This window comes from Bombina bombina, chromosome 1 (assembly GCF_027579735.1).
Source record: "Bombina bombina isolate aBomBom1 chromosome 1, aBomBom1.pri, whole genome shotgun sequence".
NCBI classification, from domain to species: domain Eukaryota; kingdom Metazoa; phylum Chordata; class Amphibia; order Anura; family Bombinatoridae; genus Bombina; species Bombina bombina.
Genome location: NC_069499.1, coordinates 891,421,730 through 891,710,087, shown reverse-complemented (window position 1 = coordinate 891,710,087; position 288,358 = coordinate 891,421,730). Strand labels below are relative to the sequence as shown.

At 39.8% G+C, this 288,358-nt stretch overlaps 2 protein-coding genes across 4 annotated transcripts in view; one reads left to right on the top strand and one right to left on the bottom strand.

Annotated features, from left to right (window-relative positions):
* LOC128646112 (solute carrier family 12 member 4) overlaps positions 1-43,929 on the top strand; it is a 270,698-nt gene extending 226,769 nt beyond the window's left edge. For both annotated transcript variants that reach the window (XM_053699564.1, XM_053699565.1), the window contains exons 19-24: positions 1,211-1,380; positions 1,738-1,869; positions 2,007-2,114; positions 16,235-16,419; positions 36,355-36,488; positions 41,959-43,929. In XM_053699564.1, coding sequence (XP_053555539.1) covers positions 1,211-1,380; positions 1,738-1,869; positions 2,007-2,114; positions 16,235-16,419; positions 36,355-36,488; positions 41,959-42,050 — 821 coding nt within the window. In that variant the 3' untranslated portion in view covers positions 42,051-43,929. The remainder of the gene's footprint in view (positions 1-1,210; positions 1,381-1,737; positions 1,870-2,006; positions 2,115-16,234; positions 16,420-36,354; positions 36,489-41,958) is intronic.
* Positions 43,930-90,813: 46,884 nt separating this feature from the next.
* Positions 90,814-282,712, bottom strand: LOC128646111 (dipeptidase 2). 2 transcript variants are annotated; one of them, XM_053699563.1, is made up of 12 exons: positions 282,638-282,712; positions 205,690-205,891; positions 196,872-196,998; positions 195,170-195,299; positions 183,666-183,807; positions 177,583-177,652; positions 146,236-146,412; positions 127,144-127,228; positions 105,390-105,465; positions 103,347-103,482; positions 93,444-93,593; positions 90,814-92,563 (listed from the first exon to the last, which is right to left on the bottom strand). In XM_053699563.1, the coding sequence occupies exons 2-12, from the start codon at positions 205,845-205,847 to the stop codon at positions 92,549-92,551; spliced, it is 1,266 nt and encodes a 421-aa protein (XP_053555538.1). In that variant the 5' UTR covers positions 205,848-205,891; positions 282,638-282,712; the 3' UTR covers positions 90,814-92,548. The 2 variants fall into 2 exon arrangements, with proteins under 2 accessions (XP_053555538.1, XP_053555537.1); XM_053699562.1 differs by having other exon boundaries at positions 90,814-93,593.
* Positions 282,713-288,358: the final 5,646 nt, after the last annotated feature.

Here is a 288,358-nt window from a genome sequence, read left to right as displayed (position 1 = left end):
GAATTACAAAACATTTCTGTTGCCTTGCTTTTTTCAAATAAATGAGCCTCTTCTTTACTGCAATTTTTAGCCTAACTTCACTTACCATTTGTTTTATTGGAGAAGCCAATCTGGGCTTTAGTCTGCTGACAACAAGGATAATAATGTTTGTATGAAGGTACATTGGTTTGCAGTTGTTATCAGTTAAAGGCAATTAGAAAAAATATATAGCAGAGCTAGCCTTGAGATGTCTGCAGAGTGCGTTTCCAGCACTGAGAGTTAGAAAATCCACAATTTTCAGGGCTAAATTACATGAAATCGGGGCTAAATAAATTATGATAATATATTGCAAAGTTGTTTTTATCATGTATAACTAATCATTTTAAAGTTTCAAGGTGTTTACTGTCCCTTTTAAATGTTTTGTGTGTTCCTTGTAAAAAAAGAGGATTTTTCAAAATAAGGGGTATGTTTTTTGTGTGTTTTTTTTGCCTTACATTTTTGTGAAAGAGAAAAAAAACAAAAACCTTAATGATTCAGAATAGAGCATGACACTTTAAAAACATTCCCAGTTTATTTTACATTATCAAATTGAGCACAGTCTTTTTATATGCACACTTTCTGGGCATCAACTCCTACTGAGCATGTGCAGTAGTTCACAGTATATACCTATATGTGTCTGTGATTGGCTGATGGCTGTCACATGATACAGGGCACAAGGAAAGGATAAGAAACATTTGACTGTATATAACCTGTATGTAAAGACTGTGCACAATTTGATAACAGGAGTGAACTGGAGTCTCCTAAAACTGCACGCTCTATCTGAATCATGAAAGTTTCATTTTGACTTTAGTGACCCTTTAATTGCAATCGTAAACGAGCTGTCTTGTGATCATAGTGGAATCATTTCTGTAATACACTTTAGATTCAGGAAGCTTTCCTGCATATGTTAGCGGAACTGTGTGCAGGTTTGTAATATATATTTCTAGTCAAATGTGAAGTGTACTATTGTGTGGCCTTTGTGTTATTTTAATGCAAGTCAAATCTAATACTTATGTTACTATGAATCTCAACTGATTTTCCAAGGAGAGACTGACTTTGATAGATATACCTTTGCCATGAAGGCATCATGCTTACCATACCAGGAATATACTGTCATGTATGTGGAAAATATCAAACCTTGCTGTTGGATCATTCAGGTCTGATTACTTTATAAAGTGACTTCCTCTTTTAGAAACTGTTCGATGCACCACTGCAGCGCACCTGGCACTGATGGTACCCAAAAACGTGTCCTTCTATCCCAGCAACCATGAGCGCTACTTAGAGGGCAACATTGACGTGTGGTGGATTGTACATGATGGCGGGATGCTAATGCTTTTGCCGTTCTTACTGAAGCAACACAAGGTATAGTGGGATAGACTGAACCTGGGAGTGGTTTACAGCTATGCCCCAGTTACAATACTGTGTGTGGATTAATTTAAATTCCTGTAAGAAAAGTAATAGCAGCTGTATATATGGTACAGGAGGGAGGAGTCAAATTGTTGCTTTCACAGGGCTTCACCAAATCAGAGGAAGCATTTAAAAGAAGCCATTTTAATGAAAAATATCTTAAAGGACTAATGTATAGAACGGTTGTTACTTAGTCATGAAGCAACTGAGTTATAGAATAAGAATTAGAAACTGTAATACAAAGCATCAGGTAGCTGAAAGTCATGTTCCTCTTACTGAGTAAGCGGACTGATCGTTTATGCTTCTTGTCAGGTCTGGAGAAAGTGCAAAATGAGGATTTTCACAGTGGCCCAAATGGATGACAACAGTATACAGATGAAGAAGGATCTAGCAACATTTCTTTACCATCTTCGAATAGAAGCAGAGGTTGAAGTGGTTGAGATGGTAAGGGATTTAATGGCTTTCATTGTATTCCTTATATGTGGAAAAAAACATGTATGTTATATTATAAAGATTAGAGATATTGTAATTAATCTGTATGAATATATATTTTACATACATCTTTTTTTTCCCCACCATAGCACAATAGTGACATCTCTGCATACACTTATGAACGTACCTTGATGATGGAGCAACGTTCACAAATGCTCAGGCAGATGCGACTTACGCAAACTGAAAGAGACCGTGAGGTATGTACTAGGCATCTTCCATAATATGTCTGACATTTATAGAAGCTTTTCACAGACCTTTCAATAATAACTTCTTTCTAGTAATGATGCCTCCATGTATTTGGACAGCTTTCTGGTGATAGGCCTGTACTTTTAAGAAGTTTTTACCGAATGCTTGGCATGTGCACACGTCTCAATAGCTACTTCCTGTCCCCGGTTCTATAGTAATTTGTTTTTTTCCATAGTTGTTTGAATGATACTACTTTATTCAGTCATTTAACACAAAAATGACCAACGTCCTAGCACACGGGGGCTGCAGACCAATATTTTAGAAACTTTAAAGGTACACTAAAATCAAAGTTAAGCTTTCATGATTAAGATAGAGCATGCAATTGTAATCAACTTTCAAATCCACTTCCATTATGAAAATGTGCACAATCTTTTTATATGCACACTTTCTGAGTTACCAGCTTCTACTGGGCATCTGCAAGATTCATATTATATATGTTTATGCATTTTGTTGTTGGCTGTCACATGATGCAAAGGGAAGGAAATTTAAACTTTAAAGCAAAACAAACCTGATGACATTCCCACGTCACCACTCAAGGGGGTGCAAAACAGAACAATATGACAATATGACACTATATAATAACAAAAAAAATATAAATGGTGACTATTATTATTGCATATTTAATGCTATGACTTATCAGTCCAAGGTTTGATCAGTCTCTAAAGATGAAACTTCCACTTGGTTTAGCACTCCTTGGTGTCTTTGTCCTCAGATAACGGCCGCTCCTTCCCAGAAGTAGATCAGAAAAAAGGAATCTGTGATGGTGAAAACAAAACACAGAAGGGCGCCCCCTAGTGTGATATCGTACAAGCAGTGTATGTATATATATATATATATATATATATATATATATATATATATATATATATATATATATACACACACACAATGGTAATAGACTGGTATTCACAAGTGTGGCAGCACTCATTCGTGTTTAGTGGCACCTACTGGGATCTCTGTGTCCCAGCTCACTGTTCTTGGGCTCTCACACACCTCCGTCAGGGGTGTAGTCTCCAACAGCAAAAGAACAGGCTCTCAGTCAAGTGATAAGTATATCACTTTTACACAGATAAGTTTAAACTTTAAATGTAACTTTCAAATTTGCCAGAAAAAAATATCTACTACCTTTTTTTTAAATTCAGATCAAGTGCTTTTGCATGGTCTTTTTATTATGTATGTGTTGTGCAGTTCTGCTGTGTTTAGTATTTATTTAAAGGGACAGTCAACACCAGAATTGTTGTTGTTTAAAAAGAAAGATAATCCCTTTATTACCCGTTCCCCAGTTTTGCACAACCAACACAGTTATAATAATACACGTTTTACCTCTGTGATTATCTTGTATCTAAGCTTCTGCTGACTGCCCCCTTATTTCAGTTCTTTTGACAGAGATGCAGTTTAGCCAATCAGTGCTCAGTCCTAGGTCCCTTTACGTGCATGAGCTCAATGTTATCTATATGAAACATGTGAACTAATGCCCTCTAGTGGTCAAAATGCATTCAGATTAGAGGCAGTCTTCAAGGTCTAAGAAATTAGCATATGAACCTCCTAGTTTTAGCTTTCAACTAAGAATACCAAGAGAACAAAGCAAAATTGGTGATAAAAGTAAATTGGGAAGTTGTTTAAAATTGCATGCCCTATTTAAATCATGAAAGTTTTTTTTCGACTTGACTGTCCCTTTAAGGGCCACACATAAATGTATGACTATTAAACAAATCATATACAAATTATATAAAAGATTTAGGTTTCAGGGTATTTTCTGACCTCTGTTTTTCCCGCTAGGCTAGAGGGCTCTTCTGAGTTGTGACCACCCTAAAGCACACATTTCTCTTGCAAGGTGTATCCAGTCCACGGATTCATCCTTACTTGTGGGATATTCTCATTCCCTACAGGAAGTGGCAAAGAGAGCACACAGCAGAGCTGTCCATATAGCTCCCCCTCTAGCTCCGCCCCCCAGTCATTCTCTTTGCCGCTCTAACAGATAGGGCCTCTCCACGGGAGGGTAAAGTGAATGTGGTGTTAGATTTGTAGTTTTATATCTTCAATCAAAAGTTTGTTATTTTTAAATGGTACCGGTTTGTACTATTTACTCTCTGGCAGAAATGTGATGAAGAATTCTGCTGAGAGGAAAACGATTTTAGCATGTTGTAACTAAAATCCATTGCTGTTCCCACACAGGACTGAGGAGTACCAGAAAACTTCAGTTGGGGGGAACAGTTGGCAGGCTTAACTGCATTGAGGTATGTTTCAGTCATCTTTTTTCTAGTCAAGACAAGATTATGCTAGAAGACTGACAGAATCCCCATGTGGGAAGGGTAAGCCATGTTCTGAGACTCGGTATAGAACTAGAGGCTTATTTAAGAGGGCTTAATAGACTGGTTAACACTGTTGCAGGGCAATCGATTATTTTAATTAGCAAAATTCTCATTATTGACACTTTTAAAACACTTTTGGTGTGTTTATTCAGGGTTTTATTCCACATGGCGTTATTTTAGTCACCTAAATTGGGTTTCTGAAGGCCTCCACAAGTGGGAGGGGCCTAATTTCACGCCTCAGTTGCGCAGTTTATTCTGACAGATTTTCATGCTGCTTCACATGGGTCCAGAGACTGTTTGAGGACTTCAAGAGGCTTGCTGTTCACAAAACTAATCCCTAAGGGCAGGTAGGGCAACAGCAGGCTGCTGTGGCAAGGTGCTGTAGTTTATTAACCGGTTCTATGCTTTAGACTGCTGCGGTTTGGGCATTAAAGGGTTAAACAGGCTGAAACTTGCTGTGCAATCATATCAAAGCATTTGGCACATACTGTGAAAATTGCAAGAGATTTGGTTAATTTTTCACCGTTTTGTAAAATTGTGTGCGCTTTTTAGTTCTTAAAGGCACAGTACCGTTTATTGCAAATTGTGTTTTTTACTTGATAAAGTGTTTTCCAAGCCTGCTTGTGTATAATACTAATCTGTTATACATGTCTGACACTAAGGAAAAGCCTTGCTCTATGTGTTCAGAAGCCATGGTGGTACCCCCAGTAAAAATGTGTCCCAAGTGCACTAATGTGTCTATACACTTTAAAGATCATATTGTTTCACTTAAAAATATAGCCCTAGATGATTTTTTAACTGAAGGTAATGAGGATAGTCCGCCTTCCTCTCCCCATGTGTCATCACCAGTTACGCCCGCTCAAGCAATACCTAGTACCTCTAGTGCATTGGCACCTATTACATTACAACAACTAGCGACAGTCATGGATAATTCCCTTGCGGCCTTTCTATCCAAACTGCCAGTATTCCCTAAAAAGCGCGATAGCTCTGTATTAAGAACAGATGAGGAGCAGTCGGAAGCTTTGGGAGGTTTATCTGATGTACCCTCACAACACTCTGAAGTAGGGGCGAGGGATGTGATGTCTGAGGGAGAAATTTCTGACTCAGGAAAGGTTTCTCAGTGGGCAGAATCAGATTCACTAGCGTTTAAATTTAAATTGGAACACCTCCGCGTATTGCTTAGGGAGGTTTTATCAACTCTGGATGATTGTGACCCTATGGTGGTCCCAGAGAAATTGTGTAAAATGGACAAATATCTAGAAGTCCCTGTATACACTGATGCGTTTCCGATCCCTAAGAGGGTGGCGGATATTGTTGCTAGGGATTGGGAGAGACCAGGTGTACCTTTTGTTCCCCCACCTATCTTTAAGAAAATGTTCCCCATAACTGATCCCAGGCGGGACGCGTGGCAGACGGTCCCTAAGGTAGAGGGGGCAGTTTCGACACTAGCCAAGCGCACAACCATCCCGATTGAAAACAGTTGTGCTTTTAAAGATCCTATGGATAAAAAGTTAGAAGGTTTACTAAAGAAAATATTTGTTCAACAAGGTTTCCTTCTCCAACCTATTGCCTGCATTATTCCTGTAACTACTGCAGCGGCTTTTTGGTTTGAGGCGCTGGGGGAATCTCTCCAGAGGGAGACTTCATATGACGAAGTCATGGATAGAATTAATGCTCTAAAACTGGCTAATTCTTTTATCAAAGATGCCGCTTTGCAATTAGCTAAGTTAGCGGCGAAAAATTCTGGTTTTGCCATTATGGCGCGCAGAGCGCTTTGGCTCAAGTCATGGTCGGCCGACGTGTCTTCCAAAACAAAATGACTAAATATCCCTTTCAAGGGAAAGACCCTTTTCGGGCCCGAGTTGAAAGAGATTATTTCGGATATCACCGGGGGAAAGGGCCATGCCCTCCCGCAAGATGGTCCTTTTAAGGCTAAAAACAAGGCTAATTTTCGTTCCTTTCGCAACTTCAGGAGCGGTCCTGCTTCAACCTCTGCAACCGCAAAGCAAGAGGGTAACACTTCACAGCCCAAGGCAACCTGGAAGCCTTTGCAGGGCTGGAACAAGGGTAAATAGGCCAAGAAGCCTGCAGCTGCTACTAAGACAGCATGAAGAGTTAGCCCCCGATCCAGGACCGGATCTGGTTGGGGGCAGACTCTCTCTCTTCGCTCAGGCTTGGGCAAGAGAGGTTCCCGATCCCTGGGCATTAGAGATCGTTACTCAGGGATATCTTCTAGAATTCAAGGAATCCCCTCAAAGGGGAAGGTTCCACATTTCTCGTCTGTCTACAGACCAGACAAAGAAAGAGGCGTTTTTACGCTGTGTAGAAGATCTACTCAAGATGGGAGTGATATATCCAGTTCCAATTACAGAACAAGGACTGGGTTTTTATTCAAACCTGTTTGTGGTTCCCAAAAAGGAAGTAACTTTCAGGCCAATCCTGGATCTAAAAATTCTAAACAAGTTCCTCAGAGTTCCATCATTCAAGATGGAGACCATTCGGACAATCTTACCTATGATCCAGGAAGGTCAATATATGACTACCGTGGATCTAAAGGATGCGTACCTACATATTCTTATCCACAAAGATCATCATCAGTTCCTAAGGTTCGCCTTTCTGGACAAGCATTACCAGTTCGTGGCCCTTCCCTTTGGGTTGGCCACCGCTCCCAGAATTTTCACAAAAGTGCTAGGGTCCCTTCTGGCGGTACTAAGACCGCGGGGCATTGCAGTAGCACCTTATTTGGATGACATCTTAATACAGGCGTCGTCTTTTCCCAGAACCAAGGTTCATACAGAGATTGTTCTGGCCTTTCTAAGGTCTCACGGGTGGAAGGTGAACATCGAAAAATGTTCTCTGTCCCCGCTCACAAGGGTTCCCTGGGAACATTAATAGACTCGGTAGAAATGAAGATATTTCTGACGGAGGTCAGAAAATTAAAGCTTTTAACTACTTGCCAAGTTCTTCATTCCATTCCTCGGCCATCTGTAGCTCAGTGCATGGAGGTAATCGAATTAATGGTAGCAGCAATGGATGTAGTCTCTTTTGCTCGAATACATCTCAGACCACTTCAACTGTGCATGCTCAAACAGTGGAATGGGGATTATGCAGATTTGTCTCCTCAAATACAACTGGACCAGAAAACCAGAGATTCTCTTCTCTGGTGGTTGTCTCAGGATCACCTGTCTCAGGGAATGAGCTTCCGCAGACCGGAGTGGATCATTGTAACGACCGACGCCAGTCTGTTAGGCTGCGGCGCGGTCTGGGACTCCCTGAAAGCTCAGGGCCTATGGTCTCGGAAAGAGTCTCTTCTCCCGATAAAAATTTTGGAACTGAGAGCGATAATCAACACGCTCCAGGCATGGCCTCAACTAGCGGCGGCCAAATTTATCAGATTTCAGTCGGACAACATCACAACTGCAGCGTACATCAATCATCAGGGAGGAACAAAGAGTTCCCTAGCGATGAAGGAAGTAACCAAAATAATCAGGTGGGCGGAGGATCACTCCTGCCATCTATCTGCAATTCACATCCCAGGAGTAGACAACTGGGAGGCGGATTTTCTAAGTCGTCAGACTTTTCACCCGGGGGAGTGGGAACTCCACCCGGAGGTTTTTGCTTAGCTCACCCAGCTATGGGGCATTCCAGAATTGGATCTGATGGCGTCCCGTCAGAACACCAAACTTCCTCTTTACGGATCCAGGTCCAGGGACCCCAAGGCGGCATTGATAGATGCTCTAGTAGCGCCTTGGTCCTTCAGTCTGGCTTATGTCTTTCCACCGTTTCCCCTTCTCCCTCGGCTGGTAGCCAGAATCAAACAGGAGAAGGCTTCCGTAATTCTGATAGCGCCTGCGTGGCCACGCAGAACTTGGTATGCAGACCTAGTGGACATGTCATCTGTCCCATCATGGACACTGCCAACGAGGCAGGATCTTCTAATACAGGGTCCATTCAAGCATCCAAATCTAGTTTCACTGCAACTGACTGCTTGGAGATTGAACGCTTAATTCTATCTAAGCGTGGGTTCTCTGAATCAGTTATAGATACTCTGATCCAGGCTAGAAAGTCTGTCACCAGGAAAATTTACCATAAGATATGGCGGAAATATCTTTGTTGGTGTGAATCCAAGGGTTACTCGTGGAGTAAGATTAGGATTCCAAGGATATTGTCTTTTCTCCAAGAAGGATTGGAGAAAATTTGTCAGCTAGTTCCTTAAAGGGACAGATATCTGCTCTGTCTATCCTGTTACACAAGCGTCTGGCAGAAGTACCAGACGTTCAAGCGTTTGCACAAGCTTTAGTCAGAATCAAGCCTGTCTATAAACCTGTGGCTCCTCCATGGAGTCTAAATTTAGTTCTTTCAGTTCTTCAAGGGGTTCCGTTTGAACCTTTACATTCCATAGATATTAAGTTATTATCTTGGAAGGTTTTGTTTTTGGTAGCTATATCTTCTGCTCGAAGAGTTTCAGAATTGTCTGCTTTGCAGTGTAATTCACCCTATCTGGTGTTCCATGCAGATAAGGTAGTTTTGCGTACCAAACCTGGTTTTCTTCCTAAAGTTGTTTCTAATAAGAATATTAACCAGGAAATCATTGTTCCTTCCCTGTGTCCTAATCCAGCTTCAAAGAAGGAACGGCTTTTACATAATCTTGATGTGGTTCGTGCTTTGAAATTCTATTTACAAGCAACCAAGGATTTCAGACAAACATCATCCTTGTTTGTTGTTTATTCTGGTAAGATGAGAGGTCAGAAAGCGACTGCTACCTCTCTTTCTTTCTGGCTGAAAAGCATCATCCGATTGGCTTATGAGACTGCTGGGCAGCAGCCTCTTGAACGAATTACAGCTCATTCCACCAGAGCTGTGGCTTCCACATGGGCTTTCAAGAATGAGGCTTCTGTTGAACAGATTTGTAGGGCAGCGACTTGGTCTTCACTGCATACTTTTGCCAAATTTTACAAATTCGATACTTTTGCTTCTTCTGAGGCTATTTTTGGGAGAGAGGTTTTGCAAGCAGTGGTGCCTTCCGTTTAGGTTACCTGACTTGTTCCCTCCCTTCATCCGTGTCCTAAAGCTTTGGTATTGGTATCCCACAAGGGAAAGACCCTTTTCGGTCCAGAGTTGAAAGAAATTATCGCGGATATCACTGGGGGAAAGTGCCATGCCCTTCCGCAGGATAGACCGCTTAAGGCCAAAAACAAGACTAATTTTCGCTCCTTTCGCAACTTCAGGAGCGGACCTGCTTCAACCTCTGCTGCCGCAAAGCAAGAGGGTAACGCTTCACAGCCCAAAGCAACCTGGAAACCATTGCAGGGCTGGAACAAGGGTAAACAGGCCAAGAAGCCTGCGGCTGCTACAAAGACAGCATGAAGGGGTCTAGTAGGGGGCACACTTTCTCTCTTTGCTCAGGCTTGGGCAAGAGATGTTCCAGATCCTTGGGCATTAAAAATTGTTGCTCTGGGGTATCTTCTAGAATTCAAGGACTCTCCCCCAAGGGGAAGGTTCCACATTTCTCGTTTGTCTTCAGACCAGACTAAGAAACAGGCGTTCTTATGCTGTGTAGAAGATCTACTAAAGATGGGAGTGATACACCCAGTTCCAATTACAGAACAAGGACTGGGTTTTTACTCAAACCTGTTTATAGTTCCCAAAAAAGAAGGAACTTTCAGGCCAATCCTGGATCTAAAAATTCTAAACAAATTCCTCAGAGTTCCATCATTCAAAATGGAAACCATTCGGACAATTTTGCCGATGATCCAGGAAGGTCAATATATGACTACCGTGGATCTAAAGGATGCGTACCTACATATTCCCATCCACAAAGATCACCATCAATTCCTAAGGTTCGCTTTTCTGGACAAGCATTACCAGTTTGTGGCCCTTCCTTTCGGGTTGGCCACCTCTCCCAGAATCTTTACAAAGGTGCTAGGGTCCCTCCTAGCGGTACTAAGACCGCGGGGCATTGCAGTAGCACCTTACCTAGACGACATCTTAATACAGGCGTCGTCTTTTCACAGAGCCAAGGCTCATACGGACATTGTGCTGGCCTTTCTAAGGTCTCACGGGTGGAAGGTGAACGTCGAAAAAAGTTCTCTGTCCCCGCTCACAAGGGTTCCCTTCCTGGGAACACTAATAGACTCGGTAGAAATGAAGATATTTCTGACGGAGGTCAGGAAGTTGAAGCTTTTAACTACTTGCCGAGTTCTTCATTCCATTCCTCGGCCTTCTGTAGCTGATTAATGGTCGCGGCAATGGACGTGGTCCCTTTTGCCCGAATTCATCTCAGACCACTGCAACTGTGCATGCTCAAACAGTGGAATGGGGATTATGCAGATTTGTCTCCTCAAATACAACTGGACCAGAAAACCAGGGATTCTCTTCTCTGGTGGTTGTCTCAGGATCACCTGTCTCAGGGAATGTGCTTCCGCAGACCGGAGTGGATCATTGTCACGACCGATGCCAGTCTGTTAGGCTGGGGTGCGGTCTGGGACTCCCTGAAAGCTCAGGGCCTATAGTCTCGGGAAGAATCTCTTCTCCCGATAAACATTTTGGAACTGAGAGCGATATTCAACATGCTCCAGGCATGGCCTCAATTAGCGGAGGCCAAATTCATCAGATTTCAGTCGGACAACATCACGACTGTAGCGTACATCAATCATCAGGGAGGAACAAAGAGTTCCCTAGCGATGAAGAAAGTAACCAAGATCATCAAATGAGCGGAGGATCACTCCTGCCATCTCTCAGCAATTCACATCCTAGGAGTAGACAACTGGGAGGCGGATTTTCTAAGTCGTCAGACTTTTCACCCGGGGGAGTGGGAACTCCACCCGGAGTTTTTTTCTCAGTTGACCCAATTATGGGGCATTCCGGAATTGGATCTGATAGCGTCCCGTCAGAACACCAAAATTCCTCTTTACGGATCGAGGTCCAGGGACCCCAAGGCGACATTGATAGGTACTCTAGTAGCGCCTTGGTCCTTCAGTCTAGCTTATGTCTTTCCACCGTTTCCTCTTCTCCCTCGGCTGGTAGCCAGAATCAAACAGGAGAAGGCTTCGGTAATTTTGATAGCTCCTGCGTGGCCACGCAGGACTTGGTATGCAGACCTAGTGGACATGTCATCTGTTCCACCATGGAAGCTGCCATTGAGGCAGGATCTTCTAATACAGGGTCCATTCAAGCATCCAAATCTAGTTTCTCTGCAACTGACTGCTTGGAGATTGAACGCTTAATTCTAGCTAAGCGTGGGTTCTCTGAATCAGTTATTGATACTCTGATCCAGGCCAGAAAGCCTGTCACCAGGAAAATTTACCATAAGATATGGCGGAAATATCTTTGTTGGTGTGAATCCAAGGGTTACTCGTGGAGTAAAGTTAGGATTCCCAGGATTTTGTCTTTTCTCCAAGAAGGATTGGAGAAAGGATTGTCAGCTAGTTCCTTAAAGGGACAGATATCTGCTCTGTCTATCCTGTTACACAAGTGGCTGGCAGCAGTACCAGACGTGCAGGCGTTTGCACAGGCTTTAGTTAGAATCAAGCCTGTCTATAAACCTGTGGCTCCTCCATGGAGTCTTAATTTAGTTCTTTCAGTTCTTCAAGGGGTTCCGTTTGAACCTTTACATTCCATAGATATTAAGTTATTATCTTGGAAGGTTTTGTTTTTGGTAGCTATCTCTTCTGCTCGGAGAGTTTCAGAATTGTCTGCTTTGCAGTGTAATTCACCCTATCTGGTGTTTCATGCAGATAAGGTTGTTTTGCGTACTAAACCTGGTTTTCTTCCGATAGTTGTTTCTAATAAGAATATTAACCAGGAAATCATTGTTCCTTCTCTGTGTCCTAATCCAGTTTCTAAGAAGGAACGACTTTTGCATAATCTTGATGTGGTTCGGGCTTTAAAAATTCTATTTAAAAGCAACTAAAGATTTCAGACAAATATCATCCTTGTTTGTTGTCTATTCTGGTAAGAGGAGAGGTCAGAAAGCGACTGCTACCTCTCTTTCCTTTTGGCTGAAAAGCATCATCAGATTGGCGTATGAGACTGCTGGACAGCAGCCTCCTGAACGAGTTACAGCTCATTCCACCAGAGCTGTGGCTTCCACATGGGCCTTCAAGAATAATGAGGCTTCTGTTGAACAGATTTGTAAGGCAGCGACTTGGTCTTCACTGCATACTTTTGCCAAATTTTACAAATTTGATACTTTTGCTTCTTCTGAGGCTATTTTTGGGAGAAAGGTTTTGCAAGCAGTGGTGCCTTCCGTTTAGGTTACCTGACTTGTTCCCTCCCTTCATCCGTGTCCTAAAGCTTTGGTATTGGTATCCCACAAGTAAGTATGAATCCATGGACTGGATACACCAAGTAAGAGAAAACAGAATTTATGCTTACCTGATAAATTACTTTCTCTTACGGTGTATCCAGTCCACGGCCCGCCCTGGCAATTAAGTCAGGTTCAAATTTATCTTTGTAAAACTACAGTCACCACTGCACCCTATGGTTTCTCCTTTTTCTCCTAAACGTCGGTCAAATGACTGGGGGGGGGGGGGCAGAGCCTGAGGGGGAGCTATATGGACAGCTCTGCTGTGTGCTCTCTTTGCCACTTCCTGTAGGGAATGAGAATATCCCACAAGTAAGGATGAATCCGTGGACTGGATACACCGTAAGAGAAAGTAAGTTATCAGGTAAGCATAAATTCTGTTTTTGAGAATATTCACAGAAACTGGAATACAAATAAGAGGGTTTTATATTTTATATGCATATATCATGCTTGTGAAATGTTGATTAACCCCTTAGTGACCAGACTATTTTTCAGTTTTTTTACCGTTAAGGACCAAGGCTATTTTTACATTTCTGCGGTGTTTGTTTTTGGCTGTAATTTTCCTCTTACTCATTTACTGTACCCACACATATTATATATTGTTTTTCTCGCCATTAAATGGACTTTCTAAAGATATCATTATTTTCATCATATCATATAATTTACTATAAAGTTTTTTAAAAATATGATTGAAAAAAATGGAAAAAAACACACTTTTTCTAACTTTGACCCCCCAAATCAATGTTAGAAAAAGTGTGCGCGCCACACTTGTTTTATGCCCAGCAGTGAAGGGGTTAATTAGGTAGCTTGTAGGGAGCTTGTAGCATTTTTTTTAGCTTTAGTGTAGAGATCAGCCTCTCACCTGACACATCACACCCCCTGATTTTTTAGTTTTTTTCTGAAGTGTAGGATCACCCATTATCCCTAACCTCCCTGACCCCCCCCCCCCCAGCTATTGGCCGCCATCTTAGTTACTGGCATATAAATGGGTATATGCCCTTTTTTTATAAAAAAAAGAATAAAACCCCCATTTTCTGTAGTGTAGCTGGCCGATGCAAAGAGGGCCACAGACGTCCTTGGTCGTTAATTGGTTAATATGCGGCTTGGTTCTTTATAGTTCTTTAAATTATTCAACCTGTCCTTCCTAATTTGTTTCCCACATTTGTTAGTACAGTTTGTAGATCAGCTAAATATGTGAGAAGGAAAAATAGGTTTAACAAACTGACGGTTGCATAAGAGGCAATAACTTCAAATGACATGAAAAGAGAGATTGTAATATAATTTTGTGCAGTAAAAAAACAAACTGTACCACACACATTCTTTAAGTATTTTGCTTGCTTTTGTGTTAAAAAAAAATATGCTTGTCTTAAACTTCTAAAAGGGACATTAAACCTCAAAAAATTATTTCATGATTCAGATAGAGAATACAATTTTTAAAAAGTTTCCAATTTACTTCTATTATCAAATTTATTTCATTCTCATGTTATTCTTTGTTGAAGAGATACCTAGGTAGGTAGCATGCACATGCCTGAAGCCCTACATAACAGGAAATAGTGCTGCTGCTAATGTATAACATTGTTGCAAAACTGCTGCTATATCGTGCTGCAGACACGTGCACACTCTTGAGCTTACATTTCTGCTTTTCAAATAAGGATAACAAGAAAACAAATAAAATATAATAGAAGTGAATTAGAAAGTTATTTAAAATGTGATGTTCTATCTAAATCATGAAAGAAAAAAATTGAGTTTTATGTCCCTTTTTAAAGGGACATAAAACCCCAAATTTTTCTTTCATAATTCACACAGAGCATACAATTTTAAACAACTTTTAAACAATAGTTTACTTCTATTAACACATGTGTTTCATTTTTCTTGGTATACTTTGTTGAAGGAGCAACAATGCACTACTGGGAGCTAGCTGAACACACCAGATGAGCCAATGTCATAACTGTGCAGTTACCAATCAGCAGCTAGCTCACAGCAGTGTATTGCTGCTCTTGAGCCTAGGTATGCTTTTTAACAAAAGATACCATGGAAATAAAGAAATTAGATCATAGAAATACATTGGAAAGTTGTTTAAAATTGCATGTTGTATCTGAATTAATGGAAGTTTAATTTTGACTTGACTATCCAAAAAGCAAGTTCCTTTAATAAGCTGTTAATTGTTTAAACTTACTGCATACTACACAGTGATCACTTAGATCAGTGACACACATTTACTACTAACGCTATCTGACTACAGTTATAGACTGTAATATAAAATGCTTAATTACAGTATGTGTAGTGAAAAAAAGCATGTGCATTATTTTGTCCCATTTTCCTGTAATTTAGCTTTAAATATTGTGTTATTTCCTATTCCCATAAATTCTAAGATGTAAAGGATTCTCTTATCTAATCTGTTGAGGATAATCAGGTACAGATTGAGTGTGCAAACAATGGCGGTGTGGAATATAACAATGTTAAATAAACTTTTAAACTCTACTCTAACATAGCTGTATCCCATACAGCCATTGCTTACACACTCTGTGTCATTAAAGGGACATTATACACTAGATTTTTCTTTGCATAAATGTTTTGTAGATGATCCATTTATATAGCCCATACAGTTTTTTTGTTTTTTTTAAATGGATAGTTTTGCTTATTTTTAAATAACATTGCTCTGATTTTCAGACTCCTAACCAAGCCCCAAAGTTTTAGGAGAATACCGACGTATACCTACTCCAGCTTGCTCCTGTTTGTGTAAAGGGTCTTTTCATATGCAAAAGAAGGGGGAGGGAGGAGTGTCTGATATTTCCCACTTGCAGTGGGTGTTCCAGTAACCTTTTAAACAGAGCTAAACTGGAAGCTTCTAAGTAAGTTTTAAACCGTTTTATACTGGATTTTTATATCAGTATCTGTGCATATTATTCTTTATAGTAGTGTCTATTACATGCAATTATATGAAAATTGGTGTATACTGTCCCTTTAATGGTCCTCAGCAGAAGAAATTAAGTGCAGTGAAACCTTGGTTTCAATATTTTGGCACCCATTTCTGTATAGCAATTAAAGTACTTTAAACCACACTTTTTATTTATATTTAGACATCATCATATGTATTATTCTCACACAAAGTGTGCGTATAAAAAGACCATTTGCTAATGGAAAGAAATTGGGAAGTCTCTCAAAACTTCATGCTCTATCTGAATCATGAAATTTAAATTTTGACTTTAGCGTCCCTTTTAATAAAGTAACAATTCTAAACACTTTTGAAACATTATTATCTTTTAAGCATTTATTTTGTTTGTAGGCATTTTGCAATTCGGTTCTTAATTACTGATATAACCTATGAAAATATTTAAAACAAAAATGATTTTAATGTCCATTCAACCAACACCATCTACTGCTGTTGTGAGAATGGGAGATTTTTAAAGTGTCAAAATAAACTGGACACTTGATTTGTTTCGGTAACTTCTAGGCTCAGCTTGTAAAGGACAGACACTCAATCATCCGTCTAGACAGTCTGTATTCTGATGAAGAGGAGGAGACCGAACTGGAACCAGAACCAATTCACATGACTTGGACTAAGGATAAATGCAATGCTGAGAGGCGCGGCAAAAACAACGCAGTGGAGCACTTCAGGGAACTTGTCCACATCAAACCGTAAGTGTACTCTATCTATTGACCTCTGTTTGTCCTCGAGAAGGCGTAGAAGTGGAGCAGTTTGTGGAATATAATGTGACATAGCCTCTTAAATGGACAGTAAAGTCGAAATTAAACTTAAAGGGACACTAAATATACATTTCATGCACCTTCCTCTATATACAGGTACTACAATTATGGAACCTAGGTTTCACTTCCGTTATCTGAAGGGAGTTGCTGTACATGTGCAAATATGTCAGCACTGGAATGCAGTGAAAGATACATTTCAACATGGCGCGCCCATGACTGGAAATTAGCTCAATATTGTGCTTATAAAATGTATTTAGTTTAATGTCCCTTATAAACGGGCATAGGGAATGACAATTTAAACAACTTTTCAATTTACTTCTATTATCAATTTTGCGTAGTTCTCTTGGCATCCTTTGTTGAAGAGTAATTTTAGGTGAGCTCAGGAGCGTGCACGTGTCTAGGCATCTGGCAGCTGTGCTTGCAACAATGTTTATATCAATATTATGCATTGTTGCAAACACAGCTGCCATAGACTGCTAAAGATAAGTGCACACTGCTAAGCACCTATCAGCTTACCTAGGATAGAGAGAAAAGAAAGCATTTGATAATAATGTAAACTGGAAAGTTGTTTAAAATTGCACATGCTATCTCAATTATGAACAGTTAATTTTGACAATACTGTCCCTTTAATTCAGTAAAGTATAATGCATTGCATGATGTAGGTGTTTCTGGTCAGTGGCAGAAAATCTCATATTAATCCGTGTCCGCAAAAGGATGAGATTAAAGAGACATGAAACCCAAATTATTTCTTTCATGATTTAGATAGAGAATGTAATTTTAAACAAATTTCTAATTTCCTTCTATTATCTAATTTGCTTTATTCTCTTGGTATCATTTGTTAAAGGAGCAGCAATGCACCAATGGTTTCTAACTGAACACATGGGTGAGCCAATGACAATTGAGATATATATGCAGCCACCAATCAGCTGCTAGAACGTATGCTGCTTCTGAGTTTGCCTAGATAAACATTTCAGCAAAGGATAACAAGAGAAGGAAGCAAATTAAATAATAGAAGTAAATTGGAAAGTAGTTTAAAATTGTATTCTCTGTCTGAATCATGAAATAAAAAAAATTGGGTTTCATGTTCCTTTAAGCTTAAAGGGACACTGAACCCAAATTTTTTCTTTTGTGATTGATAGAGCATGCCATTTTAAGAAACTTTATAATTTACTCCTATTATCAAATTTTCTTCATTCTCTTGGTATCTTTATTTGAAATGCAAGAATGTAAGTTTAGATGCTGGCCCATTTTTGATGAACAAACTGTGTTGTTCTTGCTGATTGGTGGATAAATTCACCCACCAATAAACAAGTGCTTTCCATGGTCCTGAACCAAAAAAATAGCTTAGATGCCTTCTTCTTCAAATAAAGAAAGCAAGAGAAAAAATTGATAATAGGAGTAAATTAGAAGGTTGCTTAAATTTGCATGCCCTATCTGAATCATGAAAGAAAAAAAAAATTGGGTTCAGTGTCCCTTTAAAGCAAGAAGCAAGAATTGCTTATAGTGCAGAGTCTGTCAGGAAATTTAGTCTGATACAGATGAGAGAATTTAGGGAGCTGGAGGTTGGTTTCTATGAAAATATATTATTTTAAGAGGAATTTTAAAGTGTTATAAGATTGGTGAAGCATCAAACAAAGCAAGCGAGGGAACGAGGGAATGAGGTAGGCTCATTTTGTAATTTCGAAACCCTCAAAGGCGCCACCTCTTATCACATGCTTTTTTATTTGCTTTTCACAACAGGGGAGTGCTAGTTCATGTGCACCATATAGATAACATTGTGACCACGCCTGTGGCTTGTGGCAGACAATACACTAATTGCACTAAAATGCAAGTCAATAGATAATAAATACAATGTCGTGATCAGGGGGCTGTCAGAAGATGCTTAGATACAAGGTAATCAGAGGTAAAACGTATATTAATATAACCATGTTGGTTGTGCAAAACTGGGGAATGGGTAATAAAGGGATTCTCTATCTTACAATAAAAGTTCTGGTGTAGACTGTCCCTTTAAAGTCATTAACTATCTTCTAAGCATACTTTTTATTATAACAGCATTTCCTCAATGTGGTCTCGACAAATAATGTTGGTTCCCCCCCCCCCCCCCTGGAAGCCATCTTCATATTTGTTCACTTAAAGTGAATGTCTTTTTTTAAAGGAAACTAGTGCTACAAATTTTAATGCATGATTTTAAGACAAACGTGTTTGTGTTAAAGAATGAATGCTTTATCACTTGTGCCTGCCAAGAAATGTTCAAAGTATTCTAGGAACAAGTACAGTTTACATAGCTTCCCTCAACTAGAAAATGTTTGCTTTAAAAAAAAAAAAAGGTAATTTATCAAATTCATGTTGTTGGGGTTTTGTATGGGGGGCGCATTCATGGAATCTTAAACTTGGGGCCCTCAGGTTTCTAGTTATGCCTTTATTTCTCTTGTTAAGTGTATCCAGTCCACGGATCATCCATTACTTGTGGGGTATTCTCCTTCCCAACAGGAAGTTGCTAGAGGATCACCCACAGCAGAGCTGCTATATAGCTCCTCCCCTCACTGCCATATCCAGTCATTCTCTTGCAACTCTCAACTAAGATGGAGGTCGTAAGAGGACTGTGGTGTTTTATACTTAGTTTATTTCTTCAATCAAAAGTTTGTTATTTTTAAATGGTACCGGAGTGTACTGTTTATCTCAGGCAGTATTTAGAAGAAGAATCTGCCTGCGTTTTCTATGATCTTAGCAGAAGTAACTAAGATCCTTTGCTGTTCTCACATATTCTGAGGAGTGAGGTAACTTCAGAGGGGGAATAGCGTGCAGGTTTTCCTGTAATAAGGTATGTGCAGTTAAAATATTTTTCTAGGGATGGAATTTGCTAGAAAATGCTGCTGATACCGAAGTAATGTAAGTAAAGCCTTAAATGCAGTGATAGCGACTGGTATCAGGCTTATTAATAGAGATACATACTCTTATAAAAGTGTATTTTAAAACGTTTGCTGGCATGTTTAATCGTTTTTTACATATGTTTGGTGATAAAACTTATTGGGGCCTAGTTTTTTCCACATGGCTGGCTTGAATTTTGCCTAGAAACAGTTCCCTGAGGCTTCCCACTGTTGTAATATGAGTGGGAGGGGCCTATTTTAGCGTTTTTTTGCACAGCAAAAATTGCAGACACAGACATCCAGCTTCTTCCTGCATGATCCAGGACTTCTCTGAAGGGCTCAAAAGGCTTCAAAAGTGGTATTGAGGGAGGTAAAAAGCCACAGTAGAGCTGTGGCAGTTGTTGTGACTGTTTAAAAAACGTTTTTGTCATTTGTTATTCTGTTTTTGGTATTAAGGGGTTAATCATCCATTTGCAAGTGGGTGCAATGCTCTGCTAACTTATTACATACACTGTAAAAATTTCGTTAGTGTAACTGCATTTTTTCACTGTTATTTCAAAATTTGGGAAAATTTGTGTTTCTTAAAGGCGCAGTAACGTTTTTTATATTGCTTGTAAACTTGTTTTAAAGTGTTTTCCAAGCTTGCTAGTCTCATTGCTAGTCTGTTTAAACATGTCTGACACAGAGGAACCTACTTGTTCATTATGTTTGAAAGCCATGGTGGAGCCCCATAGGAGAATGTGTACTAAATGTATTGATTTCACCTTAAACAGTAAAGATCAGTCTTTATCTATAAAAGAATTATCACCAGAGGGTTCTGTCGAGGGGGAAGTTATGCCGACTAACTCTCCCCATGTGTCAGACCCTTCGCCTCCCGCTCAGGGGACGCACGCTAATATGGCGCCAATTACATCAGGGACGCCCATAGCGATTACCTTGCAGGACATGGCTACAATCATGAATAATACCCTGTGAGAGGTATTATCTAGATTGCCTGATTAAGAGGCAAGCGCGATAGCTCTGGGGTTAGGAGAGATACAGAGCGCGCAAATGCTGTTAGAGCCATGTCTGATACTGCGTCACAGTTTGCAGAACATGAGGACGGAGAGCTTCAGTCTGTGGGTGACATCTCTGACTCGGGGAAACCTGATTCAGAGATTTCTAATTTTAAATTTAAGCTTGAGAACCTCCGTGTATTGCTTGGGGAGGTATTAGCTGCTCTGAATGACTGTAACACAGTTGCAATTCCAGAGAAATTGTGTAGGCTGGATAGATACTATGCGGTGCCGGTGTGTACTGACGTTTTTCCTATACCTAAAAGGCTTACAGAAATTATTAGCAAGGAGTGGGATAGACCCCACCTCCTATATTTAGAAAAATGTTTCCAATAGACGCCACTACACGGGACTTATGGCAGACGGTCCCTAAGGTGGAGGGAGCAGTTTCTACTTTAGCAAAACGTACCACTATCCCGGTTGAGGACAGTTGTGCTTTTTCAGATCCAATGGATAAAAAATTAGAGGGTTACCTTAAGAAAATGTTTATTCAACAAGGTTTTATTTTACAGCCCCTTGCATGCATTGCGCCTGTCACTGCTGCGGCAGCATTCTGGTTTGAGGCCCTGGAAGAGGCCATCCAGACAGCTCCATTGAATGAAATTATTGACAAGCTTAGAACGCTTAAGCTAGCTAACTCATTTGTTTCTGATGCCATTGTTCATTTGACTAAACTAACGGCTAAGAATTCTGGATTCGCCATCCAGGCGCGTAGGGCGCTATGGCTTAAATCCTGATCAGCTGACGTGACTTCAAAGTCTAAATTACTCAACATTCCTTTCAAGGGCAGACCTTATTCGGGCCTGGCTTGAAGGAAATTATTGCGGACATTACTGGAGGCAAGGGTCATACCCTTACTCAGGACAGGGCCAAATCAAAGGCCAAACAGTCTAATTTTCGTGCCTTTCGAAATTTCAAGGCAGGAGCAGCATCAACTTCCTCCGCTTCAAAACAAGAGGGAACTGTTGCTCATTCCAGACAGGCCTGGAAACCTAACCAGTCCTGGAACAAGGGCAAGCAGGTCAGAAAGCCTGCTGCTGCCCCCAAGACAGCATGAAGGAACAGTCCCCTATCCGGAAACGGATCTAGTGGGGGGCAGACTCTCTCTTCGCCCAGGCATGGGCAAGAGATGTTCAGGATCCCTGGGCGTTGGAGATCATATCTCAGGGATATCTTCTGGACTTCAAAGCTTCTCCTCCACAAGGGAGATTTCATCTTTCAAGGTTATCAGCAAACCAGATAAAGAAAGAGGCATTCCTAAGCTGTGTGCAAGACCTCCTAGTAATGGGAGTGATCCATCCAGTTCCGCGGACGGGACAGGGATTTTATTCAAATCTGTTTGTGGTTCCCAAGAAGGAGGGAACCTTCAGACCAATCTTGGGTCTAAAGATCTTAAACAAATTCCTCAGAGTTCCATCATTCAAAATGGAAACTTTTCGGACCATCCTACCCATGATCCAAGAGGGTCAGTACATGACCACAGTGGACTTAATGGATGCCTACCTTCACATACCGATTCACAAAGATCATCATCGGTTCCTAAGGTTTGCCTTTCTAGACAGGCATTACCAATTTGTAGCTCTTCCCTTCGGGTTGGCCACTGCCCCGAGAATTTTTACAAAGGTTCTGGGCTCACTTCTGGCGGTTCTAAGACAGCGAGGCATAGCGGTGGCTCAGTATCTAGACGACATCCTGATACAGGCGTCAAGCTTTCAAATTGCCAAGTCTCATACAGAGATAGTTCTGGCATTTCTGAGGTCGCATGGGTGGAAAGTGAACGTGGAAATGAGTTCTCTATCACCACTCACAAGAGTCTCCTTCCTAGGGACTCTTATAGATTCTGTAGAGATGAAAATTTACCTGACGGAGTCCAGGTTATCAAAACTTCTAAATGCTTTCCTTGTCCTTCATTCCATTCCACGCCCGTCAGTGGCTCAGTGCATGGAAGTAATCGGCTTAATGGTAGCGGCAATGGACATAGTGCCATTTGCGCGCCTGCATCTCAGGCCGCTGCAATTATGCATGCTAAGTCAGTGGAATGGGGATTACTCAGATTTGTCCCCTCTACTAAATCTGGATCAAGAGACCAGAGATTCTCTTCTCTGGTGGCTTTCTCGGGTCCACCTGTCCAAGGGTATGACCTTTCGCAGGCCAGATTGGACGATTGTAACAACAGATGCCAGCCTTCTAGGTTGGGGCGCAGTCTGGAACTCCCTGAAGGCTCAGGGATCGTGGACTCAGGAGGAGAAACTCCTCCCAATGAATATTCTGGAGTTAAGAGCAATATTCAATGCTCTTCTAGCTTGGCCTCAGTTAGCAACACTGAGGTTCATCAGATTTCAGTCGGACAACATCACGACTGTGGCTTACATCAACCATCAAGGGGGAACCAGGAGTTCCCTAGCGATGTTAGAAGTCTCAAAGATAATTCGCTGGGCAGAGTCTCACTCTTGCCACCTGTCAGCGATCCACATCCCAGGCTTAGAGAACTGGGAGGTGGATTTTCTAAGTCGTCAGACTTTTCATCCGGGGGAGTGGGAACCCCATCCGGAGGTGTTTGCTCAACTGGTCCATCGTTGGGGAAAACCAGAACTGGATCTCATGGCGTCTCGCCAGAACGCCAAGCTTCCTTGTTACGGATCCAGGTCCAGGGACCCGGGAGCAACGCTGATAGATGCTCTAGCAGCTCCTTGGTTCTTCAACCTGGCCTATGTGTTTCCACCGTTTCCTCTGCTCCCTCGACTGATTGCCAAAATCAAACAGGAGAGAGCATCAGTTATTCTGATAGCGCCTGCGTGGCCACGCAGGACCTGGTATGCAGACCTAGTGGACATGTAATCTCTACCACCATGGACTCTGCCTCTGAGGCAGGACCTTCTAATACAAGGTCCTTTCAATCGTCCAAATCTAATTTCTCTGAGACTGACTGCATGGAGATTGAACGCTTGATTCTATCAAGGCATGGCTTCTCTGAGTCAGTCATTGATACCTTAATACAGGCTCGGAAGCCTGTCACCAGGAAAATGTACCATAAGATATGGCGTAAATATCTTTATTGGTGTGAATCCAAGAGTTACTCATGGAGTAAGGTTAGGATTCCTAGGATATTGTCCTTTCTCCAAGAGGGTTTGGACAAAGGCTTATCAGCTAGTTCTTTAAAAGGACAGATCTCTGCTCTGTCTATTTTTTGCACAAGCGTCTGGCAGAAGTTCCAGACGTCCAGGCATTTTGTCAGGCTTTGGTTAGGATTAAGCCTGTGTTTAAAACTGTTGCTCCCCCGTGGAGCTTAAACGTGGTTCTTAAAGTTCTTCAGGGAGTTCCGTTTGAACCCCTTCATTCCACTGATATTAAACTTTTATCTTGGAAAGTTCTGTTTTTGATGTTCATTTTCTCGGCTCGAAGAGTCTCTGAGTTATCTGCCTTACATTGTGATTCTCCTTATCTGATTTTTCATTCAGACAAGGTAGTTCTGCGTACCAAACCTGGGTTTTTACCTAAGGTGGTTTTTAACAGGAATATCAATCAAAAGATTGTTGTTCCATCATTGTGTCCTAATCCTTCTTCAAAGAAGGAACGTCTTTTGCATAATCTGGACGTAGTCCGTGCCTTGAAGTTTTACTTACAGGCTACTAAAGATTTTCGTCAAACATCTGCCCTGTTTGTCGTTTACTCTGGACAGAGGAGAGGTCAAAAAGCTTTGACAACCTCTCTCTCTTTTTGGCTTCAGAGCATAATACGCTTAGCCTATGAGACTGATGGACAGCAGCCCCCTGAAAGGATTACAGCTCATTCTACTAGAGCTGTGGCTTCCACCTGGGCCTTTAAAAATGAGGCCTCTGTTGAACAGATTTGCAAGGCTGCGACTTGGTCTTCGCTTCACACCTTTTCAAAATTTTACAAATTTTGACACTTTTGCTTCTTCGGAGGCTGTTTTTGGGAGAAAGGTTCTACAGGCAGTGGTTCCTTCCGTTTAAGTTCCTGCCTTGTCCCTCCCATCATCCGTGTACTTTAGCTTTGGTATTGGTATCCCACAAGTAATGGATGATCTGTGGACTGGATACACTTAACAAGAGAAAACATAATTTATTCTTACCTGATAAATTTATTTCTCTTGTAGTGTATCCAGTCCACGGCCCGCCCTGTCCTTTTAAGGCAGGTCTAAATTTTAATTAAACTACAGTCACCACTGCACCCTATGGTTTCTCCTTTCTCGTCTTGTTTCGGTCGAATGACTGGAAATGGCAGTGAGGGGAGGAGCTATATAGCAGCTCTGCTGTGGGTGATCCTCTTGCAAATTCCTGTTGGGATGGAAAATATCCCACAAGTAATGGATGATCCGTGGACTGGATACACTACAAGAGAAATAAATTTATCAGGTAAGCATAAATTATGTTTTCTGGTGACTCTCTATATTATGCAAGTGGCCAACAAACAATAGTAATTATCAAAAAATAGCATCTGGACCTAATTATGAATTGTGGTTGGAGTAGAGAAGAAACATTTTTTTTTTTTTTTAAAAGCCATACAGCTGGATATGAGAGAAGGTTATCTGGCATATTATGGATTTTGTGTTTCATGCCTTTGTTAAAGGGACATTCAAGTCAAAATACTTTTCAGTGTACTTCTGCAATGAAATATTCCTCTTTATCTTGGCATCTTTGTTAAAGGGACATATTACTCAACATTATTCTATTATGTATCTGAAAGCATAATCAGTTATGACAGGACAGGAAGTGCATAGATGCAGAATGAAGTCCCTGGACTCTACTGCTCACAGAAAAAAAAAAGTTATTATTCATGACTGGAGAATCTGCATTTCATCTCCATATTTTGAAACATTCTCTCTTAGATGGAACAGAAAAAAAAACATTTGACTAGCATGTCCCTTTAAGACTCATTTCCTTTAATAGCTCTTACTGAATAATGAAAGCGTAATACTTCCACATTCCTTACAGTGATGGTAAATTATATGTATTAGAAATGTACTAACTAAAGGTACATACCACACACATGACATCCGCTAAACTGTAATAATTATTGTAATCATCTTTTGCCTTAAAACTAAATTTTTTGTTATGATCAAGTGTCCGGTTATACGCCGCTCATTTCAGTTCTTTATATAAAGACTTGGAGAGTGGTCCCACTTGCTCTTTTTGCTGACAGTAAAGCACGCTCCTTATAGGATACACATGGGTATGTATAGCACTATGTGTCTCTGTGTATCCTACATAAATATTATACATGTACACACGTTCTGTGAAAAAGAAATGGGCACCCAATCACATGCGTAGCTTTGCTACGTCATGCGGCCCATTGAAGTATGTGTCAAATGTAGTGGGGGAAAACTACACTTCTTGAAAAAAAAAAAGAGTATAGAAATGGGCCGACGGGTGATTGACATTAAAGGGATATGAAATGTTTGATTCAGATAGAGCATGCAATTTTAAGCAACTTTCTAATTTACTACTATTATCAATTTGTCTTTGTTCTCTTTATTTGAAAATGCAGCAATGTAAGCTTAGGAGCAGACAATTTCTGGGTAGCACTTGCTGATTGGTTGCTACATTTAGCCACCAATCAGCAAGCACTACCCGGTTACTGAACCAAAAATGGTCCAACTGCTAAGCTTACATTCCTGGTTTTCAATAAAGATACCAAGAGAACGATTTTTTTTTTATCTGAATCATGAAAGAAAAACACTGGTTTTCATATCCCTGTTAAAGAAGATATGTTACCGATTTTAAAGTAAAAAGAACAAAGGATTTAATAACAAAACTTATATTCACATATGTTTTATAAGAACAAACTGTTCAGATTTCATGTGCACCAGTGTTAATTTTGACGACAAATTTCAATTTAGTCTTAGTTTTAGTCTTTTGACTAAAATGCCATTTTAGTTTTAGTCGTATTTTAGTCATCTGAATTGTTTTAGTTTTAGTCTAGTTTTAGTCGACTGAATCTCCAGTAGATTTTAGTCGACTAAATCTCTAGTATCTACTGGAGATTTAGTCGACTAAAATCTACTGGAGATACAGAAGTGCAACTTTAAAATATAAAAAAAACAAAACTGTAAACTGTATTGGCTGTATTGCACATATTACCCAATATAAAAACTTTAACAGTTCTCTGTTAATAATTAAAACAAGTATCAAGTAACTCAACATAACAAAAAGTTTCTGCAGCTAGCACAGGCACAGCATAACTTAAATCCATACTCATGGGTTATGCTTATTTCTATAGGAAGAATCAATTGATTGTTCACAGATTCGAAACATTTTCGGCAACGAAATTATCACTGCTCTAGAACTTTGAAACAAATTATATAGTCCTGGAGTAAAGGTTTATTAACCTGATTTGATTTATGGTATTAAGGTTTGAACATGCAATACAGATTTAACAGATTTAACTGTTGTGGTATATAACATGTCTTTATTTATCTTAAAATTTAATAAAATTAAGTTTAGTAAATTTTACAAAAGAGCAGTAATTGGATAGGGATTGATTAACACCTTGCATAAAATGTTTTTGTCAGCAAATTTTGATTTAGTTTTAGTCATAGTCTTTTGACTAAAATGTCATTTTGATTTAGTTTTAGTCATAGTCTTTTGACTAAAATGTCATTTTGATTTAGTTTTAGTCATAGTCTTTTGACTAAAATGTCATTTTAGTTTTAGTCGTATTTTAGTCATCAGAATTTCTTTAGTTTTATAGTCATTTTAGTCTAGTTTTAGTCGACGAAATTAACACTGATGTGCACAGTTTACGATCACTTTAAGTAAAATACAGCAGACTTAGAACATTTTCTTGCCTTTTCTTGTGCATGTTAGGCCCCACTTTATGAATTGGATAATACAATAATTCAAATAGTTCAAAAGTTACAGTGTGTGCATTACGAAAAATAAGAGCAACAAAAATTAACAAAATATTTAGAAATGTGGTCACTTTGTTTTATTATGCAAATGTCTACACAACTATATTCTGCCATAATTTTTTTCCTTTTTTTTTTTTGCTGCCAGTGAGTGGAAAATCTTGTAAGTGAAAAAAGTATTTTTGGTGTTTATATCTGGTCCTGTTTTAGATATTTAGGTCTGTTTGTTATAAAGTATATGGGGTGAATCACGTATCATTCTGTTTCCCTGGGAATCTTCAGCCCTGAACTCTTCAAGCTATGCTGGGATTGTTATCTGAAAATGTCAAATTGCATGTCTACGATACTAGAAACTTTTTATTAATTGAATTGACTCACATTAAACCACAACATTGTTATAAAATTATAGTTATAAACATGGTAAGAAAATATAAACATAAATCGCAGTAAACTTATTGAACAAAATTACTTTTTTTTTTTTTAAGATGGTGAGAGTCCATGAAACATTACATGTGGGATTACACTGCAGCCCACTAGGAGAAGGCAAATACCACCCAACACACCACAGCTTAAAGGGACACTGAACTCAATTTTTTTCTTTCATGGTTCAGATAGAGCATGACATTTTAAGCAACTTTCTAATTTACTCCTATTATCAAATTGTCTTTGTTCTCTTGCTATCTTTATTTTAAAAGCAGGAATGTAAATCTTAGCAGCCAGCACATTTTAGGTTCAGCACCATGGATAGCACTTGCTTATTGGAGGCTGACATTTACCTACCAATAAGCAAGCATAACCCAGGTTCTCAACCAAAAATGGGCCTATGCATCACATTCCTGCTTTTTAAATAAAGATAGCAAGATAATGAAGAAAAATTGATAATAGGAGTAAATTAGAAAGTTGCTTAAAATTGTATGCTCTATCTAAATCATGAAATAATTTTTTGGGGGTTTAGTGTCCCTTTAACCCCTTAGTGACCAGAACACTTTTCCATTTTCTGACCGTTTGGGACCAAGGCTATTTCTGCTGTGTTTGTGTTTAGCTGTAGTTTTCCTCTTACTCATTTACTGTACCCACACATATTATATACCGTTTTTCTCACCATTAAATGGACTTTCTTTTGCAAGTTGTAGGGCAATAAATACAATTAGCACTTTGCTATTTATAAACCACTTTTTTTCAAAATTAGCGCTAGTTACATTAGAACACTGATATCTTTCAGGAGTCCCTAAATATACCTTGACATGTATATATATTTTTTTTTTAGAAGACATCCCCAAAGTATTGATCTAGGCCCATTTTGGTGTATTTCATGCCACCATTTCACCGTCAAATGCGATCAAATAAAAAAAAAAAATTGTTCACTTTTTCACAATTGTTTCACAAACTGTAGGTTTCTCACTGAAATTATTTACAAAAAACTTGTGCAATTATGGTAGAAATAGTTGTAAATGCTTTTCTGGGATCCCCTTTGTTCAGAAATAGCAGACATATATGGCTTTGGCGTTGCTTTTTGATAATTAGAAGGCCGCTAAATGCCACTGCACACCACATGTGTATTATGCCCAGCAGTTAAGGGGTTAATTAGGGAGCTTCTAGGGTTAATTTTAGCTTTAGTGTAGTAGACAACCCCAAGTATTGATCTAGGCCCATCTTGGTATATTTCATGCCACCTTTTCACCGCCAAATGCGATCAAATTAAAAAAAAGTTAAATTTTTCAAAATTTTAGGTTTCTCACTGAAATTATTTAAAACAGCTTGTGCAATTGTGGCACACATGGTTGTAAATGCTTCCCTGGGACCCCTTTGTTCAGAAATAGCAGACATATATGGCTTTGGCGTTGTTTTTTGGTAATTAGAAGACCACTAAATGCTGCTGTGCACCACACGTGTATTATGCCCAGCAGTGAAGGGGTTAATTATGGAGCTTGTAGGGTTAATTTTAGCTTTAGTGTAGTGTAGTAGACAACCCAAAGTGTTGATCTAGGCCCATTTTGGTATATTTTGTGCCACCATTTCACTGCCAAATGCGTTCACTTTTTCACAAACTTTAGGTTTCTCACTGAAATTATTTAAACAGCTTGTGCAAATATGGCACAAATGGTTGTAAATGCTTCTCTGGGATCCCCTTTGTTTAAAATAGCAGACATATATGGCTTTGGCGTTGCTTTTTGGTAATTAGAAGGCCGCTAAATGCTGCTGCGCATCACTTATATTATGTCTAGCAGTGAAGGGGTTAATTAGGTAGCTTGTAGGGAGCTTGCAGGGTTAATTTTAGCGTAGTGTAGAGATCAGCCTCTCACCTAACACATCACACCCCTTGATCCCTCCCAAACAGCTCTCTTCCCTCCCCCACCCCACAATTGTGCCCGCCATCTTAATTTTTTTTTTTTTTTTAATTATTCTGATGTGTAGGATCCCCCCTTAGCCCCCAACTTCCCTGATCCTCCCCCAAACAGCTCTCTGACCCTCCCCCTCTACCTTATTGGCAGCTGCCAGTACCCAGTTTACAATAAAATTGAGTTTTTTTATATATTTTTTTTTGTGTGTAGTGTAGCTTCCCCCCCCAAAGATCAACCCCCCACCCCCTCCCAGATCCCTTAGATCTTTTAGATTCCCAATTCCCACCCCCTTTCTCCCACTTAATATAACAACATTTTCCATAGTGTAGTGGTTCCCGCCCGCCGCCTCCCGTGCACACGCGCGCACCCCCCGGCAACCCTGCCCACGATCCCGCCCCCCTCTTCATGCTAGATCCCATCGATGGCCGCCCACCTGCCTCCCACATCGTCTCCCGCCCACCAACGATCATGGCCATCGATGTCCGATGCAGAGAGGGCCACAGAGTGGCTCTCTCTGCATCGGATGGCTAAGTATTGTTATTGCAGGATGCCTCGATATCGAGGCATCACTACAACAATAGGAAAACAGCTGGAAGCGATCAGGATCACTTCCACCGCTTTTAAAGACCGACGACATACGGGGTTCCCCATATGTCGTCAGTCATTTAGGGGTTAATGGGATACTAAACCCAAATTTTTTTCTTTCACAATTTAGCTAGAGCATGCAATTTTAAGCAACTTTCTAATTTACTCCTATTATCATTTTCTGCATTATCTTGCTATCTTTATTTGAAAAAGAAGACATCTAAGCTAAGAAGCCAGCCAATATTTGGTTCTAAACGCTGAACAGCACTTGTTTAATGGTGCGTTCATTTAGCCACCAATCGGCAAGCACAACCCAGGTTGTAAACCAAAAATGGGCCGGCTTCTAAACTTACATTTTTGCTTTTCAAATAAAGATAGCAGCAGAATGAAGAACAATTTATAATAGGAGTAAATTAGAAAGTTGCTTAAAATTGCATGCTCTAGCTGAATCATGAAATTATAAAATTGGGTTCAGTGTCCCTTTAAATCCCTTCCATTCTCTCTAAATCTCTGTCAAATTGCCTCTAATATGGAATGAGATGAATTCTGAAGTGCTGATTTACTCATTGTTGATAGGGGTTTTCTAACTGATCTCACCCATATGAAGAACATAGGAGAAGACAGAAGTTTCTGCCAGGCAGTGAGAATCTTCTATCAGTGTTTCCTTGGCTACCGGAAAATAGTCCATAATGTTCTCCATTATTGCTTAATGCACTAGGGGTTAACTGTTTGCCAGGCATTTAGTGCACCTTCCAGCTTCTTCTTCACCGCTTTCTTTGCAGTGCAGTAGCCATCTTGCAGGTATCGAAAGCCATTCCTGTACCCTAGGAGGTGGTGAGACTGCTCCTTTACATATAAGAGCTTACCAAATGTAATTTGTTTTTATCTATTTCTGTTTATTAGGTGTTTCACAGTTTCCAGTATATTGCAACTTTTTTTATCTTTTCCTGTTAACATTACACCTGTTCTGTGGGGGGCGAATATATACTGATTGACGTTTACCCTTTAGGGGTTTACTAGTTATGTATTGTTCCTTATATATGTGCTTCTTACTGTGCTTTACTAGGCTTTAACTACCTCTTGTGGAGATAATCCGCTTCTATCCTTACTTTACTTACTGCTTACCTCCTTACCTACAAAAAGGATCAGATAGGCCCTGCTTAGGTCTCTGTATCACCAGCTGACAGATTGGAGGGTAGATCTACTGATCATGTAAGTCCCTCTCATTATGTCTGTCAGTTTTGCATATTCTGTGCTGAGGCTAGTTCTCATTCTAGAAAGGGTTTTGCTGAGCTGCCTATTAGTGCTACATGAGCAGGTGTAGTAGAATCTAAAGAGTATATTTACTCTGCCGTGTCCAAGTTGATGGCTGCCGTTTAAACCCAGGCACACGCATGTAGCAGAAAGTGACCCTTCACAGGCCCTTTGCTCAACAGTCTTTTCCCTGATGAGTTGCCTGTCTAGAGCTCCTGCTCTAAAGAGGGTGGTGCATTGGAGTCAGCCAATTCCTGTTTAGAGGATGGGCATTCTCCCATTCTGAGAATCAGAACCTTCCACCTGAGGCTATAAGGGTGAAGATGTGTCCTTCAGGTTCAGGCTCGTGAATATCCATACCTTTTTGCGGTAAGTGTTGACAGCTTTGGAGTTAGAGGATTCTCAACTCTGGACAAGCTGGCCACTAAAAAGATTTATAAACTCTTTCACTCAGCTCTTACACAGTTCCCTTTGCCTGATTCAGTCGCAAACTAGTAACTTAGTAATAGTACAAGCTAGGGGTGACCTTTGTTCTGCCTGCCATGTTCAAGGCCATGGTCCCACTACTTCCTTCCAAGTTAAAGTTTGGAAAACAGTCCATAAGGTAAACGTGGCCATTTCTAACCTTGCAATGGGGACCACTTTTCTGTTATATGACAGTATCTCTTTTAAGAACCCAATAGACAATACATTTGAAGGTTTCCATAGGATGTCTTTTCAACTGGCAGGTTTCACCCAGCTGACATCCAGTTAGTGGAGGTAAAGGAGCGTTCTTACCTCAGGACAAAAAACAATACAAGGGTAAAAGTAGACCTTTGGACTGATTTTGTGTATTGTATGTGTTTTTTTTTTTTTTTTAAATCCAAATCCCAACAGACAAGCTTTTCCTCAGCTCAGAGCTTCAGGTTATCCAAGACTTATTGGAAAACTAAGGCCTTTTGCAAGACTTGGCAGGCCAAGAAGTCTATTGCAGACCCTAGGGAGATGTTTTCTGTCTTAAGTTCCTCAGAGATTCATTGAAGGCCAAGGCCTTTCTGGCTTGTGTAGCAGATTTAGGAACAAAGGCAGTAATTATCCCAGTTCCTGAATTAGAGCAGACCCTCCTATTCCAAACTCTTTATTGTTCCAAGGAAAGCGGGTACATTTCAGCCTATTCTTGTTCCCAAACACTGAACATATATCTGAAAAGTGCAAATTTCAAGATGAAGACTATTCTTTATTAAGTGCAGGAGAGTTTATATATGTCTACAATTAACTTTTCTTCCTTATTCGTTCATTTCCATACCATTGTATGTGTTGGACATTCAGCTTTTGTACTGGAAGGTACTCCTTTTTAGCAATTTCCTCAACAAAATAGGTTGTAAGCTTTCTGCTCTTTCTTGCATTTCATATTCAGAATATATCAGGATATGGCCGTGCTATGAACAAGTTATTTTCTTTATAATTTGGTATCTGCAGATACTATTACCCAGGAAATGTTGGTTCCTTTGTTGTGCCCTTCTCCTAAGAACACTAAAGAGCGACTTCTTCACAAGCTTAATGTGGTGAGAACGTTAAAGGGATACTTTATTCAAGTAGAGAATACAATTTTAAACAACATTCCAATTTACTTCTATTATCTAATTTGCTTCATTCTTTAGATATCCTTTGTTGATGAAATAGCAATGCACATGGGTGAGCCATTCACATGAGGCATCTATGTGCAGCAACCAATCAGCAGCTATCGAGCCTATCTAGATATGCTTTTCAGCAAAGTATATCAAGAGAATGAAGCAAATTAGATAATAGAAGTAAATTAGAAAGTTGTTTAAAAGTGCATTCTCTTTCTAAACCATGAAAGAAAAAAATGTGGGTTTCATGTCCCTTTAAAGTTCTATGTGGAAGCCATATAATCCTTCAAACACTCTTCTTCCTTGCTTGTCCTTTTCTCAGGACCACATAAGGGCCACAAAGCTTCCTCAGTTAGTTCAGCCACCTGGCTTATGGCCTTAACTCATAAGGCTCATTTGGTTGTAAGTAATACTCCCCATGAATGCTTTGAAGCTCATTCCACTTAAGCAGTTTCCACTTCTTGAGCCTTCTGCAATGAGGCCTCCATAGATGAGATATGTTAGGTGGCTACTTAGTATGCTCTGCATATGTTCACTAAATTCTACCATTTGGACGTGTATGCCTCTTCAGAGGCTGCTTTTGGCAGAAAGGTACTGCAGGCCATTGTTTCTTATTCGTAGCAACCCTACCTTAGCCGCGTTGTCATCCACCTATTTCATGGTTGTTTTGTGGACTTCACTGCTTTGGCAAAAGATATCACATATATCTTATGGACTCTCCCCATCTACGAAATATAACAAAATGTATGTATGCATGCCTGCTAAATTAAATTCTTTCATCATGGCTGATGGTCAGAGTCCAGAAGAATTACATTACACTTCGGTCCACTGGAGGAGGCAACACTACCATAGCTTGAATCCCTCCTACTCTCCCAAAATCCCTCAGTCACACATATGGCGAGGAAACTAGAAAAGCAAGAAAGGGCAAAGAGGGGCAAATTAAGTTAAAAAAACATGTCATGCTGCCAGCTGTACAGAAAAACAAGGGTGGGTCATACTATTCAGTGCCTGCAAGATGCGATTTATCACTGGCAGCTTTTTTTTTATCACATGAGCAGTACAAAACTTATTATAGGTAAGTTGTTCCCATTCATTCCATGCAAGCCTGAACATTGTTTTAAAGGAACAAAATACTGAATACATTTTATGCACCTCCCTTTATACATGGGTGCTGCTGCTGCTGCCATTATGGAACCTAGGTTAGGCTGCAGGTATCTAAAGGAGAGTTGCTGCACATGTGCAAACAGGTCAGTACTGAAATTTAGTGAAAGCTAGATTTCAACATGGCAGCACCCATGACTAGATAGAGGTGGGGAATAACCTCAATTATATATGCTTACAAAATGTATTTGTTTAAAGGGACATGAAACCCATTTTTTTTCTTTCATGATTCAGCTAATGCATACAATTTTTAACCGCTTTCTAATTTACCTCTATTATCAAATTTGCTTCATTGTCTTGGTATCCTTTATACTACTGGGAACTAGCTGAACAGATCCAGTGAGGCAATCACAAGCGGAATATATGTGCAACCGCCAATCAGCAGCTAGCTCCAAGTAGTGCACTTGCTCCTGAGCCTACCTTGGTATGCTTTTCAACAAAGGATACAAATAGAATGACATAAATTAGAAAATAGAAGACAATTAGAAAGTTATTTAAAACTGCATGCTCTATCAGAATCATTTAAGTTGAATTTTTACTTAAAGGGCCACTAAATCCAAAATCTTTCTTTCATGATTCAGATAGATAATACAAATTTAAACAACATTACAATTTACTTCTATTATTTATTTTGCTTAATTTTTTAGATATCCTTAGTTGAAGAAAAAGCAATGCACATGGGTGAACCAATCAGCAGCTACTGAGCATATCTAGATATGCTTTTCAGCAAAGAATATCAAGATAATAAAACAAATTAGATAATAGAAGTAAATTAGAAAGATGTTTAAAATTGATTTCTCTTTCTAAACCATGAAAGAAAAAATGTGGCTTTCATGTCCCTTTAACTGTCCCTTTAAACGCAAGTTATCACAGACTTGTATAAGTGCAAAGTGTATGCTGAAAAATGTTGTACATACAGTGGCGTCACTAGGGGGGGGCGGGGGGGGCGGGCCGCACCCGGGTGACACCCACCAGGGGGTGACACCAAAAAAAAAAAAAAAATTTTTTTTTTTTTTTTTTTTTTTTTTAAATTTTATTGAAATTCAAAGAAATACAATGTTGAGATGAACAGATTTTTTTTTTATTAGAGGGGCTGGCATTTATGAACATTGGTGGGACTGGGGAAGATGTAGACACACAATTTTTTTGCCCCTTGAGCCAGTGCTGCAATTTCAACAAATAGTTTTCCCGGCTGCTTTTGCTTGTTTGTACTTTGCTTCTCCCCTGCCCAATTTCGCTATGAATGTTGTGGGCATGCCGTGGGGCTTGCAAAGTTGCGCTGCTAGCCTAAACCTGCCTGCCTATCTGTGCTCACTGCTCAGTGACATGTGGAGCAGTGGAGTCACTCACTGCTGTGCTGTCTCTCTAAACGGGAACTGGCAAATCATGAGGAGATGCCTGGCACCTGACCGCATGACTGTTTGACACTGTCTTTAAAGTGAAGGAGCCACGTATGATGCCCACCAGACCACTACGGTTACGGTACACTAAGTGCACACTGAACAGGTAGGAGGGTGGGCGGGGGTCTGGGGGTGGGCAGAGTGCAGAGGTGATTGGCCATAAGAAGCGGTAGGCACGCGGCCCGGGGCTGTGCACTGACAGACTTGGAACAGAGTCAGAGAGCAGAATTTTCATTGTTTGCACCTAAAACTTTTCTTTAGTGATTTATTTTAGAGTGCTCTGTTTATCTTTCATTTGATGCTCTGCTGAGCCAGGGAGCAGCTCTAGGCATGAGCTTTATAATTAATGCAGTGCAGTTTACATATTTTGTATGTGTGTGTCTGAGTTTTTGTGTGTGTATCTGAGTGTGTTTCCGAGTGTTTGTGTGTGCATCTGAGTATGTTTTAAGTATGTCTGAGTGTTTGTATGTGTGTTTGCCTGTGTTTTTGTGTGTGTCTGCTTTCTGGGGGGGGGGGGGTGACACCATAACTTACCGCACCGGGTGACACCAACCCTAGTGACGCCACTGTGTACATATTTATAGCAAATGTTTTTTACTATCTCTAAAAATGTTATATATTATGTAGAACGTATGGGCTTGAGATTGGATTATATACAGGTAAAAACTAACTAAGCTAAAGAATCTTCAGTGAAGAATCTGACATAATTGCAATCTTTCTACAGGAACCAGTCGAATGTCCGGAGAATGCACACAGCTGTCAAACTAAATGAGGTGATTGTCACAAAGTCACATGATGCCAAACTGGTTCTTCTCAACATGCCCGGACCCCCTAAAAACACAGATGGTGATGAAAATTGTATCCTTTTCAGAATGATAAAACAGTATTGAATATGTTTGCGTATGTTGTAATTTATAATAATGTTATACATTATACGTTATATTGGTCTGTCTCGCTCTCCTCTGATTCCATCTTTTTGCCGGTCTCATTTATTTATGTTTAATCTATCTTTCTCTTCATTCCGTTCTTTCTCTCTCTTGTTTTCTCTTTTTTTTTTTTTCTCCTCCTTACTCTCATATATACTTAGAGGGTGCTTTTCTCTTTAAGAACATATTTAATTTGTTCTGGGCCTATGTGTGCCAGTATAGCACAACACACAATGTTGGTATCTACTTACTTGTCCGTATAATCCATAAACATGCAAATTTAGTGACCCCCCCCCCCCTCACAGCTGCCTTTCTAGTAGTAACCAGTACCCAAGGACCTGATTCTATAAAGCTACCCTGTCTGGCAAGATTCTATAATAGTACTGTGAGGCCCCTCAAAGAATGCTCTAAAGGCAATTTTTACATTAACTATGTATCTCATTAACCCCTTAGTGACCAGACCACTTTTCCATTTTCTGACTGTTTGGGACCAGGGCTATTTTTTTAATTTCTGCGGTGTTTGTGTTTAGCTGTAATTTTCCTCTTACTCATTTACTGTACCCACACATATTATACACCATTTTTCTCCCTATTAAATGGACTTTCTAAAGATACCAATATTTTCATTATATCTTCTAATTTACTATAAATAAAATGATGAAAAAATGGAAAAAACCACACTTTTTCTAACTTTGACCCCCAAAATCTGTTACACATCTACAACCACCAAAAAACACCCATGCTAAATAGTTTCTAAATTTTGTCCTGAGTTTAGAAATACCCAATGTTTACATGTTCTTTGCTTTTTTGCAAGTTATAGGGCAATAAATACAAGTAACACTTAGATATTTCCAAACCATTTTTTTCCTCAAAATTAGTGATAGTTACTTTGTAACACTATCTGTCAGGAATCTCTTTATATCCCTTGACATGTATATATATTTTTTTAGTAGACAACCCAAATTATTGATCTAGGTCCATTTTAGAATATTTCATACCACCCTTTCACTGCCAAATGTGATCAAATAAAAAGAATTTCACTTTTTCACAAACTTTAGGTTTCTCATTGAAATTATTTACAAACAGTCAGTGCAATCATGGCACAAATGGTTGTAAATGCTTCTCTGGGATCCCCTTTGTTCAGAAATAGCAGACATGAATGGCTTTGGCATTGCTTTTTGGTAATTAGAAGGCTGCTAAATGCAGCTGCGCACCACACTTGTATTATGCCCAGCAGTTAAGGCATACCTCCCAACATTTCAAAATTCAAAAGAGGGACACCGCCCCCGCCCCCCCCCCCCCCCCACCGCAGCTGCACTGGGCTTAAAAAAAAAATCATAGGACCAAATATAAAAAAAATTCTAAATAAAGTAATATGTTTTAATACTCTTAGGCAGCAAATCAAACACAAGGTCAAACCACTGGTATTGCTATGTGAGCTCTGTATTTAATTAGCCTTCGCAGAGACGGTGCTAAATATTTTTATCTTAATTGGACATTTAATAATAGATTCTTTAAAACTGCTCTCTGCATTCCCCATTAATATTATAGATTCTGGCCTTTAAAGTCAGCAAAAATGCACAGTAACACACTACATAGCATACACTTACACATGCAGATACACACACACTACATAGCATACATTTACACATGCAGATATATACGCATACACTACATAGCATACACTTATACAGGCAGATACACACAAACTACACAGCATACACTTATACATGCAGATACACACACACACACACTACATATCATACACTTATACATGTAGATACACACACATTACATAGCATACACTTATACATGCAGATACACACACACACACACTTATACATACAGATACACACACACACTACATCATATATGGGTATCTGTAATTCATTGTATGGGGTCCTGGGGTTGGCAAGCACATTAGCTAGCAGTCTGAGGCTGCCACTGTTCGTTACCCTGGTGTTAGCACTGCTCATCATATAAAACTTAAGGCATGCTAGTATTATCACCAGGGGTTAGACGTCATCCCTACCAGAGGTTAGATGTCACCATTACCTGAGGTCAGAGAGTATACAGCCTTCTTACTCCTGCTTAACACACACACCATTTTCACAGGGAATCTAACCCTGGGAGAGAAAAGCCAGCCAATAAATTTTTTTTATATGCATAGGGGAAAACGGGACAGATGGCTAGCAACCCAGGACAGCGGGACAGACCCCTAAAATTGGGACTGTCCTGCGAAAACCGGGACAGTTGGGGGGGTATGGTTAAGGGGTTAATTAGGTAGCTTGCAGGGTTAATTTTAGCTTCAGTGTAGAGATCATCCTTCCACCTGACACACCCCACCCATTATCCCTACCTGACCACCCTCAAACAGTTCTCTTCCCTCCACCAAATTACAATTGTCACCGCCATCTTAAGTACTGGCAGAAAGTCTGCCAGTACTAAAATAAAAGGCATTTTTTTTTATATTCACTCTGCAGTGATGGATTCCCCCTTAGCCCCCAAAGTCCCTGATCCCCCCCCCATACATCTTTCTAACCCTCCCCCCTCTACCTATTTGCTGCCATCTTGGGTACTGGCCCCAAATAATGTGTTTTTATTTATATTTTTATTTAAAAAAAAAACTATTTTCTGTAGTGTAGCTGCCCCCCACCTCAATACCCTACTCCCCCTCCCAGATCCCTTGCAAAATTATTGATCCCCCCTCTGTGTTCTTCCTTCCTACACATTTAATTCCTTCCTACACAATGTAAATGCGGTGCACACGCAAGCCCCCCCCCTCTCCGTCCACCCAGCCGCACTCCTGCACCAATGCGCAACCCGGATGTGAGATGCATTCCAGGTCCAGGAACATTGATGGGCCGCCCACCTGCCTCCCTGCTACAGCTCCCACCCACCAACTAACAATCAGTGCTATCGATGCCGATGCAGAGAGGGCCACAATGTGGCCCTCTCTGCATCGGTGGGGAAAAAAGGAGATTGCAGTGATGCCTCAATATCAAGGCATCACTACAATACCCTGGAAGCGATCACGATCACTTCCAGAGCTTCAAACGCCAGAGGACGTGCCAGGCACGTCCTTGGTCGTTAAGGGTAGTTTTTTGGAGGACGTACCTTGCACGTCCTCGCTGGTTAAGGGGAGTTCTCTTTTTTTATTTTCTACATGTGAAGGAGAGGCAACTCCATTACATTATAGGGCTCAATAAAATATGCTGATCTTTTCTCACTATGCCAGGGAGCTTTTAGGAATATGGCCTTAGCTGAAGCCTTACCTCCAGATTGATGAACATGATCAAGGTTACCTATGTTACAGAAGTTTTAAATAATCATACCAGCTTTTCTGTTTCTGTTTTCAGAGAAGTGTGGTGAAAAAAGGCACTTGGCTACAATGGACCAGATTAATCAAATGATTCGGCTGCAGGCTCGCATGAGCAAACTTGCAGCCGCTGCTTCTTAACCCACTACACCATCTGTTGTGGCGGATCTCAATCCCCCCAAACTTTTCCAACAAGGGAGATTGACAGCCCTTGCTCGCGCGTGAGCAGGGGCAGCACTGCACCCTAGCCATAGTGTGCAATGATAAATGGGGGACACAATGCCAAGCGGACAGGGACTAAAATTGTACGCATCTGGCCCATAAAGTCCCTAACGGGGCTTTCAGATAATCCTTCACTTCACTGTACCATTGATTTGTGATCTGCAGATTGGTGGGGGAGGGGGGGGGGGTGAATGTATATTTTATTTCTAAACTTTTATTTTTTAGCCCCTTATTTTAAATATGTATCCAACAAAAGTAATGTCCACAGCACTAGATATGATAAAATGTATTTATTTGACAAAAGACTAGCAACGTTTCGTGATCAATATCACTTAATCATGCTATATTTCAAATAGTTACACACAACTGTTTCAAACCTTACATTTATCTCTAGTGGGCATATTAGTATTTGTCTTCCAGTGTTTTTTCCCTAAAAGAGAGAATATTTGCTTAAAGGACTTCCTTAGTGAAACTCTCATTAGTTTGAACATTTATCACTATCGACCCTGCAAATCTGTTTACCCCCGCAAAGGGGTATAACTTATAGGTAAAGTACCGCTGCTGGTCCCAAGAGGAAACTGCCACTGATTCAATCAGCAGTGTATGACCCAGCTGTGCAACTAGCTCTAATGATTGGATCATCAGCAGTTTCTGCTCAAGACCAGCAGTTCTCTGTGGCTCCTAAGTGGTACTTTACTTGTTTACCCCTTTGCTGAGGTTAAACACATAGATTTATAGTGTCGATAGTGATAAAATGACATGCTCTAATGAATGAGAGCATTTAATTTTTCACTGTAATGGCCCTTTAAATATAAAATGTCTTGTCTTTTAAGTTATATTTCCTGCTTTGTACTGATGTCACTAAACAAGCATATTTTTGGTTTAAACTGACTCTGTAGTAAGTATACAAAATGAAAGTAACACACTAGGTGTATAAAAGAAACACCTGCATTTGGTGAAAGAAACAGGAGATCTATGGCTTCTTGAAAGCTTTTGGGTACACTGGTTGCTTAGGCACCAGAGCAATATGTGTTGCAGGACTGGGAGACGCCATTTCTCTTGTTAGGTGTATCCAGTCCACGGATCATCCATTACTTGTTGGATATTCTCCTTCCCAACAGGAAGTTCTTCCTGTTGGGAAGGAGAATATCCCACAAGTAATGGATGATCCGTGGACTGGATACACCACAAGAGAAATAAATTTATCAGGTAAGCATAAATTATGTTTTCTCTTGTTAGGTGTATCCAGTCCACGGATCATCCATTACTTGTGGGATATTCTCCTTCCCAACAGGAAGAACTTCCTGTTGGGAAGGAGAATATCCCACAAGTAATGGATGATCCGTGGACTGGATACACCACAAGAGAAATAAATTTATCAGGTAAGCATAAATTATGTTTTTGAGTAGAAAGCCTCAAGGTATGAATATTGTACACAGGTATGGGGTCTACTCACCTATAGTGAAGTGTTTGGTCCCTAAATATTGCTAAGAGTGGGTTGCGACATACAAAAATGGGGGGGGGGGTAGTACAAGATCCTTTGTGCTATTTTTAGGTCAGGCAAGAAAATTGAGATAAAAACCAAAGCTGTTCCTAGGATAATCACCACTTTCGTGAAACATTTAAAAATGCAAGGAGAAGGCTACGTTAATTAATGTTATTTTTTTTAACACATTCTCAGTGTTGTTGGTATCACCTGGCATCCCTCAGAATGCACTAGAGGAAATGGTGTCATCTTTGGTGGCTCATGTGCACAAGAATCCTGCAATAACATTTAAAAAGAATATATGCAATATATTTAAATTGTATGTGAACTGTTATGCCTGTTTGTCCTGATATACACCCTTAACCCATATTGCAGACATGGAGTTCCTAGAGGTTTTGACTGAAGGCCTAGAGAGAGTCCTGCTAGTCCGTGGGGGTGGACGTGAAGTAATCACAATCTACTCATGATCCCACTTATGACTGACACCTTTGTGCCTTTGATTTAATGTGTCTAGAATCAACATGCAGTAAAAAGATTCTAGCCTGTCAATTCCAAACCCATTATTTTGCTCTCCTGAATCCACCCTTTCCTGCCATATTTTGTTTACTGCCTCTGCAATGTGCAGGCTGGCTCTGCGGGGGGCAGGGAATTTGTATATTAAGGCTGAATATACCACCAAACCTCTCAGCTAATGACCATTTTCATCTTGTGGAAGACACAGATCTATTTGTACAGATGAAATACTTGTTTCTTATCTCATTCCTACCATTACTGCAGAAAATGGCTGAAAACCTTGTTTTTATACAAACATTTCCGACTCGTAGAATAGATTTTTTTTTTTTTTTAACCAATTGTATAGATAGATTTTTATTGAGTTTAAAGTAGTAATTGTAGAGCAACCTCACTGCAAGTCCTATTTATTTCTAGATTATTTATTGTTTGGTCCATACCAACTGGTTCTACGACAGGAAATAAAGGATTTTTTTTTCTTGGCCTCAGCACCCAGTACGCTTATCTATTTTGTACACAAATGACCAATTTCCTAGAATGCAAGGGAGAGAATGTCTAGAGCCTACATGGTGTAGAGCTGGAAAGTGCCTTCTCTTGCTTTGTACTACTAAAACAATTTGTATTTTCTTAACCTAGACTTTGTAAGTCACATCTCTAATATTTTCACTTATATGTGCAGTATATGTACAACGCCTGCAGTATCAATGGAAAGTATGTGCCTGGAGTAGCTCAAGTCCTGAGATAGAAAACAATGTAGTCATTTTGTTATATCCAAGGAATACAGATTTAAATTTCAAAATACCCTAAAAATGTAACTTAAATTTTACAGTACGCTGCCAAAAGCCTTTCTAACAGGAGGATCTTTAAATGTTGGTTAACCCTGGATTCAGCAGTGGTGTCATCTGGAAGACAGAATAGCTAAAGTTGCTTTTTTATATTTTATTAAGGTCCAATAATGTTTTTTTTTTTGTTGTTTTTTTTTTGGTTTAGAACCTTTAGGCAGTTACCCTGTCACTTCATTTTCATTTTACTATTGCTTATTTCTTTAAAAATGCACCATATATAAAATAGCAAAATTATATTACAACTGACTGTGCTCCTAAAAGTTGTTGCACTTATTACATGGGTATAGTGCTGTATAAGGGCCAAAATATAACTTTAGTCATAGATTACTACAAATTGTGTTTTTAGAACAAAAAGGAAGGACATTATTTTTTTAGTGAAAATTATTTAAATAAACAAAACTAAGGTTGTAAATAATAGTGAGTACTTGTGCAGTTTATCCAATATAATTAATTAAATTGCTGAAAGTAGTTCATTGTTGGCAGTGCCTTGCCTCACCTATGTGCTACAATCATTCAGTAGTTCTGCAACACACCAAATAATCTTTTAGTAGAAAACAGTTTAGTAGATATGGGCCATGGTAGTTAATGTATTTTACAAATGAGATGGAGCAGTTAGAATTTTTTTTTTTTTACAGCATAACATGGCAGAAAAGGATATTTATTTAGTTTACAGTAAGTACAACAGGATAGTTAATGTGTTCTCTCTCTCCTCTAATGACAACCAAAAGGCAGCCTGGAGTCCTATTTTTGCAGGTTTCTTTGGCATTGAAGGGGTTTAAAATTATGTTGTCAGTTTGTTTTTTGTGCTGAACAGTGTTCTCATTTATTGTGCGGAATTTTTTTTAATTAATCCGGTATTTCACATTTAGCTAACAGTTTGTTTTTTTTATATGTATATAAATCCATTTAAATGTTTCTTTTAATGTTACTGGATTTAGTTGTCAATTAATTTTATTTTTTTTCTCAATAAAACTTTACAATGGAATTATCAGACTTTGCTTCTAGTTGTATGTTTAGCTGACATTACACTGTTGAAGGACCATAACAGTTATTATTATTATCGGTTATTTGTAGAGCGCCAACAGATTCCGCAGTTGAAAAATGGCATATACAAATTCATTGGAGGTTTCAATTTTAAGACTATTAACCCTACACTACATGTGCACATTAAATATCCAGCCATTACAAATTCCTGGTTAATGCTACAGTGAGCTTGCAGTTTCACTTTGCGCTAACGCAATTAACCAAAGGTCAGACCTCTGGCTAAAAATAAAAAGTTGCCCCCCAAATAAAGAGGACATTACATTTAAAATAAAATATAAATATGAGCATCCTGCAAATTGGCTTGGTTGATGAGCCATACAATGACCACGATTGCTGCAATAATGTGGGAAGGACTGGTTCACGTTGTGCAAGTCCTAGCTGTGTCAATCTCTGCATGGACTCCTTCCTCTTCAGAAGCACATGGAAGTAATTACATGTTTAACAAAAGAAAATACAAAAAAACCCCATAATTTATGCTTACCTAATAAATTAATTTCTTTCATGGTGGTAAGAGACCACGATCCATTACTCCTGGGAATTAACTTCTCTAGCAGGAGGCAAAGATTCTCACACCCAAAGAGCTCTATATAACACCTCCCACCTCTATGGTAGTTAGTCTGATGCATAGCCAAGCAAAAAAGGTAGGAAAAGAAATAAAGAGTAAAACATATAGGACCCAGGGAAAAAAAATGCGCCATAACATAATTTTTTTTTTTTTATCAAAAACAGAGTGGGGTCTCGTGGACTCCTCCATGAAAGAAATGAATATATCACGTAAGCATAGTTTTCTTTCAATTAGATACAGCAGAAGCTTGCAGGAGAGCTAGAGGAAGAAGCCAGGTAGGACATCCGAACCAGGTCTGCAAACTAAACTCTGCCAGGCTGGAGCAATTAGAATCACTGATGAATTCTCCTGCCTGATCTTGGAAACTACTCTGGGAAGAAGTACCAGAGGAGGAAACACACAGGCACACTAAAAGGATTATGGAGCTAACAGAGCATCCACAAACAAAGGATCCCTTGACCTTGCAAAGTACCTGGGAAATTTGTTGTTCAATTGAGAGGCCATCAAATCTACCTCCAGAAGACCACAAACATTAACAATGTGATTGAACACTTCCAGGTGAAGAGATCATTCCCCCTGGATGAAGGAACTGACGACTGAGAAAATCCCCTTCCCAATCAATCACCCCTGGGATGTGGACTGCTGAAATTAGACAATTTGCCTCTGCCCAAGAGAGAATTCGAGAAACTTCCCTCATGGCTAAAGGATGCAAGTCCCCCCTTGATGATTGACAAAAGCCACTGCTGTGACATTGTCTGACTGGGACCAGAGATTCTCCTCTCAGTAAAGGCCAAGCTTGAAGAGCTCTGAAAAAAGCTCTAAGAAGTATATAAGCAACCTTGCTTCCCAAGGAGACCAAACCCCCTGTGCTGTCAGAGGCCGCCAAACAGCTCATCCTGAAAGACTTGCATCTGTAGTGATCACAGGCAAAAGAAGCCCCCTGCAGAATAGGCTGATGATCCAGCCACCAAGACAGTCTTGTTCTGAAATCTATATAAATCAGAGTATGTTCTCTGCACCACTAGCATAGCATACAAAGCCAAAGTGGTCTTATTAAAACAAACAAACAGAATAGCATCTGATACCGCAATCAAAAGAGCAAGAACCTCCATATAAAGAGCAACAGTAGAAAACTGGAGAGATTTAGGAGTCTGACAGGCCAAAACCAATTTTAATCTTCTTTGATCTGTTAGAGACAAACTCATGAAGACTGAAATCCATCTGGAACCCCAGAAAAGTAACCTTATTCTGAATAATTAAAAAAATCTTTAGACAATTGATCCTCCAAATATGTTGACGAGGAAACAGCAGTCTGTGGGTGTGAGATTCTGCTAAATGTAAAGATGGAGCTAGTACCAAGATATCGTTCAGGTAAGCTATTCCCTGACTTCTGAAGACAGACAAAAAAAAACACAGAACCTTTTGTAAAGTTCCTTGGAGTGGTAGCCAGACCAAACGGTAGAGCAACAAACTGAAAATGCTTGTCTAGAAAAGCAAACCTCAGAAAGAAAGTGATCTTTATGAATCGGAATATGGAGATAAGCATCCTTTAACCCTTTCCGGTTCTAAACATTTTTTTATAAGTGCGCCAGCACGTCTTTATTTTAATACCATCTGCCTGGCCGCCCTAGCCATCCTAGCTCAAGTGTACATGCAACTTTGGTTGTTCCGCTTGCCCCCTGGCTTCCTGTAGCGGTTCTGTTGCATGCGGGCATCTCATACCAGTGATCAGTTCACCCTGCCACATTTAGCCTAGCTGTGGCACTGTGCACCAATCACTGGTAATATATAGATGCCCACAGGCACCAGGACTGCTGCAGGAAGCTGGGTGGCAAGTGTAACAACCCAAATAGCATGTACACCCCAGGCAAGCACCTGCCCCACTGCAGCAGTCTCTGTAGGAGTGCACATGGACAGATCATCACCTCCCGGGGAGTCTGCCTCATTGGGGGAACCAAGCGGGCAGGAAAGGACCCAGAGCTTGCCCTCTTCTCGACCCTACCTGGCAGGGGATTCTCACTGGAGCTGCTGATTTAGCTCCACCTGTCACTGGGAACTCCGTCACCCCAGAGGGAACATGTCGGAATATATCCGACATTGGAGCACAAGTGGTAAAACCCTTTGTCGGATCCGGAAAGGGTTAAATCTATTGTGGACATAAACTGCCTTTGCTGATTGAAAGGCAGAGTAGACCGAATAGTCTCAATTTTGAAAGCCTTAAGATCCGAAACTGGTCTTAAAGTATCGTCTTTCTTGGTAACAACAAAGAGACTTGAATAGAATCACTTTCCCTGTTCCAGCAGAGGAACAGGAGTTATTACAACCATGGATTCCAGCTCCAAGACTGATTGAAGAAAAGCCTTAACTTTTAAAGGATTTTTCAGAACATTCAACAAAAGAAACCTTCATCTAGGAGGTCTTACCCTGAAACCTATCCAATAACCTTCAGAAATTATATTCAGAGTTCAAGAATCTGACATATTCTGAAACCATGGCTCTTGAAAGAGACTTAACCTGCCCCTACCAGAGAATCAGGAAAGGGGGCCGCACCTTCATGCAGACTTTGGAGCTGGAGTAGAATTTTTGGCCTGCTTAGGCCTGTTCCAATTAGAGCTTGGTTTCCAACCTGAGGGACCTTGCTTAGCTGAGGAGAAATCAGACTTTCACTACTTAAAGGGACAGTCAACACCAGAATTTTTGTTGTTAAAAGATAGATAATCCCTTTATTACCCATTCCCCAGTTTTGCATAACTAACCCAGTTATAATAATACACGTTTTACCTCTGTAATTACCTTGTATCTAAGCCTCTGCAGACTGCCCCCTTATTTCAGTTAATTTGATAGACTTGCACTTTAGCCAATCAGTGCTCAACTAATGCCCTCTAGTTGTAAAAAACTGGCAAAATGCTTTCAGATTAGAGACGGCCTTCAAGGTCTAGAAAATTAGCATATGAACCTCCTAGGGTTAGCTTGCAACTAAGAATACCAAGAGAACAAAGCAAAATTGGTGATAAAAGTAAATTGGAAAGTTGTTTAAAATTACATGCCCTATTTGAATCATGAACGTTTTTTTTGGACTTGACTGTCCCTTTAATTTGACAAAACAAACAAATTCAGTAAGACATCAAAGGATAAATTTAAATTGACTGTGTACTCCACAATTTGTATTGTTTAAAAAGATAGATAATCCCTTTATTACTCATTCCCCAGTTTTGCATAACCAACACCCTTATATTAACATACTTTTTACCTCTGTGATTTACTTGTATCTAAGCCTCTGCAGACTGGCCCCTTATTTCAGTTCTTTTGACAGACTTTCATTTTACCAATCAGTGCTGACTTATAAATATATCCACAGGAGTGAGCACATTGTTGTATATATGGCACACATGAGGTAGCACTGTCTAGCTGTGAAAAACTGTAAAATGGACTAAGAGGAAAGGGACAGTTTACTCAAAAATTGTCTCCCCTTTAATTTGTTCCCAATGATCCACTTAACCTGCTGGAGTGTATTAAATTGTTTACAAGTAGCTCCTATACCCTTATATTGGCATTTGAAATAGTTGATTTAGCATGTGGTATCCCCACCTATGCTGAAAGTTTGTGGCCGCAGGTCCAAGCTATAGATGAGCTTTGTAAACACAGCCAGCTGAAGAAATTACACTCCCAGTAAGATATAGCAGAGATAAGGTAATAAAATGTTGATTTTCCATTGTTCTCTCCAAGTACTGGTGATTGTTATATGGACAGATATAAGATAAAGAAGCAGGTATATGTACACAATGTGATAAAATAATAAGATCTGATTATACCTACAAGCTCAACCCATTTTATTAGGTTGTGGCTTCAAAACACAAAATCAGAGCTTTAAGATGCACAAATAAACTTTAAAAAGCTAATTTTCATAAATGTTTTACTCTGCAGTTGGTAAAAAAAAAAGAAATTGTAAACACATTAAGGGAAAACAATTTTACAGTATACTGTCTCTTTAAGGGCTTAGAAATGTATCATAAAAGCCTACCAATCATAAAAGCCTACTAAGCAAATTTGAAGATAAAACTGTCTATTTTGAGGCTTCTAATCTTGGGGAAGAAAAGCTCCCTTGCCACCAGTAATGGTGGAGATAATAGAATCTAGAACTGCCCCAATAAACTTCTTTCCATGAAAAGAAAGTCTAGACTTAGAGCCTGCATTAGCAGACCATGATTTTAACCATAAGGCTCGCTTAAAAAGGACAAAGACATGCTCTTAGCATTAAAGGGACAGTCAACACCAAAATTGTTATTGTTTAAAAAGATAGATAACGCCTTTACTACCCATTCTCCAGCTTTGCACAACCAACATTGTTATATTAATATACTTTATAACACTTAAACCTCTAAATTCCCGCGTATTTCTAACGTACTACAGACAGCCTCTTATCACATGCTTTTTATTTGCTTTTCACAACAGGAGACTGCTAGTTCATGTGGGCAATAAAGATAACATTGTGCAAGTAAAGTTGTGCACAACACAGCATTAATTGGCTAAAATGCAAGTCAATAGATAATAAATAAAAAGTCACGTGATCAGGGGACTGTCAGAAGAGGCTTAGAGCCCCATTTATCAAGCTCTGTATGGAGCTTGAGGGCCTGTGTTTCTGGCGAGTCTTCAGACTCGCCAGAAACAGCGGTTATAAAGCACCGGTCTAAAGACCGCTGCTCCATAACCCTGTCCGCCTGCTCTGATGAGGCGGACAGAGATCGCCACAATTCAACCCGATCGATTACGATCGGGTTGATTGATACCCCCCTGCTGGCGGACGATTGGCTGCGAGTCTGCAGGGGGCCGCGTTGCACCAGCAGCTCACAAGAGCTGCTGGTGCAATGCTGAATACGGAGAGTGTATTGCTCTCCACATTCAGTGATGTCTGTCAGACCTGATCCGCACTGTCGATAAATAGGATTTGATAAAAAGGCCTCTTAGACACAAGGTAACGGAGATAAAAAGTATATTAATATAACCATGTTGGCTGTGCAAAACTGGGGAATGGGTAATAAAGGGATTATCTATCTTTTTAAACAATAAAAATGTTGGAGTTGACTGTCCCTTTAAACCTAATTTGTTAAATAGCATCTCCAATAAAGGAATTAGTACATTTAAGCAAACCTAAAAGGTTAAGAAATTCTTCACTTACAGAATCCTCAGAAAGACTATCCAACCAAATGGAAGCAGCAGCAGAAACATCAGCAATAGCCGGTCTAAAAAGATAACCTGCCTGCAAATATAATAATCTGCAAATATATTCTATTCTATGAGAGGATTCAAGTTTCCTATCCAAAGGGTCTTTAAAAGAAGTGCTATCCTCCAGAGGGATAGTAGTACATTTAGCCAAAGTAGAAAAAGCACCAGCTCAATATTAGAAGCTGGAATAAGATAAAACATTTTAAATCTTGCAGAAGGATTAAATGAACTACCAGGGTTAGACCATTCTTAAGAAATAATTACAACCACTTGAAAAATATCAGAAGATTCCTTAGCAGGTCTATAATAAGAATCTTGACTAGTAGACCCCTCTTCAGAAACCTCTTTGCTTTCTAACATAGGAAAAACCTCATTTAATAAACAAATGTGATCAATCTTAAATAAAGAGGAAGAAGTAGGCAAAGGATAAGAGACAGGACCCTGATGATAAGAAAAAACCTACCCCTCAGAAGCGTCATTAGCCTCAGGATACAAAGGAATATTGCTAGAAGTAGAAGGCATATCTTGAACTGACCGTTTACATTTACTTGAAGGCAGAAAGACTGACAATATTTCAGACACTGTAGCCTTAATACATTCTTTAATGCCAGGAGCGATTTGAGCTGGGCCTTCCTATAATGAACAAACAGAAGGAGCAGTAATGCCTTTTGGAAGCAAGTGCACCATTGGATTGGTCTAAATGCATCAAAATATTGTAAAATTAAGACATGTAGGTACTTACCTAGAGGATGTCCCTTACATGATTCTTAATCTTGATTATACAGTAGAGAGCCCATCTTGCAAACGGGAGGAGGCTAAAGGAACTGTCCAAGTGACCCCTGTGGCAAGCTTGTGACCACAACTCCAGAGAGAAAATTTACGTTGCACAGCCAGTACTCGCCTACATCCCTCGCTTCCAAATTTTACTTTGTGTTGGAAAAATGGGATTAATATCCTTGTAAATCTTGAATAAATCCTTAGCACCTCTAACTTTGCCTGCTCTTAAGCTATGCTAAGTAGGAGGGATATTAAAACTTGTGATGTACGCAGTGAATTGCGGACTTTCATCACCATAAGAAATAATTTAAAGCTTGTAAACCGCATTAAATTATTGAAGTGGATTTTTCAGGCACTGTATATGTATGCGTGTGTGTGGAGGCCGAAACGTTGGATTATGCTATAATAAAAATGTGAAAAATGAAGAGCCGTGTCATATGTGAATGTATTGATACATGACGGAAGCTCTAAAAGTGAATAAGAGAGTGCACTCTCTCTCTCTCTATCTATCTATCTATCTATCTATATATATATATATATATATATATAAAGATTTTTAAATGAGGCAGTGTTGCCTTACCATTGTACTTGCCCTCTGGGTCAAATTTTGCCATTCCTCCCCTGGTTTGGGTTACCTAGCAGTGCAAGAAGATCATGGTAGTTAACTTAATAATTTTATTACAGATGAATTGTATGCTACATTTTGTCAGTGTGGCACTAACTCCTTTGAGTCTTTGTATGGGGTACAACACATGTAAAGACATTGGTTTTTTACATTTAAAGTGTATTATAGTTTAAGAAACAGATGTACCAGTAAACAATAAAAAAACAAAAACATATCATAATACATATGAGGAATTCCACAATTTGCCAATAGAGCTGTGTTCTGCTTATCAGTCAAACATGTGGTAATGTATTAGAACATTTTTATTTTTGCGCTTTTACTTGCATATACAGTACCTATGTGCTGAACCGTCACAAAGGGATTAAATATGATCTAAACAAGGCTGGTGATTGGTGACTACACAAACATGTCGCCCCTGATTGGTTCAGCTTCTACTTTCAGTTCTGTGCCAGTAGTTTGCTGCAGCTCCAGGGTCATCCCTGTTGTGGAGCATGAACACATAGGTTTAGGCAAGCTACTGCAGCATCACAGCATTTTCATATTGCAGTTTTGTGTCCATTTAAATCCCTACATCATAATGCTCTTTCATATGCATATTTTTGATAGTCAATTGTGCTATTATTCTGATGTCAGCAAAGCAATCTTAAAAACAAAATTTATACTTACCTGATAAATTTATTTTTTTCCGGATCTGGAGAGTCCACAACGTCATTTCAATTACTAGGGGGAATATCACTCCTGGCCAGCAGAAAGCAAAGAGCACCACAGCAAAGCTGTTCAGTGTCACTCCCCTACCCACAATCCCCAGTCATTCGACCGAAGGGAAATGGAAAAAGGAATAACACAAAGGTGTAGAGGTGCCTGAGGTTTAGTAAAAAAACAACTGTCTAAATTAAGGGTGGGGTCATGGACTCTCCATATCCAGAAATAAAGAAATTTATCAGGTAAGTATACATTTATTTTTTTTCCCCCTAAGATATGGAGTGTCCACAACGTCATTCCAATTACTAGTAGGAACCAATACCCAAGCTAGAGGACACGGAAGGCATAGGGTGTTAGAACAAGACAGGTGGACCTAAACAGAAGGCACCACCGCTTGAAGAACCTTTCTCCCAAAAGAAGCCTCAGCCGAGGCAAAAGTATCAAATTTGGAAAAAGTATGCAGAGAGGACCAAATTGCAGTCTTGCAAATCTGTTCCACAGAAGCTTCATTTTTAAGGCCCAAGAAGAGGAGACGTCCATAGTGGAATGAGCTGTAATTCTCTCAGGAGGCTGCTGACCAGCAGTCTCATAAGCAAAAATAATCTTACTTCTCAATTATATGGAAAGAGAAGTAGCAGTAGCTGTCTGACCCTTGCACTTACCAGAGAAACAAACAGGGCAGAAGACAGGCAAAAATGTTTAGTAGCCTGTAGGTAGAATTTCTTTCATGTAATTGGCAAGAGTCTATGAGCTAGTGACGTATGGGATGTAAAATACTACCAGGAGGGGCAAAGTTTCCCAAACCTCAAAATGCCTATAAATACACCCCTCACCACACCCACAATTCAGTTTTTACAAACTTTGCCTCCTATGGAGGTGGTGAAGTAAGTTTGTTCTTGATTTTTTTTGTTTTCCTCTATGACAAGCACTTTTAAGCATTCTGAAGCCCAATTCCTCTCAAAATACAGTGTTTGTCAGAGGGATGTGAAGGGAGTATTGCCTATTGATTTTTGATGGTTTCTCTTAGCGGGAAATCTTTTCAAAGGTTCTCTGTTATCGGTCGTTGGGATTCATCTCCTACCTCCCTTTTCAGATCGACCATATACTCTTATATACCATTACCTCTGCTGATAGTTTTCAGTACTGGTTTGGCTATCTGCTACTTATGGATAGGTGTCTTTCGGTAAGTATGTATCATTATTTTAAGACATTCTCAGCTATGGTTGGCGCTTTATGTATTTATATAAAGTTCTAAATATATGTATTTACTTACAAAGACACACTGTTGCAAAAACTGTGTATTTGAGCCATAAGACATGTAATTACTTCCAGCTGTGTGCAACCAAAACAGACTGTTATATTTTTACAAATCGGTTTATAGTCTCGCATGTATTGTTGCCACAACCTAGTTTTCTACAGGAATCAAATTGTTACAAAGTTCTTACTGGTAACACTCTAATATCCGGGTACATGTAGAGTGTTAACTGTGTATATTTTTTCAGCTGGGTGAGTTTTACACATACATTATTAGGTATTATATTTTCTCCTTTGTAGGTGAATATACGTGGAACCTTTGTTTTTTCGATGTGACAATAAATACACAGTGTTGATTTAGCTCGGTCTGTGAATGCTTATTTCTTCGCAATTGTGGTAATATGTATTTACTTATATTTGCCATGAGTCAGGTCTATGTGTATTTCCCTTTGCAGTCTAGCAGTTTTAGGAAGTTATTTTTTTTAAATATTTTCTTACTTGGGGTTTAGCCTTTTTTTTCCAAACTGACTTGTTTCTTTTAAATTCACGGGCAAATTTAGGTTTGCAAGGGCGCAAAATTATGTTATTTATTGCGTCATTCTTGGCGCGAGAATTTTTTGGCAGGAATGTGCGTCTATGATGACGCAAGTTCGTCATTTCCTGCATCTTAATTGACGCCAGGTTGTTATGACGCGAGTTGTGTCATTTCCGGATGTTGTTGGCAGCAAAAAAAAATTATACTTCCTTTTGCGTTGTGCGGTATACTTGGCGGCAAAAACATTTTTGGTTTATTTTTACCCCACTTCCTATATGTTCCTTGCCTTCTTTATGCTCAGAGGGCTATGCTATTTGCCTTTTGGTCTATTTTTTTCCCATTCCTGAAATTGCTATATGAGAAAATAAGATATTTTTTTGTTTAAATGTTATTTTTTCTTTTACATTTTACAAGATGTCTCAATCTGATCCTGTCTCAGAATCTGCTGTAGGAACCATTCTGCCTGAACACAGTTCTACCAAAGCTAAGTGTATCTGTTGTAAGCTAGCTGAGATTATATCTCCGGCTGTAGTATGTAACAGTTGTCATGATAAGCTTTTGCATGCAGAAAATGTTTCTATTAGTACTAATACAGTATCTGTTGTTCCTTCAACATCTAATTTACATGATATACCTGTTGATATGAAAAATTATATTGCTGATGCGATACAGAAGGCTATGTCTGCTATTCCGCCTTCTAATAAACGTAAAAGGTCTTTTAAAACTTCTCATGTTACTGATGAATTTTGTAATGACCGACAACATACTGATATATCTACTTCTGATGAGGATCTCTCTGACTCAGAAGATCCTGCTTCAGACATTGACATTGATAAATCAACTTATCTTTTTAAGATGCAGTATATTCGTTCTTTGTTGAAAGAAGTATTGATTACTTTGGATATTGAGGAGTCTGGTCCTCTTGATAACAAATCTAGTAAACGTTTGAATTCTGTTTATAAACCCCCTGCGATTACTCCTGAGGTTTTTCCTGTTCCTGATGCTATTTCTGATGTGATTACTAAGGAATGCTCTAAGCCTGGTGCTTCTTTTGTTCCTTCTTCTAGGTTTAAAAGGTTGTACCCATTGCAAGTGGCAAATTTAGAGTTTTGGGAAAAAGTCCCTAAGGTTGATGGGGCTATTTCTACTCTTGCCAAGCGTACTACTAATCCAATAAAAGATAGTACTTCTTTTAAGGATCCTTTAGATAGGAAAATTTAATCTTATCTTAGGAAAGCTTATTTAGATTCTGGCTATATTCTCAGGCCTGCCATTTCTATGGCTGATTTTGCAGCTGCATCAACTTTTTGGTTGGATAGCTTAGCACAACGGGAAAAAGATTCTGCTTTGTCTAGCATTGTTCGTTAGCATCACAGAGAAAATGATTAGCATATTGAAGCAATTTTTTATATCATTAAGATTGATGTTAAAAATATGTCTGGCTATTTTAGCTAGAAGCGCTTTATAGCTCAAGTCATGGAATGCTGACATGGTATCTAAATCTAGGATACTATCTCTATCATTCAAGGGTAATAATTTGTTTGGTTCTCAGTTGGATTCTATTATTTCCACTATTACTGGGGGGAAGGGAGTTTTTTTGCCCCAAGATAAAAAAATCTAAGGGTAAAACTAGAGCTTCTAATCAGTTTCATTCCTTTCGTCAGAATAGAGAACAGAAAACCACTCCTTCCCCTAAGGATTTTGGCTACAATTGGAAGCCATCTTCAAGTTAGAATAAATCCAAGCCTTTTAAGAAAGCCAGCCCCCAAGTCCGCATGAAGGTGCAGCCCTTAATCCAGTTCTACTGGTGGGGGGCAGATTGAAATTATTTCAAGACGTTTGGGCAGGTTCCGTTCAGAATCATTGGATTCAGAATTGTCTCTCAAGGGTATTGAATAGGTTTTAGAATAATACCTGTGAAAAGGTTTTTTCTCTCTCACGTTCCAACAAGAAAGCTCAGGCTTTTCTGAAATGTGTTTCAGATCTGGAGCTTTTAGGGGTAATTGTACCAGTTCCACTTCTGGAACAGGGTTTGGGTTTTTATTCAAATCTATTCATTGTCCCGAAGAAGGAAAATTTATTCAGACCAGTTCTGGATCTGAAATGTTTGAATCACTTTGTAAGTGTCCCAACTTTCAAGATGGTTACTATAAGGATTATTCTGCCTTTTGTTCAGCAAGGTCATTATATGTCCACAATAGACTTAAAGGATGCATATCTTCACATTCCGATTCATCCAGACCATTATCGGTTTCTGAGATTCTCTTTTCTAGGCAAGCATTACCAATTTGTCGCTCTTCCATTTGGCCTAGCGACAGCTCCAAGAATCTTTTAGAAGGTTCTAGGTGCCCTTCTATCTGTAATCGGAGAGCAGGGTATTGTGGCATTTCCTTATTTGGACGATATCTTGGTACTGGCTCAATCTTTCATTTAGCAGAATCTCACACGAATCAACTTGTGGTGTTTCTTCAAAGACATGGTTGGAGGATCAATTTTTCAAAGTTTCTTGATTCCTCAGACAAAGGTCACCTTTTTAGGTTTCCAGCTAGATTCAGTGTCAATGACTCTTTAACAGACAAGAGACAAATGAAATTGGTTTCTGCCTGTCGAAATCTTCAGTCTCGATCATTCCCTTCAGTGGCTATGTGCATGAAAGTTTTAGGTCTCATGACTGCAGCATCGGATGTGATCCCCTTTGCTCGTTTTCATATGAGACCTCTGCAGCTTTCCATGCTGAATCAGTGGTGCAGGGATTATACTCGGATATCACAATTTATATTCTTAAATCCCAACACTTAACTCTCTCTGAATTGGTGGTTAAACCATCAGCTTATTGTTCAAGGGGCCTCCTTTGTTTGTCCTTCCTGGAATGTGATTTCAACAGATGCAAGTCTCACAGGTTGTGGAGCTGTCTGGGGGTCTCTGACAGCACAAGGGGTTTGGAATCCTCAAGAGGCAAGGATACCAATCAATATTTTAGAACTCCGTGCTATTTTCAGGGCTCTTCGGGCATGGCCTCTACTAAGGAGAGAATCATTTATTTGTTTTCAGACAGACAATATCACAACTGTTTCAATCATTAGGGTGGGACTCGCAGTCCTTTAGCGATGAAAGAAGTATCTTGAATACTTTCTTGGGCAGAATTCAACTCCTGTCTAATTTCTGCAATACATATCCCGGTTGTAGACAATTGGGAAGCGGATTATCTCAGCCGTCAGACTTTACATCCAGGGGAGTGGTCTCTTCATATAGATGTATTTTTTCAGATTGTACAGATATGGGGTCTTCCAGAAATAGATCTTATGGTGTCCCATCTAAACAAGAAACTTCCCAGGTATCTTTCCAGGTCCAGGGATCCTCAGGCGGAGATGGTAGATGTGTTAGCAGTTCCTTGGCCATACCAACTTGCTTATATCTTTATGTCTCTAGTTCATCTTCCAAGGGTGATCTCCAAGATCATAATGGAACAATCGCATGTGTTTCTGATAGCACCAGCATGGCCTCACAGATTTTGGTTTGCGGATCTTGTCCAAATGTCAAGTTGCCAACCTTGGCCACTTCCTTTAAGACCAGACCTTCTGTCTCAAGGGCCGTTTTTCCATCAGGATCTCAAATCGCTAAATTTGAAGTTATGGAAATTGAACGCCTAGTGCTTAGTCATAGAGCTTTCTCTGACTCAGTGATTAATACTATGCTACAGGCTTGTAAGTCTGTTTCAAGGAAGATTTATTATCTGGTTTGGAAAACCTATATTTCATGGAGTTCTTCTTATAAATTCTCTTGGCATTCTTTTAGAATTCCTATAATTTTACAGTTTCTTCAGGATGGTTTGGATGAAGGGTTGTCTGCAAGTACTTTAAAGGGACAAATCTCTGCTCTTTCTGTTTTATTTCATAGAAATATTGCTAAGCTTCCTGATATTCACTGTTTTGTTCAGGCTTTGGTTCGTATCAAGCCTGTTATTAAATCAATCTCTCCTTCTTGGAGTCTTAATTTGGTTTTGAAGGCTTTGCAGGCTCCTCCTTTTAAGCCTATGCATTCTTTGGATATTAAACTACTTTCTTGGAAAGTGTTGTTCCTTTTGGCTATCTCTTCAGCTAGAATAGCTTCGAATTTATCCACTCTCTCTTGAGTCTCTTTTTCTGATTTTCCATCAGGATAAGGCTGTTTTGCGAACTTCATTTAAATTTCTTCCTAAGGTTGTGAATTCTAACATTAGTAGGGAAATTGTTCCTTCTTTGTGTCGTAATCCTAAGAATACCCTTGAAAGATTTTTACATTCTTTGGATGTTGTAAGAGCTTTGAAATATTATGTCGAAGCTACTAAAGATTTCAGGAAGACTTCTAGTTTTTTCTGGTCCTAGGAAAAGTCAGAAAGCCTCTGCCATTTCTTTGGCATCTTGGTTAAAGCTTTTGATTGACAAGGCTTATTTGGAGGCGGGGCAATCTCCGCCTCAGAGAATTACAGCTCATTCTACTAGATCAATCGCCACTTCTTGGGCTTTTAAGAATGAAGCTTCGGTTTATCAGATTTGCAAAGCAGCAACTTGGGTCTTCTTTACATACATTTACTCAATTTTACCATTTTGATGTTGCTTCTTCTGAAGTAGTCTTTGGTAGAAAAGTTCTTCAGGCAGCTATATCAGTTTGATTCTTCTGCTTATGATTTAAGTTTTTTTCTTGTAATTTATGTGAAATTTATGAGGAACTTATTTTTTGTGTGGATTTAATTTTTTTCAGCGGAAATAGCTGTTTTTATTTTATCCCTCCCTCCCTTTCTAGTGACTCTTTTGTGGACTTCCACATCTTGGGTATTTTTATTCCATACATCTCTAGCTCATGAACTCTTGCCAATTACATGAAAGAAAACATTAATTTATGTAAGAACTTACCTGATAAATTAATTTCTTTTATATTGGCAGGGGTCCATAAGGCCCACCCTTTTTATGGTGGTTATGATTTTTGTATAAAATCACAATTATATTTCCAGTTCCTCTTTCTGTATGCTTTTTAACTCCTTATTTTTTCACCCCACTACTTGGCTATTCGTTAAACTGAATTGTGGGTGTGGTGAGGGGTGTATTTATAGGCATTTTGAGGTTTGGGAAACGTGCCCCTCCTGGTAGGATTGTATATCCCATATGTCACTAGCTCTATATGCCAATATGAAAGAAATTAATTTATCACGTAAGTTCTTACATAAATTATGTTTTTAGAGCATGCACAACATTCAAGTTGTGCAAAAGACATTCCAAATGAAAATAAGGATTGGGATAGAGAGAAGGAAAAACGATTTCCTGATTAATATTTCTATCCGAAACCATTTTAGGGAGAAACCCCAATTTAGTACGAAGAACTGCCTTATCCTCATGAAAGATAAGGCAAATCACACTGCAAAGCCGAGAGTTCTGAAACTCTCCGAGCAGAAGAAATAGCAATAAGAAACAAAACCTTCCAAGATAACAACTTAATATCTATGGAATGCATTGGCTCAAAGGGAGCCTGCTGCAAAACTTTAAGAACAAGGTTAAGGCTCCAAGGAGGAGCAACAGATTTAAACACAGGCCTGATTCTGACCAGGGCCTAATGAAAAGATGGAACATTTGACACATCCGCCAGACACTTATGTAAAAGAATAGATAATGCAGAAATCTGACCCTTCAGAGAACTGACTGACAACCCTTTCTCCAGACCTTCATAGAGAAAGGACAAAATTCTAGGAATCCTCACCGTACTCCAAGATTAGCCCTTTGAGTCACACCAGGTATTTACACCATACCTTATGCTAAATTTTACGTGTAACAGGCTTGCGAGCCTGCAGCATGCTCTCAATGAATGACTTAGAAAACCCACGCTTAGCCAGAACTAAGCGTTCAATCTCCAAGCAGTCAGCTTCAGAGAAACGAGATTTGGATGGAGGAATGGACCCTGAGTTAGAAGGTCCTTCCTCAGAGGCAACCTCCAAGGTGGCAGAGATGACATCTTCACTAGATCTGCATACCAGATCCTATGAGGCCATGCAGAAGCTATTAGAATTAGACACTCTCTCCTGTTTGACATGAGCAATGATTTGTGTTAGGAGGAAACAGATATGCTAGACCGAAAACCCATGGAACCGCCAGAGCATCTATCAGAGCGGCCTGTGGATCTCTTGACCTTGAACCGTACCTTGGAAGTTTGGCATTCTGCCAAGACACGATCAGATCCATCTCCTGCACCCCCCACTTGAGGGTTAACCTGGAGAACACCCCCGGATGGAGAGCCCACTCCCCGGAATGAAAAGTCTGTCTGCTCAGGAAATCAGCCTCCCAGTTGTCCACTCCTGGAATGTAGATGGCAGACAACAATTGTGAGCTTCCGCCCACTGAACAATCCGTGCCACCTCCTTAATGGCTAAGGAACTCAGAGTTCCTCCCTGGTGGTTGATGTAAGCCACTGAGGTGATGTTGTCTGATTGGAACCTGATAAAACAGGCTAAGGACAATTGCGGCCAAGCCATCAGAGCATTGTGAATCACTCTCAACTCAAAGATGTTTATGGGGAGAACAGACTCCTCCCCAGTGTATAGTCCCTGTGCTTTTAACAAGTCCCAGACTGCTTCCCAGCCTAGCAGGCTGGCGTCCATGGCCACAATCACCCAGGATGGTCTCCGGAAGCATGTGCCCTGAGACAGATGCTCCTGAGAAAGCCACCACAGAAGAGAGTCTCTTATTGACTGGTCTAGATCAATCCTCTGAGACAGAACCGAATGGTCTCTCGCTCCATTGTCTGAGCATGCATAATTGCAGAGCTCTCAAATTGAATCGAGCAAACAGAATGATGTCCATGGAAGCGACCATCAAACCAATTACCTCCATACATTGAGTCACTGATGGCCGAACAGTAGACTGCAGAGAGAGGCAAGAGGAGAGAATTTTGGATTTTTTGACCTCTATCAGAAAACTTTTCATAGATAGGGAATCTATTATGGTCTCTAAAAAAACCACCCTAGTAGCTGGAACAAGGGAACTCTTCTCAAGATTCACTTTCCATCTGTGGGAATGTAGAAAAGACAACAAGATCTCTGTATGAAAGTTTGCTTGTTGAAAAGATGGCACCTGAACCAATATGTCGTTCAGGTAGGGCGCCACTGCAATTCCCTGAGACCTGACCACTGCCAAGAGAGCCCCCAGAACCTTTGAGAAAATTCTGGGAGCTGTGGCAAGGCCAAACGGAAGAGCCACAAATTGAAAGTGCTTGTCTAGAAAAGTGAATCTCAGGAATTTGTGATGATCCCTGTGGATGGGAACATGAAGATACGTGTCCTTCAGGTCTATGGTCATCATGAACTGACCCTCTTGGACCAAAGGAAGAATGGAGCAAATGGTTTCCATTTGAAGGACGGTACCCTGAGAAACTTGTTGAGGCACTTTAGGTCTAAAATGGGTCAAAAAGGTCCCTCTTTTTTTGGGAACCACAAACAGATTTGAATAGAATCCGAAACCCTGTTCACTTACTGGAACAATCACTCCCAGGGAGGAAAGGTCCTAAACGCAGTTAAAAAACGCATCTCTCTTTACCTGGTCTGCAGATAATCTTGAGAGGAGAAATCTGCCCCTGGGAGGAAAAGTTTTGAATTCTATTTTGTAACCCTGAGATACTATGTTCTCAGCCCAAGGATCTGGGAGATCTTGTATCCACGCTTGGCAAAACAGGGAAACTCTGCCCCCCACTTGATCCAATCCCAGACCAGAGGCCCACCCTTCTTGCTGAGTTAAGACTCAGCTGAGGGTTTCTTTGATTGCTCCTGCTTGGAAGAGGAAGACCCTTGATGTTACGAAAGTAATGAAAATTACTTTGACATCCTTTAGGTCTGTTCTTCTTGTCTTGAAGTAGAAAAGACCCTTTTCCACCCATAATATCAGAAATGATTTCTGCCAGACCAAGTCCAAACAAGGTTTTACCCTTGTAAGGAAGCATCAGAAGCTTGGACTTGGAAGTAACTTCAGCTGACCAAGATTTAAGCCACAACGCCCTGCAGGCAAGGACTTGCATGTTAGCATCAGAAAAAAAAGGAATTGGCTAGTTTGAGAGCCTTAATCCTGTCTTGGATCTCCTCCAACGGAGTCTCTACCAAAATTGAATCAGACAAGGCGTTGCAACCAATAAGATGCCACACTTGCTACTGTGGCAATACAAACTGCAGGTTGCTATTGAAGACCTTGATGAACATACATCTTCAAATAAGCCTCCAGCTTTTTGTCCATGGGATCCTTAAAGGAGCAGCTATCCTCTATAGGGATAGTAGTTCTCTTAGCCAGAGTAGAAATAGCCCCTTCTACTTTAGGCACCGTGCGCCATGAATCCTTAATGAAGTCAGCAACAGGAAACAACTTTTTAAAGACGGGAGATGGGGAGAAAGGAATCCCTGGCTTCTCCCATTCCTGTGAAATAATCTCTGTCACACGGTCTGTAACAGGAAACACGTTTACAGAGGAAGGAACATCATAGTATTTATTAAAGTGAATGTTAATTTTTATAGTATTGATTGCACATATGAATTCCTTGTGAGTATATTTGCTAAACTGCCACTTTTTTAAATAAAAAAAAAACAATATTATTGATATATTTTGATCACCAATTTTCGTCCGTTTTCGAGCACAGCTCCTCCCATCCGCAACTTCCTTATATTCCTCCCTGTTACATATAGAGCGTTCCCACCCGCTGTTTACTTATTCTGAAAGCACGTTCACGTCTAGTAGAACTGTGCATGCGTTCCACTGCGATTACGTTGAATAGCTACCTAGTATTTAATGAATACATTCATTGAATACTATTGTGGCATCGAGTGCAGCAAACATCGTAAATTATGGTACATTTTTCAAACACCGTAAATTATGCTACAGCGCATGCGCGAAGCGTGAACGTGCGTTGGAGTTTAATAGAAGCTGTCTAACGCAGTTGCAATAGGAATGCGTGACGTAATGAAAAGGGGTTTGTCGTAAGCAGGACGAAACGCGTAGACGTAAGGAGGGCACGTCTGTATTTCCGTAAGAGGTGGAGAAGTCGGATAATAAGAGCAAACTTGTAGTGACAGCACCGCACCGGGAACAAACTGAAGTCGAGACAGGAAGTCTCTAGTCCAAAAGCTGTAAAGACGCATTACGTTGAGTCATTCTAAGGACGTGTTTGTAGTATCAAGGCATGATATTTCCGTACTTCTTGTAAGTGCAATAATTTTTAGCTCACAATAAAATTTTGTAAAGATTCACCTTGAGTCGTGGATGCACTCTGTGTTCTGTCATTCCAGTTGTATTTTTTCGTCGGTGCACCCCTTAGTGCCCTGGGAGAAGGAGCAGCACCACGGACTCAGCCGTACAGGAGTGATCAACTGGAGGACGAGTGAATTCCCAGAGGGATCAAGTTCACCTATACTTGTTTCTATTATACTCCAAGAGCCGTGAAGTAAGTGGTTATGGCAATGACAGATTTTAAATACTGTAACTAATTGTATCTATTTACTTGTATACTATTAAGGCTATCAGCTTTTTCATTTGTGTATATAGATTAGATTGTGTATATAGATTGTATCAATTCCATATAATATACATATGAATAGTGAATGTTGGATATGAATAAATAAATTTAACTTAGATTACTCTCTGAATAAAGGTATTCACTATATACTTAATTGAATTATAACATAGAGGTGCAAACGGTTAGCGCAGTAATCAAGTGTTGTTATTTCATAGGTATGTATTTAGTTTTAAATAGGTATTATTTAGTTAATAATTGTAAATTTAATTTAGATCTATTTTAATTATGTTAAAGTTAGGGTGTGTTAGGGTTACGTTAGGGTTAGATTAGGGGTTAATAACAGTAGGCAGGCGCCAGCGATGTCTGGGGCAGCAGATTAGGGGTGTTTAGACTCGGGTTTATGTTAGGGTGTTTGTTCTTTTATACACTCTAACATTTAAACCTAAGGGGCGCCTCATGTGCGGGATCATCAAACATATGTATAAACTCAACACAATATGAGCCAAATGGATACTCACAGGCTGTAGATTGATAGGGTGTGCTGCAGTAAATATATGAAGCATAGACGACAAGCACTACATGTGCAAATCAGAGTATAACCATATATAATTTATTAGTGCCAAATGGGTACTCACATGCTGATCAAGCACACCAATGTGCTGGTAGAGGCAGGCTGACAAATATATGCAAGGCGTGTCAGCTTACCCCACTAAGGTTATTTCAATGGTCAAGATTCAGGTGCAGGAAAATGCTGTTGGTTTTACTGCAGTAGGTAATCAGTAAACACAAGCAGGTAAAGTGTTTCCACTCAACTTGAATTTTTAAAAAACGGTATTTATGAAAAAAGTTTAAAAACAAGTACAAAAAGTGGACTATGGGTATCCAAATATCCCCCTATCAATGCAACGCGTTTCTCATCGCTAGACGGCCGTTTCCTCGGGCATAATATTCACCTTACCAGTAAACCACAGGTTTAAACATTGGTTTCTTTTTCCCCATAGACATCAATGGGGCTGCGTTATATGGAGCTTTTCTTTCCGCAATCTCAGGTGCTTTTTTCTGACTTGCTCTCCCCATTGATGTCTATGGGGGAAGCGTGCACAAGCACAGCAAAACAGCGGTTGTTTTTGGTGTGGTATGGAGCTGAAAAGCACCATATTGCACGCAAAAGCCAGGTTTTTTAAGGAAACGGTCCTTTACGGACTGAGAAACGCGTAGCAATTAAATACTTGTTTTTAGACAGACCCGGTTTTCTGTGCCTTTTTAATATTACCACAGTTTGCAGTGGTTATACACAGTTTGGTTTTTATCCCTTTGTTACATACACTGACATTGGAAACTCGTTTGGAAACAAGGCTGATCGTGTGAGCAGCTACCCTTTTGGGATAAACAACACAGCCCTTTGGACTTCCACAGTGGCGATCCGGCTCACCAGATGACACACAGCCGACTCCATCTACCTCATCTGACCCACCCACAGGTCTCCCGGGTGAGACCCCCAGCGTACTGACTGCTGGTCCTGAATGTCAGCCTGCCTGTATGCACCCAGTTGGTTCTAGGTGCCACTCCACTTGTGAGTAGATTTTATTATAACTACTGTTTTCCAGTTTTCCAAACTGATTCACACTATGTTGGCGCCCCTTGTTTTTCTATCCTCCTAGATTTCCTGATTCATCACACCTTGGATTCAAGCGGAGCAACCCATTTGTTTTGATCCTTTGAACTTTTGTTCTTTATATATCCTTTACATTAAATTTGGACTTTTTATCTCTGAACACTTATCACATATTGGACTTTTCAGTTTTTTGAGTTTAATCAAATTCAACTGTTCACATATTTTGTTGCAAGTCTTTAGGCTTTTGCAATATTCCAACTGATTTTTTGTTTAGGTATCACAATTGTTTCATGATTTTTTGCTTATGTATCACAATTGTTTCAAGTCTTACGGTTTGTAACAAGTCACACATTCTCCTTTGATTAACAAGATTTCACCCAATCATATACACATATACACCTCTACTCTCACATACTTATCTGTCACGGTTCAACTCACACGATATCAGAGGAATTTCATTCATATCAACACAATTTCTATCAACACTACAGCGCGTCCCCTTAGTTTTTTCTTATAGAAAATACTTCTATATTTTTTAAAACTTGTAATGGCAGCGCTATAGGGGATTAAATAACGCTACTTTTGTTGCGTTTGTTAATTTCCTATAGCACTCAAAACTCATAATCTAGGCGAAAGTAGACTGCCTCATAACTTCCTAACTGCTTAAAAGCCACCACTACTCTACTGAAGAGATTGACGTGGACTCAGCTAAACCCAAATCTTTGCTTGCAGGTAAAAGTACCCAAAAACATAAATTATGCTTACCAGATCATTTCCTTTCCTTCTGTACAGGGAGAGTCCACAGCTGCATTAATTACTTGTGAGAATACAGAGCCTGGCCACCAGGAGGCAAAGACACCCCAGCCAAAGGCTTAAATACCTCCCCCACTTCCTTCATCCCCCAGTCATTCTGCCAAGGGAACAAGGAACAGTAGAAATATCAGGGTAAAAAAGGTGCCAGAAGAACAAGTTAAAATTTAGGGCCACCCAACCGAAAACACAGGTGGGAGCTGTGGACTCTCCCTGTACAGAAGGAAATGATCTGGTAAGCATAATTTATGTTTTCCTTCTTAATACAGGGAGAGTCCACAGCTGCATTCATTACTTATGGGAAATTATACCCAAACTACAGAGGACACTGAATGGAAATGGGAGGGCAAAAAAAGAAGAGGCGGACCCTATCTGAGGGCACCACAGCCTGCAAAAACCCTTTCTCTCGAAGGCAGTTTCAACAGAAACAAAAAACTCAATACAATTTTGGAAAAAGAGTGCAAGGAAGAGTAGTCCACCCAACAAAACTGATCCATAGAGACCTCATGTTAGAGGCCCAAGAGGACGTCACTGCTTGAAAAACTGAGCCGGAAACCTCTGAGGAGGCTTGCATCCCGCTGACTCATATCCCAAGCGGAAGATACTCCTGTCTTCTGACCCTTACGTTTCCCAGATTGGAACACCCAATAAGGAGGGTCGCACTGCAAGGGTGTAATCTCAGAGACTTCTGCAGAAGCAATGTCTAGACGTAAAGGATTTCTAAGATAACAACTTAAAGATAACCTCATGCATAGGTACAAAGGTAGCCCAATGCAAAAACACCATAAGAACAAAATCCAAGACCCCAAGAAGGAGCCTCAGAACTACACACCGGCCTGAACGCAGTCAGAGCACTAACACAAACAGTACATTCAGAAGTTCAACGAGCCTCTGGAGCCGAAAAAACAGACAGGTCCAAAACTGTCCCACCAAGGAACTAGCTAAGAGGCCCATCTCCAGATCAATCCTGGAGGAAGGAAAGAATCCTGGCAGGCCTGATAGTGTGCCAGGACAACCCCGCTCTTCACAGCCTAAGGAGTCCTCCACACCTATGATAGATGATGAGGGACCAGCTTACATGCTTTGAGAGGACCAGAACCCTTGAGAAAAAACCATCTCTTCGGCTAAGACTAAGCTACATCTCGCAGTCCTGCCTCAGAGAAAAGGATTTGAGGAAGCAACGAGACCTTGTTCCAGCAGATCCCTGTGAAAAGGTAACCTCCATGGAGGCAAAACCACTAAATTGGGAACCACGATCCATGCAGCCTCAATGGAGCAATCAGTATCACGGACGCCTGTCCCTGCTACATTCGCACCACCACTCAAAGAAAGAGTGATATGGCAGAAAAGGAAAAAATTTAAAAGAACCACCAAGGCACCGCTAATGTAGTCATTAGCTCTGCCTGAGGAACCCTGAACCACGACCCATAATGGGTAAATTGGAATAGAGACGGGACGTCGTTACATTCTCATTCTGCGTCCCCTTCCAGCTACAATTCAGATAAAAGGAATTTCTCTAGATAACATCCATCCCGGATGATCACCCATGGAGAGAGAGACGCTGACAGTGAGTAGCAGTGGGCCTCTGCCCACTACCAAACCCAAAATAATACCCTCAATGCTAGGGAGTCTCTCGTTCTCAGAAGGAGATCCAAGCCAGAAAAAGTAAGACCGACTAGAATCCCTACACTGGGACGAACCGAGTAGACTAAACCGTAAGGATTGCCGTAAGATCCAAATAGATAAATGGGGGAAAAAACCTCTGGTTTTTCTGGTCCCCTTATGCATGCCCTCACCAACCTGACGGGCTTGCGACTGAAGTCAAAACCGCCCCGGGAGTTATAAGAAAGATGTACCACAAGATAGGAAGGTCTTGACAAGGAGACTGGAGAGCTATGCTGTAATCCAGTAGTCCAGGTAAATCTGCAAAGACAGATTCAAAATAGTTCCACTCCACTGCCTCAGCACATACCAAACCTCGGCTGGGATGAGACTTGGCAAAAGGAATGAAATCCAATATAGACCCCATGACAAGTCATCACCCTCCAACACAGTCTAGCGATGGCCTGAAGGAGATCTGAAGGGAACAACCTGAAGAAGCTAACCCCCAAGAAAAGTCTACCTGGCTAAGCAGGCTAAATTAGCATCCAGGAATCTCTGGCGCCTACATCAGAGAAACTCTGGTTTAGATCCATCTCTGAGGATCGAGGAAGACAGATGAAATCCCTAAAAGCCTTCTAACAGACGAGACAATGGTAATTTAAACTAGAATCGTCAAGACAAGGGAGGCTAAAATTAGATCTGGGTTCTGGCCACTGCCAGCATAATACTCCAGATCCTAAAAAAAATAAAAAAAAATTTAGAATCAGTAGTGAGACAAAACCAAGTACTGGAAGAGCCGGTCAGTTCCCAAAGGAGGAATGAAAAGGTATGATATCCTTCCTTGATAGTGAACCTGTACTGTTCCTCCTGTACACCAGGTACAGTGTACCTTATAGCATCCCTCTGGAACAAGGAGACCTAATAAGCTTTGCTTAAGTACTATAGGACCAAAATAGGACGGGAGTACCCTCCCTCTATTGGACCACAAAAACAACAGTGGTTTTAATAGTATCCCAAACCTCACACTGCGATAGGCACCAGGACAATGACTCCAAAGGTGAACAAAAAGCCACACCTGCCAGAAAAAGGCTTCCCTCTCTCTGTCGGAAAGACAGGATCAAGAGAAGGAAAACTGCCACGGAATGTGGATTTGAAGCCTAGCTCTGACCTCTATGACCCATGGATTCTATTCGTTCCTGAATCAAGTGCCTAAAAAAGAAGGCTATAGTGAGACCCTAACACGATCCAAGATATGACCTGAAACAGGTCCCTCCTGTCACCTAGGTTAGATGGGCTCTACTCTTTAATATTGTCCAAACGTCTCTTAGGAGCAAGCGCAGGCATGCCACTCTAAATCTAAAAGCAAAATCCTCCTCTGCCGGAGGAATAAAAGCAGCAGACTCCAAAAAAGGAGGTCCGTCCTCTGAAGCATCAGAGAGAACCGCATCCCCAGATGACTGATCAGATACAATCGTCAATTTACACGATACTCCCTGGGCAGGAGTGCATGGATTAATCCTTCATTTGCACATAGCAGTACTAGGCAAAACCGCTAAGGCCAAAGACATGGCCATACGGAACTGCGCAGTAACGTCTGATGGAAAAAAGTAGTGATGCACCGAAATGGAAATTCTGGACCGAAACCGAATCTGAAAATCCGGGATGCACTTGGCCGAAAACCAAAACTTATACCGAAAATGTATTTTTTCAAATATTTTTTTTTTAGTTGTTTTTTTTTTTGCATAATTAGAGCCAATAAAAAAAGCCCACACTTTTAATGGCAAAAATATATTTAAACAATAATATGCTACACAATAATTTTACCAAGAAAAAAACAAAAAAAGGCAAAAAATAATGCCATTTTCGGCCAAAATGTTTCTGGGACCAAAATTTTGCTGCATACCTACTTAAAACAATATTAAATATCAATATACTGTATTATTCTTCATTTAGTTCTATGTAACAGAATCATATTTAACAGGGGTTTTTTTTACCAATTATCCAAATAAAGTATAGTCCTAGAAAACTCATTATATGTAGAACAGTAAGTCAAGTAATGAACTTAAACAGCAGCTCTAGGCTAGCATCAAATTTGAAACATGCTACACAATAATTTTACCGAAAATAACAGGCAAAAAAAACGAAAACCGAAATAGCCAAAAATGCCATTTTCGTCCGAAACGTTTCTGCGGCCGAAATTACGATGCATCCCTAGAAAAAAGTCCCCTCCAGGTGGAGGATTAGCGGTACCTGGGGAAGCTGCATGTGTAGGATCAGATTACTCTAGGGGACACACCTCACAGAACAAAGAGTCCTCAGAGGTGGAAGGGTCAGTGGTATCTAGCATCTTCACATTGGTTGATGAAAACACCCTGTTGCGGCATACAAAACATAATTGAGAGGGCTGGACTACCTGGGCCTCCTCACAATAAACACAGGTATCGAATTCTGTCATAGAGGGATCCCTATCTAAAAAATCAGAATCCTCCATAACTAGGTAACCCTATTTAATCAGAGAAAAAAAACAACCGGCACCTTATACCCCCAATGGCTGGGGCACTCACCACCTCCTATGACCCAGACAGAATAGAGAAAACTCGTTCCTCTCTGTAGTCACTCGGTCAGGAATAGGACATGGTGCACCATGCAGGACCGACCCTGCTAAAGGAAAAGCGCACCAAACTTAATAAAAAACTGCGCAGCTCTCAAGTAAAAAAGGCAACCTGTACATTCTGTATCAGCCTATGAGCCCAAAAAACATTTCACACACATAAAGCAGCAGAAATCATATAAACCAATATGATTAAACCCCACTGTTCAACAATCCCCCTCAGGAGATATTAACCCTTGATTCCATAAAGATAAAAGGAGTCCCACTGTGACCCTGTGTTCTAGCATTAACGTGTGTAAAAAAAAATGAAACGATCTTACCTGGAATCTATGCCGTGGAAAGAAACACGGTCCTTCAAGTGTGACAGACTGTAGCATCACTTCTGACATGGACTTGAGTGATGAAAAGCAGGCAGCAAAACTCGTCAACGCTGATTGGTTAGGAGCTGTTAACATGAGTCTGGATGGGTTAGCAGAAAGACTCTCCCTGCATCTCCAGACTCTAACTTTCATCAATGCTCTCACTGAGAGGCTGACAAGGCTACTTAAAACTCCAGTCCCATATCGAAGGGTAGATACCCTTCCTAAGAAACTTTTCCGAAATCTTCTGACACTTCTCTGCCAACCTCCTGTGACGAAAGGCAAAGAATGACTGTGGGGTGAGGAAAGTGGGGGAGGTATTTAAAGGGACATCAAACCCCAAAATGTTCTTTTGTTTTTCAGATTTTTAACAACATTCCAATTTACTTCTATTATTTAATTTGCTTCATTCTTCAGGTATTCCTTGTTTAAGAAATAGCAATGCACATGGGTGAGTCAATTACACATGATATCTAGGTGCAGCCACCAACCAGCAGCTACTGAGCCTATCTAGATATGTTTTCAAGAAAAGATATCAAGAGAATTAAGCAAATTAGATAATAGAAGTAAATTGGAAAGTCGTAAAATTGCATGCTCTTTCTAAAACATGAAAGAAAAAATGTGGGTTTCATGTCCCTTTAAGCCTTTGGCTGGGGTGTGTCTGCCTCCTCCTGGTGGCCAGGTTTTGTATTCCCACATATAATGAATGCAGCTGTGGACTCTCCCTGTATTAAGAAGGAAAAGCAATTAATTTCTTCAGACACCAAAACTTCACCTCCTCCATTGATAGAGGCAAAGAGAATGACTAGGGATTTTGGGTAGGGGAGTGACACTTAACAGGTTTGCTGTGGTACTCTTTGCCTCCTCCTGCTGGCCAGGAGTGATATTCCCACTAGTAATTGGACTGACGTTGTAGACTCTCCATATCTTAGGAAAGTACATGTTGCCTGTGTGCTTTTTTTGCACTAATTCTAGTTTATCATTACATTTTTTTAATTAAATGATCTTTTATTGAGTCACAGACTGTGCCAACACCCTCGCCCCTCTCAATAAACCGTCCAACCGCCAACCCACCAACAAGGCTAGTTGGTTCACCCCTGCCCTCCAGGACTCTAAACGCCACTGCAGGCGATTGGAAAGGACCTGGAGATCCAGCAAGACCCCCTCAAATAAAACAGCCTACAAAGAAGCCATCACTACCCACCACCACCTCATCAAAACCACCAAGAAGACAGCCATCCAAGATAGAATCAATGCCAACGTCCACAACAGCAAGGAGCTGTTCACAGTAATCAAGGAATTCTCCAATCCCAACCGCAACACCAACGACATCCCGCCCTCCCAGGACCTCTGCGATAACCTAGCAATGTATTTCCACCGCAAGATTGTCGACATCTATGACAGCTTTGTGACCCAGACCTCACCCACCACCGCCTACCCACCAACTCCCACCGATACCTCACCCAAATACACCACCGCCTACCCCCCACTGACCATCTGGAGCCCCCTCACCACAGAGGACACCATCAGGATCATGAGATCGATCCACTCCGGAGCACCCTCAGACCCATGCCCGCATCACATTTTCAACAAAGCGGTTGAAACCATCGCCCCCAAGCTATGCAGCACCATCAACTGCTCCATTGAAAACGGCACCTTCCCGGATGACTGGAAGCATGCAGAATTAAAACCCCTACTGAAAAAACCCATGGCTGACCCCAATGATCCGAAGAACTACCGCCCAATCTCTTTGCTCCCCTTTGCGGCCAAAGTCATCGAGAAGTCCATCAACGCGCAACTCGTTGACTACATTGAAGCCAACCACACCCTGGACCCCTCCCAATCCGGTTTCAGGAGCAACCACAGCACCGAGACCACCCTCCTCGCTGCCACAGACGACATCCTCGCCATACTCGACCGAGGTGAGACCGCCGCCCTCATTCTCCTAGATCTCTCAGCAGCATTCGACACTGTCTCCCACCTCACCCTCCACAACCGACTACACGATGCCGGCATACACAACAAAGCCCTGGAATGGATCACCTCCTTCCTCACCGGCAGAACCCAGAAAGTTAGACTCCCACCCTTCACCTCCAAGCCCACAGAAATCAGCTGCGGTGTACCCCAAGGCTCTTCTCTGAGCCCCACCCTATTCAACATCTACATGGCCCCTCTCTCCGCCATCGCCCGACGACACGACCTCAACATAGTCTCCTACACCGACGACACCCAGCTAATCATCTCACTCACCAGTGACCCCACCACCGCAAAGAGAAACGTCCACGAAGGGCTGACAGCAGTCGCCACCTAGATGAACGCAGACAAGACCGAAGTCCTCCTCCTCGGTCCCACCACATCCGCGTGGAATAACTCCTGGTGGCCCACAGCCCTCGGACACCCTCCAACCCCCACCGACCATGCACGAAATCTAGGTGTCATCCTGGACTCATCGCTCTCCATGGACCGGCAAATCAACGCCGTCTCTTCTGCATGCTTCCACACACTTCACCTGCTGCGAAATATCTTCAAATGGATCCCAACCGAGACCAGGAAGACTGTCACTCATGCCCTCGTCAGCAGCCGACTGGACTATGGTAACGCACTCTACGCCGGCACCACCATCAAGCTCCAAAAGAGACACAGCGCATCCAGAACTCCTCGGCCAGACTAATCCTTGACATCCCTCGTCAATGCCACATCACCAAATACCTGCGGGACCTGCACTGGCTCCCCATCAACAAAAGAATAACCTTCAAGCTTCTCACCCACGCATTCAAGGCCCTCCACAACATCGGTCCCGAATACTTGAACCACCACGTTACCTTCTACACCCCTGCCAGACAACTTTGATCGGCCGACCAAGCCCTCGCTGTCATCCCCTGCATCAGGATAACCACAGTGGGAGGCAGATCCTTCTCTCACCTGGCTGCCAAGACTTGGAACACCCTCCCGCTGCACCTTAGACAAGCTACCGCCCTAACTAAGTTCAGAAAGGACCTCAAGACCTGGCTCTTCGACTGAACTGCAACCCTCAGCGCCTTGAGACCCTTACGGGTGAATAGCCGTGCTTTACAAGAACCCAATAGATAGATAGATTTTATTGAGGTGTAGGCATACAAATACTTGGTTAACAACAGAAATCACATACAAAAGATTTATTGAAGAAGACATTGAGGGTGTACACTATAAGACAGTGATATTAATAAAAACAGCGTGGTTGTGAACTGTATAGTGGATCTCCTTTTCTTGGAATATTTTATATTATTGTGCTAGCTAAGGTGATGTAGCTATTGTTGTTGTTAAGATGCAAAACAATGGAAGCAAGCAGATATTTATTAGCCATATAATCAAATTGCCAATTATGATATGTCCGACTCTAGGGCAGACATCCTTAAAACTTGGCCCTCCAGAGGTTTTGGAACTACATTTCCTATGATGCTCAGCCAGCCATCTGGTGGGCCAAGTTTGAGGATATCTGCTCTAGGTAATGTGTCCTAAGGGAAGGGGGGGGGGAGGAGGGGGGAGGCATGCTTTCACTTTACAATTCCAAGAAGTCAGCCGTTACTGTTCTCAACTTCTGCACTTATTGTCTTCTCCAGCGAAACTCAGCCAGCAAAGTTATCCCATATCTCGTTGTATTGGCCAATCTTGTCTTAGGCCTTGAAAGGGTTTAGTTCCATAAGTTTAATGTATTTCATAATAGATATAATCTGAGTTAAGGGCAGGGATTTAATCTTTCGCCATTCTCTTGTGATGGGCAACTTTTTTTATCATGAGAAAGTAGATTTATGGAGCCTCAATGGAGCAATCAGTATCACGGACGCCTGTCCCTGCTACATTCGCACCACCACTCAAAGAAAGAGTGATATGGCAGAAAAGGAAAAAATTTAAAAGAACCACCAAGGCACCGCTAATGTAGTCATTAGCTCTGCCTGAGGAACCCTGAACCACGACCCATAATGGGTAAATTGGAATAGAGACGGGACGTCGTTACATTCTCATTCTGCGTCCCCTTCCAGCTACAATTCAGATAAAAGGAATTTCTCTAGATAACATCCATCCCGGATGATCACCCATGGAGAGAGAGACGCTGACAGTGAGTAGCAGTGGGCCTCTGCCCACTACCAAACCCAAAATAATACCCTCAATGCTAGGGAGTCTCTCGTTCTCAGAAGGAGATCCAAGCCAGAAAAAGTAAGACCGACTAGAATCCCTACACTGGGACGAACCGAGTAGACTAAACCGTAAGGATTGCCGTAAGATCCAAATAGATAAATGGGGGAAAAAACCTCTGGTTTTTCTGGTCCCCTTATGCATGCCCTCACCAACCTGACGGGCTTGCGACTGAAGTCAAAACCGCCCCGGGAGTTATAAGAAAGATGTACCACAAGATAGGAAGGTCTTGACAAGGAGACTGGAGAGCTATGCTGTAATCCAGTAGTCCAGGTAAATCTGCAAAGACAGATTCAAAATAGTTCCACTCCACTGCCTCAGCACATACCAAACCTCGGCTGGGATGAGACTTGGCAAAAGGAATGAAATCCAATATGGACCCCATGACAAGTCATCACCCTCCAACACAGTCTAGCGATGGCCTGAAGGAGATCTGAAGGGAACAACCTGAAGAAGCTAACCCCCAAGAAAAGTCTACCTGGCTAAGCAGGCTAAATTAGCATCCAGGAATCTCTGGCGCCTACATCAGAGAAACTCTGGTTTAGATCCATCTCTGAGGATCGAGGAAGACAGATGAAATCCCTAAAAGCCTTCTAACAGACGAGACAATGGTAATTTAAACTAGAATCGTCAAGACAAGGGAGGCTAAAATTAGATCTGGGTTCTGGCCACTGCCAGCATAATACTCCAGATCCTAAAAAAAATAAAAAAAAATTTAGAATCAGTAGTGAGACAAAACCAAGTACTGGAAGAGCCGGTCAGTTCCCAAAGGAGGAATGAAAAGGTATGATATCCTTCCTTGATAGTGAACCTGTACTGTTCCTCCTGTACACCAGGTACAGTGTACCTTATAGCATCCCTCTGGAACAAGGAGACCTAATAAGCTTTGCTTAAGTACTATAGGACCAAAATAGGACGGGAGTACCCTCCCTCTATTGGACCACAAAAACAACAGTGGTTTTAATAGTATCCCAAACCTCACACTGCGATAGGCACCAGGACAATGACTCCAAAGGTGAACAAAAAGCCACACCTGCCAGAAAAAGGCTTCCCTCTCTCTGTCGGAAAGACAGGATCAAGAGAAGGAAAACTGCCACGGAATGTGGATTTGAAGCCTAGCTCTGACCTCTATGACCCATGGATTCTATTCGTTCCTGAATCAAGTGCCTAAAAAAGAAGGCTATAGTGAGACCCTAACATGATCCAAGATATGACCTGAAACAGGTCCCTCCTGTCACCTAGGTTAGATGGGCTCTACTCTTTAATATTGTCCAAACGTCTCTTAGGAGCAAGCGCAGGCATGCCACTCTAAATCTAAAAGCAAAATCCTCCTCTGCCGGAGGAATAAAAGCAGCAGACTCCAAAAAAGGAGGTCCGTCCTCTGAAGCATCAGAGAGAACCGCATCCCCAGATGACTGATCAGATACAATCGTCAATTTACACGATACTCCCTGGGCAGGAGTGCATGGATTAATCCTTCATTTGCACATAGCAGTACTAGGCAAAACCGCTAAGGCCAAAGACATGGCCATACGGAACTGCGCAGTAACGTCTGATGGAAAAAAGTAGTGATGCACCGAAATGGAAATTCTGGACCGAAACCGAATCTGAAAATCCGGGATGCACTTGGCCGAAAACCAAAACTTATACCGAAAATGTATTTTTTCAAATATTTTTTTTTTAGTTGTTTTTTTTTTTGCATAATTAGAGCCAATAAAAAAAGCCCACACTTTTAATGGCAAAAATATATTTAAACAATAATATGCTACACAATAATTTTACCAAGAAAAAAAAAAAAAAAGGCAAAAAATAATGCCATTTTCGGCCAAAATGTTTCTGGGACCAAAATTTTGCTGCATACCTACTTAAAACAATATTAAATATCAATATACTGTATTATTCTTCATTTAGTTCTATGTAACAGAATCATATTTAACAGGGTTTTTTTTTACCAATTATCCAAATAAAGTATAGTCCTAGAAAACTCATTATATGTAGAACAGTAAGTCAAGTAATGAACTTAAACAGCAGCTCTAGGCTAGCATCAAATTTGAAACATGCTACACAATAATTTTACCGAAAATAACAGGCAAAAAAAACGAAAACCGAAATAGCCAAAAATGCAATTTTCGTCCGAAACGTTTCTGCGGCCGAAATTACGATGCATCCCTAGAAAAAAGTCCCCTCCAGGTGGAGGATTAGCGGTACCTGGGGAAGCTGCATGTGTAGGATCAGATTACTCTAGGGGACACACCTCACAGAACAAAGAGTCCTCAGAGGTGGAAGGGTCAGTGGTATCTAGCATCTTCACATTGGTTGATGAAAACACCCTGTTGCGGCATACAAAACATAATTGAGAGGGCTGGACTACCTGGGCCTCCTCACAATAAACACAGGTATCGAATTCTGTCATAGAGGGATCCCTATCTAAAAAATCAGAATCCTCCATAACTAGGTAACCCTATTTAATCAGAGAAAAAAAACAACCGGCACCTTATACCCCCAATGGCTGGGGCACTCACCACCTCCTATGACCCAGACAGAATAGAGAAAACTCGTTCCTCTCTGTAGTCACTCGGTCAGGAATAGGACATGGTGCACCATGCAGGACCGACCCTGCTAAAGGAAAAGCGCACCAAACTTAATAAAAAACTGCGCAGCTCTCAAGTAAAAAAGGCAACCTGTACATTCTGTATCAGCCTATGAGCCCAAAAAACATTTCACACACATAAAGCAGCAGAAATCATATAAACCAATATGATTAAACCCCACTGTTCAACAATCCCCCTTAGGAGATATTAACCCTTGATTCCATAAAGATAAAAGGAGTCCCACTGTGACCCTGTGTTCTAGCATTAACGTGTGTAAAAAAAAATGAAACGATCTTACCTGGAATCTATGCCGTGGAAAGAAACACGGTCCTTCAAGTGTGACAGACTGTAGCATCACTTCTGACATGGACTTGAGTGATGAAAAGCAGGCAGCAAAACTCGTCAACGCTGATTGGTTAGGAGCTGTTAACATGAGTCTGGATGGGTTAGCAGAAAGACTCTCCCTGCATCTCCAGACTCTAACTTTCATCAATGCTCTCACTGAGAGGCTGACAAGGCTACTTAAAACTCCAGTCCCATATCGAAGGGTAGATACCCTTCCTAAGAAACTTTTCCGAAATCTTCTGACACTTCTCTGCCAACCTCCTGTGACGAAAGGCAAAGAATGACTGTGGGGTGAGGAAAGTGGGGGAGGTATTTAAAGGGACATCAAACCCCAAAATGTTCTTTTGTTTTTCAGATTTTTAACAACATTCCAATTTACTTCTATTATTTAATTTGCTTCATTCTTCAGGTATTCCTTGTTTAAGAAATAGCAATGCACATGGGTGAGTCAATTACACATGATATCTAGGTGCAGCCACCAACCAGCAGCTACTGAGCCTATCTAGATATGTTTTCAAGAAAAGATATCAAGAGAATTAAGCAAATTAGATAATAGAAGTAAATTGGAAAGTCGTAAAATTGCATGCTCTTTCTAAAACATGAAAGAAAAAATGTGGGTTTCATGTCCCTTTAAGCCTTTGGCTGGGGTGTGTCTGCCTCCTCCTGGTGGCCAGGTTTTGTATTCCCACATATAATGAATGCAGCTGTGGACTCTCCCTGTATTAAGAAGGAAAAGCAATTAATTTCTTCAGACACCAAAACTTCACCTCCTCCATTGATAGAGGCAAAGAGAATGACTAGGGATTTTGGGTAGGGGAGTGACACTTAACAGGTTTGCTGTGGTACTCTTTGCCTCCTCCTGCTGGCCAGGAGTGATATTCCCACTAGTAATTGGACTGACGTTGTAGACTCTCCATATCTTAGGAAAGTACATGTTGCCTGTGTGCTTTTTTTGCACTAATTCTAGTTTATCATTACATTTTTTTAATTAAATGATCTTTTATTGAGTCACAGACTGTGCCAACACCCTCGCCCCTCTCAATAAACCGTCCAACCGCCAACCCACCAACAAGGCTAGTTGGTTCACCCCTGCCCTCCAGGACTCTAAACGCCACTGCAGGCGATTGGAAAGGACCTGGAGATCCAGCAAGACCCCCTCAAATAAAACAGCCTACAAAGAAGCCATCACTACCCACCACCACCTCATCAAAACCACCAAGAAGACAGCCATCCAAGATAGAATCAATGCCAACGTCCACAACAGCAAGGAGCTGTTCACAGTAATCAAGGAATTCTCCAATCCCAACCGCAACACCAACGACATCCCGCCCTCCCAGGACCTCTGCGATAACCTAGCAATGTATTTCCACCGCAAGATTGTCGACATCTATGACAGCTTTGTGACCCAGACCTCACCCACCACCGCCTACCCACCAACTCCCACCGATACCTCACCCAAATACACCACCGCCTACCCCCCACTGACCATCTGGAGCCCCCTCACCACAGAGGACACCATCAGGATCATGAGATCGATCCACTCCGGAGCACCCTCAGACCCATGCCCGCATCACATTTTCAACAAAGCGGTTGAAACCATCGCCCCCAAGCTATGCAGCACCATCAACTGCTCCATTGAAAACGGCACCTTCCCGGATGACTGGAAGCATGCAGAATTAAAACCCCTACTGAAAAAACCCATGGCTGACCCCAATGATCCGAAGAACTACCGCCCAATCTCTTTGCTCCCCTTTGCGGCCAAAGTCATCGAGAAGTCCATCAACGCGCAACTCGTTGACTACATTGAAGCCAACCACACCCTGGACCCCTCCCAATCCGGTTTCAGGAGCAACCACAGCACCGAGACCACCCTCCTCGCTGCCACAGACGACATCCTCGCCATACTCGACCGAGGTGAGACCGCCGCCCTCATTCTCCTAGATCTCTCAGCAGCATTCGACACTGTCTCCCACCTCACCCTCCACAACCGACTACACGATGCCGGCATACACAACAAAGCCCTGGAATGGATCACCTCCTTCCTCACCGGCAGAACCCAGAAAGTTAGACTCCCACCCTTCACCTCCAAGCCCACAGAAATCAGCTGCGGTGTACCCCAAGGCTCTTCTCTGAGCCCCACCCTATTCAACATCTACATGGCCCCTCTCTCCGCCATCGCCCGACGACACGACCTCAACATAGTCTCCTACACCGACGACACCCAGCTAATCATCTCACTCACCAGTGACCCCACCACCGCAAAGAGAAACGTCCACGAAGGGCTGACAGCAGTCGCCACCTAGATGAACGCAGACAAGACCGAAGTCCTCCTCCTCGGTCCCACCACATCCGCGTGGAATAACTCCTGGTGGCCCACAGCCCTCGGACACCCTCCAACCCCCACCGACCATGCACGAAATCTAGGTGTCATCCTGGACTCATCGCTCTCCATGGACCGGCAAATCAACGCCGTCTCTTCTGCATGCTTCCACACACTTCACCTGCTGCGAAATATCTTCAAATGGATCCCAACCGAGACCAGGAAGACTGTCACTCATGCCCTCGTCAGCAGCCGACTGGACTATGGTAACGCACTCTACGCCGGCACCACCATCAAGCTCCAAAAGAGACACAGCGCATCCAGAACTCCTCGGCCAGACTAATCCTTGACATCCCTCGTCAATGCCACATCACCAAATACCTGCGGGACCTGCACTGGCTCCCCATCAACAAAAGAATAACCTTCAAGCTTCTCACCCACGCATTCAAGGCCCTCCACAACATCGGTCCCGAATACTTGAACCACCACGTTACCTTCTACACCCCTGCCAGACAACTTTGATCGGCCGACCAAGCCCTCGCTGTCATCCCCTGCATCAGGATAACCACAGTGGGAGGCAGATCCTTCTCTCACCTGGCTGCCAAGACTTGGAACACCCTCCCGCTGCACCTTAGACAAGCTACCGCCCTAACTAAGTTCAGAAAGGACCTCAAGACCTGGCTCTTCGACTGAACTGCAACCCTCAGCGCCTTGAGACCCTTACGGGTGAATAGCCGTGCTTTACAAGAACCCAATAGATAGATAGATTTTATTGAGGTGTAGGCATACAAATACTTGGTTAACAACAGAAATCACATACAAAAGATTTATTGAAGAAGACATTGAGGGTGTACACTATAAGACAGTGATATTAATAAAAACAGCGTGGTTGTGAACTGTATAGTGGATCTCCTTTTCTTGGAATATTTTATATTATTGTGCTAGCTAAGGTGATGTAGCTATTGTTGTTGTTAAGATGCAAAACAATGGAAGCAAGCAGATATTTATTAGCCATATAATCAAATTGCCAATTATGATATGTCCGACTCTAGGGCAGACATCCTTAAAACTTGGCCCTCCAGAGGTTTTGGAACTACATTTCCTATGATGCTCAGCCAGCCATCTGGTGGGCCAAGTTTGAGGATATCTGCTCTAGGTAATGTGTCCTAAGGGAAGGGGGGGGGAGGAGGGGGGAGGCATGCTTTCACTTTACAATTCCAAGAAGTCAGCCGTTACTGTTCTCAACTTCTGCACTTATTGTCTTCTCCAGCGAAACTCAGCCAGCAAAGTTATCCCATATCTCGTTGTATTGGCCAATCTTGTCTTAGGCCTTGAAAGGGTTTAGTTCCATAAGTTTAATGTATTTCATAATAGATATAATCTGAGTTAAGGGCAGGGATTTAATCTTTCGCCATTCTCTTGTGATGGGCAACTTTTTTTATCATGAGAAAGTAGATTTATGGAGCCTCAATGGAGCAATCAGTATCACGGACGCCTGTCCCTGCTACATTCGCACCACCACTCAAAGAAAGAGTGATATGGCAGAAAAGGAAAAAATTTAAAAGAACCACCAAGGCACCGCTAATGTAGTCATTAGCTCTGCCTGAGGAACCCTGAACCACGACCCATAATGGGTAAATTGGAATAGAGACGGGACGTCGTTACATTCTCATTCTGCGTCCCCTTCCAGCTACAATTCAGATAAAAGGAATTTCTCTAGATAACATCCATCCCGGATGATCACCCATGGAGAGAGAGACGCTGACAGTGAGTAGCAGTGGGCCTCTGCCCACTACCAAACCCAAAATAATACCCTCAATGCTAGGGAGTCTCTCGTTCTCAGAAGGAGATCCAAGCCAGAAAAAGTAAGACCGACTAGAATCCCTACACTGGGACGAACCGAGTAGACTAAACCGTAAGGATTGCCGTAAGATCCAAATAGATAAATGGGGGAAAAAACCTCTGGTTTTTCTGGTCCCCTTATGCATGCCCTCACCAACCTGACGGGCTTGCGACTGAAGTCAAAACCGCCCTGGGAGTTATAAGAAAGATGTACCACAAGATAGGAAGGTCTTGACAAGGAGACTGGAGAGCTATGCTGTAATCCAGTAGTCCAGGTAAATCTGCAAAGACAGATTCAAAATAGTTCCACTCCACTGCCTCAGCACATACCAAACCTCGGCTGGGATGAGACTTGGCAAAAGGAATGAAATCCAATATGGACCCCATGACAAGTCATCACCCTCCAACACAGTCTAGCGATGGCCTGAAGGAGATCTGAAGGGAACAACCTGAAGAAGCTAACCCCCAAGAAAAGTCTACCTGGCTAAGCAGGCTAAATTAGCATCCAGGAATCTCTGGCGCCTACATCAGAGAAACTCTGGTTTAGATCCATCTCTGAGGATCGAGGAAGACAGATGAAATCCCTAAAAGCCTTCTAACAGACGAGACAATGGTAATTTAAACTAGAATCGTCAAGACAAGGGAGGCTAAAATTAGATCTGGGTTCTGGCCACTGCCAGCATAATACTCCAGATCCTAAAAAAAATAAAAAAAAATTTAGAATCAGTAGTGAGACAAAACCAAGTACTGGAAGAGCCGGTCAGTTCCCAAAGGAGGAATGAAAAGGTATGATATCCTTCCTTGATAGTGAACCTGTACTGTTCCTCCTGTACACCAGGTACAGTGTACCTTATAGCATCCCTCTGGAACAAGGAGACCTAATAAGCTTTGCTTAAGTACTATAGGACCAAAATAGGACGGGAGTACCCTCCCTCTATTGGACCACAAAAACAACAGTGGTTTTAATAGTATCCCAAACCTCACACTGCGATAGGCACCAGGACAATGACTCCAAAGGTGAACAAAAAGCCACACCTGCCAGAAAAAGGCTTCCCTCTCTCTGTCGGAAAGACAGGATCAAGAGAAGGAAAACTGCCACGGAATGTGGATTTGAAGCCTAGCTCTGACCTCTATGACCCATGGATTCTATTCGTTCCTGAATCAAGTGCCTAAAAAAGAAGGCTATAGTGAGACCCTAACATGATCCAAGATATGACCTGAAACAGGTCCCTCCTGTCACCTAGGTTAGATGGGCTCTACTCTTTAATATTGTCCAAACGTCTCTTAGGAGCAAGCGCAGGCATGCCACTCTAAATCTAAAAGCAAAATCCTCCTCTGCCGGAGGAATAAAAGCAGCAGACTCCAAAAAAGGAGGTCCGTCCTCTGAAGCATCAGAGAGAACCGCATCCCCAGATGACTGATCAGATACAATCGTCAATTTACACGATACTCCCTGGGCAGGAGTGCATGGATTAATCCTTCATTTGCACATAGCAGTACTAGGCAAAACCGCTAAGGCCAAAGACATGGCCATACGGAACTGCGCAGTAACGTCTGATGGAAAAAAGTAGTGATGCACCGAAATGGAAATTCTGGACCGAAACCGAATCTGAAAATCCGGGATGCACTTGGCCGAAAACCAAAACTTATACCGAAAATGTATTTTTTCAAATATTTTTTTTTTAGTTGTTTTTTTTTTTGCATAATTAGAGCCAATAAAAAAAGCCCACACTTTTAATGGCAAAAATATATTTAAACAATAATATGCTACACAATAATTTTACCAAGAAAAAAAAAAAAAAAGGCAAAAAATAATGCCATTTTCGGCCAAAATGTTTCTGGGACCAAAATTTTGCTGCATACCTACTTAAAACAATATTAAATATCAATATACTGTATTATTCTTCATTTAGTTCTATGTAACAGAATCATATTTAACAGGGTTTTTTTTTACCAATTATCCAAATAAAGTATAGTCCTAGAAAACTCATTATATGTAGAACAGTAAGTCAAGTAATGAACTTAAACAGCAGCTCTAGGCTAGCATCAAATTTGAAACATGCTACACAATAATTTTACCGAAAATAACAGGCAAAAAAAACGAAAACCGAAATAGCCAAAAATGCAATTTTCGTCCGAAACGTTTCTGCGGCCGAAATTACGATGCATCCCTAGAAAAAAGTCCCCTCCAGGTGGAGGATTAGCGGTACCTGGGGAAGCTGCATGTGTAGGATCAGATTACTCTAGGGGACACACCTCACAGAACAAAGAGTCCTCAGAGGTGGAAGGGTCAGTGGTATCTAGCATCTTCACATTGGTTGATGAAAACACCCTGTTGCGGCATACAAAACATAATTGAGAGGGCTGGACTACCTGGGCCTCCTCACAATAAACACAGGTATCGAATTCTGTCATAGAGGGATCCCTATCTAAAAAATCAGAATCCTCCATAACTAGGTAACCCTATTTAATCAGAGAAAAAAAACAACCGGCACCTTATACCCCCAATGGCTGGGGCACTCACCACCTCCTATGACCCAGACAGAATAGAGAAAACTCGTTCCTCTCTGTAGTCACTCGGTCAGGAATAGGACATGGTGCACCATGCAGGACCGACCCTGCTAAAGGAAAAGCGCACCAAACTTAATAAAAAACTGCGCAGCTCTCAAGTAAAAAAGGCAACCTGTACATTCTGTATCAGCCTATGAGCCCAAAAAACATTTCACACACATAAAGCAGCAGAAATCATATAAACCAATATGATTAAACCCCACTGTTCAACAATCCCCCTCAGGAGATATTAACCCTTGATTCCATAAAGATAAAAGGAGTCCCACTGTGACCCTGTGTTCTAGCATTAACGTGTGTAAAAAAAAATGAAACGATCTTACCTGGAATCTATGCCGTGGAAAGAAACACGGTCCTTCAAGTGTGACAGACTGTAGCATCACTTCTGACATGGACTTGAGTGATGAAAAGCAGGCAGCAAAACTCGTCAACGCTGATTGGTTAGGAGCTGTTAACATGAGTCTGGATGGGTTAGCAGAAAGACTCTCCCTGCATCTCCAGACTCTAACTTTCATCAATGCTCTCACTGAGAGGCTGACAAGGCTACTTAAAACTCCAGTCCCATATCGAAGGGTAGATACCCTTCCTAAGAAACTTTTCCGAAATCTTCTGACACTTCTCTGCCAACCTCCTGTGACGAAAGGCAAAGAATGACTGTGGGGTGAGGAAAGTGGGGGAGGTATTTAAAGGGACATCAAACCCCAAAATGTTCTTTTGTTTTTCAGATTTTTAACAACATTCCAATTTACTTCTATTATTTAATTTGCTTCATTCTTCAGGTATTCCTTGTTTAAGAAATAGCAATGCACATGGGTGAGTCAATTACACATGATATCTAGGTGCAGCCACCAACCAGCAGCTACTGAGCCTATCTAGATATGTTTTCAAGAAAAGATATCAAGAGAATTAAGCAAATTAGATAATAGAAGTAAATTGGAAAGTCGTAAAATTGCATGCTCTTTCTAAAACATGAAAGAAAAAATGTGGGTTTCATGTCCCTTTAAGCCTTTGGCTGGGGTGTGTCTGCCTCCTCCTGGTGGCCAGGTTTTGTATTCCCACATATAATGAATGCAGCTGTGGACTCTCCCTGTATTAAGAAGGAAAAGCAATTAATTTCTTCAGACACCAAAACTTCACCTCCTCCATTGATAGAGGCAAAGAGAATGACTAGGGATTTTGGGTAGGGGAGTGACACTTAACAGGTTTGCTGTGGTACTCTTTGCCTCCTCCTGCTCGCCAGGAGTGATATTCCCACTAGTAATTGGACTGACGTTGTAGACTCTCCATATCTTAGGAAAGTACATGTTGCCTGTGTGCTTTTTTTGCACTAATTCTAGTTTATCATTACATTTTTTTAATTAAATGATCTTTTATTGAGTCACAGACTGTGCCAACACCCTCGCCCCTCTCAATAAACCGTCCAACCGCCAACCCACCAACAAGGCTAGTTGGTTCACCCCTGCCCTCCAGGACTCTAAACGCCACTGCAGGCGATTGGAAAGGACCTGGAGATCCAGCAAGACCCCCTCAAATAAAACAGCCTACAAAGAAGCCATCACTACCCACCACCACCTCATCAAAACCACCAAGAAGACAGCCATCCAAGATAGAATCAATGCCAACGTCCACAACAGCAAGGAGCTGTTCACAGTAATCAAGGAATTCTCCAATCCCAACCGCAACACCAACGACATCCCGCCCTCCCAGGACCTCTGCGATAACCTAGCAATGTATTTCCACCGCAAGATTGTCGACATCTATGACAGCTTTGTGACCCAGAACTCACCCACCACCGCCTACCCACCAACTCCCACCGATACCTCACCCAAATACACCACCGCCTACCCCCCACTGACCATCTGGAGCCCCCTCACCACAGAGGACACCATCAGGATCATGAGATCGATCCACTCCGGAGCACCCTCAGACCCATGCCCGCATCACATTTTCAACAAAGCGGTTGAAACCATCGCCCCCAAGCTATGCAGCACCATCAACTGCTCCATTGAAAACGGCACCTTCCCGGATGACTGGAAGCATGCAGAATTAAAACCCCTACTGAAAAAACCCATGGCTGACCCCAATGATCCGAAGAACTACCGCCCAATCTCTTTGCTCCCCTTTGCGGCCAAAGTCATCGAGAAGTCCATCAACGCGCAACTCGTTGACTACATTGAAGCCAACCACACCCTGGACCCCTCCCAATCCGGTTTCAGGAGCAACCACAGCACCGAGACCACCCTCCTCGCTGCCACAGACGACATCCTCGCCATACTCGACCGAGGTGAGACCGCCGCCCTCATTCTCCTAGATCTCTCAGCAGCATTCGACACTGTCTCCCACCTCACCCTCCACAACCGACTACACGATGCCGGCATACACAACAAAGCCCTGGAATGGATCACCTCCTTCCTCACCGGCAGAACCCAGAAAGTTAGACTCCCACCCTTCACCTCCAAGCCCACAGAAATCAGCTGCGGTGTACCCCAAGGCTCTTCTCTGAGCCCCACCCTATTCAACATCTACATGGCCCCTCTCTCCGCCATCGCCCGACGACACAACCTCAACATAGTCTCCTACACCGACGACACCCAGCTAATCATCTCACTCACCAGTGACCCCACCACCGCAAAGAGAAACGTCCACGAAGGGCTGACAGCAGTCGCCACCTAGATGAACGCAGACAAGACCGAAGTCCTCCTCCTCGGTCCCACCACATCCGCGTGGAATAACTCCTGGTGGCCCACAGCCCTCGGACACCCTCCAACCCCCACCGACCATGCACGAAATCTAGGTGTCATCCTGGACTCATCGCTCTCCATGGACCGGCAAATCAACGCCGTCTCTTCTGCATGCTTCCACACACTTCACCTGCTGCGAAATATCTTCAAATGGATCCCAACCGAGACCAGGAAGACTGTCACTCATGCCCTCGTCAGCAGCCGACTGGACTATGGTAACGCACTCTACGCCGGCACCACCATCAAGCTCCAAAAGAGACACAGCGCATCCAGAACTCCTCGGCCAGACTAATCCTTGACATCCCTCGTCAATGCCACATCACCAAATACCTGCGGGACCTGCACTGGCTCCCCATCAACAAAAGAATAACCTTCAAGCTTCTCACCCACGCATTCAAGGCCCTCCACAACATCGGTCCCGAATACTTGAACCACCACGTTACCTTCTACACCCCTGCCAGACAACTTTGATCGGCCGACCAAGCCCTCGCTGTCATCCCCTGCATCAGGATAACCACAGTGGGAGGCAGATCCTTCTCTCACCTGGCTGCCAAGACTTGGAACACCCTCCCGCTGCACCTTAGACAAGCTACCGCCCTAACTAAGTTCAGAAAGGACCTCAAGACCTGGCTCTTCGACTGAACTGCAACCCTCAGCGCCTTGAGACCCTTACGGGTGAATAGCCGTGCTTTACAAGAACCCAATAGATAGATAGATTTTATTGAGGTGTAGGCATACAAATACTTGGTTAACAACAGAAATCACATACAAAAGATTTATTGAAGAAGACATTGAGGGTGTACACTATAAGACAGTGATATTAATAAAAACAGCGTGGTTGTGAACTGTATAGTGGATCTCCTTTTCTTGGAATATTTTATATTATTGTGCTAGCTAAGGTGATGTAGCTATTGTTGTTGTTAAGATGCAAAACAATGGAAGCAAGCAGATATTTATTAGCCATATAATCAAATTGCCAATTATGATATGTCCGACTCTAGGGCAGACATCCTTAAAACTTGGCCCTCCAGAGGTTTTGGAACTACATTTCCTATGATGCTCAGCCAGCCATCTGGTGGGCCAAGTTTGAGGATATCTGCTCTAGGTAATGTGTCCTAAGGGAAGGGGGGGGGGAGGAGGGGGGAGGCATGCTTTCACTTTACAATTCCAAGAAGTCAGCCGTTACTGTTCTCAACTTCTGCACTTATTGTCTTCTCCAGCGAAACTCAGCCAGCAAAGTTCTCCCATATCTCGTTGTATTGGCCAATCTTGTCTTAGGCCTTGAAAGGGTTTAGTTCCATAAGTTTAATGTATTTCATAATAGATATAATCTGAGTTAAGGGCAGGGATTTAATCTTTTGCCATTCTCTTGTGATGGGCAACTTTTTTTATCATGAGAAAGTAGATTTATGGATTTAGATTAAGGGGCTAATTTCAGAAATCTCAAGTGTAAGAGGCTAATCTCTGGTCTAATAGGTACCTCTATCTGCATGTTTCTCATAGTTCTAGACTTCATGCCATAGAGGTTTTCTTTCGGGGCGGTCCCGTGTGATGTTGAGCCTACTTGGCTGCTTTCTCTCGAACACAGGGGGGGAGCAATCTCCAAACATCTTATGGAAAGTGGTTGGCACTAAGTGCCATCTGACTAGTATTTTATAGTAGAGTTCCCACATGGTGGCACAATATAAGGTGGTCTTGGTGAAAACAATTTCTCTATTTCATTCCTTAGTGTCCAGCGTGAAATGTAGGTCCCTTTCCCATGTATTATTTTTAGCACCCTGTAAGCCATTTCCATGTCGTCAATTCTCTCTGCTCTTAGGAAACCCCAATAAACTAATAGACTGTTCAATCTAAAATTTCAAAATAAAGATAGAAAGCAATTTGATATCTTTCACAAAGGCGGGGTGCATCCATTTACTGTCTTCATATAAGTCTTTAACATAGATTACCTGCAAACGCTGCCAGATGCCTATATGTGTGTCTGGAAGGCAATGAAGAGAACTAGTTATGGTGTGAATGGAAGAGAGATAAGGAGCTACTTCACTACTATGTCTGATATAGTCCCAAAACTTAAATGTGCCTAGAATAACTGGATGACCTATGTTCAATTTCCTCTGGTAATAAGAAGGTATCCATGGTACGTCTGTCAGTTGCAGTTCTATCAGTATTAATGCTTTTTCTACTTCTTGCCATCTAGGGGAAGTATTAGAAATTATCCAACCTGTAAGATGAGATAGTCTAGCCGCAGCATGGTACATGATGATGTTTGGAAGAGCTAAAATGCCTTTTCTAATTGGTCTTTTTAGGATTTGTCTTTAAATCCTCTGTTTTTGTCCCGTCCCCCCATAAGTATGAGGTGATCATGCTCTGAATTTTCTTATTACTTAAAAATGTTATCCCCTTTAATTTGTTCCCTTTGATCCACTTTACCTGCTGGAGTGTATTAAATTGTTTACAATTATTTCCATTATCCTTACATTGTCATTTTAAATAGTTGATTTATCCTGTGGTATCCCCACCTATCCTGAAAACACAGCCAGTAGAAAAAAATTACACTCCCAGTGGGCTAAAGAAGGGATAAGGTAATACAATTGTTTAAAAAAGTATTGGTGATTGGTTTATGGACAGATAAAGTGGCATGATATTATGTACACAATGTGATAAAGTAATGATATCTGATTATACCTACAAGCTCAACCCATTTTATTAGGTTGTGGCTTCAAAACACAAAATCAGTTTTTTTATATACACAAATAAACCTTAAAAAGCAAATCTCATACATTTTATACTCTGCATCTGGTAAAAAAAAGTAATTGGAAATGCATTAAGGAAAAAACAATTTTATAGTATACTGTCCCTTTAAGTATAGATCTAAATTGGTTAGTTTAGGAAGAAAAGTCCATCCGTTCCATCCAGGAAATTCCAGAGAATTCCCAGGATTCAAGAAGACGTTTGAAGTCTGGGATACTTTCTGTATAGAGACTCCTAGATGTTTTAGTACCTGAGAAGACCATTGGAGTTTATAAAGAAGAGTGATATCATCTGCAATGAGCGCAATTTTATGATGGGCATCTCCTAGTTGGAAGCAAGAGATGTTGGTGTTTAGCCTAATTTACTGAGCTATTGGCTCTATCGCAGTTGCAAATAAGAGGTGGGAAACGGGACACCCCTTCCTCGTTCCATTAGAGATCATAAATAGAGCCAACTTATATACAATGCCACTGACTCAGAGGAAAGTTGACTATTTTTAGGGTTTCCCACAGATAGTTCCATCTTACCCTGTCTAACGCCTTTTCCGTTAAAAAGGGGCACACCTATTCTTTCAGCCTCCGTTAGTATATGTAAGATCTGTCTGGTATTATCTGGACCTTCCCTACCCAGGATAAACCCTACTTGGTCCCCATGGATGATGGAGGGAATTAACTTAGCTAATCTATTTTCTATAATTTTGGAGCTGTTATATGTATGCATGTATGAGCAAAATCGGTCTGAAGCTACTACAGGCTTGGGGGTCTTTCCCAGGTTTAAGAATTGTAATTATCGTAGCCTCAAGAAATTCTTTACTTAGTGAACTGTTGGACATAACTTCATTAAAAACGAAGCAGGATGGGGGATATTAAATTTGTATTTAATTTGTAAAATTGACCATTAATTCCATCAGGACCAGGGGTCTTCCCTGGCTTTAGTTGTTTTATGGCAATCTAAAGTTCCTCAGGAGTGATTGAGGATTTCAATGATTGGGTTGGGTCCAATGACAATTAAGGCAAATTTAAAGAGCTTAGTTAAGATCGAATAGCAACTAAGGATCATTAAAATTTTCACGTTGCCAAGAACACCTGAAAGAAATTAAAGATATCCACAGAGACAAAACATAAATCTGATTAATGTACAGAGTATTATAAATCTAATTGTCAATATAAATTTCCAGATACTTATCAGCTGTTCATAAAAATGATAGGAATTGGCAAATAATCATATCCGGAACCAATAGTGCAAGAGAAAAAAAAAAGCAATCATTACAAAGTTTTAAAATTGACAAAAAACGCAAGCAAAACTGTTCAGTTCTAATTCAGTAATCAATGACAATTCTTGAACTTTATTTTAAAACAAAATATGTATTTGAAAATTTCTAAAACAACAATAATAACAGAGATGGCAATGCAAGCATAAGAATGTAGTCACTTTAAAGGTTACATTTATCTTGTGCTGTAAGAACCTGTGCAGTCAAACCTGATTGGTTACTTGCATTCTAGTGGAATGGTTAGACAGTTAAAAGGGATATGAAACCCAATTTTTGTTCTTTCATGATTCAAATAGGGCATGCAATTTTAAGCAACTTTAAAATGTACTCCTTTTATCAATTTTTCTGGGTTCTCTTGGTATCTTTATTTGAAAAGCAGGAATGTATAAGCTTAGGAGCCAGACCATTTTTTGCTTCAGCACCCTGGGTAGCGCTTGCTGATTGGTGGCTACATTTAGGTTTCATATCTCTTTAAAGGAGACATATAGACCAATATTCAAAAACTCTCCAGCTTAGAGTGAAATAATCTTGCAAACCTCACTGAATTCTCAAAGAAAATAAGCAGAACCTGGGATATCCTAGGTAGATATGTGCTGTCTCCCATAGAAACTAATGAATGACCACCTGGTTCTGATGTAAATTCTTAGTTTGAAGCAAATACATATTGAATTGAAATGTCTACAAACTGTTTTTAGTTAATTAGTATTTACTTAATATAAATTATTTACTGGTATTTAAATAAGAGTATTGTGATTTTTTAGCAAACTTAAACATATGGATGGCAAGATAAATCGGTGAGGCTTGCAGGTGTAAAATGCATAAGGAATATGAGCGTTATGAGAGCACTTCTCACACATTCGGGGTATGCCACTTTCCAGTATAAGGAATTCCCCAGTCCATTCCACGCTGAAAATACAAGACTTGTTTCACATTGGAAAAAAAATTCAAAATGCAATGCAATTTTTTAAAGCTACAAAGAAACATACAAAGTACAATCAAAGTTTGTACAAATCGCAAACCTTAATACAATGGTATATACAAATTCTTAATACATTAAAACACAAAGTTTATATTTCATAAGTTGCATGACTAAATCTAAAGTAAATTGAAATACAAAGAAATGTAGACAGTGCTCCATAAGAGAGATACAACGAAATTTATTTTTCTAGAATTCTGTAGGAGCCTTTATCGTACCAATGTTTTTGTTTTTTTTGATAATGTCACCTGATTGATGAGCTTTAGAGAATCGAGCACTTGGAGGGGCTCACAGTTGGTAGCTTTTTCTTTCTTTCTTATTTCCACACTCATTTCTCTTGGTTTCTGCTGTCCTTTGCAGGTTTATGGTTCATGGTTCCAGTGGAAAGACTACTGACATTTCTAGGGTTTGAATTAGGTTTACTTTACCAGTCTGTGATTGGAGTTATTACTCTGAAGCTCCCAAGAAACTTCAGGGTGCTTTAAATCATACTTTAGATCTTCTGATACACTTTTCTACTGTACCGTGGTTGCACAGCTAGTGTACTGCAATGTGGTAAGCAGGAGGGAGATCTTCTACCTGGGTTTTTTTTTTCATCATGTGCAAGTTTCTGAAAGGCACACCCAGAATAGGCTGGGTCTAGGCAGCAGGAACAAAAGCATACTGGGTATGATGTATAGCTGAGCCAATAGTAATCAGAAGTATTCCTGGGCAGTCTCCTTATTGTGCTCACTCACTGGATTGTAGTTGGGAAGTGTAGTGGTCCATGCCATAGGTGCTTTTTTATATTGGTTATTAAGTTCTCTCGGCCTGCCATCAAAAAATGTTGTGCTAAATTAATAAAGGTCTTTTTTCTTCTTCTTTTTTTTAGTTATATTAAGTTGTTAGTTAAAATTGTACTTAAAGTGACAGTCAAGTCCAAAAAAAACTTGCATGATTCAAATAGGGCATGTCATTTTAAACAACATTCCAATTTACTTTTATCACCAATTTTGCTTTGATCTCTTGGTATTCTTAATTGAAAGCTAAACCTAGGAGGTTCATATGCTAATTTCTTAGACCTTGAAGGCTGTCTCTAATCTAAATCCATTTTGACAGTTTTTCACCACTAGAGGGCGTTAGTACATGTGTTTCATATAGATAACATTGAGCTCATGCATGTGAATTTACCGAGGAGTGAGCACTGATTGGCTAAAATGCAAGTCCATCATAAGAACTGAAATAAGGGGGCAGTCTGCAGAGGCTTAGATACAAGGTAATTACAGAAGTAAAATGTGTATTATTATAACTGTGTTGGTTGGGTAATTAAAGGAATATCTATCTTTTAAATTTAAAACAACAAAAATTCTGGTTTTGACTGTCCCTTTAAGTTAAATAATACACTAATGTCAGCATAACAAGTAAAACTTGTGATCACTCAATACAAAGCTCACCCCCTTATTTTTTACATTTTCCTGCATTAAAAAATAAAATCCATTTTTGCAACAGCAGATACGTAGCACCCTGTAAGGATATATATATAATTTCCTTGAGATGTTGCTATAATTTTTTTCCCCTTTTGTAAACACATTTCTCCTAAAAGACTCTGGATCTCAGTGCTCAATAAACAAATAATGAAGTTACACAAAATATGACCTAGTGAGACTCATTAGATTCTGAGTATATACAGGATTCCGAGTGCTATTGTTACCATCATTTTGTTTGGTGCTGTATCTTGGACTTTAGAGTTTGTATTTTTTGTAGACCCTAGTGCCCGAAGGTCTAGTCGACAGGTATATTCCACTTCATCTCCTGGAATCTCCATCTCACTTGGTTTCTGAGAAATCATGTTGTCTCTAACCTGTGACAGAAACCAGAGACATGTCATTTCAGAAGGGAGGAAAGTCTTAATCTAGTACTGGAGGTTTGAAAAGATATACTGTAAACAAAGTAGTGAGCTTCCTAATAATGCTAATTGGCATATAGGCACTTCCAACTAATGCTCAGAAAGCATTCACAGGGAGTACTTAACCAATGAGCTATTTGGAAGATTGATGTTCCATCCGTGGGTTCTTCAACTTACAGCTGTCTAAGTTAAAAAACTAAAATTTTTACTTTACAATTTTTTCATGTAAAAAAACCCAACACCTTTAGATGTTACTTTTTGTGTATGGATTATATATATATATTTTTTTTTAGTACAGTATCCTTTTAAGGTTTCCTATTAAAAGAATATTATTTATTTGTTTTACTTCTGCATCAAATTATTCACTGCATTTCAAAAGATCTGCATGCAAAATAAATGTTTTAAAAACATTTAATACTGACATTTTGCTAGTAAAATATGCATTGTTTTCCAGGCCTAGGACACACCTCCCGAGAAGCTACTTGAATGTTGTTTATCTTACTTCCTTTACTGTGGCCAGTTAGGGATGGATATAATTAAGCTCCTGTACATGTCAACTAATCACTGTGCAGCATGTAAGAGTGTCAGAGTTCTGCATTCCAGTCTCTCTGGGGCAAGGGGAACGCCTTAATATTCAATGTTAAAATACCAAAAAAAAACATACTTTATTCTTACCTGATAAATGTATTTGTCTTTCATGTTGGTGAGAGTCCACAAGCCATAATAGTAGGGTTTAAACTCCCTCCACCAGAAGGCAGGCAAAAATAACCCAACACATCAAGAGCTTTAATCCCTCTCGCTTCCTGATTCCCCTCAGTCTGTCATATAGCCAAGCAAGGAGAAGAAACAGAAAAGCAGGAAGAACAAAGGAGGGTAATGAGATGCATGTCAAAACCGTCGGATAAACTAAATATTGAGCAGGTCTTGTGGACTCTCACCAACATGAAATAAATAAATTTATCAGCTAAGAAAAAATTATGTTCTCTTTATATAAGGTTGTGAGGGTCCACAAGCCATAACAGTTGGGATCCAATACCCAAGCCATGGAGTCCAGGATAACTTGAAAAAAAGGGTGGGAAAAAACAGAGAAGTCGTGTCATTGAACAGATACACTGATGCCTGGAGAGCCTTCCTGCCAAAAGCAGCGTCAGACGAGGCAAAAACATCAAAATGATAAAAGTTTGTGAAAGTATGGAGAGAAGACTAAGTAGTAGCTTTGCAAATCTGTTCAATAGATGCTTCATTTCAAAAAGCCCAAGATGTGGAAACAGATCTAGTAGAATGAGCTGTGATATGATCTGGTGAGGCCTTCCCGCCTCAAAATAAGCCTTTCTAATCAGCTGATTTAGCCAAGAAACTAAGGTGACTGGACACCTTTTGACCCTTACGCCTACCTGAAAATGAATGAACAAAGACAAAGCAAAAATACTTAGTATCCTGAAGATAAAACATCAGTGCCCTATGTCCATGTTTTGTAAAAGACGTTATTTAGCATTTTTAGGAGAAGGACACAACAAAGGAAACTCAATCTCTTAAAAATGAATAGACGAGGACCTTAGTAGCTTGAAGATAAAACTTTAGTGGCCCTAACTACATCCAAGTTGTGTAAAAGACTTTCTTTAGCATTCTTTGGAGAAGGACACAACAAAGGAACAATTCCCTGATTATATTCATAGAAGAAACAACCTTTGGAGAGAAAAAAATCACAGTGAGTTCTTAAAACTGCTTGCATTGATGGAACACAAGTTAAGGAGATTCATAAGATAAAGCTGAATATTCACCTTATGCATCGGTTCAAAGGGAAGAACCTGCAAAGACCTCAAAACCAGATTGAAACTCATTGAAGGAGACGCAGCTCTAATCACTGGTCGAATTCTGACCATAGCCTGAATAAATGTTTGAATATCCTGTATTGTAGCCAACTTTTTATGATACAGAACTGAAAGAGCTGAAGTTTGACCCTTCAAAAAACTGGCCAATAAACCCTTATTTAACCAAGAATCACACAAGACAAAAATATTTTTTTATTGTAATAAATTCTTCTAGTAACAGGCTGAGTCTGAAAAACCTCTTTGAAGAACAACTAGACGTTCAATCCCTATGCCATCAAGTTTACAGATTTTAAGTCTGGATAAACAAATGGATCTTGAACAAGAAGGTCCTGACATAACGAAAGTTGCCATTGGAGAGAAGATAAAATCTGTATTAGATCTAAATACGAAGTCCTGCGTGGTCAGGCTGGAGCAATGAGGATTACCAGAGAGCCCTCTTGTTTGATTCGAGCTATGACTCGGGATAGTAGAACATGATGGGGATATGTGTACATCAGACGATAGAATTATGGACCTGTTAGAGATCCACCAAGAAAGAGACATTCTGGTCTTGTAATCCAGACAAATTGACTGAGACAAGTCTGATTGAAACTCATTGAAGGAGACGCAGCTCTAATCACTGGTCGAATTCTGACCATAGCCTGAATAAATGTTTGAATATCCTGTATTGTAGCCAACTTTTTATGATACAGAACTGAAAGAGCTGAAGTTTGACCCTTCAAAAAACTGGCCAATAAACCCTTATTTAACCAAGAATCACACAAGACAAAAATATTTTTTTTATTGTAATAAATTCTTCTAGTAACAGGCTGAGTCTGAAAAACCTCTTTGAAGAACAACTAGACGTTCAATCCCTATGCCATCAAGTTTACAGATTTTAAGTCTGGATAAACAAATGGATCTTGAATAAGAAGGTCCTGACATAACGAAAGTTGCCATTGGAGAGAAGATAACATCTGTATTAGATCTAAATACGAAGTCCTGCGTGGTCAGGCTGGAGCAATGAGGATTACCAGAGAGCCCTCTTGTTTGATTCGAGCTATGACTCGGGATAGTAGAACATGATGGGGATATGTGTACATCAGACGATAGAATTATGGACCTGTTAGAGATCCACCAAGAAAGAGACATTCTGGTCTTGTAATCCAGACAAATTGACTGAGACAAGTCTGAGGAATTTCCATTCGATTGACGGAGCATGGCAAGTTGAAGAGGACGCAAGCGAAACCTTGCAAAGGGAATTGCATTGGAAGCCGCTACCATAAGACCTATACCTTCCATCCACCAAACAATTGTCGGAGAAACAGAAACCTAAAGCTCTGCACAAGCCTGTTGTAGTTTCCTTCTGCGGTAAGTTACAGAGTCTATAACCACCCCCAGAAACTTTCCCTAATGCTTGGTGACAGAGAGCTATTTGGAAAATTGATGTTCCATCCGTGGGTTCTTCAAAAGCTGCCGAGAGGCCAGAAGAAAAGAAGGGGCTTGAATTAGTATGCCGTCGAAGTAAGGAGCAACTGAGATCCCTTTCACTCTTATGGTTGATAATAGAGCTCCCAAAACTTTAGTGAAAATCCTTCAAGCCATCGCTAGACCAAAAGGAAGAGCCACAAACTGAAAATGTTTGTCCCAAAATGCGAATCTGAGAGATTTGTGATGGTTTTTGTGAATGATAATATCCAGATAAGCATCCTTCAGATTTATTGTGGTCTTATACTGATAAGTCTGAACAAGCGGCAGAATTGCACAAATTGTCTCCAATTTGAAGGTAAGGACTCTTAGAAATTTGTTCAGAGATTGGTTGGAATGTACCCTCCTTCTTTGGTACTATGAAAAGATTTGAGTAGTACCCTAGGCAATGTTGTTTCTTTGGAACTGGCACAATTACCCCCATGGGTACCAGATCATGAATACACTGAAAGAACGCCGAAGCTAACATAGAAACATAGATATTGACGGCAGATAAGAGCCATTGGCCCAGCAATTCTGCCCTACCTTACCTAACAGTATAAACTTATCTAGTTCGTAGGATAGCCTTATGCTTGTCCCATGCATTTTTAAAGTCCCCCACAGTGTTTGTTGCTACTACATCTTGAGGAAGTTTATTCCATAAATCAATCACTCTTTCTGTAAAGAAGTGCTTCCTCAAATTACTCCTGAATCTACTACCCTTTAGCTTGAGCTCATGACCCCTTGTTCTTGAATTTTCCATTTTATGTAAAATACCCACAGCCTCAGTTTTACTAAACCCTTTAATGTACTTGAAAGTTGCTATCATATCACCTCTTTACCTTCTCTCCTCTAAGCTATACATATTTAGGTCATTGAGCCTATCCTGGTAAGTTTTATTTTTTAGACCATGTACCATTTTGGTAGCCCTCCTTTGCACAGATTCAAAATTGTTAATATCCTTCTGAAGATATGGCCTCCAGAACTGCACACAATACTCAAGATGAGGCCTAACTAATGATCTATAAAGTGGCATAAGAACCTTACTATTTCTGCTGCAAATACCTCTACCAATACATCCAAGCATTCTGCTAGTCTTACTCGCTGCATTACTACATTTTTTACTAAGTTTAAAATCATCTGAAATAATAATTCCCAAGTCCTGTTTCTCATCGGTAACAGTCAGTAAAGTGTCATTGAGTCTGTAATTAACATTTGGATTTTTCTTCCCTAAATGCATTATTTTACACTTTGCTGCGTTACACTTTAGATCCCAGTCGTTTGTCCAATTCTCCAATTGTTGTATATCACTTCTCATTTTGTCTACCCCCCTGGAACATCCACTCTGTTACAAATTTTTGTATCATCTGCAAAGAGACATACTTTCCCCTGTAGCCCTTTGCTGATATCGCAGATAAATATGTTTAACAAAACAGGCCCCAGAATTGACCCCTGAGGAACACCACTAGTAACAGCCCCCTCTGCTGAATAAACTTCATTTACTAAGACACTTTGTTTACTGTCCTTAAGCCAGCATTCCATCCAGTTCACAATTTTTGAATCTAGACCAAGGAGATACAGTTTGTGAATTAGTTTATTGTGTGGGACAGTGTCAAATGCTTTGCTAAAATCTAGATATGCTACATCAACTGCTCCACCCTTGTCTAACACTTTTGTTACATAATCAAAGAAGTCAATTAGATTGGTCTGACATGATCTCCCTGAAGTAAAACCATGCTGATTTTGGTCCTCTAAATTGTTTGTCTTTATGTAAGTCATAATTCTTTCTTTTAAGAGGCTTTCCATTAATTTCCCTACTACTGAAGTTAAACTAACTGGCCTGTAGTTGCCAGATTCTTCTCTACTGCCCTTTTTATGAAGATGTATTACATTTGCTATTCTCCAATCATCTGGGACAGCTCCTGTTAATAGTGACTGATTAAACAGATCAGTTAATGGTACAGTTCTTTTAAAACCCTTGGATGAATATTATCAGGACCCACTGCCTTTTTAACATTTATTTTTGATAATGCTAACAAAACCTCATCCTCTGTAAAAGGATTACTGTTAAGCTTGTTTCTATTTTTCGTAGCATCCCTTAAAGGGAAACTGTACCCAAAAAATTTCTTTTGCAATTCAGATAGAGCATGCAATTTTAAGCAACTTTCTAATTTACTCCTATTATCAATTTTTCTTCATTCTCTTGCTATCATTATTTGAAAAAGAAGGCATCTAAGCTTTTTTTTGGTTTCAGTACTCTGGACAGCAGTTTCTTATTGGTGGATGAATTTATCCACCAATCAGCAAGGACAACCCAGGTTGTTCACCAAAAATGGGCCGGCATCTAAACTTACATTCTTGCATTTCAAATAAAGATACCAAGAGAATGAAGAAAATTTGATAATAGGAGTAAATTAGAAAGTTGCTTAAAATTTCATGCTCAATCTGAATTACGAAAGAAAATTTTTGGGTACAGTGTCCCTTTAATGTAGACATTGTATCATCAGAATCTTTTGTGAAAACAGAACAGAAGTAATCATTGAGACAGTCTGCAATCTGCTTATCTCCTTCTATTATTCTAACATCAACTGATTTCAATTTTACTATTCCTACCTTATTTTTTCTTCTTTCACTGATATATCTAAAAAATGTTTTGTCCCCATGTTTTACTGACTGTGCTATCTTCTCTTCTGCATGAGCTTTAACCTTCCTAATTAAATGCTTAGTCTTTTTTTGTTGGAGTCTCCATATTTTCATATGTGTGTCTGTAATTTTTATAAGCTATCTTTTTTGTCTTTACAGCATGTGCTACTTCTTTGGAAAACCAAATTGGTTTCCGCTTTCTTTTACTTTTACAGACATGTCTAATACAGAGTGCGGTTGCATCTAAAATGGCACCTTTCACTGGATTTTTTTGTAAACATGACAGAAGGAACCATCATCAAGGAGGCCGGGATTGATATCCCATTCTGTAACCCTCCAATATTACTTTTATTTCCCAATGGTCCTGAATAGACTGGAAACAGTTTCAATTTGCCCCCAATATGAGAAGACTCTGGTATGGGGGCCGCACCTTCATGCTGACTTGAGGGCATTGATGAATGCTTGCTCAACTGCTTCTGTTTGTTCTAAGAAGTTCCTGATTTTCAGGACGACTTAGAGGAGTCTGACCTCTGAGACAAAGCAGAGGACTTCTGTCTGTAGCCCTCATAATTTCTGAAAGTTTTTGCATTCAGACTGATAATATTAATAGTTGCCTGTCAAATGAAAGAATTTGCCTTTTTAAATCATTCTTAAACAATCCTGTACCTCTTCTAGATTAGTTTCGTCAGTGAATCACACCACAAAGTGACCACACCTGCCACGCAAACAATGCTTACAACTGGCTTGAAGAGAAAACCTACTTGTAAAAATACTTTCCGAAGTTAAGCTTCCAGCTTCCTAATCATGGGGCCATTGAAAGAGGTGCTGTTGTCTAAAGGAATGGTTGTTCTGTTCGTTAGAGTAGATATGGCCCTATCTTCACTAGGGATATACCCCAAACCTCAGAATGAGTAGCAGGAGCAGGAAACATCTTTTTAAATTGTGGTGAAGGAACAAATGGAATACCCGTTTTTTCAAACTCCTTAGAAATAACCTGAGAAATAGCTTCAGGAACTGGAAAAACCTCAGCAGGTTTAGTAATAGGTTTAAACAAAAGATCAAACGGTTTGTTACATGTGGGTATCATTTACCAACCTGTTGGTGATATACTTTTAAGGAATTCCCTCTTCACCCTATAAAGGCTCCTGCCTCCTCCTCAATGCTTGGTAATTTGCTAATGTAGCAACTGATAGCTCTGTGTCAGTTGTAGTTATGCCAGGTCTCAGAGAAAGCTGAAAGGATCTCTCTTTCTAAAAAGGAATTTTCTAACTAGCCTGTAATCATTTGCTGGGCTAGCAACAGTTCTAACTATTTTTCATTCCACTACAGTTAAACTGTGCTTACAAGGAAACCTCTTGCTTCTGTTGCTGATTGGAGTCAGCTTCCTTCTCACATTCAGCTGTGTACAGCAGACTTCCTCTCCTAACTGCAGCTGAAGCTGCACGCCTCCCTGCTCAAACTTCATCTGACAGGTTTGGACTAAAAAGCTAAGGTACCTTATATGCTATCAAACATTGTCTCAGTTTACTCCTTACGGATTAGTTCCTACTTTGTTCTGTATTTGTTTTCACTTATATGATAAACCTATGTTGATATTATGCAAGTGATCATATCCTTACCTTTTACTGCAGTTTAAACATTTATTGTTGTACAACTTCCTCCATATTTATTACTCAAAATCTCTTATTGAGGAATCCGTTATGCGCTTTTCTGTAAGTGCTTGGATCCTCAATAAGTATACAAAAAAAGCTAACTTTAACCTTCAGGTCTCAAGACATGACTAATGAGAGGTAATTCCAGCTACACATTAACTATAGATTAACAGCTAACTGAATCTTACTGAGAAGTTCCTTTTCTTAATGTAACTTGCAGGGAGAATTTCTGCAGAATCCAGAGAGAGACTAACGAATAGCGTGACACTGTTTCACCATCTGGGTCTATGATGAAGATGATTCTTGTTCTTCCAAAGTCACTAACACTTCATGCAGAAGGGACTGCATGCAAATGTTCCAGTCTGGACAAAAATGGAGAAAAATCAGCCTCTTGTTCAGAAGCAGATTCCTGATCTTCCGATAAAAGTTCACCATCAGAAAATGAGTCTGAATCTGCCAACTCTGACTCCTTAGCTAGTTGCAGCATTCTTGTCATTCTTAGAAAGACCTAAGAAACCGCAGGAACCGTACATCTCAAAGAGATACACTTGAAATTACCTGAAGGCAGCATCACCCCCAACACCTCTTTAATATGGTGAAAAATCCACATTTCTGCACTGAGATGCACAAACTGTAGGGGGACAAGTCCCCTGAGAGGGAAAAGCCTAAAATACAGGTTGAGAATTGGTCACCCGTTCTGTACAATTACGACATAGCTGAACAGATGAACAAACCTGAATAATTTTGCAAAGTAGACTTAAAAATCAGCTAAGTCCTCCTGTGAGGAATGATTTGAGTAAGTGGAGAGGGGACAGGTCTGAACTGCTCCATATACTAAGTTTGACACGCAAATTTGAATAATGGATTTCTTTTTTTTTTTTATATATTTAGCTTAGCCAAATAAAAGATGCAGATTACTAGAAGGCATATGCAAGAGTACAACACACAGTCAATAACAAGTGTCACATTTATTTCCTGCAAGCATAATCTGGCAAATAGTGAGTTAATAGACAATTAAACATTAACCCCTAGGATTGAGAAACCCACACCCGCACTGTATAAGCAAACTACCAAGCACTGAGACAGAATCCCTGGTGAAACTCTGGTGCAATTTGCTGCAGACACTACCAGCACCTACTTAACAAGCCTGTCGCTGCACTGACAGGAGGAGACTTACACCCCTCCAGAGTGCAGCTAACAGTGTTCTCACGGCACTCATAAAAGTAAAGTAACCGTTCATCAGTGCATCACATCGACATGCACTCCAGATAACCAGGGCATAACACTGCATAAAGTAAATTTCTAACTATGCACCAAGCATTACAATTAACATGAAGCAGACCACACAGATCTAGCTTACGTGGAGCTGCCTACTGTGACTGTGTCTTTGCCATTAAAAGGAGTGCCACACAATCTTAATTCCCCTTTGCCTTAAAGTACCCAATTTTTTTTTACTATTTTCTCAAGTTATGGGCTGTGAGTGTAAATTCCTACTTACCAATAGATGCACTCACCTACTGAACTTACCTGTGTCCAGTAGAAATGCCCCATCCTAGTTAGGTAACACCAACTCAGGATGCTGACCAGGATACACCCCGACAAAGCCAGCAGTAGGTGACTAAGGACACTGCAGCGGGCTGGTGGACAACTCCCGCAAGAGAATTACACTCATCGGCCATGGTACACCTATTCACTCTGTATTCTCGGTCCTCTGAGGGAGGGAGGGGGGGGGGGGTGATGGGCCTCACTGCAACTTAACCCCTTTCAGAAACTTATTTCCAGCAATGCACTATTTACCTGTTCTCCTGTGAAGGAAAAATTAAGACTGGGGAGAATCAGGAAGTGGGAGAGATTAAAGCTCTTGATGTGTTGGGTAATTTTTGCCTGCCTCCTAGTGGAGGGAATTTAATCCCAATAGTTATGGCTTGTGGACTCTCACCACCTTATGAAAGAAAGCAGTTATAACAAATAATGGAATGCATTGCAAACTTTTATAATTATGCATAATTAAAAATGTTATAGGCAGTACAATTTTGAGTTGATTGTCACTTTAACTTCCATATCACTCTCATTCCTGAGATCTCCTTTATTCAACAACTATTTTTTTACATTCTGAAACCATTTTCTTCCCTTACTTTTTCAACTTCATTGAAAACCCTCAAAAAGTTCTGCCTTAATACACCTTCCAATTCACTGTCAGTCCATCCCCTTCTTAGCAGCTCCTTAATCAGAAATGGGTACTTTGAAACATCTTCCAAGCCCTGAGGGAACCTATGAAGGAAGCAAGAAGCAGTGTAATTGATAAGTGAAGAGTCAGGCCTCATCTTCTAGTGTGGACACCTAAATGTATGTGGCATATCTATATAATAATAACGTTCATAAGGAAAATGGGCTTAATTTAATTACGCACATTTCTGAGATCTTTCAGGTCTGTTTGTCCCCTAAAATGTAGCATCCCATTGAAAGTTAACTACATGACAAATATAGTGAAATATATTATCCATGAGGATTAATTAATTTAAACAGTATTTTTTTGTTACATAGCACAAACTACCAGGGACATAGAAGTCAAAATTAAACGTTCATTAGCCAGAGCATTAAATTAAATATTCATCTCTCCATTGGGGTATACTGAGGTACGCTCAAGACTGCACGTAACTTGAGCACTATATGTAGATATGTAGAGTGCAAACTCCTGAGTTGTTGTTTTTTAACACATTATCTAAATCATGACACTTTAATATGTACTTCCTAGTTGCTCACTGCTTAAAGCGATGGTAAAATTAGTGGTCCTTAATGATATATATGTAATCACTATGTATAAATATGTATATGAGTACCTTTCAATTCAAATTTATTTAGAACTTAAATGGTAAAATCTGCCCCGATGTTAGGATTCCTTACTACCATCACTGCCGACCCACTTGTAAGTACTTTTTTTTCTAGCTCTATTAGGCCCTTCAGATAGTAATCTATCAAACCAATCCTCGCCAGTAGTCTTCTTTATCCCAGAGTCAAGTCAATTAGCACTAGGACCCAGGAGATTAATGACTGAGCACACAGTCAATAGTTTGATAGCTGAATACCAGAAAATGACCAGACAGGTCAAGGTGGAGTTGACAAGCCAGAATCACAACCAGACAGGAAACAGAAGTACAAAACAATGTCCAAATTCTTAGTCAGGAAGTCCAGGGTCAATACCAGCCAAGCAAACAATAGAGCAAAATCACCAGGCAGAAGGATGGTTGAGGAATAAACAGGGGGGATAAGCCAGATATCCAAGTAAGTAAATACCATTGAAGTAAATACAGCACACCCACGAGTTAGACTCAATACTAGGGTAATAAGTAAGTTAACCCTGAAGGAATTTAAAGGAAAACGCCAATAAGACACAATGTGTGAAAAACATAACGCAATTCATACAACACAATGCGTCGCAAACAAATGACGCCACACATCAAAGTATGACACGGCATTGCAACCGAGTTGTAGCAACCCAATGGCATAACAAGCAGTACATTTTCACTGATCATTCAATCTTCTTACAATCCATACAGCTAGCAGAAAGTAATGCCTTTTGTGATGTTGTGACTAGCCCAATGGCTTGCAAGACCAATGGATGAGCAGCAAAAACGTCACTGCTAGTAGAAAAAAAAAAAAGTGTACTTCCAAGTGGACCGGTAGTGGTGGAGGTAAGGAATCCTAACATCGGAACAGATAACTTTCCTGAAGTATATTAGTCTGATCCGTTTAACAATGTCGGCCCTGCCCCAAAAAAACAACAAATCATCCTCTGAATGAGGAACATTGTAACCCCTGATGATCATTTCGGCATTCTGTGGACTCCCTGCCCAATGTGCTTAAAAGGCTATGGCTGCACCTCACTGATGAGGCCCACAGAAGGAAGAAACGATCATCTGGGGTTGCCATATTCCTTGTTCAGATGATTGTCTGGTAATTCGGGCTGGACTAACTTTTTTTGGAGGGATCAGACTGAAAGTTCTCCTGTATCAAAAGCACAATTGGGCTAAAAGAGGCTGCTTCTTTTTCTGTATGTAAGTGATCTATTCAGTTAATAAAAATGGAGTACAGTATATGCGTTTTACACATTGTTTTCTGGTAAAAGCTGTAAATAAAGTTGGTTAAAAAAATCTTTAATATTAAACTTTGAAACTCACCCAGTCGCTCCATCATAATCTCCTCCAATTCCAAGAGACTGTGCACCAACTATACCCTTAATATAGTCAAAGTGATCTGAGCAAGAGAACATGGCTTGTTAGTCTTTAGTCAAAGCTCACTGTCATTCCCTCTTTCCCTTTGTGTCTGTAAATCATGTTGTCCCACCCATTTCTTAAAGGGACACTAAAAAAATCTTGGTTTTGTGTAAAACAAAAATGTGCTTGTGCCATGCACCCTAGAGCCCAAAAGGCACATTCTATAAACTGCAACTGCTACAAATCAAATAACTGGTTTAGCATTTTGAAAAACTTAGGTTACAGATTTTGCTTTTGGCTTCCCTAGGAAATGTGGAACTAACACAAAGCAACTTTTTACACAAAAGCAAAAGATGTTTATGTCCCTTTATTTAGTATAATTTTCTAAACGGATAATACTTAAAGGGACAGTAAAGTTAAAATTAAACTTTCGTGATTTAGCTAGAGCATGTGATTTAAAATAACTCTCCTATTTTCTTCTAGTATCAAATTTGCTTTGTTTTCTTGATATTCTTTGTTAAAGTGATGGTACAATACAAGTGTTTAAAAAAACACTAAGATTTACCATTTAAAAATAAACTGGACTTTCAGTGATGAGTTTGTAAAAAAAAAGGGTACTAAACTCACCCTTTCTCTTTTCTAAATGAGTTCTGTGTGCTAGCACGGCTATTGTTTTAGAGGTGGAAACATCACCTCATTGAGAAAAGAGTCTAGCATCCTTTTTTTTTTCCTAAACTGATCACTGAAAGTCCAGTTTATATTTAGTGATGGTAAATCCTAGGGTTTTTTATACTCTCGGATTTACCATCACTTTAAGAGTAGAGCTAGGTAGGCTGATAGAACTTCAGGAGTGTGCATGTGTCTTTAGCAGTCTGTAGCAGCAGAGTTTGCATATATGAATAACATTGCTATAAACAATGTTGCAAAGTCTGCTGCCAGATGGCTAGAGACACGTGGACGCTCCTGAGCTCACCTTGGATTATTCTTTAATAAATGATTCCACGAGGACTAAGCCAAATTGACAATAGACGTAAATTAAACAGTTGTTTAAAATGTCATTCTCTATCCAATATATTTAAGTTTCATTTTGACTTTGCTGTCCCTTTAAAGAAAATGTTACTATTATAATGGCACATAATTAAACATTTTATAGAGAATTACATTTTAGGTTTAACATCCCCATAACAGCAGGGGTATTCTGAGTCTGAAGGAGAGAACAGTATTGCTAGCAGGGAGATTCATGAAACAAAGAAAATAAGATCTTGGACTGGACTTTGTTGTGTTGTGACCTGATTGGTTATTGTTCTTTTTCATCTTGTGAAATCACATTGGTGAAGAAATGTTTGCGCTCACATAAATGAAGTTTATAACTTGTTCTTTTAAATGCAAAAACATAAATTATGCTTACCAGATAATTTAATTTCCTTCTGTATAAGGAGAGTCCACGGCTTCATTCCTTATTGTTGGGAAATACTGAACCTGGCCACCAGGAGGAGTCAAATACACCACAGCCAAATGCTTAAATACCTCTCCCACTTTCCCCATGCCCCAGTCATTCTGTCGAGGGAACAAGGAACAGTAGGAGAAATATCAGGGTATAAATGGTGCCAGAAGAAAAATATAATTTAGAGGGCCTCTCATCGGAGAACACGGGCGGGGTGGACAAGTTTGTCTAAAATCCTTAGTAGCCTGAAGATAGAGCTTTAAGGCGCGAACCACGTCCAAATTATGAAGCAAACGTTCCTTCGCAGAAGAAGGATTGGGAAACAAGGAAGGAACCACAATCTCTTGATTGATGTTGCGGTCTGAGACGACCTTAGGAAGAAACACCAGAAAAGGAGGCTCACATTGCAAGGCAGCAATCTCAGATACTATGCGCGCAGAAGCAATAGCCATTAGAAAAACAACCTTCCAAGACAACAATTTAATGTCAACTTCATGCATAGGCTCAAACGGAGCCCGTTGCAAAAACCTTAAGAACAAAATTTAGACTCCAAGGAGGAGCATTAGATCTAAACACAGGTCTGATCCTAGTCAGAGCCTTAACAAAGGACTGTATATCTGTGCAGTAAAACAGACAGGGCCAAAATCTGTCCCCGCAGGGAACTGGCAGAAAGGCCCTTCTCCAGTCCATCCTGGAGAAACGATAGGATCCTGGCAACCTTAACTTTATGCCAGGAAAATCCACGCTCTTCACACCAGAATAAGTAGGTTCTCCACACCTTATGATAGATGCGACGAGTAACTGGCTTACGAGCTTGAATAAGAGTATCAATAACTCTCTAAGAAAAACCTCTCTTGGCTAGGACTAAGCGTTCAATCTCCACGCAGTCAGCCTCAGAGAATCTAGATTTTGATGAACAAAAGGACCTTGTTCCAGCAGATCCCTGCGACAAGGTAATTTTCTCGGAGGAGATGATGACATCCCCACCAGATCCGCAAACCACATCCTTTGCGGCCATGATGGAGCAATCAGTATTACTGATGCCTGCTCCTGCTTGATGTGTGCCACTACATGAGGAAGGAGTGGTAACGGCGGGAAGAGGTAAATTAGACTGAACCTCCAAGGCACTGCTAATGCATCTATTAGCTCCGCCTGAGGATCCCTGGACCTCAACCCATATCTGGGTAGCTTGGTATTGAGACGGGACGCCATGAGATCTATCTCCGGCGTCCCCCACCTGTTGCATATCTCTGCAAACACTTCAGGATGGAGAGACAATTCCCTCAGATGAAAGGATTGTCTGCTGAGAAAATCCGCTTCCCAGTTGTCCACACCCGGAATGTGGATCTCTGACAGCGAACAGCTGTGGACCTCCGCCCACTCCAGAATCCGAAATACTTCCCTCATTGCTAGGGAGCTTATCGTTTCCCCCTGGTGGTTGATGTAAGCCACCAAGGTTATATTTTCTGATTGGAATCTGATAAACTGGGACGAACCCAGAAGGGGCCAAGCTTTCAAAGCATTGAAAATTGCCTGAAGTTCTAAAATGTTGATCGGGAGGAAGCATTCCTCCTTAGTCCACAGGCCCTGTGCCTTCTTGGCACCCCAAACAGCTCCCCATCCTGATAGACTTGTGTCTGTAGTTACAATCTCCCAGGATGGTCAAAAGAAGGATGTCCCTCGGGACAGATGATCTGGACAGAGCCACCAAGAGAGCGATTCTCTCGACTGGTTGTCCAGAGAAATCTGTTGAGACAGATCAGAATGATTGCCGTTCCACTGCCGCAGCATGCACAGTTGCAACGGTCTGAGATGGAACCTGGCAAAGGGAATGATGTCCATGCTGGACACCCTGAGACCAATCACCTACATACACTGAGCCACAGAGGACCTTAAGGAGGTCCGGAGGGCAAGACATGCCGAAGCTAGCTTGCAACGTCTCTAGTTTGTTAGAAATATCCTCATGGATATGGAGTCTATTATAGTACCCAGGAATTCCACCCTGGTGCTTGGTATAAGAGAACTCTTTTCTAGGTTTATCTTCCACTAATTAGATCAAAGAAGAGAGAGAAGAGATTCCGAATGGTCCTCCGTCAGACGAAAAGATGGTGCTTGCACAAGAAAATCGTCCTAGTAGGGAGCTACTGCTATTACCCCGGGTTCTGGCAATGGCTAGAAAAGCCCCTAGAACCTTTGTAAAAAATCTTGGAGCAGTAGCTAGACCAAACGGAAGTGCAATGAACTGGAAGTGCTGGTCCAGGAACGCAAACCTTAGGATCTGGATGTGGTCCTTGTGGATTGGAACGTGAAGGTAAGCATCCTTCAGATCTATAGTGGTCATGAACTGTCCTTCCTGAACTAAGGGAAGGATGGACCTTATCGTCTCCATTTTGAATGAGGGGACATTTAGAAATTTGTTTAAGAACTTTAGGTCCAGAATCGGGCGGAAAGTTTCCTCCTTCTTTGGGACCACGAAAAGGTTTGAATAGTATCCCAAACCTCTTTCTGCGATAGGCACCGGGACAATGACTCCTAAGGAGGAGAGATCACGCACGCACCCCAGAAAGGCTACCCTCTTTTTTGGTCTGGAAGACAGGATTGAGAGGAGAAATCTGCCCTTGGGCGGATGAGACTTGAAACCTATCTTGTATCCCTGAGTTATGACCTCCAGGACCCATGGATCCTGCACGTCCCTGAACCAAGCGTCTGAAAACAGCAAAAGTCTGCCCCCTACAGGATCCAGAGCCGGATCGGGGGCTGCCCCTTCATGCCGATTTAGTCTCGGCGGGCTTCTTGCCCTGCTTGGACTTATTCCAGGACAGAGTCGGATTCCAAGTACTCTTGGTTTGCTCGGGCTTAGAGGAGGACTGCTGTCGTTGGGATTTATCAAAACAAAAGGAAAAAAATTAGAAACTTGTCCCTTAAACTTGTTCTTTTTATCTTGCGGTAGGAAGGCACCCTTGCCCCCCTGTAACCATGGAGATAATGGAGTCCAGGCATGTACCAAATAAAATCTTTCCCTTAAAGGAGAGAGAAAGAAGTCTAGACTTTGAAGTCATATCCGCAGACCAGGACTTCAGCCAGAGCGCCTGACGGGCCTGAACCGAAAAGCCAGAAGCCTTAGCATTTAGGCGAATAATTTGCATGTTTGCAGCACAGATAAAAGAATTAGCAATTCTCAAGGCCTTAATTCTTTCCTGGATAACGTCAAGGGGACCCTCCACCTCGATTAAATCAGTAGGTAGCTGCTCCAGCAACCGCGACAACAGCCACTTCCGGTTGAAATAAATATCCCGTATGTTGAAACATTTTTCTTAGAAGAGTTTCAATCTTTTTATCCATCGGCTCTCTGAACAACGAGCTATCCTCAAGCCAGATAGTAGTGCGCTTGGCAAGCGTGGAGATAGTGCCATCCACCCTAGGGACGGAACCCCAAAACTCCAATTGAGAGTCCGGGACCGGGAATAATTTTTTAAAGGAAGACGAAGGGGAAAAGAAAGATCCAATTCTGTCCCATTCATTCGTAAAAATGATCGGCATTTTTACAAGCACAGGAAAAGTTAAAGGCACTATCCTGTCCTTGTAAACTCTGTCTAATTTAGGAATCAAAAGTTCATCAGCAGCTTGGCCTCTGGAACCTCTAATGTAGACAGGACTTACGTTAGATTTAAGATTGAACACTTACGTTTTCTTCTAAAGGCTGGTTTCTCCGCAGCAGGAGGCTAAGAGGCAGCAGACTGCATCCCAGAAAGTTCATCCTCTGCAGCCTCAGAGTGCAACTCATCCTCGGATAACTGAGACAGAGTAGTAAAATCCAATAAATTACATGATTACCCCAGGGCAGGACAGCTATGTTTAACCTTTCGATTGCATTTAGCAGGGCGATGTAAAGCACTGAGGGCCGCAGACACCGCCATTTGTAACTGCGCAGTAAAATCTGGCGGTAAAGGGCCCCCTCCAGATGGAGGATTAAGCGTGATACGGGAAGCTGAGTGTGTAGAAGGAGATGAATGTTGGGTATGCACCTCACGGGACGGCTCAGTGGTACTAAAAGGGTTAAACTTCTTTGACCGAATAAGGTTGTCAAGGTATGTGGAACATAACTGAGAGGGCGGGCATACCGACGCCTCCTCACAATATAAACAGGTATTACTATTTGGAACAGAGGGAGTACACTCTAATATATCAGAATCCTCCATAACTTAAGCTAATGACAGTAGGACACAGAAAATAAACGATCTTTATTTCTCCAAAATGGCACCTTTATACTCTCAATGGCTGGGGCACTCACCACCTCCTAAACCCAGGCAATACAGAGAAATAGCATCTTCTCCGACAGCCAGCTCGGTCAGGAAATAGGAAATGAAAGCGATACCACTCCCGGTCACATGGTGCGCAAAGTATAACAAGGGAATGAAGCAAATTTGATATTGGATGAAGTAAATTGGAAACTTTTTAAAAATTGTATTCTTTATCTGAATCTGAAAGAAAAATGTGGGTTTCATTTCCGTTTAAGGTTTTATAAGTTGAATTCATTAAATGTATTGGTTCTGTGCCATGTTCTGGGATTTCATAGTTTTACAAATTGAATGCTTACCTAATAAATGTATTTCCTTAAGGATGGTAAGGGTCCAGGAGATCACCACATGTGGGCTACTCATTTTCTGGCAAACCAACCCCACACTCAGAGCTTTGAGCTTTCTTTCTATCTGCTACCTCACCACAGACACTCAGTTTCTCCACATGGGAACACAGAGAGAGATAATCAATAAGAAAAACTGGGCCAAAGAAGGACAGCAGGTACTGCCGCAAGATGCATATAAGTATAGGGCGGGGCTTGTGGACTCCCACCATTTATGTTGTTTATCTTCAAATGTTAGTGAGAGTTCACTAGATAATCACATATATACCCCGCAGTACTTTCCTGCCAAATACTGCCTCAGCCAAGGCGTACACGTAAAAGTGATAGCCACTAATTTGGTAGACTGAGCAGTAATCCTTTCAGGGGCAGTTTTCCCCGCAAGATATGCCATTCTAATTAAGGCCTGAAGCCAAGCTGTTAAGTTAGTGACAGTAGACTCCTGACCCTTTTGAGGACCAGGAAAATGCACAAATATGCAGAACACAGCTGAAAGCTTCAACATTCAAAGCATGAACCACATCCAGATTGTGCAGAAGAATTTTAGAAATTTTAGGAGCTAGACACAAAGAAGGTACCACAATTTCCTGATTAATAGTTTCTGGGGGAAAAAAACCTTGGTCAAGAATGAATAACTTGTTCTCAAAACTGCTTTATCCTGATAGAAGATGAGCAAGGGAGTTTTATAAGAGACAGTGGAAAGCTCAGGAACTATCCTAGCCGAAGAAATGACTTACAGAAACAGAACTTTCCAGGAGATCAACTGCAGGTCTAACCCATGCATAGACTGAAAATGAGGGACTTGAATTTAAGAATCCAAGGAGAATTAATTGGACCAATAAGCAGCCTCAGGAAAATCCGAGCCTCAACAAAAGTTTTTATATAAGAAATCGTAGCAATCTTCCTATGATATAGAACAGACAAGGCCAACATCTGACCTTTCAGAGAACTAGCAGACAAAACCTTTCTCCAAACCATGTTGAAGAAGCTCTAACACCCTGTGAATCTAAATGTAATTCTACCAGTAACCTCTAGCTGCACACCATGCCAAACAAGACTTCTTGACAGATGTGCCCAGTTACAGGCTTTCAGGCCTAAAGTAACAGAAAACCTGTGTTAAAAATCATGTGTTCAATCTCAATGTTGTCAAAGCCAGTTTGAAGGTCCTGCTGAAAGAAAGGACCTTGCGACAACAGGTCCTGTCTGAGAGGAAGACACCATTATTGACAATTAGACATTTGAACATACCAACTACTTTGAGGCCAAGCCAGAGCATTCAGAATGACTGATGCTTTCTTTTGATTATTGCTTTCACAAATGGACAACATATGTACTTCAGCCTGAAATACCACAGAACTACTAAGGAATCCCCTAGCCTTACCTGTAGGTCCCATGCTCTGGTGCAATAGCTAGGCAACTTGGGATAAAGCAGGATGCCATGAGATCTATCTCTGTGATACCCCAGTGAGACACAATCTAGTTCAACACCTCCTGATGTATTCCCCGGGATGAAGGATTTATGTGAATGGTTGACAAGTGAGCAAGACAGTGCTATGTCCATTTGAGAATGCGTGACACCTCCTCCATAGCTATGGAACTGTGAGTTCCCCCCATTTTGATGTAAGCCACCATTGTGACATTGACTGATTGAAATCAGATGTAAGGCTGAAGTCTGAGACTCGGCCAGCTCTGAAAAGCCTTGAAGATTGCAAAGAAACCCAGAATACTAATGTATTTCATGAAAATTATTTCCAGTACCTAAACATCTTATATGGATTTTTCCCAAACTCTCAAAATAAACTTCAATCTGTACACAACAGGAAAGGAGTCCCAAAATGGTATGCTTCCCTAATGTAAAGATAGCTCAACTTTTAGAATGGTCTCCCACACCTATAGGAATGCAGCAGGTAAAGGAAACATGGCTTTGAATTTAGCTGAAGGAACAAAAGGAGAGCCCAACTTGTTCCATTTCTTGGTGACCAATGTGGGCTGATTAGGTGCATAAGCAGAAGCCTTAGGAGGGTGGGATCTTCTGTTACCCTCAAAGTATGCAGAACTTTCTTTTACAAAGCATATATATGCTCTAGCTTAAAATTAAAGTAAACATCATAACCTGCAGCACTTAGCAAGGGGTCCTGAGAATCATATAAGAAGCACTTATCTAACATCTCCCTTAAATCTCTAGGGAAACCAGACAGTTCAGTAAACATAAGAGACACTGAGGAAAACTTATCTTGAGAGGTACACACAGTGGCTGGTACCTGTCTGCACTTTGGTGGGGAAGGCATAGCTACCACCAATTTTGACATAGTAGAGTAGGGTAGGTGACAGGTCAGCATGATTTCCTGAAAGACCCCCAAGAGGCCTGACAGCCATCCCCTGTCAAGAATTTGCAATATGTTAAGCAAAAATGTCATACAGCTGGGGGAGAGGGGACGACGACGACATACATTGACAGTTTTGTACATAATACACTCAGAAGAAAAACATGGTCCCCAGATCTGTCTTCAATACCCCCAGCTAATGGTCTAGGATCTAAAGCTGCCCCACTTAATCCATAGTAGAAAACACAACAAAACACAGTAAGGTATGGAGTAATGTAGTACAGAAACTCACAAAATACCCAAACTCACATTAGCACATTGCTAAAAACGCTAGAGAAAATGTTATACTGTACATTATCTGCAGAAAATACACCAAGCTCAGAAATTAAAATTGTTTATTATTTCTTGTATGTTAATCAGTTAATAGCCAGGGAAAATATCTGCACGGTATCTAAGATGGCCACCACACTGATGAGAAGGGGAAAGAGTACCCATCATGACGTGCATGTTCTCTTCGCTTTCATGGTCTTAACTAACCGATTCTTGCCCATAAAGGGTTCCTTTACTTATTTGCAATTGTAGTTTTATTGAAAAATGCTAAAATAAGTTGGAAAGTGACTAATTCTGCAGCCTGTTAAAGGCTGATCCCATCAATATTTGCTGATGCTGATTCCTGGGGGGTTTGGAAGATCCAGTACCTTAAAATTGGCCAATTGCAAGAAATAGTACCACATTGTATTTAAATTAATAAATATCAACTAAGAAATGTAGTATCCCATAATATGGCTGCTGGGCCGCAGAAGGTAGTGAAAAAGGCACTTGCCTGGAGCCACCATCCTTTACCTTGCACTGCCCAAGGGCAGACTGTATTCAGACAAAGGGCTCATATGAGGTAGTGCACACAGTGCCAAGGATATAGATGAGGAGCTGTAAAACCAGATAAATCAGCATTTTACTTGAGGGACTGTGACAACTCCACAATGTATGAAGATATACAATGCCTGGCTGGCTCCTTTCATCCCTCTGTCCATTAGGCAATCCAAAAGGGAAAATGGGTCTCAAATCAGTTAGAAAGCCCCTATCAGATGATGTGAAGGTCCCCTCACTTGTATAGAGGCAATTCAAAAACAGAGTGTCTTTGTTAAGGGAGGAAATAAAAGGCAAGGTCAAGTTTGGGTTGGTTTGCATCCTCCTGGTGGCCAGCAAATGAATAGTCAGCATATTTGATAATCTAGAGCAGGGGTTTTCAATTCCTGTCCTCAGGCCTCCCTAACAGGTCAGGTTTTCAGGATTATCTTGGGTGAGAGCAGGTTAATAACCATGTTTACTAATCAGCTGATTATTTCACCTGTGCTACAGTTCAGATATCCTGAAAACCTTGCCTGTTAGGCCTGAGGACTGGAGTTGAAAACCCCTGATCTAAAAGAGTTATTCCTAAACTGGGGTTTACTTAAAAAAATGTTTGGGGTCCCTACAAGATTTGATAATGTGCTTTGCACAGGGAGACAGGAGAGCAGGGGGGGGAGTTACTGGTACAGCAGTAGGCAATTACTAACCAAACAACAGCAGTGAAGCAATCGGGCAGAAAGGAATAGGAGGTCACTGTTGACCTCTGCTTGTATTTTAAATCTACATTTTGTTTGACAACGTCTTCAACTCTTCACATAAACTTGTTCGTAAAGGAAACTTGATGAACATAAAATTTCCCTGTATTAATGTCACGAGACACCGAGCTGTGTATATATATATATATATATATATATATATATATATATATATATATATATATATATATATATTTGAATGTATGTGTATATGTGATATGTGAGTGAGCGTGTGTTTGTATGTATGTGTATATATGTATGTGTGTGAGTACCTAAGTATGAGTAAATGTATGTATGAGTGAGTCAGGGATGTGCAGTCAAGTGAGGCAGCTATCATATCTGCCTCTTGGGGGGGGTGTTAGTGTAAAAGAAGCACTAACAATCTGTGCTGTGGGCGGGAACAAATAGAAGAGGTAAATCTGGGTGGCAGAAATATAGTGCTGCGACTGCCTTGCTACTTAAAATTGTGCACAGCAATTTTTGTTTTGAGTGCAATGTCTGCAGCATCAGCAGCAGGAGAGATGATAATTTTGTGCCTCTCTCAGTTCTGCACTACATGTCCTGTGTGAGCAGGGCTGGGTTCTACTTATACAGTTCCCCATTTAGAGGGCTGCTTGAAAAAATATTTTTTTGGATTAGACTGTCCCTTTAAGTATACAAATGTACAGAATTTTCCTTTTCACATTAAAAAATGTTAACATGCTTCAGCAAAACTATTTAAATTAATACAAGGAATAAAAGGAAATGCAGGGTTGTGCACAACTGATTTCTGAAGGTTTATAGTTCATTGGGGTTGATAAGGATGACTGCCTCAGCTGTGATGGTGATCAGGGACATGACTCCACAGCATGAAAACCCAAAGTAGTTTTATTCAAGAGAGGAGCATCCATTTAATACAACTCCAAGGATCTTTGCCGAAGAAAGAAGGCTCCCAGTTTATTCTAATAAAGTTATTATTTTACTCACAAAGCGATTTCAACAAGAAATATATTCTTCTCTTTAAGGGGCATATTTATAAAACTCTGTATCTAAAGACCGCTGCTCCATAACCTGTCCGCCTGCTCTGAGGTAGAGGACAGAAATTAACCCGATCGAATACGATCGGGTTGATTGACACCGCCTGCTAGCAGCCGCGGGGTATCTGCAGGACCGCAAATCTGCAGGGGGCGGTATTGCACCAGCAGTTCACAAGAACTGCCGGTGCAATGATAAATGCTGTCAGTGTATGCTGTTGGCATTTATCGATGTGCAGCGGACATGATACGCTACATCGTATCATGTCTGCTCGCACATTTATAAATTGACCCCTAAAAATCCATTTGTCTAACTGAAATCCAAATCACTAATTATGAAACCTTACATTCTTTAGCCAGAATAAGACTTTCCACTTAAGTTTAAAAATAAACAAAAAAATAACCAGATTTTTCTACTTCCCAGAATTCCTACGCAGCTGTGTGTTGTAAACCATAAGGAGCAGTGTGTTACCTAATGGCGCTGACAAAAATTGCTGTAGTGTTGCTTAATGGTAAAAATATGTTTTAAAGAAGCTTAGCAACAGCATTATAGATAATCTATAAAGCATAGTACAGATGCATGATAGGCACTTCCTGGATTTGTAGAAAAAAAAACATAAACAATAACAAAATTTGATTTAATTTTTTTTTTTGCTAGAAATCCAATGAGTGCATATTATTGTGCATCAATATGTACAGTATAGCTATTTTTTCTTTTTGTTTATTAGTCTGTGTTTCTTTGTGTCCGTATCGGAGTCTTTCTACGTGAGTGTCTGTGAGTGTTTTTGTGTCTTTGAATGTGTGTGTGTTTCTGTGTGTCTGAGTGTTTGTGTGCCTTTGAATATTTCTGTTTGTTTGTGTCTATGAGTGTGTTTGTGTGCCTTTGAATATTTTTGTTTATGAGTTTTTGTTTGTTTCTGCAGACTTTTAAGTATTCAAAAATTGAACCTCTATCATGTTCATATGTGTGTTTATCTGGCTCTGATACTAGCCAGTGCCTCACCAGCCGCTGACCTCACCACATGTCACTAGAGTGAGTATATATATGAGTTTGTGTGCGTATGTATGTGTGTCTATGAGTGAGTGAGCGTTAATGTATTTATAAATGTCAGTAACTTTTTGACCATATTTTGCATAATCTGAAGTAGGCTCATAGCTAATTTTGTACCTCTTCAAATGTGCACTCACATTTTAGTCACTTAGTCAAAAATTCCAAACAATGCCTTAAAAAGTGAATATTCTGTGCAAAGTACACAAAATTTGTGGGTCTTTCCAATCACTACACACGGGGAGAAGCCTACATGAAAGCTACATGGAGTCTAACTGTGATTAGCAATGGCCACTAAAGTTGAATTTACTTATCTTCGCTAATCTCCTCCTGTGGTATATTGATGTATAAAAACTTGTATATCCATCAGACAAGTTTTTTTTTGGATTATATTATAATAATGGGGGTGACAAAAAATGTTTCCAATATAAAAAGGGGACCCAGGGGAAAAAAGTTTAAGAAGCTCTGATCTAATTAGCTCTCACCATCCTTTAGAGGAAATTAAGCTTCTTTTCCTGATTCATTATTTTCAAGTTCAGCATAAGGGGTAAACTTATGGTACCCCGGGCGAAAATGATTCTCTATAACGAATCATGTCCGCCCTGCATCGCTGAATGCCGACAGCGTATTTAAAATTGCATAATCAATTCTGGCGAACTGCTTGTGCAATGCCACCCCCTGCAGATTCGTGGCCAATCGGCTGCTAGCAGGGTTGTCAATCAACCCGATCATAGGAGATAGGGCGGATTGATGTCCGCAGCCTCAGATGCGGCGGACGAGTTAAAGAGCAGCGGTCTTAAGACCGCTGCTTCTTAACTCCTGTTTCCGGCGAGCCTGAAGGCTCGCACGGAAACAGCTGCTTATAGCAGTTTTCGGGGGTTAGTAAATCGGCCCTTAAGAGTACATTCTGTATCATTTTGTTTCCAATCCCCTCCTGCCTCTGAAATATCTTGGCACAAAGAAAACAGGATCTTGGGTCTATGCTGCTGGAGTTTTTACACTGCATTGTGACCTGATTGGTTGTTCTTTTTCTTGCTCTGGTATCAGTTTGTCTTTACTGCTGTTGGAAAGCAGTGTTCTCCCCAGGCCCTTTTTAATGGGTGCACCACCCGGCTGATTTTACCAACCTCCGGCTAAAATTGTAGCCAAAAATAAGCTAAAATGGGCTAATATTATATTATTTTTTTAATGTTTATTGCTCAAATTATCATTAAATACATTTATGTTAAAAACATAAATTATGCTTACCAGAAAATTTAATTTCCTTCTGTATAAGGAGAGTCCACGGCATCATTCTTTACTGTTGGGAAATACTTAACCTGGCAACCAGGAAGAGGCAAAGATACCCCAGCCAAAGGCTTAAATACCTCTCCCACGTCCCAGTCATTCTGCCAAGGGAACAAGAAACAGTAGGAGAAATATCAGTATAAAAAGGTGCCAGAAGAAAAATATAAATTTAGAGGGCCGCCCATCGGAGAACACGGGCGGGGGCCGTGGACTCTCCTTATACAGAAGGAAATTAAATTATCTGGTAATTTATGTTTTCCTTCTTAATATAAGGAGAGTCCATGGCATCATTCATTACGGTTGGTAAACTTATACTCAAGCTCTAGAGGACACTGAATTATAACGGGAGGGACAAAAAGAAAGGCGGAAACTAATCTGAGGGCACCACAGCCTGCAAAACCTTTCTCCTGAAAGCTGCTTTAGCCGAAGCAAAAACATCAAACTAAAATTTTGAAAAAGTATGTAAGGAGAACCAGGTAGCCGCCTTACAAATCTGATCCATAGAGGCCTCATTCTTAAAGGCCCAAGAGGAAGCCACTGCTGTAGTAGAATGAGCCATAATCCTCTGAGGAGGTTTATGTCCCGCTTTCTCATAAGCAAAGCGGATAACACTCCTTAACCAAAAAGATAAGGAAGTCGAAGAGACCTTCTGTCCCTTACGCTTCCCAGAATAGACAACAAACAAGGACGAAGTTTGTCTAAAATCCTTAGTAGCCTGAAGGTAGAACTTCAAGGCGCGAACCACGTCCAGATGAAGCAAATGTTCCTTCGCAGAAGGATTTGGACACAAGGAAGGAACCACAATCTCTTGATTAATGTTGCGGTCTTACACGCCCTTAGGAAGAAAACCTAACATAGTACGTAGGACAGCTTTATCAAAATAGAACACCGGATAAGGAGGCTCACATTGCAAGGCTGCAATCTCAGATACTCTGTGCGCAGAAGCAATAGCCATTAGAAAAAGAACCTTCCAGGACAACAATTTAATGTCAATTTCATGCATAGGCTCAAACGGAGCCTGTTGCAAAACCTTAAGAACAAGATTTAGACTCCAAGGAGGAGCCTTAGATCTAAACACAGGTCTGATCCTAATCAGAGCCTTAACAAAGAACTGTACATCGGGAATCTCGGAGAGCCTCTTGTGCAGTAAAACAGATAGGGCTGAAAACTGTCCCCTCAGGGAACTGGCAGAAAGGCCCTTCTCCAGTCAATCCTGGAGAAATGATAGGATCCTGGCAACCTTAACTTTATGCCATGAAATCCGTGCTCTTCACACCAGAATAAGTAGGTTTTCCACACCTTATGATAGATGCGACGAGTAACTGGCTTACGAGCTTGAATGAGAGTATCAATTACTCAGAAAACCCTCTCTTAGCTAGGACTAGCACGCAGTCAGCCTCAGAGAATCTAGATTTTGATTAACAAAGGGACCTTGTTCCAGCAGATCCCTGCGACAAGGTAACTTCCACGGAGGAGATGACATCCTCACCAGATCCGTGAACCACATGGAGCAATTAGTATCACTGATGCCTGCTCCTGCTTGATGCGGGCCACTACATGAGGAAGGAGTGGTAACGGCGGGAAAAGGTAAATTAGACTGAACCTCCAAGGCACTGCTAATGCATCTGTTAGCTCCGCCTGAGGATCCCTGAACCTCGACCCATATCTGGGTAGCTTGGTATTAAGACAAGACGCCATGAGATCTATTTCCGGTGTCCCCCACTGGTTGCATATCTCCACAAACACTTCGGGATGGAGAAACCATCCCCCCAGATGAAAGGATTGTCTGCTGAGAAAATCCGCTTCTCAGTTGTCCACACCCGGAATGTGGATCGCTGACAGCAAACAGCTGTGGGCCTCCGCCCACTCCAGAATTCAAGATGCCTCCCTCATTGCTAGGGAGCTTCTCGTTCCCCCCTGATGGTTGATGTAAGCCACTGAAGATATATTGTCTGATTGGAATCTGATAAACCGGGACAAACCCAGAAGGGGTCAAGCCTTCAGAGCATTGAAGATTGCTCGAAGTTCCAGAATGTTGATCGGGAGGGAGCGTTCCTCCTAAGACCACAGACCCTGTGCCTTCTTGGCACCCCAAACAGCTCCCCATCCTGTTAGACTTGATCCGTAGTCACAATCTCCCAGGATGGTCTTAAGAAGGATGTCCCATGAGACAGATAATCTGGACAGAGCCACCAAGAGAGCGATTCTCTCGACCGGTTGTCCAGAGATCTGTTGAGACAGATCTGAATGATTGACGTTCCACTGCCTCAGCATGCACAGTTGCAGCGGTCTGAGGTGGAACCTGGCATAGGGAATGGTGTCCATGCTGGACACCATGAGACCAATTACCTCCATACACTGAGCCACACAGGGCCTTAAGGAGGTCCAGAGGGCAAGACATGCCGAAGCAAGCTTACAACGTCTCTGGTCTGTTAGAAATATCCTCATGGATATGGAGTCTATTATAGTACCCAGGAATTCTACCCTGGTGCTTGGAATAAGAGAACTCTTTTCTAGATTTATCTTCCATCCATGGGATCGAAGAAAAGAGAGAAGAGATTACGAATGGTCCTCCGCCAGACCAAAAGATGGTGCTTCTACCAGAATATTGTCCAAGTAGGGATCTACTGATATACCCCGTGTTCTGGCAACGGCTAGAAGAGCCCCTAGAACTTTCATAAAAATTATTGGAGACTGCTCCAATACACTAAACCAAACGGAAGTGCAATGAACTGGAAGTGCTGGTCCAGAAACGCAAACCTTAGGAACTGGAAGTGATCCTTGTGGATTGGAACGTGAAGGTAAGCATCCTTCAGATCTATAGTGGTCATTAAGTGTCCTTCCTGAACTAAGGAAAGGATGGACCTTATCGTCTCCATCTTGAACGAGGGGACATTTAGAAATTTGTTTAAGCACTTTTAGCAGAATCGGGTGAAAAGTTGCCTCCTTCTTTGGGACCACCAAAAAGGTTTGAATAGTATCCCAAACCTCTTTCTGCGATAGGTACCAGGACAATGACCCCAAAGGAGGACAGATTCTGCACGCACCCCAGAAAGGGTACCCTCTTTTCTGGTCTGGAAGACAGACTTTAGAGGAGAAATCTGCCCTTGGGAGGATGAGACTTGAAACCTATCTTGTATCCTTGAGCTATGACCTCCAGGACCATTGGAACATGCATGTCCATGAACCAAGCTTCTGAAAAGAGTGACAGTCTGCCCCCTACACAATCCAGCGCCGGATCGGGGGCTGCCCCTTCATGCCGATTTAGTCTCGGTGGGCTTCTTGCTCTGCTTGGATTTATTCCAGGATTGAGTCAGCTTCCAAGTGTTCTTGGTTTGCTCTGGCTTTGGGATTTATCAGAATGAAAGGAACAAAAATTTGAACTTTGTCCCTTAGACTTGTTCTTTTTATCTTTCGGTAGGAAGGCACCCTTGCCCCCAGTAACCGTGGAGATAATGGAGTCCAGATGGGCCTGAACAGAAAAGCCAGAAACCTGTGGCGTCACAGATCACAGAAAAAGAATGAGCAATTCTCAAGGCTTTAATTCTTTCCTGGATAACGTTGAGGGGACCCTCCACCTCGATCAATTCCGATAAGGAGTTGCACCAGTAGGTAGCTGCTCCAGCAACCGTGGCAACGGCCGCCGCCGGTTGAAATAAGTATCCGTATGTTGAAACATCTTTCTTAGAAGAGTTTCCATCTTCTTAACCATTGGCTCTCTGAACGACGAGCTATCCTCAAGCGGGATAGTAGTAAGTTTGGCAAGCATGGAGATAGCACCAACCACCTTAGGGACGGAACTCCAATTGAGAGTCTGGGACCGGGAATCATTTTTTAAAGGAAGATGAAGGGGAAAAGGAAGATCCAATTCTGTCGCATTCATTCTTAATAATGTTCGCCATCTTTACAGGCACAGGAAAAGTTAAAGGCACTATCCTGTCCTCGTAAACTCTGTCCAATTTAGGAATCAAAGGTTCATCAGGCAGCTTGGTCTCTGGAACTTCTAATGTAGACAGGAATTCCTTTAGAAGAAAACATAAGTGTTCAATCTTAAATCTAAAGGCTGGTTCCTCTGCAGCAGCCTCAGAGTGCGACTGATCCTCGGATAACTGCAACAAATCAGAGAAATCCAATAAATTACATGATGACCCCTGGGCAGGAGAGCTATGTTTAACCTTCTGCTTGCGCTTAGCAGGGCGAGGTAAAGCACAGAGGGCCTTAGACATCACTGTTTTTTAATGGCGTGGTAAAATCTGATGGTAAAAGGCCCCCTCCAGATGGAGGATCAAGCGTGCTATGGGAAGCTGCGTGTGTAGAGGGAGATGACTGTTGGGTATGCACCTCACGGGATGGAGAGTCCTCAGAGGTGGATGGCTCAGTGGTACTAAAGGGGTTAACTTTCTTTTGACCTAATAACATTGTCAAGGCATGTGGAACATAGTTGAGAGGGCAAGCATACCAAGGCCTCCTCACAATACAAACAGGTATTACTATTTGGAATAGAGAGAGTACCCTCTAGTATCTCAGAATCCTCCATAGCTTAAGCTAATGACAGTAGGACACAGAAATTAAACAATCTTTATTTCTCAAAAAACGGCACCTTTATACTACCAATGGCTTGGGCACTCACCACCTCCTAGACCCAGACAATACAGAGAAAAAGCGTCTTCTCCGTCAGCCAGCACGGTCAGGAAAGAGGAAATGAAAGTGAGACCACTCCCGGTCACATGGAGCGCAAGGCAGGACTGCCCCTGCTATGAGAAAAAGCGCTACAAGCTGCGCAGCACTCAAAGTGAAAGTAAAAACCTGTGCGTTCCAGCCCTATAGTAAAATCTCACATATAAAGCAGCATAAAATCAAAGCATCACATTTGACCCTGTCTTCTAACGTTTTCAACATATGTAAAAATTGAAACGATCTTACCAGAATCCACGCTGTGGAACAGAAACACAGCCTCTAAAGTGTGACAGTCTTGTAGCATCGCTCCTGACATGGACTTGAGTGAGAAAAACAAGCAGGCAGTGAAACTCGTCAACACTGATTGCTTAGGAGCTGTTAGCAGGCAGTCTGGATGGGTTTGCAGAAAGACTCTCCCTGTATCTCCAGACTCTAACTTTCGTCAATGCTCTCACTGAGAGGCTGACAAGACTACTTAAAACTCCAGTCCCATATCGAAGGGCAGATACCCCTCCTAAGGAACTATTCCAAAATCTTCTGACACTTCTCTCCCATTCTCCTGTGACGAAAGGCAAAGAATGACTGGACTGGGGGATGGGGGGAGTGGGAGATGTATTTAAACCTTTTGCTGGGGTGTCTTTGCCTCCTCCTGGTGGCCAGGTTCAGTATTTCCCAACAGTAAGGAATGGTGCCGTGGACTCTCCTTATATTAAGAAGGAAATATGCAATTAATCTGTGATTTGGATAGCAGAGTGTTATAATATTATAAAGTATTATTATTATACTGCCCTGAACTGGCTACTTTATAATACCACCCTGCTGGCAAAAATTTCTGTGGAGAACACTGGAAAGTCAGTGAAGAATTAAATGCAAATACATAATTTGGTCACAAATTAACCAAGACCATATGCTCACATTAAAAAATATATGCAATGTGTACAGGAACAGAGACATTAAAATGTATCATATGTCATGGATTAAACTACTGTATAAAAGCTGAATGCATTCCAATTGTCCTGTTTTCTTAGAAATGCCACTAATATTAGACCAGAGTTTGTACAATTTTAGGGACATCTTGACTCCTAGAAGATCTAATGATACATCTTATGTCATGTCATTATATGACTTGATTACAGCTGAGAATTTTTTTTTATAAAAGAGTTTATCAGCAACACTTACATTTTAAAGAGAAATTAAAGTCCATACATTTAAAGGCACAGCTTAAAGAAAGAGGGCTTTTAGAGTATTTTGTTGTTCTTTAAAGGGAAAATATATTCGGCCATAATTAATTTGTAGCACTGTACAAATAAACAACAATCATTTGATAGAAAATTATAGGCAAGCTTTTTAACGGTGAGCAGAATGTGTTTTATACATTCATATGTGTTTATTTACGTGTGGGAGATCCAACATTTTAGTAATAGTTTGTCACAAAGAACCCCAACAGTAAAACCCACCACCCAACCAACCCCCCATAATAAAAACCTAACTCTAACAAAAACCTAAGCTACCCATTGCCCTTAAAAGGGCATTTAGCTCATTTAAAATAGCCCAAACCCTAATCTAAAAAGAAAACCCACCCAAAAAAAGTAAAAAAAAAAAAACTAACACTAACCCCCGACGATCCACTTACAGTTTCTCAAGTCTGGACATCCTGGCGGCGAGAAGTCTTCATCCAGGCGGCGAGGTCTTCATCCATCAAGGTTGATTTGAATAGCCAATATAATTTAAGTAGCTTAAAGTATTCCTATATTTATTTGTATTTACCTATACCTGTATATCTTCACATAGATATATAGGTATAGACACATATTTTACAAAAATAAATAAAATAAATACATTTTTTAAATTCAAATCAGCCAATAGGATGAGAGCTACTGAAATGCTAGAATTTCAGTAGCTTTCATCTTATTGGCTGATTTGAACATCTAATAGGATTTCAGTAGCTCTCATCCTATTGGCTGATTTGAATTTCAAAAATCAAATCAGCCAATAGGAATGCAAGGGACGGCATTTTGAAAACGCTCCCTTGCATGGAAGACTCAGTGTACGGCGGCGACTGTATGAAGAGGACGTTTCGCGGGGGATGTCTTGAAGGATAGACCCGCTCCGCGCCGCCCGGGATGAAGATAGAAGACGTCGCTGGGATAAAGATAGAAGATGCCGCCTGGATGAAGATAGAATGGATTAAGACCTTGCCGCCTGGATGAAGACTTCTCACCGCCTGGATGTCCGGACTTCAGAAACTGTAAGTGGATCATCGGGGGTTACTCTTATGTTTTTTTTTAACTTTTTTTGGGTGGGTTTTCTTTTTAGATTAGGGTTTGGGCTATTTAAGAAAAGCTAAATACCCTTTTAAGGGCAATGCAAAAGAGCTAAATGCCCTTTTAAGGGCAATGCCCATACAAATGCCCTTTTCAGGGTTTTTGTTGGAGTTAGTTTTTTTATTTTGGGGGGTTGGTTGGGTGGTGGGTTTTACTGTTGGGGGGTCTTTGTAGTTTTTTACAGTTAAAAGAGCTGATTTCTTTAGGGCAATGCCCATACAAAAGGCCATTTTAAGGGCTATTGGTAGTCTATTTTTTTTTTGGTGGTGGGGGGGGGGTTATTTTTATAGGGCTATTAGATTAGGTGTAATTGTTTTTATTTTGGATAATATCTTTGTTATTTTCCATAATTTAGTATTTGTTATTTTTTGTAATTTAGTGTTAGTTATTTTTTGTAATTTAGTATTTTTTATCATTTTACATTATTTTTTTTAGTAGTGTTAGGTGTAATTTAGTTTAATTGGTAGTTATTTTAATTTTAGTATAATAGTTGTTAGGTTAATTTATACTTTAAACTTAGGTTTTTTTAATTTCACAGATAAGTTTTTATTTATTTTAAGATAGGGATATTGTAATTTTAATTTAAAGTTAGGGGGTTGTTAGGTTTAGGGGTTAATAGTTTAATTTAGTTTTTTGCGATGTGGGGGGCTGGCGGATTAGGGGTTAATAGGTTTATTTAGTGGTGGTGATGTGGGAGGTTTAGGGGTTAATAACTTTATTTAGTGGTGGGGATGTCGGGGAGCGGCGGAATAGGGGTTAATAGCTTTTATTAGTGGCGGCGATGTCAGAAGCAGCAGATTAGGGGTTAATAACGTTTGCGATGCAAGAGGGCGGCGGTATAGGGGTTAATAGGTAGTTTATGGGTGTTAGTGTACTTTGTAACACTTTAGTTATGAGTTTTGTGTAACAGTTTTGTTACACAAAACTCATAACTACTGGTCTCAGGTAGCAGAACGGATCGTGTTGGTATAGGCTGGAACGCAAGCATTTTAGCCTCACCGCACAACCTGTAATACCGGCGCTATGGAAATCCCACGCAAAAACGTCATTTTTTTTAGTGCAGGATTGACGTTGCGTTACACGCTAAAATGCTTGCGGTACAGCTATACCGACAAGGCTCGGAAATGGCCGCGTTATGGTTTTTACGCTGAAATGGCAATTTTTTAAGCGTTAAAACCGTAACGCAAAACTCGTAATCTAGGTGAATGTTATCTGTCACTTAAAGAGGCATCATGTGTTTCAAAAGAGGGAACTGATTGCACAATAGCTGACAAAAATGTAACTAGTGTTTCTCAAATTCTACATATGTGTTAACATTTCAATTGTTTTGGTTTAGAAGAACAAAGGGATTTTCTGACCTGCAACATTGGAGATATTGGCATTGTCACTGCATGCCACAAACTTTGTATGAAAGTTCACCATCACCAGGCCCTTGTTGTTTTTCTGAAAGATAGATAGATAGATAGATAATTGATAGACAGATGATAACTTGGATAGATATATGTTAGTTAGATAAATAGATATATAGATATAGACATATAAATAGATATAGATAGATGATTGATAAATAGACATTTTAGATAGATATATGATAGATAGACACAGAAGATAAATACAGTAGATTTACAATAGATTGATAGATAGATAGATAGATAACAGACAGACAGACCGATGATAGATAAATATACAGACAGACAGATGTTATATCATTAAGTCTAATATCTTTTTAGTGTTTAATGTGACATTTAATGTCAGAGCACTTAATTGTAATCATAAATGAGCATTCTGATGATTGTTTTCAGTTGTACACAAGATGGGGGGTAGTTATCAACGTGTCTACTTTACCTGCCTTCGCTGGCCCAATACGCCCGCCTAAGCTCGCCTCACATCGCCGCCGCGGACCTGCAAAAATTTGCCTAAGTTATCAAAAAAGCTGTCAAAAAGCCGCGCACCAAGTACGGGGCGATGAGCAGCGGACTGTGAGAGTTATCACTCATCCGATCTCGCTGCTCTTCGGCTTTTTTACAGCTTTCTTGCTAGCCTGTCACTAAACACCCACACTAAACTACACTGTTCTACCCCCTATACCGGCGCCCCCGGAGCTCCCCGCAACTCAATAAAGTTACTAACCCCTAAACCGCCGCTCCTAGACCCCGCCGCAACTCTTATAAATGTATTAACCCCTAAACCGCCGCTCCCGGACACCGCCGCAACCTACATTATGCCTAGTAACCCCTATCCTGCCCCCCTATACCGCCACCCTCTATAATAAAGTTATTAACCCCTATCCTGCTGATCCCGCACCTCGCCGCAACAAAATAAATAGTTTAACCCCTAAACCGCCGCTCCAGGACCCCGCCGCAACCTATATTAAACTTATTAACCCCTAATCTGCCCCCCCTACACCGTCGCCACCTATAATACATTTATTAACCCCTATCCTGCCCCCCACTACACCGCCGCCACTGTAATAAATTTATTAACCCCTAAACCTAAGTCTAACCCTAACACCCCCCTAACTTAAATATTAATTAAATAAATCTAAATAATATTTCTCTTATTAAATAAATTAATCCTATTTAAAACTAAATACTTACCTTTAAAATAAACCCTAATATAGCTACAATATAAATAATAATTATATTGTAGCTATCTTAGGATTTATTTTTATTTTACAGGCAAATTTCAATTTATTTTAACTAGGTACAATAGCTATTAAATAGTTATTAACTATTTAATAGTTACCTAGCTAAAATAAAGAGAAAATTACCTGTAAAATAAATCCTAACCTAAGTTACAATTACACCTAACACTACACTATACTTTAATAAATTATTCCTATTTAAAACTAAATACTTACCTGTAAAATAAACCCTAAATAGATACAATGTAATTAATAATTACATTGTAGCTATTTTAGGATTTATATTTATTTTACAGGTAACTTTGTATTTATTTTAGCTAGTTAGAATAGTTATTAAATAGTTATTAACTATTTAATAACTACCTAGCTAAAAGAAATACAAAATTACCTGTAAAATAAATCCTAACCTAAGTTACAATTAAACCTAACACTACACCATCAATAAATTAATTAAATTAATTAACTACAAATAACTACAATTAAATACAATTACATAAACTAACTAAAGTACAAAAAATAAAAAAAGCTGGGGAGGCGGAGCTTGGTGAGTTGCAGAGCAGACGTGCTGATACAGAGCTCTTGCATAAAAAGCTGTCTAAAGTGCCTTTTTAGCGATAAAAAGTATGCCAATTGCCACAAAAACATCAGGAAAGTGCCAGAGAGATTATTGATAGCACCTTTGGGCTGTATTTTTAATGTAAAAGAGGATCCGGAGGCAGGCCGACTGGGAGTACCGGAAGAGTTGGCAGGAAAGTCCGGGGCTTCGGCCTACACCGGCACTTACACAACACAATAACGGATCGATTAAAAGGACAGTGACTGAACATACAGACGGGCAGCATTCTGTCAGTGCCCTGGAAAGCCAGTTTGCACATATCATCTGACAAGAGACTTTTTCCTGACCAGGCCACAACTTGGAAAAGCTCCGGTGAAGAGGCAGTAAGTGCTTTATTATTCACTTCATAAATAAGCATACCATACTTTTCAATACTTACCCTAAGATTCATTACATTGCTCTGATGCTGGTTTATAAGGCCCTGAACACACTTTATAATTTACAGCAAGTAAGAGGCCTAGAAATAACAGAACACCACGTGGGGACTATATTTGCAATATCTGCTTAAGTGACTTATTTCAAGCATCACTGGAGGCACAAATAGGAGAGTGGTAATCAACAAATAGGGGATCCTTCAGAGTTAGGTTCTTTTCAGTGAAGAGCTGACATCTATAACATCTGAAAGTCTAGCTAACCTGGGGGTGCACCTACAGGGGTAACTTCAGGATACGTTTAGCAGACGAACTACGCAGCTCTCAGAAGTCTTCTGACATTAGAACCAGGATTCCCTATATAAAGGAACTTAAAATGCGGTATTATATCTTTGCAATACTAGCAGGAAAAATGATGTGCTGATGCTGTATCAATAATGGTTGACCTGGAACGAATGTTAATAGCGATATACGGTCAGAAACATTAGCAATGTTACCATAGCATATTTACACTGATATTGTGGCCCTTCATTACTCTATCATAACTGTCTGGGTTAAATAACATAAGATTTGAGCGAGGAATAACTTCTATAGAGTCTTGTTAAGGTACTAACAACAGCATTCAAGATGAAAAGTAGAAATCAATCTGTAAAAGAATGTCTCTCTAAATCTCAATCGAAATTAAGAACTCTAGATAAATTTACAAGCTCACCAAAACATAACACCGCAAATGAAATCTCAGAGGAGGAAAATGTGCAACAAGGTGATATCCCCAACAATGAACTGCTAACCCAAATAAAATCCTTTTTCCATGAAGAGCTGAAAACGGCCTTGCAGGATCTTAAGCAAGATATCATAGAGATTGGAGGCAGGACAACAGAGATTGAAAACAAATTAGAAGATATTTCAGAAGAAATCCCACAAATCCAACACACACTTCTGGACCACTCCATTTATATAAAAAAGCTTGAGGATCAAGTTGAAGATTTGGAGAACAGATCTAGAAGGTCCAACCTTCGTATTAGAAATCTTCCTGAGGACTATAAGAATTTACAAGCGGATATAACTGAAATTTTTCACAAACTCATCCCAGACACAGATCCTACAATGCTGATCATAGACAGAGTACATAGGGCCTTAACCAAGCCCGCGCAATCCAAAACAAGAGACATTATTGTCAAGTTACACTATTTCCATGTCAAGGAATTAATTATCCAAGCAGCCAGACAGACTCGTACCATCACATATGAGGGCCACAGTATCCAGATTTTTACTGACTTATCGCCAATCACACCGAGAAGACGCAGGGAGCTGAGACCAGTGGTTATGGCTCTTATCAGAGAAAACATCAAATACCGCTGGAATTTCCCATTCAAACTGATCTTCACTCATAACAACATCTCATACTCTTGCACCACTCTAGAAGAGGGACTAATGCTCTTATCTAAATTAGAGATTCAAGTTGCTGAAGATGAATCGCCGACCACCCACAAACCTTTGAAAAAGTAAATACAGATAGAGTGGTCGACAGTAAGCAAGAGTGGCAAAATCAAAAAAGTGAAAACTGCTTCAATCAGAGAAGATGAAGACATAGACCCTCCAGCGGAGGCACTTACAGTGCCTTGACTCTTTATGGATCTGAAGTGGAGACTCAAAGTACTACGGATCGTAGAAGTTTACAAGAGGATTTGTTCTATATACCATGTAGAGGATGTCATATGCAGACTTTCAGGTCAATGATTCCTGAACTTTCTCATCAGCAGATATGAAGAGAACTGTACGCACCATTATTATATGAGAGTCCGGGGTCCATTGAAGACTCTTCCTCTTTGCCTACTCCCTCTATCTCCCACTTCCCTATATTTTATGCTCTCAGCTTCCTTCCTTCTATCCCTTTTTCTTCTTAACTCTATCTCTAATACCATGTTATTTGGATTGACTGAAGGTACTGTAATGCTAACTTTTTTCCGAAATATAGACCAACGTAAAGCTGTTAGAGGTTCCAGTGTTGACCTAAGTTATGATATTTATTTGTTAATGATGCAAAATGCCGCGTTAAGTTGTAAGTATTTACCTTGTTATTGTTTTTGTTTATATACAGTCTCAAATGCTCATGAAACACAGATGTATAAAAAATTGTCTCATAAAATTGTCTCTAGCTACAAAGGGAGCTATGCTAGCAAACATAAGGGGGAAAAGAAATGCATATTAAACTAATAACCCACAATGTGAGAGGGTTAAATTCCAACATAAAAAGGAAAAAGGCAATCTCAGAATATAAATCCCAAAGTGCCCACATAATAATGCTACAAGAGACACATTTTGTTTCAGAAACCACGCCCAAGTACTGGGATAAGAACTACCCATTGCAGTTTCACGCACTTAATCCTAAAAAAAATGTGGGGTCTCCATCCTAGTACATGCATCTCTAAATTTTAAAAAGGAGGAAATCCTTAAAGACAGGGAAGGGAGACTCCTAATTGTAAAGGGAACGATACACAATACTCCAGTAATTTTGGTGAATGTTTACGCACCCAATGATAATCAAGGCCCATTTCTAAGCAGGTTAAGTAGGCTTTTATCAAGCTGGAAAAAAAGTAAGATAATCTGACATTAAATGACGAACTAGACAGGACCTCGCAGTTGACCGGTAAAAAAAGATGAATAACTCCTGCACAACAGCTTCTCAGAGACCTTCTCCTAGACTTTAACCTTATTGATAGTTGGAGAGCATTTAATAAGGGAGTTAAAGACTACACTTTTTATTCCCCAGTCTATAACTCATACTCAAGAATAGACCTAATTCTGGTTAGTCAGATACTCTTACCGCTAATGAAGTCAGCCTCCATAAATAATAGTGCCTGGTCAGATCATGATATGGTGGTGGTGGAATTTGAAGGGTTGGTTAATATACATCGAACTAGGTCCTGGTCCCTACACCCGAGCCTACTTCAAGATGATATTTTAGTTCAGAAAATCCAAAAACACATCAGTGAGTTTATATCTATAAATGAAGGGACCACTTCCAATCCAAATTTTGTTTGGAGTGCTCTTAAAGCCTCCCTGAGAGGGATGCTAATAGAAGAGGGTAGCAAAATTAGGAAATCACATAATTCCACCATAGTAACACTAAGAAAGGAAATTGAGACAATAAGAGAACAATTAGCTAAAAAGAAGCAAAACAAACTAATGGCTAGATTTAGAGTTTTGTCGGTAACGACCCGCGTAGCTAACGCTGGCTTTTTTCTGGCCGCACCTTTAAAATAACTCTGGTATTGAGAGTCCACAGAATGGCTGCGTTAGGCTCCAAAAAAGGAGCGTAGAGCATATTTAACGCAACTTCAACTCTCGATACCAGAGTTGCTTACGGACGCGGCCAGCCTCAAAAACGTGCTCGTGCACGATTCCCCCATGGAATGGGGCTGTTTGAGCTGAAAAAAAACCTAACACCTGCAAAAAAGCCGCGTTCAGCTCCTAACGCAGCCCCATTGTTTGCTATGGGGAAACACTTCCTACGTCTGCACCTAACACTCTAACATGTACCCCAAGTCTACACACCCCTAGCCTTACACTTATTAACCCCTATTCTGCCGCCCCCGCTATCGCTGACCCCTGCATATTATTTTTAACCCCTAATCTGCCGCTCCGTAAACCGCCGCTACTTACATTATCCCTATGTACCCCTAATCTGCTGCCCCTAACACCGCCGACCCCTATATTATATTTATTAACCCCTAATCTGCCCCCACACAACGTCGCCTCCACCTGCCTACACTTATTAACCCCTAATCTGCCGAGCGGACCGCACCGCTATTATTATAAAGTTATTAACCCCTAATCCGCCTCACTAACCCTATAATAAATAGTATTAACCCCTAATCTGCCCTCCCTAACATCGCCGACACCTAACTTCAATTATTAACCCCTAATCTGCCGACTGGAGCTCACCGCTATTCTAATAAATGGATTAACCCCTAAAGCTAAGTCTAACCCTAACACTAACACCCCCCTAAATTAAATATAATTTTAATCTAACGAAATTAATTAACTCTTGTTAAATAAATTATTCCTATTTAAAGCTAAATACTTACCTGTAAAATAAATCCTAATATAGCTACAATATAAATTATAATGATATTATAGCTATTTTAGGATTAATATTTATTTTACAGGTAACTTTGTATTTATTTTAACCAGGTACAATAGCTAATAAATAGTTAAGAACTATTTAATAGCTAAAATAGTTAAAATAATTACAAATTTACCTGTAAAATAAATCCTAACCTAAGTTACAATTAAACCTAACACTACACTATCAATAAATAAATTAAATAAAATACCTATAATTATTTACAATTAAACCTAACACTACACTATCAATAAATAAATTAAATACAATTCCTACAAATAAATACAATGAAATAAACTAACTAAAGTACAAAAAATAAAAAAGAACTAAGTTACAAAAAATAAAAAAATATTTACAAACATTAGAAATATATTACAACAATTTTAAACTAATTACACCTACTCTAAGCCCCCTAATAAAATAACAAAGCCCCCCAAAATAAAAAAATGCCCTACCCTATTCTAAATTACTAAAGTTCAAAGCTCTTTTACCTTACCAGCCCTCAACAGGGCCCTTTGCGGGGCATGCCCCAAGAAGTTCATCTCTTTTGCCTGTAAAAAAAAACATACAATACCCCCCCCAACATTACAACCCACCACCCACATACCCCTAATCTAACCCAAACCCCCCTTAAATAAACCTAACACTAAGCCCCTGAAGATCTCCCTACCTTGAGTCGTCTTCACCCAGCCGAGCCAAATTCTTCATCCAAGCGGAGCAAGAAGAGGTCCTCCATCCGGTAGAAGTCTTCATCCAAGCGGGGCAGAAGAGGTCTTCCATCCGATTGAAGTCTTCATCCAAGCGGAATCTTCTATCGTCATCCATCCGGAGCGGAAGCATCCTGAAGACCTCCGACGCGGAACATCCATCCTGGCCGACGACTGAACGACAAATGACGGTTCCTTTAAATGACGTCATCCAAGATGGCGTCCCTCGAATTCCGATTGGCTGATAGGATTCTATCAGCCAATCGGAATTAAGGTAGGAATATTCTGATTGGCTGATGGAGTCAGCCAATCAGAATCAAGTTCAATCCGAGTGGCTGATCCAATCAGCCAATCAGATTGAGCTCGCATTCTATTGGCTGATCGGAACAGCCAATAGAATGAGAGCTCAATCTGATTGGCTGATTGGATCAGCCAATCGGATTGAACTTGATTCTGATTGGCTGATTCCATCAGCCAATCAGAATATTCCTACCTTAATTCCGATTGGCTGATAGAATCCTATCAGCCAATCGGAATTCGAGTGACGCCATCTTGGATGACGTCATTTAAAGGAACCGTCATTCGTCGTCTAGTTGTCGGAGAAGAAGGATGGATCCGCGATGGAGGTCTTCAAGATGGAGCCGGTCCTCATCGGATGAAGATAGAAGATGCCGCTTGGAAGATGATGGTTGCCGGTCCGTATCTACTCTTCTTCCCGGATAGGATGAAGACTTTGGAGCCTCTTCTGGACTTCTTCAGCCGTCGGATGATGGATGTCTAGCCCCCGCTTGGGCTTAGATGAAGATTTTGGAGCCAGGACCGATCGGTGATACCCGGTGAGGTGAAGATAAGGTAGGAAGATCTTCAGGGGCTTAGTGTTAGGTTTATTTAAGGGGGGTTTGGGTTAGATTAGGGGTAAGTGGGTGGTGGGTTGTAATGTTGGGGGGGGGGTATTGTATGTTTTTTTTTACAGGCAAAAGAGCTGAATTCTTTGGGGCATGCCCCGCAAAGGGCCCTGTTCAGGGCTGGTAAGGTAAAAGAGCTTTGAACTTTTGTAATTTAGAATAGGGTAGGGCATTTTTTATTTTGGGGGGCTTTGTTATTTTATTAGGGGGCTTAGAGTAGGTGTAATTAGTTTAAAATTGTTGTAATATTTTTCTTATGTTTGTAAATATTTTTTTTTTTTTGTAACTTAGTTCTTTTTTATTTTTTGTACTTTAGTTAGTTTATTTCATTGTAGTTATTTGTAGGTATTGTATTTAATTAATTTATTGATAGTGTAGTGTTAGGTTTAATTGTAACTTAGGTTAGGATTTATTTTACAGGTAATTTTGTAATTATTTTAACTATTTTAGCTATTAAATAGTTCTTAACTATTTAATAGCTATTGTACCTGGTTAAAATAAATACAAAGTTACCTGTAAAATAAATATAAATCCTAAAATAGCTATAATATAATTATAATTTATATTGTAGCTATATTAGGATTTATTTTACAGGTAAGTATTTAGCTTTAAATAGGAATAATTTATTTAATAATAGTTAATTAATTTCGTTAGATTTAAATTATATTTAACTTAGGGGGTGTTAGTGTTAGGGTTAGACTTAGCTTTAGGGGTTAATACATTTATTAGAATAGCGGCGAGATTCGGTCGGCAGATTAGGGGTTAATAATTGAAGTTAGGTGTCGGCGATGTTAGGGAGGGCAGATTAGGGGTTAATAAATATAATATAGGGGTCGGCGGTGTTAGGGGCAGCAGATTAGGGGTACATAGCTATAATGTAGGTGGCGGCTCTTTGCGGTCGGCAGATTAGGGGTTAATTATTGTAGGTAGGTGGCGGCGACGTTGGGGGGGCAGGTTAGGGGTTAATAAATATAATATAGGGGTCGGCGGTGTTAGGGGCAGCAGATTAGGGGTACATAGCTATAATGTAGCTGGCGGCGGCGTGCGGACGGCAGATTAGGGGTTAATAAGTGTAGGTAGCTGGCTGCGACGTTGTAGGGGGCAGGTTAGGGGTTAATAAATATAATATAGGGGTCGGCGGTGTTAGGGGCAGCAGATTAGGGGTACATAAGTATAACGTAGGTGGCGGTCGGCAGATTAGGGGTTAAAAAAATGTAATCGAGTGTCGGCGATGTGGGGGGACCTCGGTAGTTTATGGGTGTTAGTGTACTTTAGAGTACAGTAGTTAAGAGCTTTATGAACCGGCGTTAGCCCAGAAAGCTCTTAACTACTGACTTTTTTCTGCGGCTGGAGTTTTGTCGTTAGAATTCTAACGCTCACTTCAAACACGACTCTAAATACCGGAGTTAGAAAGATCCCATTGAAAAGATAGGATAAGCAATTTACGTAAGGGGATCTGCGGTATGGAAAAGTCGCGGCTGAAAAGTGAGCGTTAGACCCTTTTTTGACTGACTCCAAATACCGGCGGTAGCCTAAAACCAGCGTTAGGAGCCTCTAACGCTGGTTTTCACGGCTACCACCAAACTCCAAATCTAGGCCTAAGGAAATTACTAAATAGCAAGAATGAGGAATTAAACCAGCTACTAGATAGGGAGGCGGTCCATTCTATTAAAATAGTGGACACCAGGTATTATATTTATGGCAATAAGCCTGACAAGATGCTGGCAAATAAGCTAAAGGAAATCACTAGGGCCTCCACTATTCCTCAAATTCAAAGAGCTAATGGCCGAGTTACTAATGACCCACTTCAGATAGCCAATGAATTTGCAACATTTTATTCCCAGCTTTATAATTTACCCAGCACCGAGGCAGGAGCGAATAAGAGAGAGGAATTAGACATTTATTTAGGAAATAGTAGACTGAACACAGTCTCAGAAGAAGAATTGAGTTCTCTAAATGCCCCCATCACAACACAGGAAGTATTATTGGCCATTAAAGATCTGAAAAGGAATAAAGCCCCGGGCCCGGATGGCTTCCCAGGCTCCTTTTATAAAGATCTCCGAATGACGATAGCACCTCTATTGGTGAAACTGTATAATAATATTTTGCAGGGAGTGGAGATCCCCCCGGACCTGTTGACTGCGAGGGTGACAGACATCCCGAAGGCGGGAAAAAACACACAATATTGTCATAATTACCGGCCAATATCACTAATTAATCAAGATCTAAAGCTGTTCACCAAAATTTTGGCAAATCGTCTAGCTATACCCATTAGAAAGTTGATATATACAGATCAAGTTGGCTTCATCTCTCAGAGAGAAGCTCCAGACAATACACGAAAAGTGATTGACCTAATCAACTATGCAACGGTAAAGAAAGTGCCTTCTCTGTTTCTAGCTTTGGACGCAGAGAAGGCATTTGACAGGGTCAACTGGGAATACATGTTTGCAGTTATCAGTAAAATGGGAATCAAAGGACCTTTTGCCACTGCTCTAGAAAGAATTTATTCCACACCTGACGCCTTTATTAGGCTCTCAGGGTATCAGTCATAACAAATTCAAATCCGAAATGGCACCAGACAGGGGTGCCCCTTGTCTCCCCTGTTGTTTGCTATGTGTATTGAGCTGCTATCAGTGTTAATTAGAGATAATCCAGACGTTGCAGGACTTAGAATAGGAGATACTGAATATAAGATATCACTCTTTGCTGATGACGTCAGCCTCGCAGTCACAAAGCCGCTTCTTACTCTCCCAGTTATTTACTCTATAATAAATAAATTTAGCCGGTTATCAGGATACAAAATTAATGAAAGTAAATGTGAAGCCCTTAGTACTTCTCTCCCAAACACAACAAAAAAACTGATAGAAATAAATTTTGGATTTAATTGGGTTAAATCATCCCTTAAATATCTTGGAGTTAACCTCACAAATGATGTGAATAAATTATATAAAGAAAACTATGTCCCCATGTTCTCGCAGATAAAAGAACTCCTACTTAAGTGGGCCAAATATAAGTTATCATTATATGGAAGAGTCGTATCGATCAAAATGACTGTACTTCCCAAACTGCTATACTTTTTTAGAACCCTCCCAATAACCATCCCAATAGCAGAGCTACATAATCTTCAAAGAGAGATCTTAAAATATATTTGGCAGGGTCAACGAGCAAGAATAAATAAACAAAACCTGATGAGACATAAGAAGAACGGAGGGGTAGGTTTACCATATCTAGTCTCCTACTACTATGCCGCCAGAATGGCACAGACCACACAGTGGTACAGGATGAACCAAGCACCCCAATGGGTGCAATTAGAAAAAGATATACTAGAGGTAGGAAGGTTAGATACTATTCTCTGGGCCGTGAAGCAGCATAGGACAGGACATATAAAAGAATATGTCTCGATTAGCCACACGACTTATATCTGGGATAAATTGACCAAGGCTTTCCCCCTAGTTAATGTTAGATCAAGATTGACCCCATTGGTTCCCATCATATCACTCATTAGTACACATATTCAGAAGAAATGGGAGAACAAAAGTCTCTATCGTATAGCGGATGCATTCATTAACAATAAAGTATTGACCTTCTCCCAATACAGAGAATTGGGGAATCCTGAACAGGGAGAATGGTATCACTACCTACAACTCACATCTAGGATACGAGAAATAATGGGATCAAACACCCCCCCAAATAATACCACAATAGAAACAATATGTCTAGCAAGAGAATATAGGAGGGGATTGATTGCTTTATTATATCCGTCATTTAATGAAGGAACCTGCAATAAAAAAAGCTCTTTTATGATTAAGTGGGAACAAGACATAAATCAAACCTGGACATTAGAGACTTGGCTAACAAACCTTGACAGAGGCCTGTCATTTTCCCTGAATGCATTATTAAAGGAGAATTATATTAAGGTGGTATTTAAATGGTATATGTACCCCACAAGACTGGCCAACTCTCAGATAGACGGCTCCCATAGGTGTTATAGAGGATGTGGGGAAGAAGGGACATATTTCCATATGTGGTGGCAATGTAATAAGGTTAAAAAGTTATGGGATCAAACCTCCACATTTTTAAGTACCATTTTCGAGACTGAATTTAACCTATCTCCAGAACAGGCTTTACTACACTTCCCTATAGGAGGCAATGTTAAAAGACATCACAAACTGATAGCAATAATCTGTACCATAGTACGAATCTCAATAGCGAGATTCTGGAGAGTAGACCCCCCCACATTTGACTATGTCAAAAAAAGAATTGACTATCATTATAATATGGCCAGTGCCTCAGCAGCTGTTCTGAACTCCAGAAACCAATTTACCCAACAATGGGAACCCTATATAATGTTCACAGAAAAGTTAAATAGAGCAAGATCCTCAACCACCTAGATAACACTTGAAATTAAGATATTTTGGAATTTTGATTTGGGCTTCGAAAAGTCTGGGCTACTGGAAGGGAAGAAGAGTTCATACCCCCTAGAAATCTACTGAGATTAAGAGACTAGAAGTGTATTTATTTGTATTGTAATACCTAAACACAGACTAAGAGTATTTGGTTGTAGACTGTATTGTTCATGTTTTTCTGTTTTATTGTCATTTTCGTTGACAAAACATATGTCATGTTTTTTTACAATTTGTGAAAATTCAATAAAAAGATTTCAACAAAAAAAAAAATAAAAAAAGCTAAGTTACAAAAAATAAAAAAAATAAGTTACAAACATTTAAAAAATATTACAACAATTTTAAGCTACTTACACCTAATCTAAGCCCCCTAATAAAATAAAAAAGCCCCCCAAAATAAAAAAATGCCCTACCCTATTCTAAATTAAAAAAGTTCAAAGCTCTTTTACCTTACCAGCCATTAAAAGGGCCTTTTGCGGGGCATGCCCCAAAGAAAACTGCTCTTTTGCCTGTAAAAGAAAAATACAACCCCCCCCCAACATTAAAACCCACCACCCACATACCCCTAATCTAACCCAAACCCCCTTAAATAAACCTAACACTACCCCCCTGAAGATCATCCTACCTTGAGTCGTCTTCACTCAGCCGAGCAGCGATGGAACCGAAGAGGAGATCCGGAGCGGCAGAAGTGATCCTCCAAGGGGTGCTGAAGAAGTCTTCCATCCGATGAAGTGATCCTCCAAGCGGCGCTGAAGAAGTCTTCCATCCGATGAAGTGATCCTCCAAGCGGCGCTGAAGAAGTCTTCGATCCGGGCGATGTCATCTTCCAAGCGGGGTCTTCAATCTTCTTCTTCAGGATCCATCTTCATTCCGCCGACGCGGAACATCCTTCTTTCCCGACGGACTACCGACGAATGAAGGCTCCTTTAAGGGACGTCATCCAAGATGGCGTCCCTTCAATTCCGATTGGCTGATAGGATTCTATCAGCCAATCGGAATTAAGGTAGGAAAAATCTGATTGGCTGATTGAATCAGCCAATCAGATTGAAGTTCAATCCGATTGGCTGATCCAATCAGCCAATCAGATTGAGCTCGCATTCTAATGGTTGTTCCGATCAGCCAATAGAATGCGAGCTCAATCTGATTGGCTGATTCAATCAGCCAATCAGATTTTTCCTACCTTAATTCCGATTGGCTGATAGAATCCTATCAGCCAATCGGAATTGAAGGGACGCCATCTTGGATGACGTCCCTTAAAGGAGCCTTCATTCGTTGGTAGTCCGTCGGGAAAGAAGGATGTTCCGCGTTGGCGGAATGAAGATGGATCCTGAAGGAGAAGATTGAAGACCCCGCTTGGAAGATGACATCGCCCGGATGGAAGACTTCTTCAGCGCCGCTTGGAGGATCACTTCATCGGATGGAAGACTTCTTCAGCGCCGCCTGGAGGATCACTTCATCGGATGGAAGACTTCTTCAGCGCCCCTTGGAGGATCACTTCTGCCGCTCCGGATCTCCTCTTCGGTTCCATCGCTGCTCGGCTGAGTGAAGACGACTCAAGGTAGGATGATCTTCAGGGGGGTAGTGTTAGGTTTATTTAAGGGGGGTTTGGGTTAGATTAGGGGTATGTGGGTGGTGGGTTTTAATGTTGGGGGGGTTGTATTTTTCTTTTACAGGCAAAAGAGCAGAATTCTTTGGGGCATGCCCCGCAAAAGGCCCTTTTAAGGGCTGGTAAGGTAAAAGAGCTTTGAACTTTTTTAATTTAGAATAGGGTAGGGCATTTTTTTATTTTGGGGGGCTTTGTTATTTTATTAGGGGGCTTAGATTAGGTGTAAGTAGCTTAAAATTGTTGTAATATTTTTTAAATGTTTGTAACTTTTTTTTTTTTTGTAACTTAGCTTTTTTTATTTTTTGTACTTTAGTTAGTTTATGTAATTGTATTTAATTGCAGTTATTTGTAGTTAATTTATTTAATTAATTTAATGATAGTGTAGTGTTAGGTTTAATTGTAACTTAGGTTAGGATTTATTTTACAGGTAATTTTGTATTTCTTTTAGCTAGGTAGTTATTAAATAGTTAATAACTATTTAATAACTATTCTAACTAGCTAAAATAAATACAAAGTTACCTGTAAAATAAATATAAATCCTAAGATAGCTACAATGTAATTATTAATTACATTATAGCTATCTTAGGGTTTATTTTACAGGTAAGTATTTAGTTTTAAATAGGAATAATTTATTAAAGTATAGTGTAGTGTTAGGTGTAATTGTAACTTAGGTTAGTTTTTATTTTACAGGTAAATTTCTCTTTATTTTAGCTAGGTAAGCTATTAAATAGTTAATAACTATTTAATAGCTATTGTACCTAGTTAAAATAAATTGAAATTTGCCTGTAAAATAAAAATAAATCCTAACATAGCTACAATATAATTATTATTTATATTGTAGCTATATTAGGGTTTATTTTAAAGGTAAGTATTTCGTTTTAAATAGGATTAATTTAGTTCATAATAGAAATATTATTTAGATTTATTTAATTAATATTTAAGTTAGGGGGGTGTTAGGGTTAGTGTTAGACTTAGGTTTAGGGGTTAATAATTTTATTACAGTGGCGGCGGTGTAGTGGGGGGCAGGATAGGGGTTAATAAATTTATTATAGGTGGCGACGGTGTGGGGGGGCAGGATAGAGGTTAATAAATTTAATATAGGTTGCAGCAGTTTAGGGGTTAATACATATATTATAGTTGCGGCGGGGTCAGGGAGCGGCGGTTTAGGGGTTAATATGTATAGAGTAGCTTGCGGTGGGCTCCGGGAGCGGCGGTTTAGGGGGTAAACACTTTATTTAGTTGCGGCGGTGTAGGGGGACAGATTAGGGGTGTTTAGACTCGGGGTACATGTTAGGGTGTTAGGTGCAGACGTTTCCCATAGGAATCAATTAGATGTCTGGCAGCAGCGAACATGAACTTTCGCTATGGTCAGACTCAGGTACACTGGGCCGGAAAAGTGCCGAGCGTACCTGCTAGTTTTTTGATAACTAGCAAAAGTAGTCAGATAGTGCCGCACTTGTGTGCGGAACATTTGGAGTGACGTAAGAATCGATCTGTGTCGGACTGAGTCCGGCGGATCGAAGCTTACGTCACAAAATTCTACTTTTGCCGGTCTCTAGCCTTTGATAACTAAGGCGAATCAGCCTCGCCACAAATACGCTGCGGAATTCCAGCGTATTTGAGGTTGACGGCTTGATAACTACCCCCCGATGTATCATTTAAAAGTATGATTTGAGCTTGAAAAATCAGTAACAAATCTTTTTAGATAAGTTTTAATGGTAATCTGTAAGTGCTGCATAAGAGTGTATAGAATCTGTAAGGACTTCATAAAAGGGTATATAATCTGTACTTCTGCAAGAGGAGATATATAATCTGTAAGGACTGCATAAAAGGGTATATAATCTGTAAGGGCTGCATAAAAGGGTATAGAATCTGTAAAGACTGCATAAGAGGGTATATAACCTCTAACAGCTGCATACAAAGATATATAATCTGTAAGGGCTGCATAAAAGGGTATAGAAGGGGGGGGTGGAGTTAACCGCCCAGCAGAGTTCTTTTTACAGCCTATTAACTCAACTTTTACAGATAAGTTGTTTTAAAACCCACCTAAATTTACCCTGCTACTGCAGACTACCGGGGAATCAAGATCCAGACATTTTTTTCCCATCCAAGCCGTGGTCTGGTGTTACCAGTGAAGAGACGCACCTACGGCCTGGCTCGGCACTCTGAATATACCATCCAGACCTATTGAAGCAGTGTCTCCATAGTACTCCGGTCAACTGTTGATGACTGTTCGGTTGTGATAGATAGAAATTGCTTACACTCCTCTCTCCCACCCCTTTCCTGCTCAGTCGGTCTGTGTTTGTCACTTCCCTAAAACTTTTTTCCCTCCAAGTCTGCAGAAAGAAGGAAAGCCTGCCTCCTACCTGATCCAGCATTGGATCGGGGGCAGCCCCTTCATGCTGACTTAGCGTCAGCGTAAGGCTTTCTGGATTGGTTATCCTTATTCCAGGGCTGGTTAGCTCTCCAAAAAGTCTTGGCTTGCTCAGATTTAGAAGACAAGGAAGATGCCTGTCCCTTGAAGTTACGAAAGGAACGAAAATTAGAAGTATGATGACCCTTGGGTCTATTATTCTTATCCTGTGGTAAGAAAAGTCCTTTCCCACCAGTAACCGTGGAAATGATCTCTGCCAAGAGCTCTTGTTTTGCTCTGGCCTAGCGGAGGACTGCTGACATGGGCCTTATCAGAACGAAAAGAACGAAAATTGTTCCCTAGACTAGTTCAAATTCTCTTGGGGTAGGAAGGCACCCTTGCCCCCTGTGACCGTGGAGATAATTGAGTCCAGGCCTGGACCAAACAATATCATTCCCTTAAAGGGGAAGGAAAGAAGTCTAGACTTAGAAGTCGTATTTGCAGACCATTTGCAGACCATGACTTCAGCCAGAGCCCGAAGGGCCTGAACAGAAAGAGCTGAAGCCGTAGCATTCAGACAAATAATCTGCATATTAGCATCACAGATAAGAACGTCGAGGGGACCCTCCCCCTCTATCAAATCCCGTAAGGAGTCGCACCAATAGGTAACTGCTCCAGCAACCGCAGCAACAGCCGCCGGTTGAAACCAATATCCGTATGTTGAAACATCTTTCTTAACAGAGTTTCTCTCTCTTTTTATATTTATGCAAATTGTTCTTGGGTCACCCTAAGAGTAAAAGGGAGATACCAGATGTGGACTCCTTGCACACATGCCCTTAGAAAGATGCGACTGCACCTCACTGACAAGGCCCACAGAAGGCCGAAACGATCGTCTGGGGTTGTTGTTTCTCTTGTTCAGAGAAGAATTGCCTGGTATTTCGGTGCTGGACTGTCATTGGGCAGGGTCACACTGATATGCTACAGGATATTTTTTCTCTGTGAAGGGGCATAGTGTGCTAAAAGAGTATGCACCCTGAGTGGCACCCTAAAATGAACAGGCACGGAAGTTTTTCTAGCTTTTGTTCTGTCTCAGCTGAGTGCATCTCTCTCTCTTTTTATATTTATGGACTTGAGAGAAGAAATCGGGCAGCAAAACTTGTCAATGCTGATTGCTTATGGAGCTGTTAATATGAGTCGGGATGGTTTCGCAGAAAGACTTTCCCTGCATCTCCGGACTCTAACTTTTATCCATGCTCTCACTGAGAGGCTGACAGGACTACATAAAACTCCAGTCCCACCTCGAAGAGTACTACCCTCCATAAGAGACTACTCCAAAATCTTCTGACACTTCTCTGCCAACCTCCTGTGATGAAAGGCAAATAATGACTGGGGTTATGAGGAAGTGGGGGAGGTATTTGAGCCTTTGGCTGGGGTGTATTTGCCTCCTCCTGGTGGCCAGGTTCAGTGTTTCCCACAAGTAAGGAATGCAGCTGTCGACTCTTCCCATATTAAGGAGGAAAAATCGCTTTGTTCTCTTGAAAATCCGGCTTCTAAACAGGCGGCTAGAAACAAACCGTTCCCCACTCAGGAAGTAACTGAGCGGTCACATGATCCAAATTCAAACGTGAGATGCAGTAAAAAGAACCGCCAACAACCTGCTTAAAGAGATATTACCCAAATAAAAGAAAAGGTAAACTTGTGCAAATAAATCCCCATAGCCAAAATCAAAAAAGCCTTTACATGACAGAACAGTGCCCTGAACTGCTGCCCAATAAATCCCCAATCTTTAAAAGGGATATTCAGTCCCATAAGGAACCACCTTGTTCTCTAAGTATCCTTTTTTTCTAATACAAGGAACTCCTAAGTGCTGCATCCTTCTCACCTAGAAGGTAAAAGCACTTACCTGTGGATCTGCTGTAGGGCAGGTACAGCAAACAGGTGTGACAGAATCCTTAATGACATAGACCTGTAGATAAAGAAATAAAACAGAGTAACCAACCCTGGTTTTCTATATAAAAATGTTGGAAGGTAAGCAAAGCCCACCTCGCCATATTCCAACTGCTAAAAGCCACCATTACTCTTACTAAACACGGCATAACCCCAATCCTTGCTTGCAGGGAAAGGTACCCATTAAAGGATTAACAACTTGATTTCTTCAGACATCTTCTTCGCGCATCACCTTCAATGTTACACTGGCAAAGAATGACTGGGGATTGTGGGAAATCGGAGGATACTTGAAGCTTTGCTGGGGTGTTCTTTGCCTCCATCTGGTGGCCAGGAGTTGAATTCCCACTAGTAATTGAATGGATTCATGGACTCTCCATGCCATTGGAAAGAAATTGTATGTTCTATCTGAATCATGAAAGAAAAAATTAGGTTTTCATATCCCTTTAAGTAAAAACAACAATATAAAAGTTTCAACCATTTATAACTGATGAATGAGCCAGTTGAGAAATGTTTTAATATTATTTTAAGATTACTCCATGAAGATTTGTGACAAGAAATTATTTATCTGAGTGTATTAAATTATCCACATTGCATTGATAGTGTCCCTTATCAAATATATTTTTGGTTAATGTTTTAAACCATGCAGCCAGTTTACTTCACATTTACTTGGTGTGTAATGATTCCTAGTTTAATACAAACTGATAAATATTGTGCAAATTTGTTGTACATTTCCATATGTATAAGAATGTAACAATAATGTGTTACTTACAATGCTCCGGAGAATATCGTCTGGAACATTGCGAGATATTCCACACACAGAGAAGGCAGCAGAGTGACTAAATATTACTGGGGCCTTGGTAACCTCCAAAACAGCTCGAGATGTATTAAAGGAAGTGTGAGAGAGGTCTATGATCATACCAAGCCTGTTCATCTCCTTCACAACCTCCTGCAAAAGAGAGAAAACTTGTGTTACTTTAAAATGAAGTCTCCCCTGTCTCACTGTACATACTCTGACCACCTGACTATTTACATATCAGAGTGGACACTTGGTCAAAGTGTCCATATTAAAGGAACTAATAATTTCTTCCCTTTAATGGGTTCCTAAATATTCATTTTACCTACTGAAGTGTATTCAATTATTTACAAATAGCTCCTTTACCTTTATTTTTTCATTTGTACCTGCTTATTGTATTCCCACCTATAATGAACATTTCTGAACTTAAATTCTGGTTATAAAAAACAAACAAACATGTAAACAAGAAAGTTTAGATAAATGAATGCTCCCAGTGGGGGGCTCTGACAGGGAGGTACTAAAAACAAAATTTATGCTTACCTGATAAATTTATTTCTCTTGTGGTGTATCCAGTCCACGGATTCATCCATTACTTGTGGGATATTCTCCTTCCCAACAGGAAGCTGCAAGAGGATCACCCACAGCAGAGCTGTCTATATAGCTCCTCCCCTAACTGCCACCCCCAGTCATTCGACCGAAGACAAGCAAGAGAAAGGAGAAACTATAGGTTGCAGTGGTGACTGTAGTTTAAAAAAACAGAATTTATGCTTACCTGATAAATTACTTTCTCTTGTGGTGTATCCAGTCCACTGATTCATCCTTTACTTGTGGGATATTCTCCTTCCCTACAGGAAGTGGCAAAGTGAGCACACAGCAGAGCTGTCCATATAGCTCACCCTCAAGCTCCACCCCCCAGTCATTCGACCGAAGGTTAGGAAGAAAAAGGAGAAACCATAGGGTGCAGTGGTGACTGTAGTTTAAACAAAAACATTTTACCTGACTTAATTGCCAGGGCGGACCGTGGACTGGATACACCACAAGAGAAAGTAATTTATCAGGTAAGCATAAATTCTGTTTTCTCTTGTAAGGTGTATCCAGTCCACGGATTCATCCTTTACTTGTGGGATACCAATACCAAAGCTTTAGGACACGGATGAAGGGAGGGAACAAGACAGGTACCTTAAACGGAAGGCACCACTGCTTGTAAAACCTTTCTCCCAAAAATAGCCTCAGAAGAAACAAAAGTATTGAATTTGTAAAATTTGTAAAAAAGTATGCAGTGAAGACCAAGTCGCTGCCTTACAAATCTGTTCAACAGAAGCCTCATTTTTAAAAGCCCATGTGGAAGCCACTGCTCTGGTAGAATGAGCAGTAATTGTTTCAGGAGGCTGCTGGCCAGCAGTCTCATAGGCCAAACGGATGATGCTTTTCAGCCAAAAGGAAAGAGAGGTAGCAGTCGCTTTCTGACCTCTCTTCTTACCAGAATAGATAACAAACAAGGAATATGTTTGTCTGAAATCCTTAGTTGCTTGTAAATAGAACTTTAAAGCACGAACCACATCAAGATTGTGTAACAGACGTTCCTTCTTCGAAGAAGGATTAGGACACAGAGAAGGAACAACAATTTCCTGGTTAATATTCTTGTTAGAAACAACCTTAGGAAGAAAACCAGGTTTGGTACGCAAAACTACCTTATCTGCGTGGAACACCAGGTAAGGTGAATCACACTGTAAGGCAGATAACTCTGAGACTCTTCGAGCAGAAGAGATAGCTACCAAAAACAAAACTTTCCAAGATAACAACTTAATATCTATGGAATGTAAAGGTTCAAACCGAACCCCTTGAAGAACTGAAAGAACTAGATATAGACTCCATGGCGGAGTCACAGGTTTATAGACAGGCTTGATTCTGACTAAAGCCTGAGTAAACGGTTGAACGTCTGGTACCTCTGCCAGACGCTTGTGTAAAAGGATAGACAGAGCAGATATCTGTCCTTTTAAGGAACTAGCTGACAATCCTTTCTCCAATCCGTCTTGGAGGAAAGACAATATCCTGGGAATCCTAATCTTACTCCATGAGTAACCCTTGGATTCACACCAACAAAGATATTTCCACCATATCTTATGGTAGATTTTCCTGGTGACAGGCTTTCTAGCCTGAATCAGGGTATCTATAACTGACTCAGAGAAACCATGCTTTGATAGAATTAAGCGTTCAATCTCCAAGCAGTCAGACGCAGAGAAATTAGATTTGGATGCTTGAACGGACCCTGTATTAGAAGATCCTGCCTCATTGGCAGTGTCCATGGTTGGACAGATGACATGTCCACTAGGTCTGCATACCAAGTCCTGCGTGGCCACGCAGACGCTATCAGAATCACCGAAGCCTTCTCCTGCTTGATTCTGGCGACCAGACGAGGGAGAAGAGGAAACGGTGGAAAAACATAAGCCAGATTGAAAGACCAAGGCGCTGCTAGAGCATCTATCAATACCGCCTTGGGATCCCGGGACCTGGACCCGTAGAGAGGAAGTTTGGTGTTCTGACGGGACGCCATCAGATCCAACTCTGGAATGCCCCATAGCTGAGTCAGCTGGGCAAACACCTCCGGATGGAGTTCCCACTCCCCCGGGTGAAAAGTCTGACGACTTAGAAAATCCGCCTCCCAGTTGTCTACTCCTGGGATGTGAATTGCTGAGAGATGGCAGGAGTGATCCTCCACCCACCTGATTATCTTGGTTACTTCCGTCATCGCTAGGGAACTCTTTGTTCCCCCCTGATGATCGACGCAAGCTACAGTCGTGATGTTGTCCGACTGAAATCTGATGAATTTGGCCGCAGCTAGTTGAGGCCATGCCTGAAGAGCGTTGAATATCGCCCTCAGTTCCAGAATGTTTATCGGGAGAAGAGTTTCTTCCCGAGACCATAAGCCCTGAGCTTTCAGGGAGTCCCAGACTGCACCCCAGCCTAACAGACTGGCGTCAGTCATTACAATGATCCACTCTGGTCTGCGGAAACATATTCCCTGAGACAGGTGATCTTGAGACAACCACCAGAGAAGAGAATCTCTGGTCTCCTGGTCCAACTGAATTTGAGGAGACAAATCTACATAATCCCCGTCCACTGTTTGAGCATGCATAGTTGCAGTGGTCTGAGGTGTATCCGAGCAAAAGGGACTATGTCCATTGCTGCTACCATTAATCCGATTGTCTCCATGCACTGAGCTACAGATGGCCTGGGAATAGAATGTAGAACTCGGCAAGTAGTTAAGAGTTTTAATTTTCTGACCTCCGTCAGAAATATTTTCATTTCTACCGAGTCTATTAGAGTCCCTAGGAAGGGAACCCTTGTGAGAGGGGAAAGAGAACTCTTTTTGATGTTCACCTTCCACCCGTGAGACCTCAGAAAGGCCAATACAATCTCTGTGTGAGACTTGGCTCTTTAGAAAGACGGCGCCTGAATTAAGATGTCGTCTAGGTAAGGCGCCACTGCTATGCCCCTCAGTCTTAGAACCGCCAGGAGGGACCCTAGCACCTTTGTGAAAATTCTGGGAGCAGTGGCTAAGCCGAAGGGAAGAGCCACAAACTGATAATGCTTGTCCAGAAAAGCGAACCTGAGAAACTGGTGATGATCTTTGTGGATAGGAATGTGTAGGTATGCATCCTTTAGATCCACGGTAGTCATATATTGACCTTTCTGGATCATTGGTAAGATTGTCCGAATGGTCTCCATTTTGAATGATGGGACTCTGAGGAATCTGTTTAGAATTTTTAGATCCAGGATTGGTCTGAAAGTTCCCTCTTTTTTGGGAACCACAAACAGGTTTGAGTAAAAACCCAACCCTTGTTCTGCAATTGGAACTGGATGAATCACTCCCATCGTATGTAGATCTTCTACACAGCGTAAGAACGCCTCTTTCTTTGTCTGGTCTGTAGATAGACGAGAAATGTGGAACCTTCCCCTTGGCGGGGAGTCCTTGAATTCTAGAAGATATCCCTGGGAAACAATCTCTAATGCCCAGGGATCGTGAACATCTCTTGCCCAGGCCTGAGCGAAGAGAGAGAGTCTGCCCCCTACTAGATCCGGTCCCGGATCGGGGGCTACCCTTTCATGCTGTCTTGGTGGCAAGCTGCAGGCTTTTTGGCCTGTTTACCCTTATTCCAGCCCTGGTAAGGTTTCCAGGTTGCCTTGGGTTGTGAAGCGTTACCCTCTTGCTTTGCAGCAGGAGGATGAAGCGAGGCCGCTCCTGAAATTACGAAAGGAACGAAAATTAGCTTTGTTCTTTGTCTTAAAGGACTTGTCGTGAGGGAGAGCATGGCCTTTTCCCCCGGTGATTTCTGAAATAATCTCTTTCAATTCAGGCCCGAAGAGGGTCTTTCCTTTGAAAGGGATGTTCAAAAGCTTGGATTTTGACGACACATTGGCCGACCAGAACTTTAGCCATAGCGCCCTGCGCGCCAAAATGGCGAAACCTGAATTTTTGCCCGCTAACTTAGCTAGTTGGAAAGCGGCGTCTGTGATAAAAGAATTAGCTAGCTTTAGAGCCTTAATTCTATCCATAATTTCCTCATATGAGGTCTCCGTCTGGAGCGAGTCTTCCAGCGCCACAAACCAGAAGCAGCTGCAGTAGTTACAGGAATAATGCAGGCAATAGGTTGGAGAAGAAAACCTTGTTGAACAAAAATTTTCTTAAGTAAACCCTCTAACTTTTTATCTATAGGGTCTTAAGCACAACTGTCTTCAATTGGTATGGTTGTGCATTTAGCAAGTGAAGAAACAGCCCCCTCCACCTTAGGGACCGTCTGCCACGAGTCCCGCATGGGGTCAGATATGGGGAACATTTTCTTAAAAACAGGAGGGGGAACAAAAGGAACACCTGGTCTATCCCACTCCCTAGTAACGATATCCACAATCCTCTTAGGGACCGGAAACGCATCAGTGTAAACAGGGACCTCTAGGTACTTGTCCATTTTACACAATTTCTCTGGGACCACCATAGGGTCGCAGTCATCCAGAGTAGCTAATACCTCCCTGAGCAATACGCGGAGGTGTTCTAGTTTAAATTTAAAAGCCAATGTATCTGAATCTGTCTGAGGAGAAACCTTTCCTGAATCGGAAACTTCTCCCTCAGACATCAAATCCCTCGCTCCCACTTCAGAGCTATCACACTTTGCAGGTAACACGGGCAGTTTAGATAAGAAAGCTGCAAGAGAATTATCCATGACTGCCGCTAAAGTAAAAGGGTTAGACGCACTAGAGGTACTAGGCATCGCTTGAGCGGGCGTAACTGGTTGTGACACTTGGAGAGAGGTGGACGGGCTACCCTCGTTACCTTCAGTCTGAGAATCATCTTGGGCCACATTTTTAAGTGCAACAATATGATCTTTAAAGTGTATAGACATATCAGTACAAGTGGGACACATTCTGAGAGGGGGTTCCACCATGGCTTCTAAACACATTGAACAAGGATTTTCCTTGGTGTCAGACATGTTTAACCTCTTAAGGACATATGACGGAATTTTTCCGTCATAAAACAATTGAGCAAACTGAAAGCTGTGTCCTTAAAGGGTTAACAGACTAGTAGTATACACAAACAGGCTTGGAAATCACTTTAATCAAATAAAAAACACAATTTGAAAAAACGTTACTGTTCCTTTAAGAGATAAAAAAGGCATACAATTTTGCAAAACAGTGAAAAATGCAGTAATCTTTTTGAAATTTTCACAGTATGTACCTAAAGCCTTAGTAAGATTGCACCACTAGCAAGAAAAACGATTAACCCCTTAATGCCCAAACCGGAGCATCCTAAAGCCAACAACCGGTTAAAATTTCTACAGCACCTTGCCACAGCTCTGCTGTGGCCCTACCTGCCCTTAGGGACCAGATATGGGGGAATATAGCTTCCTCTAGGCCCTCAAACAGCAGCAGGACCTTCCATGTGAAGCAGCATGAACTTCTCTTCAATTCTAACTGCGCATCTGAGGCGCAAAATTAGGCCCCTCCCACTCTACTCCGGAGCTGTGAGGCCTAAAGAAACCACTTCCGAGTGAATAAAAAATAGCCATGTGGGTAATAACCCCAGAAAGAACCCAAAAGGACTTTCAAGTGTCTTACAAACGATATTTTCCTAAAAAAATCGATTGCCCTGAATTAGTGTCAACCAGCAAAATTAGCCCTGTTATGTAAGCATGCAATTCCTTACTAAGTCTCTGAACACAGCTTACCCTCCCCTCATGAGAATATTGTCAGTCTCTTCTAGCATTATCTCAGTCTTGTCTAGAAATAAATGACTGAACATACCTTATTGCAGCCTAACCTGCAAACCGTTCCCCCCAACTGAAGTTTTCTGGTACTCCTCAGTCCTGTGTGGGAACAGCAGTGGATTTTAGTTACAACATGCTAAAATCATCTTCCTCTCAGCAGAAATCTTCATCTTTTTTCTGCTAGAGATTAAATAGTACAAACCCGTACCATTTAAAATAACAAACTTTTGATTGAAGATAATAAAAAACATAATTTATGCTTACCTGATAAATTTATTTCTCTTGTAGTGTATCCAGTCCACGGATCATCCATTACTTGTGGGATATTCTCCTTCCCAACAGGAAGTTGCAAGAGGATCACCCACAGCAGAGCTGCTATATAGCTCCTCCCCTCACTGCCATATCCAGTCATTCGACCGAAACAAGACGAGAAAGGAGAAACCATAGGGTGCAGTGGTGACTGTAGTTTAATTAAAATTTAGACCTGCCTTAAAAGGACAGGGCGCGCCGTGGACTGGATACACTACAAGAGAAATAAATTTATCAGGTAAGCATAAATTATGTTTTCTCTTGTTAAGTGTATCCAGTCCACGGATCATCCATTACTTGTGGGATGCCAATACCAAAGCTAAAGTACACGGATGATGGGAGGGACAAGGCAGGAACTTAAACGGAAGGAACCACTGCCTGTAGAACCTTTCTCCCAAAAACAGCCTCAGAAGAAGCAAAAGTGTCAAATTTGTAAAATTTTGAAAAGGTGTGAAGCGAAGACCAAGTCGCAGCCTTGCAAATCTGTTCAACAGAGGCCTCATTTTTAAAGGCCCAGGTGGAAGCCACAGCTCTAGTAGAATGAGCTGTAATCCTTTCAGGGGGCTGCTGTCCAGCAGTCTCATAGGCTAAGCGTATTATGCTCCGAAGCCAAAAGGAGAGGTTGCCGAAGCTTTTTGACCTCTCCTCTGTCCAGAGTAAACGACAAACAGGGCAGATGTTTGACGAAAATCTTTAGTAGCCTGTAAGTAAAACTTCAAGGCACTGACTACGTCCAGATTATGCAAAAGACGTTCCTTCTTTGAAGAAGGATTAGGACACAATGATGGAACAACAATCTCTTGATTGATATTCCTGTTAGAAACCAACTTAGGTAAAAACCCAGGTTTGGTACGCAGAACTACCTTGTATGAATGAAAAATAAGATAAGGAGAATCACAATGTAAGGCAGATAACTCAGAGACTCTTCGAGCCGAGGAAATAGCCATCAAAAACAGAACTTTCCAAGATAAAAGTTTAATATCAATGGAATGAAGGGGTTCAAACGGAACTCCCTGAAGAACTTTAAGAACCAAGTTTAAGCTCCACGGGGGAGCAACAGTTTTAAACACAGGCTTAATCCTAACCAAAGCCTGACAAAATGCCTGGACGTCTGGAACTTCTGCCAGACGCTTGTGCAAAAGAATAGACAGAGCAGAGATCTGTCCTTTTAAAGAAATAGCTGATAAGCCTTTGTCCAAACCCTCTTGGAGAAAGGACAATATCCTAGGAATCCTAACCTTACTCCATGAGTAACTCTTGGATTCACACCAATAAAGATATTTACACCATATCTTATGGTAGATTTTCCTGGTGACAGGCTTCCGAGCCTGTATTAAGGTATCAATGACTGACTCAGAGAAGCCACGCCTTGATAGAATCAAGCGTTCAATCTCCATGCAATCAGTCTCAGAGAAATTAGATTTGGATGATTGAAAGGACCTTGTATTAGAAGGTCCTGCCTCAGAGGCAGAGTCCATGGTGGAAGAGATGACATGTCCACTAGGTCTGCATACCAGGTCCTGCGTGGCCACGCAGGCGCTATCAGAATCACTGATGCTCTCTCCTGTTTGATTTTGGCAATCAGTCGAGGGAGCAGAGGAAACGGTGGAAACACATAGGCCAGGTTGAAGAACCAAGGAGCTGCTAGAGCATCTATCAGCGTTGCTCCCGGGTCCCTGGACCTGGATCCGTAACAAGGAAGCTTGGCGTTCTGGCGAGACGCCATGAGATCCAGTTCTGGTTTGCCCCAACGATGGACCAGTTGAGCAAACACCTCCAGATGGAGTTCCCACTCCCCCGGATGAAAAGTCTGACGACTTAGAAAATCCGCCTCCCAGTTCTCTACGCCTGGGATGTGGATCGCTGACAGGTGGCAAGAGTGAGACTCTGCCCAGCGAATTATCTTTGAGACTTCTAACATCGCTAGGGAACTCCTGGTTCCCCCTTGATGGTTGATGTAAGCCACAGTCGTGATGTTGTCCGACTGAAATCTGATGAACCTCAGTGTTGCTAGCTGAGGCCAAGCTAGAAGAGCCTTGAATATTGCTCTTAACTCCAGAATATTTATTGGGAGGAGTTTCTCCTCCTGAGTCCACGATCCCTGAGCCTTCAGGGAGTTCCAGACTGCGCCCCAACCTAGAAGGCTGGCATCTGTTGTTACAATCGTCCAATCTGGCCTGCGAAAGGTCATACCCTTGGACAGATGGACCAGAGAAAGCCACCAGAGAAGAGAATCTCTGGTCTCTTGATCCAGATTTAGTAGAGGGGACAAATCTGAGTAATCCCCATTCCACTGACTTAGCATGCATAATTGCAGCGGTCTGAGATGCAGGCGCGCAAATGGCACTATGTCCATTGCCGCTACCATTAAGCCGATTACTTCCATGCACTGAGCCACTGATGGGCGTGGAATGGAATGAAGGACACGGCAAGCATTTAGAAGTTTTGATAATCTGGACTCCGTCAGGTAAATTTTCATCTCTACACAATCTATAAGAGTCCCTAGGAAGGAGACTCTTGTGAGTGGTGATAGAGAACTCTTTTCCACGTTCACTTTCCACCCATGCGACCTCAGAAATGCCAGAACTATCTCTGTATGAGACTTGGCAATTTGAAAGCTTGACGCCTGTATCAGGATGTCGTCTAGATACGGAGCCACCGCTATGCCTCGCGGTCTTAGAACCGCCAGTAGTGAGCCCAGAACCTTTGTAAAAATTCTCGGGGCAGTGGCCAACCCGAAGGGAAGAGCTACAAATTGGTAATGCCTGTCTAGAAAGGCAAACCTTAGGAACCGATGATGATCTTTGTGAATCGGTATGTGAAGGTAGGCATCCTTTAAGTCCACTGACCCTCTTGGATCATGGGTAGGATGGTCCGAATAGTTTCCATTTTGAATGATGGAACTCTGAGGAATTTGTTTAAGATCTTTAGATCCAAGATTGGTCTGAAGGTTCCCTCTTTCTTGGGAACCACAAACAGATTTGAATAAAATCCCTGTCCTTGTTCCGTCCGCGGAACTGGATGGATCACTCCCATTACTAGGAGGTCTTGCACACAGCTTAGGAATGCCTCTTTCTTTATCTGGTTTGCTGATAACCTTGAAAGATGAAATCTCCCTTGTGGAGGAGAAGCTTTGAAGTCCAGAAGATATCCCTGAGATATGATCTCCAACGCCCAGGGATCCTGAACATCTCTTGCCCATGCCTGGGCGAAGAGAGAAAGTCTGCCCCCCACTAGATCCGTTTCCGGATAGGGGGCCATTCCTTCATGCTGTCTTGGGGGCAGCAGCAGGCTTTCTGGCCTGCTTGCCCTTGTTCCAGGACTGGTTAGGTTTCCAGGCCTGTCTGGAATGAGCAACAGTTCCCTCTTGTTTTGAAGCGGAGGAAGTTGATGCTGCTCCTGCCTTGAAATTTCGAAAGGCACGAAAATTAGACTGTTTGGCCTTTGATTTGGCCCTGTCCTGAGGAAGGGTATGAACCTTGCCTCCAGTAATGTCAGCAATAATTTCCTTCAAGCCAGGCCCGAATAAGGTCTGCCCCTTGAAAGGAATGTTGAGTAATTTAGACTTTGAAGTCACGTCAGCTGGCCAGGATTTAAGCCATAGCGCCCTACGCGCCTGGATGGCGAATCCGGAATTCTTAGCCGTTAGTTTAGCCATATGAACAATGGCATCAGAAACAAATGAGTTAGCTAGCTTAAGCGTTCTAAGCTTGTCAATAATTTCATTCAATGGAGCTGTCTGGATGGCCTCTTCCAGGGCCTCAAACCAGAATGCCGCCGCAGCAGTGACAGGCGCAATGCATGCAAGGGGCTGTAAAATAAAACCTTGTTGAATAAACATTTTCTTAAGGTAACCCTCCAATTTTTTATCCATTGGATCTGAAAAAGCACAACTGTCCTCAACCGGGATAGTGGTACGCTTTGCTAAAGTAGAAACTGCTCCCTCCACCTTAGGGACCGTCTGCCATAAGTCCCGTGTAGTGGCGTCTATTGGAAACATTTTTCTAAATATAGGAGGTGGGGAAAAGGGCACACCGGGTCTATCCCACTCCTTGCTAATAATTTCTGTAAGCCTTTTAGGTATAGGAAAAACGTCAGTACACACCGGCACCGCATAGTATCTATCCAGCCTACACAATTTCTCTGGAATTGCAACTGTGTTACAGTCATTCAGAGCAGCTAATACCTCCCCAAGCAATACACGGAGGTTCTCAAGCTTAAATTTAAAATTAGAAATCTCTGAATCAGGTTTCCCTGAGTCAGAGATGTCACCCACAGACTGAAGCTCTCCGTCCTCATGTTCTGCATACTGTGACGCAGTTTCAGACATGGCTCTAACAGCATTTGCGCGCTCTGTATCTCTCCTAACCCCAGAGCTATCGCGCTTGCCTCTTAATTCAGGCAATCTAGATAATACCTCTGACAGGGTATTATTCATGATTGCAGCCATGTCCTGCAAGGTAATCGCTATGGGCGTCCCTGATGTAATTGGCGCCATATTAGCGTGCGTCCCCTGAGCGGGAGGCGAGGGGTCTGACACGTGGGGAGAGTTAGTCGGCATAACTTCCCCCTCGACAGAACCCTCTGGTGATAATTCTTTTATAGATAAAGACTGATCTTTACTGTTTAAGGTGAAATCAATACATTTAGTACACATTCTCCTATGGGGCTCCACCATGGCTTTCAAACATAATGAACAAGTAGGTTCCTCTGTGTCAGACATGTTTAAACAGACTAGCAATGAGACTAGCAAGCTTGGAAAACACTTTAAAACAAGTTTACAAGCAATATATAAAAAAAAAAACGTTACTGCGCCTTTAAGAAACACAAATTTTCCCAAATTTTGAAATAACAGTGAAAAAATGCAGTTGCACTAACGAAATTTTTACAGTGTATGTAATAAGTTAGCAGAGCATTGCACCCACTTGCAAATGGATGATTAACCCCTTAATACCAAAAACGGAATAACAAATGACAAAAACGTTTTTTAAACAGTCACAACTGCCACAGCTCTACTGTGCTTTTTACCTCCCTCAATACGACTTTTGAAGCCTTTTGAGCCCTTCAGAGATGTCCTGGATCATGCAGGAAGAAGCTGGATGTCTGTGTCTGTAATTTTTGCTGTGCAAAAAAACGCTAAAATAGGCCCCTCCCACTCATATTACAACAGTGGGAAGCCTCAGGGAACTGTTTCTAGGCAAAATTCAAGCCAGCCATGTGGAAAAAACTAGGCCCCAATAAGTTTTATCACCAAACATATGTAAAAAACGATTAAACATGCCAGCAAACGTTTTAAAATACACTTTTATAAGAGTATTTATCTCTATTAATAAGCCTGATACCAGTCGCTATCACTGAATTTAAGGCTTTACTTACATTACTTCGGTATCAGCAGCATTTTCTAGCAAATTCCATCCCTAGAAAAATATTTTAACTGCACATACCTTATTACAGGAAAACCTGCACGCTATTCCCCCTCTGAAGTTACCTCACTCCTCAGAATATGTGAGAACAGCAAAGGATCTTAGTTACTTCTGCTAAGATCATAGAAAACGCAGGCAGATTCTTCTTCTAAATACTGCCTGAGATCAACAGTACACTCCGGTACCATTTAAAAATAACAAACTTTTGATTGAAGAAAGAAACTAAGTATAAAACACCACAGTCCTCTTACGACCTCCATCTTAGTTGAGAGTTGCAAGAGAATGACTTGATATGGCAGTGAGGGGAGGAGCTATATAGCAGCTCTGCTGTGGGTGATCCTCTTGCAACTTCCTGTTGGGAAGGAGAATATCCCACAAGTAATGGATGATCCGTGGACTGGATACACTTAACAAGAGAAACTACAATTCTAACACCACATTCACTTTACCCTCCCGAGAGAGACCCTACTGCTTAGAGCCGGCAAAGAGAATGACTGGGGGGTGGAGCTAGAGGGGGAGCTATATGGACAGCTCTGCTGTGTGCTCTCTTTGCCACTTCCTGTAGGGAAGGAGAATATCCCACAAGTAAAGGATGAATCCGTGGACTGGATACACCTTACAAGAGAAATAAATAACACCTGCCTTAAAATGACAGGGCGGGCCGTGGACTGGATACACCACAAGAGAAATAAATTTATCAGGTAAGCATAAATTTTGTTTTCTCTTGTAAGGTGTATCCAGTCCACGGATTCATCCATTACTTGTGGGATACCAATACCAAAACTATAGTACGCGGATGAAGGGAGGGACAAGGCAGGCGCTTAAACGGAGGGCACCACTGCCTGTAAGACCTTTCTCCCAAAAACAGCCTCCGAAGAAGCAAAAGTATCAAATTTGTAGAATTTAGAAAAGGTATGAAGCGAAGACCAAGTCGCCGCCTTACAAATCTGTTCAACAGAAGCCTCATTTTTAAAAGCCCATGTGGAAGCTACTGCTCTAGTAGAATGAGATGTAATTCTCTCAGGAGGCTGCTGGCCAGCAGTCTCATAAGCATACCGGATTATGCTTCTTAACCAAAAAGAAAGAGAAGTTGCAGAAGCCTTTTGGCCTCTCCTCTGTCCAGAGTAAACCACAAACCAAGCAGATGTTTGACGAAGATCTTTAGTGGCTTGTAAATAGAATTTTAAAGCACGGACCACATCAAGATTGTGTAATAGACGTTCCTTCTTTGAAGAAGGATTAGGACATAGTGAAGGAACAACAATCTCCTGATTGATATTCTTATTAGATACCACCTTAGGAAGAAACCCAGGTTTGGTACGCAACACTACCTTATCAGCATGGAAAATGAGATAAGGAGAATCACATTGTAAAGCCGATAACTCCGAAACTCGTCGAGCCGAGGAGATAGCTACCAAAAACAGAACTTTCCAAGACAACAACTTGATATCTATGGAATGCAAAGGTTCAAACGGAACCCCTTGAAGAACTTTAAGAACTAAATTTAGACTCCATGGCGGAGCAACAGGTTTAAACACAGGCTTGATTTGAACTAAAGCCTGACAAAACGCCTGAACGTCTGGAGTATTAGCCAGACACTTGTGCAAAAGAATAGACAGAGCAGAAATTTGTCCCTTTAAGGAACTAGCCGACAATCCCTTCTCCAATCCTTCTTGGAGAAAAGATAATATTCTAGGAATCCTGACCTTACTCCATGAGTAACCCTTGGATTCACACCAAAGAAGATATTTACACCATATCTTATGATAGATTTTCCTGGTAACCGGCTTTCGAGCCTGAATTAAGGTATCAATGACCGATTCAGAGAAACCACGCTTTGATAAAATCAAGCGTTCAATCTTCAAGCAGTCAGACGCAGAGAAATTAGGTTTGGATGGTTGAAAGGGCCCTGAAGTAGAAGGTCCTGCCTCAGCGGCAGGGTCCATGGTGGACAGGATGACATGTCCACCAGGTGTGCATACCAAGTCCTGCGTGGCCACGCAGGTGCTATCAAAATCACTGAAGCTCTCTCCTGCTTGATCTTGGCAATCAGACGAGGGAGCAGAGGAAACGGTGGAAACACATAAGCCAGGTTGAAGGACCAAGGCGCTGCTAGAGCATCTATCAGCGTTGCCTTGGGGTCCCTGGACCTGGTCCCGTAACAAGAAAGCTTGGCGTTCTGGCGAGACGCCATGAGATCCAGTTCTGGTTTGCCCCAATGTTGAATCAACTGAGCAAATATCTCCAGATGGAGTTCCCATTCTCCCGGATGAAAAGTCTGCCGACTTAGAAAATCCGCCTCCCAGTTCTCGACACCTGGGATATGGATAGGTGATAGATGGCAAGAGTGAACCTCTGCCCATAGAATTATCTTTGAAACCTCCAACATTGCTAGGGAACTCCTTGTTCCCCACTGATGGTTGATGTAGGCTACAGTCGTGATATTGTCCGACTGAAACCTGATGAACCTGACCCCAGCTAGCTGAGGCCACGCCTGAAGAGCATTGAAAATCGCTCTTAGTTCCATAACTAATAAACTGTTTATCGGAAGGAGTGCCTCCTCCTGAGTCCACAAGCCCTGAGCCTTCAGGGAGTTCCAGACTGCACCCCAGCCCAGAAGGCTGGCATCTGTCGTTACTATAGTCCAATCTGGCCTGCGGAAGCTCATCCCCTTGGACAGATGGACCTGACATAGCCACCAGAGAAGAGAATCCCTGGTTTCTTGATCCAGATTTAGTAGAGGGGACAAATCTGTGTAATCCCCATTTCACTGACTGAGCATGCAGAGTTGCAGCGGTCTGAGATGTAGACGGGCAAACGGTACTATGTCCATTGCCGCTACCATTAAACCGATTACTTCCATACACTGAGCCACTGAAGGACGAGAAGTGGAATAAAGAACACGGCAAGAGTCTAGAAGTTTTGACAATCTGGCCTTCGTTAGGTAAATCTTCATTTCTACCGAATCTATCAGAGTCCCTAGGAATGAAACTCTTGTTAGAGGTGATAGAGAACTCTTTTCTTCGTTCACCTTCCACCCATGGGACATCAGAAATGCCAGAACAATGTCTGTATGGGACCTTGCGATTTGAAAAGTCGACGTCTGTATCAGAATGTCATCTAAGTAAGGGGCTACTGCTATACCCCGCGGCCTTAGGACCGCTAGAAGGGACCCTAGAACCTTCGTAAAGATTCTTGGTGCCGTGTCCAACCCGAAGGGAAGAGCCACAAACTGGTAGTGCCTGTCTAGAAAGGCAAACCTGAGAAAACAATGATGATCTTTGTGTATCGGGATGTGAAGATAAGCATCCTTTAAGTCTACGGTAGTCATATATTGACCCTCCTGGATCATAGGAAGGATGGTTCGAATAGTCTCCATCTTGAAGGATGGGACTCTGAGAAATTTGTTTAAGATCTTGAGATCTAAGATTGGTCTGAATGTTCCCTCTTTCTTGGGAACCACAAACAGATTTGAATAGAAGCCCTGCCCCTGTTCCTCCTGCGGAACTGGGTGGATCACTCCCATAACTAGGAGGTCTCGAACACAATGTAAGAATGTCTCTCTCTTTATCTGGTTTACAGATAAATGTGAGAGATGAAATCTCCCTTTTGGGGGAGAGGTTTTGAATTCCAGAAGATAACCCTTGGACACAATTTCCAATGCCCAGGGATCCTGGACATCTCTTGCCCAAGCCTGGGCGAAGAGAGAGAGTCTGCCCCCTACTAGATCCGTTTCCGGATCGGGGGCTGCTCCTTCATGCTGTCTTAGAGGCAGCAGCAGACTTTTTGGCCTGTTTCCCCTTGTTCCAAGCCTGGTTAGGTCTCCAGACCGGCTTAGACTGGGCAAAAGTTCCCTCTTGTTTTGTGTTAGAGGAAGTTGAAGCTGCGCCACTCTTGAAGTTTCGAAAGGGTCGAAAACTAGACTGTTTGGTCCTTAATTTGTTGGACCTGTCTTGAGGAAGGGCGTGACCTTTTCCTCCAGTGATGTCAGAAATGATCTCCTTCAGTCCAGGCCCGAATAGGGTCTGTCCTTTGAAGGGAATGTTAAGAAGTTTAGACTTTGAAGTCACGTCAGCTGACCAGGATTTAAGCCATAGCGCCCTACGCGCCTGAATAGCAAAACCTGAATTTTTAGCCGTTAGCTTGGTTAAATGAACAACAGCGTCAGAAACAAATGAATTGGCTAGCTTAAGGGCCTTAAGCTTGTCAATAATATCTTCCAACGGGGTTTCAACCTGTAGAGCCTCCTCTAGAGACTCAAACCAGAAAGCCGCAGCAGCAGTGACTGGGACAATGCATGCAAGAGGCTGGAGAATAAAACCTTGTTGAATAAAAATTTTCTTAAGGTAACCCTCTAATTTTTTGTCTATTGGATCTAGAAAAGCACAACTGTCCTCGACAGGGGTAGTGGTACGCTTAGCTAGAGTAGAAACTGCTCCCTCCACCTTAGGGACCGTGTGCCACAAGTCCCGTGTAGCGGCGTCTATAGGAAACATCTTTTTAAAAACAGGAGGGGTAGAGAACGGTACACCTGGTCTATCCCATTCCTTAGTAATAATTTCAGAAAACCTCTTAGGGATTGGAAAAACATCAGTGTAAGTAGGTACTGCATAGTATTTATCCAATCTACATAATTTCTCTGGGACTACAATAGCGTCACAATCCTCCAGCATTGCTAAGACCTCTCTGAGCAATATGCGGAGGTGCTCAAGCTTAAATTTAAATGTAGACATATCAGAATCAGGTTGAAGTATCTTCCCTGAATCAGAAAAATCACCCACAGATTGAAGCTCCCCTGCTTCAGCTTCAGTACATTGTGATGGTGTATCAGACATAGCCACTAAAGCGTCAGAGAGCTCTGTATTTATTCTAGTCCCAGAGCTGTCTCGCTTTCCTTGCAATCCTGGCAGTTTAGATAATACCTCTGTAAGGGTATGATTCATAACTGCCGCCATGTCTTGTAAGGTATACGCAATGGGCGCACAGATGTACTTGGCGTCCCCTGAGCGGGAGTTATAGGTTCTGACACGTGGGGAGAGTTAGACGGCATAAATTCCTCCTTGTCAATTTCATCTGGTGATAAATTTTTTAAAGCCAGAATATGGTCTTTGTAATCTATAGTAAAAATCAGTGCATTTAGTACACATTCTAAGAGGGGGTTCTACAAAGGCTTCTAAACATAATGTACAATGAGTTTCCTCTATGTCAGACATGTTTAAACAGACTAGTAATGAGACCAGCAAGCTTGGAAAACACTTTAATAACTGTGAACAAGCAAAAAATAAAAACGGTACTGTGCCTTTAAGAGAAAAAAACAATCACAGAAACTGCAAAACAGTGAAAAAAGCAGTAAATTCTATGACATTTTTACAGTGTGTATAATAGACTGAAATAGCATTGCACCCACTTGCAAATGGATGATTAACCCCTTAGTTTCAAAACCGGATCAAAAAAACGATACAACCGTTTTTAAACAGTCACAACCAACTGCCACAGCTCTACTGTGGCTCCTACCTGCCCATACGACGACTTTGGAAGGCACAAAAACCCTTTAGAGGGGTCCTATATCTCAGGGGACTCCTTCAGGGAAGCTGGATATTTCAAGCTGCAAAAACTACTGCGCAATTAAGGCGCAAAAATAGGCCCCTCCCAACATGTACTCACAGTGAGAGGGCCTTAAAAAACTATCCCTAGGCAAAATTAAGTCAGCCATGTGGAAAAACTGGGCCCCAGAATAAAGTTTTATCACCATTTGTAATAAACGTTTATATACATCAAGCAAACGTTATATCTATTAAGTAATGAGAGTAAATAACAAAAATATTACCCTTTACAACAAGCATGATACCAGTCGTTATTAAATCACTGTAATCAGGCTTACCTTAAATAAATCAGGCACTGTCAGCATTTTCTAGCTTATCATCTCTCTAGAAAAATTTAAAACTGCACCTACCTCAGAGCAGGTAATCCTGCACGCTATTCCCCCAGCTGAAGTTACCCATCTCTTCAGTTATGTGTGAGAACAGCAGTGGATTTAGTTACAACCCGCTAAGATCATCAAAAACCTCAGGCAGACTCTTTTTCAACTTTCTGCCTGAGGCTAAAATAGTACAACTCCTGTACCATTTGAAAATAATAAACTTTTGATTGAAGATAAACTACATTAATTCATCACATCTCTCTAGCTACTTCCCTTGTCGAGAGCTGCAAGAGAATGACTGGGGGTGGCAGTTAGGGGAGGAGCTATATAGACAGCTCTGCTGTGGGTGATCCTCTTGCAGCTTCCTGTTGGGAAGGAGAATATCCCACAAGTAATGGATGAATCCGTGGACTGGATACACCTTACAAGAGAAATGATAATTTCCCATTGTTTTCTCTAAGTATTGGCCTTTGAGTAAACAGTAATAAAGAAGATAAGGAGGGCTTTTGTGTAAATAAATAAATACAAGATCAACCCATTGTATTAAGTTGTGGTTTCAGTTGGCAAAAACAGCTATTTGTTATACCAAAATATACCTAAAGGAACAATTTACTATACAATTTAATCTTTGCAGCTGATATAACCACTACATTGTCCCTTTAAGGTTGAGATGTTGAGGCACATTTATCAAGCTCCGAATGAGGAGGCTTATGTCCCGCCGTCTCAATTAGAAACAGTGAACACTCATCAGCCAAAAGATAAGGAAGTCGAAGAGGCCCTCTGACCCCCACGCTTCCCGGAAAAGAACAAACAGATAAAGAAGTTTTGCCTTAATAAGTGACTGCACATCAGGATGCTCAGCGAATCTCTTGTGCAGTAACACAGACAGGGCTGAAATCTGTCCCCTCAGGAGGATTGGTACGTGAAGGGAGCATCCTTCAAATCTACTGTGGTCATGAACTACCCTTCTCGAACAACGGGCGGAATGGACCTATTGTCTCCCTCTTGAACGAGGGGACATTTAAAAACTTGTTTAAGCACAGGTCCAAATTGAACGGAAGTTCCCTCCTTCTTTGGAACCATGAAAAGGTTTGAATAGTATAGCAAACCTCAACCTCACTGCAAGTATATAAGCAGGTAAGGACCAGTCCAAGCATCAGACTCTCAGAGCGCCATTTATAACTAATAAGTAGCAAAATGAGTACGGAGCCTACCAAGCAGGAAATATTTTGTGGAAGCCAGGTTATATAGAAAAGTAGTTTTTCTCCCAACGCTCTATTATTCATATTTTCAATAATTTTCCATTTATTTTTCAATTAATTTTCTTATAATTATAGTTACATTTGCACCGATGGTATACTTTTAATTTGTATAGGCCAACCTTGAACTATTACTAATCTATGCTACCCAAATTGTAGTGAGAGGAGATTTAATCATCTCTAGTTCTACAATATTATAGCTCACCACTTAGGCATGGGCCCTATACCCAAGCAGCAACCTATTCAAATGTATCAGCAAATAGATAGTTATTTGTTATATACTACAAATATGTTGGTATTAACTAAGGTTATATGTCGTAGTGCTAGGTGGCTTTCCATTTGAAGTAGATATCATCAAAGAAGTATAACGGCAATAACTAATAAAAAAATAACTATAAGCTAGGGCGTGAGATACAGGGTAATACACCCTCTCAATGTGGAATGTAAATATCCAAGAAGAAATAAGCTGATGTGATAAAGTAAAGAGTAAATACTACAATCAGTCATACGAACATGCAAAATACGAGTAGACAGCTGTTTGTTATTGATAAGAACATTTAGAGGTAGGCAATTTTAATTCTATAGTTGGTTGGCCCAAATATGACTGCTTATGTTTTAAAATGGAGGTGACGGCTTGGGGTGAGAAAGCTGTAACATGACCCTTCTTATAAGCTAGTTATCTAAAATATATGGGGAACATCAAAATCCTAAGTGAGAGAATATAGAAAAAACATGGTAGTCCTGAATATGTCAACGTGTCCTTGTAAGACATATACTGGAAAGTGACTAAAGCTAAAAGGGGAGGTAACCTAGTATGTTTGTCGAGATTAGCACACATAACTGAGAAAGGACAATGATATAATAAATAGGATACACAACTGTGAAGAGAGCCCAGAGAAACTGGACTCATTTGTGTATACTCAAACCTTGTAGCAAATAAATCAAACAAAAACACACTCATGTAACGGTAGAGTTGTCATTATACACCAACAGGGTTATAATTATACTGAAACATAACTGCAACTGTAGTATTATTAGAAGAGAGTCCCGGGAGCACTAAAAGTAAATCCCCCACTTACTAGAAAGTGCCTTGCTGGACTAACCAATTCCATCTACGTTGTGGAGGCAGAGAGAGGGGCATTCAACAGACAGTGAGTTCAGCAATTCACGCATGTAGACTCTAAGGATGACTGCCGAACTAACCGTCCTACTCTCTGCTTTAGAGTGCGATAAAAATAAATTGGTGATCTCGGTTGTACTGGGGTGTAAGCTAGTGAACAATAGTTCTGTATCACCAAAGTATTCAACTCTCAACCGCAACGATTCCTTGGCACTCCTGAGATTGTCATAAGAGGTATGAGTCGGCTCTGTAATCGGCAACAAGGCACCCTGTTCTGCTGAGTAGTTTTGTTCCTTATCGCCCCTGGAGTATAGGATCATGTAGTGCGATGCCTCTCCACTTCTGTAGGCAGAGTTGGTTTGTTGAAGGGATCCAATATGGGTGCTCCCGCTCTGAGAAACAGGTATAGCCGCGTGTCCACTATTTTGTACAGTAGATTCGGTACGTCCAGGACAAGAGCCTGTATACTTGTCTTCTACCTGTAAATTGACATAATTGAACTTTGTTGTGTCTGCAAGAGCCTCATCCAGTATCTGCGCTAAGCTGTAGAAATGATTGTGAAGTAACCTAGCCAACTTGGATTTCCACATATCAGAGGCCGCCTCCATGAGTATGGTTCTGTCAAATTTGCCAGATAGGAATAAGTGGTCAGTCTCTCGATTGTTTTTCAATGCACCTTAAGGATCCTTATTTGTTGCCCATGGGGCATTAGGATGTATATAACCACCTTTTAATCAAGTTTAAGCCTGGAGCTTTGTAAAACACGTCTTGTTCCTTTAGAAGCTGGCTCCGCCCCCCCCAGTCCCATTCATTCTTAATAATGTCCGCCATCTAACAGGAGCAGGGAAGGATAAGGTACCACCCTGTCCTCAAACTCTATCCAATTTAGGAATCAAAGGTTCCCAAATTCATGAAACTAAAGTCTGGTTCCTCCGCAGCCAGAGGTTTTGAGGCAGCAGACTCCGACGCAGAATGTTCATACTCTGAAGTCTCAGAAAGAATTTCATCCTCTGATAACCCTATAAGTTAAATCCAATAAATTATCCAATGTACTCTGGGAAGGAGTGCAATATATAACCTTTCGCTTGCGCTTAGCAGGGCGGGGTAAAGCATTAAAGGCCACAGACACCACCGTCTGAGCTGTACAGTAACATCTGGTGAAAAGATGGCCCCTTCCAGATGGAAGATCAGCAATGCATCAGCAATTCTACAGGAAACTGCATGTGTAGAAAGATAAGAATGTAGGGTATGCACCTCACTGGACGACAACTCCTCAGAGATGGACGGCTCAGTGGTATCAAACATGTTTGACATTATCACATTATCAAGGCATATGGAACATAAATGAGGGGGCGGTACTAAGGCCTCCTCACAATATAAACAGGAATTACTCTTTAGGAATAGAGGGAGTGCCCTTTAGGTAACAGAATCCTCCATCGCTAGTGCAATAACCGGAGAACTATAGAAATAAAGCATAATTGTATTTAAAAAAACTGCACCTTTATATCCCTTTGGCTGGGGCACTCACCACCTCCCATGACCCAGACAGTACAGAGGGTTAGGACTTGTCTCTGATAGACACCCGGTCAGGAAAGAATCACATGGTGCACAATGCAGGACCGTCCCTGCTATGAGAAAAAGCGTGCCAAGCCTGTAAGCTGCATGGCTCTCAAAGTGAAAGTGAAACCTGTATATTCCATAACAGCCTATGAGCCCATAACATCTCACACATATAGGCAGCATAAACTCAAATAAACATATAAGATTATTTCCCCCTGTTCAATAATCCCCCTCAGGAGATATTAACCCTTGATTCTATACAGATAAAAGGAGTCACACTGTGACCCTGTCTTTTAGCGTTATCATACATGAAAAAAAAAATGAAACGATCTTACCAGAATCTATGCCGTGGAACAGGAACACGGCCTTTCAAGTGTGACAGGTTAGTAGCATCGCTCCTGACATGGACTTGAGAGCAGAAAGCAGGCAGCGAAATTCGTCGACGCTGATTGCTTATGGAGCTGTTAAGTTAATATGAGTCGGGATGGTTTCGCAGAAGAACTCCCGCTGCATCTCTGGACTCTAACTTTCACCCATGCTCTCACTGAGAGGCTGACAGAACTACTTAAAGATCCAGTCCCATTGCGAAGAGTACTACCCTCCATAAGAGACTACTTCGAATCTTCCAACCTACTGTGACGAAAGTTAAAGAATGACTGGGGGATGAGGGGACTGGGGGAGGTATTTAAGCCTTTGGCTGGGGTGTCTTTGCCTCCTCCTGGTGGCCAGGTTCTTAATTTCCACAAGTAATGAATGAAGCAGTGGACTCTCCTCCCATTAAGATGGAAATATATAAGTATATTTTACAATCAACTAAAATCACAGGCCTAAATACATTTCCATAGCTGGACACAAATCTAGTGCCATCACTGTGCTTATTTGCATGTACTATTTGTAAATTAATACAGAAATAGTTAGTATTTAATATTAATTATATACCTTTCAAAATATATTCCACTTGATTACTATTTAAAGGGACAATAAAGTCAAAAGGATGCTCAGAGAACATGCAGTTTTAAGAGACTTTCCAATTTGCTTCTACTATCAAATTGTGCTTGATCTTTTTATTTGTACACGCTCTAAGGCATCAGCTTCTACTGAGCATGTGCAAGAGGTCACAGGGTATACTTTATGAATCTGCGATTAGCTGATGGCTGTCACATGATACAGGGAGCCAGCAAATTGAAGTAAGTTTTTAAATGTTTCAGAAAAAATATAAGTGCTATTGCATTGCTTTTTTATGCATTTGATTATTAGACAATTAGTACTTAGTTTCTGTAAAGTAATGGACACCGCCATATTTATACTTACTTTCTATTTATCTCTGTGCAAACAAAGTTGTGTGGAATCCCTTTTAGATTATCCTATGTTCCACATAGCCTTGTTTGGACAGTCTCTTTTTGCCTGTTTTATATCTGTCCCTAATTGTCTTTAGCAGGGGAAACGGAAAAGGGGCAACTTAAGCTAGAAAACATGGCGGTGCCCATTACTTTATGGAAACTCAGGGGAATTTAGAAAGCCAACAATGTTCAGAGTTAAATTACAGGAAAAGGGGACAAAATAAATTATAAAAGCATATTGCAAAGATGTTTTAAATAAACATAATTGAACATTTTATATTACAATCTCATACTATTTGTAGGGTTGCCAGCTGTCCTACACAAAATACTTGATGAACAAGAGGTGATAAGTGGTACGTGGGGGTCATCATTGTTCCTCCCTAAGCTCTACCTTTTAAGCCATATCATATATATTTTTCACAACCAAGCAGTGATTTTATCTCCTTGGCCTCAAGTGTCCTGGAAACCAATCATTTTACTTATGTGCCAGTAACACAAACAGCAGTGATTTGACCCTCCCTTGTCTGTCAGCTCAAAACTACATGTAACAGACAAAGAGCAGTGTTTTAACACTGCTTTGACTACCAGTAATATGTAAGTTAGGTATTTTTTTTACCATTTGGTTTTCTACCAGTAACACAAAAAGGTGCATGTGCTGTGTCATTTCTTTATGTGCTATGTTTGTAATGCATAGAGGTATAGAATGCCCTAAAATTTAGCTGCCATTCATGGAATTTTAAAAAAAAAATGGACATTTAAAAAAACAATATATAATAATAATAATAATTAAAGAGACAGTCTAGTCAAAATAAAACTTCCATCATTCCAATAGGGCATGTCATTTTAAACAACTTTCCAATTTACTTTTATCATCAAATTTGCTTTGCTCTCTTGGTATTGTTTGTGAAAAGCTAGACCTAGGTAGGCTCATATGATAATTTATAAGCCGTTGAACTGCCTCTTATCTTAGTGCATTTTGACAGTTTTTCACAGTTAGACACTGCTAGTTCATGCGTCATATAGATAACATGGAGTTATTTATGAGTCAGCACTGATTGGCTAAAATGCATGTCTGTCAAAAGAACTGAGATAAGGGGACAGTCTGCAGAAGTTTGGATACAAGGTAATCACAGAGGTAAATACATTTCTTCTGCATACATGCAATGTGCTGCAGTAAATACTAATGCACCTAGTGACTATTATTTTATAAGTGTATTTTAAATGTATGTCCTTTATACTAATTAATGGGTTTGATGGGTCAAAAACTTTACTATTTTATTATATTTATGTTTTCTTTGAGGTGTGCATATCTCTGCTGCACTTATTGTATCCTTTGAATTATTGATACATTACGAATTTATGTGGATTTTTTTTTTTCGAGGGTGTTTATATCGAGGGTGTTTGCGCTAGTCAGTCTTACCACTGGCATTACGAGTTGAAAGAAAACGCCATCACAAAACTCAAAAATATATTACAAAGTTTAGTTAAACTCATAATAACACTATCTAATAAAATTATTAAAAAAAAATATTGCACACAGGTGTTAGAAGAAAAAAAAAAGGCAGACAAAGGGCTTTAACAGACATACATACATATACATGCCTAAAGATGTATATCTATGTATATATATATATATATATATATATATATATATATATATATATATATATATATATATATATATATATATATATATATGTCTATTTTTGTGTACAGATGTATTTAAATGTATATATACATATGTATTTACAGAGCTATATACACATATAAACACATAAATACATATGTACACATCTATGGACATACAGTATATATAAGTGCATTGGAGCCCTTTGCAATTAAGTAGATGAAAACATGTAAAAGCATATTTATGCAATATTAATTTTTAATAAAGGTTTTAAGTATGTATTTACTGTAAATATTTCACATTCCAATGTACTGCACATAGCAGAATATGTTCTATGTAGTTCTAAATAGGTATTCCTATTTATATATCTGTATATATGTATAGCTTTATATATATACTAGGCGATAAGCCTGCCCAGAGGGCAGTCTATGTTTAACAAATTACAAACTCCAAAGGTGATATTACAAAAAAAATAATAATGTAAAATGACAGAAAAAAAATAAACAAAGCTATCCAAAATAAAAAGTTAAATCTAAACTAATACCACTATAAAATTAAAAAATCACCCCAAAATAAAAACACCCCTTAACCCCTTAAGGACCGGGCATTTCAGACAAAAAAAGTTCCCCAAAAGACCAGAGCATTTTTGCCATCACTACATTTAAGCAGAAATAGAGCCTTTTTTATATTTACCTATCAAAACTATAATGATCTAGGCCCATTTTGGTATATCTCATGCCACCATTTCACCGCCAAATGCGATCAAATTTAAAGAAAAACTTAAACTATTTCACAATTTTAGGTTTCTCACTGAAATTATTTACAAACAGCTTGTGCAATTATGGAACAAATAGTTGTAAATGCTTCTCTGGGATCCCATTTGTTCAAAAATAGCAGACATATATGCTTTTTTTGTAATTATAAGGCCGCTAAATGCCGCTGCGCACCACACTTGTATTATGCTCAGCAGTGAAGGGGTTAATTAGGTAGCTTGTAGGGTTAATTTTAGCTTTAGTGTAGAGATCAGCCTCCCACCTGACACATCCCACCCCCTGATCCCTCCTTAAACAGCTCTATTCCCTCCACCACCTTACAATTGTCACCGCCATCTTAAGTACTGGTAGAAAGTCTGCCAATATGAAAATAGCCTTTTATATATATATAAACATCAAAGTTTGGTTAAGCACTCGAGGTATCCATAAGTAAATCCAAAATGCCCAGGGTGCACTTTAAGTAGTCATATAGTATCAAAGATGAACGGCACTCACTGGGTCTTATATAAAACAATTTATTGCAAATTTAACATTTCGGGGTCTCCCCCTTTGTCAAAAAAACATACTCTATGTTTTGTTTATGTATGTTTTTTTGACAAAGGGGGAGACCCCGAAACGTTAAATTTGCAATAAATTGTCTTATATAAGACCCAGTGAGTGCCGTTCATCTTTCATACTATATATATATATATATATATTTGCTGCAGTGTAGGTTCTCCCCAACCCCCCTGATCCCCCCCCAAAAAAAAGCTCTCTAACCCTCCCCCTCTACCTATTTGCCACCATCTTAGGTACTGGCAGCTGCAGTGGCCCTCTCTGCATCGGTAACTCTGCAAATAGGGTTGCCAGCTCAGTCATGTTTTCCTGGACAGTTATGAATTACACATGCTGCAGGGTGTGCAGGGAGGAACATGTATTGTATTTCTGGACAGCACTATTCATATTCCTCCCTGCACACCCTGCAGCATGTGTATCTTATAAGTGTTCTGTATTTTAAGGGACGGGTGGCAACCCTATCTGCAAATCTATTTCTGCAGTGTGAGATCGTGGTAGAGAGAAGCCCAGGACTGCAGTGACGTACAGGTGCGGAGCTGGCTTCCCCGATGCGCGGATCCGGAGCGGAGGTCCTCAGCGGCAGCAGTCAAAAGCTGCGTGGAGGCTCCTCTTCATCCGATCTCCGTCGAACACTGAAAATTGAATGCAAGGTACCGCATTCAATTTAGGGTACCTTGCATTCCTATTGAAATTTTGAAATCAGCAATAGGATTAGAGCTACTGAAATCCTATTGGCTGTCTAAATCAGCCAATAAGATTTCAGTAGATCCCTGACATTTCCGGAATCCACCTTGATGCAGCTTCGCTGCATGCAGGTGGATTCTTTTGGCTGCGCGTGCAGCCAACATTCTTTTGGCTGCCTGACGCAGCCAACATTCCTTTGAGGGGACAAATGGGGACACCGATGAACACGTTACAAACGCAATTATAGTAAAGATATATATGTATAGATATATATTGTACCATAATACCATCAGATATATGTAGAAATATGTATTTATGAATAAATTGAACATATTCTTGTATGTGAAGAACATTGGAACGTAAAATATTCATATTTTGAGTTAGTGCAAATGAAAATATGCTATTGGGTTTGAGAGTGAAAGTGGGGTGTTTTTTTTCTCCATTGACTTACGTGAGAATACGTGAACGCACAAACAATATTTTAACTTTGTCTTTTTGCGCTTGTCGTAATACAAGCACAAAAATCTTACTTCTAGCGCAATTAACACTCAAGCGAAAGCGTTAATTTGAGCTCCACTCATAATCTGGCCCTTTATGTTGATTTCTTACGGCTAGATTTAGAGTTGGGCGGTAGCCGTCAAAACCAGCGTTAGAGGCTCCTAACGCTGGTTTTTACCGCCCTCTGGTATTTGGAGTCAGTCAGGAAAGGGTCTAACGCTCACTTTGGAGCCGCGACTTTTCCATACCGCAGATCCCCCTACGCCAATTGCGTATCCTATCTTTTCAATAGGATCTTTCTAACGCCGGTATTTAGAGTCGTGGCTGAAGTGAGCGTTAGAAATCTAACGACAAAACTTCAGCCGCAGAAAAAACCCAGTAGTTAAGAGCTTTCTGGGCTAACGCCAGTTTATAAAGCTCTTAACTACTGTGCTCTAAAGTACACTAACACCCATAAACTACCTATGTACCCCTAAACCGAGGTCCCCCCACATCGCCGCCACTCTATTAAAATTTGTTAACCCCTAATCTGCCGTCCGCACGCCGCCGCAAGCTACGTTATACTTATGTACCCCTAATCTGCTGCCCCTAACACCGCCGACCCCTATATTATATTTATTAACCCCTAATCTGCCCCCCTCAACGTCGCCTCCACCTGCCTACACTTATTAACCCCTAATCTGCAGACCGGACCGCGCCGCTATTATAATAAAGTTATTAACCCCTAATCCGCCTCACTCCCGCCTCAATAACCCTATAATAAATAGTATTAACCCCTAATCTGCCCTCCCTAACATCGCCGACACCTAACTTCAAGCATTAACCCCTAATCTGCCGACCGGAGCTCACCGCTATTCTAATACATTTTTTAACCCCTAAAGCTAATTCTAACCCTAACACCCCCCTAACTTAAATATAATTTAAATCTAACGAAATAAATTAACTCTTATTATATAAATTATTCCTATTTAAAGCTAAATACTTACCTGTAAAATAAACCCTAATATAGCTACAATATAAATTATAATTATATTGTAGCTATTTTAGGATTAATATTTATTTTACAGGTAACTTTGTAATTATTTTAACCAGGTACAATAGCTATTAAATAGTTCATAACTATTTAATAGTTACCTAGTTAAAATAATTACAAAATTACCTGTAAAATAAATCCTAACCTAAGTTACAATTAAACCTAACACTACACTATCAATAAATTAATTAAATAAAATACCTCCAATTACCTACAATTAAACCTAACACTACACTATCAATAAATTAATTAAATAAAATACCTCCAATTACCTACAATTAAACCTAACACTACACTATCAATAAATTAATTAAATACAATACCTACAAATAAATACAATTAAATAAACTAACTAAAGTACAAAAAATAAAAAAGAACTAAGTTACAAAAAATAAAAAAATATTTACAAACATAAGAAAAATATTACAACAATTTTAAACTTATTACACCTACTCTAAGCCCCCTAATAAAATAACAAAGCCCCCCAAAATAAAAAAATGCCCTACCCTATTCTAAATTAAAAAAGTTCAAAGCTCTTTTACCTTACCAGCCCTTAAAAGGACCTTTTGTGGGGCATGCCCCAAAGAATTCAGCTCTTTTGCCTGTAAAAAAAACACATACAATACCCCCCCAACATTAAAACCCACCACCCACATACCCCTAATCTAACCCAAACCCCCCTTAAATAAACCTAACACTAAGCCCCTGAAGATCTTCCTACCTTATCTTCACCTCGACGGGTATCACACCGATCCGTCCTGGCTCCGAAATCTTCATCCAAGCCCAAGTGGGGGCTGGCGATCCATAATCCGGCAGCTGAAGAGGTCCAGAAGAGGCTCCAAAGTCTTCATCCTATCCAGGAAGAAGAGGCGATCCGGACCGGCAACCATCTTGATCCAAGCGGCATCTTCTATCTTCATCCGATGAGGAACGGCTCCATCGTGAAGACCTCCAGCGCGGATCAATCTTCTTCTTCCGACGTCCAAATGAAGAATGAAGGTTCCTTTAAGGGACGTCATCCAAGATGGCGTCCCTCGAATTCCGATTGGCTTCAATCAGCCAATCAGATTTTTCCTACCTTAATTCCGATTGGCTGATAGAATCCTATCAGCCAATCGGAATTCGAGGGACGCCATCTTGGATGACGTCATTTAAAGGAATCGTCTTTCGGCGAGTAGGCGTCGCTTGAAGAGGTTGGATCCGCATCGGCTGGGAAGAAGATGGCTCCGCTCCGCTCCGAAGAAAGAAGATTGAAGATGCGGCTTGATAGAAGACTTCATCCCGATGATGGACTTCCGACTTCAGCCCGATGATGGAGTTCTTCAGCCGCCGCTTGGATCAAGACTTCGGACCCTCTTCTGGACCGATCGGTGAACCCGGCGAGCTGAAGACAAGGTAGGGAGATCTTCAGGGGCTTAGTGTTAGGTTTATTTAAGGGGGGTTTGGGTTAGATTAGGGGTATGTGGGTGGTGGGTTGTAATGTGGGGGGGGGTATTGTATGGTTTTTTTTTACAGGCAAAAGAGCTGAATTCTTTGGGGCATGCCCCGCAAATGGCCCTTTTCAGGGCTGGTAAGGTAAAAGAGCTTTGAACTTTTTTAATTTAGAATAGGGTAGGGCATTTTTTTATTTTGGGGGTCTTTGTTATTTTATTAGGGGGCTTAGAGTAGGTGTAATTAGTTTAAAATTGTTGTAATATTTTTCTAATGTTTGTAAATATTTTTTTATTTTTTGTAACTTAGTTCTTTTTTATTTTTTGTACTTTAGTTAGTTTATTTAATTGTAGTTATTTGTAGGTATTTTATTTAATTAATTTATTGATAGTGTAGTGTTAGGTTTAATTGTAGGTAATTGTAGGTAGTTTATTTAATTTATTTATTGATAGTGTAGTGTTAGGTGTAATTGTAACTTAGGTTAGGATTTATTTTACAGGTAATTTTGTAATTATTTTAAATATTTTAGCTATTAAATAGTTATTAACTATTTAATAGCTATTGTACCTGTTTAAAATAATTACAAAGTTGCCTGTAAAATAAATATTAATCCTAAAATAGCTACAATATAATTATTATTTATATTGTAGCTATATTAGGGTTTATTTTACAGGTAAGTATTTAGCTTTAAATAGGAATAATTTATATAATAAGAGTTAATTTATTTCGTTAGATTTAAATTATATTTAACTTAGGGGGGTGTTAGTGTTAGGGTTAGACTTAGCTTTAGGGGTTAATCCATTTATTAGACTAGCGGCGAGATCCGATCGGCAGATTAGGGGTTAATTATTGTAGGTAGCTGGCGGCGACATTGTGGGGGGCAGATTAGGGGTTAATAAATATAATATAGGGGTCGGCGGTGTTAGGGGCAGCAGATTAGGGGTACATAGGTATAATGTAGGTAGCGGCGGTATACGGAGCGGCAGATTAGGGGTTAAAAAAAATATGCAGGTGTCAGAGATAGCGGGGGCGGCAGATTAGGGGTTAATAAGTGTAAGGTTAGGGGTGTTTAGACTCGGGGTACATGTTAAAGTGTTAGGTGCAGACGTAGGAAGTGTTTCCCCATAGTAAACAATGGGGCTGCGTTAGGAGCTGAACGCTGCTTTTTTGCAGGTGTTTTTTTCAGCTCAAACAGCCCCATTGTTTTCTATGGGGGAATCGTGCACGAGCACGTTTTTGAAGCTGGCCGCGTCTGTAAGCAACGCTGGTATTTAGAGTTGCAGTGGCGGTAAATATGCTATACGCTCCTTTTTTGGAGCTTAACGCAGCCATTCTGTGAACTCTAAATACCAGCAGTATTTAAAAGGTGCGGGAGAAAAAAAGCATGCGTAGCTAACGCACCCCTTTGGCTGAAGAACTCTAAATCTAGCCGTTAGTCTTGTTTGTGATACAAAATCACATTTGCTAGTCTATAAAACAGTATTACATAGATGTCCTATATTATAAAACCAGCCACTTAGTCTGCCCTTACTTTGCCAAAATCCGACAAGCTTTTGCTTCCTTGGTAATATTTGTGGGCCCCAACTGAAGAACTCTCCGCCCTGCAGACAACAAAAATTAGAGAGATCAGATGTTAAAAAAACATAATTTATGCTTACCTGATAAATTCCTTTCTTCTGTAGTGTGATCAGTCCACGGGTCATCATTACTTGCGGGATATTAACTGCTCCCCTACAGGAAGTGCAAGAGGATTCACCCAGCAGAGTTGCTATATAGCTCCTCCCCTCTACGTCACCTCCAGTCATTCGACCAAGGACCAACGAGAAAGGAGAAGCCAAGGGTGTAGTGGTGACTGGAGTATAATTTAAAAAATATTTACCTGCCTTAAAAAACAGGGCGGGCCGTGGACTGATCACACTACAGAAGAAAGGAATTTATCAGGTAAGCATAAATTATGTTTTCTTCTGTTAAGTGTGATCAGTCCACGGGTCATCATTACTTGTGGGATACCAATACCAAAGCAAAAGTACACGGATGACGGGAGGGATAGGCAGGCTCTTTATACAGAAGGAACCACTGCCTGAAGAACCTTTCTCCCAAAAATAGCCTCCGAGGAAGCAAAAGTGTCAAATTTGTAAAATTTGGAAAAAGTATGAAGCGAAGACCAAGTTGCAGCCTTGCAAATCTGTTCAACAGAGGCCTCATTCTTAAAGGCCCAAGTGGAAGCCACAGCTCTAGTGGAATGAGCTGTAATTCTTTCAGGAGGCTGCTGTCCAGCAGTCTCATAAGCTAAACGAATTATGCTACGAAGCCAAAAAGAGAGAGAGGTAGCAGAAGCTTTTTGACCTCTCCTCTGACCAGAGTAAACGACAAACAGGGAAGACGTTTGTCGAAAATCTTTAGTTGCCTGTAAATAAAATTTAAGGGCACGAACTACATCCAGATTGTGCAAAAGACGTTCCTTCCTCGAAGAAGGATTTGGGCACAAGGATGGAACAACAATCTCCTGATTGATATTCCTGTTAGTGACTACCTTAGGTAAGAACCCAGGCTTAGTACGCAGAACTACCTTATCCGAGTGAAAAATCAAATAAGGAGAATCACAATGTAAGGCTGATAACTCAGAGACTCTTCGAGCCGAGGAAATAGCCATTAAAAATAGAACTTTCCAAGATAACAACTTTATATCAATGGAATGAAGGGGTTCAAACGGAACACCCTGTAAAACGTTAAGAACAAGGTTTAAACTCCATGGTGGAGCCACAGCTTTAAACACAGGTTTAATCCTGGCCAAAGCCTGACAAAAAGCCTGAACGTCTGGAACTTCTGACAGACGCTTGTGTAACAGAATGGACAGAGCTGAGATCTGTCCCTTTAAGGAACTAGCGGATAACCCCTTTTCTAAACCTTCTTGTAGAAAAGACAATATCCTAGGAATCCTAACCTTACTCCAAGAGTAACCTTTGGATTCGCACCAATATAGGTATTTACGCCATATTTTATGGTAAATCTTTCTGGTGACAGGCTTCCTAGCCTGTATTAAGGTATCAATAACTGACTCAGAAAAACCACGCTTTGATAAGATCAAGCGTTCAATTTCCAAGCAGTCAGCTTCAGAGAAGTTAGATTTTGATGTTTGAAAGGACCCTGAATCAGAAGGTCCTGTTTCAGAGGTAACGACCAAGGTGGACAGAATGACATGTCCACCAGATCTGTATACCAAGTCCTGCGTGGCCATGCAGGCGCTATTAGAATCACTGATGCTTTCTCCTGTTTGATTCTGGCAATCAATCGAGGAAGCATCGGGAAAGGTGGAAACACATAAGCCATCCTGAAGGTCCATGGTGCTGTCAAGGCATCTATCAGGACCGCTCCCGGATCCCTGGATCTGGACCCGTAGCGCGGAAGCTTGGCGTTCTGTCGAGACGCCATGAGATCTATCTCTGGTTTGCCCCAACGTGGAAGTATTTGGGCAAAGACCTCTGGATGAAGTTCCCACTCCCCCGGATGAAAAGTCTGACGACTTAAGAAATCCGCCTCCCAGTTCTCCACTCCCGGGATGTGGATTGCAGACAGGTGGCAAGAGTGAGACTCTGCCCAGCGAATTATCTTCGATACTTCCATCATTGCTAGGGAGCTTCTTGTCCCTCCCTGATGGTTGATATAAGCTACAGTCGTGATGTTGTCCGACTGGAACCTGATGAACCCCCGAGTTGCTAACTGGGGCCAAGCCAGAAGAGCATTGAGGACTGCTCTCAATTCCAGAATGTTTATTGGAAGAAGACTCTCCTCCTGATTCCATAGTCCCTGAGCCTTCAGAGAATTCCAGACAGCGCCCCAACCTAGTAGGCTGGCGTCTGTTGTTACAATTGACCAGTCTGGCCTGCTGAATGGCATTCCCCTGGACAGATGTGGCCGATAAAGCCACCATAGAAGAGAATTTCTGGTCTCTTGAATGGAATGAAGGACACGGCATGCATTTTGAAGTTTTGTTAACCTGTCCTCTGTCAGGTAAATCTTCATTTCTACAGAATCTGTCAGAGTCCCCAGGAAGGGAACTCTTGTGAGTGGAAAGAGAGAACTTTTCTCTTCGTTCACTTTCCATCCATGCGACCTTAGAAATGCCAGTACTATCTCTGTATGAGATTTGGCAGTTTGAAAGCTTGAAGCTTGTATCAGTATGTCGTCTAAGTACGGAGCTACTGAAATTCCTCGCGGTCTTAGTACCGCCAGAAGAGTGCCCAGAACCTTTGTGAAGATTCTTGGAGCCGTAGCCAGTCCGAATGGAAGAGCTACAAACTGGTAATGCCTGTCTAAAAAGGCAAACCTTAGATACCGGTAATGACTTCTGTGAATCGGTATGTGAAGGTAAGCATCCTTTAAATCCACTGTGGTCAAGTACTGACCCTCTTGGATCATGGGCAAAATTGTTCGAATAGTTTCCATCTTGAACGATGGAACTCTTAGGAATTTGTTTAGGATCTTTAAATCCAAGATTGGCCTGAAGGTTCCCTCTTTTTGGGAACTACAAACAGATTTGAGTAAAACCCTTGTCCTTGTTCCAACCGCGGAACTGGATGGATCACTCCCATTAATAAAAGATCTTGTACGCAGCGTAGAAACGCTTCCTTCTTTGTTAGGTTTGTTGACAACCTTGACAGATGAAATCTCCCTCTTGGGGGAGAGGATTTGAAGTCCAGAAGGTATCCCTGAGATATGATCTCTAACGCCCAGGGATCCTGAACATCTCTTGCCCAAGCCTGGGCGAAGAGGGAAAGTCTGCCCCCCACTAGATCCGGTCCCGGATCGGGGGCCCTCAATTCATGCTGTCTTAGGGCCAGCAACAGGTTTTCTGGCCTGTTTGCCCCTGTTCCAGGACTGGTTAGGTTTCCAGCCTTGTCTGTAGCGAGCAACAGCTCCTTCCTGTTTTGGTGCAGAGGAAGTTGATGCTGCTCCTGCTTTGAAATTACGAAAGGAACGAAAATTGGACTGTCTAGCCTTGGCTTTGGCCTTGTCCTGAGGCAGGGCATGACCTTTACCTCCTGTAATGTCATCAATAATCTCTTTCAAGCCGGGCCCGAATAAGGTCTGCCCTTTGAAAGGAATATTAAGCAATTTAGATTTAGACGTAACATCAGCTGACCAGGATTTTAGCCACAGAGCTCTGCGTGCCTGAATGGCGAATCCTGAATTTTTAGCCGCAAGTTTAGTTAAATGTACTACGGCATCTGAAATAAATGAATTAGCTAACTTAAGGAATTTAAGTTTGTGTGTGATGTCATCTAGTGTGGATGATTGAAGTGTCTCTTCCAGAGACTCAAACCAAAATGCTGCTGCAGCCGTGACAGGCGCAATACATGCAAGAGGTTGCAATATAAACCCTTGTTGAACAAACATTTTCTTAAGGTAACCCTCTAATTTTTTATCCATTGGATCTGAAAAAGCACAGCTATCCTCCACTGGGATAGTGGTACGCTTAGCTAAAGTAGAAACTGCTCCCTCCACCTTAGGGACCATTTGCCATAAGTCCCGTGTGGCGGCGTCTATTGGAAACATTTTTCTGAATATAGGAGGGGGTGAGAAAGGCACACCGGGTCTATCCCACTCCTTAGTAACAATGTCAGTAAGTCTCTTAGGTATAGGAAAAACGTCAGTACTCGTCGGTACCGCAAAATATTTATCCAACCTACACATTTTTTCTGGGATTGCAACTGTGTTACAATCATTCAGAGCCGCTAATACCTCCCCTAGTAACACACGGAGGTTCTCAAGCTTAAATTTAAAATTTGAAATGTCTGAGTCCAGTTTATTTGGATCAGAACCGTCACCCACAGAATGAAGCTCTCCGTCTTCACGTTCTGCAAACTGTGACGCAGTATCAGACATGGCCCTTGCATTATCAGCGCACTCTGTTCTCATCCCAGAGTGATCACGTTCACCTCTTAGTTCTGGTAGTTTAGCCAAAACTTCAGTCATAACAGTAGCCATATCTTGTAATGTGATTTGTAATGGCCGCCCAGATGCACTCGGCGCTACAATATCACGCACCTCCTGAGCGGGAGATGCAGGTACTGACACGTGAGGCGAGTTAGTCGGCATAACTCTCCCCTCGTTGTTTGGTGAAATATGTTCAATTTGTACAGATTGACTATTTTTTAAAGTAGCATCAATACATTTAGTACATAAATTTCTATTGGGCTCCACTTTGGCATTAACACATATAGCACAGAGATATTCCTCTGAATCAGACATGTTTAACACACTAGCAAATAAACAGCAACTTGGAAATACTTTTCAAAGTAATTTACAAATAATATGAAAACGAACTGTGCCTTTAAGAAGCACAGAAAATATTATAACAGATAAAATAATTAAGTTATAGCATCAATCTTTGTCAGAATATACAGTTTTAGCAAAGGATTGTTCCCCTCAGCAAATGATAACTAACCCAGGCAGCAGAAAAAAATACACAAATAAACGTTTTTTATATCACAGTCAATACAATCAGCACAGCTCTGCTGTGAATGATTACTTCCCTCAAAAAAGACTCTTGAGATCCCTGAACTCTGTAGAGATGAACCGGATCATGCAGGAAGAAAATGAACCTCTGACTGAGTTTTTCTGATGCATAGTGAAAGCACCAAAATGGCCCCTCCCCCACACACATAACAGTGAGAGGGATCAGTGAACTGCTCTAATTTAAATCAAAACTATTGCCAAGTGGAAAAAAAGTGCCCAAAACATTTTTTCACCCAGTACCTCAGAGAAAAAAACGTTTTTACATGCCAGCAAAAAAACGTTTTACCTCAATAATTAATTGTCATTTAAAACCTATTGCAAGTCCCTGCAAAATAGGTTAAGTCTATGTATACAGTTTAAAAGCCAGAGAAGTACCATTTCCCAGAAAACTGAAGTGTAAAATATACATACATGACAGCCTGATATCAGCTACATCTACTGCATTCAAGGCTGAGTTTACATTATAACGGTATGGCAGGATTTTCTCATCAATTCCATGTCAGAAAATAATAAACTGCTACATACCTCTTTGCAGATTAATCTGCCTGCTGTCCCCTGATCTGAAGTTTACCTCTCCTCAGATGGCCGAGAAACAGCAATATGATCTTAACTACTCCGGCTAAAATCATAGAAAAACTCAGGTAGATTCTTCTTCAAATTCTACCAGAGAAGGAATAACACACTCCGGTGCTATTATAAAATAACAAACTTTTGATTGAAGATATAAAAACTAAATATATCACCATAGTCCTCTCACACATCCTATCTAGTCGTTGGGTGCAAGAGAATGACTGGAGGTGACGTAGAGGGGAGGAGCTATATAGCAACTCTGCTGGGTGAATCCTCTTGCACTTCCTGTAGGGGAGCAGTTAATATCCCGCAAGTAATGATGACCCGTGGACTGATCACACTTAACAGAAGAAACAACACCTATCATGCATGTAAATATAGAAAAATAGTTGTGGAATCAGGATTTGGGCAGTCACATTACTCTTAAGGTTAGTGATCAGGTATACAGTATGTTCTTATAAAGTAAGGATCTATTTTTTTTATTTTGTGTTCTACAGAGTTGTACAGATGTGTCTGAGCCGTTACCATGGTGTGTTACAGGTGTGGGTCAGAGTCATGTATCTGACCCCTAGATCATAAAACATCCTGAGAGCTCCAAGACTGTTGTCTATGGAATGTCCCCCTTCTATCCCGATGAGACAGGCCACCTTCTTGGTGTCAGTAATACCTGAAAAAACAGAATTACAATATAATACTATATGTACAGCATATAAATACAGAATATTATAAGTGCAAGATCACTTAAAGGGAGATTGTACCATAAAATATTCTCCTTGTTAATGCATTATCCATTTTACATGTTGGAGTGTATTAATTTGCTTATAAATAGCTCATTTACCTTTATTTTTTCATTTGAAAAAGATTTTTTTGGCTGCTGAAACTGCCACATATGCTGAAAATATGAATATGTATAGAAAATGTATGTAAACAAGGGGGAACAGCAGAAATCAAACTCAGTGGAGGTGGGGCAGAGCCAGTCCCATTTTAAAGGGTTTTCCTGCAGCTGCTTGGAATACCATAGACCAGACATCCTCAAATTTGACCCTCCAGAGGTTTTGGAACTACATTTTCCATGATGCTAGCCAGCATATCAGCAGATTGAGCATGATGGGAAATGTAGTTCCAAGCCCTCTGGAGGGTCAAGTTTGAGGATGTCTGCCATAGACTCTTAAAAGCTATTTGCCTGACTGCACTGTCGCTTTGACCTTTTTTCATGTTAATTTATTTTTAACCTGTTTAACAGATACTCTTTTATAGTTTTTGAACTGAAGGGATTTTTCAGTATTCTAGAGTCACTAATAATACTGTTTTGGAATATAATCTGCAGGCAACAACCTAGTAAACCAACATAATACAACACAGGTTCCAGATGACTTCAGCTTACTGTACATACTGTACTGTGCATATTAACTGTAAATGTGCAATATTACACTTAGCCATTTATTTTATTCTTAATTTTGTATGTTTCCAACCAGACATGCTCTGTTTTCAGTAACAACATCACTGCATTCAGACAGTTCTGGCAGCTTTTAAGCACAAAATATTTTCATTAGCAAGACTGGGCCGCTCTGTGTCAGTGGGGAAATTATGACTGTTCCAATACTTCAAACATAAAAACTGCAGTTCAGCTGTGGGCATCAATCATTTAAGTAAAATATTTCAAATACAACCATGTGTAAACGGTATTCTATTAGATCACAACAAATACATGTAAAATATTTTCTTACTAGCATATAACTATATTGCTTAATGCCAACTCTTTTATTATCTACTAGGCGATAAGCCTACCCAGAGGGCAGTCTTTGTTTAAAAAATACAAACCCCCAAGCTAAAGTTACAAAAAATAAAAAAAGTAAAATTACAGAAAAAAAATAAGCAAAGCTATCTAAAATAAAAAATGTAAACCTACATTAATACCCCTATAAAAATAAAAAATCCCCTCCAAAATAAAAACACCCCCTAATCTAATACTAAACTAGCAATAGCCCTTAAAAGGGACTTTTATAGGGCATTGGCCTAAGTTAAACATCTCTTTTACTTACAAAAATTACCAGTTACCCCCTAACAGTAAAAACCCCCCACCCACCAAACCCCCAAAATAAAAAACCTAACACTAAAAAAACTAAACTACCCATTGCCCCTAAAGGGGCATTTGTATGGGCATTGCCCTTTAAAGGGCAATCAGCTCTTTTCCAGCCCAATAACCCTAATCTAAAATAAAAAAAAGCCACCATACAAATGCCCTTTTAGGGGCAATGGGTAGTTTAGGTTTTCTTACGCCTAGATTTAGAGTTTTGCGGCCGAAGGGGTGCGTTAGCTACGCGTGTTTTTTTTCAAGCGCTGCTTCTAAACAACGCTGGTATTTAGAGTTCTCTGAAGGGCTTCGTTAGGCTCCAAAAAGGGAGCGTAAAGGCATATTTACCGCCACTTTGACCCTCAATACCAGCGTTGCTTCCGGTAGCGGCTAGCTTGAAAAACGTGCTTGTGCACGATTCCCCCATAGGAAACAATGGGGCAGTTTGGGCAGAAAAAAAACCTAACACCTGCAAAAAAGCAGCGTTAAGCTCCTAACGCAGCCCCATTGTTTCCTATGGGGAAACAGTTTCTAAGTCTGCACCTAACACCCTAACATGTACCCCGGGTCTAAACACCCCTAACCTTACACTTATTAACCCCTAATCTGCCGCCCCTGCTATCGCTGACACCTGCATTATACTATTAACCCCTAATCTGCCGCTCCGGACACCGCCGCAACCTACATTATACTTATGTACCCTTAATCTGCTGTCCCTAACATCGCCGACCCCTATATTATATTTAATAACCCCTAATCTGCCCCCCCAATGTCGCCGCTACCTTACCTACACTTATTAACCCCTAATCTGCCGACCAGACCTCGCCGCTACTCTAATAAAGTTATTAACCCCTAAACCGCCACACTCCAGCCTCACAAACCCTATAATAAATAGTATTAACCCCTAATCTACCCTCCCTAACATCGCCGCCACCTAACTTCAAGTATTAACCCCTAATCTGCCGACCGGACCTCGCCGCTACTCTAATAAATGTATTAACCCCTAAAGCTAAGTCTAACCCTAACACCCCCCTAAATTAAATATAATGTTAATCTAACAAAAGTATTCCTATTTAAAACTAAATACTTACCTGTAAAATAAACCCTAATATAGCTACAATATAACAAAGAATTACATTGTAGCTATTTTAGGATTTATATTTATTTTACAGGCAACTTTGTATTTATTTTAACTAGGTACAATAGCTATTAAATAGTTATTAACTATTTAATAGCTACCTAGTTAAAATAATTACAAAATTACCTGTAAAATAAATCCTAACCTAAGTTACAATTAAACCTAACACTATCAATAAATTAATTAAATAAATTACCTACAATTACATATAATTAAATAAACTAAACTAAATTACAAAAAAAAAAAAACACAAAATTACAAAAAATAAAAAAAGATTACAAGAATTTTAAGCTAATTACACCTACTCTAAGCCCCCTAATAAAATAACAAAGTCCCCCAAAATAAAAAAAATTCCCTACCCTAAATTACAAAAGTTAACAGCTCTATTACCAGCCCTTAAAAGGGCTTTTTGCGGGGCATGCCCCAAAGTAATCAGCTCTTTTGCCTGTAAAAAAAAACACAATACCACCCCCCAACATTACAACCCACCACCCACATACCCCTACTCTAACCCAAACCCCCCTTAAATAAACCTAATACTACCCCCTGAAGATCTCCCTACCTTGAGCCGTGTTCACCCAGCCGGGCACCGATGGACCAAAAGAGGACATCCGGAGCGGCAGAAGTCTTCATCCTATCCGGGCAGAAGAGGACATCCAGACCGGCAGACATCTTCATCCAAGCGGCATCTTCTATCTTCATCCATCCGACGAGGAGCGGCTCCATCTTCAAGACCTCCGGCGCGGAACATCCTCTTCCTTCCGACGACTACCGACGAATGAAGGTTCCTTTAAGTGACGTCATCCAAGATGGCGTCCCTCGAATTCCGATTGGCTGATAGGATTCTATCAGCCAATCGGAATTAAGGTAGGAAAAATCTGATTGGCTGATTGAATCAGCCAATCAGATTCAAATTCAATCCGATTAGCTGATCCAATCAGTCAATCAGATTGAGCTTGCATTCTATTGGCTGATCGGAACAGCCAATAGAATGCGAGCTCAATATGATTGGCTGATTAGATCAGCCAATCGAATTGAACTTGAATCTGATTGGCTGATTCAATCTAATTTAGATTAGGCAGGAGAAGCAAGAATACTAATGGCACTGCTGATATTTACAGATTAGGGTAGCCTATTATCCACTGGAAATATTAATAACCTTGTGCGTTATATATAGATAATCCAGATTCACTATTTTCCAAATTGGCTAAGGTGCTGTGTATTGGTACTTTTAGAAAAACAATATCAATCCTAACATTGATCAGTTGTACACCTGGATAGTACTCATCCCCTAATCAATGGTGGCTATAGTATTGGACAAGATTTAAGATATCCTAGGAGAGGAAGTGCAAATAAATTTTATCAAGCCTTCTAATATACAAGATCCAGGAATGTGTAGTTAACATCTCAGTCACAGACAATATTACAGTATATATTCAACATTGGTGGATCTGACACTATAACAGATCAGTGTGGTTCTATATCAACAGTACTCTCAAAACCGTTAATTCCTCTGTTCTTGTCTAACATAAATTTAATCCCCTATGGGATACAAATAATTGATAACTGAACAGAATTAGAGGTAAATAAGGTACTTACTTTAACCCCTCAGATTCTAATAAGTGGAAATCTCTTCTCTGATCTACCATATATGAGATAACAATCTGTATCTGCTCATATTATACTAAGGACAATCATTGAACAAAGTTCATGAATCTCTGATACCACATTGGAACATTGCAGTGGATATAAGAGTGGCAATAGTCCAATACATATCTGTTAACCCCTGCGTGTCCATGTTTATCATAAACATACTGAGTTTTCCCTGACGTAACTCTTTTATTAAAGTTTGCTAGATTTATTGTGATAAACAACCACTTCTCACATTGTGTGAATCTGACCCAACTCTGTGTTTTTAATTCTTGTGTGTGTGTGGTATTCCATTGTTTTTCTTTTAATTACCCAATAAAGGTTATATTTTAATAAAATTTTCCTCTCCTAGGATATCTTAAATCTTGTCCAATACTATAGCCACCATTGATTAGGGGATGAGTGCTATCCAGGTGTACAACTGATCAATCTTAGGATTGATATTTTTTTTCTAATTTAGATTAGGGTAGGGAATTTTTTTTATTTTGGGGGACTTTGTTATTTTATTAGGGGGCTTAGAGTAGGTGTAATTAGCTTAAAATTCTTGTAATCTTTTTTTATTTTTTGTAATTTAGTGGGGTTTTTTTCTAATTTAGTTTAGTTTATTTAATTGTATGTAATTGTAGGTAATTTATTTAAGTAATTTATTTAATTAATTTATTGATAGTGTAGTGTTAGGTTTAATTGTAACTTAGGTTAGGATTTATTTTACAGGTAATTTTGTAATTATTTTAACTAGGTAGCTATTAAATAGTAAATAACTATTTAATAGCTATTGTACCTAGTTAAAATAAATACAAAGTTGCCTGTAAAATAAATATAAATCCTAAAATAGCTACAATGTAATTATTTGTTATATTGTAGCTATATTAGGGTTTATTTTACAAGTATTTAGTTTTAAATAGGAATACTTTAGTTAATAAGATTTAATTTATTTTGTTAGATTAAAATTATATTTTACTTAGGGGGGTGTTAGGGTTAGGGTTAGACTTAGCTTTAGGGGTTAATACATTTATTAGAGTAGCGGCGAGGTCCGTTCGGCAGATTAGGGGTTAAAACTTGAAGTTAGGTGGCGGCGATGTTAGGGAGGGCAGATTAGGGGTTAATACTATTTATTATAGGGTTTGTGAGGCTGGAGTGTGGAGGTTTAGGGGTTAATAACTTTATTAGAGTAGCGGCGAGGTCCGGTCGGCAGATTAGGGGTTAATAAGTGTAGGTAAGGTAGCGGCGACGTTGGGGGGCAGATTAGGGGTTAATAAATATAATATAGGGGTCGGCGATGTTAGGGGCAGCAGATTAGGGGTTCATAGGGATAATGTAGGTGGCGGCTGTGTGTGGTCGGCAGATTAGGGGTTAAAAAAAATTATTATAGTGGCGGCGACCTCGGTTTAGGGGTACATAGGTAGTTTATGGGTGTTAGTGTACTTTATAGCACAGTATTTAAGAGCTTTATAAACCGGCGTTAGCCCAGAAAGCTCTTAACTACTGACTTTTTTCTGAGGCTGGAGTCTTGTTGGTAGAGGATCTTCCGCTCACTTCAGCAAAGACTCTAAATACCAGCGTTAGGAAGATCCCATTGAAAAGATAGGATACGCAATTGGCGTAAGGGGATCTGCGGTATGGAAAAGTCGCGGCTTGAAAGTGAGCGTTAGACCCTTTCCTGCCTGACTCTAAATACCAGCGGGCGGCCAAAAGCAGCGTTAGGAGCCCTTAACGCTGCTTTTGACGGCTAACGCAGAACTCCAAATCTAGGCGTTAGTGTTATATTTTATTTTGAGGGGTTTGGTGGGTGAGGGGTTTTTACTGTTAGGGGGGATTTAGTAATTTTTAAAAGTGAAAGAGCTGTTTAACTTAGGGCAATGCCCTAAAAAAGGCCCTTTTAAGGGCTAGTGGTAGTTTAGGGGTGTTTTTATATTTTTTTTTGGGGGGGGGGGGTTTCATTTTCATAGGGATTAGGTTTAATTTTTTTTATTTTTGATCATTTTGTTTATTTTGTTCTGTAACTTTAGAGTTTTTTTATTTTTTGTTATTTTAGATTATTTTTTTTGTAATTTAATGTTAGGTTTTATTTTTAAATTAATGTTTTTATTTTAATTGTAACTTAGTATTGGGGTTAATTTAGGGGGTGTTAGGTTAGGGGGCTTAGTGATTGAATTAGTTATTTGCATTGTGGGGCGTTTGTGGTTTAGGAGTTGATAGATTAATTAGGTTTATTGCGATGTGGGGGGTTGGTGGTTTAGGGGTTATGTTTATTGTGATGTGGGGGGTTGGCGGTTACGGGGTTAATATTTTAATAATGTTATTTGCGGATGAGGGGTTAATTACTTTATTATTTTGCGATGTTGGGTTGGCGGTTTTGGTGTTTATTAATACTTTGTGCAGGAGGTTAGTTTTTTTTTGTTATACTTCATGCGGGTGGTTATGTGTTTTTTATTTATTTCGTGCGGGTGGTTGCGTGCTTTTTTTTTAAAGGCTTCAGGTTTTCCTATGCTGTATCCAGGTGGTTAAAGAATCGCAACTGGCAATACCAACGGACACATTACAAACGCGATTATAGTATAGATATTGTATTACATAGGGTGACCATATTGCCGCTTTAAAAAGGGACACATGAAAAATACATATGTCAGTGTTCTTATACAAAACATGTCTTTAAGCAATGAAAACAGCCCTGACATATGTATTTTTCATATGCGCCCCTTTTTAAAGCGGCAATATGGTCACCCTATACATAATATATGTGCCCAACTGCCTATTTCTTCACTATTTTGCACCATTTTTTTTATTATAAAATAGTCTACTTTCTCTTTTTTTAGGAATATTTTATGGAACAATATATACCAATATGTAGACTTTAGCACAGAGTAATGCAACTAATAAATCTAAATCCTGAGTTAAAGGAGCAGTAAAAACCTAAATTATGCTTACCTGATAATTTTCTTTTCTTCAGATGGGGAGAGTCCACAGCTGCATTCATTACTTTTGGGAATTCAGAACCTGGCCACCAGGAGGAGGCAAAGACACCCCAGCCAAAGGCTTAAATACCTCCCCCACTTCCCTCATCCCCAGTCATTCTGCTGAGGGAACAAGGAACAGTAGGAGAAATATCAGGGTGAAAAAAGGTGCCAGAAGAACAAAAACAAAAATTACAGCCGTCCCATATAAAAAACGCGGACAGGGAGCTGTGGACTCGTCCCCGTCTGAAGAAAAAAAAATTATCAGGTAAGCATAATTTAAGTATTTCGTCATAAACGGGGAGAGTCCACAGCTGCATTCATTACTTTTGGGAAAACCATACCCAAGCTATAGAGGACACTGAATGCAAAACGGTCAGGTACAAAAGGCGGCCCACTCTAAGGGCACCATAGCCTGAAAACACCCAAACTCCCGACAAAAAAACTGCTTCACCCGAAGCAGAAGGGACAAAAAGGAAAAGGCACAAGTAACTGCCCAACAGTAGAACCAGCAAGGCCCTTGCTAGAGACCGCTCAGATCACTAGACTTGACCGAGCCCAAAAGCCCCTGAGGGGGACAATGTCCCGCAGGCTCTCAACCCAGAAATAAGTCCCCGGGAGCCGCGAAAAAACAGCATCAGAATATCTGAATATGCTCCTTTGAAAGCCACAGGTTCCCTGCAGCAAAGGAGATCTAAGCGAACACAAGTCGCCAACCCTAGCTAACCAAGCTAGTGAACTGCACAGGACCGTCTTCAGAAATAAAAACTCCAAAGTAGTGCAGAACAATACTTTCCCAAGAAAAGCAGGAAGAAAAGTACCCAGAACTAGCAGAGAAAAAACTGCCTGCTGAGTAGGAATCCACCATGAAGCCTCCCACCTAAGGAAGGCTCACAAGATCTATCTAAGATACGCAGTCAGGAAACAGGAGGGGATCCAGCCCCCCCAAATAGAGCTCGGGTTCCAGAACCCAGTCGCAGCTCCCTTCCCGATGACTAAGGACACTCCCAAAAGGAGACCCTCTTCTGAAACTACAGTAATGGCATGACAAAGATATCCAGCCCTTCCCCTGACATCCTGCACGCAAGGAAGGGGGAACAACCCAACAGGACCGAGAAAGAAAAAGGAATGCCAAGTTCACCCCAAAGGGAGGGGAAACAAAAACAGAACAGCTCACCCGCACACAGTAATGGAGTGTAAAGCTGTAGATGGACTCAAAAGGTCAAGTAACGAATGAAAGAACCATCCGGCCACTACGGTCGGCCCAGCAGAAATGTCCAATTCTCCAATAAGAGAGAGAAAAAAATCCGACCGTAGGAACAGGAGATGTGCCGGAACCGGGAAACTAGGCCATCCTGAACCAGTCCTAAGGGATCTGGATACAGAACCCCAAAATGTCCAGTCAAAGACAAGGAACAAAAACCTGGACAACCGGAAACCCAGAGCCAGCTTTAAACAAACTAATAACCCCTGAGGAACCACCAGGTTACCCCATCCGGAGCAGACCTTGCACCACAGGCAATGCAATCACAGTCAGATCCAAGGCACCTGGGACACTGAACTCTCACGTAAGCATCCCAGCCCCAGAGTGCTTTAAAGACACCCACAGCGGGATTCAAACTCCCAACCTAAAGGGTGCTAGGCAACGATGAAAGCCACACAGCTACTCTGGTTGACCCCTAAAGGCTCTAGGGACAACCCCATTAAGTCCAAAGACTAAGGCAAACGTACAAGACATCAGAGCTCAAACCTAGAAACCTGGATTGAGAAGATAACAATAGTCTCCAAGATCCTCTCAGGATCAGCTTCCCAGAAGCACCTACAGCTTGAGGAATTTACAAATGAACGAGCAGTCTAACCCCTGTCGAATGAAAACCCAAAATGCCTAAGCAGGGGCAAACACCGGAAAAAAGGAGACAACATAACCTGCAGAGCTCCAAAATTGGAGCAGACGAAGGAAGTAGAAAAGACAAAAGGCCCTAACTTCCTGAACCGATGACCAGAAGGCCAGTCCCAAGGAAAAGGGACAAAGGGCCAAAACAGCCTCGACCCGAAAGGAAGAGGTACCGTCATCAAGGATCAAAATAAAAGAGGGCAACACCCGCAGGTTAACGTCCAAGAAGGACGGACACACTAACAGGACCAGCCAGTCAGAGGTCCAATTCTCCAGAAGCTCAGAACTGGAATAAGATACCCCAAAGAAAAAGGTAAATTGGAGATGAGAAGGAGATTACTTTATCCCCCCACGTCTAACCCAGCTTGTCATCCTGGGCAGAAGACCGAGGACCCCTCAACTCATCAGGAGTGGAATCCTCCAGCACCGCCAAAACATGCCTCAGCAGGACATGAAGGCATGCCAGTCTATAACAAAAAGCAAGACTTACCTCCGTCGAGGCAACTGCCGACCCGGACCCGAGGCTTGGGTCCCTGATGCCTCAGAGGACATTGCTTCCCCAGAGGGCTGAACTGACCCAGACGATCCCCCGCTTGACGAGCCCTGGTTAACAGAACACAGACACTATGCCATAGAAATGGCCACACGGAACCGTGCCGTAACCTCTGGAGGAAACAAGCCGCCTTTTGGAGAAGGGGTAAAGGCATTAGGGACACCTGCTTGCGTAGCCAAAGAAGGTTCTAGGGCACCCGCCCCGCGGGATATGTGGTCCCCAGGGACGGATGGCTCTGTGGACTCTAAATTCCTAGTATCGGGAGAAAAGAGCACTCTAAAGCAGCATGCGGAACATAACTGATGGGCATGGATTACCCGGGCCATTTCATACTCTTCGCAAGAAGTAGAATCTGAATCAGAAAGATCCGTCTCCAAAAAATCAGAATCCTCCATAACTTGGATAGGAATTATGGACATAAAAAATAAAAACGACACCTTACACCTCCAAAGGGGCACTCACCACCTCCAAGGACCCAGACACTAGCGAAACAGATTCTCCCCTTCGCCGCGCGGTCAGGAATACAGAAATAGAGACTAAGAACGTAACCACGTCTAGTCACAAGGTACACTGTGCAGGCCAGAAAAAAGCTTGCCAAGACCACAAGGCCCGCGCAGCCAGACAAAAAAGGCTGTTATGTTCCGAATAGCCACGAGCCCAAGCGAACTACACATTAGCAGACATAATCACATAACAAACATAATTAAAGTCCCCCCTATTCAATAACCCCCCTCAGCAGATATTAACCCTTGATTCCATAAGATAAAGGAGTCCCACTAAGACCCTGCTTCTTCGTTTACATTGCATTTCACACATAGAAGTAAAATTAAACGATCTTACCGGAATCTACACTGTGGAACAGGAACACAGACCTTCAAGTGTGACAGATGGAAGCATTGCTTCTAACATGGACTTGAGTGAACAAAGCAGGCAACGAAACTCATCAACGCTGATTGCTAAGGAGTTGGTAATAAGAGTCGGGATGATTTCGCAGAAATACTCCATGTTCTCACTGAGAGGCTGGCAGGACTACTTAAAACTCCAGTCTCATTTCGAAGAGTACTACCCTCCATAAGAGACTATCTTTAATCTTCCGACACTTATTTGCCAACCTCCTGTGATGAAAGGCAAAGAATGACTGGGGGATGAGGGAAGTGGGGGATGTATTTAAGCCTTTGGCTGGGGTGATTTTGCCTCCTCCTGGTGGCCAGGTTCTGAATTCCCAAAAGTAATGAATGCAGCTGTTGACTCTCCCCGTTTATGAAGAATAGCTGATTTTTTGTAACAGCATTGTACAGTACACATTGCACAATTAAAGGGATACTGAACCCACATTTTTCTTTTGTGATTTGGTTTAGTATCCCTTTAATAACCTTAGTTTGAGACTCACCTTTTTAAAAGCAGTTTTTCCTTTTATTTTCTACCCCAAAATGACATCTGGTTTACTTTTCAGATCCCACCTCTCTTTAAAAAAAATCATGTCACAGAGTTGTCAAAAAACATTCCGCTTGATATCGCCATTTAATGTAATGTGCTCCTGAGCTGGATAAAACAACTAACAGCTATATCTATCGAAAGTGGGTTGTTATTTAAAAAAACGCAGTGGTAGACAGGCGAGCTCTGATCCAGATGCCATATTGGGGAATAGAATAGAGGTAGGAAATGCTTTAAACAATGCTGTTTAAAAAAAAAAAAAACATGTACTGTCCTTTTAAGCTTTTGGAGTCCATAGCACCTTGTGAGCTACAAAACTAATGCTCTTTCACCTTGAGATGTTGTCACAAACTCAAAATCTTCATAATTTTGACACATTCGCTTGATGACATCAATCTGCTCCAGGGTCAGTCTCACCGCGTCCTTGTCCTGTGCATTGCACAAAACGTAGGCTGACCAGAACTAGAAGACAATTTGGCAACATTATGGACAGCTGTAAAGTAAGAACTGACTTGTCTATAACTCTTCAGAGTTGGAACTGGGGCGCATTGTAGTTTTTACATAACATGAATCAGTTAAGGACAGTTTTAACAGGAAGAAGTGGGAAGACCTCCTAAAGTGATTATTAGATTAAAGGGACAGGAAACCTTGTAGACAATGTTTGAAAAAAAGTTGTATAAAAAACAATTTAAAAATAAATAAAGGGCTGAAAACTATACTTACCTAGTTATCAAAGCTATCATTTTTGCTCCAGCAGTTTTTTTAAATAGTGCGTCATGGGCCAATTGCGCCATTCAACTACATGTACTGCGCTAGGTAAAGCAAAATACAGTTTTACCTAGCACAGGAGCATGCTCCATGTAGTTGAACTGCACATTTGGGAGCGTTGTCATTTGCCGCTCCAAAGATGATGGCTTTGATAACTAGGTAACCATAGTTTTAGCTCTTAATTTCGTTATTTCTAAATTTATTTTCATACGGAAGGCTGTAATATTGTCTACAATGTTTACTGTCCCTTTAAGGCATAATTAAAAGAGCATTAAATACAATAGCATTGCATAATCAACACATGCATTATAAAAAGACAATACAATAACACCCTGAATTTCAAATGAGCAGTTATGTGACAGCCATCAGCCAATCACAGACTCGTATACATATATGCTGCAAACTCTTGCATATGCTAAGGAGGAGCTAGTGCCTGAGAAAGTGTGCATATAAAGACTGTGCAGAATTTTATAATGAAAGTAGATAGTAACGTTTTTAAAATTGTGGGCTAGATTACAAGTGGACCGCTAACTAATTGCCCTAGCGGTAAGTCATTTTCATGAGTCGAGTTGCTCTGGTATTACAAGTTGAAAGTAAAAAATTATTGCTCTAGCGCTAATGCGACTTACCGCAAGCGCAATAACCTACTGCTCCATAGAAGTCAATGGAGCAAAAAAACTAAAAAAAAAACAACAAAAAAACTGACACCCTACTCGCACACTAACCTGAATCACCAAAAGTCCCTACTGTAATAACCGCTAAACCGCCATCTCCCCACATTACAAAGTCTAAACTACACTATTAACCCCTAAACCACCATCCCCCACATCACAAACGACCTAAAAATAAAATTAAGCCCTAAACCGCCATCCCCACACATTGCAATCTACCTAAAAATATTATTAACCACTAAACCGCCATTCCCCCACAACAAAAACTACCTAAAATACTAATAACCCCTAAACCAACATTCCACCACATCTCAAAGTATAAACTACACTATTAACCCCTAAAAAATCAAATGCCACAAAATGCCAATGAAATCTATTTTAATTCTAGTTTGTAATGTCCAGGCAGTGTATAATTATGCAATGCACTGCACTACTGTTGTCTATAAAACATCTACAAATATGTACTTTGTTGTAATTTAGGTCCTCACATACATTTTACAACTCACACAGTGAATCTACCATTTGGGGAGCAATTTTAGAGACTAAATAAATGTGGATATTATGTATTGGGTGTCTGGATATATCTTTATTGTACCTGAGCTCCCACGTGTCCATCTTTTAGCTTCTTTATATTGGTTTTTGTGCTGTTCAATGTCTTTAAGTTTATACTTTCCAGTCTATTCTGGTAATATCTTCTAAGCTGAAGTGGGAGGTCATTGTGCCTGTAAATAATAAAGAGAACTTTTATGCAGATAATGTATCGCTATATAAAAGGGATTAACACAAGGAGGGGGGTTGATACACACGTAAATTACCATTGTATGAACCATTGGACCTGTACATAACAAAGGGGTTGGACACATTGAGCTAGATTATGAGTGGAGTGCAAACGTTTGAGCCTGAGCGAGAGGGGTTTTATTGTGAGGCTTTGCGCTCATCTGTCTTACCGCTAGTATTACGAGTTGAAAGTAAATGCAATCACTAACAGTTGCACACAAGCGAAAAGGGGTTTATCGCGGCTCTTTGCACACGTCCGAAGTAGCGCATGCATTACAAGTCGAAAGAAAGTGAATTTATCGTGCAACTTCAGAGCTCTGTTACTCGAGTCAAAAAAGTTGCACAAAACACATCACAAAGTATAGTTACAATCATAACACCATCTAATAAAAATGATTAACCCCTTAAGGACCGGGCATTTCAGACAAAAACTTCCCCACAGGGGCGGACTGAGACCGACCAGGGCCCCGGGCAAAAATTAGGGAACGGCCCCTACTATCTCACACTGACCCAAATGTATCAAAATGTATGCAAATGAACATGGTAGCTTCCCTGCCCTGTGCTTCATGCCCACCAACCTCCAGGACCAGGACCCCCAACGTCAAGGACCAGAGTCAGGGTCCCCAACCTCCAGGGCTAGATCCCATACTCCATGGCCCTCACAGTGACAGACCCCCGACAGGGCTCCCCCACACCCTATTGCCCCCCAGCAATAAACCCCACATCCAGGCACAAGGCCCCCACTCTGGGGCTTGGGCCCCCACTAAACCCACTCTTAAGTTCTTAGTAAATGATAGGGCAGCTGTCAGCCCAAACTTAAGCAGCACACCAGGAGCCAGGGAAATGCCATTTGTGGGCCCCTGACATGCTGGGCCCTCGGTCAAGGTCCTATTTGCCCGGCTGATCAGTCCGCCCCTGCTTCCCCAAAAGACCAGAGCATTTTTAGCATTTTTGCCATCACTACATTCAAACAGAAATAGACCTTTTTTTATATTTACCTATCAAAACTATATATATATTTTTTTTAGTAGACAACCCAAAGTATTGATCTAGGCCCATTTTGGTATATTTCACGCCACCATTTCACCGCTAAATGCGATCAAATAAAAAAAAATCGTTAACTTAAATTTTAGGTTTTTCACTGAAATTATTTACAAACAGCTTATGCAATGTTCAGCACATAGCAGAATATGTTCTATGTATTTCTAAATGCACCTTGTTTCACATATTAATAATTCACTTTTCCTGTTGCCACCTCTTCTTAAAGGCAGTATCCAGTCAATCAGGACAGTCTTTATCATAACCGCAGTATGATTTTTTTTCAATAAAGTGTCTCAACACAGGTTGTTCAGACTAGGTCTCTTTGAGGGCTCTGCGTATTGCACTCTTATGATTGGCAGGTGTTACTCTAAAAGTGGTACTCACCTTACCAAAATAGTAAAGCCTACATTGGAAGAAAATAAGGTAGATGACTAAGGCCTCTAGTTATGAAAGTCTGGCGGACCTGATCCGACAGTGCGGATCAGGTCCGCCAGAGCTCGCTGAATATGGCAAACAATACGCTCGCTGTATTCATCATTGCACCAGCAGCTCACAAGAGCTGCTGGTGCAACGCCGCCCCCTGCAGACTCGCGGCCAATAGGCCGCCAGCAGGGGGGTGTCAATCAACCCGTTCGTACTCGATCGGGTTGTATTGTGGCGATGTCTGTCCGCCTGCTCAGAGCAGATGGACAGGTTATGGAGCAGCGATCTTTGTGACCGCTGCTTCATAACTGCTGTTTCTGGTGATCCTGCAGGCTCGCCAGAAACACGGGGCATCAAGCTCCATTCGGAGCTTGATACATATGCCCCTCTGTCTGAAGTGTAGGTTAGACGATGTCTGGTCTTATATATGAAGCCTTATGTGGGGGTACTGTTATAGATGTGGAGCAGTTGACGAGATGTCAATAGTTATTAATTATTTGCCGTATTTCTGGACTCGGTCAGTGGCGGCTGGTGACTTTTGAGGATGGGGGAGCACTAGCCCCGCCCCTCAGATGGCTCCGCCCATTTTAATGTGTGTGTATGTATATATATCTATATATAACTTATATTATCAAATGTGCTTCATTCTCGTTGTATCCTTTATTGAAAGAGCATCAATATCCCACTGAGCGCTAGTTGAACATATTGGGTGAGCCAATGACATGAGGCATATATGTGCAGGCACTAAACATAAGTTAATTCCCAGTAGTGCATTGCTGCTTTTGAGCCTACCTAGGTATCCTTTTTTACAACAGATATCAAGAGAACAAAGCATATTAGATAACAGAAGTAAATTGGAAAGTTGTTTAAAATTGTTCTATCTGAATCATGAAAGGAAACATTTGGGTTCCAAGTCCAGTTAAATATTTTATATTACAATCTAAAGTTGTTTTATGCCACAATAACTTAAAAGATTTTGCCTGAATAAATGTAGCTTTAATCAGTCATTACACAAAACTGTGTAATGTGACAGTTGTAGAGAGCTGCCCCTTTAAACACCAATAATTCTGTTTGTGGTTCTTACAAAAAGAAAAAAGAAAAGAGAGAGCAGTCTGGGCTCAGCTTTTTTAAGTTTTTTCAGAAGTTCATCATTTCCCCAATAAAGGTAGACAGACCTCACTCATAGTATACATACATACACACACAAATTCAAATATATATATATATATATATATATACACTCACACACACATATACATACACACACATATACATACATACATACACACACAAATATATATATATATATATATATATATACACTCACACACACATATACATTCACACATATACATACATACATACATACACACACAAATATATATATATATACACTCACACACACATATACATACACACATATACATACATACACACACACAAATATATATATATACACTCACACACACATATACATACACACATATACATACATACACACACACACAAATATATATATACACTCACACACACATATACATACACACACATATACATGCATACATACATACACACACAAATATATACACTCACACACACATATACATACATACATACATACATACACACACAAATATATACACTCACACACATATACATACACACACTGTAACTGCAGCTTATGTCAGTGTGACTGTGTGATATAAACTTTAGGACAGCAAGTAAGAATGAAATGTTGTTTTAAAAAATGGTCTTAAAACTCTTCTCAGTAACTTAAGACGGCTCCTGGTTTAACAGTCCCTACTGGAACTAGAAGGGTTAATTAGCAAAAGTGGTTCCCTGCTTACTTTTAGAGAGAGGCTTGGCAGATTTATTTACGGAGGTGACTGTCAGCTCAATACAAACAATAAATCAGAGATTCAGTTCAACACATGGAAGGTCCTTACCTTTATAACCCGGCAGGTCAAGACAGCCATAAAACGCACATTTCTGTTAGAGAAGCGCTGCAGTAATCTCTGTGCACACTTTCCTCAACAGGCTGCTTAGATTTATTTGCTGAGGTGACAATTCAAATACAATTGCCTCGCTAACGGCTCCCACCATGCAGCAATCCCTTAACCTGTACTATCTATACATACACACAACTTGGAAGGAAGTCCCTGTGCTAACTATCTAATTACTTGCAGCTTTGGGGTAAATAATCAAAAGCACACTGACTCAGTCAGCAGTTGTACCGAAGGGAAGAGGGACCGTCTGTGGCCAGATTGAGTGCTGTCTAATTACTGGGAGTGCGGGCCGGGGACCCATATTCAGTGAAATGAACTAGCGGTCAACCCTCAGTAAAGGCTTTACCCAAGATTGACCCTTGACTGCTAGTAGTAACTTTTCATTTCACTGCATGTGGGTCCCCGCACTCCCAGCAATTAGACAGCACTTAATCTGGCCACAGACGGTCCCTCTTCCCTTCGGTACAACTGCTGATTGAGACTGAGTCAGTGTGCTTTTGATTATTTACCCCAACGCTGCAAGTAATTAGATAGGTAGTTCCGCCCCTGCTCTTACCTCCTTAGACTGCTCTTCTGAAACTGGTGCTTGCTTGAGGCTCCACTCCACTGCTCCAGTCCAGAGAGCTCCTCTCAGCTCAACCTCTATCTCTGCAATGAGATTTCGCGCCGTTGAGCTGGGAGGAGCTTGTCAAGCGTCATCACGTGACTAAGTGATGACGCTCTTCTCTGTCACTGGCTGCTGCTGGCCTGCTGCCTGTCTCTCTCATAACACCTCCCACCCCTCGCACAGGCTGAAGTGTGCGAACAGCAGACTATGGGGATGGGGAGGCTGAGAGCTGCGCAGCAGGCAAATTTAGAATGCGCATAGCACAGTGCCAATAGCTTAGCTATCGCACGTGCGGTTAGGGGTTAGATAGACTAGTAAATTAGTACAGGGGCCAGGCTACAGGCTGTATTCTTTATATAATTATACTGTAACTTACTACATGTAAATAAATACATGTAATAATAAAAAGAAAATAAGTTTGGATTGTATTTTTTTCTGGGGGTCAAAAAAAATATAATTTTTTCAATAGGGGGCTATTGGAAAAATTATATTTTTTTTCTTCTGGGCTGGGCTGCTGGGGGGGGCACGTGCGAGTGTGCTCAAATGGAGGAGCCTCCACTGGACTCGGTGAAGTGTAAGTGGTCAAAAACGTAATTGTATAATCTGTATCCTTGTCTTCTGTGGTTTGGATATCAATTCATTTTGACTCAATTAATTTTATCTTTGTCAATTCTTTATCTACTTCACTTTATTCATACCCACGTGCAAGGAATTTAATTTTAATATTTTCAAGCTGTTGTTTCTTGTTATCATCCTCTGTGTTATACCTGATGACTCGGAGTAACTGAGATTTCAATGTGCCATTTTTTAGAGGAGGAGGATGGAAGAACGAATTTCTGTCAGTAGGTTTAGAATATAACTTGGTATAAAGAAAATGCCCTGTTCTGAATATTTTTTATAAGCACAGAGATCAAAATAATGGATTTCCTGTTTATCATATTCCATTTAAAATTTTACATAACCCTCCTTCAAATTTAATTATTTAACCTATAAATTAAGTTCTTCTATGGGTAACTGTTTAGATTTGAAGACGAGATTATATACAATAACATCATAGTAGTAGTGCAGCTGGTGGTGTCGAATGAGTGAAAGAAGGAGGACACTAAAAAGGTGTCTTGGAGACTAAACAAGGGTGCCTAATTTTAAGGCACCAGTGGCTTCCTTCCAGGTGCAGTGATTATATTTATATATATATATATATATATATATATATACAAACATACACAAAACACAGGTGGGGTCAGCACTCTCAGGCCGGACTGGGGACACATTCGATGACCCTGCAACATGCACAGCCCTGTGTGCAAACCAGCACTCTCAGGAAGCTGCACTGTCACCAGAGTCACAGGCAGTTAATCCCAGTCAGGCCTGGGTGCAAGGCCCAAACAGGGAAAGTTACAAAAAAAATAATACATTAATATAACACACAGAAAAAGTCCAGCACTCACTCACAAGCTGTCAACTAAGATAAAAAGCAGCAATGGAAGAGTTAGTTACCGCATCTGGCCAAATGGAAAAAGCCCAGGTACCTCGTCAAGGTCTCTTCCAAAAAAACCTGGGTCCCTAAACAGCCACACAATGCAGGCTCACAATCAAACAACTGTGAAAAAATGGAGGGTGCACAGGCTTATGTAATCTCCCCAAACATATACAAAACACGGATGGGGTCAGCACTCTCAGGCCGGACCGGGTATACATCCTATGACCCTGCAACATGCACAGCCCTGGGTGAAAACCAGCACTCTCAGGAAGATGCACTGTCACCAGAGTCACAGGCAGTTAACCCCAGTCAGGCCTGGGTGCAAGGCCCAAACAGGGAAAATTACAAAAAAATAATACATTAATATAGCACATTATATATAAAGAGTTTATGCTTAAAGTGACACTGTAGTTAAAACTGAACTGTAGTTTAGTATATTTCAAGTACTGACTAGCAAAAATGCTTATACTTTTACAGTGCATATGATTTATGCAGCATATGTAAACAGATGTTTACTTGCATACAAACGCTGCTTCTGCACAGATAACTGGTCCTTTCATTCTTCGTGTCAATGATGATTTGTATCATTGCTCAGACAATACACACCAGTTTCGGTGCACAGTAAAAAAACAACAACCTATAATTGAAACAGAGACAGCTTTTACTAGAAGCATTCTTGCTAATATTGACATGCATTTTAATTTTACTGCAATGTCCCTATAAAGGAGCGTATGATAAGCACATTGTAATCTTTTTCACTCTCAAACTCTGTGTAACACCCTCAGCCAAGTCATGTGGTACCCCAATGTTTCCTGACACTAAAAGATTACACATTGCAATAGTATTTCTAATGTTTTCTTCTGCTTTTTTCTGTTGCGTGCCATGTATGTTGCCAGCATTTCTTGTTCCCATTCTTAAACAAGATGCACATTACAACATAATATATTCCAGATATAGATTTTTATTTCACATCTGTAAAAAGCTCAACATAAGAGGAAGTGTGTGACGTTATATAATAATTATATATCATATGGTACCATAAGCAAGGTAATAGAGTTAACATATATATATATATATATATATATATATATATTATATATATATATATATATATATATATATATATATATATATATATATATGAATATCTCTTTAAAAATACATAGAAGATATTCCCCTAAGTGCAGAACCCTGGAAAGTGAAATATTTACAGTAAATACAAGGTATAACACTTTATTAAATATCAATGTTGCCACTGGAGTCCTCTTCCACTCCTCCATGACGGGAGGGTTTAGGTCTGGAGACATGCCAGTCCATCACCTTTACACTCAGCTTCTTTAGCAAGGCAGTGGTCGTCTTGGAGTCCTCTTCCACTTCTCCATGATGACATCACAGAGCTGGTGGATGTTAGAGACCTTGCGCTCCCCCACCTTCCATTTGAGGATGCCCCACAGATGCTCAATAGGGTTTAGGTCTGGAGACATGCTTGGCCAGTCCATCACCTTTACCCTCAGCTTCTTTAGCAAGGCAACGGTCGTCTTGGAGGAGTGTTTGGGGTCGTTATCATGTTGGAAGGGAGGGGATCATGCTCTGCTTCAGTATGTCACAGTATATGTTGGCATTCATGGTTCTCTCAATGAACTGTAGCTCCCCAGTGCCGGAAGCACTCATGCAGGCCCAGACCATGACACTCCACCATGCTTGACTGTAGGCAAGACACACTTGTCTTTGTACTCCTCAACTGGTTGCCGCCACACACGCTTGACACCATCTGAACCAAATAAGTTTATCTTGGTCTCATCGGACCACAGGACATGGTTCCAGTAATCCATGTCCTTAATCTGCTTGTCTTCAGCAAACTGTTTGCGGGCTTTCTTGTGCATCATCTTTAGAAGAGGCTTCCTTCTGGGACGACAGCCATGCAGACCAATTTGATGCAGTGTGCGGCGTATGGTCTGAGCACTGACAGGCTGACCCTCCACCCTTTCAACCTCTTCAGCAATGCTGGCAGCACTCATACATCTATTTCCCAAAGACAACCTCTGGGAACCGCTGAGCACGTGTACTCAACTTCTTTGGTCGACCATGGCGAGGTCTGTTCTGAGTGGAACCTGTCCTGGGAAACCGCTGTATGGTCTTGCCCACCGTGCTGCAGGTCAGTTTCAGGGTATTGGCAATCTTCTTATAGCCTAGGCCATCTTTATGTAGAGTAACAATTCTTTTTTTCAGATTCTCAGAGAGTTCATTGCCATGAGGTGCCATGTTGAACTTCCAGTGACCAGTATGAGAGTGTGAGAGTGATAACACCAAATTTAACACACCTGCTCCCCATTCTCACCTGAGACCTTGTAACACATTTAGACAGGTATATTTATGTATAACTAAGTTAAAGCCCTCTGTAGCTTTTTTTTTAACACCTGAGACCTCATATCTTTAAACCCTTATAATTTTCTTATGCAATTTTTTTTTAATATATAATTTTTATCAGTGTTATTATGAGTGTAACTGTTCTGTTAAATGTATTTTTAATGTTTTTTGTGCCACTTTTTTGTCTCGTGTAACAGTTAACCAGAGCTCTGTAGTTGCGCTAACCGGATACACTTTAAATTCAATTGCGCCTATTTTAAAGCATTTACTTTCAACTCATAATACGCACGCTATTTCTGTTGTACATAAAGAGCCACAAAATACCCCTTATCACTTGTGCGCTACAGTTAGCGATACACTCGTAATCTAACCAAATATATGTAAAACAAAGCACTTTATACAAACATAATGACCATGTCTAGCCCTGTCAGCTGCAGACTCAAGCTCGGTTTAGAGCCTCCAAAAGAGACAAGTGGAGGGTGGAGTTTGGCTATTGAAAAGCAATTGTAGTAGACAAGATTTATTTCAAAATGTTTAGACCTGGCAGATATGCTATTCTAAAGCAAAGACAACAGAAATAACTTGTACTTTACAAGGTGTTCACTGTCCAGTTAGCAAAGGTTCTACATATTTCAACTGGCAAGTTATTAGTTGGTATTTAATTGTTCACTAAAAGATATATGTATGTGCACTTCACCTCATATTTACTTACCCATCAATTAGAGGGAACTGCTCCATGAGGCTAATTGCTTTTTGCATTAAGTCACCATCATTGTAAGACAACACAAATGGGGCTAGAACACAGAGAAAAATCCATGTAAAGGGCCAACAGAATACTAGCAGAGACCCAAGGAATCTCATGCATGCCATGTCCAAGACTCTGCAGGTGGATCAAAAGATTGGTGGTCTTCAGCCTTGAAATGGGATAAAGCAGAACATATTAAGTACAAAGTCAGTAACAGTCACTATTAAAGGTGGCATTAAAGGAACACTGTACACTTTTTCTTTGCATAAATGTATTGTAGATGATCCATTTATATAACCCATGTGGGGTGTTTTTGTAACAATCTTTAGTTTTACTTATTTTTCAATAACATTGTGCTGATTTTCAGACTCTTAACCAAGCCCCAAAGTATCAACTGTAGACCCAGGTCTACAGACTCCTGCTTGCTCCTGTTTGTGTAATGGATCTTCTCCTATGCAGGGGAGGGGGAGTGTCTGTTTTTCCTGCTTTCTCAGCCCCTTTTACTGGGTGTCCCTGTCTAACCTCATCAACAGTGCATAACTTGGAGCTTCTAAGTAAGTTTTTAAAAGGATTTATACTGGATTTTTAGATCAGTATCTGTGCCTATTCTTCTTTATTTTAGTTTCTATTACAAGCAGTTATATGTAAATTGTTGTATAATGTACCTTTAAATACTAAATACATATCATGCACCTTCCTATAATTGCAGAAGCTTACATTTTGGAGCCTAGATTTAAAGGGATATGAAACACACATTTTTTGTGATTTTAAAAAAAGGTTTCAATTTACTTCTATTATCAAGTTTACATTGTTTTCATGGTATTCTTTGTTTAAGAGATATCTATATAGGTAGCGTACACATTACTGGAGCACCACATCAAGGGTTGCCACCTTTTGTCCAGCCAATTCCTGGACAAATGGGAGTGGTGGGGGCGTGGTTTGGGGCATGGTTTGTGGGTGTGGCTTCATACAACCTCAATAAAATATCATATTTTAAAATTGTCGGTCTGCCCTAAATAATTTAGGTTTATAGTAATTTAATTTAATACACACAGGTAGGTATCAGCATAATTTTCCGCACAGTGCTCAGCACAAATTTGCACCTTTCCCCCTACTCCCCTACTGTCTAGTAACTAGTTAGTAATGGAGACAGTCACATTATATATTATTATTGAGACCTGAGAGCAATCATTGTTAGTCACCCTCAGGCTTCACCAATCATGCAGCACAGGAATGGAAAATTATGGAACGAAGTTGCAGGTCTGGAATCCCTGGATGCACTGCAGCAGCTATAGGCAGCAAGCAGCAACACCAACTTCTCAGTAAGGCCTTAGGCAAAGTTTAAATATGAGGCCCCTCTTATGATTGACCCATTAAACATATACCTCCATTGTATACCTAGTTGTGCACAACATTTCTCAGAAAGAATACAGTGGAGAGAGAAAAAAAGGGGAAACAGGTGGAAGGGAGACAAAGGAAAAGAGGGAAATAGAGAGTAATGGGAAAGAGAGGAGAGAAAGAAAAAAATAGAGTGTGTAGAGAGAGAGGAGGGGAAGAGAAAAGTGGAAAAGGGAGAGAGATAGTGGCAAAAGAGTAGGAAAGAAGAAAGGAGGGAAACAAAGCTGAGTGAGAGAAAAGAACAAAAAGATATACAGTATATATATATATATATACACACACACATATACATAGACAGATAGAAAGATGATAGAAAGATAGATTAGATATAGACAGATAAAACAGATATAACAGAGAGATAAATAGAACAGACAGAAAGAACAGATAGATAGGGGATATATAGAACATGAGGTAAACTGGAGATCAAATATACAGAACAGATAGATTAGATAAAGACAGATAGATAAATTAGGTAGACAGACATAGAGGTTGACAGGCAGGCAGGCAGACAGATAGAAAGATGACAGAACAGATACAAAGAAAGACAGATTAGATAGATATAGATAGACCACTGGTTTTCAAACTTGTCCTCAGGCCTCCCCAACAGTCCAGGTTTCAGGATTACTTTGGATGTGAGCAGATAAAATAACCATGGTTACTAATCAGCTGATTTTATTACAAGGACAGAGACTCCTATTTTGCAATAACTTTTCATTTACTGAATAGACAGCAATTAAAAGCATTGAAAATTTTGAATAAATAATACAGAAAAATTCAACCAATGATATCACAGTAACAGGTTATGCAACCAGATAACAGCCAATAATATAACATCCAAAGGTATAAGAGGTAACAGTCCAAACAGCTAATCCTCTTTTCACTTTGCTGAACAGACGTTAAGTATTATTTAAATTTCATTCTTAAATAAATAATGCGTTTTTATTGTTGTATTTGATTATTGCCTTTATTTTATTTTTAATCCATCTTTTCTTTTGTCTACTGTTGTTTTCAACACTTTTCCCCAATTTCGTTTTTTCACATTGTTTGCTTATTAGTTTATTACTAATTTGTTGTTGCCAGTTTGTTTTGAAATATTGTTTTGTAATTTGTTTATAACATCAGTTTACCATTGTTTCGTTCGTTTCCGTTTACCTACGGTATTTCCCTGCTCCTCTGGTGTCCTCTATCCTTCTGTGTCAGGGTTTCTTCATTGTCGGCCCTTATCTCCGCCCCCTGTTAGTCATTTTTCTTTTCCCGCCCTCAGACCCGCTTCAGTCCTGTCAGCCACGGTCATTACCTCACTCGTTCTCACTAGGTTTTAAGTTTGGCAACTTTTGTTGCAAATCGTTTCATTTTTCACAGTGTGTCTTAATTTCACTTGTTAAGTATTTCATAGCTTGCCAATTACTCAAATATTAGCTTTAGCTGTGTGGTTAACTTGTCAGCCTTTAGTTCACAAGGTCCTAGGTTTGATTCCCCATATTTTAAAGAAAAATATTTATTTTAAATTTTATATTTTAATTTGTATATGGATTAAAATTTTATTACAAATTTAAACACACATATTTACTAAGCTGAATTAATATTTTATCTTATTCTAAATATGTCTAATGAAAACATATCTGAAGTTTCTAATAAATCTTTGCAAGACATTATGTCTTCTATGACTTGTCTTCAGCAACAGATGCAGTCTGTCATGGCTGCAGTTAATTCCTCTGGCAATCCTCCCAAAAAAGCGACCAGTAAAAGAAAACATTTAAATTCTAATACTAATGATAACTCTACTGTCATTTCTACTGACAAATTAAATAAAAGTCTGCCTAGTTCAGACAATGAGTCTGCGCTTATAAAAAATTTAGAAAATAATTCCTCTGGGGATTCTGATATTGTTTCTTTTATAACCAGGAAACAAAAACTTAAGCGCAAAATTGATGTTGACTCTGATTCAACAACTGAGTCTAACGACTCCTGTACTTCTGACAAATTTTATGATGATAAAGATTCTGTTTATGAGGATGTTTCGGACTCATCATCCTCAGATGACGATTCCCCTAAATATAAAAGATCCAAAAAGTCTAGTAAGTCCAAAAAACCTAGATTATTAGATAATGCTGGGGAATCTTATTTAGACCCTGATAATATAGAACACCCCAGGTCCTCTAATTGGAGAGCATCAAAAAGAGTCTCCAAATGTATTGCTTACCCAGTTTGGCTCATGCCACTCCCGAAATTGACCTTAACTTATTGAAATTTATTTTAATAATTAGGAAAGGACCTGACAGGTTTTTAAAGGCCTGTCAGGATAAATTACTGGATACTCTGGGTCTAGTGACTAAATTATTGGAATTATCAGAGGATGCAATTTCTAAGAATTCTCAGGTTGACCCTGCTGTGATTAAACAATGGGTTCAGCGTTTAGTGTATTTAATTGGTGATTCCAACTCTGCCTTATCCTGTCAAAGAAGGAGAATTAGGAAGGTTGATCCCAAATTGTCAGACTTTGCCCCCAAAGAGATTGGTAGAAAGGCTAAAGGTTTTTAATTTGGAGATGCAGGACTAAAATAACTGTCCAATTATGTTTCATCCCTAAATTCACTTAATAAAATTAAAACTCAAACAAAGAAAATATTCAGTCAAAACAACAGAGTTTTTGACAGGGCCGGGAAAGGAAGGGGCCGTTTTCCTGGCCGTTCATCATTCTCCTCAAGGCCTTTCTTCCAAAACAACCAAGTACCATCAATACCATTCAACAACTTCTTTCCTACAAGAGGCAGACAATGGCCAGCAAGATCATTCAGAGGAAGACCTTCTAGAATACCATTCTCAAGTAAGTTTGAACATTTATCATTCCATTCCTTTTTCCCCTCAAAAAGTAGGAGGCAGACTTGCCCTATTTATTCACAATTGGAAGAGTATAACCCAAGACCCATGGGTACTTCAATCAGTATCAGGTCTCCATCTAAATTTCATACCAATCCCTTATCAGTCTGTTCTTCCAAATCCAATTTTCTTCTCCCTTTCAGACTATCTTCTACTAGACCAAGAGATATCAGATTTAGACAAAAAAACAAGCTATAGAATTAGCTCCATCAGAAAAAGATTCTTTCATCAGCAATATGTTTCTGGTCAAAAAGAAAGAAGGATCTTTTCGCCCTGTTATAAATCGAAGAAATCTAAATTTTCATCTAGAGTACAATCATTTCAAAATGGAGGGAATTCATCTCCTCCAAGACTGTCTCCTTTCCAAGGATTGGTTAGTCCGTTTAGATTTGAAAGATGCTTATCTTTCTATCCCCATTCATCATTCTTTCAGAAATTTTTTGAGATTTCTGTGGAAAAACAACCTTTGGCAATTTACATGCCTTCCTTTTGGGCTCTCTTCTGCACCTTGGGCATTTACAAAAATCCTTTGTCCTGTAGTTGCTTGGCTACGAATGAGAGGTGTTCGTCTCATAATCTATTTGGACGATATCCTTATCATGCATCAGGAATGTCATTGTTTGATTTCTCATCTCAAACTAACTATAAATCTCCTTCAGAACTTAGGATTTGTTATCAATTTCGACAAATCAGAGATCAATCCCTCCCAGTCTCTAAAATTTCTTGGATTTCTTATAGATTCCCAATCTGCAACTTTGAGTCTTCCTTCAGACAAAATCAACAAAATAAAGAAAGAGATATCTTACCTTCTAAAGAGACCTCTTTTTCCAATTCGGACTTTAGCCCGTATTATTGGTCTTCTTTCTTCATCTATTCAAGCAATTTTTCCAGCTCCCCTCCATTACAGGGCTCTTCAAAGATTGAAGGTTTTTTTTATCTCCGACAAGGTTTCTCTTATTTTCACAAGATCTCCTTGTCCGAAGAAGCAAGATCAGAGTTATTATGGTGGTTAGCCAATTTAGAGGCTTGGAATGGGAGAGCAATTTTTGGTTGTTCTCCCGAAATAATTTTGGAATCAGATGCCAGCAATTCGGGTTGGGGAGCCGGATTGGGTTCTTCCATCACTGGTGGAAAATGGACTTCAGAAGAAAAGAATCTTCATATAAACTGTCTAGAACTTTTAGCAGGTTATTTTGCTGTGAAGAGCTTTATTCATTCAGATCGTCCTATTTCTGTCTTACTCAAGTTGGACAATATTTCTGTTGTCAGGTACCTCAACCGTTTAGGAGGTACTACATCAAAAATATTGTCGGATCTAACCTCAGATTTTATCTATTCTTGTTTAGATCACAACATTTATATTCAAGCAGAATATATTCCAGGTCAAAACAACATCATGGCAGATTGGGGTTCTCGTCATCTTCAGGACTCCAGCGATTGGAAACTGAATTCCAAGATTTTTCAGATTCTGTTTTACCGCAGAGATCCTTTCTCAATAGATCTCTTTGCTTCCCGATTGAATCATCAGCTGACTCCATATTACAGTTGGAGGCCAGACCCCTTTGCTCTAGCGACGGATGCTTTTCTTCAGACATGGCCAGAGAAGGGAGCTTATGCATTCCCTCCTTTTTCAATGATTCCTCGGACAATATCGTTTGTCAGGAGAAATCTTATTTCAATTCTTCTCATAACTCCATGGTGGTCAGCCCAATCCTGGTTTCCAGCTCTTCTAGAGATGTCCTACCTTCCTCTTCTCCTTCTTCCTCTACAGCAAGATCTTTTGTTGGACCCGACAGGAAAACCACACAACCTTGTTGTTCAAGGATCCCTTCAACTGATTGCTTGGATGATTTCAGGGGTTCCTGGTCATTTGAAGGACTTTCGGAAGAAGCTAAATCGCTACTCAGAGATTCTTGGGCACCAGGTACCAAGAAATTATACAGATATGCATGGATCAGATGGTCTGATTGGTGCAGTAGCAAAAATTTGGATCCCTTTTCAGCTCCTGTGAATGAAGTCATTAACTATTTGACCTCTCTTTTTAAAACAGGTCTTGCATATAGGTCTATTAATATTGCTCGATCTGCAATATCAGCTGGACATTATCCTATAGCTAATATTGGACAGTTGTCTTCAGTCAAAAAGCTTCTAAAGGCCATAAGAGTCAAGAAGCCTCCTGTTCCTAAACATTATTATTTTTGGGATGTGGATTTATTAATTAATCTATTTAATAATTGGCCTCTCAATAAAGACCTTTCTCTCAAGCAATTAACTTGTAAATTAGCTTCTTTATTATGTTTACTCTCATGTAAAAGGGTATCTGATGTTAGAGTTGTAGATTATAATTCTAAGATGTTTACTCCTCAAGGTGTAGTCTTTTCTTTATCTCGAAGAACAAAATCTTTATCCTCCTCTATCTTTTATCCTTACTTTTTTGACTATCCTAAATTATGTGTGGTTAGTAGTAATAGTACGGAGGTTATGTCAAACTTTTTTGACAGGTGGACACGCCCCTTTCTCCTCCCCTAAACCCGCCCCTTTCCACTCCCACTTGTACGCCCCTTTTTGATATCAATTTGATATAAAATTCACTTTTTGATATCAATTTGATATAAAATTGATATAAAAAGGGGATTTTGATACAAATTTGATATAAAATCGATATTAAAAAAAGTGTTTTTAATACGTATTTGATATAAAATTGATATTAAATAGTTTTTTTTTATTAGGATTTGGATTAAAAGGTTATAAGAGGTTATTAAGCTTATTTTGATATGGTTGATTAGGAGCTTTATAAAAGACTATAAAGTTTATTTAATTTAAAAAAGGTATAAAGTATACTTTGATATTGTATTCTATTAAAAGGGAGATATAAAATCTTAATATATATATCCTCTATAATGTTCAATAGGTTTAATAAGGCATGTCAGGACTTGCTATGAAAAAAAAAGATATAAAATGTAATAGGATTTAAAGGAGGAGGTATAAGAGTATAAAATTCAATTGTTTTGATATTTTCTTTTATTAGGGGATTATAAAAAAATAAAAAATAAAAAGTTTGTTAACATTTCTTATAAGATTTCTGTGAATGAAATAATTTAATTCAGTATTGTACATATTATCTTTTCTGTCTTCATGCCAGCACATTGTATGAACTGAATGCACAGGCTACTTATACTGTACGCTCTGACACTTATGTTATTAAAATGCTGACATATCTAATACGTCATTTGTTAAATGACTAATATTTTTTCATCACATATCTTGTCAGCAAATATCATCATAATACTTTTTTTCTCATCATATATGTTTGTCAGCAGATATCATCATATTACTTTCAGATGTCATTGAGTTTACACATTTTTTTTTAAAAACACTGACATACATCATTTTTGTAAACATCTTATCTATCCAAAACCAAATCTCACTTATATATTGTTTAAAAAACACACATAGGACTTTATTCCCCTTATAACCCCAAAGCAAAAATAAACATTTATACATCACAAATACAAATAAGCATAATGCAAACATCTTAATAAAATGATTTCATCTATACATATTGCTGTGTTAAGTAAAACGGTGGGGGTGGGTGAGGGTGGTTGTGGGCGTGAAACTTAAAAATCGCTGTCCCTGATCTTTTGGTGTAAGTATATAAGGTATGATATTTACTCTAAACTGTCTTTTATAATAATTAATTCTAAACTTTTAAACTAAGTAATGTTATCTTAGCTGAATAAAAAAAAAACATCTCTTATAGAAATATTTTTTTTCTATCTTATTTTAAAAACCTCTCTTTTTACCACCCCTGCTTGGATGCCAATATGTGTACCAACAAACTCTTTTATACTTTTTATTGTAAAGTGTTACACTAAGTAATTAAGCTTAACTTATATTAATGAAACTAATGTTACCATCAGTTTACACAGTTTACAACAGCTTTTCACTTTTATCACCCTTATAACCACACAGCAGAAATAAACATTTATACAGCACAAATACAAATAAGCATAATACAAACATCTAAATAAAATGATTAACTCGGCCTATTATAAAGCAAATTCTCAATTATCTTTTTAAATTGACTTTATACCCACAAAACAAAAATAAACATTTATACATCACAAATACAAATAAGCATAATGCAAACATCTTAATAAAATGATTAACTCACCATATTATTTTATTTTAAACTCACATATCTGTACACAGCTGATGAAGAAATTAAAAACAAATACAAACGCTCAAATACAATATTTTATAAACATTGCATTTACTACCTCTGCCCCACATTTCTGTAACAACAAGATAATTTCATCTACACATATTGCTGTGTTAAGTAAAACGGTGGGGGTAGGGTGGTTGAGGGTGTGAAACTTAAAAAGCGCTGTCCCTGATCTTTGGATCTTTTGGTGTGGGTATATAAGTTATGATATTTACTCTAAACTGTCTTTTATAATAAGTAATTCTAAACTTTTAAACTAAGTAATGTTATCTTAGCTGAATAAAAAATAAAGAAAAAACAGAATTTATGTTTACCTGATAAATTACTTTCTCCAACGGTGTGTCCGGTCCACGGCGTCATCCTTACTTGTGGGGATATTCTCCTCCCCAACAGGAAATGGCAAAGAGCCCAGCAAAGCTGGTCACATGATCCCTCCTAGGCTCCGCCTACCCCAGTCATTCGACCGACGTTAAGGAGGAATATTAGCATAGGAGAAACCATATGGTACCGTGGTGACTGTAGTTAAAGAAAATAAATTATCAGACCTGATTAAAAAAACCAGGGCGGGCCGTGGACCGGACACACCGTTGGAGAAAGTAATTTATCAGGTAAACATAAATTCTGTTTTCTCCAACATAGGTGTGTCCGGTCCACGGCGTCATCCTTACTTGTGGGAACCAATACCAAAGCTTTAGGACACGGATGAAGGGAGGGAGCAAATCAGGTCACCTAAATGGAAGGCACCACGGCTTGCAAAACCTTTCTCCCAAAAATAGCCTCAGAAGAAGCGAAAGTATCAAACTTGTAAAATTTGGTAAAAGTGTGCAGTGAAGACCAAGTCGCTGCCCTACATATCTGATCAACAGAAGCCTCGTTCTTGAAGGCCCATGTGGAAGCCACAGCCCTAGTGGAATGAGCTGTGATTCTTTCGGGAGGCTGCCGTCCGGCAGTCTCGTAAGCCAATCTAATGATGCTTTTAATCCAAAAAGAGAGAGAGGTAGAAGTTGCTTTTTGACCTCTCCTTCTGCCAGAATAAACAACAAAAAAGGAAGATGTTTGTCTAAAATCCTTTGTAGCATCTAAATAGAATTTTAGAGCGCGAACAACATCCAAATTGTGCAACAAACGTTCCTTCTTTGAAACTGGTTTCGGACACAGAGAAGGTACGATAATCTCCTGGTTAATGTTTTTGTTAGAAACAACTTTTGGAAGAAAACCAGGTTTAGTACGTAAAACCACCTTATCTGCATGGAACACCAGATAAGGAGGAGAACACTGCAGAGCAGATAATTCTGAAACTCTTCTAGCAGAAGAGATTGCAACCAAAAACAAAACTTTCCAAGATAATAACTTAATATCAACGGAATGTAAGGGTTCAAACGGAACCCCCTGAAGAACTGAAAGAACTAAATTGAGACTCCAAGGAGGAGTCAAAGGTTTGTAAACAGGCTTAATTCTAACCAGAGCCTGAACAAAGGCTTGAACATCTGGCACAGCTGCCAGCTTTTTGTGAAGTAACACAGACAAGGCAGAAATCTGTCCCTTCAGGGAACTTGCAGATAATCCTTTTTCCAATCCTTCTTGAAGGAAGGATAGAATCTTAGGAATCTTAACCTTGTCCCAAGGGAATCCTTTAGATTCACACCAACAGATATATTTTTTCCAAATTTTGTGGTAAATCTTTCTAGTTACAGGCTTTCTGGCCTGAACAAGAGTATCGATAACAGAATCTGAGAACCCTCGCTTCGATAGGATCAAGCGTTCAATCTCCAAGCAGTCAGCTGGAGTGAAACCAGGTTCGGATGTTCGAACGGACCCTGAACAAGAAGGTCTCGTCTCAAAGGTAGCTTCCAAGGTGGAGCCGATGACATATTCACCAGATCTGCATACCAAGTCCTGCGTGGCCACGCAGGAGCTATCAAGATCACCGACGCCCTCTCCTGATTGATCCTGGCTACCAGCCTGGGGATGAGAGGGAACGGCGGGAACACATAAGCTAGTTTGAAGGTCCAAGGTGCTACTAGTGCATCCACTAGAGCCGCCTTGGGATCCCTGGATCTGGACCCGTAGCAAGGAACTTTGAAGTTCTGACGAGAGGCCATCAGATCCATGTCTGGAATGCCCCACAGCTGAGTGACTTGGGCAAAGATTTCCGGATGGAGTTCCCACTCCCCCGGATGCAATGTCTGACGACTCAGAAAATCCGCTTCCCAATTTTCCACTCCTGGGATGTGGATAGCGGACAGGTGGCAGGAGTGAGACTCCGCCCATAGAATGATTTTGGTCACTTCTTCCATCGCTAGGGAACTCCTTGTTCCCCCCTGATGGTTGATGTACGCAACAGTTGTCATGTTGTCTGATTGAAACCGTATGAACTTGGCCCTCGCTAGCTGAGGCCAAGCCTTGAGAGCATTGAATATCGCTCTCAGTTCCAGAATATTTATCGGTAGAAGAGATTCTTCCCGAGACCAAAGACCCTGAGCTTTCAGGGATCCCCAGACCGCGCCCCAGCCCATCAGACTGGCGTCGGTCGTGACAATGACCCACTCTGGTCTGCGGAATGTCATCCCTTGTGACAGGTTGTCCAGGGACAGCCACCAACGGAGTGAGTCTCTGGTCCTCTGATTTACTTGTATCTTCGGAGACAAGTCTGTATAATCCCCATTCCACTGACTGAGCATGCACAGTTGTAATGGTCTTAGATGAATGCGCGCAAAAGGAACTATGTCCATAGCCGCTACCATCAACCCGATCACTTCCATGCACTGAGCTATGGAAGGAAGAGGAACGGAATGAAGTATCCGACAAGAGTCTAGAAGCTTTGATTTTCTGGCCTCTGTCAGAAATATCCTCATTTCTAAGGAGTCTATTATTGTTCCCAAGAAGGGAACCCTTGTTGACGGAGATAGAGAACTCTTTTCCACGTTCACTTTCCATCCGTGAGATCTGAGAAAGGCCAGGACGACGTCCGTGTGAGCCTTTGCTTGAGGAAGGGACGACGCTTGAATCAGAATGTCGTCCAAGTAAGGTACTACAGCAATGCCCCTTGGTCTTAGCACAGCTAGAAGGGACCCTAGTACCTTTGTGAAAATCCTTGGAGCAGTGGCTAATCCGAAAGGAAGCGCCACGAACTGGTAATGCTTGTCCAGGAATGCGAACCTTAGGAACCGATGATGTTCCTTGTGGATAGGAATATGTAGATACGCATCCTTTAAATCCACCGTGGTCATGAATTGACCTTCCTGGATGGAAGGAATAATAGTTCGAATGGTTTCCATCTTGAACGATGGAATCTTGAGAAACTTGTTTAAGATCTTGAGATCTAAGATTGGTCTGAACGTTCCCTCTTTTTTGGGAACTATGAACAGATTGGAGTAGAACCCCATCCCTTGTTCTCTTAATGGAACAGGATGAATCACTCCCATTTTTAACAGGTCTTCTACACAATGTAAGAATGCCTGTCTTTTTATGTGGTCTGAAGACAACTGAGACCTGTGGAACCTCCCCCTTGGGGGAAGTCCCTTGAATTCCAGAAGATAACCTTGGGAGACTATTTCTAGCGCCCAAGGATCCAGAACATCTCTTGCCCAAGCCTGAGCGAAGAGAGAGAGTCTGCCCCCCACCAGATCCGGTCCCGGATCGGGGGCCAACATTTCATGCAGTCTTGGTAGCAGTGGCAGGTTTCTTGGCCTGCTTTCCCTTGTTCCAGCCTTGCATTGGTCTCCAAGCTGGCTTGGCTTGAGAAGTATTACCCTCTTGCTTAGAGGACGTAGCACCTCGGGCTGGTCCGTTTCTACTAAAGGGACGAAAATTAGGTTTATTTTTTGCCTTGAAAGGCCGATCCTGAGGAAGGGCGTGGCCCTTACCCCCAGTGATATCAGAGATAATCTCTTTCAAGTCAGGGCCAAACAGCGTTTTCCCCTTGAAAGGAATGTTAAGTAGCTTGTTCTTGGAAGACGCATCAGCCGACCAAGATTTCAACCAAAGCGCTCTGCGCGCCACAATAGCAAACCCAGAATTCTTAGCCGCTAACCTAGCCAATTGCAAAGTGGCGTCTAGGGTGAAAGAATTAGCCAATTTGAGAGCATTGATTCTGTCCATAATCTCCTCATAAGGAGGAGAATCACTATCGACCGCCTTTATCAGCTCATCGAACCAGAAACATGCGGCTGTAGCGACAGGGACAATGCATGCAATTGGTTGTAGAAGGTAACCCTGCTGAACAAACATCTTTTTAAGCAAACCTTCTAATTTTTTATCCATAGGATCTTTGAAAGCACAACTATCCTCTATGGGTATAGTGGTGCGTTTGTTTAAAGTGGAAACCGCTCCCTCGACCTTGGGGACTGACTGCCATAAGTCCTTCCTGGGGTCGACCAAAGGAAACAATTTTTTAAATATGGGGGGAGGGACGAAAGGAATACCGGGCCTTTCCCATTCTTTATTAACAATGTCCGCCACCCGCTTGGGTATAGGAAAAGCTTCTGGGAGCCCCGGCACCTCTAGGAACTTGTCCATTTTACATAGCTTCTCTGGGATGACCAACTTGTCACAATCATCCAGAGTGGATAATACCTCCTTAAGCAGAATGCGGAGATGTTCCAACTTAAATTTAAATGCAATCACATCAGATTCAGCCTGTTGAGAAATGTTCCCTGAATCAGTAATTTCTCCCTCAGACAAAACCTCCCTGGCCCCATCAGACTGGGTTAGGGGCCCTTCAGAGATATTAGTATCAGCGTTGCCATGCTCTTCAGTATCTAAAACAGAGCAGCCGCGCTTACGCTGACAAGTGTTCATTTGGGCTAAAATGTTTTTGACAGAATTATCCATTACAGCCGTTAATTGTTGCATAGTAAGGAGTATTGGCGCGCTAGATGTACTAGGGGCCTCCTGAGTGGGCAAGACTCGTGTAGACGAAGGAGGGAATGATGCAGTACCATGCTTACTCCCCTCACTTGAGGAATCATCTTGGGCATCATTGTCATTATCACATAAATCACATTTATTTAAATGAATAGGAATTCTGGCTTCCCCACATTCAGAACACAGTCTATCTGGTAGTTCAGACATGTTAAACAGGCATAAACTTGATAACAAAGTACAAAAAACGTTTTAAAATAAAACCGTTACTGTCACTTTAAATTTTAAACTGAACACACTTTATTACTGCAATTGCGAAAAAACATGAAGGAATTGTACAAAATTCACCAAATTTTCACCACAGTGTCTTAAAGCCTTAAAAGTATTGCACACCAAATTTGGAAGCTTTAACCCTTAAAATAACGGAACCGGAGCCGTTTTAAACTTTAACCCCTTTACAGTCCCTGGTATCTGCTTTGCTGAGACCCAACCAAGCCCAAAGGGGAATACGATACCAAATGACGCCTTCAGAAAGTCTTTTCTAAGTATCAGAGCTCCACACACATGCGACTGCATGCCATGCCTCTCAAAAACAAGTGCGCCACACCGGCGCGAAAATGAGGCTCTGCTTATGCTTTGGGAAAGCCCCTAAGAAATAAGGTGTCTAATACAGTGCCTGCCGATATTCATATATCAAAATACCCAGATAAAATGATTCCTCAAGGCTAAATATGTGTTAATAATGAATCGATTTAGCCCAGAAAAGTCTACAGTCTTAATAAGCCCTTGTGAAGCCCTTATTTATGATCGTAATAAACATGGCTTACCGGATCCCATAGGGAAAATGACAGCTTCCAGCATTACATCGTCTTGTTAGAATGTGTCATACCTCAAGCAGCAAGAGACTGCATACTGTTCCCCCAACTGAAGTTAGTAGCTCTCAACAGTCCTGTGTGGAACAGCCATGGATTTTAGTGACGGTTGCTAAAATCATTTTCCTCATACAAACAGAAATCTTCATCTCTTTTCTGTTTCTGAGTAAATAGTACATACCAGCACTATTTCAAAATAACAAACTCTTGATTGAATAATAAAAACTACAGTTAAACACTAAAAAACTCTAAGCCATCTCCGTGGAGATGTTGCCTGTACAACGGCAAAGAGAATGACTGGGGTAGGCGGAGCCTAGGAGGGATCATGTGACCAGCTTTGCTGGGCTCTTTGCCATTTCCTGTTGGGGAGGAGAATATCCCCACAAGTAAGGATGACGCCGTGGACCGGACACACCTATGTTGGAGAAATAAAGATTTATCTATCTTTTTTTAAAAACCTCTCCTTTTACCAACCCTGCTTGGATGACAATATGTGTACCAACAACCTCTTTTATACTTTTTATTGTAAAGTGTTACACTAAGTAATTAAGCTTAACTTATATTAATGAAACTAATGTCACCATCAGTTTACACAGTTTACAACAGCAATGTCTTTTCATTGTGACCACTTAATATAGCTAGTGATTTTTAACCTCTCATATTAATAATATATCACTTAATGCACTTGTTGGCTATATCAGATGAGTCTATTTTCATCTTGTTTACTAAGGACAAACTGCATTTGTATATTAGGTATGGTGTATATGAGCATATTTATATTAGGTATGGTGTATATGAACATATTTATATTTTTCCACAGGGATGCCAGTTTTATAGCAATTCAATGCAATCTCTAGGATTTTATTTGTATCTTGCACTATTCACAAATAAAATTTAGTATCTGAAGATGCTGGTGTGACTTATTTGCTATAACAATGAGTGAATTTATTGTGCAAGAGTAGTGTAGGGCAAGATCCACTTATTTCTTTTCTCTCTCCCTTTTTGTTGTTGTGGGTATATAATTTGCTTTTTACCTCCATGCACTTTCCCCTGGATATTGTTTTGGGACCATGTGCCTTAGTAACTGTCAAACTCACACACATTCATTTGGCTATCTTCTCTCTCAGAACACGTCCACTCCCTATTTCCCATTCATCAACCACATAAATAGTAGATGTAAACAGTATGGGCTGTTTTATGAAGCTGGGGATGCAGCTTTGGACCTTTGTGACCCTGCAACATCTAGTTAAGAAGCAAAAGTCTTAAGAAGCTGCACATGAACAAAGTTACCAGGCAGCGAAAGCTGACCACCCCATGCTAGCAACCAGTAAACTCTCTTAATAATAACTAGACTTAACCCCAGCTCTACAGAATTCTGCAATACTATACAAACTATAATAATAATCCTGCTCAGGAGCCACCATTCATGGTTAAAACAATAGATTAGGTCTCTGTATGTTAAAAGTGTAGGACATTTTACCTAATGTATAAAGGAAAATATAAACAACTTACTTATTTAGTAAAATCTGCATAGGCGTTTCCCCCAAATGATTTGAGTTATCTAGGATTTGTTATGTTTTGTTAAGTTTTCAAAAAGACAGACTTGTTTAAACTTCAGAGTTGCAAACACATTTATTAACAAATTATAATATTGAGTGCAAATCATACGATACACATAAGTAGATGTACGTATAGTGTTGGTAATGAATATATATATATATATAGCTATATACAGAGCAACATATGTTAGATTTCCTTCCAATTTTTATTAACATACAGTTACACACAAATTTACAACTGCTACAAATAAAACTAATTATTTTAAGTATATTAAGTATGTCACTGAAATAAATGTATGGACATAAATATGTATATAATATACTAAAAATACATAGAGACTTGTATCAAAACAGAATTTATGTTTACCTGATAAATTTCTTTCTCCAACGGTGTGTCCGGTCCACGGCGTCATCCTTACTTGTGGGATATTCTCTTCCCCAACAGGAAATGGCAAAGAGCCCAGCAAAGCTGGTCACATGATCCCTCCTAGGCTCCGCCTACCCCAGTCATTCGACCGACGTTAAGGAGGAATAATAGCATAGGAGAAACCACATGGTACCGTGGTGACTGTAGTTAAAGAAAATAAATTATCAGACCTGATTTAAAAACCAGGGCGGGCCGTGGACCGGACACACCGTTGGAGAAAGAAATTTATCAGGTAAACATAAATTCTGTTTTCTCCAACATAGGTGTGTCCGGTCCACGGCGTCATCCTTACTTGTGGGAACCAATACCAAAGCTTTAGGACACGGATGAAGGGAGGGAGCAAATCAGGTCACCTAAATGGAAGGCACCACGGCTTTGGAACACCAGATAAGGAGGAGAACACTGCAGAGCAGATAATTCTGAAACTCTTCTAGCAGAAGAAATTGCAACTAAAAACAAAACTTTCCAAGATAATAACTTAATATCAACGGAATGTAAGGGTTCAAACGGAACCCCCTGAAGAACTGAAAGAACTAAATTGAGACTCCAAGGAGGAGTCAAAGGTTTGTAAACAGGCTTGATTCTAACCAGAGCCTGAACAAAGGCTTGAACATCTGGCACAGCTGCCAGTTTTTTGTGAAGTAACACCGACAAGGCAGAAATCTGTCCCTTCAGGGAACTTGCCGATAATCCTTTTTCCAATCCTTCTTGAAGGAAGGATAGAATCCTAGGAATCTTAACCTTGTCCCAAGGGAATCCTTTAGATTCACACCAACAGATATATTTTTTCCAAATTTTGTGGTAAATCTTTCTAGTTACAGGCTTTCTGGCCTGAACAAGAGTATCGATAACAGAATCTGAGAAACCTCGCTTCGATAAAATCAAGCGTTCAATCTCCAAGCAGTCAGCTGGAGTGAAACCAGATTCGGATGTTCGAACGGACCCTGAACAAGAAGGTCTCGTCTCAAAGGTAGCTTCCAAGGTGGAGCCGATGACATATTCACCAGATCTGCATACCAAGTCCTGCGTGGCCACGCAGGAGCTATCAAGATCACCGACGCCCTCTCCTGATTGATCCTGGCTACCAGCCTGGGGATGAGAGGAAACGGCGGGAACACATAAGCTAGTTTGAAGGTCCAAGGTGCTACTAGTGCATCCACTAGAGCCGCCTTGGGATCCCTGGATCTGGACCCGTAGCAAGGAACTTTGAAGTTCTGACAAGAGGCCATCAGATCCATGTCTGGAATGCCCCAAAGTTGAGTGACTTGGGCAAAGATTTCCGGATGGAGTTCCCACTCCCCCGGATGCAATGTCTGACGACTCAGAAAATCCGCTTCCCAATTTTCCACTCCCGGGATGTGGATAGCAGACAGGTGGCAGGAGTGAGACTCCGCCCATAGAATAATCTTGGTCACTTCTTCCATCGCTAGGGAACTCCTTGTTCCCCCCTGATGGTTGATGTACGCAACAGTCGTCATGTTGTCTGATTGAAACCGTATGAACTTGGTCCTCGCTAGCTGAGGCCAAGCCTTGAGAGCATTGAATATCGCTCTCAGTTCCAGAATATTTATCGGTAGAAGAGATTCTTCCCGAGACCAAAGACCCTGAGCTTTCAGGGATCCCCAGACCGCGCCCCAGCCCATCAGACTGGCGTCGGTCGTGACAATGACCCACTCTGGTCTGTGGAATGTCATCCCTCGTGACAGGTTGTCCAGGGACAGCCACCAACGGAGTGAGTCTCTGGTCCTCTGATTTACTTGTATCTTTGGAGACAAGTCTGTATAGTCCCCATTCCACTGACTGAGCATGCACAGTTGTAATGGTCTTAGATGAATGCGCGCAAAAGGAACTATGTCCATTGCCGCTACCATCAACCCGATCACTTCCATGCACTGAGCTACGGAAGGAAGAGGAACGGAATGAAGTATTCGACAAGAGTCCAGAAGCTTTGTCTTTCTGGCCTCTGTTAGAAAAATCCTCATTTCTGAGGAGTCTATAATTGTTCCCAAGAAGGGAACCCTTGTTGACGGGGATAGAGAACTCTTTTCCACGTTCACTTTCCAGCCGTGCGATCTGAGAAAGGCCAGGACGATGTCCGTGTGAGCCTTTGCTCGAGGGAGGGACGACGCTTGAATCAGAATGTCGTCCAGGTAAGGTACTACTGCAATGCCCCTTGGTCTTAGCACAGCTAGAAGGGACCCTAGTACCTTTGTGAAAATCCTTGGAGCAGTGGCTAATCCGAAAGGAAGCGCCACGAACTGGTAATGTTTGTCCAGGAATGCAAACCTTAGGAACCGATGATGTTCCTTGTGGATAGGAATATGTAGATACGCATCCTTTAAATCCACCGTGGTCATGAATTGACCTTCCTGGATGGAAGGAAGGATAGTTCGAATGGTTTCCATCTTGAAAGATGGGACCTTGAGAAATTTGTTTAAGATCTTGAGATCTAGGATTGGTCTGAATGTTCCCTCTTTTTTGGGAACTATGAACAGATTGGAGTAGAACCCCATCCCTTGTTCTCTCAATGGAACAGGATGAATCACTCCCATTTTTAACAGGTCTTCTACACAATGTAAGAACGCCTGTCTTTTTATGTGGTCTGAAGACAACTGAGACCTGTGGAACCTTCCCCTTGGGGGAAGTCCCTTGAATTCCAGAAGATAACCCTGGGAGACTATTTCTAGCGCCCAAGGATCCAGAACATCTCTTGCCCAAGCCTGAGCGAAGAGAGAGAGTCTGCCCCCCACCAGATCCGGTCCCGGATCGGGGGCCGATATTTCATGCTGTCTTGGTAGCAGTGGCAGGTTTCTTTGCCTGCTTTCCCTTGTTCCAGCCTTGCATTGGTCTCCAAGCTGGCTTGGCCTGAGAAGTATTACCCTCTTGCTTAGAGGACGCAGCACCTTGGGCTGGTCCGTTTTTACGAAAGGGACGAAAATTAGGTCTATTTTTTGCCTTGAAAGGCCGATCCTGAGGAAGGGCGTGGCCCTTACCCCCAGTGATATCAGAGATAATCTCTTTCAAGTCAGGACCAAACAGCGTTTTCCCCTTGAAAGGAATGTTTAGTAGCTTGTTCTTGGAAGACGCATCAGCCGACCAAGATTTCAACCAAAGCGCTCTGCGCGCCACAATAGCAAACCCAGAATTCTTAGCCGCTAACTTAGCCAATTGCAAAGAGGCGTCTAGAGTGAAAGAATTAGCCAATTTGAGAGCATTGACTCTGTCCATAATCTCCTCATAAGGAGGAGAGTCACTATCGAGCACCTTAATCAGTTCATCAAACCAGAAATATGCGGCTGTAGTGACAGGGACAATGCATGAAATGGGTTGTAGAAGGTAACCCTGCTGAACAAACATCTTTTTAAGCAAACCTTCTAATTTTTTATCCATAGGATCTTTGAAAGCACAACTATCCTCTATGGGAATAGTGGTGCGTTTGTTTAAAGTAGAAACCGCTCCCTCGACCTTGGGGACTGACTGCCATAAGTCCTTTCTGGGGTCGACCATAGGAAACAATTTTTTTAAATATGGGGGGAGGGACGAAAGGAATACCGGGCCTTTCCCATTCTTTATTAACAATGTCCGCCACCCGCTTGGGTATAGGAAAAGCTTCTGGGAGCCCCGGCACCTCTAGGAACTTGTCCATTTTACATAGTTTCTCTGGGATGACCAAATTTTCACAATCATCCAGAGTGGATAATACCTCCTTAAGCAAAATGCGGAGATGTTCCAATTTAAATTTAAAAGTAATCACATCAGATTCAGCCTGCTGAGAAATGTTCCCTAAATCAGTAATTTCTCCCTCAGACAAAACCTCCCTGGCCCCCTCAGATTGGGTTAGGGGCCCTTCAGAGATATTAATATCAGCGTCGTCATGCTCTTCAGTAACTAAAACAGAGCATCCACGCTTACGCTGGCAAGGGTTCATTTTGGCTAAAATGTTTTTGACAGAATTATCCATTACAGCCGTTAATTGTTGCATAGTAAGGAGTATTGGCGCGCTAGATGTACTAGGGGCCTCCTGAGTGGGCAAGACTCGTGTAGACGAAGGAGGGAATGATGCAGTACCATGCTTACTCCCCTCACTTGAGGAATCATCTTGGGCATCATTGTCATTATCACATAAATCACATTTATTTAAATGAATAGGAATTCTGGCTTCCCCACATTCAGAACACAGTCTATCTGGTAGTTCAGACATGTTAAACAGGCATAAACTTGATAAGAAAGTACAAAAAACGTTTTGAAATAAAACCGTTACTGTCACTTTAAATTTTAAACTGAACACACTTTATTACTGCAATTGCGAAAAAACATGAAGGAATTGTTCAAAATTCACCAAACTTTCACCACAGTGTCTTAAAGCCTTGAAAATATTGCACACCAATTTTGGAAGCTTTAACCCTTAAAATAACGGAACCGGAGCCGTTTTAAGCTTTAACCCCTTTACAGTCCCTGGTATCTGCTTTGCTGAGACCCAACCAAACCCAAGGGGAATACGATACCAAATGATGCCTTCAGAAGTCTTTTATAAGTATCAGAGCTCCTCTCACATGCGACTGCATGCCATGCCTCTCAAAAACAAGTGCGCAACACCGGCGCGAAAATGAGACTCTGCCTATGCTTTGGGAAAGCCCCTAAAGAATAAGGTGTCTAAAACAGTGCCTGCCGATATTATTATATCAAAATACCCAGAATAAATGATTCCTCAAGGCTAAATAAGTGTTAATATCAATCGATTTAGCCCAAAAAATGTCTACAGTCTAAATAAGCCCTTGTGAAGCCCTTATTTACAATCGTAATAAACATGGCTTACCGGATCCCATAGGGAAAATGACAGCTTCCAGCATTACATCGTCTTGTTAGAATGTGTCATACCTCAAGCAGCAAAGGACTGCAAACTGTTCCCCCAACTGAAGTTAATGCTCTCAACAGTCCTGTGTGGAACAGCCATGGATTTTAGTTACGGTTGCTAAAATCATTTTCCTCATACAAACAGAATTCTTCATCTCTTTTCTGTTTCTGAGTAAATAGTACGTACCAGCACTATTTGAAAATAACAAACTCTTGATTGAATAATGAAAAACTACAGTTAAACACTAAAAAACTCTAAGCCATCTCCGTGGAGATGTTGCCTGTACAACGGCAAAGAGAATGACTGGGGTAGGCGGAGCCTAGGAGGGATCATGTGACCAGCTTTGCTGGGCTCTTTGCCATTTCCTGTTGGGGAAGAGAATATCCCACAAGTAAGGATGACGCCGTGGACCGGACACACCTATGTTGGAGAAAATAAGTACTTACAAATACAGCTAAAACTGTCATAAACTTGCACAATTGGGTCATACATTAACTTAAGTACCATCCCATATAAATACTTTTATAGACATTATATCTGAACAATACACTTACATACATACATCATTTTAAATTTACATATCAATCACAAATATAAAAGCACACAAAAACACAGTTCACTCTTTACCTTGTGTACAAATACATTTAAACACAAACTACCATCAAACACCCATACCACAACATTAATGTACAGTTGACTTATAGATTTAAATAAGACTCTATATATATCTATATCTCTGTTTAAAATAATATGTTTGTTCTAACATTATGTGAAATCAACAGTAGGTATAAAAAGATATATATATATATATAAACACACAGACTTGAGGTACACAGAAAATGATGTCACATTTTAATATGGGGAGGTGCCCATGCCTCTCCCCATATTAGTAGCCAAAAGGATATGTAGTAAAGTTATATGATAACACCCTTTCTTAATAAATGTATGTTTGTGATTTATGATAATAAAAATAATTAAATATGCATAATAATGAAATAAGATGACATGAGTTAACAGTAAATCGTCTATTAAAGTATATGGGATATATAATATTTAACTTTAGATTAGCAAATTTATAATAATAATAAATAGCTAAATGTGTTTAGCCATACTTTTATAGAGGTCTCATTTATCATTTGGCATGCTATATGCAGGCACACACAACATGCATGTTATAATGCATACATTTACTCTAAATAATTTTATATATTTAAAACAAGATTCATATTTTGTTTATTTTGTAATATATCAAATGGGCGCAGAAGATTTTTACTTTCAATTTTTTGGATATTTGTATGCTTGATATATTTCTGTAGCATTTTAGTATGTGCCCCACTATATATAGTAACATCACTCTTTATAAGGCTGCTATGTTCAACTGAGTCTATAAAATAGGATAATGTTAGATTAATAATATCAGTTCTAGTTCATATGTGTCTCTGTTACTGAAATAATTATAGTAACAAAGTTAACATACCTAAATATATTTCTCACAGAAGATTCCATTTCAAGCTTCAGATAACACAAAGAACGTATTTATTACATATTTACTTCTAAACACAATACATTATTTATATTTCTGTTCTAGAAAATAACATTGGTAATTAAGATCAACTGCATTGAATATCTTTACTGGTAACAATCTAAGTTTAATACCTGGCTTATTCATTTTTGTTTGAAATGACTACTTTTTAGCAGTTTTCTTGCATTGGTTTGTATTTATGCTAAGCACATGTTTATTGTTTGTCTTTGTACTAGATGCATAATAGTGTAATCGCTTTATGTATTGAATCTGTTTTCCTGCATAGAGAGTGCTAAATACAGAAAGGTATATAGGTTATGATCAGCATCAATTCTTCTTGCATTGAGAGTGTTAAATACAGTAAGGTGTTTATCAGCCTTTATTATTTCTTGCAGTGAAGGGGCTAAAAAATAAATAAAAAAATAATCTTTTTATGTCACAACAGTACAAAGACTTGTATTTTAAAATGTAAAGAGTGCTCCACTAACATAAACCCCACCCAAACTCTAATCTAAGAAAAAAATGTTGCTGGGCTGTCCATTAGTCTGTTGTGGACACTTGATAGCCAACACCCTGTATTAGCCACAAGAAAAAACAACAACTAGATGTACATGAAGTAGCAGTCTAAATCAATACTTTGTCAATATATGTAGCTTTCATTGCATCAATCTTCATCATCAAGGTAATGTTACACGTCACTTTTATGTTGTTTAAGAAAGTTTGTTAAGAATTATTAGATAATTAAAAGTAGATCTCTATGTTTTTAAAATATTTTCTTAATGGAAAATTTTTTTTTAATATAAAAACTATGGAACTTGGTACAGATAACTACACTAAAAAAAATTTTTTTTAAAAAATGTTTTAGTTATTCAAGTAATGATATCAATTTATAAAGGATACGACTTGATTTTCGGATACATTGCGACTGCCAAATACATTAACATGTTTTGCTGTTCATACTAGTAACCATACTACTCTTTTAAACTTGCAATCTCCCTTTATAATATTTACATAGATTAACTTAAATTCAAAATAGTAATATTTTATTGTATAAAAGTATACATGGAAACATTTAAAACTTAAGAGATGGCACGCTAACTTGGGACAAGGTAAAGAACTTTCCAGAATATGTTTGGCTCTTCTATGGTGGTGAGTAAATAGCTGATCCCAAAACCCAGAGATTTGACAAGAGTTTGAAGAAATTTTAAGTTTCGCTGGCAATGGCAAGTGGTATTTATTTATCTCATTCATTTTAAAATAAAATAAATGGTAACACTTCATGAAATAATCTAAATAAAATGTTGATGGTATTGTAGGTGCGCAATCAGAAAAATATGCCTTCCAAGACCTTCCAAGAAAAGGGATAGCACAATCTGCCCTAATAGCTTTTGCTAATTACTAGATGGTCCTTTGTAAATTATGGAGTTAAAATATCAAATGCTCCTGTTGAAATTATTTGCATTTCTCACATTTTGAAGGCTCTAGAATTACTCATTCTTTAATATTAGATATATTAAAACTTGCACAACCCTGAAGAAATAATGTAATATATAGTTGAAAATAAGAATCTAGTTTTTTTTCTGTTAAGACATTAAAGTTAATCCATCTTTAATATTGTCTTAAATGAATAAATTAACATTTAATTTGAAATATTTTTCCTTTTACCATAAAATAGGTATATCCAGTTGCCTTAAGTGTGATACGTGGAAACTTATAATTTTCTATACTTCTATTTTAAGAAAAGAAAAAGCTATACAATTGATACAACAACTCATAACACTTACACCAAGTCCAATTTTGATTGTGTTTATAGAAGAGTAATTTACTTAAATAATTGTGTAAATATTAATAATTAAAATATTGAATGTTTTGAGTGATTTGATTGAGTTAATCATTTTTTTAAAAAAATTCAGAGTTAAAACTTTTAATTTTTTGTTTGCAAATTGGTAGGTTTACAGAAAAATAATAATTTAATGTTTGAAAGATGAAACCAAGCAGCATATATTAAGAAGAGAAAAAAAATGATAAAATGTGACTTCTTAATTTTGTGGACCCCTTAACAGTTTCATAATCAAGTAGGATTAAAATATAGAGAAAATAAAACATATCGTAAGACTGAGGGACAGATTTTACTATAGATGTATAATTATATACATAAACAAAATGGTGATTAAGTTTGTCTTTCACTTCTTAAATGAACAGACATGTATAATTAGTCTAGTGTTGGGGAAACTTTAACACACTAGTGTTCCTTAATACATCATCCACTTCTAAAGTGTGTGACAACTCCTTACTTTAGTAGAAAACTAGCTACAAATATAAAGTACTATTTATCAGGAATCCAGATACTTGTCAAATACATCTGGCTCATATAATCATTACAAAACAATCAATATTTTAATTATTAATATTTACACAATTATTTAAGTAAATTACTCTTCTATAAACACAATCAAAATTGGACTTGGTGTAAGTGTTATGAGTTGTTGTATCAATTGTATAGCTTTTTCTTTTCTTAAAATAGAAGTATAGAAAATTATAAGTTTCCACGTATCACACTTAAGGAACTGGATATACCTATTTTATGGTAAAAGGAAAAATATTTCAAATTAAATGTTAATTTATTCATTTAAGACAATATTAAAGATGGATTAACTTTAATGTCTTAACAGAAAAAAAACTAGATTCTTATTTTCAACTATATATTACATTATTTCTTCAGGGTTGTGCAAGTTTTAATATATCTAATATTAAAGAATGAGTAATTCTAGAGCCTTCAAAATGTGAGAAATGCAAATAATTTCAACAGGAGCATTTGATATTTTAACTCCATAATTTACAAAGGACCATCTAGTAATTAGCAAAAGCTATTAGGGCAGATTGTGCTATCCCTTTTCTTGGAAGGTCTTGGAAGGTATATTTTTCTGATTGCGCACCTACAATACCATCAACATTTTATTTAGATTATTTCATGAAGTGTTACCATTTATTTTATTTTAAAATGAATGAGATAAATAAATACCACTTGCCATTGCCAGCGAAACTTAAAATTTCTTCAAACTCTTGTCAAATCTCTGGGTTTTGGGATCAGCTATTTACTCACCACCATAGAAGAGCCAAACATATTCTGGAAAGTTCTTTACCTTGTCCCAAGTTAGCGTGCCATCTCTTAAGTTTTAAATGTTTCCATGTATACTTTTATACAATAAAATATTACTATTTTGAATTTAAGTTAATCTATGTAAATATTATAAAGGGAGATTGCAAGTTTAAAAGAGTAGTATGGTTACTAGTATGAACAGCAAAACATGTTAATGTATTTGGCAGTCGCAATGTATCCGAAAATCAAGTCGTATCCTTTATAAATTGATATCATTACTTGAATAACTAAAACATTTTTTAAAAAAAAAATTTTTTAGTGTAGTTATCTGTACCAAGTTCCATAGTTTTTATATTAAAAAAAAATTTCCATTAAGAAAATATTTTAAAAACATAGAGATCTACTTTTAATTATCTAATAATTCTTAACAAACTTTCTTAAACAACATAAAAGTGACGTGTAACATTACCTTGATGATGAAGATTGATGAAATGAAAGCTACATATATTGACAAAGTATTGATTTAGACTGCTACTTCATGTACATCTAGTTGTTGTTTTTTCTTGTGGCTAATACAGGGTGTTGGCTATCAAGTGTCCACAACAGACTAATGGACAGCCCAGCAACATTTTTTTCTTAGATTAGAGTTTGGGTGGGGTTTATGTTAGTGGAGCACTCTTTACATTTTAAAATACAAGTCTTTGTACTGTTGTGACATAAAAAGATTATTTTTTTATTTATTTTTTAGCCCCTTCACTGCAAGAAATAATAAAGGCTGATAAACACCTTACTGTATTTAACACTCTCAATGCAAGAAGAATTGATGCTGATCATAACCTATATACCTTTCTGTATTTAGCACTCTCTATGCAGGAAAACAGATTCAATACATAAAGCGATTACACTATTATGCATCTAGTACAAAGACAAACAATAAACATGTGCTTAGCATAAATACAAACCAATGCAAGAAAACTGCTAAAAAGTAGTCATTTCAAACAAAAATGAATAAGCCAGGTATTAAACTTAGATTGTTACCAGTAAAGATATTCAATGCAGTTGATCTTAATTACCAATGTTATTTTCTAGAACAGAAATATAAATAATGTATTGTGTTTAGAAGTAAATATGTAATAAATACGTTCTTTGTGTTATCTGAAGCTTGAAATGGAATCTTCTGTGAGAAATATATTTAGGTATGTTAACTTTGTTACTATAATTATTTCAGTAACAGAGACACATATGAACTAGAACTGATATTATTAATCTAACATTATCCTATTTTATAGACTCAGTTGAACATAGCAGCCTTATAAAGAGTGATGTTACTATATATAGTGGGGCACATACTAAAATGCTACAGAAATATATCAAGCATACAAATATCCAAAAAATTGAAAGTAAAAATCTTCTGCGCCCATTTGATATATTACAAAATAAACAAAATATGAATCTTGTTTTAAATATATAAAATTATTTAGAGTAAATGTATGCATTATAACATGCATGTTGTGTGTGCCTGCATATAGCATGCCAAATGATAAATGAGACCTCTATAAAAGTATGGCTAAACACATTTAGCTATTTATTATTATTATAAATTTGCTAATCTAAAGTTAAATATTATATATCCCATATACTTTAATAGACGATTTACTGTTAACTCATGTCATCTTATTTCATTATTATGCATATTTAATTATTTTTATTATCATAAATCACAAACATACATTTATTAAGAAAGGGTGTTATCATATAACTTTACTACATATCCTTTTGGCTACTAATATGGGGAGAGGCATGGGCACCTCCCCATATTAAAATGTGACATCATTTTCTGTGTACCTCAAGTCTGTGTGTTTATATATATATATATATCTTTTTATACCTACTGTTGATTTCACATAATGTTAGAACAAACATATTATTTTAAACAGAGATATAGATATATATAGAGTCTTATTTAAATCTATAAGTCAACTGTACATTAATGTTGTGGTATGGGTGTTTGATGGTAGTTTGTGTTTAAATGTATTTGTACACAAGGTAAAGAGTGAACTGTGTTTTTGTGTGCTTTTATATTTGTGATTGATATGTAAATTTAAAATGATGTATGTATGTAAGTGTATTGTTCAGATATAATGTCTATAAAAGTATTTATATGGGATGGTACTTAAGTTAATGTATGACCCAATTGTGCAAGTTTATGACAGTTTTAGCTGTATTTGTAAGTACTTATTTTGATACAAGTCTCTATGTATTTTTAGTATATTATATACATATTTATGTCCATACATTTATTTCAGTGACATACTTAATATACTTAAAATAATTAGTTTTATTTGTAGCAGTTGTAAATTTGTGTGTAACTGTATGTTAATAAAAATTGGAAGGAAATCTAACATATGTTGCTCTGTATATAGCTATATATATATATATATTCATTACCAACACTATACGTACATCTACTTATGTGTATCGTATGATTTGCACTCAATATTATAATTTGTTAATAAATGTGTTTGCAACTCTGAAGTTTAAACAAGTCTGTCTTTTTGAAAACTTAACAAAACATAACAAATCCTAGATAACTCAAATCATTTGGGGGAAACGCCTATGCAGATTTTACTAAATAAGTAAGTTGTTTATATTTTCCTTTATACATTAGGTAAAATGTCCTACACTTTTAACATACAGAGACCTAATCTATTGTTTTAACCATGAATGGTGGCTCCTGAGCAGGATTATTATTATAGTTTGTATAGTATTGCAGAATTCTGTAGAGCTGGGGTTAAGTCTAGTTATTATTAAGAGAGTTTACTGGTTGCTAGCATGGGGTGGTCAGCTTTCGCTGCCTGGTAACTTTGTTCATGTGCAGCTTCTTAAGACTTTTGCTTCTTAACTAGATGTTGCAGGGTCACAAAGGTCCAAAGCTGCATCCCCAGCTTCATAAAACAGCCCATACTGTTTACATCTACTATTTATGTGGTTGATGAATGGGAAATAGGGAGTGGACGTGTTCTGAGAGAGAAGATAGCCAAATGAATGTGTGTGAGTTTGACAGTTACTAAGGCACATGGTCCCAAAACAATATCCAGGGGAAAGTGCATGGAGGTAAAAAGCAAAATATATACCCACAACAACAAAAAGGGAGAGAGAAAAGAAATAAGTGGATCTTGCCCTACACTACTCTTGCACAATAAATTCACTCATTGTTATAGCAAATAAGTCACACCAGCATCTTCAGATACTAAATTTTATTTGTGAATAGTGCAAGATACAAATAAAATCCTAGAGATTGCATTGAATTGCTATAAAACTGGCATCCCTGTGGAAAAATATAAATATGTTCATATACACCATACCTAATATAAATATGCTCATATACACCATACCTAATATACAAATGCAGTTTGTCCTTAGTAAACAAGATGAAAATAGACTCATCTGATATAGCCAACAAGTGCATTAAGTGATATATTATTAATATGAGAGGTTAAAAATCACTAGCTATATTAAGTGGTCACAATGAAAAGACATTGCTGTTGTAAACTGTGTAAACTGATGGTGACATTAGTTTCATTAATATAAGTTAAGCTTAATTACTTAGTGTAACACTTTACAATAAAAAGTATAAAAGAGGTTGTTGGTACACATATTGTCATCCAAGCAGGGTTGGTAAAAGGAGAGGTTTTTAAAAAAAGATAGATAAATCTTTATTTTTCTTTATTTTTTATTCAGCTAAGATAACATTACTTAGTTTAAAAGTTTAGAATTACTTATTATAAAAGACAGTTTAGAGTAAATATCATAACTTATATACCCACACCAAAAGATCCAAAGATCAGGGACAGCGCTTTTTAAGTTTCACACCCTCAACCACCCTACCCCCACCGTTTTACTTAACACAGCAATATGTGTAGATGAAATTATCTTGTTGTTACAGAAATGTGGGGCAGAGGTAGTAAATGCAATGTTTATAAAATATTGTATTTGAGCGTTTGTATTTGTTTTTAATTTCTTCATCAGCTGTGTACAGATATGTGAGTTTAAAATAAAATAATATGGTGAGTTAATCATTTTATTAAGATGTTTGCATTATGCTTATTTGTATTTGTGATGTATAAATGTTTATTTTTGTTTTGTGGGTATAAAGTCAATTTAAAAAGATAATTGAGAATTTGCTTTATAATAGGCCGAGTTAATCATTTTATTTAGATGTTTGTATTATGCTTATTTGTATTTGTGCTGTATAAATGTTTATTTCTGCTGTGTGGTTATAAGGGTGATAAAAGTGAAAAGCTGTTGTAAACTGTGTAAACTGATGGTAACATTAGTTTCATTAATATAAGTTAAGCTTAATTACTTAGTGTAACACTTTACAATAAAAAGTATAAAAGAGTTTGTTGGTACACATATTGGCATCCAAGCAGGGGTGGTAAAAAGAGAGGTTTTTAAAATAAGATAGAAAAAAAATATTTCTATAAGAGATGTTTTTTTTTTATTCAGCTAAGATAACATTACTTAGTTTAAAAGTTTAGAATTAATTATTATAAAAGACAGTTTAGAGTAAATATCATACCTTATATACTTACACCAAAAGATCAGGGACAGCGATTTTTAAGTTTCACGCCCACAACCACCCTCACCCACCCCCACCGTTTTACTTAACACAGCAATATGTATAGATGAAATCATTTTATTAAGATGTTTGCATTATGCTTATTTGTATTTGTGATGTATAAATGTTTATTTTTGCTTTGGGGTTATAAGGGGAATAAAGTCCTATGTGTGTTTTTTAAACAATATATAAGTGAGATTTGGTTTTGGATAGATAAGATGTTTACAAAAATGATGTATGTCAGTGTTTTTAAAAAAAAATGTGTAAACTCAATGACATCTGAAAGTAATATGATGATATCTGCTGACAAACATATATGATGAGAAAAAAAGTATTATGATGATATTTGCTGACAAGATATGTGATGAGAAAAAAGTAATATGATGATGTTTTTGTGAATATTAGGTGAAAAACAAACTGTGTGTGTTTTAAAAAGATAAGTGAGTTTGTTTTTTGTATAGATAAATATCTTTACTCTACAAAATTGCTGTATGTCAGTTTTTTTTTTAAGAACTTGTGAACTCAATGACATCTGAAAGTAATATGATGATATTTGCTGACAAAGATATGTGATGAAAAAATATTAGTCATTTAACAAATGACGTATTAGATATGTCAGCATTTTAATAACATAAGTGTCAGAGCGTACAGTATAAGTAGCCTGTGCATTCAGTTCATACAATGTGCTGGCATGAAGACAGAAAAGATAATATGTACAATACTGAATTAAATTATTTCATTCACAGAAATCTTATAAGAAATGTTAACAAACTTTTTATTTTTTATTTTTTTATAATCCCCTAATAAAAGAAAATATCAAAACAATTGAATTTTATACTCTTATACCTCCTCCTTTAAATCCTATTACATTTTATATCTTTTTTTTTCATAGCAAGTCCTGACATGCCTTATTAAACCTATTGAACATTATAGAGGATATATATATTAAGATTTTATATCTCCCTTTTAATAGAATACAATATCAAAGTATACTTTATACCTTTTTTAAATTAAATAAACTTTATAGTCTTTTATAAAGCTCCTAATCAACCATATCAAAATAAGCTTAATAACCTCTTATAACCTTTTAATCCAAATCCTAATAAAAAAAAACTATTTAATATCAATTTTATATCAAATACGTATTAAAAACACTTTTTTTAATATCGATTTTATATCAAATTTGTATCAAAATCCCCTTTTTATATCAATTTTATATCAAATTGATATCAAAAAGTGAATTTTATATCAAATTGATATCAAAAAGGGGCGTACAAGTGGGAGTGGAAAGGGGCGGGTTTAGGGGAGGAGAAAGGGGCGTGTCCACCTGTCAAAAAAGTTTGACATAACCTCCGTACTATTACTACTGTGGTTTCTTGCCTGAAAGAGTATGAATCCAGAACTTTAGCCTTCAGATTATCTTCTTCCTCCTCTCAACTACTTATTTCTTTCGTTTCTCCTCATCTCTCTGTTTCTACTACCACCATAAGTAGGTGGGTTAAGTGGATTATGTCTTTAGCAGGTATAGAAGACAAATTTTCAGCTCATTCAGTTAGAGGAGCTTCTGCTTTTAAAGCTTTTACCAAATCTGCTTCATTACAAGAAATTCTTAATGCAGCAGATTGGTCCTCGGATTTGGTATTCCGTCAGTTTTATTTTAAACCAATTTCTACAATTCAACATAGTCTTTTATCTTAATTGTTTTGCTTTAAACTTGCAAAATAGGAGTCTCTGTCCTTGTAATAAAATGACGATTATCCTAACAATTGTGATGGTATAATCTAGATTTTATTAAAGAGACAGAGACGAGTATTTTCCCTCCCTTATTTCATATATATTTAATTATATTAAATACATTTTTTCCCTCCCAGTTATTTGTGGGTGTACTTTATATTATGTTATTATTATTTACATTTTTTATCTTTTTCAGCCCAGAATCCTTCAAATCCCAGATTCCAACAATAATCAAACTTGGGTAGCTTATACACTATCACAGAATTCTTCTACACTACGAAAAGAATCCGGATATCTACAAGAAGTTTCTTATCATCTGTGGAATCAACTTCTATCAATCAAGTTTTCTGTTTTCATCACTATACTGTTTTGTATATTTGCCTGTGTATCTGAGTTTTGTTTCTTTTTTGTTCCTATTTTCTTTTTGTTATTTGCAGCAAAGTTCAAAGAGGATTAGCTGTTTGGACTGTTACCTCTTATACATTTGGATGTTATATTATTGGCTGTTATCTGGTTGCATAACCTGTTACTGTGATATCATTGGTTGAATTTTTCTGTATTATTTATTCAAAATTTTCAATGCTTTTAATTGCTGTCTGTTCAGTAAATGAAAAGTTATTGCAAAATACTCGTCTCTGTCTCTTTAATAAAATCTAGATTATACCGTCACAATTGTTGGGATAATCGTCATTGTTTCACCTGTGCTCTAGTTCAGATAGCCACAAAATGTGGCCTGTTAGGGAGGCCTGAGAACAGGTTTGAAAACCAGTCGGATAGACTGAACAGATAGGCAGAGCACAGATACATAGATAGATATAATATATAAACATAGATAACAGAGAGATAAAATAGACAGCCAGAACAGATAGATAGATAGATAGACAGCTTTACAGATAAATAGATATATAGAAACAACAGACAGAAAATATACATTAGACTGACAGACATATAGATATAGAAAAGAGAGAACTGACATATAGGGGTAGATTTAGCAAGCAGTGGATGCTGTAATCTTACGTTGCAACAACTCTGCATTCATAGATCCTTAAGGGGACCAACAACGGCAGGAAGGGAGTTCTGGAGGAGTGGCCGACAGGAATATTACGGCTTTAGAAATGCACTAAGTAGCAGTGGACATGCTTGGAGACAATCGTACTGCTTAAGGAAGCACAGATACAGACATGATGATCCCTGCATAAACAGGGCAATGCTGGCACACACAGTAGATGTACTAACCATAGGGGCATAATAAATATAATCCACAGGCTGATACAACTTTCCTCAATACAATGCATGTGGCATATATAATAGAAGTAGGTAAAAACATACTTAAAGGGACATTAAACACTTTGAGATGGTAATATAACATGATAGATTGTATATATATAAAACAGCTCTGCAATATACTATCATTATTTATTTTGTCCTCTTTGCCTGTAATTCCTTTCTGAAATCGTGAGCTTTTCAGTTCCTGTTAGAAATGGAAGTGCAGAACACTGTTAAATCCAGCACAACCATTGGCTGCACACTCTAGTAACCTATTTATAACTGTCTCTAATTGGCCACAGCAGAGAAGGTAACACAAGTTACAACATGGCAGCTCCCAGTGTTTTATAGACACTAAAACTTTACACTTATTTTGTCACTTTTTAAACAACTAATGAAACTTTAAAAAATACATCTACATGTTACTCATGGACTAATCTTTTCTTTGAATGTATCATTCTATCTAGCATGTATTTAGTGTTTAATGTCCCTTTAAGGAGATATTGGTACAAGCGTGGTTCAAGTTAGGCAGCATTCATTACAGCTGCAAAATCTCACAGCAAGGCTTCTTATCAGTTGAATTTCAACTCCTGCGCTGTACAGAGCTTGTATTAATATTAACATAAGCTAGAGATAATGCAGCTCCCCTAAGTATGGGCTTCCTCACATAACGACAACTAATTAATAACAAGGTTGCTCCTGGTAAGGTGAAAACGCTAAAATAGCGCTCAGAAAATACGCTCAAAAAGAAAAGCAGATGAAGCCAGCAAGCTCTGCGCAATGCACAGTTTATATTTTTTTCAAACAGTCTGATAGGAGGAAATCTCCAGAAAAATGCTTATATAAAGAGGGTGATGAAGAGCAAACACCCAGTCATGGAAGTAGTTCTCCGCGGCCAGCCCATACAGTTTTAGAAAAGAATTCACATCAGCCGGTCACCCTACAAGCTATAAAAGCACTTATAGACCAGGTTAAGAGCTGTATTAGGTAGGAATGTGCAGAGCTAAAAAAGGAAATAACTGACCTTGGTACACGAGTCAAAAAATTGGAGGGTGCACACGAGGATATGAATACAAATCTAACTGACGTCATCAAGCAGTCTCTCAGCAAGAGAATATAATTCAAGATATGAAAGACAAGCTTGATGACCTTGAAAATAGAAGAAGGCAATTTAATCTAAGATTCAGGGGCGTCTCTGAAGAGATCTCTGGGGGAAATATCAAAGAATATTTACATAGCCTATTTCGCTCCACATTGCAAATGGATCCGGAAGAGGATCACAACATTCCTCTAGAAAGAGTCCACCACTCCCCCAGACCCAAGCCACTAGAAAGACAACCAGCTAGAGATATTATAGCATGCTTTCAGAGTTTCCAAGATAAAGAGAAAGTCTTATGTGTCAGGAAGCAATCCTTCATTAACTATCAAGGTTCCAGGATCCAAATATATCAGGATCACTGACCGCACATCTTCGTAATTTGAAAATCCCCTACAGATGGGGGTTCCCGGTCTCTCTAATAATTCAAAAAGACGGCAGATGACATGAGTGTAAGGATCCTATTGAAATCCCACAATTCTGCAAACAAATGGGGATTACTCCACTAGAACATAATCAACAGAACATAGAGCCTGGCAGACACCAGCTAAGCGAATCCCTAGAAAGCGTCAGTATGCTGGTCTATCTAGACCCCCAGAAACAACATGAGGGGGTGAAGATCGGTAAGACTTATAATTTAATTTGGAGCCAACGTGTGCTATCTGGTTCTGCTTATGGAGAACACCTTTTGGTCTCGCTACCCCTGTAAGCGGGGCTAAATGATTATATTACAGGACTTATGGACTGTTATTCATATGTTCTATACTTCCCAAAGGATTCCCTGACAGCTCCAAAGGGTCATCAACCTTATTTAAACGGGGAAAGTTCCACTAGTGTGGCGCTTACCGTTCCTGCGAGGGTCCGGGGTCCTTTCACTGAGCAGCGTCACTTCAGCGTGTCTGAGAGGTAACAGTGTGTCACGTCCGTTCCGCTCCTCCGTGCAGACTGTGTAGAAAATCCGGAAGTAGGGAGCCCAGCCGACACGCCTCTGTCCAGGCGTGATGAAAGTACAAAGTGCAACAGGAAAAAACGGCTACAGGGCTACAGACCTACTTAATCCCATGAATGAAAGGGGACAGCATAAATAAAGTTGTAAAAGTAAAAAGGCTTTATTGTGTAACACTAAAAACAAGTAGAGCCGTAGCTCAAAACAGCATACACTGACAAAAGGGGTAACAGTGCAGCACAGCAGACATGTTTCGTGTGTCCTCAGCACACTTGTTCACTGCTATCTGATTGCTGCCACCGTTACTCCTATTTAAAGGAACAACATACATCAATTAAAAACAAGAATTAACCCCTTATTGTCCTGTTGAATTAAGTATGTTAGGCTAAACTAATGACAGAATAACATTGGGTACAGAGAGGGAGTTCAAGCAGCTAGATTATAAGCAAATGAATGTATTGTGCAACAAGTTTTTAATAAAGATATAAACTGGCTCAATTAAGAACAGCTTGAAAAGAATAAGTATGGATATACATTTTTGTTCTCAACTCATGCTACTGCTGACTCATATTAGAGATACCTTAAATAGATACCCGGTATAATTATACCATCTTCAAAAACTAATAGTGCAAATAGCCAATAATAGTGTATTATAATTGTTCACCAAAATATAACATATTAAATCTAGGGCTCTGCAACTAGGGACTATGGGTACATTAGGTTATATTGCTCTCTTACACTTAGGAATTTGTCGGTATCTGTATCCCCTTCCTCTAATCTATTTAAGGTATCTCTAATATGAGTCAGCAGTAGCATGAGTTGAGAACAAAAATGTATATCCATACTTATTCTTTTCAAGCTGTTCTTAATTGAGCCAGTTTATATCTTTATTAAAAACTTGTTGCACAATACATTAATTTGCTTATAATCTAGCTGCTTGAACTCCCTCTCTGTACCCAATGTTATTCTGTCATTAGTTTAGCCTAACATACTTAATTCAACAGGACAATAAGGGGTTAATTCTTGTTTTTAATTGATGTATGTTGTTCCTTTAAATAGGAGTAACGGTGGCAGCAATCAGATAGCAGTGAACAAGTGTGCTGAGGACACACGAAACATGTCTGCTGTGCTGCACTGTTACCCCTTTTGTCAGTGTATGCTGTTTTGAGCTACGGCTCTACTTGTTTTTAGTGTTACACAATAAAGTCTTTTTACTTTTACAACTTTATTTATGCTGTCCCCTTTCATTCATGGGATTAAGTAGGTCTGTAGCCCTGTAGCCGTTTTTTCCTGTTGCACTTTATTTAAACGGGGCATTAGACCCCTGGGTCAGACTTTATAATATTGTTGGGTGCCTATATAGAAAGAAACACCCCTCCCATACTTGGTACATATGGTCTCTTGATACTATAGGGAAGGGTATTCAGAAACATGAGATGTACTATAAGGGGTAATAGATTGTTAAATACTGTTCTCCTAAGGTCCTGCCTGTTTGTTCCTTATTTCAATTTGTTTTATATGCAAGATAAATACTAGATTTCTACTCGGAAGATCAAAGCCGAGTTCTCTTGCGACCTTGATTAGAGCCAAGTTTCGTAGTTAAAATTATATTCACCATGAACCACAAGTAGATCATAAGACTATGCTATATATAACAAGTGTTGAATACTAGCGTATTTCTAGGTTGCTATGTGTTAAAAAGTTGTACTTTCATCAATGTTATATCTGGTTATTTTTCTAGTTATGTTTTAACTTTATGTTTGACCAATTTTACATACACATTGATGCAGGTAACAGGTCTTTTACTTCTGTAACTAGACTCTCACCACTTAAACCCACACCACTTTGCACATAAGTGAATTATTCACTTTAATACACGTCACATACATATTTACACCCCACACACGTACAGTAACAAATTCTCACCACATTTCACAAATGCCATTTGACACTTTCCTATATTAATCCTCACAGAGTTGCATTTGAAGGTATTACATAGAAATAAATCCCTAAACTACAAAATCCCCTGAATCTCCTGGTACTCAGCACAACCAAAAGATTACTTCCGTCTCTCCTTGTGAGGCCCTTGCCATCGCTACACAAAATGTAAAGGGCTTCTTATCCGCGGAAAAGTGCTCAATTGCATTTCACGATTTCTACAAAAAGAAAATTTACATAATTCTCATCCAAGAAACCCACGTCCGAAACACAAAGAACCACTTTTGTCTACTAGGTATTACAATCAGCGCTTTATGTGCTCAGGCCCTGATTGCAAGAATGGGGTTTGTATCTCAATAAGAAGGGGGATACCCTTTGAACACATAGATAGCCACAGAGACCACAATGGCAGACTCCTGGTACTAAAAGGGTTGTTATACGGTAGACCCCTCAATATCGCCAACATATATGCCCCCAACCGTCCTACACCCCAATTTTTCATACAAGTCACTAAATCTCTCTTAGACAATGTGAAAGGCCCAATTATGTTGGGGGGGGGGGGGATTTTAACTTCCCGAAGTCCCCTTCTCTGGAACCCTCCTCAGGGACACCATACATTTCAGCAAAACAAATAAAAGCCAATTGCTCAGTGCTGCGATTCCCTACTTTGTTTGACATCTGGAGGAAGCGTATACCCGGCACTAAAATACTTCACATTCTTTTCCAATCCCCAGCATAGTTATTCTAGAATTGACTATATTATGTGCACACAAAATGTACTCACAAACCTTATCACTTCTAGAATTACGCATACCTCATGGTCTGACCATAGCATAGTCCTTATCACTTTTCACTGGTCATCAAAACTTAAATCTAGAACGCACTGGAGATTAAATGACAACATATTCACTGATATTCTGACACTAGAAAGTCTAGATAAACGCATTAGCGAATTTTTTACGCACAATATTCCACAAGATACTTCAGAGGTGAACAATTGGGAAGCATTTAAATGGAATATAAGGGGAGAGATAATACAGCATACGCACAAAACCCACAGTATATCAAACATTAGTTAGAAACCTACAACAAATAGAAGGTGCACATAAAAAGGACCCAAAATCAGCTCAGACACTCACTGAGTTTATTGCGGCCAGAGAAGCAATAAATAAACATCTTCATAATCATAATGCTCACTTGCGCGCAGTAACAACCAGAGCAAAGTTTTTCATATAGAGTAATAAAGCAGGAAAGATGCTTGCTAGGTCTCTGAAAAAGAAACAACTACAAGTATATAACCGAAACGTGGTAGGGCATGATGGAGTGATACATAATAAAAATGAAGACATAGTGGGGGACTTCGCCAACTAATATAAATCTCTATATAACTTAAATACTCCTGACACCCCCAATAAAACAGAAGATATACAACAATATCTCTCGAAGATCAGCATCCCCTCATTACCTGACGAAGATAGGGAATTAATAAACTCTCCATTCACATTGCAAGAGATACTAGACACCATTAAAACTCTGCCCTCGGGTAAAGCGACAGGCCCGGATGGCTTAACGTCAAACTATAATCAGATATTTCGAACACACCTTAGTAAGCAACTCCTGACCTTGTATCAATCTATAGACAACGGCTCTACATTTACACAAACACTCTTGGTAGCTTCTATAACAGTACTCCCCAAACCAAGTAAATCGAAAGATAGAGTCCAGAATTATAGACCTATATCCCTAATCAATATTGACATGAAAATATATGCAAAAATTATAGCAGCTAGACTGAATAATGTAATCCCCCGCCTGATTCACACACACCAAGTGGGATTTGTAAAAGGAAGGGAAGCAAAAGACAACACCACTAAGATATTACAGACATTACAGAAGGTGACTGACAGTAAGACTCCCATGCTATTTCTCGGGATTTCTTGGGACTTTGACTAAATTCAATTTTCCCAGTAAGTTCATCAATAGAATAAAAGCACTCTATACCAACCATATGGCTAGAGTAGTGGCAAACAGCACACAGTCAGATATCTTTTCAATAAGTAATGGAATGAGACAGGGGTGACCTCTTTCACCTCTTCTATTTGCCCTTTCTGTAGAGATTCTCGCAACAGAAGTTAGAAACCATCCTGATATTGAAGGCTTTGCATAAGGCAATATTACTCAAAAATGTCTACTCTTTGCAGATGATATACTATTTACAATTAAATCACCAAAAACTTCAATACCACCACTATTGTGCATATTCCAAGAATATAAACGGCTTTCTAACTTCACAATTAACCTTTACAAATCTATGCTAATGCCCTTAAACCTGGAATATACACAAACTTCACCATAGTGGAAGAGTTGGAATACCTCGGCACTTACATTACAAAAAATCCAGCGGATAGCTACAATAGAAACTTTTCACCCCTATATAGGGAAATAAGTTGAATTTTAGACACATGGCACAGGCAGGGGTATTTGTCCTGGCTAGGTCGGGTAAATGCAGTCAAAATGTCAATAATCCCTAAGTACCTTTAGCTCTTCCAAACGCTACCTATACACCTCCCACAACATTTTTTTACCACTCACCAAAAATTAATAGAATCCTTTGTATGGTCCCATAAAAAGTCTAGAGTAGCAAAAAGAAACCTATACTTTTCAAAGGAACACGGCGGTCTGAGCTTACCCCTTCTTAAAAATTATTACTATGCCTCTCATCTAGCTTGTATAGTCTCTTGGTGTCCGCATAATACCCCGAAACCCTGGGTCCATATGGAGGCCCAGATAGGCGAGATTCCAAGCTTATTCAATCTCCCCTGGTTATTTAAAAAACACAGAACTCGACAAAGCAAGGCCAACCCACTAATCAAGGCAACACTGGATGTTTGGGACTTAGTAGAGAGATCAGCATGTTCCTTTAATACTAATATTTCACCTCTAACCCCCTTGTTCAATAACCCAATCCTTATTACTCTGGACGCTAGTGAATTCCCTTTCTCCCCAGACACTCTGACAAACATCCCCATATATTTACTAATACATGAAGGCTTATTTAAAAACCAGCAAGAATTACACAGAATTGTGGGAACTCCCTTCGACAAATGGTTCTTCTATCTTCAAGTCAGACATTATGTCATGGTGAGCTCATATAAAATAGATCTCACAAGACCACTCACAAATTTTGAAAAAATATGCACATCTCAAGCTATATCGAAATCGCATATCTCCCTTATATACAAACTGCTAACCATAAGGTTTCCATAACATAGGCCATTATATATAAAACAATGGAAGCAGGAACCTCAAACAACACACTCAGATAGCCAATGGGCCCTTTCTTTTGTCTCAACTAAGAAATCCTCAATATCCCCAAATTTAGTACAATTACATTATAAGATTATATCGCGATGGTACCTCACCCCATGCAGACTTCATAAGATTTTCCCAAGGTCTTCTCCCGTGTTGGAGGCATTGTGGGAAAAGAGGTAGTATGACACATATATGGTGGTCATGCCCCAAACTTCGGTCATACTGGGACCAAATTTCTGTATACATGAATGAAACATTGGCTACCAATATTGTATTAACTCCCTCTATAGTTCTTCTAAATCAAGTGCCCAGAATTAAATGCGCATACAGGAGAAAATTGTTTCTTAACATGGTGACTTGTGCTAAGAGAATCATCCCCAGGCTATGGAAAAAATCAGAGACACCAAAATTCTCCCAATGGATTTCCGAAGTAAATTGGGTGTTACACCTAGAGAAACTCCATTATAGCTTTCTCGGAAAACAGGATTGCATTCTAGATGTTATATTTCTCTGGGAGCAAAAATGAAATGACACATTCAATTCATTTTCTCATAATATTCTTTGTACATAAATTTAGCACCTTGGTTCCCAGGAACAGTTAAACATACTTGCCCGCCAGACAAGGCGTTTTAGTCGAAAATGTTATCTGGAATGAAGACATGGGCCTTCCTATGTCAGCTGAACCTAGGAGTAGGGGGGGACAATGGCTCATCCTTTTCTTTTCTCTTTGTTTGATTGAAGATTTGTTATGTAAATAATTTCTGTTGGAGTAGTGCCTTTGATATGTAACTGTAACTTATTTATGTTGTTGTAACATGTTTAACAAATGTTCAATAAAAACAACTAATTTAATAAAAAAATGTTGGACAATGTAAAGCACTAAATGGACTGAAGACTTTCTACCACAACCATTGCATGTCAAAGCAATGGTTACCATATATCCTTTTGAAAAATTTGGGGTGGGGGGGTTACTATAAATGTTACGGTAAAGTTATTTTGACTTGGTTTAAACTGTATTAATAGTTAACGTCTTGTACTAATGTAATTTTGTTTACTACTACTCTACTACTTAGTTTCCACACATAGAAGCGAACTATCCACACAACTTGTGGTATGTAACTCAGAGGAATTCCCCAGGGTGCCAATCTGTAAGTACGACCCTTTTCTATACAAGACCTCTCAAACACTGAACATCTCAGAAACTAGCCCATATACCACACTACTCGACACGCTTACAAACATGGGGACCCGCATTGTCTTCTGGAATTACTTCTTACAATTACACAAGGTCCCTTTATTCAAATCAAAGATTTGAACATATTGAGACAACTTGGGGTTTGTTTGTTTGTTTGTTTTTACCATGAGTGATGTTTTTCCATTAAAAGGGCCATGTTCTTATTTCTGAGAAATTAAAAAAAAATCATCATTTAGATAGTGCTTGCCGTTCTAAACAAATGTCCTATTTTAAAAATGTGATTATTCTCTTGCTATTATTATTATCATTTATTTGTATAGCGCTGCAAAATTACGTAGCGTTGGGTACAGAGATAGGGATATACATTAACAAACATTTGTGATAAGATACAAAAAACATAACACACTAAACAAATCTGGTACAAGAGGAAGAGGGCCTGCTCCGGAGAGCTTATAGTCTACAAGATCAGGGTGCAGAGACATAAGGTTTGAGGTAGCTTGTCAAATGCAGCAGTGAGTCAAGGCAGTTCGAGATTTATTTTGGGTAGGATGAAAAACAGAGGTGAGATGGTAAAGCCTCTCTGAATAGGTGGGTTTTCAAGGAGTGTTTGAAGCTATACAAGGTCGGAGACAGTCTGATGAAGCGGGGTAGAGAGTTCCAGAGGACAGCAGCAGCACATCAGAAGTCTTGGAGGCGAGAGAGGGAAGTCTTGGAGGCGAGAGAGGGAAGTAGAGATAATAGGAGTGGAGAGATATACTGTAGGTCAGAGGCTGATCAAAGAGGAGAGATCAGTGACTATTTGGAGATGGTATCCTTTGTTAAAGGGATATGAAACCCAAATTTTTCTTTCATGATTCAGATAGAGAATACAATTTTAGACAACTTTGCAATTTAATTCTATTATTTTTTTTATTTTATTTTTTTATTTTTTTTTTAAATATATTTTTTTATTGAGATTTCAGACAGTTACAATAATACACTTTTGTCCAAATACAATAACAGAGATTACATATATGTATATAACAAAATAAACAGGTTGATATGTTACGTGATAATGTATATAACAAGTTTGGGAACTTAAAAAATGTATGACAGAAATAACTCTTTTTGGAGGGAAGATAAATAATTAGGCGAATAAGTACTTAATGTAAATCCCTTTATAAATGGTAGTATATTATCACGTATGGGATTACTAAGAACATTACCATTGGTCAACCAATGAGAGAGTAGATGGACTAATCTTAATGGAATCTCTTTTTGGTAGTATGAGTATTCTTTAGAATGAAATAATAAGAACAAAGGAAAAATTGTGGGAAAATCAGCGGTCCAGAGCCGCTCGAGAATTGGAAGGGAGGGGGAATGGAAGTGGGGGCGTGGCCAGGGGATTCTGATGATATTGTGGTGAGTATAGTTAGGCAAATGAACAAACAGGTTTCTCCAAGAAGCTTCATAAAATTAGACAAGTGTATAGAAGAGAGGCTGACCCATATCAGGGGGGTATATCATAAGTGAGATGATTTTATAGAGGATGTACAGAGCTATTCACTAATATCTCAAGGAACAACCATATATCCACTATATTCAAGAAAGTGAGTCATTGCCTATATAAAGTTAACAACTAAGGTACAACGCATGCATATATAACATGAAACATTGGGTCCATACTTTAATGTTAGATGTGAAGTATTGAATTACCTCTGGGATAACATCAGTGACTAAATATTCAACTGAAAACAGAAAATTGGGATATAGAAAGGCTCATATCGCAATGGGACACTTATGCAATAGATTGTTAAAGCCCACATTTTGAACTTATCAACAGGTTTGTTGGTATCCTCTTTCAATAGTGTCAAATGTAATGGCAGCTATGGGGTTGTGTTCTTATCCACCAGTAATAACAATAAATAATGTGTAATAGCAAACTAGTAGATTATTTAGATAACAAGCAGAGGAACTTTGGTAAAGCATAATTTCCATCTAATCATAGGATATGATATGACACAGTATAACTCAGAGGTACATGGTATCACTGATGTTGATATGGTTGTGATGGTTCCCAATTAAAGTAAAAGAAGTGTTTCTCTAAAGGCTCTGAATAAACATCTCCAACAAGTAACTTGGTATTAGCCTTCAGAATAAGTACCTAGCTAATTAAGGGAAGTATGGATCCTAAGGATCAATAAAGGGGAATCTCTTAAACTATGAGGGTAATAACCCTTTACTAGAAGTGCTATAGCAAAAGCTTCCCCTCCTAATGAAATACTGTCTCTAGTAATCATACCTATGTTGGGAGCAATATCTCAGCTCATATACACTATGTTAAGAAATCGGCACACTTATATAGTTTCATGTATAGCTATATAACAACTTGATACCAGGTAATAATATTAAACTAGAGGTCAGGCAATTAGATTCTCAGATGTAACATACACTAGTAGTTAATGCTAATAAAAGAGAACAGGTGTATTGTGGGACTATAATATCAGGCGAGCCACAATATCTGTATCAGTGCACTGGTAGACATGATCTGCAAATAGATTGTTACCCCTAGTATGTGGATACAAATATATATGAGGCGGAAAAAAGGGGGTATCTGGTCACTGGCTCTATTTCACCAATAAATTAGATTTTTAAACTTGCCCCCCAGATTTATCTATTATAGACACATTAAGCAGGAGTTACTATGGCCTCTTTTAATAGTGGTGAACCGTGAGAACTAAATTGAAAGTTGCACATGTGAAATAGCTCCATCGTAAGGAAACGCAAGGGCCAGGAGCGCCTGCATACATAATATTAATAGATAATAGCCGTATTTCGGAGACAATTGCGTTATATAAGCACTATGCTTAACTGATAAAAAGCAGTGAAGCTGTTACTGATAGAGGGATATACTTATCATGTAAAGTGACATGTTACAGAAAAGTTTGCCTAGTATTCATTCAGCATGCTAGTGAATTACTGCCTGGGTACATAAAGGTGATTAAAAAAGAACAGAGAAGCATGAGAGAACTTAGCCTAGTGTTGGTGACATACAAAAGCAATCTTAAACTAGAAATAGAGAGTAACAGTGAACATTATAGAGTGGGATGCTCAATAAGCCAATAGTTAAACAAAAAACTCTATATATAACAATACTATGGTGCTAGTTATAAAACAAACATAAAACAGTGTGAGTGGCTCCTTACGATAATATCCAATGTTTAGGGCTTCAGAGGGACAGCAATCTAACCCACACCGGATTTCTGAATTAGTTCAAGGAAACTCTACCAAACTGAAAAAAGGTGCAAGTCAGTCTTATCAGGGTTTCGGCTGCTGCTTTCATTGGGAACACTGTGGGAGGAGAAGCTATGGATAGCAGCTCTAAAAACAAATATTGAACTTTGTGCAGATTGGAACATGGATCTCCGCTAGCAGGTAAGAATTTGTGCATTATAGGATCGGGCATCGGACTTTACAGTCGCCATCTGAGAGAGAAGTGTAAGGTCAATGTCTCAGAAGTGAGTCTCCATGAAGGGATATAAAACTTTAAAGAACTTTACCCAACACCGTTCTTAATGCGGCAAGTAGAAGGAGACCCGGTTACACAGCTGCAAGTCGCCTTCGGAAAAACACCTCCTGTTGTTGAAGAGCAGCATAGACGATTATGTCTCCAGCACAGAGACCGGTCTCCATATGCATTAACTAGGCAGGACGAGTCGGGTTGAAGCATCAGAGGGCAAGCTGCTTCCCATAATACTGTTGCCCGAAACCGCATATATTTGCTACCTCTGAGAGCTTGCTTCTTGTAAGATGGTCCTGGCTCTGCATCCGCACAGTTGGTAAGTAGCAGGGTATTCTCCCTCAACCCGTGTGTAGCCTGGGTGGCCATTCGAGATATCGATATGTGCAGGCGACCACGTGATTCATTTTCTGGGCTCAACAACGGATTCAGTTCCCCCTTTAGAGGAGTAGAGGTAGTTTGTGTCTCAGGACTCATCTTGTCTTGGATGTGTGCGGGTGTCTTAGGAGAGTCCGATAAGAGTGGGTGTTTGTCAGTCGATCTCATTTCTGACTTTAGGACAGACCTCAGGTCCTCCATTTTCATGCAGAAATCATGCGCAAAATCCTCCAATAGTGTATATAGTAGGAGATCCATCTCCTCTATAATTGCCTGCTTGTTATATTCCATGCGTTGAAGGGATATAATTAGTTGCCGGTATAAGGGAGGAAAGGATGCCTGGTAGGCCTCTAGTAAAAGTCCAGTGAGAGCGAAAAGATCATAGAACCAGCATATGGTTCTATATCATTTCATATGGTTCTATTTGAGAAATGATCAGCGTCTAGAATATAATCACATAAGTGCAAAATGTTGGTTATTTTAAGAAATATTTGATAAATTTCTCAGTTCCCTTCAGCAGACTCAAAAAGTGCAACCGGCCATGTTCCCTGCTTAGCCACACACCCCTAATTCTATTATTTAATTTGCTTCCTTCACTTGTTATCCTTTGCTGAAAGGTTTATCTAGCAAGCTTAGGGGCAGCAGAGAACCTAGGTTCTAGCTGTTGATTGGTGCCTGCATATATATATTGATTGTGATTGGCTCACCCATGTGTTCAGTTAGAAACCAATAGTGCATTGCTGCTCCTTCAACAAATGATTCAAAGAGAAAGAAACATATCAGATAAAAGAAGTAAATTGGAAAGTTGTTTGAAAATGTATTCTCTATCTGAATCATGAAGGAACAGTTTTGGGTTTCATGTCCCTTTAATGCTAAACCAAGTTAGGCATATAGGACCTCAGAACCATGCATGCATCTTTAAAACTCTATGACAGCAGTGTTTGCAACTCTGTATAAAATTGCTACAAACATGGTTACAAAATGTAATTACATAAATAAATTATATTTTAAAAGAAAAAAAATAAATAAATGGCAAGCTCTATCTGAATCATGGAAGTTTACAGCTGACTTTACTGTTCCTTTAAACAAATAGCTCCTAAGCAAGACATGGCTGGTGATTTACCGCTACAAATGTCTGCTGCTCCTAATTTGCTCCTAATTAGCTGATTTACCTTTTTCCTGCTCAGGAATTGCAATGTGTTACACTTCCCATGAGGGACTTAAAGGGACATAATACTCATATGCTAAATCACTTGAAACTGATGCAGTATAACTGTAAAAAGCTGACAGAAAAATATCACCTGAGTATCTCTATGTAAAAAAGGAAAATATTTTACCTCACAATTTCCTCAGCTCACTAGAGTAAGTGCTGTGTAAAAAGTTATACTTCAGCTGCTGTCCAGCTGCAGGTTAAAAAAAAATGAAGAATGAACTGCAGCCAATCAGAATCAACAGTGCTGAGGTCATGATTTCACTTAACTCTCATAAGATTTCATAGTAAACTTCCTTAAACTGAATAAGGAAATAACATGAGTGTGCATAAGGCTCACTACATTGCTTGTCCCCAAACAGGCTTACTGATTTGCTGCTTAAAGTGAAGGTAAACTTACGTGATCTGCTATACACAGTTACATTGTTTAGTTAAAAATAATAGTAGTTTAATTCATCATTTTTTTTAAAGTTACATCTAAATACCTTTTTCTCCGAAAATAAAGTCACATTTTTCCGATTTTCTAATCTGCCTGTTTTTCTACAGCTAATTCACTTACAGGTCATGTGTATTTTTCGTCCAATTGAGTTTCTGGCTGATCGGCGGCCGTGAAGCTACGTCATCGCCTTATCTGATCAACTGCGCATGCGCCAAAGCTCTTCTACCCATATTGATGTCGGGCGCGCCGCGCGCGTTCCCGATTCGCGCATGCGCATAGCTGAAGACTAACATGTATGGCTCGGTATATTGATTGCCAATGTTACAAATGTAACCAACAGGGAAAATCGCGTAAAATCGCATGCGCATTGCGGCCACGATTAACGAGTCACGCATGCGCAATGCGTTCCATGCTCGTGAATGCGCATTACTCCTACGTATAGAGCGGGTGGGACCGCTCTATACGTAAATGGAAGCAAAATATAGGAAGTGGAGGATGGGCGGAGTAAGGCTAATGACGGTAAGGAAAATATATATATAAAAAAAATAGAATCAGTAATATAAAAAAAATAAAAAACATAGCGATCTCAATATACTATTGTTATATATTACATCCATGTTTTGCTGATCATAAATATTTACCTTCACTTTAAAGTCCTTTACAATGGGGTGTAAATACTTAGGACATTTTGAGGTAAAATACCTTTCTTTTTTACATAGAGATGTTCAGGTGATATTTTCTAGACAGCTTTTTATATCTATGCTGCATAGCGTTGCCAGGTGTCCTTCCCAAAAATACTGAACACCCAAGAAAAAAAACTGCGGGGGGGGGGGATTAGTTTGCGGTGAAATTTACTGAAAAAGATAAATAAATATATATATATATATATATACACACAATAAAATATATACACTGTATACATCACATACAAAAAATCACTCATGTTACAATACATAGATAGTTGTGTGTGTGTGTATATATATATATATATATATAATATACATATAAATACAGTATAAATGTGTGTGTATATATAGAGTGTAATTGGTTACAGTTATCTGTATTTTATTTGATTGGCTCATTGTACAGCGTGTGATTGATTACAGTGACACACCTACATCTGTATTTGATTGGCTCATTATATATATATATATATATATATATATATATATATATATATATATATATATATATAAATGTATATGTGTGTGTATATATATATATATATATATATATATATGTGTGTGTGTATATATAATATATATGTGTGTGTGTTTATGTGTCTATATCTATATATATATATATATAAATATATTTAAATATATATATATATATATATGTATTTAATAATATATGTATAATATAATAATATTATGTACGTATATTTATATATATATATATATATATATATATATATATATATATATGTACACAATATTATATTATACATATAAAATTAAATATACTTATATAAATTGTATATGTATTTGTTTGTGTATATATATATATATATATATATATATATATAATATATATATATATATATATATATATATACACATATATATATGTATAATTTTCTGTTGGGTGATGGTGGTGATATAATAACAATTATTAAAAAAGACAGAGTGACATACCTTATTGTTTTATTAATGTAACAGGCTCAGCTAACTGTCTCACTGTCTGAGTAACTCTCAGTCCCTCCCTGGCTGCTGCTTCATCAATGGATTTAGATTTATGAACTTGAATGAGACTGGCATACACTGTTAAATAACAGTCAGTCACACACTGTCACACACAAAGTGACAAAGTCTATTCCCAATTTCTCTTGGCTGGGCAGTGGGCACGCACTATTTAATTTCTTGCTGAGTCAGAGAAAACCTCACTATCCTAGTCAGTCACTCTGCACAGCATACACTGAGCGGGTCTTCTCTTCTTGCTAGTTGCTATCAGACTGACGTGACGTCACGCTCACGTGACCCGCGTGATCACATGACAACGTCGGTCCGACACAACCCACGCCCACAGCAAGACTGCCGTTATTACACTTACAGGAGGCACTGGCAGATGGGTGCGTGTGCAGCCTGGCAGGCAGCGCAGAGGATCTGACTGCAACTCCGGCTCTGCACACTGTCAGCCTGGATCAGAAAGATGATGATCCGATCGGCTTAGCAGAGTTGACAGTGACACGGGCTAACCTACAGGGGCTGGGCTTGTTGGGTAAAGCAGGTCACAGTAGAAAAAATTTAAAGAAAACTACCAAAGGCTATGTCCGTTTTTTTAAAAATAAAATTACCGGGCAGTAGCCTGAAATACCGGACAGTCCGGTCTAATAACGGACACCTGGCAACCCTAATGCTGCATCACTTTCAAGTATTTAAACATTTGGGTATCATGGCCCTTTAAGCCATGGTTTAAGCACAAAGGACTCCACTCCAGTCAGTTTTAATTTGCACATAGAAACATTATATAGCAGGGGTTAAACACACAGTTATATGTAAGCAACACTGTAATAATTAAAAGCTTTAATGCAGAAGACCATTTTCTATTTGATCTTGTAAGTCACTTTACCTTTGAAAAAAAAGCTTTGCAAACAGTCAAGGAATCAAACTGGCAAAGAAATGTGTTTTTAGTCAAGGGGGGTGAATTTATTTAAAATAAAAATAAAAAAAATACTGATAATTTTTTTAAGCAGCTTTCACTTGCTTTTGTCAGCTAATTGTTTTGTAAAATGAGTTTCTGGGTAGATAAACTGATACATTACTTCGCTCGAGAATAGTAAACAACTGACTTGAGAAAAGATAAGAATCCCTTCAGAAAGTAAAAAATACACAGTATTTAAAGTGTATTCTTTGTGACAGGAAATTGCAAGTTGTGCTTTCTCACATTCCTTTTTACAGTACTCTTCTCCATTGATCAGCAACATGTATTAGTGTGATGATAAAGCAGTATAGTGAGACAAAACTGCCGTGTCATGGTTATAACTCACCATGTTATTGTTTCCTCCTGTGCCATCAGCTCTCAGTAAAACTGTTCTAACATTTTAACCCATTATAAGTTATCGAAACTCTGCATCTTCACAGTGGGCGCTGCCATCTTGGGGTAAAAAGGGAGTATAAAGTCTTATTCAGATATAGCACTCAATTTTAAACAACTTTCCAATTTACTTCTATTACCTAATTTACTTCATCTTCTTAATATCCTTTGTTGAAGAGCATACCTAGATAGGCTCTGGAGCAGCAGTGTACTACTGGGAGCTAGCTGCCGATTGGTGGCTGCACATTTTCACTGTCTCAATAATTGTGTTTATCTACCTGTAGTGCATTGATGCTCCTTCAACAAAGAATACAACAAAGAGAATAAAGCAAATTTGATAATAGAAGTAAATTGGAAAGTTGTTTAAAATGGTATTTTCTGTCTGATTCATGGAATACACATTTTGGCTTTAGGAATTTTCACACCCTGTACAGAAGCAGTACAAATTTACAGATCAGCGACATTGTTGCTTTTTTTGACAAGCCATATTTTTAAGTACCGTACAATACAAAGTGAGAGATTTACATTTTGCAGTAGCTGCATTGCTCTATATTATTGCTAAGGGTTTTATATTTCTAATGCAACTATCAAACTTGTATTTATTTATTTTTAAGAAAAAAAACTGCTAGTGTAGTTGTCCCGCTCTGTGAAATGTCCCTTTAACATTAACTTGTCCTAAAAAAAATCTAATTACTTTCCTCTCTGAAAACGTTGTTGATGATTTAAGGCCAATCCAGAGATGAACTGAGCACTCAGGATGTGCAGATTTATATTATTTGCCATTTGTTAGTGATGGCTGTGCCTGCGGTCTGCAGCATTTGCATCATTTCGGGGATGGATTTAGTAAAAGCTAAATCCGGTGCTGAAATGATGCAAAGCCACATAGCATTGCGCTTTTTGCCATTCATTTTACTAACGAATTACAAAAATATGCACATCCCTAGTGACTATGGTGCTTTAAGCAATTCCCAAGGTTTTTACAGGTACATCATTATTTTATGTTTATAATAATTTTATTATTCTTGTGAACTGCTGGTGCAATGCCGCCCCCTGCAGATTCCCGGCCAATCGACCGCTAGCAGGGGGTGTCAATCAACCCGATCGTATTCGATCGGGTTGATTTCTGTCCACCGCCTCAGAGCAGGCAGACAAGATATGGAGGCTCGCCGGAAACAAGGGGCATCAAGCTCCATACGGAGCTTGATAAATATGCCCAGAGGCAGAACTTTCCTTCACTTTGTACGATGAGATTTATTTAGTGAAAATTTTTCTGCAGGTCATTTTAAAATAAAATTCAATTTTAGATTAATCAGTTACACTAAGGCACCATTTCAATTGCAATGTGTTGGTTAACTGAAGAATAAAGCAATTTTTAAATGTTTTATAATCTAGTGCAGTAGTTGAAAATTGCATTGCAAATTAGCTGCATACAAAAATAAATTGTAAAATGTCTCTTGAATAAAATTTGTTTCCTTTACTCTTGGTCTAACATAGAAATGTAGTAATAAAAAAGATGCAATGCTCATACATCTTACATTCAGAATAAACAGCTTTGCAGACTAGGAAAGACTAGGGTTTGAAAAAAATCTCTGAGAGCCTGTCAACAATCAATTCATTAAGGAAAATTACACAGTGCAGCCAGAGCACAGCTCTGTTTGAATAGAACTGTCTAATGTTGAGCAGCACTACAAAGTGAAAGCACTAACATGTGTCCTGTTCTTTCTGCAGACATGATGCATTTTCTGCGATGACATCTCAGATCACTGTATGTTCTGCCTTGGGGTAAATATCCCCCCATGACTACACATATATAGATTAAAGTGATAGTAAACTCCGTTATTACTAAGTTACAGATTTAGATTATTTAGTACTATATATATTAAACCGCATTATCATTTAAAAAAATGTATATGTATTTTTATTAAAATGTATCGATATTAACAAACCGTTGTTGTGCCGCATCGCTCCGCCCCTCTTATTTAGTTGCCTGAATGAACTGGATGCTTACCTAGTCTCCACCCTCTCTACACGTCAGACAATTTGCGCGCTCTCGACACTGACATATTTAATGCATGCGCATTGGAGCAAATGACGTATACCAAGTAAACATTGAGTCACGAGATTCAATGTTTACTTGGTTCAGTCTGAAGGAAAAGTTTGACTTGAGAGACAGTGCGAGCGATCGGTCCCTTCTAAAACAAGCATACGTGCATACAATTAATTCTAACCATCCCCAACCACTGCAATTATTCCTAATTACTTCCTCTCCTTGTTACAATTAATCCTTACCAACCCCCACACTGCAATTATTCCTTTTTTTAATTTGTAAATTTGTAATAGATTTCAATTATTTAATTTTTATATCAATATAAATTAAAAAAAATTTAAGCAGTCTGTTCATTATATAGTTCAATTTTGTAAATTGCCTCTAACGTTATTGAATCCCATCAACACCAAATAATATACATTTTATTTATAGTTTATTGCTTTTGCTTATAATTTGTCTGAAATAATAATAGTATATCAATTGTTTGAAAAAAAAATATTGATGAAATACAATGAAAATAATATTGCGTTTTCTATAACAAACATTTTTTGCTATATTTGGGAGATTAAAATCCATAGTGAAATAGTGCAGCTGTATACTTACTGACACTGTTCCAAGTAAACAATGAATCGTTTGACAATAATACACGATTCAATGTTTACTTCTGCGTGCCATGTGTAAAATAAGAGAAACAGAGCATGCGTTCTAAATGCATGAACGCGCAAAATCGTCATCGCATTGAAACGCTCCTGATTGGATGGGCGTATTCTTAAAAGAATGCAAGACTGCGCTTGCGTAAATTGTGTTGCATAGAATGGGTAGAATAATATAAACAAACAATATGACGTCACCGGGGGCTGGAGATAGATGTCATTAGACGGAGTTATTATACAACGATTTGTAAGTGATTTTACATACATTGCATTACATGAAATTGAGTGTCTAAATCGAATGTAATCTAACAATAGCAATACTATAATCAATTGATATGGAGTTAACCATCCCTTTAAAAACCTAGGAAATTCAATTGCAAAACAAATTACAATATGTTCTTTGTAGGAGTTTAATTTCCATTTCATGAAGACAGAGAGAACAAGAAAATTACATTTGCAATGAGTAGAAGACTCAAACCTACATTTACTACAGCGGTCACCTAATTTTTTAATATTATTTACTAACAATGAAGCTACAAGTAAGCCTTAGAATACGGGCTGTGGAATAACATAACATAGGAGCTGAATAGGCAGATGTGGACAATACAGGTAGCCCTCAGTTTACGCCGGGGTTAGGTTCCAGAAGGAATGGTTGTAAATTGAAACCGTTGTAAATTGAAACCCAGTTTATAATGTAAGTCAATGGGAAGTGAGGGAGATAGGTTCCAGGCCCCTCTCAAAAATTCTCATAAGTAACACCTAATACATTATTTTTAAAGCTTTGAAATGAAGACTTTAAATGCTAAACAGCATTATAAAACAAATAAAATAATCACACAACAGACTTCACTTGCATTTATCTGCAAACAGTTCTTTCTATGCATTCCAATCTGGACTAATTTATAGACAGGAAGATCTTGTTCCTTTGAAATCTGCTCGATAGCTCAGGTCAGGTTAAACTGATTAACTTCAGCTTGCTTGGCTTTGCTGCAAGACAAGCGGACAGCTCCACCTACATGCTATTTTAATAAATGCACTGCTTCTCAATGCTTTTCAATAGCAGTCACATGACTGGAAAAAAAGGTTGCTATTCTGAAACGGTGTAAATTGAACCGTTGTAAAACGAGGGCCACCTGTACATACCAGGCTTATGGCCTGATGATCATGAACTCTCCTGCATGGAGAGAAATCATTCAAAATCTTTGGTGGCTTTTTTTAGCATTATATTGTAATGAATGTGTATTTCTTTTACATCCAGAATTCCACATAGAGAGATAAACAGCACTCAAGCTAACATGTGCCTTCTTAGATAATCTCACCAGAAGAGTACAGAACTGACACAATATTTTGGTGAGCTGATTACCAATTTGCATATCCAAAGATAATATATAAAGTGCAATAAGAGAGGGACATCTATCACAATATACAAATATGTTACTCACTTCTTAAAGGGACATGAAACCCAAATTGTTTCTGTCATGATTCATGACTCAGTTTAGTTGGAAATTAAAGTCTACGTTAAACTTTTACGACTCAGATAGAGCATGCCATTTTAAACAACTTTCAAGTGTACTTCTATAATCTAATTTACTTAATTCTACTGTTATTCTTTGTTGAGAAGCATAGGTAGGTAGGCTTAGGAGCAGAAATGCACTACTGGGAGCTAGCTGTTGACTGGACACGCAAATATTGACTCTTATCGTTGTTTTTCTTGATATGTTCAGATAGCTACCAGTAATACTTTACTGCTCCTTCATTAAAATAATAAATAAATAATAATAAAAATTCTCTGAATCATCACATAAAAATGTTGGGTTTTATGTCCCTTTAAGGAATATTATTAGAGATGTGCAAATTTAGCCCAAATAGGTTTGTGTCAGGTGGAGAAATAACAGAGACCAGACCAAATATGTACGGCTTGCAGGACTTCCCTTACAGACAGACAAAAGAGTATGTGTAAGAGTTTATACACTAGTAACATTCCTAGGTAAGAGAAATATATGTGATTGGGGAATTTATTAATCACACCACCTAGTGCCCCCATTCACAGGTTGCTAGGCAAAAGACAAAGAAGAGTTTAAAGTGATTGTAAATTTTTTTCGATTTGCTGCCCAGTATATAAAATTAATCTTCAGGAGCACTTTCATTCATTAAAATTTTTAAAGACGTTTCATTTGTAAAATATTTACCAATGATGGTAAACATTGCACCATTTCTCCACCTGCATATCATACCTTATTTAGCTGATTGATGACAAATCCGGCTTCATCCAATTATTGCGTGCCCCACAAGCTGGACGCCAAAAGGGGTCACGCAACGATTGGATGAATTACAATCACTTTTATTTCTCTTAGCAAAACTAAATACACTTTTGCTACATTTCATGTCACATGGGTTCCCTGTAGACAAGACTACGTGATAAGTGCATCTTAGTAAAATGTAGTTTTATAGAAAAATAGAAAACATAGTAAGAGTAGGCCAAAGCAAACTAATAGCAAATATAATTATATATAAAATTAGACTGTTGCTTTATTTTGTACATTAAAACTTAGATGTTACATCAAATGTCACCTTAACCCCTTAGTGACTTAGCACTTTTCAAATGTCTTACTGATTCACATAGAGAATACAATTTTAAACAACTTTCAAATTTACTTCTATTATCTAATCTGTTTCATTCTCTTGGTATCATTTGTTGAAGGAGCAGCAATGCACTACTAGTTTCTAACTGAACACATGGGTGAGCCAATCACATTCAATATATCTATGCAGCCACCAATCAACAGCTAGAACCTAGTTTCTCTGCTGCTCATGGACTTGCCTAGATAAACCTTTCAGCAAATGATAACAAGAGAAGGAAGCAAATTAAATAATAGAAGTAAATTGGAAGTTGTTTAAAATTGCATTCTTTATCTGAATCATGAAAGAAAAAGTTTGGGTTTCATGTCCCTTTAAGGACCAGGGCTATTTTTACATTTCTGCAGTGTTTGTGTTTAGCTGTAATTTTCCTCTTACTCATTTACTGTACCCACACATATTATATACCGTTTTTTCTCGCCATTAAATGGACTTTCTAAAGATACCATTATTTTCATCATATCTTATAATTTACTATAAAAAATGATAAAATATGATGGAAAAATCTTTAAAAAACACACTTTTTCTATCTTTGACCCCCAAAATCTGCTACACATCTACAACCACCAAAAACACCCATGCTAAATAGTTTCTAAATTTTGTCCTACCCAGTGTTTACATGTTCTTTGCTTTTTTTGCAAGTTATAGGGCAATAAATACAAGTAGCACTTTGCTAGTTCTAAACCATTATTTTGTTTCAAAATTAGCGATAGTTACATTGAAACACTGATATCTGTCAGGAATCCCTGAATATCCCTTGACATGTTTATATTTTTTTTTTTTAGAAGACATCCCAAAGTATTGGTCTAGGCCTATTTTGGTATATTTCATGCCACCATTTCACTGTCAAATGCGATTAAATTAAAAAATAGTTAACTTTTTCACAAACTTTTTCACAAACTCTAGGTTTCTCACTGAAATTATTTACAAACAGCTTCTACAATTATAGCATAAATGGTTGTAAATGCTTCTCTGGGATCCCCTTTGTTCAGAAATAGCAGACTTATATGGTTTTGGCATTGCTTTTTGGTAATTAGAAGGTAGCTAAATGCCGCTGCACACCACATGTGTATTATGCCCAGCAGTGAAGGGGTTAATTAGGTAGCTTGTAGGGTTAATTTTAGCTTTAGTGTAGTGTAGAAGACAACCCAAAGTATTGATCTAGGCCCATTTTGGTATATTTCATGCCACCATTTCACCGCCAAATGCAATCAAATAAAAAAAATGTTTCACTTTTTCACAAACTTTAGGTTTCTCACTGAAATTATTTACAAAGAGCTTGTGCATAGGGCTGCAACTAATGATTATTTTCATAATCGATTAATCACCCATTATTTTTTCGACTAATCGGAACAAACCCCCCCCCCCCCTATATTTAAAATACAATCCACATACTGAGTGTTACAAATAGAAACTTCAGACTAAAACTTTAGAACTTTACATTAACACAACTGTTTGTCCAATTTTTAAACAGCAGACAAATTTTTATAATTAAGCAAAACAAAGCCGCAAACTGTTTCAAAAAAGAGGTAGCAGGTAGACTATCACATATACCACCTTTCAGAAACTTTGCATTCAAATGCAAAAATGTCAACATGACGACGTGCTCCTGGCTGAGGCTGGCTCTCTTTTTGCAAGCTATTTTGCCTGCAGCAGATAAGAGGTGCTCAGATGGTGTTGAGGTGCCTGAGATGCATACGTAGAGTTTTTCCAATTTCACAAAGGTGGGATATTTATCTTTGTTAACTCTCCACCAATGCAAGGGGCCTCTTAATGTAAGCCTGGACTTCATTATAACATAAAATATCTTGAATATCTATATGCACTAGTAAATAATCAGCTATAAAGGTTAGGGGAAAAATATCTAGTCCACTCTTAAAGGCATAGGAAAGTCAAAATTAAACTTGCATGATTCAGATAGCGCAGGTAATTTTAAGACACTTTTAAATTCACTTCTATCTTCAAATGTGCTTTGTTCTCTTTTATCCCTTGTTAAAAAAAAGAATCCGCACATATCCTACACTAGTTGGAGCTGGATGCTGATTGGTGCCTGCAGACCTTTGTCTCTTGTGATTGGCTAACTAGATGTGTTCATCTAGCTGCCAGTAGAGCATTTCTGTTCCTTAAAGTGAAAGTAAATCCTAGTGTTTTACAAATGCTAGGATAGACTTTTGAAACAAATAAAGGGGACTTTCATTCATGAAGTATAAGATACTTCATGTAGAAAGCTCCTTTATTTGTTTTAATTGATTGTCGTTCTTAGCTGCTACAGCAGCACACGGCTAAAACATTTTTTGCTAAGAGGTGACGTTTTCACCGCTTAGCCAATAGCCGTGCGGTAAATCCGTCTCCCATGGGCACCAAGCCAGATTTACCGCATGGCTATTGGCTAAGATATGAAAACGTCACCTCTTAGCAAAAAAAAATTTTTAGCCGTCGGCTGCTGTAGCAGCTAAAAACGGCGATCGGTTAAAACAAATAAAGGAGCTTTCTATATGAAGTATCTTATACTTCATGAATGAAAGTCCCCTTTATTTGTTTCAAAAGTCAATCCTAGCGTTTGTAAAACGCTAGGATTTCCTTTAACGTTAAGCAAAGGATAATAAGAGAATGAAACAAATTTGATAATAGAAGTAAATTGGAAAGTTGTTTAAAATAGTTTGTTCTATCCAAATCATGAAAGAAAATTTTGGGGTTTCCTGTCCCTTTAAAATAACGATAAGATCAGGAGAAGTTTGTTTAGGTTGGATACTGGGAGTTAACCCAGGAAGAATCCCGTACGGAAGGAGTAGGAGATAGGTACATACTGAGCCATAGTATGAGGGCTATTAGCTTTTAGTATAGTAATAATGGCACCTCCTGGAGGGGGGGTGGGTAATAGTTGGGGAGGGGGGTAGTAGGGTTACGTATCACTTGAATGCAATATGAGTACAAGGTGTTATGGTTCTTGAAAAGGCTTAAGGACACACATTATCATAATACCAAGATATAATTCCACCTGAAACTTTAATGTGTTTGATGTAGGATGCTAATTTTCAGAGGACACCTGTACAATTATGATACTGCAAATGATTTTGTTTCTGTTTACCTATATTGTAATCAATAAAAATTATTTCAACATAAAATAACAGATATATATTTATAGAGGTTGAATTTGGTACATATTACATTGAATTAAAATATAGAAATTAAAAAAAAGTTAAAAGCTCTAAGGACAATATATCAATAACAGTACAAAGCCTTACACATTTATCTATAGAGTACATATAATAAGCAATAGCAAGCGATCCGCTAATAATTGTGCAAACATATAATAGTGCACATGAATTCAAATAACAACTTCGATCAATCTAGGGCTTGGTGTAAATAACAAACTCGGCACTGTATCATGCAAAGCATAGTCCAGATTCACCTAATTTAATATAAACAATCCAAATAATGATTCCTATTATTTCTAGGTTGCACATAAGCCAGGAGTAGTTGTAAACTTATACTGCCCTGAAAAAGTGAAAAGTAAATGTCTGTAGATGTCCTTTAGGCTAAGGGCATAACCATAAAACACAATACCATGTGCAGGAGCTCATTGGAGTAAAACAGCTGGTGCTGTGCACAGACCAACTAATTGCTAACCAACTAATCGATTATGAGATTCGTTGACAACTATTATCATAATCGATTATTATTGATTATATCAATTCGTTGTTGCAGCTCTACAAGTTGTGCACTTATGGCACAAATGGTTGTAAATGCTTCTCTGGGATCCCCTTTGTTCAGAAATAGCAGACTTATATGGCTTTGTCATTGCTTTTTGGAAATTAGAAGGCCGCTAAATGCCGCTGCGAAATACACTTGTATTATGCCCAGCAGTGAAGGGGTTAATTAGGTAGCTTGTAGGGTTCATTTTAGCTTTAGTGTAGAGATCAGTCTCCCACCTGACACACCCCACCCCCTGATCCTTCCCTGACCCCTCTCAGAGCTCTCTTCCCTCCTCCACCTCACAATTGTCACCGCCATCTTAAGTCTGCCAGGACTAAAATAAAAGGCTTTTTTATATATATAAATATATATATATATATTATTATTATTTTTTTAATATATATATACATACAGTGTTGGATCCCCCCTTAGCCCCCAACCTCCCTGATCCCCCCAAACAGCTGTCTAACCCTCCCCCTCTACCTATTGGCCACCATCTTGGGTACTGGCAGCTGTCTGCCAGTACCCAGTTTGTTCAAAATGTGGCCTTTTTTTTATATAGATACCCATTTTTTCTATAATGTAGCTGCCCACCCTCAATACCCTACCCCCTACCATATCCCTTTCATAACAGTTATTTCTCCTTCCCCCCTCCCTCTCCCTCCGGCTCCTTCACTTACATTGCACCTTAATAAGTAGCGTGTGAGTGCGCCCCCACCCCCCTCGTGCACGTTCCTTCCATAGCTCATTAAATTGCAAAAGGTACCTTAAGCATCCAATCAGACACTAGTAAGGGAGCGTGCATCAGGCATCACTTTCAGGTGATTTAGTATATGGCTAACGTTATATACTTGTAAACAGTTTACTATTTTTTATCTTGAAGTTAGAGGGACAGTAAACACCTTGAGATTTTTATATAAAATGTTTAGTTATGCATAAAGAAACAAATTTGCAATATATTTTCATTATTTAATTATGTCCACTTTTCATATAATTTAGCTCTGAAAATTGAGCAATATCTAATTCACAGAACATGAAATGCGCCCTGCTGACTTCTCAAGAGTAACACGACATACATATCTGTCCCTGATTGGCTTGATCAGATAACAACTGCAAAACAATTCACTAACATTATTACAATGGCCTTGTTGTCTGTGGTCTAAAGCCCAGATTGGTTCCTCCAAATAATGATAATGGTGGGGGGAGTTTAGCTAATGAAAAATAATTGCAATAAAAAGGATGTTAATTTGTTTTTAAAACGTTAAGACTTGGCTGATATGTTATTCTATAGCACTGGTTTTCAGCCCTGTTCTCAAGCCTCCCTAACAGGCCAGATTTTGAGGATATCTGAACTACAGCACAGGTGAAATAATCAGCTGATTAGTAAAGATGGTTATTTTAACTGCTCACATCCAAGGTAATCCTGAAAACCTGTCCTGTTGGGGAGGCCTGAGGGCAGGTTTGAAAAGCAGTGTTCTATAGCAACACAACAGAAATGTTTTGAGGTATTTATTGTCTCTTTAACCCCTTAACGACCGAGGACGTGCAGGGTACGTCCTCAGAAAAAAGGCAGTTAATGCCTGAGAACGTACCCTGCACGTCCTCGGTTTGGAAAGCAGCTGGAAGCGATCCTGATCACTTCCAGCTGCTTTCCGGTTATTGCAGGATGCCTCAATATCGAGGCATCCTGCAATAACAATTTTTACCCCTCCGGTGCAGAGAGAGACACTCTGTGGCCCTCTCTACACCGGACATCGATGGCCGCAATCGTTGGTGGGTGGGAGCTGCAGTGGGAGGCGGGTGGGCGGCCATCGATGGTTGCTGACACACAGAGGGGGGCGGGATCGGGGGCGGCAAAGTCAGGGGCGCGCACAGACACGCGCGCGTGCACGGGGGGCGGCGGGCGGGCGCGTGCACGGGGAGGGAGCGGGTGGGAACCACTTACACTACACTATGTAAGTGGGAGGAAGAGGGGGAATACATGCCCCAAAAAAAGTAATCTAAGGGATCTGGGAGGGGGTGGGGGTAGGGGCTGGTCGTGGGGAAGCTACACTACAGAAAACCATAGAAAAATAAAATAAAAAACAGAAAATATATTGTAAACTGGGTACTGGCAGACAGCTGCCAGTACCCAAGATGGCCCCCAATAATGCAGAGGGGGGGTTAGAGAGCTGTTTTGGGGGGGATCAGGGAGGTTGGGGGCTAAGGGGGGATCCTACAAAGCATATGTAAATATGCTAAAGATTTATTTTTTTTTATTTAAAAAAAAAAAACACGTTTATTTTAGTACTGGCAGACTTTCTGCCAGTACTTAAGATGGCGGGGACAATTGTGGGGTGGGGGAGGGAAGGGAGCTGTTTGGGAGGGATCAGGGGGTCTGATGTGTCAGGTGGGAGGCTGATCTCTACACTAAAGCTAAAATTAACCCTGCAAGCTCCCTACAAACTACCTAATTAACCCCTTCACTGCTAGCCATAATACACGTGTGATGCGCAGCAGCACTTAGCGGCCTTCTAATTACCAAAAAGCAACGCCAAAGTCATATATGTCTGCTATTTCTGAACAAAGGGGATCCCAGAGAAGCATTTACAATTATTTGTGCCATAATTGCACATGCTGTTTGTAAATAATTTCAGTGAGAAACCTAAAATTGTGAAAAATTTAGCGTTTTTTTTAATTTGATCGCATTTGGCGGTGAAATGGTGGCATGAAATATACCAAAATGGGCCTAGATCAATACTTGGGGTTGTCTACTACACTACACTGAAGCTAAAATTAACCCTAGAAGCTCCCTACATGCTCCCTAATTAACCCCTTCACTGCTGGGCATAATACACGTGTGGTGCGCAGTCGCATTTAGCAGCCTTCTAATTAGTAAAAAGCAAAACCAAAGCCATATATGTCTGCTATTTATGAACAAAGGGGATCCCAGAGAAGCATTTACAACCATGTATGCTATAATTGCATAAGTTTTTTGTAAATAATTTCAGTGAGAAACCTAAAGTTTGTGAAAAAGTTAACAATTTTTTTTATTTGATCGCATTTGGCGGTGAAACGGTGGCATGAAATATACCAAAATGGGCCTAGATCAATACTTTGGGATGTCTTCTAAAAAAAAATATATACATGTCAATGGATATTCAGGGATTCCTGAAAGATATCAGTGTTCTAATGTAACTAGCGCTAATTTTGAAAAAAAGTGGTTTGGAAATAGCAAAGTGCTACTTGTATTTATGGCCCTATAACTTGCAAAAAAAGCAAAGAACATGTAAACATTGGGTATTTCTAAACTCAGGACAAAATTTAGAAACTATTTAGCATGGTTTTTTTTTGGTGGTTGTAGATGTATAAAAGATTTTGGGGGTCAAAGTTAGAAAAAGTGTGTTTTTTTTCCATTTTTTCCTCATATTTTATAATTTTTTTTATAGTAAATTATAAGATATGATGAAAATAATGGTATATTTTGAAAGTCTATTTAATGGCGAGAAAAACGGTATATAATATGTGTGGGTACATTAAATGAGTAAGGGGAAAATTACAGCTAAACACAAACACCGTAGAAATGTAAAAATAGCCTTGGTCCCAAACGGACAGAAAATGGAAAAGTGCTGTGGTCATTAAGGGGTTAAAGTGACATAAAACCGAAAAAAATTATTTCATGATTTAGATAGATCAGACAGTTTTAAACAACTTTCCCTTTTACGTCTGTTATCTATTTTGTTTCATTATCTTGATATCCTTTGTTGAAGGATCAGAAATGCAATACTGGGAGCTAGCTGGAAGACAAAAGGCATATATGTGCAGCCACTATTAAGCAGCTTCTAAGCCTACCTAGGTATACTTTTTAACAAAGGATACAAAGAGAACAGAACAAATTTAATCCTATATAATAAAAGGCCAGGTATGTATGTCCAAAGCTGTCATGCACAGTAGAGACTGCGCAAGGACAAACATACCTGGCTGTAAAGAAGGACCAGTCAGTGAGGATCAGACAGCAGAGAGGGTGGGAGGACTGTGCGGGCGGGATCGGCCGCTGCACTGCAGAAAATGGCCTGTGTAAACAGGCTTTAGGACTAGTTAGAAATAAATTGAAAAGTTATTTAAAATTGCACGTTCTATCTAAATCATAAAAGAAAAATAAATGGGTTTCATGTGCCTTTAACAGTTTTCTTTAGTTTGTTAACCTCAGCTAAGTATGATAATGTATATATTATTTATATTACAGTCCTGCCAAATAATGTATCTATGTGGTCCAGTCAGTCATTTTAAAATTCTCAACATGACAATCATTATGATAAAGGGACAGTTAACACTTTGTAATAACAAGACATTTTTAGTAGAATGACATATCAGCCATGTCTAAACATGTTTAAACCAAATTAACATACTTTTTACTGAAATTGTTTTTCAATAGCCAAACTACACCCACCATTTGCCTTATTTGTAGGAGCCAATCTGAGTTTTAGTCTGCAGAAAACAAGCCTTGACACAGTCATAAAATTAGTATAAAATGTATTATTTTGTAGTTATCAGTTAAAGACAATTAGTGAAATGTATGTAGAAGGGTTAGCCTTGATAAGTTAGCAGGGAGCATTTCAAGTTCTGAGAATTACAAAATCCTCAATTTTCAGAGCTAAACTCTGTGAAAAATGGGGCAAAATAAATAATGACAGTATAGGGCAAATGTTTATTATGCAAAATAAAACATTCAGGGTGTTCACTGTTCTTTTAAGCTCCAATTTTTAACAATTATGGTATGGATTTGAACCACAACAACATAAATTATGCTTACCTGATAATTTCATTTCCATCTGTTGAGGGAGTGTCCACTGCTTCATTCATTACTTGTGGGAATTAAGAACCTGGCCACCAGGAGGAGGCAAAGACACCCCAGCCAAAGGCTTAAATACCTCATAAAGATAAAGTTGAGATCTGTCCCCTTAGGGAACTGGCGGCAAGACCTTTATCCACCGTCCTGGAGAAAAGCCAAAGTCCTGGTACCCTAACCATGGATATCCTTGTTCTTCATACCAGGACAAGTAGGTCCTCCACACCTTGTGGTAGATGCGTCGAGTGACCGGCTTCCTGGCCTGAACGAGAGTGTCAATCACTTTTTTCAAAAATCCTCACTTGGCTAAGACTAGCTGTTCAATCTCCACGCAGTCAGCCTCAGAGAATCAAGATTTTGATGTAGAAAGGGGCCTTGAATCAGCAGATCCCTGCGACAAGGTAACCTCCATGGCGGAGATGACGACATCCCCACCCGATCAGCAAACCACATCCTCCTCGGCCACGGCGGAGCAATTTGAATACTCAAAGCTTGCTCCTGCTTGATGCGGGCCACTACACAAGGTAGAAGAGGCAACAGTGGAAATATGTAAATTAGGTTGAAGTCCCACTGTACCGCCAAGGCATCTATCAGTTCCGCCTGGGGATCCCTGGATCACGACCCGTATCTGGGTAGCTTGCAATTGAGTCTGGATGCCATTAGGTCTATTTCCGGCATCCCCCATCTGCAGCAGATCTCCTCGAACATCTCGGGTTGGAGAGACCATTCCCCAGGATGAAACGTCTGCTCAGAAAATCCGCTTCCCAGTTGTCCACACCCGGAATGTGGATCGCTGAGAGCAAACAATTTTGAGTCTCTGCCCATTCCAGAATCCGAGATACTTCCCTCATGGCTAGGGAGCTTCTCGTCCCCCCCTGGTGGTTTATGTAGTGTTGTCCGATTGGAATCTAATGCATTGGGACGACCCCAGAAAGGGCCAAGCCTCATAGCGTTGAATATAGCTTGATGTTACAAAATATTTTTAGGTTAACTCAACTTCTCTCAAGTCCATCTGCCCTGTGCCTTTCTGGCACCCCAAACAGCTCCCCATCCTGCTAGACTTGCATCAGTAATCACAATCTCCCAGGATGGTCTCAAGAAGGATGTCCCCTGTGACAACTGCCCCGGTCGGGTTCACCAAGATAGGGACTCCCTTACCAGTCTGTCCAGAGATATCTGTTGGGACAGATCTGAATGACCGCCATTCCATTGTCTCAACATGCACAACTGAAGAGGTCTGAGATGGAACCTGGCAAATAGAAGGACATATATGCTGGATACCATGAGCCTGATCACCTCCATACACCTGGCCACCGATGTCCTGGAGGATGTCTGAAGAGCTAGACAGTTGGACGCAAGCTTGCAATGTAGCTGATCTGTCAAGAATATCTTCATGGCTGAAGAATCTATTATTGTACCCAGGAATTCCACCCTGTTGCTGGGGACCAATGAACTCTTTCCTTCGTTTATCTTCTACCCATGGGACCAAAGGAGAAGAAGAAGAGCTCTCGAGTGATCCTTCACAAGACTGTAGGATGGAGCCTGGACCAGGATATCGTCCAGATAAGGTGCCACTGCAATCCCTCTGGCTCTCGCTACTACGAGAAGAGCTCCCAGAACCTTTGTAAAGACTCTTGGTGCAGTTGCCAGACCAAACGGAAGGGCCACAAACTGGAAGTGCTGGTCTAGGAAAGAGAATCTTAGAAACCTGAAGTGATCCTTGTGGATTGGAACATGAAGGTAAGCGTCATTCAGGTCTATAGTTGTCATGAATTACCCCTCTTGACCTGATCGTTTCCATCTTGAACGATGGAACTGACAAAAACTTGTTTATGGCCTTTAGGTCCAGACGAAACGTGCCCTCCTACTTTGGGACCACGGAAAGGTTTGAATAATACCCCAGACCTCTTTCTGCCAGAGGGACTGGGACGTTTTCCCCGAGAGATGAGATATCCCTCACACACCCCAGGAAGGCATCTCTCTTTTCTGGTCTTGAAGATATGTTTGACAGGAGGAATCTGCCTCTGGGCAGATATGACTTGAAACCTATCCTGTAACCCTGGGCTACGACCTCCAGAACCCAAGGGGCTATAACGTCTCTTCTCCAGGCCTCCTCAAAAAGAGATAGTCTGCCTCTACCTGATCCGAGAATGGATCGGGGTCCGCCCCTTCATGACGACTTTGACTTGGCGGGCTTCTTGTTATGCTTGGACTTGTTCCAAGAGTTAGCTGGCTTCCAAGAATCCTTTGATTGCTCAGACTTTGCGGCATGCTGCTGGTGCTGAGACTTGTCCACAAGAAAGGGACGAAAAGTAGACCCCTTAGGTTTAGCCTTCTTATCCTGAGGCAAAAAGGCACCATTGCCTCCCGTGACCGTAGATATGATAGAATCCAGGCCCGGGCCAAACAAAACTTTACCTTTGAATGGGAGGGAAAGCAAGCGAGACTTAGAAGTCATGTCAGCAGACCACGACTTTAGCCACAGAGCCCTGTGGGCTAAAACCAAAAAACCTGATGTCTTAGCATTCAGGTGAATAATCTGCATGTTAGCATCACAGATGAAGGAATGTGCTACCCTTAAGTCCTTGATTCGTTCTAGAATCTCATCGAGGGGAGTCTCCCCCTCGACCATTACTGATAGTCACACCAGTAGGTAGCCACACCAGCCACCGCAGCGACCGCTGATGCCGGTTGGAAAACGAACCCTGTGAGTTGGAACATCTTCCGCAACATGGACTCCATCTTTTTATCCATGGGTTTCTTGAAAGAGGAGCTATCCTCTAGTGGAATAGTCATTCTCTTAGCGTGCATGGAGATGGGAACCGTCCACCTTAGGGACGGTTCCCAACAGTTCAAGCTGGGCGTCCGGAATGGGAAAAAGCTTTTTAAAAGAAGAGGGGAAAAAGGACAAACCAAGTTTCTCCCATTCATTCTTAATAATGTTACGGCAATACCCTGTCCTCGTAAACCCTATCCAGTTTAGGGATCGAAGGTTCCTCCGGTAGCTTCGGTTTCGGAACCTCCAATGAAGCAAGCACCTCTTTCAGCAGATAGCGTAAATGCTCAATCTTAAATTAAATCTGGTTCCTCCGCGTACAGAGGCCTAGAAGAGGCCGATTCCAACCCAGAAGCGACATCCACCGATAACTCAGAGTTGTCCTCAGTGGATATTCTGTCTGAGACATCCAGCGGAGTCGAAGACCCCTGAAACGGATAGCAGTGCCGTACCTTCTGCTTGGGCTTAGTGGGGCGAGGCATCACATTAATGGCTGCAGAAACCGCCCTCTGGTACTGATTGGTGAAGTGTAAACGGAGATGATTGTAGGGAATGCACCTTGCGGGGCGGAGAAACCTCAGAGGTGGATGGCTCAGTCATACTAAATACTTTATTCTTTTTGGATATAGAAACATTGTCAAAGCATGTGGAACAGAGTTGCGTAGGTGGTTCGACTGAAACCTCCTCAAAATATACACAGTTAATAGGTTTAGATAAAGAGTAGTATCCTCTAATATATCAGAGTCCTCCATAGCTGGCGCCTTTTTTACGGACTTGATCAAAAAATAAATGGCACCTTTATATCCCAATGGCCGGTGCACTCACCACCTCCTATGACCCGGACTACAACAAACAGCTTTCGTCTCTTCCGAACGCAAGTCGAGAAAGAGGAAGTTACAGAGGCCACACCCGGTCACATGGAGTGCCATGCCGGACCACCCCTGCACTCGAGAGAGGTGCCAAAAAAAAAAACACCTCAATCGCTCACTAATGAACTGACTGTTCCATACTGACAGAGCCTCATCTCACACAAATGAAGAAACACAATAAACAATATTATGCATAATAAAATCCCCCCTGTTCAATAAGCCGCTTCCGAGTGTATTACCCTAGATTCTATAAAGATAAAGGAGCCACATTGTGATCCTGTCTTCTTGCGTTATCAAATATATATAAATTAAACGATCTTACCAGAATCAACGCCGTAGAACAGGAACACGGCCCTCCTGACATGGACTTAAGAGAAGAAAAGCAGGCAGCGAAACTCGTCAATGCTGATTACTAATAGAGCTTTTAAACTGTGTCAGGATGGGTTCGCAGAAAGACTCTCCCTGCATCTCCGGGCTCTAACATTCACCCATGCTCTCACTAAGAGGCTGACAGGACTACTTAAAACTCCAGTCGCATTTCGAAGAGTACTACCCTCCATAAGAGACTACTCCGAATCTTCCGACACTTCTCTGCCAACCTCCTGTGACGAAAGACAAAGAATGACTGGGGGGGTGAGGGGAGTGGGGGAGGTATTTAAGCCTTTGGCTGGGGTGCCTTTGCCTCCTCCTGGTGGCCAGGTTCTTAATTCCCACAAGTAATGAATGAAGCAGTGGACTCTCCTCCCATTAAGATGGAAAATAAATTAGATCCCTATGCAGCACTATACAAATAAATAATAATATTAATAATAATATGGGCTCACTTACAACAACGTTTTGTAAATTGTTAGGCATGATATACATAAATTGTGACAAAGATGTATGACAATGCTAGTCGCACGAAAATATTATCTGTCATATTCTAAATAGACTTCAGCCTCTTGAGAAGAAAAAATACATTTTACAGCTCAAAAAGGCAAATTATGCTTTCAAAGATATCTTATGATGAGTAATGAGCATACTCAGGGGACCAAAACAAAATAGATAGATAGAGTGCCCCCAAACTTTAAAGGTGACATCCACCCTGAGTATGAAAGTGCCTTTATCACATGACCAGTGCAATACACAGTTTAAAAAGAATTGTAAATGGAGAGAAGGGGGATGTAGTATAAAATGAAATTCCATATAAATCCCCCATACACTTGATATCTAGCTTTCTGATTACCCAAACACAGCTCATATCTTCTGCATGAACCAAGAAAGGGAGATTGGTGGGATTTTGACATTTAGTTTGCAGAATTAATGTTCCTCTTTGACATTTGTTCTGTCATTTGACTGTTCCTACAGCACAAATGTTAACATTAAAATGTTAGCCTACAGCCTAACAATGGTGTCAGTGAGGATATTCAAAAGTTACATTTGATTATGAGAGATATATTTGTCTAACATTCAACATCTGTTTCACATGTGCACATATGCAGCCAATATTATTAACATATGTGCCAATCCCTTACATTAGACCACTCCATTGCATAAATTCCTTAACCAGTTAACCCCATAACCACTGGAATTCCCCACCACAATGCACATTCATTATTTAATTTCCTTAATATTATACCCCTGCCCTCAAAGGGACTGGAGTCTAGGAGTACATATTACGACTATCTTGAGATAGTTTTTGAATGAGGTCAATGCAACAATAAGTAATAGCTTTCACCTTAAAGCAGCCTCTGGCTGCAACAAAAATGACCATAAATTTAAATTCTCACTTGGTTTTCAAGAGGTGTGTCCCTGGACTGCTTTAAAACAATAGCATAAGATGTATTTTATATACAGATTCAGTATATAAAAGTAAATTATGTATACTTGTGTAGCTTAACGTATATAAGGAATTAAAGGGACATTCTATGTAAGAAAAAAAAAAATCACGGTTAAATTTGTTAGAGAATGTAATCTGTGCATTACTATGTGTTAACCCCTTAAAAAAGGGTTCAACGCATAGGTAAAGGCAAGCACTGCAGCTCCAAAGCAATAGACAGCCAGTCAACCAATCAACATAAGAGTTCTGTACAGGAACTGCAATGCATGTGGTTTCTGAGTATTACTTAAACCTATGTAATTAAACACATAGGGGTCGATCTATCAAGCTGCGACAGACAGGGGTGCATTGCATGGTGGAATTCAGCATTGCACACGAGCACTATTTTGTGCTTGTGTGCAATCCCACCCCTGCCCGCGCACAGCCAATCATGTGCAGGCAGGAGCTGTCAATCTCCCCAGTTGTAGGGGGTCAAAAGGCTTGAAAAGTCTTTGATAAATTGACCCCATAGATTTTGATCACACAATGGTGTGTATGTTTTCAGCTGATGTTGCCAGTGTAATTTTTACAGTGATCACAAGTCCAAATATATCTGCCATTAAAACCCATGAAGCTAAGAACTGTTACCTACTGAAAACAACACAAAAAGCGAGATTACATATACGGCGCAGGATTCAGCCGACGCCTACGAAAAAAAAGTTAAATCTCCCGTAAAAGTCTAACCCACTCCGAAAAATAAACCCGACACGAAAAATCCCTATATCCGCAATCAAACCCACATCGCAACTAATAAATGTATTACCCCCTAAACCGACAACTCCCCCACAACGCAATATGCTTAAATAAACTATAAACCCCTAATTCCGCCATTCACATACATCGCATTCTACCTAATAAATGTATTAACCCCTAATATGCTATTCACCCACATCGCGATCTACCTAGTAAAAGTATTAACCCCTAATCCGCCATTAACCCACATCGCAAAGTCCTTATTAAAACTATTAACCACTAATCCGCCATTACCCACATTGCAAAGTCCCTATTAAAACTATTAACCCCTAATCCGCCATTAACCCACATCGCAAAGTCCCTATTAAAACTATTAACCCCTAAACCAACATTAACCCATATCGCAAAGTCCCTATTAAAGCTATTAACCCCTAATCTGCCATTAATCTACATCGCAAAGTCCCTATTAAAACTATTAACCCCTAAACCGCCAAACCAACACAACGCAATAATCCTATTAAAACTATTAACCCCTAAACTGCCAAACCCACACAATGCAAATAACTAATTAAATTACTAAGCCCCCTAACCTAACTCCCCCTTACCTAACACCTCCTAAATTAACCCCAATTACCTAAATTAAGAAATACTAAATTACAAACAAATAAAATAAAAAAGCTAACATTACTTAAAAATAAAAAAACTAAGATTAAATTAATCTACAAAAAAAATCTAACATTACAGAAAATAAGAAACAAAATTATCCAAAATAAAAAAAATAAACCTAATCCCTATGAAAATAAAAAAGCCCCCCAAAATAAAAACACCCCCTAATCTAAAGCTTATCTACCAATAGCCCTTAAAAGGGCTTTTTGTAGGGCATTGCCCTAAGTTAAGCAGCTCTTTTTGCATTTAAAAAAAAATCTAAGTCGTCCCCCAACAGTAAAACCCCCCACCAACCAAACCCCCCAAAATAAAAAAGCCTAAAACTAAAAAAACTAAGCTACCCATTGCCCCTAAAGGGGCATTTGTATGGGCATTCAGCTCTTTTAAGAGTGATACCAAAACCGCGTAAAAACCGGCGTCGCAGGCTTTTGCGGGCGACGCTGCATATGTAATCTTACCCAAAATCTTTATCTGTATCGTTATTTTCCGTAATCCAAAGTTGTGCCCCCAAACCATAGACATATGTGTGTATTTCTCTCTAATGGATGTGACCAGGGCATTATCAGCATAAAGGAATGTATGTTTGTTGGATATTTCTTATTAGTGTAAATTAATATTATTTTTTACTATTATTGATTGAGTAGGTAAGGTTTGTATCTGGTGACGTCTTTCAATATGGCATTGGTAATTTCAGTAAATTTTGAGCGAAACCAATGTTATATTATGTTAAAAACTTTTTTTGAGGTACCTAATATAAGTGGAAAAGTGTTGCTTGGAGAATCATGTATTTTTAGCTGTGGAATTCAGTAAATGAATAACATCCCCTTAAATGTTTTGTTAAAGGGAAAGGAAAGTCTTAATTAAACTTGCATGACTGAGACAGCGCATGTAATTTTAAGACACATTTAAATTCACTTCTATTTTCAAATTTACTTTGTTCCCTTGGTATCCTTTGTTATAAAAGAATATGTACAGTATTTATCCTACACTACTGAGACCTAGCCGCTGATTAGTGGCTGCACTTACATTACTCTTGCTATTGGCTCACAAGATGTTTTCAATTAACTTCCAGTACTGCATTGCTGTTCCTTCAGCAAAGGATATCAAAAGAATGAAGCAGATTTGATAATATCAGTAAATTGGAAAGTTGTTTAAAATTGTATGCTCAAGAAAAGTCAGGAATGAAACATTTAGACTTTCATGTACCTTTGAGTATTACTATTAACCCCTTAGTGACCAGAGCACTTTTCCATTTTCTGTCCGTTTGGGACCAAGGCTATTTTTACATTTTTGCAGTGTTTGTGTTTAGCTGTAATTTTCTTCTTACTCATTTACTGTACCCACACATATTATATACCGTTTTTCTCGCCATTAAATGGACTTTCTAAAGATACCATTATTTTCATCATATCTTATAATTTACTATAAAAAAAATTATAAAATATGAGGAAAAAATGGAAAAAAACACACTTTTTCTAACTTTGACCCCCAAAATCTGTTACATATCTAAAACCACCAAAAAACACCCATGCTAAATAGTTTCTAAATTTTGTCCTGAGTTTAGAAATACCCAATGTTTACATGTTCTTTGCTTTTTTTGCAAGTTATAGGGCCATAAATACAAGTAGCACTTTGCTATTTCCAAACCATTTTTTTCCAAAATTAGCGCTAGTTACATTAGAACACTGATATCTTTCAGGAATCCCTGAATATCCCTTGACATGTATATATTTTTTTTTAGTAGACATCCCAAAGTATTGATCTAGGCCAATTTTGGTATATTTCATACCACCATTTCACCGCCAAATGCGATCAAATACAAAAAATTGTTCACTTTTTCACGAATTTTTTCACAAACTTTAGGTTTCTCACTGAAATCATTTACAAACAGCTTGTGCAATTATGGCATAAATGGTTGTAAATTCTTCTCTGGGATCCCCTTTGTTCAGAAATAGCACACATATATGGCTTTGGCGTTGCTTTTTGGTAATTAGAAGGCCGCTAAATGCCACTGCGCACCACAAGTGTATCATGCCCAGCAGTTAAGGGGTTAATTAGGGAGCTTTTAGGGAGCTTGTAGGGTTAATTTTAGCTTTAGTGTAGTGTAGTAGACAACCCCAAGTATTGATCTAGGCACATTTTGGTATATTTCATGCCACCATTTCACCGCCAAATGCGATCAAATTAAAAAAAACGTAAAATTTTTCACAATTTTAGGTTTCTCACTGAAATCATTTACAAACAGCTTGTGCAATTATGGCACAAATGGTTGTAAATGCTTGTCTGGGATCCCCTTTGTTCAGAAATAGCAGACATATATGACTTTGGCGTTGCTTTCTGGTAATTAGAAGGCCACTAAATCCTGTTGCGCCTCACACGTGTATTATGGCTAGCAGTGAAAGGGTTAATTAGGGAGTTTGTAGTGAGCTTGCAGGGTTAATTTTAGCTTTAGTGTAGAGATCAGCCTCCCATCTGACACATCCCACCCCCTGATCCCTCCCAAACAGCTCCCTTCCCTCCCCCACCCCACAATTGTCCCCGCCATCTTAAGTACTGGCAGAAAGTCTGCCAGTACTAAAATAAAAGAGTTTTTAAAAAAAAATGAATTTTTTTTTTAGCATATTTACATATGCTACTGTGTAGGATCCCCCCCTTAGCCCCCAACCTCCCTGATCCCCCCCAAAACCGCTCTCTAACCCTCCCCTCTGCCTTATTGGGGGCCATCTTGGGTACTGGCAGCTGTCTGCCAGTACCCAGTTTACAATAAAAAGTGCTTTTTTTTGGTTTTTTTTTGTTTTTTTCTGTAGTGTAGCTTCCCCCAACCCCCCACCCCCCACAAACAAACCCCCACCACCTTGCTCATTGTATATATTTTATTTTGAATATATTTTTTATTTCCCCATTTTCTGCAGTGTAGCGGTTCCCACCCGCTCCCTCCCCGTGCACGCGCCCGCCCCCACCCTCCCGTGCACGCGCGCGCGCGCCCGTGCGCGCCCCCAGCCACCCCCGCCCACGATCCCGCCCCCCTTCAGATCCACATGGCCATCGATGGCCGCCACCCGCCTCCCGGTCCGGCTCCCACCCACCAACGCCGGTAGCCACCGATCTCCGGTGCAGAGAGGGCCACAGAGTGGCTCTCTCTGCACCGGATGGCTTACAAACGTTATTGCAGGATGCCTCCATATCGAGGCATCACTGCAATAACCGGAAAGCAGCTGGAAGCGAGCAGGATCGCTTCCAGCTGCTTTCCACACTGAGGACGTGCAGGGTACGTTCTCAGGCATTAACTGCCTTTTTTCTGAGGACGTACCCTGCACGTCCTCAGTCGTTAAGGGGTTAAATCTATAAGAGCTGTGGGGATATTATACATGTAGATACAATGTTTTATTCATATGCATTTTATTATTATTATTATTATTATTATTATTATTATCGGTTATTTGTAGAGCGCCAATATAATGCAATAATATGTGTTTTTGCTATGTTTTTAAAAATCGTGTATTTTGCTTTTGGCGTGTTTTTTTTTAGGAAGAAGATTTAGTGTGGTTGTGATATTAATATTTCATGTAAGACAATAGCTTGCGACTTTTATTTATTTATTGCTGATATAAGTTCTCACTGTTCTGAACGTGTTATACTAATACCACGACTGCACTGTAACAAACGTGTTCTATATTAAAAATGCGTTCAAAACAGTGAGAACTTATATCAGCAATAAATAAATAAAACTAGAAAGTCGCAGCTATTGTCTTTTATGAAATATTAATATCACAAACACAAAATATTCTTCCTAAAGAAATAAAAACACACCAAAAGCAAAATACACCATTTTAAAAAATATGACACAACTTAAAATACATATTATAGCATTACAAAATAAAATACATATAAATAAAACATATACATGTACAATATAACCACAATACCCACCGCATTAACCCCTTCACTGCTGGAATTTTAGAAGTGCGGTGCGCAGCTGCAATTAGCGGCATTCTAATTACCAAAAAGCAATGAAAAAGCATTCTTATTCTATAAAAATGGGATCCCAGAGAAGTTTTTACATCCATTTGTGTTATGAATGCATGCATGGTATGTAAATAGATTCAGTGAGAACCCCACAGTTTGTGAAAAAGTAAAAAAATATATATAATATGACCGCATTTGGCAGCAAAACAATTGCATAAAATATACCAAAATGGGTTTAGATTAATACCTTAGGTTGTCGACAAAAAATAAATATATAGTTTTGATAGGTAAATAAAAAACAAAACCATGGCACTATTTCTGTTTATATGGCGTGATGGCAAAAATGATGAAAATTCTCTGGTCTTTTGGGCAAGTTTTTGTCTGAAATTCCCAGTCCTTAAGGGGTTAACATGAGGTTGTGAACGTCAGACAGGCCAGACTTCTTTGTCTGGGATGACTGACAAGCCCTGCTCCATTGCAATTGGCTACACACAATTGGAAGTAAAATGGAAAGGAGTTTAAAATTGTATGCTCCATCTGAATTATGAAAGAAAAACTGTGGGTGTCATGGGGGTAATTGTGATAGTACTATTAAATTGACATTACACCCATTTAAATGCCTTGTAAAATGTTGAATTAAAGGGACATTAAACACTAAATACATTTCATAGACCACGCTCTAATTATGGGTGCCACCATTTTGGAACCTAGGTTACACTGCAGGTATCTGAAGGAGAGTTACTGCACTGGAATGATGTGAAAGCTATATTTCAACATGGTGGAACCAATGAATAGAGGGAGGCTGGGAATAACCTCAATACTATGCTTATAAAATGCATTTAGTGTTAAATGTCCCTTTAAAGAAAAAAAATAATTATTATTATAACAATAAACATCACTGAAATGTGTGCTTGCTATACTGCCTCACAGAGTCTGGATTGACTCCATCATCTTTATCTACGGTGAGATTTGCATGAGCCTGTCACATTCTACACAGTGATTAGTTAGATCAGAGCATTTACATCTGGCTCTAAAGGCTGTGATACACTGCAAGCGGAGCGGCGCGCAGCGTGTAGATGCGGATATGCGTGTTCAGTGTGTCTTGCCTTTTCATCTCTGAGCACTCTGCTGCATCAGGTCGCATAGCTGAGCGCTCAGAGATGAAATATTTGATCTTCAGAAGCGATGCGACGCGGTGCAATTCGCCTCGCACCGCATCACTTACAGTGTGTCACAGCCTTAATTTGACACAGCAAAGGAGACTAAGAACCTGGATTCCAGCAGACTTTTTCTAGAGGTGTATACCTGAACTGCTTGCAATTTGCAAAACCTTTTAAGCTGTGCTGACAATTTTAAATTATTTTAAAACATTTATTTTGCTTCACTTTGGATATATGCTATGAGTTTAATGTATATTAAATGCTGGAGTCCTATTGCTAATAAACACTTTCTATTGTGGCATCAAAATTTAGAGTGGTATGGACATGAACTACTTGAATTAAAATATGGCTGAATTTATTTCAGTTTCCAATTCTAATATATATTGCAGTCATCATCAAAGTCTGATTCCCCCCCCCCTCATCTCCTGCAAAAGGTTAATATAAACAATCAATTTTAACCTCTTAGCTCCCTTTTACAGAACCTTCTAGGACCGAATGAATTAATACAGTTTCTGGATCATCAGCCTTATTTTAACATAAGTTGCTTTTTTACACAGTCGAATACACCTATTATAACAAAATAATTCTCTCTCAAAACATCAGATGCTATTAGTGATAGATCGGCATCTATATAAATAACTAATTGAAGCATGTAAAAAAAAATGCTGAACTGAAGCAACAAATAGAAAACTTACTGTTTGCAGTTTGTGTAGTCTGACAGTGTTGAAAGTTATAGGTTTCCGTATATAGTCAATTTTATTACAGAAAAGAACACGCTGAGATATATCCTCCCACTGGCTTGGAGGATGTAATCATAGGGTGGTTTCACATAGTCACCTCCTTCCAAACACATTCAGCAGCACAGGCTAAACATAACAGATGCTGGTGCCTGTGTTCTATCCGATTTTCATCTTATCTCTCTCTTGTAGACTCATGGAGCCCTAAAGAAAAATGTAAACTAGATAGATTCGATTGATAGATATAGAAAGAGATAGATATAAACGTTTTGCTGCTGCACTTTCCAAAGAGGCTTCAGAATGAGGTTGTTGCTAGGATGTGTAGTAATAGAAATTACCTATTACACATACACACACCACATTACAAAGAGCAAATAGCTCTCTTCCCTCCCTCGCCCCCCACGGGTCACTCATTTCACTTTTCACTCTAACATTATTACTGTCAACCTTATACACTTATTTTCATACAAATACTAATTTACGACAGTTTTTCTACTGCATAATCCTTGCTTTGCATACAAAATGATACAATGGCCTCTACTGTATAACAACAGCTGCTGTTTTTTTTTCTCTGCTGGACCAAAACGTTTTGAAACGTATTGAGCAACATTATTTGGGGATTGCTGATTCAACAGCTTTTGTCGTATATATGTAACAGCTGGGAGGGAGTTATGCATTTTCTTGGGGGGGGGGGGGGGGTCTTTCCTTTTTTTAAAAACAAAACAAACTTTATTTGAGGCTGTAGCTACTTGTATTTATTAGGTAAGCTGACTCTGTATTTACATCAGCTATTAGTTACATCACGTGACCGGCCGAATTATCGCTCGATAGCAGCAGTGTTAGAACGATGATGTGAACTTGAAGGAGAGTTGCAAAATGATGTACTGAAATGTGAAATAGCACATGGCTGTTAGTAAAATATAGCTGGAAATGGCATTGTTAAAAAAAATACATAGAATTCAGTGTTCAGGGGTTTAAAATACGGGTGAATAAATACTGGAGTTGGTGTTTATAGATGAGTAAATATAGAACAAGCAACCTAAACTAAACAAACTCTATCATACCCAAAATAGCATTTTCTAAATATGGAAATATTTGCAAGAAAAAAGTTAAAAGCTACTAAATTTATATTGAAGATAAAAATAAATTATGTGTGCAAAACTGATTCCCAGGGCTTAATTGCCTATCAGGACGGCTCCAAAAAGCTGTGCAATGACTAAATGAAAAGTGTTGGCAGGCACATCCTTTTATTAAAAATATATATATATTTATAAAAAGCCGTTTTAAATGCAGCCTATACAAAATAAATGTAAAGTCCCTTTAAAGGGATATGAAATACAAAAAATATATTTTGTGATTCAGAGCACACAATTGTAAAAAAAGTTTCCAGTTGGCTTCTATGATCAATTTTGCTTCATTTCCATGGTATTCTTTGTTGAAGGGATACCTACATGGCAGGAAATAGTGCTGCCATCTAGTGCTCTAGCAAATGGATGATATACTAGCAAAATTGTTGCAATATAGTGCGTCAGACACGTGCACGTTCGTGAGCTTACCTTGTTGCTTTTCAAAAAAAGATATAAAGAGAACTAAGCTAATTTTTTATCAGGGTGGATTTTATTTACATCAAACTGAGTTAAATCATGATTTAAAACATAATTTAAATCACTAGTTAGTAAGACTGATTTAAAGCATGGTTTTCATTTTCTCCATTTTAATAGGTTAATAATTCATATTTGATCAACTTTTCAGCTCTACTTTATTGGAAGGAGAAACATAATGATTGCCTTAAAGGGACATTAAACACTAAATAAATGCTCAATAGAATTATGCATTCAAAGGAAAGATTAGTCAGAATAACATGTAGATGTATTTTTTAAAATTCTATTAGCTGTTTAAATATTGACAAAATAAGTGTAAAGTTTTAGTATCTATAAAACAATGGGAGCTGCCATGTTGTAACTTAGGTTACCTTCTCTGCTGTGGCCAATTAGGGACAGTTATAAATAGGAAGGTCACTAGCGTGTTCAGCCAATGGCTGTGAGGAATATAACCGTGTTCTGCACTTCCATTTCTAATAGGAACTGAAAAGCTCACAATTTCAGATTGGAATTACAGGACAAGGGGACAAAATAAATATTTAAAGTCTATTGCATAATTTTTTATACATATAATTTATAATTTTATATTACTAATTCAGAGTGTTTAATGTCCCTTTAATAATAACAATTTAATTAGTTTTATTTAATTAAAGAAACATAACTATTACCTTCATTGTTAACAATTTCAATAGTTTTATTTAACTAAAACAATAACATCATTATATTTCATTTTAATGCTTGCCCCTCCCTCCTCACACTAAGGTCGTTGTGCAGATCTATTTCATTCCAAACAATCTTCTATTCATTGAGCTGCTTGAAGTATGAGTTGATGCTGTGTACACAGATTTTCAGGGGAGCACTGGCATTAAAGGGACAGTCAAGTCAAAATGAACTCTTTATGATTCAGAAAGAACATGCAATTATTAACTATTTTCCCATTTACTTCTCTTATCTAATTTGCTTCGTTCTCTTTTTTTTTTTTTTTTTTTTTTTCATATCAGCAGTAGTTCACAGAGGCAGATAACATAGGAATCGCAAAAATCAAACAATTCATACTTATTTTACACTTAAATCAGAGAACAATGAGCAATTAGTAATTCTGCTGAGTTTTATCTTTAACAACCCAACCCTAAATTAAAAAGAAGGAAGGAATTAGGGAAAGAAAAAAAAAAAAAAAAGAAGGGGGAGGGGGGAAAACAAGAGGGAGGGGGGGAATAGGGAAAGAAGGGGAGGGACGACAAGAACCCTCTCCCCCCCCCCCCACCCTTCTTCAAGGGACAGAAGACACAAGGATAAACTCAGGGAGATTCCAGGAGAATATCTCAGCTCCTCTCCATTACTTAGTCATTACCAGGCGCCCAGAAGCACCAATTCCGAATTTCTGAATGGGAATATGAGATCATTCATTTCTATATCTGGTAATGACTTGATAAAGACTGACCATTTGCCAAAGAATTGTCTGATGTCTGAATCGTTGTCTAAATTAGTTTCCCTTTGTTCTAATAGACATTGTTTTTTCAGGCAATTCTTAATCTCTGGAATAGATGGGGTTGCTCTCAGTTTCCATTTTTTAAAAATAAGGTATCTAGTTGCCAGAATGGAAAGAAGTATCAGTTTATCATATGGGTTGTGATCCCTGGGGCCAAAAACAATCTGTAGCTGTGTAAGACCCAGATGGAGGATTTTAAGAGTTTTATTAAGCCAGAACTCCAGCTTCCACCAGAGATGCCTTATTCTGGGACAGCTCCAAATCATGTGCATTAAATCCGCTGCGGGGAGCGAGCATTTTGGACATTTATAAAAACTAGGATTACGAATTTTATAGCCCTTTTTAGGAGTAAAATATGAATTATGGAGGAGTTTAACGTGCATCTCTCGCCAAGTGGCTGAGAGGGGGGTGGCCTGGGCCACTTTGCAGATTGAAAGTTGAATAGTTTTTATATCAATGCTGGATTGTGGTAACAACTGATTCCATAGAGAGGTAATTTTCTCTAGCTCTGCTTCGCCTTTACCTAATTTGATTAGCTGATAGCACGGATAGATGGACCTAATACCGTTTTTAAATAGGGTAACCCAGCTTTCCAATTTACCCAGATTCCAGTTCCAACCTGTCTCTTTCATTAGCTCAAGAAGAAGATGTCTGCTTTGCAAGAATGCAAAGAATTCCTTATTGTTGATTTGAAACCCTGTTTTTAGATCGTCAAAGGATTTAACACATTTCCTCTCTGAATCCCATAGTTGTATCAGTCTACTCAGGCCTAGATTGTGCCATTTCTTGAATGTTCCAGAGTTTACTCCTACCGGAAATTTCGGGTTTCCCTGTAGTGGAAGATATTGAGAAACTTTACAATTTAAAGATAATGAATTACCCACTCTCCACCAGGCCTTCAAAGGATTAGAGAAAGATTTGAGTATTTTGATTTTACCTGGTAATTCTTTAGGTGGACAGTGAATTAAAGCTAACAGCAGATAGGGGTTACAAATATTTCCCTCTAGAGATTTGTTTGTAACATAATTGCTGTGAGAGATCCAGTCGACCACCACTCGGACCAGAAAAGCATAATTATACGATCGAATGTCCGGCAGTGCAAGACCGCCACTGTCTTTTGCGAGAGAGAGTTTGTTTAGAGATATTCTGGGTCTTTTCTCCTGCCAGAGAAATCTACTAAGTACACTATTGAGACAGCGAACATCCCTCTCTAAGAGGATTAGTGGGATATTCTGCAGTACGTAGAGGAGCTTAGGAAGCAAGATCATTTTGAATAAGGCAATCCGACCGGAGATAGTGGCAGGGATTGCCAATTTTTTAGTTTCTCCCTGATGTTCATTAGAATTGGAGAGAAGTTAAGATTATACAACTCTCCCGGCGAGGAGGGGATTAGAATTCCTAGATATTTAAGGGAAACTCTAGACACAGTAAAAGGGATGTCAAGAGGGGAGTAATTATTTTGTCTGAGCCATAACAATTCTGATTTTGCTTCGTTGATCTTGTAGCCCGAAAAGGACCCAAATCGGGTAGTGATATCTAATAGTTTAGGAATACTAGTTTTAATATCTGAGAGATATAGCAGTATTTTATTTTATTATTTTATTAGTATTTTATAAGGGGGATTAGATTAGGTGTAATTAGTTTAAAAACTTGTAATTATTTTATTATTTTCTGTAATTTAGTGGGGGGGGGTTTCGTACTTTAGTTTATTTTATTTTATTGTAATTAATTTAATTTAGGTAATTAATTTATTTATAGTGTAGTGTTAGGTGTAATTGTAACTTAAGTTAGGTTTTATTTTACAGGTATTTTTGTTTTTATTTTAACTAGGTAGTTATTAAATAGTTAATAACTATTTAATAACTATTGTACCTAGTTAAAATAAATACAAAGTTGCCTGTAAAATAAAAATAAACCCTAAGGTAGCTACAATGTAATTATTAGTTATATTGTAGCTATCACAGGGTTTATTTTAGAGGTAAGTATTTAGTTTTAAATAGGAATAATTTATTTAATTGTAGTTATTTTATTTAGATTTATTTAAATTATATTTAAGTTAGGGGGTGTTAGGGTTAGGGTTAGACTTAGGTTTAGGGGTTAATAACTTTATTATAGTGGCGGCAACATTGGGGGCGGCAGATTAGGGGTTAATAAGTGTAGGTAGGTTGCGGCGACATTGGGGGTGGCAGAGTAGGGGTTAATAAATAAAATGTAGATGTCGGCGATGTTAGGGGCAGCAGATTAGGGGTTCATAAATATAATGTAGGTGGCAGCGGTGTCCGGAGCGGCAGATTAGGGGTTAATAATATAATGTAGGTGTCGGCGATGTCGGGGGCAGCAGATTAGGGGTTAATAAGTGTAAGATTAGGGGTGTTTAGACTCGGGGTTCATGTTAGAGTGCTAGGTGTAAACATAAAATGTATTTCCCCATAGGAATCAATGGGGCTGCGTTAGGAGCTGAACGCTGCTTTTTTGCAGGTGTTAGGTTTTTTTTCAGCCGGCTTTCCCCGTTAATTCCTATGGGGAAATTGTGCACAAGCACGTTTAGCCAGCTCACCGCTACCGTAAGCAGCGCTGGTATAACAGTGA

Coding starts and splice junctions, on each gene's coding strand:
- LOC128646111 (XM_053699562.1), bottom strand. CDS start 205,847: ATGGCATGCATGAGATTCCTTGGGTCTCTGCTAGTATTCTGTTGGCCC. Junction 177,653..183,665: donor CACACCTGTAACACACCATG/GTAACGGCTCAG, acceptor TGTTGTCTGCAG/GGCGGAGAGTTCTTCAGTTG. Junction 127,229..146,235: donor ACGATATTCTCCGGAGCATT/GTAAGTAACACA, acceptor TCTATCTTTCAG/AAAAACAACAAGGGCCTGGT.